Here is a 288,358-nt window from a genome sequence, read left to right as displayed (position 1 = left end):
TGAAGGTAATTTTGTGCCATGGCCTATCTACCTTGGAAGAGTGTTTACATAATTCTTAAAATTTATGTAGTGCTTCTCAGCTGTAGAGCTCAGCTCTTTCCAAAAGTAGGGGAGTAGTAGTATTCTGTTACAGCTGTGAAAACTGAGGCACAGTGTTAAGTAATTTGACCAAGCCCATAGACTGAGTCAGTGGCAGAGCTAGGAATAGGACCCAGAAGAGAAGGAAGAAGAGAACAAATTGGACAAGTGCTTATTATGCTCCTTGGTGGCTCCAATAGAGGCAGGGAAGAAAACTTGGGTACGTACTAGGACTTCCAGGAAATGAAATAATCTCTCTGGGTTTCCACCAGAGCGCTGATCTGCACAATTGAAGTTCGATACTGTAATAATGCTGAACTGCTAAGTGACGTTTGCATATCAAACTGTAGACAGTTGTTAGTGGCCCATGCTAAAATTAAATATGGGTTTAGGGAAGAAATATAATATAAGGCATCTATCAGTGCTGTTCCTCTTCCATAACTGCTACTCCTGTTGCAGAAGTCTCTTCCAAAGAGAAAACATGGCAGCAAATTAATATGTATAGCACTGAAGAACAGGTGGCATGAGCCATAACTCGTAAAATTAAAAAAAAAACAAAAGAAATTTTGTCTGTTTTTAAGTTTGTGTTAAGTAGACAATTTATAGACTGCGCATTTATCTTGGATATTCCTATAGCCCCATCACTGTAGTATCTGAGCACCTCACAATCTTTAATTTATTTCTCCCCACAGCACTCCTGTAATGAAGGAAGTGTTATTTGTCACAATTCAGGGCAACAGCAACTGTATTCCCCCTCTCTGGTCCAGCAAGGGCACTCACACTAGGCTCCCGCCTCCTCAGCTGTCACCTCTCTTGGGCAAAGACCCACATCTTTCTCCCTTCTCACCAGCATATTTCCAGGCTGAGATATGCACAGTTCACTGCCTACACTGTGATATCTTTAGAACAAGACAGTCTGCCTAAGCAAGCTTGGTTTGCTTCTCTTCTCAGAGACAGTACATAGTCTGAGTGCCACAGTTAAGTTACCACAAAGTGTTTCTAAGCCAGCACATTTATTCTTAAGGTCCATGTGTCCAGATCTAATGCATCTGAAGGAACTAGCTGATGTGATTGCAAAGCCATTGGCCATTATCTCTGAAAACTTGTGGTGACCGGGGGAGGTCCCAGATGATTAGCAAAAGGCAAATATAGTGCCCATCTTTGAATAAGGGAAGAAGGAGAACCCGGGGAACTACAGACCAGACAGCCTCACTTCAGTCCCTGGCAGAGGTGAAAGTAAGCCAGTACGCCCCAGTATGGCGTATGGGCAAGAGCCGGTGCACTGTACCAGGGTGGATCAGCTTCCCCTGGCAGCAATTTAAAGAGCCTGTGGCTCCCAGCAGTGGACTGGAGCCCCAGGCCCTTTAAATTGCTGCCAGAGCCTTTCTGCCGGACCCCTGCTGCAGCTACCGCCCCAGGCCCTTTAAGTCATCCCCGGAGCCTGCCGGAGTCCTGGGGTAGCAGCGGCGGGGCTCCAGCAGCTATTTAAAGGGTCCAGGGCTGCAGCAGCCGCTACCACCCCGGCCCTTAAAATAGCCACCGGGGCTCTGGCAGCAGGGCTCCAGGGTGAATTTAAAGGGCCCAGGGTGGTAGCAGCAGCTGGTGCCCTGGGCTCTTTAAATCACCACCCCAGCCCCTGGCTGCTGCTGCTACCCCGGAGCTCCGGCAGCGCGGCTCAGGTGATGATTTAAAGGGCCCAGGGGTCCCACTGCCACTACTGTCCAGGGTCCGTTAAATTGCCGCCCGAGCCCCACTGCTGGAGCCCTGGAGTACTGGTGGCGGGGCTCTGGAGGTGATTTAAAGGGCCTGGGGCTCCCGGCTGACACTACTGCAGTGGAGCCCCGGGCCCTTTAAAGCTCTGCCAGAGGCCAGGGCCCCCTCTGATGGTGATTTAAAGTGCCTGGGGATTTAAAGGCCCCGCCTCTTCTGGCAGAGAGCCCACCTCTTCCAGTTGAGGCCTCTCCCCGTCCCGAGGACTCGGGAGTACTGGTAAGTCCTTTAAGTTAATTTCACCCCTGGTCCCTGGAAAAATCATGGAGCAGGTCCTCAAGGAAACCATTTTGAAGCACTTGGAGGAGAGGAAGGTGATCAGGAAGAGTCACCATGGATTCACCCAGGGCAAGTCACACCTGACCAACCTGATTGCCTTCTATGATGAGATAACTGACTCTGTGGATATGGGGAAAGCAGTAGACGTGATCTATCTTGACTTTAGCAAAGCTTTTGATATGGTCTCCCACAGTATTCTTGCCAGCAAGTTAAAAAAGTATGGATTGGATGAATGGACTATAAGGTAGATAGAAAGCTGGCTAGATTGTCAGGCTCAATGGGTAGTGATCAATGGCTCGATGTCTAGTTGGCAGCCAGTATCAAGCGAAGTACCCCAGGGGTCAGTCCTGGGGCTGGTTTTGTTCAACATCTTTATTAATGATCTGGATGATGGGATGGACTGCACCCTCAGCAAGTTCGCAGATGACACTAAACTGGTGGGAGAGGTAGATACACTGGAGGATATAGATAGGGTCCAGAGTGACCTAGACAAACTGGAGGGTTGGGCCAAAAGAAATCTGATGAGGTTCAACAAGGACAAGTATAGCGTTCTGCATTTAGGATGAAAGAATCCCATGTACCGCTAGAGGCTGGGGACCAACTGGCTAAGCAGCAGTTCTGCAGAAAAGGACTTGGGCATTACAATGGATTAGAAGCTGGATATGAGTCAGCAGTATGCCCTTGTTGCCAAGAAGGCTAACGGCAGATTGGGCTGCATTAGTAGGAGCATGGCCAGCAGATTGAGGGAAGTGATTATTCCCCTCTATTCAGCACTGGTGAGGCCACATCTGGAGTATTGCGCCCAGTTTTGGTCCCCCCACTACATAAAGGATGTGGACAAATTGGAGAGAATCAAGCGGAGGGCAATGAAAATGATTAGGGGTCTGGGGCACATGACTTAGGAGGAGAGGCTGAGGGAACTGGGCTTATTGGTCTGCAGAAGAGAAGAGTCGGGGGGATTTGATAGCTACCTTCAACTACTTGAAGAGGGGTTCCAAAGAGAATGGAGCTTGGCTGTTCTCATTGGTGACAGATGACAGAATAAGAAGCAATGGTCTCAAGTTGCAGTGGGGGAAGTCAAGTCTGGATATTAGGAAAAACTATTTCACTAGGAGGGTGGTGAAGCACTGGAATGGGTTACCTAGGGAGGTGGTGGAATCTCCATCCTTAGAGGTTTTTAAGGCCTGGCTTACAAAGCCCTGGCTGGGATGATTTAGTTGGTGTTGGTCCTGCTTTGAGCAGGGGGTTGGACTAGTTGACCTCCTGAGGTCTCTTCCAACCCTAATCTTCTATGATTCTAAGGCAGTGGTCGCTTAAGTGGGGTGTGCAAGAGGATCCTTTGGGGTGCGCGGCAGGAGTGCGGCCGGAGTAGCACCACTTTTTTTTCCCTATAGCAGTTTGGCTGGGAGTCCAAATGGCTTTTTTTTTTTTTTTTGCTTCGACGGTTTGACCAGGAACAGGGGGTGCACGCTCAAAATTTTTTACTGATGGGGTGCACAATCAAAAAAGTTTGGAGACCAGTGTTCTAAGGTATAGGCATTACAGAGAAACCATATTTAAAAACAATTAAAGAACCTATGTGCATACTAATAAGCTTACCAGAGATCACCCCAACTCCAACAAGTGCTCTGGCTTGTGAACAGACCTTCAAACCCACCCAGGGTTTTTTCTCTGATCACAAGTTCATAATAGCTGTCACTCAGAATGGGCACACAGACTGGGCTAAGTCCCTCCAACCCTTCCCAGGAAAGATGAGGCTTCCTTGAACAGAAGATCCTGTCTGTTTGATCAGAAAGAAAACCCCAAGTCAGTTTTCACTCAGGCTATTTATCCAGAAGTCCTTTCTTTGTCTGGTGTTTAGAGAATGCAGTTTGAACCAGTATTCTATGTGAGCCTCTGCAGGTGGTAGAGGTTCTCTAGAGGTGTTACAACCTGAGTGAATTTGCCTAAACAAATCCCACTGATCTCAGTTCCTGTTCCTCATGGAACTACATACAATCTCTGATCCACCAGGATACATAAACTAGTCATTTAATACAATGGACACCAAAGATAGTAAACTACATTCAGTAAGGTTTATCCAGGATATTGCCATACCTCCCATTATTACCCCCATTTTACAGATAGGAAACTGAGGTACAGAGACACCAAGCCTGAAATGAAGCAAGGAATCAAAGCCTGATCTCCCACATCCCAGGGTAGTGTCTTAACCACTTCACCATCCTTCCTCTTGTGGCTAATTGTCTTATGTATGTGTAGGATTGACATTTGTTTACATAGGGCCACCACACCTCAGACTCTTGCAGGCTAAGTTGTCTTGGGCTGGGCTCATTACTTGAACAGGAGATCACCAAGGACATGGGTGCTAGTAATTGAGTAAGTGGCCATCTTCCTTCTGAGTGAATACTATACCAATTCCACTCTACGGTGTGAGAAAGAGCTGTTTTGCTGTACTTTTCATTTTCAGTGAAACACAAAATGGAGGTTCTAACTCCTTGTGGTCATTCAAGATCCTATCATGCTTTTAGCAAGAGTAGGGTCAACCCTATTTTATTGGTTAAATTCCAACTTGAGTAATGACATTCTGCCTTGCTGAATGTAGCATTCTCCACATCCTTAAGTGTTTTTCTGAACAGGGATGCTTTCCTGAATTGGCCCATTAGCTGCTATCTAGAGTACTGGAGTATAATGAATAAGGGAGTAAGAAATAACTAAAAATGATGCCCGGGAGCTATTTCAGAACTTCTCACTAGTCAGCAAGGGGAGTGACTGGTGCAATTTTTCAACTCTCCAGGAAAATTGTTTGCCACCCCACAAGGTAGGTTATAACAACTCCACTGCTTTGAATATCTCTGGATCCAATTAGAGGTGAAATATTAAAACTTAGAACAGCTGAGATATTTCCGGAAATATCAGATCAGATTCTAATAAATAAAATCACCCAGGTGATGAAATGGTGAAAGGAAGGGGGGAAATAAAATAAAAGAGCAGGAAGGTTTAATAAGATTTAAGTCTGCAGTTGGTATTGCTTCAGATTTGGAATAATTAGGCTAGAAGCCAAACTGTACTACCCTACACATCAGTAAGACTCTACATTTCCAGTAACAGATTCTCATGAGTTAGTCATCAACAACAGATGAGCATCTCATTAGCAGTGACTGACAGAAAGGAGTTAATGACAGATAGAGATCACTCCACTGAACTGAACCCTAAGTAATTGCATTGTGCCCCTTTCTAATCTCTGAGTTTGTAATCATTGTTCAGTAATGACATTAGTTTTTGTGTTGACTTATGATTTATTTTGAAATTGCTAATTCTTTTGAGATTGAGGCAAAAGGTTTGCTAAAGCCAAGTATGGGAAGAGTTGGGCAAAACGCTCTTTATGGCTGATTTGGAACATCTGCATTTTGGCCAGAACCGGTGAACACTTGCTCACATGAGTAGCTTTACTAGATGAGTAGACTCATTGACTCCAAATGGAGAATATTCCTGGCCACAGTTACTCGGGTGTGTAAGTGTTTGTAGGATCTGACCCTCAGTGGCCTCATGGAAACATTTAGAGGTATTTTGCAAAGTGTGTCTGTTTTTTTGCATTGCCACAAGGAAAAAAAGAATGTCTTCTTATTATTGAATTTTGTGAAAGGGAATGAATTTTCGGTTTATTTTCTGTTTCTATTGTGAAATCTGCCTCTAACATGGTAGATCACATGCATAGAGATAATTATGTATGTCCCTATTATAAAATCTATGTAAGTACTAATACAAAAACACTAAAACATTACATACTATGAGCTAAATCATTACTTGGTATAAATCAATATAGCTCCATTACAGAACTATGCCATTTTACACCAGTTGATGATCTGGCCTATGTTTTATAGACCTTGGTAGTCAGAAAAAGGATAGCTTCTTTGAGAGACTTTCACACTCAGAAAATAAGTGTGGGGTGAGAGGAGCTTTTAGATGTAACAAGTCATTTTGTGGAGGGTTTCTTTAGGTATTACAAATGTGTGTAAATAGAATAAGGCCTTTTTTTTAACCTCTGTGTCCATGCTAGCATCTTGGGCACTACTGTATTATTAATTATTTAATCTTTCTGCTTAGTCCTGCAGTCAAGCCACAGACTTTGCTTGTACTGTCACACTGTTGCCCAGGAAATTATTTTGATGTCATAAACTCACCTTTATTATTTAAATATAGGTTCAAGCAGCAGGAGCAAATGGGCTGTGAAGGTGAAAAACCTCTAAGCGTCACACAATATATTGTTTAAACAAGTGTCTGGAGGAAATCACTTAAAAATAACCCTGACAGGTGTGAATGGGTGGTATGGAAATTGCTAATGATCTATGGAGCTTTTCACCTCTAGGTCACCAGTACAAATCCATCCAGTCCTGTAGCCATCAAAAGTGATGTATTTGAACAGAGCTTTTCGTCTTGGACTGATTTCTAGGTTTTAATTCTTAGCATTACATTTTTTGGAAGTTATTTACACCTGGGTATAAGACATTGTTTTTCTCAGGTGGTAGCATTTCATACCCATTTCGCCCAGGTATAGGTGCAGGGCAGTGGAGAATCTGGCCGTGGGAAGAACACAAAATCCACCACCAGAGGTAGCGGAAACTGAAGGCTGGTCTATTTTAGGAAGGATGCACTATTGTGACTAAAATGATTTTAAATATGTTTAGTTACACAGGTGCAAATCCCTAATGCAGACTCACAAATTATTTCAAGAGGCGCTTAATTTGGTTTAGATTACAAGACCAATTTAAACTGCTCTGAAGGTGATTTAAGTGTGTTTACATTGTGAGGTTGTGCTAGTGTGACTGGACCAGATTTAAAATCATTTTAGTCTTATCAGTGTGCAACTTTTCTGATATAGGCCAGGCCTGAGTTAATCTCTCCACCATTGAGGTGGGCCATCCAGTTCAAAGCAGAGGCATATAGGTGAAACCTTGTTATTGCCTGCCAGGAGCGGCGCCAGGGTTTTTGCCGCCCTGGGTGGCAGCGCTCCTCCTCTGAGCATTCGGCGGCGGGGGTCCTTCCACTTGCGTCTTCCGGGCACTTCGGCGGTGGGTTCCAGAGCGAGTGAAGGACCCGCTGCCGAATTTCCGCCGAAGACTCGGAGCGGAAGGACCCCCTGCTGCCGAATTTCTGCCGAGGGTGGCAAAATGCCACCCCCCAAATCCTGCCGCCCTAAGCGACTGCCTAGGGTCGCCTAGTGGAAGCGCCAGCCCTGCTGCCTGCGACTCTATGCTTCAGGGATGTCAGAAAAACTAAATTCACTTAGTGAAAACATGGATGACAAATATTTCAGTCTGATGGGAGGGAGAGGTCTGCAGTAGTGTAACGACTCATGTAAACAATGCAGTAGTTCCTAAATTAGCAGGCAGTGGCCTTCCTCAGCACAACCGTTAGAAAAGCAAGAAATGAGGGAATCTCAGTCTGGGTAGAGGCTACATTTAGCATGAGACCTCCAGGAAAGGCGCAGTTAATTTACTTTGAAAGATCCTTCTTTGTTACTTTCAGCGGGCCAGACTAACTTTGAGATCTCACTATACAGTGTGAGCAGGTACATAATGTGGGCACTATGCCACCGGGAGGGGGGACTAGCCATCACCTTTATTCCTTTGTTGTTTGGAATGATCCCTTTCCCCAGCGTCCTGCTTGCTGATGTACTGGTACTTGCTCCTGTTCGGCCACAAGTGGTTGAATGAGGAGTTATTTCATAGTACACCCTTGGGGTACTCCTTTGGGAGCTGCCAGATTGCCTTGTGTTACCAGAAGCCAAACTCAGTTATGGGGTGTGGAGTGGGTTGAGGGGTGAGAGGTAAAAGCTGTTCCCTCTAAGCTGTAACAGAATCTGGCCTTTCATAGTGTCTGGCTGGTCTGTTATTCAAAAACATACTAGCCCGCTTAGGGGGAAAAAGGAATAACCCCCAAAGCCACTAGTGATATTTGTCTCTGCAGCTGAAGGTGAAGTGCATGCCTTAGTGAGGCAGATGAGAGATGGTACAAGTGGACAGATTTAGCCCTATGGCAGGAGAAGCACTTCAACTTCAGTGCATCTGAAGAGTTTGCTAAAGAAACCCCTCTCACTCTGCTAGGAGAAGCTGTATAACTTACAGCCGGGAGTCTTGTTATTATTCTAGCATGGCTCCTTTCGTCTTCAAGGATTGTCTTCGCTGCTGATCCCTGCTTTTGCAATGTGCATCTTAGTGCAGTGGTTCCTAGAACCATTTGGAAACAGTGACTGATGGGCCTGTGTGTACCCATCTCCTTTGCAGAACTGACTACCTGAGGCAAGTTTGATGTCCTTTGGGCCGTTTCCCTTTTTTTTGGTGGGGATAAGTTTATTGTAGTACCTATAAAGTATATACTTGGATTATTAGACTTTCTAAAGCTGTGCTGCTTGGATTCTTAAGATGGTGGTACCAGGGAGAGTTTATTGAAGCAGCGTGAGCCAGTGCTGTGCTACAGGGACACCAGGGTGTAGGGTTGGGGTCTTATGTGGGCCCCTTATGCTTTTGTCCCTAAATTGAAGGAAGGGAGGACTGGGCTGACACATCTACCTCTGATGTGGCTTGTCCCCTTTCTGATACTGCCCTTAATGCGCTGAAAAAATGTTAACAAGGAGATTTCTCAACTTTTCTGCCTCAGCTGGTAATCAATCCATGTGATATTCTCGGAGGAAGATTCTCTGAGGTGGGGAGGTAAAGGGAGTTTATCAATTCCATGATCATCCCCTCTACACTAAATCAATCAGTGCCTCCACACTCGGCCACAACATACCTCGCAAGCCACCACACATCCCTTCTCTGCAATGTACCTCATTGGGTCCCTTACCTTGTCTTGCAGCAGCAGCAGTGGTAGCAGGCTGATTCCCCTGTCGTCTCTGGCTATGTGGTGGTAAGTAGGGTGGGGAATAGGTTAATTGAGGTTCCTAATGTGAGAAAGGGATCCCCTAACTTCTGGCGGTCTCCTCTAGCTAGAATGGGGGAGTGGGTTTCCTCAAGCTGGATGGAGGGGTTGGTGTGGTGACTGGGTATCTCCTGGCAGTGGGATTAGCATAGATTTTTGGGATTCCTCTTAATACCAACTTTTCAGACTGCCGACTGGGGCTAAACAAAAACTGGCAGGGTTGGCAGTGAGCTCCAGAAGGTGCAGGACTTTCACTCAGTGTAGCTTAGTCTCCTCAGGAGCTGCAGGAGCAGTTGGTGGGAGGCTGTGTATAGTTGGGAGATTTATGTGGTGGATCCCCCTAGGAGAGCTGGTGGCTGATGCAAGAGGTGAGTGCTCCTCACAGCAGTAGGTATAAATGAGGTGAAGCTAGAGCTGGACAGAAAATACTGATTATTTTTCATGGGAAACTTTGAAAAAATGATGTTTCTGGATTTGGTTTGGTTTGAGTTGTTGTGTGTACGTGCAGATTTTTTTTTTTTTTGTGGTCAACACTTCTTGTGAAAACTCTTCACTTTTCTGACCAAAACCAAAATTTCAGAAAGTGTTTTTGGCATTTAAAAAAAAGTCAGGTTTTGTTAAAAATTGTTTCAAAACCCCCAAATTTTGATCAAAAACAGTTTTTGAAAATTTTTACTGGAAACCTAACTTTTTTACTGATTTTTTTGGGGTCTGTTTTCCATGTTGAATATATTTTTTTCCCAACTAAACATCATTTTTCATCAAAATGATTTCTTGACCGGTTGTAGTTATAGCGAGAACACTCACAGTGCAGCATCTGTCTGAGTCAGCAGCCTTGGCTGAGTGCCAGGCTCAGATTGGGCTGAAACTTTTAACAAGCAGTGGTAACCTCAGAACTTTTGGGCAGACCTGTCAAGCAATTCCCTGCTACCACATTATAGATTCCTGACCATCATTATTACACTGCTGTGCTGAAGTCAGGCCTAAGGATTTGGGGGATGGCTGGGAGATGATTCTTTGAGGCACACCTTACACTTAACTGACCCATTTTATATAAAGAAGACCCATGCTTTTATCTTTAAGCTCCCCCCCCCCCCAGCTTCCTGAGGCAGAGTTGGAGCGCATCTAGCCTCTTGGTCCTTAGTGATTGGCTTACATTTTCAAGGCTGACTTTTTTTGCAAGGATAAGTACAAGGAAAATGTTTTAAAATATATGAAAGCTGATTTTTTCCTTCATATGGCACACGTCAGCTCTGACAAGAAGGTGCCTGAGAGAGACCCTTACAGCTCATCGGCAGATACTGTTAAATCCTCCTTGCCAGAGATGGCCTAGCTTAGGGCTCATTAAAGTATTTTCAATCAATTGTTTTTGCCACTGGCATGTATCAGATTGCATCAGATGTCAGGTACTTCAAAAAAATGCTTGTGAGGGAGGATACTGCTGGACTTTCCTACTTAGGGCCTGCGCCTAGTATAATCATCGAAATCACTGCACAGTGGTTGCAAAATGCGCTTGGGTCAGAATGGTAGCATTTGTGCAAGGCAGTGGTGGATCAGGCCCAGAGCCCCCCTGCTGCCCATTTCAAGTGATGCAAGCTGAATACTGCACTGTCCTATCCCCTTGCCCAGTATATTTTTCAAGCACAGAGGTCCACAAAGGCTGCTTGAAAGAACTGCTTTGCCCTGGCACAGGGTACTGAAATCTCTATTGCAGTGTATTCATTTTGCTGTGGGTTCAAAGGTTTTTAGGTACCTAAAGATGTAGGTGCTTAGTGGGATTTTCAAAATTGCCTAGGTGTGTTAGGCACTGAACATGCTTTGGCATGATTGTAAATCCCAGTAGGCACTTATTTGCATCTTCCTTTGCAAATTTGGCCCTAAATACTTTTTATTAAAAGTGCAGCTTGATGTCCGTTTGTTTGCCAACTGCTGTTTCCTCCTCCCTCGATGGCTGTGGAGGTTTTGTGAATGGAACCCCTGTGCCCTTCCCCTCCTCTTTGCAAGTATGTGCACCCTGGTAATGCACGTAACTTGCTGGAGGGAGAAACTTTAGTGGGATCCCCTTGTTTAAAAAATCAGCAGTCCATCACTGCAGCATGTCCCATCAAAATAACGTGCTACAGGTTAGCACATGTGCTCTTTAAAAGGCTGTGCCTGGGAGAAAGGCCTTTCCCAAAGGGTTGCTCTGTCTGGGCTGACATTGTTCCCCAGGCCTGTTTTGAATGGAAACTCAGGTTGAAGGTACTATACTGAAGGGTGACAAATGTGGTACCTATCTTTAAACAAGACACTAAGGATGAGCCTATTATTTGTATTGTGGTAGTGCCCAAAGGCTGTGGTCAAGATCAGGGCCTCCATTGTGCTGGGTGCTGTACAAAGAGATGAGTAGATAGGGTCCCGTCTCTGTAGAGCTTACACTCAGATTTAAAACAAGATGTGTGTGACGAGCAATAGATGTGAAGGAGGGGGCAGAGCGACAAGTTCGTGTGATTCCATGTTGTAGGTTAGCTGCTGCACAGCCTGATGGTTTCAAATTATTGAAAAGGTAGTTTTAAAAAAAGATACATTTTTTTCAAACCTGCATTGTGCAGGCTAGGCAGGGCTGTACATACAGTACCTTTGCATACCAGGGCTCAGCCTGGGTTAGGAATGACTTAGTCCAAGACGTCATTATAAAGGCTCAAGTTGCTGCCTGTAAAATATGCTGACGTCCAGGCATATTTCCAGCATCTGACATGGGACAGACACATAACTGCAGGACTTTGTCTGGATGACCTGTATTGAAATAGGCGCTGAAGTCCCATGGCAGAAGATTGGAGGGGCAGAGGGATGATACAAGAGTTGCTGACAGATCCTTTTAAGTAAATGGGGTTGCTTTCAGCACACACCTTCCTCTTTGCTGTTTTCTGGTCCCCTGTCTTTCACTGTCATCTGCTACCACTGGAACATGCTCTTCTCCAGCTGAGTAATGAAGGAACACAGAGCACTGCTTAAGTCCCGGCACAAACACTTGTGCCCTGCTGCTGAGTTCTTAGATAGGAATGTGGCTGCACTGAAGCAGCAATGGAAAGGGAACACTAGCTGTTATGAGCTGCAGGATCTAGAGCCTAAGCGTAACATTTTCAAAAGTGCCTAAGTTACTTAGGTTCCTAGGTCTCATTGAAAGTCAGTGAAATGTAGACTCTTGGGAGACTTGAAAATGGGCTGTAGGCTTCTAAATCACTTACGGTACGTCTGAACAGTAGGCAGAAATCCACATCAGCAAGTCTCAGAGCCTGGATCTACAGACTCTGAGCTCAGGGTCTAAAACCTGGGGCGTAGGGTGGGCTTCAGCCAGAGCCTGAACATCTGCACAGCTAGTTCCTGTAAACCCAGGCTATGAGACTTGCTGCTGCAAATTTCTGCTTGCCGTGTAGACATACCCTTTGTCTGTCCTGATAAGTTTACTCTATGACCTTCAGTCTTCATAACTTTAAGACGGATTGCTCTGTTGTTGTAATTTCTCTCTCTCTTTTTGTGTGTAGATGAGGCAGCTACTAAATTATTGGAATGACGGCAAGTTTGCAAAAGCTTTGTATATAATCCTTGTTCTCTTTCTTTTGGGGAATGATTCATCAATGTTTCTGTTTGAGATTATTATAAGGACTGTAACTTTGTTCATTATCTGAACAAACACGGAAAAAATACAAAGCAAGAAATATAAAAGGACCCAATTCATGCCTAACAAAGGATACACTGTACTTGGCAAGCAATCATGTATTTGAAACACCAAAGCTGTACTTGTAGAAACAAAGTCTCCTTAAAATGTCTGTCTAAAAGCTCAATGCATGCTTTCTGTTAACAAGAAAAGTACTTTAGTCCTGGTTTCCTAGCTAATGCTCAGTCAGCTCTTGTTTTTCCAGAACTAATAATTCCACTTTGGTCTCTGCTAGGTAGAGACCATGTTGGACTAGAACAGGGGTCAGCAGCCTTTCAGAAGTGGTGTGCCAAGTCTTCATTTATTCACTCTAAGGTTTCGCGTGCCAGTAATACATTTTAACGTTTTTAGAAGGTCTCTTTCTATGTCTATAATATATAACTAAACTATTGTTGTATGTAAAGTAAATAAGGTTTTTAAAATGTTTAAGAAGCTTCATTTAAAATTAAATAAAATGCAGAGCCCCCCGGACCGGTGGCCAGGACCCGGGCAGTGTGAGTGCCACTGAAAATAAGCTCGCATGCCGCCTTCGGCACACATGCCATAGGTTGCTACCCCTGGACTAGAACCATAATGTTGGAGTGGCTAGGGTAGTTTACACACACTGCCATTCTAGCTCTTTAAAAAGTCAGCATTTATCCCCCAGGGTTTCCACCATTTACTCTAGTTCAAACCAGCAAGTGATTTATGCCCCATGCTACAGAGGAAAGTGACACCCCCAGGGTCCTGCCAGTCTGATGTGGGGGAAAATTCCTTCCCAACCCCAAATATGCCAATCAGTTAGACCCTGAGCATGTGGGCCTAGAATAGCTGTCACTGTTAAGTCTGGCTTCCTTTTTCTTCATGTTATGGAGTTTCCAGTTCAGATGGCACAATTTGTTATCTGCTTGTCTTTCCCAGACCTGAGGAAGAGTTCTGTGAAGCTCAAAAATTTGTCCCTTCCACCAACAGAAGTTGGTCCAATAAATGATAGTACCTGATCCACCTTGTGTCTCTCATATCTTGGGACCAACGTGGCTACAAGAACACTGAAATTATCAGTTGTGGAGTAGAAAGTGAGTGACTGTGTCACTTTAAAGGGAGGGCCTTATGCGCTGAATGGACTGCCTGAGTTCAACAGAAAATAACCTTTTTTGTGTGTTTAATTTAAGTTAGATCTTTTATTTCTAGTCCTTGTTTTGTCTGATGGCATCTGCTTTTTCACCGGAATCCATGTAAAGGGTCAATGCAACCACTATGTTCAGATAGAATGTTACTTCCAGTAGCCTGAGTATTATCTGCCAGTTCATTTTTAATTGGTGCTGCTGTATATTGTTAGAAATGCATTGAAATGTTAACATCTTAGCCTGTTAGAAAAATATGAGATGACAGCATCACTGTTCAAAACCTTAATTGAGAATACTCTTTCTAATCCACTGTACAATTCCATTCATTTATATTGTTTCCTGTAGCGTTCTAATGCGTTATTTATTTAACATCAGTTCAGATGGACTCTCTCTCTTTTTTTTTTGGTTCATAGATTTTCAGGCAGAAGGATTCATTAGATAATCTATTTGACCTCAGTTCCCTTCTACTGATGTGCTTAAAGCCATCTCTAAAATAAACTAGTCATCACTGTAACATGTTTATATCATCTACTAATTATTTATAAGCTATTTATAAATGGAACCTTAATATAAAGCATGACCCTAATCTCATAAACTGCACAACATTAAGGTTATAAAAAGAATTTTGCTACATTTTAATAGTTTATTTTTCTATCAGGGCAAGTGTGGTTACTGCACATGACTGGGCACCAGGTATCAGGGCTCCTGGGTTTTAATCCCAGCTCTGCCGAGGATTCTCTGTGGGACTTTAAACTAGTCGCTCACTTGGTGTATCAATAATAGTTATAGTCCCAATGTTGCAACTCTTATTCAAGTTGAGTAGTAACTTACTTCTGAGATAATACCATTGATTCCAGTGGAGTGAGGTGCTACCCACTGAGTCTGGACCTGATCTGCTAACCAGCATCCATAAAGATCCAAAATGTAAACAGAATTTTCAAGAACTTTTGCTGTCTTTCCAATACAAAATTTCATAGCCGAGATTAACATTTCCTGGGAAAACTAGATCCAGCGCTCACTCAAGGGCCATATGGCAGTGCACTGCATGAAATTCTACTGGAATCTTAGTACTATACAGTAGAAATTAGTGAAGGCGGCGGATGGAGACCTATTGAATCATCTGTCAAGTAGGACATTCAGACACTGTTTTCCTGAATGTCTATAGTGACCTAAGTGGTTAAGATACAAGTTATTAGTGCATTTACATGATGCACACTGCTAGCTATGGTATGAGGCATTATGGGAAGCACCATATATTAGACACTGGATTTTGTGGGTGTGCAAGGAGGAGGAAGATATAAAAAACATTTCCTTCCACCTTTGTGCACCTGAAGGGGCTGGACCCAGTCCTACCTCTTCAGCTTCTGGTGCACAAGAGCTGAGAGATTCTAATCCAGGGGTAGGCAACCTATGGCACGCGTGCCGAAGGTGGCACATGAGCTGAATTTCAGTGGCACTCACACTGCCCGGGTCCTGGCCACCAGTCCGGAGGGCTCTGCATTTTCATTTAATTTTAAATTAAGTTTCTTAAACATTTTAAAAACCTTATTTACTTTACATACAACAATAGTTTAGTTATATATTATAGACTTATAGAAAGAGACCGTCTAAAAATGTTAAAATGTATTACTGGCACGCGAAACCTTAAATTAGTGAATAAATGAAGACTCAGCACACCACTTCTGAAAGGTTGCCGACCCCTGTTCTAATCCCAAGAGTGGCTATTGATTCTCTAAGGAGACTGGGAAGGAGTCGAGCCAAACCTTTCCACTTGACCAGCAGCGCTGTGCCAGTGCAGGTTGCAGGGCATTCTGTAGCAAAGCTGCTCAGACTCATAATCTCCAGCAGCCCCAGTGGCTTGCTCCTGACTCCGGCTCAGTGCCTCTGGGAGAGCGGTTGCTGGTAGGGCTCATTGAAAACTTTCTGTCAAACACTTTTTGACAGAAAAATTGGATATTTGATTAAATTATTGTTTTTGGTGGAAAGTGTGTGCTTTCTATGGGAATCTTTGATTTTGTTGTTGTGGAGAAATGCCTGGGGACAGGAGGGAAGGAAAAACAGAAACCAAACCTTTAGTTTTCAGCTGACATCTGGAATATTTCAGTCAAAACCCAAACATAGTGCCTCATGGGAGTTGTCGTTTGGGAGCCTCATACTCCCATTTCCCTCTGTGGGCTTGTTTATCCCATGGAGCACTATGGTCGTGCAACTGCCATGATACAAGGCCTCTCCTCACCAAGAATGGAGATTGTAGTGCATCAAGGGAGATACAGTTTGACCAGGGAGCCCAGCCCATAGGGAAGCACGGGGCCATGCGGCATCAAAACTGCAATGCCCAGGCAGCACTGTGGTGGCATGTCAGGATCGAAATATATCAATTTTGGCTGAAATATTTGTTTTAAATTTGTTGTCATCAAAAACCTATAACTTTTCTTTGGAAAAACTTTGAAAACTATTTTTCTTTTTGTCAACTTTTTTTTGCAAGAAAAAGAAATTCAAAAAGCTGTAGCTGCTGGTGAATAGCCTATTCTGATCTGGAGCTCCCTAAATGGTCAATGGATTAAAGACACAGTCATGTCCTTAAACAAGAAAGATTAAGGCACTTTCTTGGCTAGGTAGGAGGAGTTGGTGGCCTGAATTGCAGCCAATAATACCAATAGCTAACGAGATCCCAGAACCCCACCATGCCTATTTCTATAATAAGCTGAAGATGGCAAACAATCCCTGACAGAGGTATGAATTTTTATATAGGCATTGCAATTCAATTTGGTATGTAAGAAGAAACTTTTAGGCAATTAATGATCTAGGCACAATAGCCAGACACTATGCTTGAATCAGCCCTCAACATTTCACACAGTTTGGGAATATTGATGACCGGTGCTAGATAATTACTCATAGCCATTGGCTAAATGAGACTAGACAGTGAGGGACAGACACCCCTCATCTGACCGGGAGATTGCCCATCATAGTTTTTTATTTCCTCTCATGATCCTGAGACCAAATGGATTTTCTTTTTGTCTCCTCTCGTGTTCCAGGGCAGCTGTCCAAGGTAGCTGTATTTTTCTCCATGTTCAGCACATTTGCATTCCTCCGTGAGTGTGTTGTGTTTAATCTTCCTTCTGCTCAGGTTCAGCCAGGCTTTCTGTTCTGCAGGCTGAGCTCCTGGACCAGCTCTGGGAATAATGTGCATTGCCTATGAGCAGAATAATACCATTTGGAAAATTTAGTTCAAACCCTGTTTTTTTTAATGTGCTCTTTTCCTTTCTGTTCCTTTGATATCCTTCCCAAACAAGCCAGGAGAAGAGGAAGAAGTGTCTGAAATGGGGAAGGAAGGACATTTATTTAACACAGGAAAATGTAAGGCAAATTCATGTATTGCTTATTTATATAATGCCAGGGTGCTTCTTAAAGTGAATTTAACACTGGTGAAGATTCACAACCTGGAGAATGTTGTCATCGTGATAGCAACAGAAATGGTATAGTGGGTGGCAGCAGCTGCAGTGCAACCTTTCCTATGCTACCCCACCAAAGTGCTAGACCAACTTGAGGAATGAGGCAGTAGGGTAGGCTCCAGGACTATTTGGGGAGATTTGCAAAGGGCAAGTAGGTGGCCAACTCCCATTGAAAGTTATGTTTTCAGAGGAATGTTTTCATAGTGTTAGAACGCTAAAAATCACTATGCACCTTGAGGAGAGAACAGAAGCCCTTACCTAGGATTGTCTGCTTATTTGAACTACAGTCATCACCACCATTACTCTAGTTTAGTTTATTAGGGGCAAAAATGCATCAACCTCGCTCTATGTTAACTGCTGCCTAGGACAACAGACAGCAATTGTTCTGGTACAATTAGCCTCTACTTCCGTATGTCCATGGGACAGGCAGGTGTAGTGGATAATTGTGTCTGGATGTGCAGTGGACAGACACAATCTGGCCCTATCTATTCACTGAATGAAAATCCCTGCAACTTTTATTTTAAAGGTACAGCTCATTTGACTACTGCCCAATCTACCTCTAAATTAAGTAGATGGGCTTTTTAATTATATTTTGAATTTGACAGATAAATCATCCAGTGAGCTCTTACAAGAGAGAGGCTCAGAATTGCTCAACAGGCTATTTAAAAAATTAGGCTTTATCATAGCCTGTCCTTCAGAATGTGATTGATTTAATTTTTATAGAAAGCAATTTTTGTGCCCTACTGACACCTACACTTCCAGGTGATGGACTCCAAATGAGTTGTGCCTTTACAAATCCTATCACTTATGAACGTGGATGCTAGGGCAAGAGTCTTTCTAGTCCTCAGCTGCTGCTCTGTTCTCCAGAGGGCCTAGTTTGCCAGCCTGTCTGTGTCTCTTATTTCCTGGATTCCAGTTCTCACTCCCTGACCTCCTGCCACCTAGTTCCATGGAATAGTGCAGGCAGCAAACCCTGTAATCCAATTAATTGCCCCTGTGAGAATCTGCAGAGCAAGACACAGCTGCAGGTAAGTCCTAGCAGGGCAGGGAGAACAAGATCAAAATGCCAGGCACCTGGCTGTAGCAAAATGGTGAATTCCATCGCAGAAATGCTGAATTCCCGGACATCTTGCAGAAATGCCAAATTACACAGTTGCAAAGAGCATGGGGCTCGGATTGAGATGAACAGCGAAAATTGCTCCTCCCAGAACTATTGTACTGGTTTCTTTGGGAACATAGACAGACCAGACTGTATCCACTGCACACTGTTCATATTTTTGAGGCTTTGGGGAGGTGGGGTGGGCAGCCATACGAGCTAGAACACCCTGCCTCTTAGTTAATGGAAACCCATCTAATTCAGCTGCTCTCTGATGTGGGTGAGGTGATTAGGGATGGGTTAACCTCTTGGCATAAAGTCAGAGTCAACTTAAACTGTGAATAGGGTTGCAACCCATCTGGGTTTCACTTGGACAGTCTGGTTTTTGATTTCTCTGTTCAGGTGCCATTTAGAGTTGCCAGGTGCCTGATTTTCAGATGGAATGTCTGGTCGAAAAGGGGACCTGGCAGTGTCCAGTACTGACCGGACACCAAATGCCCAGTTATGGAAGGATGAGGGGAAGCACCGGGTCATTAACCCATGCCTGCCCCTGCTCAGCTGGGGCTGCCTCTGACCTGCAGGCAGGCTCCTTGTCAGGCTGCAGCAGCTCCCAGGAGCCCAGCCAGGGAAGAGGGAGGTGGAGACAATCCAGCGAGCAACATGGAGGGGGTGGGGGAGAGAGAGGAGCAAGTGATGTGGGTGGGGCCTCGGGGGAAGTGGAGGAATGGGGGCAGGGCCTCTGCGGGGGTCTGGTTACCAGCAATTAGAAAGGTGGAAACCCTAACTGTGAACCTGAACTTTTTTTTTAAGTCTATAGTTTAAGGTTCAAAGTGTTAATTGTTTTGTTCTTTAACTTTTGTTCATGCGTCTTCCTTTTTCTGCTTTTGGATGGGAAGGAAGATAGATAAATATAGTGACTGGCCATTTGCACAGTATTTCTGACCTGACAGGCACTTCTTCCCTGTCCTCTTTGGAGTACACTGCACTCTGAGGAATCCATACTTTCCTGATAATTATGTCTGTCCCTTATGTGCTCAAGTAAGATGTGGAGAAGGATTCTTCTTGCCACAGCCTCCATGCAACCCTGTAAATTCTAGTCACAATCTGGCCTGATTAATTCATCGAATGTGTTAAACTGGTCTTTCAATAAGAAGTATTGTTTAGTGGTTACAGCCAGGACTCAGAGTTAGAAGAACCCAATTCTATTCCCAGCTCTGCCATAAACTTCTGGTGTAAATTTGGGAGAACTCATTTGACCTCTTTCTCCATCTTTAAAATGGGGAAAGAATGATATTTCTTTCACAGTGAAGTCTGAGGGTTAAATCATTGTTTGTTAGGCAGTTTGAGGTTCTCAGATGCAAGGTGTTACAGCTGTGAAAAGAACTGTTTTTTCAAGCTAGAGTGCCCAAACTCAAAGAGTTGATATAGCTCAGGATTGGCAACACTTTATTTTTCAAAGCAATTTAGAGTTTGCGCTGAAATGCAAAGTAAATTCACAGCTGTCATGGCAATTTTTCACCTGGGTATAAATCAGCTGAGCATAATATGGTCTTACGCTAGCTGAGGATCTGGCCTCTTCTCTTTAGAATAAGAACTGTGATCAGTGGAAAGCAAATGAGTGATGCATAATGTAGATCTTTGTGTGGTCTGTCAATCTGGGAAAAGGAAATTTTATTAGAATAGTTGAAAAGTTTCAGCTCGTTAGCTCTCAGCTGGAAAAAAGCAAAAGTGACACGACTCCATATAAGTGTCCCAGCACACTGTCTACTAAAAGCACTTCAGCTTTCCCAGCATTAGTGCTTGTCATTGTTCATATACTTCGCTAACTATATATTTACTGACAGCTTTTCAGAAAGTGGAGTAGGAATGAGGGCTCTGCTTTCCCTTTTGCTCATCATAAACATTTAATACAGGCTCTGTGCCAAGCACAATGATGGTAGATCTTGCCTTAGATTATGACTCTACTTGTTCTACATTGACAAGTATAATGTGAGTGATACTATGCCAACAGCTCAGTAAATCGTCCATTGTCAACATCACAAGAGGGTCTCTGAACTGTGAGCTACTCCTAGCTAAGAATGCAAACTAACAGCATGCAGACCTACCTTTTCTTTATGAACTACTGAAATTGTCCTTTCCCTAGGTGAAGGATGCTACCAACTTCATGGAGAGAGAATCCTTCTCTTCAGTCTGGTAATGACTGACTTGTAAAAGTGCCAGGCCCTAGTCCATTCATCCTATTTTGTTGCTATATCTGGCTTCCAATAAGCCATGTGCCCTTGCTTTCCAAATTCATGCTCTGTGCAAAGCCAGTCCTTCAATAGAACACTGAGCCCATACTAAATCTAAGGCAGAAAATGGATTGCTGAGGTTATGGTCTCTTCTGATTGTCTGGACTCCAATCGTGGACCTCATCCAAAGTCAATAATAGTTTTTCCACTGACTTCAATGGGCTTTGGTCAGGTCCCAAGTGTCCCATATCAATTTCTTCTTATGCAAGGATATATGAATTATGGGCCCACTCCTGCTTAACTTTCCTCTCCTAAGCAGCCCTTATCTTTTTAAATAAATCCATAAAGAAACAAAATGAAAAGTACAAAAAGGTAAGACTTACAGCTTGTGTATGTTTCCAAATACCACATGCTTAATGGGATCTCCAGCAGAATTATGTAATTTTACAACTTGTCAAAGCTGCAAGACCAGACAATACAAAATCAAACAAGGCTACACAGACATAACATGTTAGGTTGGGGATAACAGTAGTAAAGTAGATATAAGGCAATAGGGAAGGAGAGGCTGGGGAATAGAGGGAGGGAAGCAGAAGAGAGGTAGGTGAATGGAGGTCTGGGTATGTCTACACTGCGAAATTAGGTCAAATTTATAGAAGTCGATTTTTTAGAAATCGATTTTATACAGTCGATTGTGTGTGTCCCCACTTAAGACCATTAAGTTGGTGGAGTGCATCCACAGTACCGAGGCTAGCGTCGACTTTTGGAGCATTGGACTGTGGGTAGCTATCCCACAGTTCCCACAGTCTCCGCTGCCCATTGGAATTCTGGGTTGAGCTCTCAATGCCTGATTGGGCAAAAACATTGTTGTGGGTGGTTCTGGGTAAATGTCATCGGACCCCCCCACATCCCTCCATGAAAGCAAAGACAATACATCGTTTCTCACCTTTTTTCCTGGGTTACCCGTGCAGATGACATACCACGGCAAACATGGAGCTCACCATCACCGTACATCTCCTGGGTGCTGCAAGATGTGGTACTGCATTGCTACACAGCAGCAGTTCATTGCCTTTTGGCAGCAGACGGTGCATTACGACTGGTAGCCATCATTGTCGTCTCCTGGGTGCTCTTTTAGCTGACCTCAGAGAAGTCAGTCAGGGGCACCTGGGCAGACATGTGTGCTCCTGGCCGGCCTCGGTGAGGGTGGTAAGGGGCGCCTGGACATAATTGGGAGATGACGATGGCCAGCAGTTGTACTGCATCATCTTCTGATGAGCAGCCAGGAGACGATGATGGCTAGCAGTCGTACTGCACCGTCTGCTGACAGCCTAAGATGTATAAGAGAGATGGAGTGGATCAAAACAATAAAGAGACCAGATTTGTTTTGTATCCATTTGTATTCATTTGCTCCCTCCCTCCCCCTCAGTGAATAGCGGGGGAAGGGCTAGCTCAGTGGTTTGAGCATTAGCCTGCTAAACCCAGGGTTTTGAGCTCAATCCTTGAGGAGGCCATTCTGTATAACAACCCTGTAAGCCCTGTCGTCAGTCACCACTTCCTCTGTCAGAGCAACAGCAGACAATCATTTCATACCTTTTTTCAGCGCAAATGCCATAGCAAGGCAAACATGGAGCCTGCTTAGATCACCACCGCAATTATGAGTACTGTAAACACCACGCACATTATATCCTGCAGTATATGCAGAACCAGAACCTGCAAAAGCAAAACCAGGTGAGAAGACTATGGCAGTTCAATGACGAGAATAATGAGGACATGGACACAGACTTCTCTCAAAGTACGGTCCCCAGCAATGTGGACATCATGGTGTTAATGGGGCAGGTTCATGCCGTGGAACGCCGATTCTGGGCGCAGGAAACAAGCACAGACTGGTGGGACCGCATAGTGTTGCATGTCTGGGATGATTCCCAGTGATTGCGAAACTCTTGCATGCATAAGGGCACTTTCATGGAACTTTGTGACTTGCTTTGTCCTGTCCTGAAGCGCAAGAATAACAAGATGAGAACAGTCCTCACAGTTCACAAGTGAGTGGCGGATAGCCCTGTGGAAGCTTGCAACACCAGACAACTACTGGTCAGTCGGGCATCAATTTGGAGTCGGCAAATCTACTGTGGGGGCTGCTGTGATCCAAGTAGCCAACGCAATCAAAGAGCTGCTGATATCAAGGGTAGTGACTCTGGGAAATGTGCAGGTCATAGTGGATGGCTTTGCTGAAATGGGATTCCCTAACTGTGGTGGGGCGATAGACAGAACCCATATCCCTATCTTGGCACCAGGGCACCAAGCCAGTGAGTACTTAAACCGAAAGGAGTACTTTTCAATGGTGCTGCAAGCACTGGTGAATCACAAGAGACGTTTCACCAACATCAACGTGGGATGGCTGGGAAAGGTACATGATGCTCACATCTTCAGGAACTCTGCTGCAGCTTTTGAAACAGACCAAGGTACTTTCTTTCCAGACCAGAAAATAACTATTGGGGATGTTGAAATGCCTATAGTTATCCTTGGGGACCCAGCCTACCCCTTAATGCCATGGCTCATGAAGCCATACACAGGCAGCCTGGATAGTAGTCAGGAGCTGTTCAACTATAGGCTGAGCAAGTGCAGAATGGTGGTAGAATGTGCATTTGGATGTTTAAAAGCGCTCTTGCGCAGTTTACTGACTCTGATAGACCTCAGTGAAACCAATATTCCCACTGTTATGACCGCTTGCTCTGCTCTCCACAATATCTGTGAGAGTAAGAGGGAGACGTTTATGGTGGGGTGGGAGGCTGAGGCAAATTGCCTGGCTGCTGATTGCTAACTGCCCTGGTGTCTGGCTGTGCATAGAGTACAGGAGGGCACGGTCCGCATCAGAGAAGCTTTAAAAACCAGTTTCATTACTGGCCAGGCTACAGTGTAAAAGTTCTGTTTGTTTCTCCTTGAACCCCCACCCCCCGGTTCACTCTACTTCTCTGTAAGCTAACCACTCTCCCCTCCCCCCATTCGATCACCATTTGCAGAGGCAATAAAGTCACTGTTGCTTCACATTCATGCATTATTAATTCATCACACAAATAGGGGGATAACTGCCAAAGTTGCCCGGGAGGGGCGGGGGAGGGGGGAAGCACCAGGTGGGGTGGGGGAGGAGGGAAGGACAAGGCCACACTGCACTTTAAAACTTATTGAATGCAGCTTTCTGTTGTTTGGGCAATTCTCTGGGGTGGAGTGGTTAGGTGCCCGGAGGCCCCCACACTGCATTCTTGGGAGTCTGGGTGAGGAGGCTCTGGAACTTGGGGAGGAGGGCGGTTGGTTACACAGGGGCTGTAGCAGTGGTCTGTGCTCAAGCTGCCTTTCCTGAACCTCAGCCATATGCTGGAGCATATCAGTTTGTTCCTCCAGTAGCCTCAGCATTGCCTCTTGCCTTCTGCCACCAAGCTGACACCACCTATCATCTTCAGCCCACCACCTGTCCTCGCGTTCATATAGTGCTTTCCTGGACTTTGACATTGTCTGCCTCCACGCATTCTGCTGGGCTCTTTCAGTGTGGGAGGACTGCATGAGCTCAGAGAACATTTCATTGTGAGTGTGGTTTTTTTCACCTTCTAATCTTCGCTAGCCTCTGGGATGGAGAAGATAGTGTGAGCATTGAAACATTTGCAGCTGGTAGAGGAAAAAAAAAAGGGGAGTGGTAGTTAAAAAGACACGTTTTAGAGAACAATGGGTAGACTCCTTCATGGTAAACATTGCTGTTAACATTACATAGCACATGTGCTTTCGGTACAAGGTCACATTTGCAGCCGTTGGGTTGGCCATTTAAAAGGAGCAGGGGCTGTGGTTTTCAGGTTAACGTGCAGCACAAACCCAACTAACCCTCTCCCCCACACCCAATTCTCTGGGATGATCACTTCACCCCTCCCCCCACCACGTGGCTAACAGTGAGGAACACTTCTGTTCAGCCACAGGCAAACAGCCCAGGCTGTTCTGAATGTCTGGGCACCTCTGAATGTCCCCTTAATAAAATCACCCTATTTCAACCAGGTGACCAGGAATGATATCACGCTCCTGAGGATAACACAGAGAGATAAAGAACGGATGTTGTTTGAATGCCAGCAAACACTGGGACCATACGCTGCATGCTTTGTTATTCAATGATTCCAGACTATGTGCTACTGACCTGGTGTGGTAAAGTGTCCTACCATGGAGGACGAATAAGGCTGCCCTCCCCAGAAACCTTTTGCAAAGGCTTTGGGAATACATCCAGGAGAGCTTTATGGAGATGTCCCTGGAAGATTTCCACTCCATCCCCAGACACGTTAGCAGACTTTTCCAGTAGCTGTACTGGCTGAGAATGCCAGGACAAATTAATCATTAAACATGCTTGCTTTTAAACCATGTATAATATTTACAAAGGTACACTCACCAGAGGTCCCTCCTCCACCTGGCGGGTTCGGGGGGTACTGACTCCAGGTCCAGGGTGAGAAACAGTTCCTGGCTGTTGGGGAAAATGGTTTCTCTGCTTCCTTGCTGTGAGCTATCTTCAACCTCCTCCTCCTCGTCTTTCTCGTCCCCAAAACCCACATCCCTGTTGCGTGCTACTCCATTGACAGAGTCAAAGCACAGGGGTGGGGAAGCGGTGGTTGCATCACCTAGAATGGCATGTAGCTCATCATAGAAGCGGTATGTCTGGGCCCTTTGCCTCTCTGGTTTTTTGGTAGGCTTGCCTCAGCTCCTTAAGTTTTATGCAGCACTGCTGTGGGTCCCTGTTATAGCCTCTGTCCTTCATGCCCTTGGAGATTTTTTCAAATGTTTGGGCATTTCGTCTTTTTGAACGGAGTTCTGATAGCATGGATTCGTCTCCCCATACAGCAATCAGATCTTCCTCCATTATGGTCACCTCTGCTGATGAGATCTGCACTCACTTGCAGATTGCCAAGCTGGCCAAAGAGGAAATGAGTTTCAAAAGTTTGCGGGCCTTTTCCTGTCTACCTGGCCAGTGCATCTGAGTTGAGAGTGCTGTCCAGAGCGGTCACAATGGAGTACTCTGGGATAGTTCCCGGAGGCCAATACTACCCCAATTGCGACCACACTACCCCAAATTCAACCCAGCAAGGTCAATTTCAGCACCAATCCCCTCATCTTAACAGCCCTTTAAATCGAAAATAATGGCTTCGTCGTATGGATGAGGGCAGGGTTAAATCAATCTAATGCTGCTAAATTCGACCTAAACTTGTAGTGTAGACCAGAGCTCTGTCATTCTTGGAGTCATCTTGACATTTTTGGCCAAATATATAAACAGCCCTTCCACAGAGAAGAAGTTCCATTGAAGACACAGGGATTACAAGCCAGAATAAGGATTATTTTTGCAAGGGTTGGCAGAAGCAGTCATTGTCTGCCTCTCTGTTTAAGAATAGTTCATCCTTGTTTTCATCCTTGTTACATAATTGTTTTCCTGCCTGCAACTAACTTTCATATTCAATGTCTTTTTTTTCCCTGCCTCTCCCTAGGAGGCCATCCCATCTAAGATGTTAATACAAAACATGTTTAATATTTTCACCTATGATCCTCTGTTTTTCCCTATACCTATTATGACAGGTTCACCTCAAGGTGCCACCTGGAACTGGAGTACCACTGAGCCCACCCAACCAGCCTGGGCTCCCTTTACACTGTACTGCTGTGATAGGCTCACAAGCCTCCAGCAGCACACATACAGGTAGGGACACACCCAGCTGCAGCTACACACACATGCTGAGATCAGCTCTGCATGGGAAGGGTCAACTAAGGCACCTCCCAGTTCTTCCTAAACCCCTCCCCCCAGAGTATAAACCCCAAATTATATAGTCTTGTGCTGCATAGAAAACTGCACAGCATAAGCACATGAAATTTGCCCCCTCCCTCATGTGGGGAGGAATATACACAGCTTTCTCGCCCAAGTTATGATTTCCACACACCTGGTTTTAGACTAAATAAAACAAGTTTAACTACAAAAGATAGATATATTTTTTAAGCGATAGCAAACAGATCAAAGCAGATAACTTAGCAAATAAACAAAACCACAAACTGAGCTTAACGCATTAGATAGGATATTGTAGCAAGGCATCTCTTTTCTCTTGCCAGCCTTAGTGCTTCCCCCTCAGGCAATGGTGGGCCTGAGGTAATCAGCCCCACTCAGGCAGGGTTTGCCTTCCCTCTTCTGTGCTCCCTTGGTTGTATTTTCAGCATAGGCCTGAGGGTTGGCCTAAGGGTGATCTTCCACCAAACAAAAAAAATGAAAATCTCATTTAAAAAAAACAACCCAGGGGGGTATCTTTCCTTGCCCCCTCACTGGGGCAAGATGTCACCCTGTTGGTTGGCCTGGGGTGTCAGTCCTTCACCAAGCAGGCACTCAGTTTTGGCTGTCTCCCCTATGGGAAGGGGCACAGCCTCTCACCCTGGAGCAGCTAGCTTGTTTGTCTATCTGTCTCTCTCTCTCCCCCCATAGGAGGGGTTTTTAATGGCTCCAGGCAGCCTGTAATTGGATTCAGGTGTCCGTAATTGACCTGAGGTAACCACTGCTCAGCATGTACGAAAAAGGACCTTTAACATTCTAGGGCTAATATGTCGGCCTTCCAGGACCCTATTGCAGTCATCCAGCCTGACTTTGTCACAATATGAATTAGCAAATTCTCACCCTGAGGCTGGCAGATTTTTAAGGCACAAGCTGCCTTGGCTTTTCAGCTTGGGTTTCCCAGGTTTTCATACACAGGCTAGAAATCCTTCTAGCCTGGGACCATCACTTCCCACAGTTCAGTCTTTGTTCCTCAGCTGTGTTTCCAGCTGTGTTGTTGTAGGGGGACTGAGGTTCCATCGTGATGTCATTTTCCCCCCTTTTAGATCTTCTTTCCACTTGGTGGAAAGCTCTTTTGTTGTGAACTGGATCAAACAGTTCCCATTGTGTAGTGCTATCTTTGAGAGGTTTCTAGTGTGCACAGTTCCTGGGCTAATCCTTGTGCTTGTGTGCATTTCCTCAATCAGCCATTAACATCATTTGGCCTTTTCACTGTTGTACCTGAAAGGCGACTTGTGGGTGTTTTCAACCTCACAACATGTTGCATAACACATATATAGCCTAACTTCACATACGATGATAGCACATACAATCCAATGAGATATAATGTCTAGCAGATCGAGACTTTTAGAATGATACCTCACAAGGCATACTTTGTACAAACATATCCTAATTACATGACAGTGAATATTGGGGTGCCAGGGTGTCACACCTATGATCCTATGTATCACTCAAACCAAGGTCTCAGCATGATGGGAAATTTTTTCTTGTCTTTATCAGGTATGCTTTCCTGTTAAGACCATTTCTTAACACCCATTACTGTGTTGTTTTGAGTTAGAATGGCAAGAGACAATGCCACTTAAACTTGTGAATGATATTTTGACAAAGCATGCAATTTCGGCTCTAGTTCAGCATACTAGTGTGGGTGAAATCCACTCCTAAGGAGAGGGCCTTTATTAAACCCTAAACCAGGGGTCGGCAACCTTTCAGAAGTGATGTGCTGAGTCTTCATTTATTCACTCTAATTTAAAGTTTTGCGTGCCAGTCATACATTTTAATATTTTTTCTATAAGTCTATAATATATAACTAAACTATTGTTGTATGTAAAGTAAATAAGGTTTTTAAAATGTTTAAGAAGCTTCATTTAAAATTAAATTAAAATGCAGAGCCCCCCAGACCAGTGCCCAGGACCCGGGCAGTGTGAGTGCCACTGAAAATCAGCTCGCGTGCCGCCTTCGGCACATGTGCCATAGGTTGCCTACCCCTGCCCTAAACCTTATGTGATGGATCAGGTAAACAGCGGACTACAATTCCCATCAGCCACTACAGCACATCCCTTTCCTCCTGACCAGGTAAGGGGAAAGGTCCTGAACCATGAAGTGGCTGGGCTCTGTTTGGGAAGCAGTGTCTGCATGGCAAGTCAGGAGCTGCTGGGAAACTGAAGCAGCAGCTGCATGGCAAGCAGGGAGCTGAAGAGAAGCTGAATTCAGAGCAGATTCCCCAGCAGCCATATGCAGAGACACCTGTGGAACAGGCTGTGACTGCTAGACATTACAGCCAGGTGCCAGTCTATGTGGGACTTCAGCGTGGCTGGGCGGGGATCCAGTGCAGTGGGGCCCCAATGAGGGACACCAGCTGAGCCTGGCCTGGAAACCTGCAAGCACCTATTTGGTTGGAATAGAGATTAGATTGGAAAGGGTATCCCAGGCACTAGGCCTGAAGAGCCATGACTCTCAGTTGGACCACACTAGAGATGCAAACAAGAACCTCTGTTGCTCACATTGAAGCATAACCATTTAAGCCTCTGTACCTAGGATATCTGCAACCTTTCTCTTCCCTTCTGCCCCAGTAAAATACCCATGTGTCTGATTATTGGTACCCATCAGGGCTAGTGCCTACAAGGCCTAACTGATGAAGCAACCTACAGTGCTTGTCTCTGAGCTGTGGTACACCTGGCAGTGTTGGCACCTTCAGAGGTTGTCATATACTGGGCAGCCTCATTAATTACACTAACTTAGTCCCTTACCAGAATGTTTAAATGGGAGCTAAATGGTGCATAGGGCCTTGCGCAGGCTTTGCACAGGAGGTAAGTTTCACCCTCCGGAAATGAAATGAAAGGAAAAGCTGCATACACATCAATGGAAATTTCACTGAACTACTGCCGCAACTGGTCCTGGCAGGGGCTAGGGAATATTTCATCATCATGAAGCTTCAACATGTAGTTTAAATGTAGTCCTGGAAGCTTGTTGTTTGAAAGAGAGAGGCTCTAGAGTATGTGCTGTCTTAGGCAAATTGGAAAATATTTGCCCCTCCAGCCTACAGTCACTTTTTTGCGTTAAATAGCCTCTGAACATCTTGATGCCCTTTCCTGGTGCTAGGTAATAGCTGCTTCGTCCTAAATGGAGGAGCCAGCCCTGGTTTGAGAACGGTGCTTTGTGGATGTAATTGGCTTAAGGCTGATATAGGATAAGATGCTCAAATTATGGTTACCACCAATGCAGTTTTGAGGGCACCCCATATAAGAACCTACTGCATATAGTAAGTAGGACTGTTGCCAAGAGATTTAAACACGAACAACAAAGCTATATTTATGTAGGTTCAAAAGAACGTGTATGCCCTGTAATGAACATCACTGAGAGATCAATATTGTTTATTACACTTTGGGAAATTGCTTGGGCTAATTTATGTTGGTAGATTTGCTAGCTGAATAAACATGGCAATCTCACTTGCAGGAAGCCTCAGATTGCTCACATAGGAAAAAAAGTATTAATGGACTGCTTCATCAACCTTGACAAAACATCCTTTCAAATGCCTGGGTAGTTAAACCAAGTGACAAGTTTTACTGTGATGTCCATCTCTCTGATTTGCATTGCCCATTTGCTCTTCTGTGACTTGGGTTTTAAGCAGCACTTGGATGACAGCTGAGATCCAGGCATCGGCAGGGAATACTGATAATGTACAGCACATATTATTTCAGAAGGATGAAAAGCATTGCTTAGCCACAAGCTTGAGACAGGCCAATAAATAATGGGAAGCCTCCTTGTCTGCTCTGTGTGAGGGTGAGAACCTCCAGTTCAACGTCTGATAAAAAGAGAAGGTACCAACTTTGACTCCGTGTTGTCTTTTTATTTATTCCTGACAAACTTGATTTATGAATTGGAGCACTTTTTTCATTTATAGAAAGAATCCATCTGCTCCATGCCCCGACAAAATGATTTTCTTCTAAGCTGTTCTGTCTACTGTTATACATTTCCTAGCCACATTTCTATACCAACTTGTCAGTTCCATAAATCATTACAGATAAGTAAATTCTTCTCTTAACATTTTGGAATGGTTGTGTCACTAATATTTTCTGAACATAACACTCCCAGCCTTACCTGAAGAGAGGAATGTGTTAGGGCCAGCTACTGCATTGGTGTATAACAAAATAAAATACAAGACCAGAGGCTTGCTCATTTTATCCGTCTCCACTTTAGAGCTTTAACCCTCTCCTTTGCTTATGCAGAAACTCTTTTGATGGAAAAAAATTCCAATGAATACTCTGATTTTTGAAGTGCAGCTGTCATTGTTCTTGTTCTCAGTATTTAGTCACCGAATATGAATTCTGCAAAGCTTCTTATCCATTTTACCTAATGTTAATGTTAAAATAATGTTAGCATTTGTGCCTCTGCTGAGCTTCCCTTTCCAAGCAAAGTCCGATAGGCTGTTTGAGACCCATGCTGCTGTTTATGTCATAGGCATATCCTTTTTCCATATTCAAGAGGAGCTACAACTGCCCATCAGAGATCAATGGAGTAAATGTTGGGTTTAGAATAAGAAGGTGATGACTGTCCTCCTTAACAATAATAATAATAATTAATATAATAGCTAACTTTTATACAGTGCTTTTCATCAGTAGATATCAAAGCATTTTACAAAAGAAGTCCATATCATTTCATGAGGAAACTGAGGCATGGAGCTGAAGTGACTTGCCTGAGGTAACAGACCCAGGAATATAACTCAGGTCTTCTGAGTCCCAGTGCTCTGTCCACTAGGTAATACTGCCTCCCTCAATTCCCTTCTCAAGATCCACTTCTTCTGTAGCCTTGTCTACGCTGGATGGGGAGGGATTGATCTAAGTTATGCAACTTCTGCTACGTGAATAATGTAGCTGAAGTCGACGTACTTAGACCTACTCACCGTGGTGTCTTCACTGCAGTGAGTCGACTGCTGCCGCTCCCCCCTTTGACTCTGCCTGCGCCTCTTGTGGCGGTGGAGTATAGGAGTCGACATGAGAGTGCTCGGGGGTCAATTTATTGCTGGATCGATCGCTGCCCACCATGTGTGATGCCTACAAATAACCAGCCAATTAGTCTGTAGCTCATAGTTTCTGTGCATTTGTTCATTAATGGAAAACAAACCTCAGATAGAAATCTGGGTGTTAACATATATAAAGTTACTAGGGCTGTCAAATGATTAAAAATAATCACAATTACTCACGAGATTAAAAAAATTGTGACGATTAATCACAGTTTTAGTCACACCTTTAAAACAATAATAGGAGATCAATTTAAATTTATGATTAATATTTTTGGATGTTTTTCTAATTTTCAAATATATTGATGTCACTTTTTATTCTGTGTTGTAATTGTACAGTGCTCACTTCATCTTTTTTACAGTGCAAATATTTGTAACCAAAAATAATAATATACACAAAAGAAATAGTATTTTTCAATTCACTTCATACAAGTCCTGTAGTGCAACCTCTTTACTGTGAACGTGCAACTTACAAATGTAGACTTTTTTGCATAACTACACTCAAATACAAAATAATGTAAAACTTTAGAGCCTCTAAGTCCACGCAGTCCTACATCTTGTTCAGCCAATCGCTAAGAAAAACAAGTTTGTTTACATGTACGGGAGATAATGCTGCTCACTTCTTATTTACAATGTCACTTGAAAGTGAGAACAGGCATTCGTATGGCACTGTTGTAGCCATGTTGCAAGTTGTTACACTGGCAGACCAGCCCTGTGATTGACCCATAACAATTTAACAAGAGGCATTGCAATTGTATCAAGACAATTCACTTGTATGTGAATTTCAAAGAGATGTACTAGTCTAGCAATCATCAACTCATTCATTTGGAGTAATAGAAATTAAGGGTAGATGCTAAGTGTATTTGCCTGTGTTTACCTATATCCTGTTAGAAGTTTAACAATGTAATCAGATGAATTTGTAGATGTTCATTGTCTTTCATGGCTTAATTGCCTTACATTATGTAATCGAATGGTTCAGTTAACCTTAAGATCAAAGATGTAAGATACTGCAGGAACTAATAATATTGATCTACAATTGTCTTCAGCTTAACTATCTCTGTTATAATGAATGGCCAGCGGTTGTCTTTTAGTGTAACTAGATTACCGCTTTATGCTTAGTAAATAGGATGTTAATTTTAAAGTGATGAGACAGTGTGTGCTCAACAAAGAAGAATCCTCAATCACATGCTGTGCTCAAAACACTTAACAGCCCACTTCAGCTATAAAAGTGAAACCTTGGGCCTCATCCTTTCATATCAAGTCTGCTGAACTTTGAACAGGGAAAGTTTATGCTGTAGGACTGAGATCTTCCACATAGCTATTTGGAATACTCTTGGAAAATACATGGAAAGACTATCAGATTTAACATCTAAGCTGAATTTGGTTTCTGACCCGTCGTCATGATGCCAGAGAGACTTTTACAAGCCAGAATATTATTCCATCACTGCTATGATCCTGAACTATGAACACTGAAAGTCAATGTATGTGTATGATCTTTTAACCGTTTGATAACTCTCTTCTTTTCTTTCTTTTTTATATTATTAAACCTTTAGTTTTTGTTACTGAAGCACTGGCATCAGCGTGATTATTGGGTAAGATCTGAGACTCCTATACACCTGGGGCTAAGTGTCTGGTCCTTTAGGATTGGTGAACCTCACATATGGTGAATTGGGTTTTCAGTAACCTCTCACTATATTAGACTTGTTTGCCTAGGTAGGAGCCAAGGGCTGGAATGCTTAACGGGAACTATATTTGGCTTCTTGTTAGCCAGTGTGGTACTACAGACGCTGTTTTGTTACTGGCATGGTGAATTTAATTATAGAATAAATCACCAGTTTGAGGGATTGCCTACCCTATGTCTTGCAGTCTTCCATGAGTGTAGCTTTCTCAGTGTGCCCATTCAGGCACCAGGTCACACAAGGTTTTTATGGGCCAGATATGCTAAACATTTATATGCCCCTTCATGCTTCGATTTGTAGGCACTAAAGTGTTACATTGTTTTGTTTTTTAGTGCACTTATGTAACAAAAAGGAAAGAATGCTACATTTGTAAATTGCACTGTCATGATAACGAGAATCCAGTACAGTACTTGTATGAGGTGAACTGAAAAATACTATTTCTTGTCTTTTTACAGTGCAAATATTTGTAACCAAAAATAATATAATGTGAGCACTGTACACTTTGTATTCTGTGTTTTAATTGAAATCAAAATATTTGAAAATGTAGAAAAACATCCAAAATATTTATACTAAATTTAAATTGCTATTCTATTTACTGTTTAATAGTGTGATTAAAACTCCAACTAATTGTGACTATTGTTTTGATCTAGTTAATTTGTTTTGTGTTAATCACTTGTGTTAGCTGCAATTAATTGACATCCCTAAAAACTGCACACTTCTTTTGATTGTTTGTTTCTCCCCGTTTATGATGACTGTCCTTAGATGCCCCAATCCTGAAACTTGTTGCACAAGGCCTCAGTAATCTGCTTATGTAGAGCTCTGTTGAAATCATGAGTAGTTTGGCCCATATCTTAATTATATGTGCAGTTATAAAGGGCCAGATTCTGCTCCCCTGACACTAAGCAGTACCTTGTGCCATGACTAGTTTAATTACTCCTGGGGGAATTCTGAGCCAAAAAATTAAAAATTCTGTGCACAATATTTCAAAATTCTGCATATTTTATTTGTCAAAGTAACCTAATATAATCACACCATTTTCAATTATTTTGGTAATTTATTTCAAAATACCCATCAACAACTATGTCTGTAACAATACAGACAACAAAAAAGATTCAGAAAATGTTTTTGACAAATAGATTTCTTACTAGGCATATTAATACAGAACTCTGAGTAATAATTCATTTAAACAGAAACATATTTCCTACATCCCTCTGAAGCAGTGAAAAGGCTTGGGCGGGTCAGGGGTAGTGGAGGAGCTGAGGGAGAGGCAAGTAATTGCTGGGAAGGAGCCTGGGAGTGAACCTGAAGGGTTGTAGGGTGTGGGTGGGAGAAGTATGGAACAGACTTTTTTTGGGGGGTAGGGATTGTTAGGGAGTTGGTCAGAGTCCCCCATGCAGACCCTGGCTGACCCCTAGCATCTCCCATTCAGTTAGACACATCCTATCCCTCTCCACAAGTGTCCCTGCAGCCAACTCAGCCACCCCACCTCCTCCATCCCCATGTGTCCCTGCATCACCCACTCAGCCATTCCCCATCCCCATCCCCATCCTTATGTGGCCCTGCACCCACCAACCCCCCAGTGTCCCTGCACCCCCATTCCCATTCAGCCCCAGTCCGTTCCCCCACTAGCCCTTCTGAACCCCAGTCTATGTGATCCCTGCAGCTGCTCGGTGTGCCTGTTCTGTCCACCCCTTCATTTGCCATCCCCCCTCACATGGCCCCACAGCCATGTTGCTGTAAGAAAAGCAGCCTCTGCTCTCATCCCTACTGGCTACTTTGGTGAGCCAGCAGCAATCGGTACAGGCACCACAGCAGCTCCTGGTTGATGAAAGGCATAACGGCAACACCTCTCCAGCGGAATGTATTTTCTGCGGAGGAAAAAAAAATCTGTGGGGGCATGGCCAGAGCCAGGCACCAGCAAAGAAGCAGGTGCTTGGGGCGGCCAATGGAAAGGAGCGGCACGTCCGGGTCTTTGGCGGCGGGTCCCTCTCGGAGTGAAGGACCTGCTGTTGAATTGCTGCCGAAGAATGAAGTGGCGTGGCAGAGCTGCTGCTGAAGTGCCGCAAGATTGGGGCTTTATCTCCCTGCCCTCCGCTTTAGTGCTTGGGGCAGCAAAAAAGCTGGAGCCAGCCCTGTGTGAGGGACACTGATTTCGTGTGTATGCGGTGGCACAGAATTCCAGGAATATTTAATTCATTTCAGTGGGACTGCTTGAGGAATAGGTGCTATTTGTTGTGAATAAGAGTAGCTCTTAACTATAGTAGTTGCCTTTCAGAGATTGCTATAATTAATTGCTATTATTCTGAAATGGCAGGAACTTGAAAAAAGCACTCCGATTATTATTATTATTATTATTTTTAAGATTCTTTCTGGGGCTTGCAGAGTAAATAGATCTTGCCACAAAATCTGTCAAAGGACTGTCGAACTGTATTTTGCAAGGACTTCTATATCTTTTATAACTGTAAATCTTTTAACCTAATGTGTTTATAGCATAACTCGTGGTCTGTATGTTCTCGTCCCTAATACCGGATCTATATTTACATTTCCCTCATAGTTTTAACTGAATGTAATTTCTTCTCCACTTTCTGACCCAAAGAGTTGTCAACAGCTTACAGTTGCTTTGCACTGTTATACAGCTGCCACATGCTTTTCGGTGGTGAGGCCTTTCTAGGGCCAAATCCTGCCCCAGCTAGCTCATTCTAGAAGGAGCAGGGATGCTGGTAGGTACATCCTCTGCTCCATGAATCTTGCTGGTCAGGGTCAGAGCCGACTCTAGGTTTTTTTCCACTCCAAGCAAAACATTTTTTGGCCTCCCTCCCGTTTTTTGGCTTTGACATGTTTGCACTTCGCATTTTTTTGTTTTTGTTTTTTGACTGTTTAAAATTAAAAAAAATGATAGAGAGAATTTGTAGTTAGTGAAATAAAACAATTTCCTACTAGTGTACACTCATTTAATATTATGGCCCACGATATATTAATTTGTTCCCCTGTAAGCATGCGGACTCAACCCCCTGTGGTGCCTCCTGCTGGTGGTCTCAGGGAATTAGCTCCCCAGCCATTGGAGCGCTCTCTGCAAGCCGGTGTCCTGCTACCGCTTGGCCCCTGTGTCCCTCCTGGATCCGGTGCCCTGTTAGCTGGGGTGCTTCCCCCTGGCAGTAACCCCTCAGTCTTAGGGTCTCCCTCCCCAGGGAACCCCCACCCACTATCCCCACCTCACCTCAGTATAAGGCTACTGCTAGTCATTGTCTAGCCCCCACGCCCTGGGGCAGACTGCAGTATCAGCCTATTCATCACTGGCAAGGTTGGGTTTGGACCTGCTGCCTTGGCCTACCCCTGGGCTGCCCTCTGCAACCCCCAGTACCTATTAGCCCAATGCTAGGCCGCAGCCTGGGGCTTTCCATGCTGGAGCTCTCCAGCTCCTCTGCCTTTCCCCAGCCCTGCTCCACTCAGATACCCTGTCTCTAGTTCCCTGCAGCCAGGCCTGTCTGCCCTCTGCAGCCAGAGAGAGACAATTTGCTTGAGCTCCTGGCTCAAGCCTTTATAGGGCCAGCCGGGCCCTAATTGGGGCGTGGCCCCAGCCGAGCCTGCTTCCCACTCAGCCTGGGCTGTTCTTCCCGCCCTCTCCCAGGGCTGGTTTTAGCCCGATCAGGGCTGGTGTGGGTAACCATCCCGCTACATCCCCATTTTTCATCTTTTCTTCATACTGGATGGCATAAATCGACGATTCAACTCATTAAATGGATAGTTTTCAAGGACTTTTTTCACAATAATCATTAGCATTGCATCAGTAATTATTGTCGGCCATGTACTTGGATCCGATCCTATGTCAGACTCTTCCACCTTCCAATAATTGTTCTTCAGTTTTAGCTTTGGATAACAGTTCTTCATCTCTGGACTCTTCAGCTGAAGAAATAAATCTTTGGTTGGATTGTTGTTCATCTTTATCAGTTGATCAAGATAATCTTTGGCTCGATTGGTCTTGATCAGTAGATGAATAATCACTTTCAGTGCATTGCTTAGAGCTTTCTCCTTGATTGTCGACTTTTTAAAAATACTTATTTGAAGTACGAGATAGTTTTTTCTAATCCTTTTTGCCATTTCTCTCTTTGTTGACGGTAGGCAGCACCGGAAAGTCATTTTAGTTTTTGTCCCAGCATTTTAGCCCTATAACCACTGGCACTGACACGGAAATTGGCATGAATGGCGCTGATAGGGCAGCACAGTACACACAATCATGATTCCTGATTTAAGTAATCAGTAACTGTTACCGTATACACATTTACGCATGTTCACATTATGAGTCACCGTGTCACAATGTGACACAATATTTTTCACATCACACTCCTATCGCACTACTGGAGATTTTTTTGATCTTCATGTTTTGTTTTGTTTTTTGGTTTTGTCTTGTGCATTGGTGGATTTTTCCAAAAAAACAGATGTCCAGAATGCTGCCCCTGGAAATGTGCTGCCCAGTAGCGTAGCTAGCAGGGTTCAGTGGAAGCAGCCATTTCCCCTCAGGGCGGCAGGCACAGAAGTGGCACCTGCCGGCCGGCACTGCCAGCAGCACGGCTGGAGGAGCCATGGGGTGGCAGGCCGGCGCGAAAGCGGCACCTGCCGGCCGGCGCTACCAACAACACAGCCAGAGGAGCCGTGGGACAGCAGCAGCAGGCCGGTGCGGAAGCGGTGCCTGCCGTCTGGCTCTGGCAGCAACATGGCGGGAGGAGCCGTGGGGCGGCCGGCCGGCGCTGAAGGAGCACCTGCCGGCCGGCGCTGCCAGCCGCACAGCTGGAGGAGCCGTGGGGCGGCAGCGGCAGGCCGGTTCAGAAGCGGTGCCTGCCGGCTGGCTCTAGCAGCAGCACTACCGGAGGAGCCATGCGGGGGCGGCAGACGTGGCCGGAGGAGCGAGGGGGCTGGCTCCTCGGCTCAGCGGCCAAGCGCTCCCCGCCCCTCTGCCCCTTGCTAATGCGGCAGGCGGGGGGAGATGAAAGGGCCCCTGTGCCTTTAAGGCCACCTGGCTGGCCAGCCCTGCGTGGAGTGCGCCCAGCGCTGGGAGCAGGCCCGGGACAGGCGGCGGCACAGGACGGAAGGTGAGCGGAGGGGGGAGAGATCCGGTCTGGGGGCATGGCCAGAGGAGGAGCCAAGGGAGGGCGCCTTTTTTATGTTTGCTCCCCCTACACTGAAAACCTGGCTACGCCACTGGTGCCACCCCAAGCACACGTGCTTGCTTTGCTGGTGCCTAGAGCCGGTCCCCTGATGGGGTGAAATCACAAAAGAAATGGTCAATGTCCTGAATCAAAGGCACATTCCTGAATCAAAGCCCTGACAAATTTCAAATCCTTGAGCCACAGCCTGTGGACACCAACTCAACAAAAAGGTTACCAGTATTTTTTAACATGGGCAGAGCAAAGTGCCTTTCCCTACCCTCATTACTGGAAATGCATGAAATCATTTTGCCTGAAAATTAAAAAACAAAATTAAAAAATAAAAAGCTTGAGGCTAGACACCTGGCATTTAAAAATTTAGCAAAGTTATAAGCAAACGAAAATATGGTCTTAATAATGGGAAGTGTTAGTCGGAAGTAATGCTAGCATCCTCACTTAACATTAGGGTTAACTCAGCAATAGATATCTCTGGATTCAGACTGGTTTAAAAAAGCTCACAACATAATTTCATAATTACACCTTCACCTCGATATAACGCGACCCAATATAACACGAATTCAGATATAACGCGGTGAATCAGTGGCAGGGCTGTGCACTCTGGTGGATCAAAGCAAGTTCGATATAATGCGGTTTAACGTCTATAACATTGTAAAATTTTTTGGCTCCCGAGGACAGCGTTATATCGAGGTAGAGGTGTATTAATCTATCTATCCATATACCCACCCTCTCCTGATATCATCTATCTATCTATCGATCTATCTCAGCCTTACTGTGCTGTAGCCATAGGCCTTAATGTAGCCTTACTTTAATTTACTTTGGTCCTGGTGAGTCTCCTTTGGAATAACGCAGTAGTTAATCACGCTTTGTGTCCCAGGTATCCTCCCTCATGGAGTTGATCACATCACTGTGCTGAGCTGTGCAGTAGAAATGAAGTCTGGATTCTATGAGGTGAAGGGAAATCACTCATTGTTTTACAGGGCTGGGGCCCAAAGAACTCTCACCTGGTGGTATAAGCTGAGGCAGGGCACAAAGACTTCAGTGGAGCTATGGAGACTTACCATAGTAGAAGAGGTAGCCCCTTTCTCTAAACACAAAGCAACAGGCCCTTTGCTTTTCAGAAATCTTTCTTTCTTTCTTTCTTTCTTTCTTTCCAGAGGACTTCAAAAGTAGACCACCCATCCAGGTTACAGTGAATATACAGCAAGGGTACTGCACCATGCTCTCTAGCCCTTCCCACAAACATTGATGTGTTTCTTGCGATTAACACCAGGATAGCCCCATTCTTCACAATTAATCCTCTGTGCTTTTCCACTTGATTTTGTAAAATGATAGCATGCTTCCCAATTCCTTCAAAATTTTGCTTGTATCCATAATGGCTGCATACTGAAATGACTTTTCCCTGGCTGTTGCAATTGATCTGCAAAGGGATTTATTAAATGCAGCATTTGTCAGAGATGTTTGAAGATATTTAGCCCACTTGCTTTACTCAAAGTTCCCTTTGAGTCTTTATTTTGTTTTTACAGGCAAGTCTCATCTTACGCAGTGGTTCCGTTCCGCGGTTAGTGCGTAAAGCGAAAACCGCATTATACTCAAAATTACATTGAGTTGAATGGCGGGTGGAATTTCCCACACTACAGAAACAGTATTTAAATTGTTATTTTTCTCTTTTTTTTGTTTTTGCCGACTGCGTAAAGCTGAAATGGCGCAAGTTAAATGCGTGTAACATGCGACAGATCTGTATTTGTCTTTATTAATTCATTAATTCATTAATTATATTTGTCTTTAGCTCGTATCCAGTGTCTCCTCTGGTGGCTAGTGGCTAGTGAGAGGTACTAGATTGCAATTATTCCTTTGAGGTCAAGGAACTGAATTAGGTGGGCCCAATGCTAGGAGATTAGCTATATGCATTTACAAAATTCACATAAAGTAGAATAAAAAATAGAAAAAACAATACATTTATAGAAAGTGCAAATAAATTAAAAAGTGTAATAAATAAAATACAAAAATATTAACAGACTTAAAAATAAAATAATAAAAACTGAAAAAATTAAAGTAATAAAACACCACCAAATACCCCTTATTACACAGACCCCCCCATTAGCCCCTCCAGTGACCCTCAATACTCCCTCCAAGTACACACACAACCCTCCATCTCCCCCCCAAACACCACCTCCAGCACCCACCAATATCGCCCTCCAGCGCCCCAAAGAAAACCCTCGAGTTCCCCCCCAGCAGCAGTGTCCTGTATTTCTCTCTCTTTTTTGTTTTTGCTGACCGCGTAAAGCTGTAATGGCGTAAGTTAAATGCGTGTAAGATGCAACAGATCTGGTATTTGTCTTTATTAATTAATTATATTTGTCTTTAGCTCGTATCCAGTGTCTCCTCTGGCGGCTAGTGGCTAGCGAGAGGTACTAGAGATTGCAATTATTCCTTTGAGGTCAAGGAAAGGAGAGCTGAATTAGGTGGGCTCAATGCTAGGAGATTAGCTATATGCATTTACAAAATTCACATAAAGTAGAATAAAAAATAGAAAAAACAATACATTTATAGAAAGTGCAAACAAATTAAAAATAGCAATAAATAAAATACAAAAATATTAATGTAAGATGCGACAGCCCTGTATTTGTCTTTATTAATTAATTAATTATATTTGTCTTTAGCTCGTATCCAGTGTTTCCTCTGGTGGCTAGTGGCTAGCGAGAGGTACTAGATTGCAATTATTCCTTTGAGGTCAAGGAAAGGAGAGCTGAATTAGGTGGCCCAATGCTAGATTCCCTATGCATTTACAAGTCACATAAAATAGAATAAAAAATAGAAAAAATAATACATTTATAGAAAGTGCAAATAAATTAAAAAGAGTAATAAGTAAAATACAAAAATAATAACAGAGTTAAAAATAAAATAATAAAAACTGAAAAAATTAGAATAATAAAAATTGTAAAATACACTAAAAACAATAAAAAGGGAAAATGAAATTAAACTTAAGATATATAAACGACAATAAAATAAAACGGGATATACAAGTAAAATATAATAAAAAGGTAAAAAAAAGAAAAAAAAGTTAAAAAAAAAAGTTAAATGGGACTTGTGCTCCTGTATCCCAAGGTGAGGAGCATTGGTGTCCCCCCCGCTCTCTCTCTGTCCTGTCCCCCATGGGGACAGGGCTAGACAGCAGTCTCACTCCGGCCATGCGGCCACCCCAGCCTGGGAGTGAGGGGCGGCGCCCTCCCGGGCTTCTGGACCCACAGACAAAGCCCGGGGGGAACCACTCCCATTTATACTTGCTGGACACAAGACTCTTGCTCGTGTTGTACAAGAGGCTAATGCGACCCCCCTGTTATACACTGAGCAATGAGGGCTCCCTCCGTGTGGGCAGAGGCGAGACCCTGCGCTCCAGGGACGAGGTAGCTGGTGGACAGACCCCGCCGGAGCGGGGAATGTCGGCAGGCGCCACTCTGCCTTAGACGGGGTCATCTCCACTTGAGCAAGCGAGACTCCCCGCAACCTCCAGGCACCTCTTCCGTCAGTGGACGGTGACCCTGACTCCGCGAGAGACCCCCGGGAGAGCGAGAGAGAGAGACGGGGTGTCCCTCGGCTGGGCCCCCTGGGGCGAGATTCAGCCCAGCCGCAGCGGGATACACAAGGTAGTAGGTGGAGAGGGGAGGGAGAAAGAGAGCCAGGCTGGGGGCCTGCGGGCTCTGCTCCCCTCTCGGCACCAGCCTGAGGGGGGGGCCTCAGGGCTTTTCCCAGCATGTACCCAGCTCACACAACCTTGTGCCACGGCTCCGGGCCAAGCCTTCGGAATGAGGGCAGAGAAAAGGGCAACGCTGCCTCTGCCCGGGCTGGGCAGGGAATCACCCCGCCCGCCTGGAACTGCCTCTGGGGACCCAGCTGGGATCGGAGCCCATTGAGACTTCCGGAGCCTGGCCCCGCTGCGGTCACTCCATGAGGGAGACCAGGAACACCTGCCTCTGCAGTTCAGCGGGCTCGAGGGGGACCCCACCCGGATTTCAAGTTCCCGAATAGAGGACACTGCTGCCGGGGGGGGGGGGAAGCTCGAGGTTTTTTTTCGGGGTGCTGGAGGGTGTGTGTGTACTGGGAGATGGTGTTTGGGAGGTGCTGGACAGAGTATTTGGGGTGTGTAAGAGGGGTGTGTGTATCCTGAGAGGGGGGATGAGGGTGCTAGAGGGGGTATTTGGAGAGTGCAGGAGGGGCTATTGGGGGTGCAGGAGGGGTATTTCAGGAGAGGCTGGAGGGGTATATGTGTACTGGGAGGCTGTGTTTGGTGGGTGCTGGGGATATTGGGGATGCCGGAGGTGGTGTTTGGGGGGAGCTGGAGGGATGTGTGTACTGGGCGGGTTATTTGGGGGGCACCGGAGGGGCTATTGGGGGTGCTGGAAGGGGTATTTGGGGGTGTTTGGGGGGAGCTGGAGGGATGTGTGTACTGGGCGGGTTATTTGGGGGGCACCGGAGGGGTTATTGGGGGGTGCCGGAAGGGGTGTGTGTACTGGGACGGTTATTTGGGGGTGCTGTAGGAGGTAACTGGGGTGGGGGTACATACTGGAGGTGGGGGGCTGTGTCACTCCCTCTCATGGTGGCAGGGTGGCTGGCGCAGACCTGAGACGCAGCACCAGCCCATCTGTCAGCTCTTCCCTGCAGGAGTCTCCTCCTCCCAAGGGTGGGGAGCTGGGGCCTGGCCCTATCACCCCTCCTAGCCAGGCTCTGAAGCCCCGCGGTGGGACAGGTGGCCCGGCTGAGAGGCGCTTGGCGGCTGGCGGGCTAGGTTGGGCGGGATCCAGCAGCTGTGGATGCAGGGACCAATTGGGGTACAGTGACAGTTTCCCCGGACATTTCCTCTTGTTTGAAAAATCCACCTGGCTGGATGGCGGATATTGCAAACCCATGTCCATCAGATAAGGACTAGCTAGAACAATGAAGATATTTGGCTATATGAAGAATGCCCTTGAACAATGTCTATAGATTTTACTTCGCGTTAATTGATGCGATTCAAGCTGATTTAAAAATATAGATATTGCTCATCTAAATAAACTGCGTATGATAAAAGGCTGAATACAGTACGAGATGAGCTATCTAATGGGAACAATAATCACACCAAATCTTTAGGTCTCTGGGGGTTAAATTAAGTTGCCACATGTATCTCATTTGTAATGCATGTGCAGCATAATCATATCTACCAACAATGGTGCAGTCTGGACACGAGAAAACGACGCCCCTGGCTGGTGAGAAGAGTTTAACCTTGAAAGTAGATCATGTGAGGGTTATCATATGGCCGGGTTCTCCGAGACATGATCTCTCTTTTGATTCTCTTTTGAGACTCCTGCAGGGAGGCGCTGACAGATGGGCTGGTGCTGCGTCTCAGGTCTGCGCAAGCCTCCCTGCCACCATGAGAGGGAGCGACACAGCCCCCCACCTTCAGTATGTACCCCCACACCAGTTACCTCCTACAGCACCCCCAAATAACCCTCCCAGTACACACACCCCTCCAGCTCCCCCCAAACACCACCTCCGGTACCCCCCAATATCCCCCCCAGCACCCACCAAACACAGCCTCCCAGTACACATATACCCCTCCAGCCTCTCCCGAAATACCCCTCCTGCACCCCCAATAGCCCCTCCTGCACTCTCCAAATACCCCCTCTAGCATCCCCAAATACCCCTTCCAGCACCCTCATCCCCCCTCTCAGGATACACACACCCCTCTTACACACCCCAAATACTCTGTCCAGCACCTCCCAAACACCATCTCCCAGTACACACACACCCTCCAGCACCCCGAAAAAAACCCTCGAGCTCCCCCCTCCCCGGCAGCAGTGTCCTCTATTCGGGAACTTGAAATCCGGGTGGGGTCCCCCTCGAGCCCGCTGAACTGCAGAGGCAGGTGTTCCCGGTCTCCCTCATGGAGTGACCGCAGCGGGGCCAGGCTCCGGAAGTCTCAATGGGCTCCGATCCCAGCTGGGTCCCCAGAGGCAGTTCCAGGCGGGCGGGGTGATTCCCTGCCCAGCCCGGGCAGAGGCAGCGTTGCCCTTTTCTCTGCCCTCATTCCGAAGGCTTGGCCCGGAGCCGTGGCACAAGGTTGTGTGAGCTGGGTACACGCTGGGAAAAGCCCTGAGGCCCCCCCCTCAGGCTGGTGCCGAGAGGGGAGCAGAGCCCGCAGGCCCCCAGCCTGGCTCTCTTTCTCCCTCCCCTCTCCACCTACTACCTTGTGTATCCCGCTGCGGCTGGGCTGAATCTCGCCCCAGGGGGCCCAGCCGAGGGACACCCCGTCTCTCTCTCTCGCTCTCCCGGGGGTCTCTCGCGGAGTCAGGGTCACCGTCCACTGACGGAAGAGGTGCCTGGAGGTTGCGGGGAGTCTCGCTTGCTCAAGTGGAGATGACCCCGTCTAAGGCAGAGTGGCGCCTGCCGACATTCCCCGCTCCGGCGGGGTCTGTCCACCAGCTACCTCGTCCCTGGAGCGCAGGGTCTCGCCTCTGCCCACACGGAGGGAGCCCTCATTGCTCAGTGTATAACAGGGGGGTCGCATTAGCCTCTTGTACAACACGAGCAAGAGTCTTGTGTCCAGCAAGTATAAATGGGAGTGGTTCCCCCCGGGCTTTGTCTGTGGGTCCAGAAGCCCGGGAGGGCGCCGCCCCTCACTCCCAGGCTGGGGTGGCCACATGGCCGGAGTGAGACTGCTGTCTAGCCCTGTCCCCATGGGGGACAGGACAGAGAGAGAGCGGGGGAGACACCAATGCTCCCTGGGATAATAGGGGCACAAGTCCCATTTAACTTTTTTTTTTAACTTTTTTTTCTTTTTTTTTACCTTTTCATTATATTTTACTTGTATATCCCGTTTTATTTTATTGTCGTTTTATATGTATGTTAAGTTTAATTTCATTTTCCCTTCTTATTGTTTTTAGTGTATTTTACAATTTTTATTACTTTAATTTTTTCAGTTTTTATTATTTTATTTTTAAGTCTGTTTAATATTTTTGTATTTTATTTATTACTATTTTTAATGTATTTGCACTTTCTATAAATGTATTATTTTTTTTATTTTTTATTCTACTTTATGTTACTTGTAAATGCATATAGCTAATCTCCTAGCATTGGGCCGCCTAATTCAGGTCTCCTTTCCTTGACCTCAAAGGAATAATTGCAATCTAGTACCTCAAACTAGCCACTAGCCACTAGAGGAGACACTGGATACCAGCTAAAGACAAATATAATTAATTAATAAATTAATTAATAAAGACAAATACAGGTCTGTCGCATCTTACATTAATATTTTTGTATTTTATTTATTACTATTTTTAATTTATTTGCACTTTCTATAAATGTATTGTTTTTTCTATTTTTTATTCTACTTTATGTGAATTTTGTAAATGCATATAGCTAATCTCCTAGCATTGGGCCCACCTAATTCAGCTCTCCTTTCCTTGACCTCAAAGGAATAATTGCAATCTAGTACCTCTCGCTAGCCACTAGCCACCAGAGGAGACACTGGATAGGCGCTAAAGACAAGTATAATTAATTAATTAATCAATTAATTAATTAAGACAAATACCAGATCTGTCGCATCTTACATGCATTTAATTTGCGCCACTTCAGCTTTACGCGGTCGGCAAAAACAAAAAAAAGAGAAATAGAGGACACTGCTGCGGGGGGGGGGAACTCGAGGGTTTTTTTTGGGGTGCTGGAGGTGGATATTGGGGGGGAACCGGAGGTGGTGTTTGGGGGGAGATGGAGGGTGTGTGTGTGTACTTGGAGGGAGTATTGAGGGTCACCGGAGGGGATAATGGTGGTGGTGGGGTTCTGTGTAATAAGGGGTATTTGGTGGTGTTTTATTAATTTAATTTTTTCAGTTTTTATTATTTTATTTTTAAGTCTGTTAATATTTTTGTATATTATTTATTACTCTTTTTAATTTATTTGCACTTTCTATAAATGTATTGTTTTTTCTATTTTTTATTCTACTTTATGTGAATTTTGTAAATGGCATATAGCTAATCTCCTAGCATTGGGCCCACCTAATTCAGCTCTCCTTTCCTTGACCTCAAAGGAATAATTGCAATCTAGTATCTCTCACAAGCCACTAGCCACCAGAGGAGACACTGGATACGAGCTAAAGACAAATATAATTAATTAATTAATGAATTAATAAAGACAATACAGATCTGTCGCATCTTACACGCATTTAACTTGCGCCATTTCAGCTTTACGCAGTCGGCAAAAACAAAAAAAAGGAGAAAAATAACAATTTAAATACTGTTTCTGTAGTGCGGGAAATTCCACCCGCCATTCAACTCAATGTAATTTTGAGTATATGCGGTTTTCGCTTTACGCACTAACTGCGGAATGGAACCGCTGCGTAAGATGAGACTTGCCTGTAAAAACAAAATAAAGACTCGAAGGGAACTTTGAGTAAAGCAAGTGGGCTAAATATCTTCAAACAGCTCTGACAAATGCTACATTTAATAAATCCCTTTGCAGATCAATTGCAACAGCCAGGGAAAAGTCATTTCAGTATGCAGCCATTATGGATACAAGCAAAATTTTGAAGGAATTGGGAAGCATGCTATCATTTTACAAAATCAAGTGGAAAAGCACAGAGGATTAATTGTGAAGAATGGGGCTATCCTGGTGTTAATCGCAAGAAACACATCAAAGTTTGTGGGAAGGGCTAGAGAGCAAGGTGCAGTATCCTTGCTGTATATTCACTGTAACCTGGATGGGGGGTCTACTTTTGAAGTCCTCTGGAAAGAAAGAAAGAAAAAAAAAGATTTCTGAAAAGCAAAGGGCCTGTTGCTTTGTGTTTAGAGAAAGGGGCTACCTCTTCTGCTATGGTAAGTCTCCATAGCTCCACTGAAGTCTTTGTGCCCTACCTCAGCTTATACCACCAGGTGAGAGTTCTTTGGGCCCCAGCCCTGTAAAACAATGAGTGATTTCCCTTCACCTCATAGAATCCAGACTTCATTTCTACTGCACAGCTCAGCACAGTGATGTGATCAACTCCATGAGGGAAGATACCTGGGACACGAAGGAAGTGTGGGCATGATTAACTACTGCGTTATTCCAAAGGAGACTCACCAGGACCAAAGTATATTAATGTAAGGCTACATTAAGGCCTATGGCTACAGCACAGTAAGGCTGAGATAGATAGATAGCTGATATCAGGAGAGGGTGGGTATATGGATAGATAGCTTAATACACCTCTACCTCGATATAACGCTGTCCTCGGGAGCCAAAATTTTTTACTGTGTTATGGACGTTAAACCGCATTATATCGAACTTGCTTTGATCCACCAGAGTGCACAGCCCTGCCACTGATTCACTGTGTTATATCTGAATTCGTGTTATATTGGGTCGTGTTATATCGAGGTAAAGGTATAATTATGAAATTATGTTGTGAGCTTTTTTAAACCAGTCTGAATCCAGAGATATCTATTGCTGAGTTAACCCTAATGTTAAGTGAGGACGCTAGCATTACTTCCGACTAACACTTCCCATTATTAAGACCATGTTTTCATTTGCTTATAACTTTGGTAAATTTTTAAATGCCAGGTGTCTAGCCTCAAGCTTTTTATTTTTTAATTTTGTTTTTTAATTTTCAGGCAAAATGATTTCATGCATTTCCAGTAATGAGGGTAGCGAAAGGCACTTTGCTCTGCCCATGTTAAAAAATACTGGTAACCTTTTTGTTGAGTTGGTGCCCACAGGCTGTGGCTCAAGGATTTGAAATTTGTCAGGGCTTTGATTCAGGAATGTGCCTTTGATTCAGGACATTGACCATTTCTTTTGTGATTTCACCCCATCAGGGGACCGGCTCTAGGCACCAGCAAAGCAAGCACGTGTGCTTGGGGCGGCACCAGTGGCGTAGCCAGGTTTTCAGTGTAGGGGGAGCAAACATAAAAAAGGCGCCCTCCCTTGGCTCCTCCTCTGGCCACGCCCCCTTGGCTCCTCCTCTGGCCACGCCCCCAGACCGGATCTCTCCCCCCTCCGCTCACCTTCCGTCCTGCGCCGCCGCCTGTCCCGGGCCTGCTCCCAGCGCTGGGCGCACTCCATGCGGGGCTCGCCAGCCAGGTGGCCTTAAAGGCACAGAGGCCGCATTAGCAAGGGGCGGGGGGGCGGGGAGCGCTTGGCCGCTGAGCCGAGGAGCCAGCCCCCTCGCTCCTCCGGCCACGTCTGCCGCCCCCGCATGGCTCCTCCGGCAGTGCTGCTGCTAGAGCCAGCCGGCAGGTGCCTCTTCCGCATCGGCCTGCCGCTGCCGCCCCACGGCTCCTCCATCTGTGTAGCTGGCAGCGCCGGCCGGCAGGTGCTGCTTCAGCGCCGGCCGGCCGCCCCACGGCTCCTCCTGCCATGTTGCTGCCAGAGCCAGCAGCACCGCACCGGCCTGCTGCTGCTGCCCCACGGCTCCTCCGGCCGTGCTGCTGGTAGCGCCGGCCGGCAGGTGCCACTTCCGCGCCTGCCACCTTGAGGGGAAGTGGCTGCTTCCACTGAACCCCGCTAGCTACGCTACTGGGCGGCACATTTCCAGGGGCGGCATTCTGGACATCTGTTTTTTTGGAAAAATCCACCAATGCACAAAACAAAACCAAAACCAAAACAAAACATGAAGATCAAAAAAATCTCCAGTAGTGCGATAGGAGTGTGGTGTGAAAAATATTGTGTCACATTGTGACACGGTGACTCATAATGTGAACATGCGTAAATGTGTATAAGGTAACGGTTATTGATTACTTAAATCAGGAATCATGATTGTGTGTACTGTGCCACCCTATCAGCACCATTCATACCAATTTCCATGTCAGTGCCAGTGGTTATAGGGCTAAAATGCTGGGACAAAAACGAAAATGACTTTCCTGTGCTGCCTACCGTCAACAAAGAGAGAAATGTCAAAAAGAATTAGAAAAAAAAATCTCATACTTCAAATAAGTATTTTTAAAAAGTCGACAATCAAGGAGAAAGCTCTAAGCAATGCACTGAAAGTGATTATTCATCAACTGATCAAGACCAATCGAGCCAAAGATTATCTTGATCAACTGATAAAGATGAACAACAATCCAACCAAAGATTACCTGATTACCTTCGCTAACTGATAAAGACGAACAATCACAATCCATCCAAAGATTTACTTCTTCAGCTGAAGAGTCCAGAGATGAAGAACTGTTATCCAAATCTAAAACTGAAGAACAATTATTGGAAGGTGGAGAGTCTGACATGGGATCGGATCCAAGTACATGGCCGACAATAATTACTGATGCAATGCTAATGATTATTGTGAAAAAACGTCCTTGAAAACTAGATCCTACATTTGAATATCCATTTAATGAATTGAATCGTCGATTTATGCCATCCAGTATGAAGAAAAAATGGGGATGTAGCAGGGTGGTTACCCACACCAGCCCTGACCGGGCTAAAACAAGCCCTGGGCGAGGGCGGGAGGGCTGGGAGAACAGCCCAGGCTGAGTGGGAAGCAGGCTCGGCTGGGGCCACGCCCCAATTAGGGTCCGGCTGGCCCTATAAAGGCTTGAGCCAGGAGCTCAAGCAAATTGTCTCTCTCTGGCTGCAGAGGGCAGACAGGCCTGGCTGCGGGGAACTAGAGACAGGGTACCTGAGTGGAGCAGGGCTGGGGAAAGGGCTAGGCAAAGCCAGCAGGTAAACCCTGCCCTAAGGGAACAGTTAAGCTGTGGGGAGGAAGCTTGCACTGAGTGCTGTGTTTGTGTTTGATGTACAGTCAACCCCCCCCATAACGCGCCCCGCCATAACACGAAATCGCATATAACACGATCCCAGGTTGGCTCCCCTTTAAGGTACAGTATAATGCAGTATGGTACTGTACCAATGGTCCCCAACACCATGGCTTGGGAGAGAAGCTGCAGCCCCACACCTGCTGGGGACAGAGAATTCCGAGGGTGCTGGCGCCGATTCTCTCTGTCCCCGCCTGCCGGGGAGCCGCGGCTCCTCTTGAAGCCGGAGAGAAGCCGCGGCCCCGCACCTGCCGGGGACAGAGAGCACCGGCGCTCGCAGCCCCAGAGTTCTCTGTCCTCGGCAGGCGGGGAGCCATGGCTCCTCTTGAAGCAGGAGAGAAGCTGCGGCCCCACACCTGCCGGGGACAGAGAGCACTGGTGCCCGCAGCCCCGGAGTTCTATGTCCCCGGCAGGTGGGGGTCGCAGCTCCTCTCCCCTGCTGGGCACTAGGCACCAGGGGCACTAGGCGGTGCACCTCAATGCACCGCTTTGGGGACCACTGAAAACCTGACTGATTTGAAACCCCGCTATACCGTGAACCTGCATTTAGCGCGATGGAATCTTTTGGACCCCAAAGGTCGCGTTATAGCAGGGTTTCACTGTACTTACAGAGCCAAACCCCAAGAAGAGGGGTGTGTGTTTGTGTGAGAGTTTGGATATGAACTCATGCTTTGTTCACAGTGCTGTAAACTCCCAGCTGAGGAGATCTAACAATTGCGATGAAAATGAAAGGGAAGGAGAGTAGTGAAACAAGATCAGCTGCTCCAGGGTAAGACTGAGGGATTGAGTCTCTGCTGCCTTGCATCCAGGTGATCACTTCTGCCTGGGCAGTGTTGTGCACCCACTTTGCATGGGTGTAACTTGTTGTGCAAGGCAGCAGAGAATCAGTCCTTGGGGAAGGGGTCTTTCCATCAGGGCCACCCAGAGGATTCAGGGGGCCTGCGGCAAAGCAATTTTGGGGGCCCCTTCCATTAAAAAAAGATGCAATACTATATTCTCGTGGGGGCCCACGCAGGGCCTGGGGCAAATTGCCCCATTTGCCCCCCCGCCCCCGGGCGGCCCTGCTTTCCATTTACTTCAATAGGTTTGTGGCCTAAATCTTGCAAGCAAAGCACATGAGTTAACAAATGATATTACTACAGAAACAACAAGATGAAGCAACTTCTTCCTAAGGACACATGTAATTTTCTCCATATTAAAATAGTTCTTTTGCTGCTTTCCTTTTTTAACTCAGCCATGGGACTGATGGCATCTACTTCACATCCATCTGTTTTGTCTTTATACTGGTGTTTATCTCCATGGTGGCAACAGCCTTGCAAAATCTATATGTGTATACCGACCCTGAGTTTTCTCTTCTTTCCCCATTCCAGGAGCAGGTTGAGCTGCCAGTTGCTAAGCTGTTCCTTTGACCCCATCTCTCATTCATCAAGCGGGATCTCTGTCTGCTGCTCAGCAGCCTCACAGCTGTGCTGTGCTGATGCCACCAGTCCTCTGGCAGATATTTACTTTCCAGTTTGTTAGCTGCAGTTCTGCAAAGGTCACTAGCGAAGCAAGGGAAAGAGAAATGTTGTCACCGCTGACAGCTCACTGCTGCCTCTTTTCTGAGTGGCATCTCAACTGGACACTCAGAGGCTGGATAGAGTGGCATGTGCTAGTGGCGGGGGAGGAAAACCTGCGATGTGTTTTCTTGATGTGAACTATGAGGCAGACATTTCATTCATTCCATAGTATGAAGAGTAAGAGTGTTCTAGCATGTGATGATGCATAAAAATGGATCATTGTTCATTACATTTTATTGTTCTTTCTTCTGTTGCTTTGTCAATTTGGTAGTCTCTGCCTGATAAACCTGCCTCTGAAGTTTTCACTGAGCAAATTAGTAGCCAGGTATGATGGCATCTGTACAGTCATGAGCCTCTTCTACACAGAGAACTCCCCCCGCCCCCCATCTATTTGCATGCAGGCAACAGAGAGATTTCCTTGATCACATGTTCTCTTTATCATGTATTTATTTATGATGCTCATTTCTATAGTGCCTGTCCTTTTGGTGCTTTAGATACAAAGATTAAAGCATGAATTTTTGGTGTCGCTCAGAAACAAAAACTAAAAACGAGCACTAGACAAAATAAGTGACTCTTACATTGTGCCTTGATAAGGGGAAATTATGATTTTCTGTAGCATCAACTCTGCACTAGGTGTCTTTTAAAAATGTAAATGTAGAGACTGCCCCAAAGATCTTATAGTCTAAAGTGCAATATTACTAACTAAATTGTTTGAATTCTAAAGCTCAGGGACCTCAACTGAAAAATGCCCTGCTGCCATTAATGGAACATCCAGCCCTAGGTATTAGCAGACTGAGCTTCACAGCTGATCTTAATTACTATCCTAAGGACTAGAACTAGATGTGATCTTTCACATAACTCGGTTTCAGGCCATTCAGGTCTTAAACACCTTGAATTGCTCGTACAATTAGTCCAGAGATCTGAGCATAGGTGTTATATGCTCACAGTGGCTGGCACCATGCAGGAGTTAGATTCTGCAGAAAGTGGGGGTGTTGAGTGGGCTTCAGAATCAGCCCTAAAGCAGAACATGTTGCAATAGTAAAGCCTGGAAGTTACAGAGGTGACCATTACAAGGTCTGTATAAGACTGGTTGTGTCCTCCTGAGTCCTCTAGGCTTTCCCACCAAAGGAAGGCTCAACATTGGCACATGTGCAAAAACCCTTCTCAGTTGCCAAAGCTTTCATAAATGCATGCTGGAGATCACTTGAGGAACAATACAAGAATGCATTACGGAGGCCTTGTGATGTTAAGTCAATGAAGAAGTGGTGTACAAAATGAGAAACAACCCCCAAACTGTATAAGATTTTGATTCTCAGGGGGCCTGATCTATGATTGAGATCCCCAGATACTATTGCAAAACAAATAAATAATCATCATAATTAATAATTTGTAACCCTCTTTTCACTGATTCCTCTGACCTGCCTGAAGTTGCTATAGATTCATAGTTCCAACTTTTTTGTAAATGCCCTGAAACAAAACTGCCAATTTATGTCTATGTAATCACATTCATTAACAGAAAAAGATTGTGTCCAGTCAATTTATATGGTTGCAGTACATATTCCAGTCTCCCACTGTTTGCTTATAATAATTACCGTCCCCAAAATCAAAAACTTTCTGCAATTTCATTTCTCGCCAGAGAAAGAAGATAACTTTAACTCAATTAAACAAGTGTAAAATTTCTCTTGTCCCCTGCTGGATTTGTAAAAAGGTCTCTAAATGACTAGATGCAGAAGAGAGGAATTTGCATCCCAGAACAAACCAATGGTCCACATAATCCAGTTTCCTGGCTCTGAAAGTGACCACTGCTGGATGCATCAGAGGAAGGTATAAAAACCTCATGAGGATTTAATTGATGTGGACTTTAAATATATTCTAGATAGAGAAAGTTCCTTTCTGATCCATGGATGGAGGTCAATTTATGTTCTGATTATAAGGATTGTTAGCCTGTATAATTGTATTTTACTGGAAACAAAAATCCTCTCCTCTGAGAAATTTGCATGTGTTACTGTTGAGTCAGAAGCTGGCAGTAGGAAAAAGAAGTACACATTTGTATGGAGATTGTATGGGGAATATATATTCACCTTCCTGTAGAGGAATATTGTATTTTCATTCTGGGTAAATCAAGAGATCCATTACACTGTGCAGTCAATTTAATCTCACCCCAAAGGTTCCTGCAACAGGGATCTAGCACTAACAAAGGCAGGATTTTGGGCCAGGTACTGAAAATACCATCAATCCAGTATCAGAGGAGTAGCCGTGTTAGTCTGGATCTGTAAAAGCACCAAAGAGTCCTGTGGCATCTTATAGACTAACCGACGTATTGGAACATGAGCTTTCATGGGTGAATACCCACTTCGTTGGATGCATCAATCCAGCTCACTGATATCAAAACATGGGGACTTTTGAGTCCTTGAATGTTACTCTGATTTTGCATTTTGTCCGCTTTAGCTTTGTTTTTTTGCTGTTGCTTGGGGCAGCGGGAGACTGTGAAGGCAGCAGACTTGCTTCCCAGTGCATCACTGTGCATCTGGCATTCTCTGGAGATGCAAATGAGCCATGCGGCTCTGTTCTCCTTTGAGCCATATCTCCTGTGTCCAACTTTGTGCGAGACTCCCTCTTTTTGTTGGTCTTTCAGTCCTGTGTGGCCACAGTTGCAGTCTGCGAAGACAAGGTTTTCTCATTCATTAATTTGCTTGTTCTTGTTACCATGGAGTATTTTACTTGGCAGGCATGAAGTGCTTTTAGCAAGTGCATTGAAGTCAAATTGATCAGAATGCCTGGGAGAGTGTCCCTGAAAAGTAATTTTCATTTTTTTTCACAAATGAAAGAGCACTAGGGAAAGATTATTTCCTGCTGTGCATTACCTGCTGTCATCTCAGTAAGCAAAAGGTTGCAGCTAACCCACCTCTAGAGACTGGACTGTGGAGGGAGCAGGAGCTCTAGGATGGTGTTTTGAATCAGAGCTGGCCCAAGCATGCTCAAAGCCGCAATGGCAATCTAAACCCATTAGTATAAATGGGCTTGATTCTATGACATCACTCCTCAGTTTACGAGCACATTAATAGAGAAGATGGGCAGGAAAGGAGACGACTTGTCATGCTGTGACACTCTAGGGTCTGGATACGGCCTGAATTATGACTCTGGTCACAAATGTTAAAGGTCACAGAAGTTGACAAAGCTGCAATCTCATGTTTAGTGCAAACTCCAGCTAGCTTCAGACATTTTTAAAATAAACTTATTAAATTATTAACACTGCTAAAAGCAGAATTCCTGTTATAGCTTTCTCTCCCACGCTGCCACATTTTCTCTCTTTGATCAGTTTGAGAAGAGCCATAATGTTTCTTTCTATTTATTATGCATGGCTGTAGACAAAGAACAGTCATAGCCTCTCAGGCTGAATTACTTGTCTTTCGATTTAGTGGAAATCAACAAAATATGAGAGAACAGAAGTAAAGGCTCTAGGTGAGAGCACGGTGCGCGTGTCTCTTCTCTTGCAGGCTACACCCAAACTGAATGCAAAATGGCAGCCACCTGCAGGAGAATTCTAGGAAGATAAGACGTGAGGGATGCCATCTCTTGATGTAACCTGTTCACTAGCTTTCAGAGAAGACCATACTAAGGGACTCAACCACATATGGATCCTGACTTTTTTTTCCAGTAGATTACAAAATGTGGTGTGTATGTAATGTCTGGTGCATATGAACAGTACTGTGTATGAATGGAATATTCCTTCCCAAATTAGGAAAAGTTTCCACCAGGAAATGTATTCTGGCTGTGTGTGAGTGCTGTGAGTTATGCCGGGAAGCTTTCACTTTCATGAGAGATTCCTGCTTTTTACACTCATGTCTTGGATTTCAGTTAAATCAGGGCTATGAAACAGCAAATATATGCAAACTGTCTATCTTAAATGGCCTGACTGGCGACTACTTTCTTGAACATGATGGGTCAAATTTTCAAATAGCCCCTAACCTTAAGCCCTCATTTATGGCTGCTCAAATTGCTTGTGTCTGCCATTTTAGTGAATGACCAAAACGAACAGAGAGTATCAATGGGCCTGATTTTCCTTTCACTTACTCCAGTTTTACACCAGGATGGTTGATTTCACTGGAGTCACTCCTGGTTTACACTGGCCTAAATGAGAAGACTCAAGTTCTATGTGCCTAAAAGCTATTGGTGCTCATATCCTAAACTTGGCGTCCACCTCAAGTAGCCAGGTACTGACTGGGCAGTTGTGGGACAGCCAAGGAATCCTCGCACCAAGCCATCAAATAGCTGCCTTATGGAGGCTACTTGTTGCCCAATAGCAGGAATAGCTCTGCACTTCCTGTATAGGAGAGGACCAGAGGATTAGCACAGCAACTGATCTTGTGCTCTGCACTACCCCCTGCAAGTTGTTATGCAGACATTTCACTGGGTGCACACCCCCATTCTCCTTGTAAAGTGGAATTGCATCAGTTCTTCCATCTGGGGGCCATTCACAGGCCCCAAGGCAAGGCTAGGATTTGCCCCGGTTTATATATGTAACTGGGTATTGTGAATTGGTCTCTTGGTATTCTTTTGATGTCCTGGCTGGTGTCTGCAATTCCTCCTGATTTAGCATCATTTGAATTGTTTTCTAATATGTCATTTACTCTCTTTCCTAAATCAATAACTATCTACTCATCCAACCAAACTTTTCAATCTACTTACATGGCTTCCATCGGTACAGCCCAGTATCTGAGTTCCTAACACTTCACCCAACAGGGATCATTGTGGTACCTCCCTAGGCACTTCCTCCCGCTCCCCCACTTCATATACTGCCTTTGTTGACCAGGTTTTAGTCTATGTGACAGTGTTCACATCCAAAGCAATTTGAATGAATTCTGAGAGTAAGATTTTGTGAGATGGTAATAAACGCTTCACGAAATCCTACTATATTAGAGCTACTTTCCCCCCTCTTTGTCCACCCATTTAGTAATTCTATTTACCCCCACGCCCACCCTATGTTTGTCTGGCAAAGGCTTTTCTTTATAAACCCATTCTTGTGGTTGTATTAACTTCTAGAAATGTAGTGATATTCTTTCTCTTAATGTTTATTCCAAGGCAGTGGAGTAGTGAGGGCTGTTGTATATATACACACACATTAATTTTTTAATAAATATGCAGACTATATTGCTAAGCAAGCTCCGATCCTGTAAAGCAGGGGTCAGCAACCTTTCAGAAGTGGTGTGCCGAGTCTTCATTTATTCACTTTAATTTCAGCCCACTGCCTGCCTGGGGTCCCGGCCCTGCCCACATACAGTGGGTATCCACTTTCTCCCTGGTCCTGGCCCATTCTCTTCCTCTCTCTGCACTGAGCTGAGGGTGGTAGTGCACATAGCACAGGCCTGGGGGTGAAGGGTCTGACCAGGAGCTAGAATGAGGGAGGGGGCTCAGGGTTGGGGCAGGAGGTTTGGGTGTTGGGCACTTACCTGGGCAGCTCCCATTTGGTGCGAGGGGTGCGGGTGGGAATGTGGGGGGAGGGTGCAGGAGTCAGGATGTGGGGGTGCATAGGGTATGGGGGGGCTGGGTATGTGTGTGGGGGTGCAAGAGTCAGGGCTGCAGTTGTGGGGGTGTGTGTGTGAAGGAGTCAAGCAGAAGGCTGGGTGTGTATGAGGGGGGTACAGGGCTCAGTGCAGGGATCTGGAGGGTTTGCAGGGAACAGGGCTCAGGACTCAGGCCTGGGGTGTGTGTGGGGCTGCGGAGCTCAGGGCAGAGGGCTGGGTGTGTGTGAGGAGGGGTCAGGGCAGGAGGCTGGAGGGGATATGCCCCTATTCCACCCACCTCTCCCTTCCCCAAGGCCTTGCCCAGGGGTGGCTCCAGGCCCCAGCACACCAAGCGCGTGCTTGGGGCGGCACGCCGCGGGGGGCGCTTTGCCGGTCACCGGGAGAGCGGCAGGCGGCTCCCGTGGCCCTCCCGCAGGCGTGCCTGCGGCGGGTCCACTGATCCCGCGGCTGGGGTGGAGCAACCGCAGACGTGCCTGTGGGAGGTCCACCGGAGCCTCGGGACTGGCGACCAGCAGAGCACCCTCCGCGGCGTGCTGCCGTGCTTGGGGCAGCGAAATCGCTAGAGCCGCCCCTGGCCTTGCCCCCGCTTCTTCTCTGCCTCAGCCGGGAGCAGCGAGCACGCTGACTCTGCTCCTTCCTGATCTCCTCCCTCGCAAGGGCCATCAGCTGATCGACCAGCAGGGAGGGAGGGATGGAGAGGCAGAGGAGGGACAGGAACTCAGCTCACTATGGGAAGAGGCAGGGGAGCCAGCAGGACCAAGCTTCTGTCCATAGGTGTACACAGCACAGTTCATTGGGTGTGCACCCAGGGAGCCCTGCCCTAGTCCGCCCTCCATGCCCTAGCCCTGCCCCTGCCCTGCCCCATCCACTCCGTCCTACTTCCCGCCCCCTGACTGCCTCCCTCAGAACTCCCAACCCCCCCCCGCTCCTTGTTCCCTGACTACCCCCTCCTGGGACCCCTGCCCCTAACTGCCCCCCAGAATCCCACCCCCTATCTAAGCCTCCCTGCTCCTTGTCCCCTGACTGCGCCCCTAGGACCCGACCCCTTACCTGTCCCCTGACTGCCCCAACCCTTATCCACACCCCCGCCCCCAGACAGACTCCTGGGACTCCCATGCCTATCCAACCACTCCCCGCCCCCTGACAGGACCCCCAGAACTCCCGACCCATCCAACCCCCCGCCCCCGCTCCCTGCCTGCCCCAACCCCTCTCCACACCCCTGCCTCCTGACAGGACCTCCAGAACTCTCGACTCATTCAACCCCCCCAGCTCCTTGTCCCCTGACCACCCTCCAGAGACCCCCACCCTAACTGCCCCCAGGACCCTCCTTGCTCCCTGTGTCTGACTGCCCTGACCCCTATCCACCCCTGCCCCTGACAGACCCCAGAACTCCCATGTCCCATCCAACTCCCCCTGCTCCCTGACTGCCCCCACCCGAGACCCCCCACACCTAACCACCCCGCCTGGGATCCCAACCCCTATCCAACCCACCCTGCTCCCTGTCCCCTGACTGCCCCCACCCCTTATCCAACCACCTGGCCCTGGACCTCTTACCAGGAGGCTCCTAGAAGCATGTTCTGCTCTGCGCAGAGCCAGACACGCTGCCCCGCAGGAGCATGCAGCCCCACCCCTCAGAGTGCTTCGCACGCAGCGGCATGACTCCAGGGGAATGGGGAGCATGTCTGCCTCCCGGCGGAGCCAAACACTGCCCTGCAGGAGCATGCAGCCCCGGCCCCCAGAGTGCTGCGTGCGTGGCGGCATGGCTCCAGGGAAGGGGGGAAGTGGGGGATAGGTTGGCGGCTTGCTGCACTTGGCCAGGCACTCCGCGGACCCCGCGGCTTGCTGCACTGGGAGAGTGGGGCCATTTGCCCACTCCTGCATTAGGGTGTGCCTGGGCACACCCAGCACACCCTGTGCACATGCCTATGCTTCTGCCCCCTGCCCCCATGGGGTGGGGGGAGCAGAGGGCGGAGAAGAGCGGGCCAGGCCGGGCTGGGCAGGATTTTTAAGGCCATGCTGCTGCCTGCCAGGCTTTGGCACGCATTGCTGACCTCTGCTGTAAAGCAACCATAGATTATGTTAATAATACATGCACAAACAGTCCCATTGAAGCCAATAGGGGGTACTCATGTGAGAGATGATTTCTCTTGTAAGTGTTTCAGGATTGGGTCTTAATGTGCAGGGTAGTGAACCTAAGTTATGACAACATTCAGTATTAGTAAGCAAGGTAAATTTGGAGAAGATAGTGAAGAGAGAATGCTGGATAGTCATCCAATTGATACCATTTAAAACAATTAGTCAGGGGTCTCATGAAGTCAGGTGGTCCTAAAATATATCCTGCAGCCCTCCTCTCTCAGCTGTTCAGCTATCCTGTGCCTACAAGCAATTTAGATTATTCTGACATGGAAGGTATGTTACAACTACAAACACCTCATATGATATTGTGCATTTACTTTTGATGTTTAAAAATCTGTAAATATGTATGCAAATAGGCTGCTGACCTCAGGGCCTGACAAGTTGCCAGTGTTCCCTTGGAGACCAATTCTGCAGTCCCCTTTTTTGGGACAAATGCTTTTGGAAGCGAACAGTGGTAGGCTGCTGAATCAGGCCCTGAAGAACACCTTCTTCAGTTTTTCATGAAAAGCCAGTTCTCAAATATTTCGAGTCATGCTCATACCTGGTGTAATTCCACTAATTTCAGTAAGGCCTGTTATTTATCCAATAATTTTGGCCTGTTATTTATCCAATAAAGCTGCAAATCCTTGTGAAAAGTAGCAGTGGGGAAATTTTCCATTGTAGGTGTTATTATTTTAAACACCATTTAAAGAAATCTACTGCTGGTGGAAAATATGAGCCTGGTAGCCCTGCAGACTGAAATTCTTAATTTAGCCATTGGATGGGTTCAGTATGGACAGTGGCAGTATAAACTTGCCCTCCTGATGTACCATACAGACCTGGAAAGATGAATTTTAGGGGGCGAGTTCTGTCTTCATGCTCATTCAGATCTTGGTTTCTCTGGCTGTGTGGAAATTCCAGGTAAATTTTTGTATTTGATTCCCGTTGGTTACTAGCTTTAGAACATCGCATGGGTCTATTGGTCTGCATGTTCCGGGGGCCACTGGGCCTTAACTGGAAGGCAATAAATGTGTGCAATGTATGTATGTGTACTATACATGCAGTTATGCCCGTGCAACTCAATTGAAGTCATTTGCATTGCATATACTTCAATGTAGAATTGTATACAAAATATATGTAGCAAATACATTTTATATAAAACCAATTTTTTCTCAGTTACACCAGTATACTCCCATTGATTTTAATGGAGTTGTACTGGCATAACTGTGAAGAGAATTTGGCCTATATATATCTGTGTGCAGTATATAGGCCAAATTCTCTTTTCTCTTCTTGTGTGTATATACACAAACCAGATTCTGCACTGATTTACTCTGTAATCCCATTCACTTCAAAGATTTTAAAGGGTGCAAGCACTTAATCTGCTTTATAGCTTGATTATAGTTGAATGACTCAAAATGATCAATTAAAGCTATTAAATCTTTGTGCAAAATGCCTAAAAATCCCCAGTCCTAGAGCGTTCCTTCCCAGAGATCTTGTATGTCAGGACTGAGTCTAGAACAAATATTTATGCCTCCATGATAATTTTAAACAACTGAAAATGTGCCTAACAGTAGGAATCCTGCCACTAAACAGTAGAAGACAATATTGTTGTACTAAATAAGAAGAGACTGTGTTTAGTTCTCTGAAAGGATCCACTGACTCAGACACTTGGGACTTTTTCAAGTTGAGTTGCTGGCTTTGAATGTTGTGGATATTTTGGTCATTCGAGATCTCATTTTAGCTGCATTAATTTTTCATTTCCCTTTGTATACCTTTCTCTTTCTTTTGTGTAAAGGAGCCTAAAGAAAAGGTCACAAAGGCCTGACTCATGTTTTCCAGGAGGTGGACTGGATTAGTGACAAAGCAACAAAAGACTTCTACTAATTGACCATTCTATTTGGAAATATTTGAAAATTAGAAAAGGGGAAAGATATCCTTGCTTTTCAATAGCTGAATCCGAAATGATAGATTTCTGTCATGCTTGGATTGCTAGCATGAGTACGTACCATACTATACAGATGTCATGTTGCTAATATACTTTCTTTTCAGAACTGAGGCATACTATATACTTGCTTTCTGTTTGCTGCTGATAGATGAAAATTAAGTATTCAAATCAAGGTATGTCTTGCATTTCATATGACCTTACCCCTTGGATGGTTTCGTTTATGAATTTCAACAGGCTGTAGCTCTGATTATTATTATCTGAGGCTGCCAAGACACTTAAACATTCAGGGCTGCAATTGCTTATCACAATGAAAAAGGGCTGTGGTCAGCTTCCATTTCTTTAGTGCTGTGCTGTGTATCACAATGACAGGTGTTTGAATATGAGACTTAGGGGAACAAAAGGCAGTGTTTACTTGTGGTAGGTCACTGAGAATGGGAAACAGGACACTGAGAATACACAGTGCTGGAAGGATGAAGAGATCTTGCTATGTTGTCCTATGAGTATGTGGAAAATTCAAGTGTATTTTAGGAGTTGATGGGGGGCACAAAAGTTTTCTAAAACTGAAAATTTAACCATCAGCATAAACAAGGTAATAAAAATGCTCTTCAGATTGAAGGCCATATTTTCAACAGCTAGCCACCATTTTCCTGCATGCAAATCATTTGTATATGTTATTTTTGTGCATATAAATCATAAAACATACCTGTGCAAAACCAATTTGCCCTCAAGTTACATACACACAAATGGTTTTTTGCATGCAAAAGTGACAGTGCACACAAATGATTTGCACATGCATAGTTGTGTGAACACAAACTCAGGCCACATTTCTGGTTTTCAGAGGTTCTGTTTGTTGCCACACAGACTCCACTGGCTTAAATGAAGCTACGCCTGATTTACATCAGGGTGACCGAGAGCATAATCTGGTTTATAGAATCTTTACTACTGATGATAATGCATGAACTAGAAAAGATGCAATTTAACTTTCAAAATCTAGGTTGACTGTGCAGTGATGATGGTAGGAGAAGTGGGGCTGGTTCTCCAGGGCTTCTTCACCGTGTGTCATGCTTCACATCAGTTATAAGAGGGTGTAAAATGCCACCACATCAGAAGGACAATGATTTATAACCCATTGGCACAGGTGTAAATGAAAACGGATACTGCAAGTCAGTGGAAAATTAGCCCTGCTACACTTTTTAATTGAAATCTGATCTAGACTCTCAGAGAAGCAATAATTATGGAAGCCCCCACTGCAATTTTCATAGTCGCTTTTCAGAGGCACTGTGCAGTAAGATGGGGTTTAAAGTAAAGAACTTTCTTTTCAATAATTTTAACAAGGTAAGATCATGATGGCAAGAATACACAGAGGTTACAATGACCCAGGAAAATTCAGAGTACAGCCTTTAAAATAAAAATCTGTAAAATATGCAGGGCCTGATTCCCTCTTGCATTTGCCAGTGCAGTAGATCAGGACTAAGACCTCTAGAGTTAACAGAGCTCACCCATGTAAAACTGCTGTGTGCCAGAGACCTGGCATTTTCTTATGATTCATGGTTTTGAAGCCTGGCCAGTTCTATAATTCTCCAGCCCTTGCAAAGGCAAACAGCTTGCCCTTGCCCATCCTTTGATCTTCCAGCCTATTATTTGTTTGGAGTCTGTGCCCTATTATTTGACTTACTTTGGTATTAATCTGGCATAATTATTCAGAGCCATATCTGATGATAAGAAATGGTAAACGCTAAACAAGAGAAAGCTTTTGTAAACAACGGAACAGTTTTTTCCATTACATCAACAACAAAGTCAAATGGGGTGCTAGAAAAAAGCAATTTGCAGGATAACTGTAAAAGATATTGTTACCTAGAGAAGGGCAAACACCATTAATTGGACAATGATCTGGAAAGTTATGGACCATTTCCACTGGATAACAAAGGTGCCTTCTACGCTGCACTCACTTGAGACATATCAGTAGCTGCCTTAGTAGTATATAGCTCAGCCCTCCCATCAGGCTAGGTGGTTAGCACTGCAGTTCCCCAGAAGGAAGAGAAAAAAATTCTGAGGGAAATGAATCAAAGTCATTGAAGGTGCTAGTAGGACCGTTGGTGGCCCTTTCTTTTGAATTATACAGTTATGGGCACTAGTTTTTAAAATTTTCCCTCTTTTTCAATGAGAGAAAATTATGAGGGATATAAATTGAAGATACTGTGCCATTCTTCCTGTCTGTCATATCCATCCAGGGCCTAATCCTGAAGTCGGCAAAGAATGGGAGTGGGAGAGACACATATGATGATAAGTGTCATGTTTACTTCCCATCCTGCTTGGCACATGTTACCTCAGGTCCATATTAACCGCTACCCTTGTCAGCATGCATACATAATGTTTTGTTTTTTTATGAAAATGGTGGCTGTGGATCAGAGTTTAGCCCCAGGATTCGGTATCAGGAAGTTTGCTCATGTTCACAGCTGTTTTCTCCCACATCACACCAAGTTCTTACCTTTTGGGCACGGGTGAGGTTGCTCAAGGACACAGACAGTGGCAGGATTTGTTACCCCCTGGCGTCCACACCTTTCTTTCTGATTTTGTACACCCTTGCTGGTGTACAAAATCTCTAAGTGTGCCTCTGAGCATCCCTTTACATAGGCTAATACACAGTCATTTTTGATCCAAAATTTCCATGAGATTATGTTTTCCTATGAGCTTTCCTTTTCCGCCCAGCACAGTGACACTGATTTGATTCCCGGGGGCTGATTCTGCTTTTGCAGGCTTTTTAATTCCACTTGGCCATTAACCTTGGCTAACAAAAAGAGGCTGGAGGCTGACCATCACACATGGCTTAGGAACATACTACACAAAGATGAAGTAATAAATGGAAGAGGAAAGGAGCTGACAGAACAGCATGTGTTAGAAAATATCATAAAAGAAAGAAGGCTCAGGTGGTTGGGACATGTACCCTGTATGGAAGATGGGAGACACGCTAAGCAAACATCAAATTGGGTACATGAGGGCGGAAAGAAAAAGTAAGGAATGCCAAAAAAGAACTGGCAGCAGCCAGTGGCACAGGATATAGAATGTGCTGCATCATGTGGGAAGAAGTAGCACAAATAGTGAGTGACCATAATCAGTGCGGGAACTGGACTGCCTGATGTGTCAGCGGAACAGGATGAACTAGTGTCTAAGGCTAATTCCACTGGTTTTAGTGGTGTGACTCATGATTTACATCACTGTGAGATCAGAATCTGGCACCCATACACTGGTTGGCTAATAATGGGTTTTAAGGTTAGGATTAACTTTGTTTAGACAACTGAAAACTGTAACTAACACTGCAAACACTCTGGCAAAGTTTTTTCAAAAAAATAAATGTCACTTCTATAGCTAGGAAACATTTCCGCCTCTTGTTCCTGGATAGCACAATTGTTCCCTTTTGTTTCTCTGTAATGTTAGTACATAGGTAGTTGTAATGAGAGGTTTCCCAAAGATTTTCTGTGATTTTTATTTTTCAGGTTAATAGCAATGATTTTCAGTAATGGTTTAATTTTCGTATCCGAAGGGTACTCAGAAGGATGCTGTGTTGCCTTTGTCATTTTGGATCTTTTATTTGAGTAACTGAGATGGGGAAGGGCCTTGAATAACTTTTTGAAGAAAGAAAATGTGTATATCTCTGTTTGAGTGTGTGTGTGTGTGTTTAAAACTCCTAAAAATCTTTGTTGACTTTGACGTAATGCTCCTAGAATGCAGCTTTCACCAACACAAATTGTAAAAAGCAAGGAAACAAGCAGTTAAGACCTGCTCCAGAGCCCAATGATCTTTGGATTAGGCCCTTCATGCCCATCATTCTCCGTCTCATCTGCCCTCCACTTCTCAAATTTAACTCCCTTCCACCACTCGCAGGCCATGCATCATTTGTAAAGGGACTGTTCTGTTCACAAGAACACACTCTTTTTACTGTGCAGCAGGCTGGGAACATGGTGTTTTATTCAGCTACATAACAAACAGAGTGGGTGAACCCCCCAACTAACTAAACAGTGAGCTAGGGAGGGGTAGAGAATGGCTCCAACCCATAATACTCCAAGTCACCCAGTTAAGCCCTGGCTGACTACTTTACTACAATATCTTCATCCTCATCCTATCAGTAAAGTATCTACTGGAGTAGGATTGGAAATGTTTGTGATTATTTGGTCATTTTAATGTGGAAAGTTGTGGGCCAAGAGCAGATGGGAAAGTCATGGGCCAAATCTTATGAATGCTATAGATTGCAGTCAAGAAAGGGGCTAGTAGAAATGTCGGTGTCCCTGTGATATAGTGCTCTTTCTTTTGCATTATTCAGTTATAGGCACTAAATTTTAAAATTTCCCCTAATTGTAAATGGTTTTTGTCCAGGAATTTCTCCCATGAGTCTCCAGAAGTTGTCAGATTCTCTTCCATTCAGTTCAATCTCTCTTCCACCCCATCCTTGCTTTCTTCCTAATTCATGTTACTTTGCCCTTTCCTTAATTCCTTTTTTGGACTCTGCTTTATTGACTCCATGTATTATAGGTCTGATTCTACTCACAATGGGAATCTTTCAATTGATTTTAATCAGAGCTGGATCACGGCCTATATAGCAAGGCCCTGATCCTGTAGTAAGCTCTGTGTAGGAGGACCCCTCTGCCCGCACAGAGCTCCACTGATTTAACTGGGACTCTGTTCATGTGCATCTAATTGCAAGATTGGGGAAATAATTCATAAAATGTGGAATCATATTTGTTTGAGTCCTTTGTGTATATATATTTAGTTGAGATTTTGCACTATATCCTGGGCAAATAATAACCTACTGCCAGTATTGTTATGTTCCCATCTGTTTCATTGGTGATGTTGGTGATCAATGCCTGGGTTCTGTTTAAGTCTGTATAAATAAAGCAGTGGCCTTTATGCTCAGCTTTGCAGTGGGTTCTCCTTTAATGAAAGACATGTACCAAGTGGGAGGAGGAGGAGGTGGGCCAATACAAAAGTGCCTTTCATAGGCACACAAATTCTTCAGGTCTTTTTTGAGATGCAATTCAATAACTTAGCTTTGACCTTGGGAAAACAAAAGGCCCTGCCATGGCAGAACAGAATTGCTTCTCTGCATGTCCCCCGCATAGCTGAGAAAACACATGAACGAAAAGCAGTATATTTTAATCCATTTTTTGGTTGCATTATTGTGTGTGTCAGAAGGCTTGTTTGTTCACTGATGGCTATTTTGGTGTAAAAAGAGTAATGCTGTACTCGATAAAAGGAGAAGACCAGATTAGCAAACTTTGTTCTTCTGAAAGGATATCTGTGCGATTTCTGTGTTCTGAAAGTCCATTATCAAGTCCTTTTCTTCTATGAATTTAAATTCAAACCATCCACTACTTTTTAATATCAACCTTTGCTGTATACTATTGAAAGACAATCTATTTGAAAAAAAAATCAACGTATAAATAGAGATCTATTAACTGTAAGCAACATTTAACATTAAACATCATTGTAAGCAGGGCTGGCTCTAGGCACCAGCAAAACAAGCAGGTGCTTGGGGCAGCACATTTCCAGGGGGTGTCATTTTGGCCATCCTTTTTTTTTTTTAACTCACTTCCTCCCCTCTCACAACCCTGCAGAAGCAGAGCCAGGAGCAGCGGGGGATCCAGCATGGGAGCTGAGAACCCATGGGACCCTGGGAGCTGTAGTTCCTTGCCTAGCTCCCTGCCTATAGAGCCAGCCATGGAGCAGGGAAAGAACTATATTTCTCAGCAATCCCTTGGCAGCTAGCAACAGGAAAGGGAGGGGTAGGGAGTGAGGTAGCTGAGCCATGCTGCGAGTCGGAAGGGGTGGCACTGTGAATGGAGAACAAGTGTGCCCAAGGAGTAGAAGGCTTTGCCCCAGATGTCCCCTTCAGAAGTCTTCCCCAGACTGTATTAGGGATACTGGTTGACCTCACCTTGCAGCCCACAAAGAAGGAATTGGGTGGACTAAATGGACAGTGCACCTCTCTATCTGAAGCCTAGAGAGGGAGGTATGTGGATCCCACTAGAATTTAAAATGAAAAGTAAGGGAGGGGAGGCTCTGCTAGGGGACTTTGGCAGCTTTAGATACAGTGCCAGGCAGGTAGGGGGATTTCCACTTCTGAGCCATGGAAGCAGAAATTGACTTTTCCTTTCCAGATTTAGCTAATATTCAGAAAGGGAATCTAGCACCTGCCTTCCAGATTTGAACACCCTCAAAATTCAGGAGTGCTCAAGCTCAATTTGGGCAGCTGTTACTTCATTTCTCCCAAATCAAATATACTGATCCACTGTAACTTGCTGTAGAAAAAGTAGGATAAGAAATGAAGAAGCAAGAAATGCTTCCCAGTGGTTTTTAGGACTGGAATTGCTATTTTCAAAAGGTATTCCCCCCCCCCCTTTTTATGTTTTATTTGTTTAAAAGGAAGACTGTGATATTGCATTGGCAAATTCCCCATAGAAACAAAGAGTGGAACAAAAGAATAATAAAGGCATCTCAACTTTTCCTCATTTATGTAGGACAGTCTTATAATATGCATCCAGATATCCTCCAATCACAGAAGCTGAAAATTGTTCCACTTTACTAGAGTTCTGTAACCATATGGGAACCAATCCTGTCTGTGTTCTGTACACATCTAAAATTCCTGCTGAATGACCCGCCCTGGGAGTGAGTTACCAGTGACCCAGGGCTGGGACAGCAGGAGGGTGCAGGTTGGGGGGAGAGCCCAGGCCTGGGGTGGCAGGGGAGTGCGGGTGGGGGGAGGGCACTGGTGTGGGGGGAAGGAGGGAGCCCAGTGCTGGGGCGGCAGGGTGGGGGGGAGCCCAGGGCTGGGGTGGAGGGCAGCCAAATTTTTTTTTTGCTTGGGGCGGCAAAAAACCTAGAGCTGGCCCTGATTGTAAGAGAAAACACTTGAAAGAAGTGAAATTCAAAGTTAAGGCTATAAGTCATGTTTGAAAATCAGAATTGGTCAGTAACTAAAATAAGTTAAAAAATCCTAAGTCTAAAAGTATGGAAATACATCTCTTATGCAGCACTTTATCTCTTATAGAGCACTTTACAAAGGTGGCATCATTGTCCCCTTATTAGAGGTGAGAAAATGGAGGCCTGGTTTAAGTGAATGACTCAAAGTGAGTCAGTGGCAGAGGCAGGAATATGACCGAGGTCTTCACTGGATGTCACGACCCTGTAAGGTGTGGCAGTCCCTAAGGAAATTTAGGCAAGTCCAATGGTGGGCTGTGAAAATCAGGCATGAAGTCTTGAATTTAACCCAGTATTCGACCAGGGACTAGTGAAGAGACTGGAGCACTGGACTGATATGTTCTCAGTGGTCTGTATTAACAGAGCAGACAGGCTGCTGAGTTGTGAACCAACTGTAGCTTTCATAGGACCATCTATTTCATATTTAAGGACAGAGAATTTCAGCAAGCAAGGCTGGCAGTCATGAATGTGTGTGTAAGCAGGGAGATTTGTCTCACCATAGTAGGAGAATTTCTATATGTACACAGTATCCTGGCTGAACCGAATGAGAAAAGGATCTGAGTCCTCACCCTGATTCACTTCACCCTGGTACCTGCCTGCCTTGACTTTCCTTCCCAGCCTTATGTGAACAGGACTCGCATCACACAGGGAGGACTGAGCCCAGGGATTCCTGGGTGTTTACTACAGTCTTTCCGTGGGCAACTCTGGGCAGGGACGAGGGTGCCCCTACTGCAGGAGATGCCTAACTTACTCGTTCCCCTTTTAACCTGTGATCACTGCAGGGCCTCCCAGAGGATTCAGGGGGCCTGGGGCAAAGCAATTTTTGGGGGTCCCTTCCATAAAAAAAAGTTGCAATACTATAGAATACTATATTCTCATGGGGGCCCCTGTGGGGCCCAGGGCCTGGGGCAAATTGCCCCAGTTGCCCTCTCCTCTCTGGGCAGCTCTGGATCACTGCAATTCACTTAAACACATATGCAGTTTATTTACACCAAAACCCGTTTCTTTGCAGATCAAAGAACACTTCACAGCGTAAGCACTGGGAGGAAATGGCTTGGGTGAGGTTCAATGCAGCTATCTCCACAGTGCAATAAACTTTTATAGTTACAACAAATTTACAAATCTGGTGTCTTCTTCTTGGACTTGGATGTGCTGCTGTGAGGGTGCTGGCATGACACTGCCCCAGGATAGGTCTGGGCTCTATGTGACAGAATCCATTCTCCACCTTCCAAATGGTTTGAACCCCACGGGTGACTCACCACTGGATGCCTTCAGATCTGTGCATTGTGGTAGCAAGCCCGAATGCTTCACTTCTTGACAACCCAGAAACAAAATGGGCTGGGGAACCTACTGCACTAACTAACTCTGGAGAGATCTCTTTGTCTACCATATTAATTATTTCTGAAAGCTGTGACTTCTTTCCCTTTAACCTTAGTTTCCTGAAGTTCAAATTTCTTTAGCTAATAATGTGTGCGATGTATCATGAGTCATATCCCATATGCTGCACAATAATATCACACATGAATGCAATATTATAGGCTAGCATATCTGAAGAAGACATCATTTTCTGAAAGTTGATTCTGCCCCGTTGCAGCAGAGCGTTCCTTACCTTAATGTGGTAGCTATCTTAAGAGACGTACTCTGAACGTATGTCGCCACAACAGATTGGGTATTTTGAATGACAACAGAATATTTTTTCCTTGAGGCCAGCAGGATTGTAATTATTTAATGTCTACTAAATGACAGCCACTGAGGCTGTCTGATCTAATCACTAATTGCTAAGCAACTTTGGATGCTTTAGGGCTTGGACTGTACCAAATCATGTGGAAATGGTGTTATTTAATTTTGCATTGGAAATATGGGTGTGAGTTTATTATGAACTCCTCCAATTGCCTCATGATTGATGCTTCACCTCAACCTAGCTATGTGTGCTCCAGATAACGGCTAAGCAGTGTGATTATGCAAAAAAATTATTGCGCCAAATATTGAACTTTGATTAGAATGCAAAAAGATGTATTAAAAATGGCCTTTATTTAACAGAAATTGAAAAAAGAAAAGCCATATCTGAAAGCGTCACACACATTGTGTGGGGATCACTTGTCGGGTCTGGGAGGTGAATGGTATTTTATATCTCCAGCTTTGAAAGCATACTCTTTAGACTGTGTAAAAATGCTTTGTTGGGGGCAGAGGGGGAGGGTTAATTTATCTGCAAGTCTCATGGCTAAGTCAGACCTGCTGATCTGAAAATATATTGTAAATCGCAGATTCTAATAGGCCCAGTTCTGCAGCTGCTCATTGTGCTGAATGCCAATTGAAGTGAATGGAAGTTCTGTGCACGGAGAAGCAGCAGATTTAGTACTTATAGATTCTTCCCCCAGAAGTCCAACATCAACAAATATATAAGAATAGACCTGGGAGGCACTGTGACTTGAGGACACATCTTTCTGAGGCACAATTCTGCTCCTTCTTCTCCTTTGCTTCCAGGTGCTAATGATTTACTGCTAGGCTTTATCAGCAATTAATTACTGAGGTCCCCCACCCTTCTTGCTCAGCTGCTCTGAACAGCCCCGTGGGTGGTAGAGCCAAGATTCTACCCGCTCTCACAGTGTGGGAAGTATCAAGAGAGCAGAAGCTCAGCTTTGCACTAGACCTGGGTCCAGGTAGGCTCAACAAGGGCATATAGAGGCCTCTGCTGAGTAAGACAAGACACAGTCTAGCCCGAAGTGCACTGCAATATGCCCGAACCCTAGTCTGGTAGTGTATGGATAGAGAGTGGTATCCCTTTAAATTGTGTGTGAGCCCTTTTATGGTGCTCACTGCATTCTGTGTGTTAGACATGGCCAGAAAACAGCCATAGCAATGGGTAGGCCTTTCATGGTTGTATATATTTAGTAAATGTGGTTATTTATTTGGAACCTTACTGTGTGAGTTCGTCACCTGATTTTCCTTCTGCAAGGAACAAAAGACACAATAGGCGAAGAGGCTGGGGTTCTAATCCAGAAATACAGTGGGGGAGAGAGTGCTTGGAAAGGCCTAGTGAAAATAAACTGCATCTTGCACCCACTGGGTCTGTGGGTAAACTGCTCATTTAAAAAGAAAACAATAATACCTTATTCCTGCTCTACAGAGGTCCTGTGGAGCCCTTGCTGTGACCTGTATGCGTCATCATCGGTAAGCTTTGTGCATGTATGTGCACGTCCTTTGCTATGAAGTTTTTGAGCTTAGCAAAAAATAAAGACAGCCCATATAAAATATACCGTGCAAGGATCATATTTTGGCCAAATCAAAATGCAAAAGACTCTGAATTAGGGCTATTTTAGAGCCAGATCTCAGTGTTCCATCATTGGAGAGCTATTCCAAAGGAAAGTTTCACAGTTCCTTTTATTTGTGAACAGTTTTCTTTTTCTCCTCCTGCCCAAGTGACTTGGCTTTTTCGTTTGTTTGGGGACAGTTTCAGAAATTTCTGCCTGACTGAAAGGGGATGGTGGGAACAGATGCTGTGATGTAATGGATAGTGGAGTCTGCTGCTCCTTTTGTAATTATACTGAGTGCTTAGGGCCTGATCCAAAGCCCAAAGAAGCCGACGAAAAGTATTGGGAGGAAGTCGTGTGTTTAAAGTGTGTGTGGAGCAAGGCTTATTGGATGGGAGGGAAGTTAAGGCTATGGTATGTGGCGTATGGCAGTTGTGGTAATGCTAAGGACTGGTGATCGATGGGAATGGAGATGTTAGGTGGCTTAATTGTCCATTTCCTCACTTTGTGTCATGTACATTATGTGTGCAGCTTCACCACTTCCCAACAAAGATTTTGTGTCATATCATTTAAATTTAGCTTTGAGCATTTCTTTGAGGTGTATTGGGAAAACACTGTTTACAGCTGGTTCAAAACTTCCCAGGAACCATTTTTTGTTTTTAATTGGAACATAGTTTTTCAATGAAATAGAAACCTTCATGGAAGGCTTTCATTGTTGTTGAAAATGTTCAGGCTTTAACTGAAAACTTGAAAGCTGAATATTTTCAGTTTAAAGCTCGCAAACAATTTTCTTCATATTTTGATTATAAACACAACATTCGAAGAAAAATTAAAATGAAAAAGCCATTTTTGTTGAAATTTTCCACGTGGGTAAAAAAAACCACCTTTCCCAGCTGGCTCTACAATTTCTAGACCCATTTTACAGATGAAAAATCTGAAGCAGAAAGAAAATTGCTTACCCAAGATAAGAGAAAGTCTGTAGCAGGGCCAGTATGGAACTTTCCAGACTAATTCTCCCAAGTGAAGGTTAAGACTTCCCAGTGAGTTCCTTATATTCAGTGGCTGCAGAATAGTGCCCCAGAATGCCTAACTCCCAGTCTGATCCCTTAACCACAAGACCAATATTAAGTGCATATGCACGGTGCTTTAAAAACACGCTAAAGAATGGGATAGCATTGCTCATGTTATTCTTTATCATGCTAATATATACATCAATGATACACCCTCAGCTCAAATTCTGCATTGCATTTTGGTTGCCTGTTCTCCAAGAGGATGGAATCAACATAGAAAAGGTCCAGCCGGAATGCATGACAGTGCTTAAGAGCATGATGGGAAGACTGGGTTTCCATATATGGAGGTGGGAAAGGAAACTACCATATGAGGAGAGATTAAACAAACTGGTATATTTTAGTTCGGTGAGAGGGGATGAGACGGGGTGCATAAAAGCAACAGAGTTTAGTGACAGCTAATGCATCTTTGAGCCTGGCGGAGTTGGAGGCTGCAAATAAACAGCCTCAAAAAGTATGTAGGCTTTTCTAAAGTCTAGCTGGGGTAGAGACGCCTCTTCACATACCTGCATAGAGTCATGACTGACAGGTCTGGTAGCTGTCGCCAGCATTCTTCTCAAGAAACCTTGCGGATGATAGGTGCTTGTTTATTACACCTCTGTTTGCTTAGTATTGATATAAATAATGTGATGAGGAAGGAATACATGGCCAGAGGTTTCTAACTAAATGTTTTAAGACAATAAAGAAGACGGGATTATTAATATAAACCCTCCTCTTCTCCTCATCTGTTCTTTCGTTTTATCTTGTAACTCATTTGCTGCTCCTCTTCTTCTAGTCAACTGCAATTTCCCCTTCAATTTTTCTTAATATTAGCCAAGATCTGTTACCTGTCACCTGCTACTTAGTGTTGAATGAGGCTCCTGACACTGTTTTACCCCTTTCAATTAATCACCATGCTTTGATGATCCTTTTTAATCCCTGCTAACCCCAAGGCAATTTCAATCTACTGGTTTGAGAGGTGATTAATGACTTTCTGTTCCTTCAGCCAGCGGGACAGACAAAAGAGAAATGAAGCAACCCAGCACACATTTTCCTTCTAACTTTCCTTACACTTCAGTCATTTCAAGAAGAAAGAGAAGAGTAATGGATTTTTCACTGTTCTTCAAGGAACACTAGCCATGTTGGTGCCCAGTGTTAATTACATGAAATATGTAAATGAACGAATAGCATCAAAAGAGACTTTTTCTGTTGTCAAGTGGGCCAGTGGCAAGACTAGATTCCTTTAGTAACTGCTCACAGTGCTGAACATCCTCTTCTTTCCTTTAAAGGCTGGCATTTTCCCTGACTTTAATCTGATCCCATCACAGAGTTGCATCACTGCAATGGTGTGAGCATTTGCCTATAGCTGTGTGGCTCTAGATTTAATCTAATCTATGGTATTTTATAGGCTGCTAATCACTGCAACATGTCAGTGCTGATAGTAATACTTTGTGCTTCTATGATGCCTTATATTTGAGATTCTCAAAGCACTTTACAGATTTAAATGAATTTAGCCTTTACATACATTAATGAATTTTATTACCCTCATTCATCCACCCCCAGCACTCAATGGCTTGTATGAATCTGGTTCTACACTGCAGTAATATACAGTGATTATGACATTCTGTTTTATTCATATGCAATGTGATTGATTCACATGTTCTTCCTCCTCCTTGGGACAAAATCAAGATTCTACACTCCTCTTGTCTTCCCTTCTTGAGTAATGATCTGCCAGACTTTATTGCTCACACTTGACTGCGATTTGACACACCATTTTGCCTTTTGTGTGTCCCAAGTTGCCGCATACATTTTCTACCACAATTTGAGCCACATCCATTCATCATTGTTTGTTTGATCAGGTAAATGTCAACCGTGCCTTCCTTCTCATTACAACCCACAAGCCCAAGGTCTATTAATTCAACTCATTCTGTAGACCTGCAGGGAGCCCTCATTCTTTTCCTGGTCCTTGTAAAGTTGGGTCCCTTCCTTGAATATTCACCAGTTAGTTATGAAATGTGCTGCAGTGTTCTGACTTATGAGTATTGCACACATATAGCAGTGTGCACTATTTATAGCTCTTGTATTTTGTCGGCCAGTAAATCAAATCTGCCTGTTTTCTTTTAATTTCAGTACTCATTTGACAGCATATGAGATTGCCAAATAATCCACTAGTGAAATTCCAGGTTTGTTTATGTGCATCTAATCAATACATTTATTGCTGTGGTATGTATTTACAAGTAAGTATACTGTCGTCTTGGCTACATGTTATAAGGAAGAAAACAGCCTGAGTAAGGATCTCGGAGTTTTTGTATGACTATATGATCTTGCAGTACTGTCTATGGTATCTTGATTACATACATACCTGATTTCTGTATCTGACTGTGTCTAGCATGGCTAGAGGTATTGTGTGTGATGGTCAGTAGTGTGACTTTAATAAAGCAGTGAACCATGCGGGAAGCACTGTCTGCCTCACTTTACTCTAGCTCTCACTTTACTCTAGTTCTCAAACCGTAATTGTATAATTCACTCTGCATCCCAGTATTCTGACTGCTTCACCTTTCCCCACTCCCCACAGGAGGGGAAGGTGCATATCTTAGTTGTGTCTGCACTGTAGTAATTTGGCTGGTATAATTCCATGATATGTCCCAGAAGCTACCACCCCACGTCAGGTGTTACTCTAGCCCAGTGGTTCTCAAACTTCTGTACCAGTGACCCCTTTCACATAGCTAGCCTCTGAGTGTGACCACCCTTATACATTAAAACCACTTTTTTATATATATATTTAACCCCATTATAAATGCTGGCGGCAAAGCGGGGTCTGGGGTGGAGGCTGACAACTTGCGACCTCCCCATGTAATAACCTCACAACCCCCTGAGGGGGCCTGACCTCCAGTTTGAGAACCCCTGCTCTGGCCACTCTGTCAGACACTCTTGTGATTGGAATTCTGCCTGGGGCTGATCAGGACAATGCACAAACATGGTGACACTGGGTGGAAGGCAGAAATTTTTGAAGAACTAGCTGGGATTCTCCCCTCCCATCTACAGCTTGCTAGGGAGCCCTATACCCCAGATCAGGTTCTGGACATAATTAGCCTCATTCACATTTACAAAAAGAGCCTCTTTTACACCACCGAGGCACTGCAAATGGACTTGAAAGCAAGTGTATCATGACACCCATTATAAAGCCCCTTTATAATGAAGTGTAAAGGGGTCCTAGTGTAAATGAGAATTTGGGCCACTGGTCTGTGCATTCATCACCTCTGTACTTAGTTACTGTGGTTGTGGGATTCTGGGACTGAAATGTGGGTGCAACACTGAATCTCCAGCTTGCCGCAGAATGCAGCTTTCTGCCTTGTCATGCACTTCACTTCTCTGCTATGCTCCCTCCACAGACTCTCAGATCGGTTTCATTGTCAGTCAGCTTTGGTCCTGATCTTAGCCATCAATGGGTCAGGACCTAGCTACATCAATTACCACCTCTCCATTCACAACTTGCCTAGCCAGCCGAAGTTCCTCTCAGAAAGCTTACAAAGCCCTGACCAACACGCATGAGAGTCGAAACTAGATTATTCTCAGTCAAAGGGACATGGAACAAGCTTCCAGAAGAGATCAGGCCAGTCCAGAACCTGGCTTCTTTCAGGCTGCAAGGCCCTCTTCTTCAACAGAGCAATTCCACCAGAATCAGCACGATGAAGATTGATGGGTGCTACAGAAAAGCCTGAGATGGACAAATATAATATCCTGGAAAGATTCCCTTTTAATGGGCCATGTCTTTGGAACAATCATACGTCAGAAAGCATTTGAAGGACAAAGTCTAGGTTTTGCCTGCGCATGGTGTGCTTTGGAAGCACAACCTATAGCCCTTACTATGACCTCTGTGCACTTTGCTGTTTGCGTAATGTGGCCATACTACTGCTCCAAAAGGGTCGCTGAGGAGTCCCCCAGTTTGGGTGGGTATCCAGCAGGTACAGCTGGATCTGTAGAGTCTCTTCTGGCTTTGGTGGCAAAAGCAGCATGCTTGAGCACATGTGGCCAGAGCACACTGCAGTAGAGTAATGCCTGTCTGGCATAATGGCGCTGTGGGCCCTGAGGCTTCTCTAAGTTACCCTGGAAGCCAAACCAGCTGACAACAGACCTAGGGATTGGGGCGTGTGATCGGGGAGCCCCTCTTTCTCCCTGCCACTCTCAGTTATACTGAGCAGAGCTCTGGCACAGAGCAAGATCTAGTTCAAAGACAAATGTGTTGCAACAGTAGGCTACTTAGACACATTTCGCTGCTGAGGACTGCTTGGTCAACTGCATGAAAAATGAAAAGTGAGGGGAAGGGTGCCACCTTCAATAGTTATGTAATCTCAAGACATGGATTTGTTGAGCTCCAATTTGCAAGCATTGTACAACATTGCCTGCTAGTGAATGAATTTGAATGGTTCAGTAACTGCAGAATAGGCTTGCCAAGACCCAGGCATCTGCTCTGGCATCTGGTCTGACAGCTGATGCGTTACAGTCATCTGTGGAGCGTGCTGGTGGTGTTATGCAGCAGGAGTGGTGGGGCAAACAGCTTTTCAAGGAAGAATAAACCCAGTGGGCTAGAGTGTGCAACGCTTCCTAATGTCAGTGGGGCTAAGCGTGTGAGTAAATACTCTCCAATGTGAGTTAGGATTATTCAGCCCAACCCACTGAGAACTGAGACAAAATATCAGTGCTGTACAGCATGGCTTTGCTTGTAGGTGGCTCTGACTGGGAACAGGAGCAGTATATGTGGATTTATTTCTGCATATGAGTAGGTGCCATTAAAAAGCAGCCCATACCACATGCTAGTGTTGGACTTTGCAATGGTTTTGTTGGATTATTTCCAATCCTGAACCCAGGAAATCCTGCAGAAAAGTCACATACCAGAGGGTAGCAAAGGCTGCTTTGTTTTTTAATGGCCTGCAGTCTCGGTCGGCCTTTTAGGTGCAGCCCTGGAACTTGCTGTGGTGGCACAGGTGCTCATTACAGGCCAATTCCCCATTTATGAGCAATCTTATAAGGTAAGGGCCCTATTCTGCCAGCTGCAGCTGGTACACAGCTGCAGCTCACTTGACAGGAATGAGGCCTAAGTGGAGTCCAGTTAGCACTATATTAATTTGGATGGCTGTGTATAAGATGCGTACCATGTGTAATATTTATGTCCTTATAGTGTCACCCTAGCCTCTCCCACCCTGGTATAAAATGACACACCTTGTGGCTGTTTCTAAGCATCAAGGGGTGTCATGTGATGCCAGTATGTGTGAATAACAGCCTGCTTGTATCTAATTTTACACACCAGCCATTCTGGTCAAAGAATTCTGCTTCGTTGGTGCCCATGTGGGCCAGCCAGGTCTAATTAACCTCACTGTATGCAATTAAAAACCAAACACAACACCTCCCACATACCCCTTCCAAATGAATGTAAAGTAGTGAATGCCAGTATATCACATCACTCTCCCGCTTTGCAAACATGTGCTTCAACCCATGCTCATTGCTGTTGTGCAGGAGTTTAGTCACTGCACATTGTAATCTGATGAGGCACTACCCAGAAAATTAAGGAGCGAAAAACAAAATTGCCGCCCTTCCTACTTGGGCATTTCTTGTCATTTCACATTGTGCTGCACTAGTGGGGCCCAGGACAGTCTCAGGGTACTTCAACGGAGCCATTGCAGTAACACAGAAATCACCAAAGGAGATGCAACATCATTAGCCTAAAAAAAACCCACAAAGAAGAATTCCTCGTAGTGACTTGGTTACCATCCACAAGGAGCACAACCCTTGGCAAGGGGGCAAGAGGAACACGTACTGGTCAGGCCTCGGAAATGTGGGCTGTTTCCAAAGCGTAACAAATCATCACAGTTCTTTGCTCAGACATGCAACCCTCTCCTGCTGCTTGGCCCCTCATCTCAGATCAGCCCTATGCCCCTACTGAGCTTTCTGGCCAGGGGCTGGTAGGGAAAGCATGCAGGACCTGTGTTTCAGGGAAATTGAGATTCAATTGATTCGGTTTAGGGATGAGGCTGAGTATTTAACAGGGCAGCTGCGATGCAGGCTTGCATAAGTGAAAGGACACGCCATCAAGGAGAAGTGTGAGAGTCAATGCAACCAAAGCATGAATGGATGGTGGGCTAACGGTGAATCAGGGCAGGCCCAGATGTTAAATATTAATCATGACAAATGGACAATGGCAGACAGACACAAGAACTGGCAGGTCTGCATATGGCTGTGTAATGTGTCATTAAGAAGGCCACACTTTGAAGGTGTGGGCCTGCCTGTTGCCATTTTCACTGTCAGTTTTATTTGACTGTTGTTCCTTTGGGGAACACTTTAGCGCTTTCTCCAATGGGTGCAGCTGACCCCAGCAGCAGACACTTTAAAAAAAAAAATATGTCTAGCCCCAACCGAAGAGAGATATTTTGAGTGTCTTCTTATAGTGAGAAAGCTCAGTTCAAGAGGTGAGTTTTACATATCGATCTGACTGTGGTTCTAGGGTTGGGGTACAGTACTTTTTATATGGTAAAATAACCTAATTGTGATTAGCTAGGGGCATGTATTTTGGAAATGGAGAGTGTTTTGTTATGAACATGCCTACAATATTGTATGTTTGCAGCGCAGATGTGCATTTATAGGGTAGACACTTTGTCTAATGCAAATAGCACCCTATATCTATTTATCTTTCCATCTCAGGGTGCCACTTACCTGAGGCTCTAGGTGCCAAAAACATTAAGAAAACCAGTCAATAAGGCTGGACGATAAAGGGCCTATGCACTTGCCATCCATTTGATGCTTGTGCCTACAAAGGACTAATAGCGTAAGACACGTAGTTACATGCTGACTTGCAGCAACCCTGCTGTTCCAGCTCTGGGCCTCTTGTGAGCAAAGTCTGCCAAATGTTTGTTCCCCAAGCATACTACCGATTTCTATATAAAGAATGGCTTTAAAAATAACACTTGTGTGCCTCTTAACTTAGATTATCTTATTTTTGCCATGGAAAAAACTAAATGTGAGGAATTTGTTGACATATAGTCCCACTGGAAAACATTTAGGAGCCAGGCACTATGTGCTTAACAAAACGTATTGCACACATCTGGATGGTGATTTGTAACTTCATACAAATGTACAAAATGAACTGATATGGTTGGTTTATGATTATAAATAAGCTAGCGAAATATAGAATAATATACGTGGTAATATCTTTCATACCACCATCTATTCCAGATAGAATGAAAACTGACTTTTTGTGCATTTTAAATATTTTCCTCACTTTCACTGATGTGCAAAAACACTTGTTTAAGCATGAGACAAACTTATGGAAAATATCTAAATACTATGTGTTTCTATCTTGCATATGTGACTAAGCATACAGACAACCACAGTGTATCAGACCTGTGGTCCAGCCAGTCCGATATTCTGTCTCTGATGGTGGCCAGGACCAGCTGCTTCAGAAAGTGTTGCAAGAAACCCTGCTGTAGTCTGACCGATGGGTTTGGACTGTAAAACAGCGGTCTGAAAGAGAGGTAATTTCGACTATCCCAAAGCCGCATGGATAAAACAAAACCTTTATTCTACTCTGCACCATCCTGTATATACTACTATTTTACAGAAAATAGAAGATATCTCCTGTTTTAGAAATGTTTCAAAGGAGAAACTCCAGCTGGGGCAGGAGCAAGCCCTATGGGTTTAAATGAAAGTATTCAACAGCTCCTGTTGCTGATGCCTGCAGTAAGTGCTCCGATAACGTCTCTGTAATGATAAAATACCCAATGCAATGAAGAGATTGATACACGTGTTCTCCATTCTCTTTCCAGCCAGCCGCTGAATGTTCTTTATTAAGCAAAATATAAAATTAGATATGAACAACCCTTATCTCCTAAAATACAGTTTATCTGAGCAAGTGCCAGATAGGCAGCCGCAGTGATGAACTGGACTTTATCTGTTTATTAATGCAAATATCTATGATGAACTGCACATGGTAGAAAAAACTACGGAATGCCAATCTGAAATCAAAGTAAGGCATCCAAAATTGATGAGGAACGTGTTTAATCAAGTGCCTGGCTTCAGTTACTCTTCTGCTTAAAGCTAGGCACGTGCATAAACAACTTGCTGAATCAGGGACAAAATACACATCAACCAGTGACAGAAAAGGAAAAAGTAAAAATAACTTTTTGAAAGCTTTTATTTAGAAAGTAATGCTTGCTCCACCATGATGTAATCCACTTAGGGGCTTTTCAGTCACTTTATTATTTATTGCTTGGTATCAAAAGAAATCAAACTGACTGATTAAAGGCCATTGTGAATTGTAGTTAATGTTCATATTATTCTTTGAATAGTACGCTGCATGTTTTAGGGAGAAACTGAAATAATAGGAGGAGAGTGACATAGGAGGGAATCACAGTATGATGCAATCATGTAAACAAGAGCATATATGTATAGATTAAAGCAGATTTCCCTAGTCTTATGCATACCAGGCTGGACCAAAGTAAGCAATAATTTTAGTTGTAACAGGCATTTGAGGTTTTTAAAAAATTGGTGAATATCAAATAAAATAATGTTAAAAAGCAGGATGGATTAATAGCATTTCTGCTGCTTTTCCTCTTGGTCTCTAAGCCATATCAGCATCTTCAGTCTCCCCACCCCCACAGAAGTTTTCTGATTACCTTGGAAAATAAGCTGAGTTAAAGTAGTTCATTGTTTACACTGAAAAAGGCCATTTATATATCTTTGATCTCCCCACTGAACAATATCTGAAATGAAATGATGTGATTTGTTTAGATTACATTAGCTGTGAAGAAAAAAGGTTCATCAGCTGACACTACCACAATAATGAGAGCCAGACGAGAGCTACAATATATGGCTCTGATCTTGCATTCTGAGGCTGAATGGAACCCCATTGTCCTCAGGAAGCCTCTGCATGGACAGTTCATATAGGCCAATCTAGCTGCAGGACCAGGGCTTATGGATACAGATTCATAATTCTGCAGTGCTTGATTGCAGGATTGTGTGGTTCAGCCCATTTTAAAGAGTGTGACCACATGTGAAGTTCAGATGCAGATCTGAAACTTCTCTTTGTGTGGGAATATATGGATTTAGGATTTTGAGTTGGGTCTATCTCTAGTAGTAATCATAGGTGCTGGAACCAGGGGTGTGCCGCACCCGCTGTCTTGAAGTGGGTTCCATTATATACAGGGTTTACAGTTTGGTTCAGTGGGTCTCAGCACCCCCACTATAAAAACTGTTCCAGCACCCCTGGTAGTAATATAGAGTAGGGTTCTGTCACAGCTGGACAACAAAGGCAAGAACTCAAGTGGGAAATATTATGAGACCAATAGACCAAGGCCCTGATGCTGCAATCTGATCTGCACCGGCAGACTCTTATGCCTGCACAGAGACCATTGCAGGGGTTCATATGCACAGAACAGATTACAAGACGGGCCTGCATGATGCAGACAATAGGCCAAACATTGCCCTGACAGACACCTCTTGTAACCTCATTGGCATCAATAGGGTTTGCATGTGTGTGTGTGAAGGCAGAATTTAGCTTAGTCTGATTCCTAAAAGCTCCCGTCTAGTGAATGAAGCAAGAGACTTTGTGTTAATACAATTAAATGATACTCTAGTTTATCTCTCGCTCTCATTGATCCTGGATTGGGAGGCTTCCTGGCTTCACCAACAATTACTGCAATTCTTTATTAGTGTTTTCACTCTAGAAGGAGCTTGGTTGATTATCTACTACTTATAAACAGGATCAATATATAAAATCTCTTCAAACTTAATACTCATGGAAAAATAGAAAACTTTTCAAGCATGGGGCTCTCACTCAGCTCTGTATTTCTGACACTTCCTCTGTCACCAGATAAAGAAGTAAGGAATCACAGAGGAATACTTCTAGCCTGGCCTTCTGAACAAGAGGGACTCTAAGTTTGTCAGCTACCAGAGCAGCTGTTACATCCAACATGTGCCAAGAGTTTTGTTTGTATTCAGAGAAAGCAAAGGACGTAGAAGTTGGCTGCTCTTTTGTACAGTCTGAGCACAGAGAAAGAGAAAGCCGTTGGCGTCCGGACAATGGTGCATTAACTTCTCAGACTGACGTTTACACAGTGCCGCCAAACTGCTTTTGTTATAAGACTCGACATCGGGATTAAACACTATGCTGATTGCTAATACTGTGGACAAAACTCTAGAATCACAGTCACACTTTACTACAAGATCAGACTGTACTACAAGGACAGTTTGAACCTCCCCCCCCAAAATCACACTTCAAACAAAAACGCACTCCAACTGCTTTTTTTTAAGACAGATGAGCAGGTATGAGGTTAGTCCTTCAGAACAGCTGTCTGTCTGTCTCCATCAGGATAATTAATAGCCATCTTGCACTGGAAATGAGCTAGTCCAGCCATTCCTTACCTTATTCCTTTTACTTTCCTTGGCCCCTTTTCCCCTTAGAGGTTTCCTGATATATATTATTTTAATCAACCCTCATCTTTTTATTTCTTGTTGCTGTAACAGTCTAAGTGTCTTTTTTTTGTTGCTGCGGTCGTCTCACTAGTCCCTGATCATCTGCAAGACGGCCCTGCCAGGTTGACACAGTGTGAGATGAGGCAGACAGGCATTGCCAGCAAAGCTTTCCTACTGCAGCAAGTGCAGTGCTGAAATCAGATGATTTCTAAGACGTCTAGGGGGACAAAGCCTTTCTTCTTCCCACAGTAAACTTTGATAAAGCCATCATGTTCCTTTTCAGAAGTCACGCAGATCTGAAGTTAAAGAGGGGGAGAAATATTCAGACAAACAGCCACTTTATTCCACGAGCGAGTACTTACTATGTTGGGGAGACTGTGCTTATAAAGCCTGTATATAGAGCCGTTCCCTTTATATTTCAACTCCAAATGTAAGAAACTCCACCTCCATATATAAAGTGATCAAGGTTTCCTTTTGAAGTGCCAGTATACACTTGCAGTTTTCCCTGACATCAGTGGGAAGTGTCTTCTGTCAATGGTTTTGAAGCAGGGACTCTCACTTTGTGTTTGATTGTATAGTGTCTATGACAATGGGAGTCAATCATGAGTGAAGCATCTGGACTCTACTACAATACTAAGGTTAAATAATATATTCTCTGAAGTGACTCATGATTTGAGGTAGTGTAGTTTTACAGGGCCCAGCTTGAGACACCATTAAGAGACCTGCCTTTTACACGTTACTGAGCAGCTGTCTTCTAAAAATCAGGCCCTGTAAAGTTTATCAGCTGGGCAAGCAATAAACAAACAAAATATCCCAAATCACTTTAATAAATGTAAGCCAACATAGAATCATAGAGTATCAGGGTTGGAAGGGACCTCAGGAGGTCATCTAGTCCAACCCCCTGCTCAAAGCAGGACCAATCCCCAACTAAATCATCCCAGTCAGGGCTTTGTCAAGCCTGACCTTAAAAACCGCTAAGGAAGGAGATTCCACCACCTCCCTAGGTAACCCATTCCAGTGCTTCACCACCCTCCTAGTGAAAAAGTTTTTCCTAATATCCAACCTAAACCTTCCCCACTGCAACTTGAGACCATTATTCCCTGTTCTCTCATCTGGTACCACTGAGAACAGTCTAGATCCATCCTCTTTGGAACCCCCTATGTGGTGCTAAGGATCCGTACACTTCCAGCAAACAAGCTATTGAAATCAAGCAGCATTCCAAAGTTAGGCATAAAACAGATGCATCCACAGCAGAGATGTGGGGCACTGAACGGTCTCTCTGATGGACTCTTGCATCCTTGACACCATGCCAGCTGAACTATCACTTCATGGTGTTATCTCTGAACAGGGGAGGATATGCTACCAGTATGTGCAATATTTAGTTACTCAGAGGACATGCAACTAACACATGGCCCTAAAATATATCTAATTGCATAATTTTCAGCTGGATGATGATTTATATTTATTACAGTAGTATCTAAATGCCTCATCTTAGATTACGGCCCAATTCCAGTAGGTATTGTACATACGTATAGGCTCAGATCCTCCAAGATATTTAGATGCCTAACTACTAATGGGCATAATTCTTCATGAGTCAAAGAAAATCACTTATTCACATAGTCACAAAAGTCTCGTTTCATCCCCCTCTGCAATAACTGAACGATGGCAGGCTGGGCTTTCAAAGGGTTTTTGATCTTGCTGCTGATTCCCTTCAGAGCTCCCACTGCTGTCAGTGGTAACACCCTCTATGAAACTGCGGCCTAATTAGGTGGGAGGATATGGTTTCATAGAAGTAAAGGGAGCATTAGGCCACCTACTCTGGCCTCCTGTATACAACAGGCCATTACATTTCATCCAGTTACCCCTGTGTTGAACCCAGTAACTGGGATTAGACTAAAGTATTTTAGTCCTCAGACTAAAATGTTTTGTGCCAGACTGAGATGTCACCAGCAACCCAAGCCCCCTCAGGGGCAGAGAAATGATTAGGCAGGATAGACCCAAATGATCCTAGCAAGTGATCCACACTCCATGCCACAGAGAAAGGTGAAAACAATCCGAGGTCCCTGAAAATCTGACTTGGGGGGGAAATCCCTTTCCAACCCCAGATCTGGTGATCAGTTGGACCCTCAGCCCATGAACAAGATTTACCAGCCAGGCCTCTAAGAAAGCGCCTCTAGCACCTCAGAACACCAGTCCACCCTGTCCAGTGGCCTGTCTTCAGCTGTGGTCAATCCCTGATGCTTCAGAGGAAGGCAAAAAAACCAAAGACAGAATACATCTGGCCAATTGTGCATTGGGTAAAAATATTCCTTCCTGATCCCTGTAAGGGACTGCCTGTCCCAATACATTTGTCTTGCAAGCTTGTAATACTCTAGTCCTTGCCTGTGGGAACCTCCAGCTGGCTCTCTGCCAGACATCAGGTCTTAGGAGGCTGTAACAGCTGCCAGAACTTAGATCAGGTGCTCCAAGTTGTTCAGCGGGCCAGATCAGCCCCTAGCAACTTCAGGGATTGGGGGAATGCAAAGGTGGCTTTAAGCTGTTTTTTCCTTCCTTCACCTCTCGGGTGTCCTGCATTGACCAGAGCTTGGCCAGCTTCAAGCATTGGCCGCAAGCTGTAATCCTTGGACCTGATTCTTATCTTGCTCAGGGGTAAATCAGGAGTAACTCTGTTAAAGCGCTGTAAAGGGCATCTAAGTTAATGGAGACTGAAACCCCTTATAGCTAAGTGTTGTCACATTAGATTGGGACCCTGCACAGTGCCTCAGCTGCTATGTGGAACTAGTGCTGCTGATAAATGCAAAATAATATTGTGGCGGGTGGGGGGGAGTGAGAGACTACTGCTGTTGGGCATTTACAGCTTGCTGTATCAAATTGGAATCTGCTTAAAATGGCACCTACTCATGCTGACATGTTCATGCACGAGAGGCTGCCATACTGCCAAAGCAAGTGAGCAGCTGGAAAGCAACTCCCCAATAAATTAGCAACACAGACACTGAAACACTTCCGCTGGTTCATGAGGTTAGAAATGGTATAAGTGACCATTTCTCAGGCTATTTCTAAGATAGTGGGTGGTCCAAGGAGAGAACTGGAGGCAGAAAACATGATCTAATATTAGAAAGTCACTTCCCAATTCTTTGTTTCCATTCTATTTTTTTAAAAAATTGCTGGGATCCGGACTGTTCCCTGAACTTGGCAACATATTCTGACCCTGAAGAATTCTTGTCCGTCACATTTCCCTTAACAGATGGGCAAGATGAATGATTAGGACATGATCTTTTAAACTGCACAGTTATTAATAGTCTTCAACTCACATGAGTCCTATACTTTGCATTTTGCCATGAGAGCAAAAGGCTCAAGTGGAAAATGCCCTTTGTCAAACAGCAATTCTGAGCTTTCGCTGATTTTCACTGCTGTCTCTTATTTTCACCCCAGAATGTTCCTCTGGCTCCTGCATGTCTTAAAACACCATTTCTCATTGCCATGCCATGCCTTGGTTTCCATCGAATCGTAATTTGGATACAAATTCACTACAGTTTCTAGCGGGAATTTAGAACTTTAGAAAGGAATCAGATTGACAGTCCTGGAGGCTGATGTCCTCTATGTATCTGTAAAACTAGTGTGGCCAGGTAAGCGTCCCTAGGTTGTCTTGCCAATTCATTTCAAACCTGCCCTGAAATCACCATTCATTCTTTTTGCTTCTCGATTGAAACTGCCAGCCAGGATGGCAGCGGTGATGATGTATTTTGTGCCCACTAGTGCCCTAGCATTTGGACTGATAGCACCAGCTTGTTTCACACGGGTTACCAAAGAATGTTCAGATGGTGATGACTACCAACAGGGCAGGATTTGAATCACTAACAGACTAATGCAAGGCTCCAGAGTCCATTCCCACTCCGCTGTGTTAGCCCGTCCCTTTAATACAACAGGGATACAGATTTCAAGTTGCCAAGACATTGATAACTTGGGCTCCAAGAATGGCCTGGAGGAAGATCTACACTCCACCAATCTGAGGGAAGTTAGTTTGGCCTAAATTTTCAAACATAATTAGTGTTTTTTGGGGGGGAACATCAATTTTAGGTTCTTGAGATACCTTAAAGGGGCCTGGTTTTCAGACAGAGCTAAGCAACTATTCAGGGAAAATCAGGGCCCTTTACAGTATTTCAGGATGGGAACTCAAAAACTTGCTAGGCTGGAAGCATGCTCCATGAGTTTCAGTGTGCTTAGGGACAGCAAAGTCTAAAGCTGTGTTAGTACAAAGCCCTGAGATTCTATCCAGTTATTGGGCTTGAGCATGTCAAGCATGTCAGTACAATATTGCTATGTAGCAGTGTCAAGTATAAGCACAGATGCTAGTTCTGTTGTTGTAGCAATGTCTCTTTCCTGGGAGGTTCTTTATGTAATAGAAACAATTTACATTGCCATGTTTTGATAAATGTGTCGATCCTTCTGCTTAGTTTTTCAGGTCTCTCAAGTCACTCCTCTATGATTTGCTGCACTGTACACTATGGAAAATTACAACTCCCCTTTTTGAAGGCATCTGCTTACCCAAGAAGCAAAGGACTGGATTAATGGACTGACTGTTAGCTTTGGGTTTGAATTTCTTTGCCACCTTGGACCTTTTGGATTATAGTTGTTCAACTTTTTGGAAGCACAGGGGACCAGATCCTCAGCTCATATAAAATGGTGTAGCTCTATAGACTTCAATGGAGCTACTCCAATTTACAGGAGCTGTCGATCTGGCTCAAGGCTTTTTTTCCAGTGTTCATGTCCTTTGTTTAAATAGGAAATTAGGGAGAATAATAAACAGAGGTTCAAACAGTAGATTATTTTGAGTCCTTTAAAGAACATTATGGTCAAAATGTAAATTTTATTGTTAATGTTATTTTTCAAACATAGATCGCATAATGATATATATTTAGATATGTTTCAATATGCAGATTTCTTTTTTTGAGCAGAGGTTCACTTAAGACCTGCTAATGTATAAAGGGAAGGTTGCAGAATCAGTGTTATTGAACTGATATGCTGGGTCAGATGTTTCAGGCTAGAGAAAGATTTTCACATCCAGGTGAGGATACAATCTCAAATGGGAAAGTTTACACAACTAGTGTCATGCAAGAGTTTTGTTTCAAAATCTGAAAACCTGCAAAAATTGGCTAGCTTTGGTTTCAAACTCAAAAACAAGGGCTTGCTCATACTCTCCTGAAATCAACAGCAAAACTCACGTTTTTTTTCTAGAAGGTAATATCTTTTATTGTACCAGCTTCTCTCATCAGCAGAAGTTAGTTCAATAAAAGACGTTACCTCACTCACCTTGTCTCTCTAATATCCTGGGCTACAACACTGCATACAATTTTTTTTTCTAGGAGGTGCAGAATTGAGCCCTATAGAGAATTTTTTCTTCTGAACCAGTTTCAACCCGCACAAGCCTGTCACTGAACCCTAGCATGAAAAATGTTGATGTCTTTGAAGAATGCTTTTTTCCCAGGCTGAGTTTCATTTTTCATAATGAATTTTTCAAGAGCTCTTATGTGAAGTGGAACCCTTACATAATGCAAGAGAGGGAGGAGCAAAATGTGCTGTTTCCCTTCTCTTCCTTAGCATCTGTCTACACAGCCCACAGAAGCAGGCCTCCCAGCCCAAAGCAACAGACTCCAGCTAGAGTGGCTTGTCCTAGACTCTAAAAAATAGTGATGTAGACAGTGCTTTGCAGTTGTGGCTCGGGCTGGGGCTCAGGCTCTAATGCCCACCCCACTCCCTAGGTTTCAGAGCTCAAACTCCAGCTCAAGCTGCAATGTCAACGTGCTGTCTATACAGCTATTTTTAGAGTACTAGCATGAGTCCTGCTAGCCTGAGTCTGCTGATCTAAGTTCAGAGGCCTGCTTCTGCAGGCTGTGTAGACATACCCTCAGCATCAGCTTTACCATAAAGGTTTGGATAAACCTGAAACTCAAAGTGTTTGAAACTGTGCAAAGCAAAGACACAGGAAGACATGCCCAGGGTGCCTAGGATGCTGAAAATCTCTTTGCCTGTATTCGACATAGCCTGTATTTTTGCCTGTCTATGATTATGAATTTTTGCTGCTGATTTGATATAATACTCTACCCCGATATAACGCGACGCGATATAACACAAATTCCGATATAACGTGGTAAAGCAGTGCTCTGGAGGGGCAGGGCTGCACACTCTGGTGGATCAAAGCAAGTTCGATATAACGCAGTTTCACCTATAACACGGTAAGATTTTTTGGCTCCTGAGGACAGTGTTGTATTAGGGTAGAGGTGTTTTTTGTGCATACAAAAATGTCCTCATTTTCTGCACCGAGCACTTTATGGTTTGTATATTCTCTTCCTGATGTGCATATATAACACCCACTAACATGTCAGAGAGTTATGTTCAAGCATCAGCAGGAGCATCCTGTGGTATGAAAGCCCTTAGTGACGAGCACTGTATTTGAAAATGAGAAGCTCACATTAAACTCAATGGGCCAGGTCTCTGTTGGTGTAACCCCACTGACTTCATTGTCACAAATGCTTTTCGTATGACTTCTGGGCCAGCACAGATTTTGATCCAGTCAATTTACATGAATGTAAAATGAGGAGAATCTGGGCTAATATAATTTACATTAATTTGTTAAATGAATTATGCAGATTTTCTAGCTAAAGAGAATCTGAGCTCTATGTTTGGGACTGAAGAATCTCTCCTTTTCCTTCAAAAGCTAGGCTGGCATGAGAGGTGCACTGTGTATAGCATGTATATTGGCCTCACTTGTGTCCAGAGTTGACAAATGTTAAGTATTTTCAAAAAAATGTGTCAAAAGGAATGAACATTTTTCATTTCATTCAAAATTTTCCACTGAAATTTTTGGGTTTTTGATTAAACCAATCTTCCTGCGTGAATCTTTCTTGTTTTTCATTTTTCTTCCCCTTTTTTCCTTTCCCATTTTCTATTTCCAGTGGCAAAACAGAAAAGAAGAATGGAGAAAAAGAGAGACAAACAAACATTTAAAAAATTGATTTTTGAAAAGTAAACTTTTTAATGAAAAATCATAGCAAAAACATAGTTTTTGGTGAGGAAAAATTGTAATGGTCAAAAAGCCATTTTTTGTTTTTTTAAAAAGTTCAATGATCTAGACTTGTGCCAGTTAAGTACAGCCCTGTGTGGGGGTCAGACCACCTCAGGGATAGGCCCAGAATGATGAGAGGGATTCCTGGAGGAATTGTGACAGAAAAGTTGTGCCAAGTGGCATGGAGGTTCCTTGCACCTCTCCTCCTGCATCTCCCTGAAGTTGCTGGTCATAATTTGACCTCCTAGATTTTGTTCTCAGTCTCTACATCTTTTCCCCAGATTTCTCTGCATTTACTTGTTCACTCTGCCTGATCTCTGTGCTCTATTTTCCATTGAACACATTTTCTCCCTCTTCACTCCCTTTCTCTCAGCTTCTCCTAAGCAGACGGAGAACCCATACCATTCAAGTTGAACTTCTGTGTTTGCATGGGTTTGGAATTAAGCAAGACAAGTTTGCTCATCCTTACTAAAAGGGAACAAAGAGGTTGACAGATGGGACGAATTAGTCCACCTCTGTTCATCTCATATACTGAATTGAAACAATGAGCTGCTCCTGATGATAGCTCCCATGCAATCCTATTATGAAAGAAGGACAATAGGATGGTTTCATGTTTAGAGACAAGTGCCAGACTTTGTATCAGATCTTTTAGAAATTATAGTTTTATGGGAAATTATACAAGAAAACTGATCCATAGCATTTACGTTAGTCATGTTAACTGACAGGATATCATGTACTTAACATTATAATCTGATTTAATCGTGCAAATCATCTGTCAATCTACCTTCATGTTGATACATCACATTCACAGGGTAGATTCCCCACTCCCTTCCCCCTTACCTAGACATTCACACCAGTGCAAAGCAGTATAAACCCCAACTATCCTGATTGGATCATGTTTTTCCCCATCCTTTTGCACAGATGAAAATAACCACGCAAGGTGCAGGGCAGTGGAAAATCAGCCTCACAGTGAAGACATTTTTGCATTAATTTACTGTGCTGGTAAAATACTTCATGCAGCTTATCTCACTTTAACAGCTTCAGTGCTGCCTAATGTCCTTGCTGCAGGAAGGCAGTCAAACTATATAATCCAAGTACTGCTCTTCCAATGTCTTATTTACAGGGCTGATGTTGCTACATAAAATATTAGCACTTAGGCATTCTTCTACATCAAAGGGGTGAAATATCCTAACCCACTATCAAACTGAAGTGCTAACAAATGTCACAAGCAAATGCTACATTAAAGAAACATTAGGGGTCAAATTCTATGTTGACCTACACCTTCCCTCACCCCCATTCAACCGCATTAAGGTCAGTGGTATTGCAGAGAGTGCAAGTAAGCACAGAATTTGGCCCCTAGGGATATGAGATGTGATGCAGATCTCCAAAGGAAAGAAAAAGCCCCATGAAGAGGGGAAAATAATTAGCTCTAATAGGATGCACTGAGAAAGATTATGAGCTGATGGCCCTTTGTATCAGAGAACCTAGGCTATATTTTTTCCCTTAGTTGTTCGTTTCCTTAGTTATGTTACTGTGTTTGTCACAGTGTTGATGTTCTTTTAATGTAGAATGGGCCAAATTCTGCTTTCATTTACACCAGTGCAATCCCATAGGAGCCCTCCACTGACTTCAATTGGATCCATTCAGTGTTCAGGAAAAGTAGTTATAAAATCAAATCTGAAATAAGAACACACCAAAGGCGTATCCCCAGATGAAAGATATGCCCATCATTTTCTGTGCACATTTAAAAACAATATTAAAGAGGAGGATTTGATCAAAGACCTTCAGAGTGAATAGACTGTGTGAGTCCAGTGAAACAATATTATACAGGGGTGATTTAAATTTTTTTTTTTTTTTAAATCAGTGCGTAGGAATGAGGGGGAAAGGGAGGAACAAGGAGTTATGGAATGACCAGGCATTTAAACATGATAATTAAATATATCTAAGGATGCTGTTATCTTAACTCTGTTCCTGTTGAAGTCAAGCCTTTGGGAATTGGCATCGGTGGGAGCAATGTCAGGCCTAATGCAAAGCAGTTTTGAAAATCCCATCCTGAAATATTTGGACGCCTCTAGTTGTTCACATATTGCCCCATGTATCATCATTCCCATCCCTTAACCTCCTCTTCTGTTCTATTGTCTGTTAAACACATCTGTTGAGTCTTGTCTTAAATAAAGCCCTAGTTCTGCAACAAACTTACATAAGTGCTTAACTTTATGCGTTTGTTGTCCCATCTGAAGTCACTAAGACAATTCACAGTCTGTACAATTAACCATGTCCATAAATCTTTGTGGGATTGAGGATTTAGACCATAAACTCTTTGAGGCACAGTCTGTCTTCCCAGTGTTTGGTACAGCTGGTCAGAATTTTCTGACAAAACATTTTTTCAGTGGAAAATGTTGATTTGTCAAAACCAAAACTGTTTGCAGGAAAGGGTTGGTTTTCACGAATATCCTGATTTTTAAAAAAAAGTTTATAAACGGTTGAAAAATCTTGTTTTGAAAATTTCAAAACAAAAAGTTTCATTTTCTGGTTCAAAGTGACTTTGTTTTGAAATTTGAGTTAGTTTATATTAAATTAATGTTTAAAAAGGCCAATATAAATGAAATGTTTCAAAACTGTTGAAAAGAAAGATTTAGATCGGCCTAATCTGAATTTTTTTTTCAGATATGTTCATGAACATTTTTGATATTTTGATTTTTCAGCCTGAGTTGGCATATGAAGAAATTTTAAAATCTTGAAAACTATCAGGGGATGAAAAAAACAGTTTCCTACACAGCTCTAGTGTACATACAATGAGGCCATGATCCTGACTAGGCGCTAGGTATTACCACAATATAAATAATACTTACTGAAAAAAAATTCTATTTGCTGTGAAAGTCTGCTCATGGTTTCTTTGCACACCCAAAACTTCTTATGAAACCAAGCCGATTATGGGATACACTAGGAATGCAGAACTGTGTTCTTAATGTACAGTAAATGGTGTACTTCACTTACTTGGTTCTCTTTCAGAGTAATCTGTCCTTGCTCCTTGCAGCCGATAAATGTTCTGACGCACTTGAAAATCTTTTCGTCTTGTTGCACTCTCTGAACAAAATTAGCAGGAAAAAATCCTATCCTGTCCTCAATTCTCCCCTATGGAGCAAGCACATTGACAGAAGAATGACCTTCATACTCATTATAAATACCATTAATTAATTTTGTTAAAGGATATAGAGTATTTGGCACGTACCTTCCACCAGTCTTCATTAGAATCCTCCAGCAGTGTGATCATATCACCTGGTCTATAATTAGAAAAGACAGATGTCAGGAATTTCGATTAAGATGTGTCTTAATTGCAACAGCACACCAGCATTCATAGTGAAATTATCTTAGAAGGGTAACCCAGCCTTGATCGTTATATCTCATTAGTCACTACATGTGAATCCATGAAGCAATGGGAGCTTCCTAAGTCAGATACGAGCACAGAAGCAAAATCTCCATCTGCCAGGTGAGAGAGGATCAAACTCTGCTCTCAGTTATACAAGTGCAAAGCTCAGTGATGCCAATGTGGTTGGACCATTGTAACTGGGTGCAAAATTTGTCCCGTTGAATTCTCCTGTACATTTTGATGCCAAGGTAGAGCTATCAGGTCCTGCATGGCTCTGCTGATAACGCCCACAAGCTGTAACTTTTTTTACCTGCAGCTGAGTGGGGACAGAATAAAGTCAGTGGCATTGTGCCAATAAATACCAGCTGAGGATTTGGCTCTGTGTTCTTTGCACTGGCTCATGTAAGAGGCAGTTTGGCAGGGTACAATACCAGGGCGAACGCACTGAGGGATTTTTGTCTCATAAGCATAATCTCTGGCCCAGCAACCTGACACATGGAAGGGGAGAGTGCATGTGACATCATTCTAGAGAATGGGACAATCTTCTCCTTTCTGTGTTCTGGCCAGTGAGCCATGGACTGCATGAGGTTGCATTAGGTGGAATTTGAGGGGCACATGGCTATGACCCCGATTTTTCCCCATTCCCTTTGATGTGATCCTGTGCTCCCTAGAGTGGAAGGACTACTAGTGTGCCTGGCTAATGCAGGCACTGGGCAGACAGAAGGCGCCTTCAACCCTCCCCCAACTTCATCCATTCTAGGGCCAGACACAATATGGCCCTAAGGTTTGATTCACACAGAGCCTGGGTCCTACTCCCATTCAGTTTTGCTACTGACTTCAACAGGAGCAGTAAAGGGTTGTGAAAGTGGTGGGTGATATATTAAACCAAATTTCACCGTACCTCAGCAATTAGAACCTGATATCCCAGTTTGGAATACACAATCTCCTCCCCTCCTTTTTATAGAAAGACCTTTGTAGTAAGATGGCAAATCCTGTGTGATGTACTTTGCTTCCAATTTAGTCTGAAACTGCTTAGAAATACCTATTTGTAACAGCGATTGCCATGTTACATGAAGGCATTAAATATCGTTGGGACACAGAAGCTTATCAGCCAGGTTCTCGTGCTGTTACTGCTAAAGGAAGGCAGCAGGAAAACAGTTTTATTTAACTGACAAATATAATTAATCAGCAGGTATGTAATTCTACACAGAAATGTCTTTTTGATTCAAATGGGACATATTTACGTTCATAATGCGTGGAGTCATGCTGTAATTGCTGAGTATCATAAGGAAGCTGACTAGTTACAGCCTCAGGCTGGGAGAATAATTTGGCCAGAAATATTAGCCTACTCCAACTTGCCATATTTGAGTCTGCTGGGCTCATCCCTAACATTGCAGCATTAGTGCAGCAGATATCTGAAGACCCACTTTGATGATGCATCAAGTTGTTACACAAACATGACATACTGTGCTGTTGGAAGTAAGTTCTGCCCACTTCCCAATGTGACCAGCTCCAAGAGCTCTGTTCTGCTGGGTCTGAGCCTTTCCTTGGGGGCAATGAGGGTTTTGAATTCACTGAAATTAATGGGCAATAGCTGAACCCTAATTTCTCCAGCTTTCCCCACATCCTGTCTTGAACTCCTTGTACAAGAGTGATGACATCACGGAACCATAAAGCTTCCAGTCTTCTTGGAACATGCCAGGAACCGATTGGACAGTGTGCGCCAGTGACGGCGCATCAGACCTGCATTTGATTCCTAGCTATGCCACTTAAAAGCCAGACCCTCTCCCATCAAAGTCAATTGACTGGGTCTTTATTTTCTCTGTCTCTGTTTTCACCTTTATCAAATGGGGATAATAATGCTTGCCAACGTTTTTAAAGTGCTTTGGGCCAGCTTTCAAAAGGTATTTAGGCATCTAAAGATTCACACAGGTGCCTAGTAGAATTTTCAAAACCACCTAGGTGTCTTACTCCCATTGGTTTAAACAAAAATCTAACCCATAGTGACCAGTGTGAATCCAGCCCAGGTCTGTAGCGACCAAACAGCATTGCTATCTGGTGGCTATTTGATGCTCTTCATTGTGATGGCTTTGGGCCACACAAAAAAAAATCTACCACCATAACAAGTGGCACTAATCGAAAACGTAGTTGACATCTCAACAGAGAAGGCAAGTCAATCCAAAGCAGTCCTCTTTTATCAACCATCAGGACGGACTGCAAGGCACATTTTTATACCTTGTTGTAAGGGTGTGGGAGGACTCTGGCAGGGGATGGTAAGATCTTGAGTACGTGGTTCAGCTGCTGGGTTATTAGACGTCCTTGGGAAGTGTGGTTACATTACATTTTAAGATGGTGCACCTTTTTAATCGAATGAGTGAATGCATAAACCAAAATAAATCAATAACGCAAAATGAGAGTCCAACATGCGGAGCATTTAGACATAGAGGCTCTGGATTCCTAGCAAATATCCTGCATGTGGCTATTTTCTATACAGTTATCACACCTGAAACAAAGCAATCATGGAAAAATGCCAGCCATGCAAAATGGTAGCTCTATCTTGAGCAAGGAGAGCACAGTTGAAAACTGGGAAATAGAGAGATGCTGAAGAGTGGGACTTTTCTTTAGTGACTTTGTAAGTATATGTAAGCAGTCAGAATGAACTCTACTCTGACATCTGGTGGTGAGCTGTGGAAAAGAACTTCAGGGGCTGATCTCATTTGCATGGGCACACCCACACTGCCTAGCATAATGGACTGCTTGCCCAAATGGTCATTTTGGCTGCTGTGGAATCCTCAGTCTCTTTGTTATTGGGTCAGGAGTAATAAAGTTTTGTTATCCTGGCTATGTGAATCAAGGACAGTAGAACTGTACTTGGCATTTTATGATGGAGGGACTCACCCTCAACTTAGTAGCACTTGCTAGGGTTCCAAAGGCCAGTGAATTGAGAGCAGCTGGGGATAGCCATGTGTACCTGGTAGTATGGGCCCCCTAAACACCACTTTGACACTCTTTGCCATGGTGTAATAATAGAGTTAATTTTGACTCAGTTAGGAGTCTTGTTAGGTGCAGCAGAGCTGTAATCACTGATTCCTAGGTCTAAGCATTAGACCTATTTTGGGCTAGTGGTTCTGAGTGTGCCAGCACTGAGAGCTGAAAAACACTAAAGGGCTGAAGTTACTAAGAGCTGAAATCACTGAGAGCTGTGTTAAGTAAAGGGGGGAGGGCCTGAAGACAAGTTGGTGAGTGGCTAGCAGAGAGAAATGGCTAGCAAAGAGGCATGGCTAGCAGGATGGCTGGCGGAGAGGTGCAGCTGGCGGTGAAGACTGCAGCAGAACCCCATGGAGAGGTGTGGCAATTGGCCATCAACCTGAGCAGTGGAGCATGTAAGATGTCCCCATACCTTTCCCCGACTTCCACCCAGGCTGGGAGATAAACTCTGTAGATGAACTTCTGAACTCTGGGGGCTGCACTGACCAAGGATAGAAACTGTTGGGTTGCTAGACTTAAGACCCTGAGGGGAAAAGGACACTGCCAAACATACTTGGGGGTGGGTCTTTTGCTCATGGTTTGTGTTATGAATCCTATTTGTGGTGTTTCCCCAGCATAATGCCGCATTGTTTCCCTCTTTTATTAAAAGGCTTTTGCTACACCCAGCCTCTGTGCTTGCGAGAGAGGAAGTATTGCCTCTTAGAGGCACCAGGGGGGTGGTATGTAATTGCCCAGGTCACTGGGTGGGGGCTTGAGCCAGTTTTGCATTGTGTTATTGAAACGGAACCCTTAGATACTGAACCTGGCCCTCGTTGCTGCCAGCTCTGATGGGCAGAAGGGTTACATATATTTTACTGGAGTCAGCATCTGACTGGTTTGACCTTGGGTAAATCATGAAGTGAGCTGATGTGTTTTGTGAACTGTGCCCAAAGCAGCCAGCATTCCTAGAGCCTATTAAAGTCTCTGCAACAAACTACTCACTGTGGGCCTCTCTCAAAGCCCATGGTAGTCAATGGAAAGATTCCCTTTGACTTCAGTGGGGCTTTGGACAGGCCCTGTTAGACTGGATAAGGCAGCACTAGTGCAGGGTTACATGAAAAAGTGCTAAAGAAAAGATATTTGAACCAGAAGATTTTGCAATTCAAGCCAACCTTCCATATATTGTACATGAAAACACACTAGCCATCATTCACCATCTTGAGATCCTCCTCATTCCCCTTTTCGGAGACAAAATCTCTGGGGGCGTGGGTGGAGGGAAGGGAGCAATCAGTTAAATAACACTGCTAGAAGTTCTGACATTGTCACTAGATCTGGTTAGAAAATGGGATTCTTTTTCCTGTGGACTTTTTTTGTCAACCCCCCCCCCCAAATTAAAAACCTGATATTTTTTCAGTTTTTTGGTTGCTGAAAATTGAATTATTTTTGGCCAAAACAAAACAAAGTTTGTCGTTTTCTGATTTAAAAAAAATCTAAAATTTCAAGGAAAGCAGATACTTGCTGCAAAAATATGTATTTGGTTGAAAATCCAATTTTCTGTCAAAAAATTGTCAACCATCCCAAAAGAGACTTCAGCACTTAGGAACCTAAATCTCACTGAAAGTCACTGAATGGGACTTAAAGCATAATTTTCAAAAGCGCCTAACTCAATGGACTTTGGCACCAAAATGACTTGAAAGTTTTACCCATTATTTTCTTTGTAAAAAACTTGTCCTCAACTCTGTAGCATTTTCATAAGTGGAAAGAGGGAAAGAATACATAATTAAATAGCTGTGAGACCATGTTTATATAAATAATAGAATACAAATATGCATAGCAAAAATTAGAATTATAAGTATACCACTAATTTAAGTCTGCACCATTCTCAGTTTTCCTGGGTCAAATCAATGAGTAAATATGTCAGCACTTTACCTCATCTCCAAGTCTTCATTCTCTTGTGGTACAAATTTGTACAAGGCAACGTAGGTGTGCATTTGTAATGTGTCTTTAAAAAGAGGTCCCTTTAAGGGGGGAAAAAACAGATAAGAAAACTTGTAAGTTTCTGGCTGCTAGAATTGCCATGCCCTCATTAGAGATGGGTCTGAGATGTAATATTTGGCTCCAGATCTGAACTTTATTGAACTCTGGGGCCTTTCAAGCCAGGATTTTGGTTCATCTCATTACAGACATAGGGACAAGATGCACAGTTTAAGTTTTAAGAGGGTATTAGGGGATAAACATGACTTCTGAAGTTTGCAACACAATTAGACCCTCTAGAACCAAAGGGTCAAGTTCTGGCAGAGCTGACTCAGCTTTTCATCCTCCAGAAGCAGATAAAGAGTGCTTTGTGCAAATTTTCAGTGAGATCTTAAAAAAGCCCATGCTCTCCGCTGTATGTTAAGGGCTGCATGATATGTGCCTGGCAGTTTATTACTGTCATATAGAATCATTAAAATGTAGGACTAGACGGGACCTCAAGAAGTTATCGAGTCCAGCCCTCTGCACTGAGGCAGGACCAAGTAAACCTAGACCATCCCTGACAGGTGTTTGTCCAACGTATTCTCAAAAACCTCCAATGATGGGGATTCCACAACCCTCTTGGAAGAACAGGAAGCTTTTCCAAATAGTTAACCTAAAGCTTCCATGCTGCAGATGAAGGAAGTAATGGGCTTAAATAAACATGGAGAACAATTGATCAAAGTCCTCTTTATAACAGCTCTTAACATATTTGAAGACTACTATCAGGGCCCCCATCAGATTTCTTTTTCTTTTCTCAAGACTAAACATCCCCAGTTTTTTAACCTTTCCTCATAGGTCAGGTTTTCTGTACTGTTATGATTTTTGTTACTCTCCTCTGAATTCTCTCCAATTTGTCCAGATCTTTGTTGTGCCCAGAACTGGACACATTACTCAGCTCTGGCCTCACCAGTGATGAGTAAAGCAGGACAATTACCTCCTGTGTCTTACATACAACACTCCTGTTCTTACACCCTGAAAATATCAGCCTGTTTTGCAACGGTAGCACATCATTGACTCGTATTCAAGTTGTGATCCACTGTAACCCTCAGATCCTTTAGGCCAGTACTACCACTTAGCCAGATATTTCCCATTTTGTAGTTGTGGATTTGATTTTTCCTTCCTAAATGAAGTACTTTGCACTTATCTTTACTAAATTTTATCTTGTTGAATTCAGACCAATTCTACATTTCGTCAAGGTCCCTTTGAATTTTAATCTTGCCCTCCAAAGTGCCTGCAACCCCTCCCAGCTTGGTGTCATTTACAAATTTTATAAGCAAATTATCTACTCCATTATCTAAGTTATTAATGAAACCACTAGGTACACCTTCCCAGTATGACAGTGAACCATTAATAACTACTATTTGAATACTGTTTTTCAACCAGTTGTGCCCCCACCTTATTGTAAATTCATCTAGATTGCATTTCCCTAGTTATGAGAATGTCATGTGGGACTGTGTCAACAGCCTTACTAAAATCAAGATATAGCATATCTATTGTTTTCTTTCTATCCATTAGGACAGTGCTCCTGTCAAAGAAGGAAGTTAGGTTGGTTTGGCATGATTTGTTCTTGACAAATCCATGCTGGTTGCTCCTTATAACCCTATTATCCTCTAAGTGTTTACAAATTGCTTATTTAATAATTTGTTCCAGTATCATTCCAGGTATTAAAGTTAGACTGACTGGTCTATAATTCCCGGGGTCCTCTTTGTTCCCATTTTTAAAGATAGGTACTATATTTGCCATTCTCCAGCCCTCTAGGAACTCCTCTGTGAATTCTTGACTATAATTGGAAATAGTTCTCAGATTGCTTCAGCTACTTCCTTAAGTACCCTAGGGTGACTTTCATCACATCTTGCTGACTTGAATAATCAAAATATCCTTTAACTTGTACTTTTTGGCTTGTGTTCCTTCCCCCTTGTTGTTCATATTAATTGTATTAAGTAGCTGGTCACCATTAGCCTTTTTAGTGAAGACTGAAGAAAAATAGGCATTAAACACCACAGCCTTCTTAATATCGTCAGTTATTAGCACTCCTTCCCTTCTAAGTATAGTACCTATGCTTTTCTTTGTCTTTCTCTTGATTTTAATGTATTAAAGAACCTCTTCTCATTCCCTTTTCTGTTCCTTGCTAAGTAGAACTCATTTTGTGCCTTAGTCCCTCTGCTGTTGTCCCTACCTGCGTGTGCTATTCTTTTATACTCCTCCTTAGCAATTTGTCCATGTTTCCCCTTTTTGTAGCATTCCTTTTTGATTTTCAGGTCATTAAGGAACTCCTGATGGAGTCATATTGGCCTCTTACTATTCTTCTTATCTTTCCTTTGCATCAGGATAATTTACAGTTGTGCCTTTAATACTGTCTCCTTGAGAAACTGTCAGCCCTCCTGAACTACTTTTCCCCTTAGATAAGGTCCTATGGGAAGAGAATCTGTCAGTTCTCTGAGCCTGTTAACATCTGCTTTTTTGAAGTCCATTGCCCCTATTCTGCTGCTCCCATTCCTTCCTTTCCTTAGAATCATGAAATCTATAATTTCATGGTCACTTTCACCCAAATTGCCTTCCTGCTTCAGATTCACTACCAATTCCTCCCTGTTGGTCAGAATCAAATCTAAAATGGCTGTCCTCCTGGTTCCTTCCTCCATTTTTTTGAAACAAAAAGTTGTCCTCAATACAATCCAAGCACTTATTAGAAAATTTGAGTTTTGCCATGTTACTTTTCTAACAGGTGTCTGGGTAAAGTCCGCCCATTACTAACAGGTCTTTTGTTTTGGATATTTCTGTTATTTGTTCTTGAAATGCTTCATCCACCTCCTTGTCCTGATTTGGTGGTTTATAATGGACCCCTACCATGATGTCACCCCCATTTTTTTACCCTTTTGATCTTTACCCAGACACTTTCAACTGGTCTGCCTCTTACCTCCTCCTGAACTTTAAAACAGGTGTATATATTCTTGATGTATAATGCAACACTTCCTTCTTTTTTATGCTGCCTGTCCTTCCCTAAACCATAATCTAGCTTACAGACTAATACTTCCACTTCTTTCTGTTTATTCCCCATACTCCCTGCATTTGTGTATAGACATCTAAAATGTTGAGCAGATTCCTCCACAGATTTCCTTGTTATTACTCCTATGGCCCTCCTGTAATTTTCCATGTCTCCTCTCCACCCCCCTTCCCCGCAAACATCTAGCCCTCTGTTAAAGCCCTCTGCTGATCATCCACAGTGCTGAGGAGGGTGGTGCATAACCATGAAAGTCAGAGCTCAAGGAAGGATTGGGCACTCTCCCACCTCAGGAACGTTTGCACAGTGTGCTCCATGAGGGAGACCACACCTTGCATTCCCTCTCTCCATATATGCCCTCACGCAAGGGCCAGGGACAATTTGACCAAAAGAAACTGCAAAAAGACCAAGATCCTTTTCAAATTATGTCAGACTCTGGATTGTGCAGTGTCATTCTTATGCTGTCACAGGTGTAAGACTGCTCCATTCACATTGCTCTGGCTCACCCATCATAATGTTTGTGTTCACCAGGCCAATTTATAATACTCACCCAAGTGTGTTTCTTTAAAAACAAGCCTCTTAAACCAATTAACATTTTCACTATATGCTCACTAAATCTTTGCCCATACCAGGGAGTTTATCCTTTTTGATTCTTCTCCAAAGTCTTCTGTTCCATTTTCTGAGTAGGTAAACACTGAAATAAAACAAAACACAGGACATTTTAGGGACAGCTGAAGGCCATTCACCTCCTGAGGCCCATCTTCTATATCTCGCTCCTAATCCCCCCTTTCTAACTGTTCCCTACCGCTCTCAGTAATCTTCTTCTTTTATTAATCAGGCATGTGTATTGCAGTAGCACTTATAGCCCCCAACCAAGTCAGGCGCCCCGTTGTGCTAAGCACCGTACAAACAAGTAGCACAAGACAAGTCCCTGCTTGAAGAATTAACAACCAGAACACACAAAATAAAAGGTGGGAAGGGAAACAGGAGAAATACCCAAGGTCACGCAGCAGGACAGTGGTGGAGTTGAGAATAGAGCCCAGGTCTCTTGACTCCTGGGCAATGAGATTCTGGCAGCCTTACTCACACTGAGTAACACCTCACTTTGTGGGTAACTCCATTGAAATCAATGGGCCCTATAGGGAAGGATAGCTCAGTAGTTTGAGCATTGGCCTGCTAAACTCAGGGTTCTGAGCCCAATCCTTGAGGGGACTACTTAGGGATCTGAGGTAAAATCAGTATTTGGTCCTGCTAATGAAGGCAGGGGGCTGGACTTGATGACTTTTCAGGGTCCCTTCCAGCTCTATGAAATAGATATACTCAAGATGTAAGGTCCCATTCAGGGTTAATAAGGGTATCAGAATTTAGCTTAATCTACTGTAATTGTTTCATTAGCTGATTTATACAGCATTGCTTCAGGTGCTTTCCCTGCTAACATCAATTGCTTTATTACACTATGTTCATTTTCTAAGAGCAGTTTCATAATTTTTAGAGAATAGTGTCCCCGACTTTTGGACAAAGCCCAGCCATGATTTTAGTAGATGGAAGCCATCAACTGTTCTGGGCCTAAGTCACTTTTAGAAAAGTTTAGTCCCAGCATTGGCTTACATTTGTTGTTAGAAAAATAAGAAATACAAGTCAGAAGTCTCCACAAGCAGTCCGAGCCAGTCATTAGTGATTGTTCTGTGTATTATTGTCTCCCTTCTCTGTGATTTAGTTTCATACTTTCAGAATAATAAAAGCCAAGAAGCCAGTGCACTCCTGCTGAATCTCTCTCTGCCTCCCCAGTGGCGTAGTGAGACACGGTCAGTAAGCTAATATCTGTTATTGGGCCAGCTTCTGTTGGTGAGAGAGACAAGCTTTCGAGCTCACACAGAGCCCTTCAGTTCTGGAGAAGAGCTCTGTGTAAGTTCAAAAGCTTGTCTCTGTCACCAACAGAATTTGGACCAATAACAGAAAACATGAGTGAGGTAATATCTATCTAGACTTACACCATTCATAATGTGAAAAGGCTTTACAAAATTTTAGAGTGCATTTCTGACCTGAAAAGTAGACTATCTAAATGTAACCTTCTTGTTCATCAGATTGGCTACCTCTGTGTATTCAGGGTAATTTCTGATTTTTCCATTGACAAAAATAAAATCTTACTACTATATTTTACACTGGTTAGCAATGCAAAATCAACTGAGTGCGTGAGCTGGGTTCTGTTCCTGGTGCGTTGACAGAACTGAATACTAAGTGTGTTCGTACCTGGAGATTGTTTCCTATACCTGAATCAGTTACATCTACACAAACTCACTGATGACAATGGGACTGAACAGATGTCTTTTACAGAGTAATTTGACCTGCAGAACTTTTATTATTGGTAATAATGCATGTAAAGTAATGAGCCCAATTGACTGGTGGAGACCAGGGTGAGTTTACAGAGTTGACAGTTAGAAAAGCCATCTTTTTGTTTGTAAACTAAGCACATTTGATATTGTGTGTGCTTTAGCACTGTAGAGAATTAATTTTCCCTTCAAATTATCTCAATCCTATAGAAATGTATAAACCAGCCTGTGTTAGCTGTGCATCCTAGACGTCTCCATACTGTGTTCCTCTTGCTGTTTCCTTATTGCACAAACAGACACAAATCTGCATTTTTCTAAAGCATTCCTTGAGGAAGTCAGGTTTCTCTGGGAAAAATAAAACACAAGGGGCCTGATTCATTGCTATGTTACTCTAGCTTTATGGTGCAGTAACACCATTTAGAATCTCTGGAGTTATCCCGTGTAAAGCTGGAGCAATGCAATGGTGAATAACGCCCCAAGAATATTTTTAAATGAGTTCATTAAATTTTTAATCTCTGTTTAGCTCATGCTCTCTGAATATTACTGGGAGACATATAAAAGTAAAGGTCATAGCAACTATGGGGTTCATCTCTACACAAACCAGAAATCCATCTGTTTGCCCTTGCAGCTGCAGGAAAACCATGTGGGAACTCTGACAGCATGAAAGGGTCTTAGCATTTCCATCATTAGTACAAACAACACAGGCAGTTTATTAAAATCTACCAAGAGGAAATATTTGGAGCAATTGCTGCATAATTTATACAATAGGCCTCTGAAGGATGGATCGAAAAAGAAAGCCAATGCCGATCAAAGGAATCATTAATGTGCTGAGGCAGTTATTTGGAGGTTTGGCATATGCTGAGTTCTTGAAACTGATCTCTTTGAGCAAGTTTCTTGATGCTGCTAAGTCATATAGATCCCATAGAAAAGTTTCTTACAGGCTCAAACAAAAAAAAAAAAAAGAGGAGGTAAGTGATGGGGGAAAAAAAAGCGATCTGAAAACCTCAGGGGAAAAATGAAACTCAGGTTGACCGGATGCTTTTCCACTGGCCAGGTTGAGTTACAGTTCCAAGTGCTCAAGTGAGGTTGAAAATCCCCTCTCAGCATGTAGCCCACCCATCAGGAGGAGGTCGGTGCCACTGATGGGTGGGCCACATGCTGAGAGGGAAGAAAAGGACTGAAAACAGAGATATGAAATGAAAGGGTCAGAATGAGGAGCAGGGAGGAGTCTGGGAAGGAGGTAAAATGGGGTTGGAAGTGGGAAAAGACAACTACAGTTAACACCTGACCACTATAAAAATTACTAGCCATATGCCAAGACCAATGGGGATCTGCACTGTGGAGGAAGTGGATGTTGGGGTTCAAAGAAGGGAGGTCTATTCACTATGGCATGTGTTTGCCTCAGATCCGGCCAGTCTGCCCCTGCTTGAAGTTTGGGAATACTAACGCTTCTTGGTGGTATTGGTGAGCCTTGGTGCAACAACAACTCCACTCCTGGCTTAGAAGTTTATTGGGTGCCCCAAAGTTCTTTCTACACACAATCCTTCTGTTGCCAGGACTGAACTGGAACCCAGTGGACACTTCAATTTCGCTACTCAGAAAAGTCAACATTGGGCCAAATTCATCCCTCATGGATTCCACTTGTGTGGGCCAAGGTAGTGGAATAATTACACCACTCATTTAGAAGCCTATTTTTGTGCGTCTGAAAATACTAGATGGTCCAGAACTCACCACTGTTGCTGCGTTTCCTGTTTATATCAAACATGCGTCCTGAACCATCCGCTTCTTCAGGAACTTCTGCCAGGTCTGAAGTCTATGAGGAAAGAGAGGATGAATGGACTGAATAAGGAAGAAAGTGGATAATGAGGTGAAATAAAATCACACAAGAGCATTAAGTGAAAGCAGCAGCTTGGTGTTTTGAGAGTGGAGGGAGTCAACATGAAGAGATTTGCTGATAACATGCTATCCAATGGGGCAGTTCAAATTCTTAATGGGAAGCAGCAGGAAAGCCAAATGAATGCCAGTTCTAGTGTACAACAGGTTTCTGGGCAGCAGATGAAGTTGGGGGTTAGGAGTTAATAAAGAATGGTTGGTATCTGTAAAGAGTAGCTGTTTTTTGGTGCTTGTAAATGTCTATTTGCAGTTACACTTCATAACCCTCTATAACAATTCGTTAATGGTTTATTAAAACATATAATTTATTAAAATTTTAGAAACACTTTAGAAACACATCCTTAATATGAAGTGTGACCTTAATTTCTCCAATTTGCTATGGATGCAAGCTCAGGAGTGTGAAAGACCTACTGAAATTAGTCACATAATTACTGCACCTAATTTCTTCGCTGGTATCATAAAAAAATTAAAAGCTAAATACTTTTGTTATGCTTATTTTATGCACTAGTTATACTGCAGTAGTGCCTAGAGGCTCCAATCAGGATTAGTGCCCCCATGGTACTAGGTGCTGTACAAACATAGAGGACAACACAGTTCCAGGCCTCAAAAGTATATAGTCTAAGGGCCAGAGTTACTTGTGTTGAGTAGCTCCTTTCTCCATGAGTCGTTACATTGGAGTAAGGAGCTGCTCCAGATAAGGTTATCAGAATCTGACCCTCTGAACCCTCAGATTCTGAGTTCACACCCTGCTCTACTTTTGGGATTATTTTTAAAACATCCTTATAAACTCAGGAGTTTTCTGACACATTTTCTAGTCTGAAAACCTATTTTCTTTTGTATATTCCCAAGATTTGTTTATTTCTTGTTAACATCTTTTTAAAGTGCTTTTGAGGATTTCATCCTTGCATTTAATGTCTTCATGATACAGTGTAATGATACTGTAAACACAAGTAAACCAACTGCTTTGCAGGCCTATGCTTGCATCACGAAGAAAAGATAAAAAATTTACTCCAGCTATGTTTAAAGGTCACCATCAGTGATATGGCTTTCTTTAACAATTTTCTAAATCTTGTTTTCTGCTTACTCATAGGCTCATAGACTAAGGCCAGAAGGTACCACTGTGATCATCTAGTATGACCTACACATTGCTGGCCACAGAATCTCACTCACCCCCTCCTGTAGTAGAACCATAACCTCTGGCTGAGTTACTGAAGATCTCAAATAATGATTTAAATACTACAAGTTAAATAGAATCCACCATTTACTTTAGTTCAAACCAGCAAGTGACCCATGCCCCATACTGCAGAGGAAGGCAACAAGCACACAGGGTCTTTGCCAATCTGACCCAGGGAAAAATTCTTCCTGACCCCCAAATATGGTGATCAGTTAGACCCTGAGCATGTGGGCAAGACCCACCAGCCAAACACCTGGTAAAGAATTCTCTGTAGTGACTCAGATCCCTCCCTAGCTAGTCTTCTGTCTCCAGCCGCTGGGGCTACTTGCTACTAGCAGTCACAGATGGGCCATATGCCATTGTAAGCAGTCTCATCACGTCACCCCCTCCATAAACATAACAAGCTCAGTAGTGAAGACTACTAGGTTTTTTTTTTTTGCCTCCACTGCTCCCTTAGGAAGACTGTTCCAGAACTTCATTCCTCTGATGGTTAGAAACGTTCAACTAATTTCAAGTCTAAACTTGTTGAGGATCAGTTTATATCCATTTGTTCTTGTGTCAACATTGGTCCATAACAAATAACTCCTCCCCACTCCAAAACCAATGGGAGTTATGCATGAAGACAACAGGGAGGTTGCCCAAGTAGTGCAAGACTGGACTTGAAATACATTTCTTGGTTTTTAAAAGTTAGTTGTGTCATGAGCAGTATTTCCTCATAGGACAAGCATTTGACAAATAATTTTTAGGATCGTCGTCTTTTTAAAAGATGTTTCTTTAATTTCTTTTAGCAGAAATTTATAGTAAAAGTTGGGCATTCATATTTGAAAAGTCAGGCCTTAGCTTTTTTGGTCTTCAGTTTTCTAAATTGTAACTAAGGATAATACTGCTTACTTCTCCTACCTACAGCTCTGTATATGTCAAATCCAGTATATTTTCACATTTTGCCTGAGGAAAAACGTGCTCCTATTTTCCTAACTTCCCCCTTCCCCAAGGATATTGAGGGGCCATGGGAGTTAACAGGAAGCTGGCGGGACTCAAAATCATTTTGTTATCTTGTCTCCCCCGCCACCACCCTGCCCTCCTGTTTGTCCCGTCCACCTCTTATGGCTTGTCTTTTACACTGCAAGCAATTCTGGGCAGGAGCTGTCATTTATTATATATTTGTACTGTGCCTTGCACAGTGGGGTCCCAACCTGGTTGAGGCCTTTAGGCTCTATCACAATATAAACATTAAGTGATAATAATACTGTGTAAAGCAGGGCAAACTACGGGGAATATCACAGGCTGAACATGGGCCTCCTAGCTCCTAGGTGGAAAACAGACACCGTTGAAAGAAACCCCAGGTCACAGTTATTTTTCAACAGTTTGCAAAGGCCGGGTCCCTGGGTTTCCCACCAACTAGCTTCAAGACTTAACCTCCAGGAAATGTAACGCTTCATTTTGGCTCCCTTAACACCAGACTCCTGCATCTCTGTAATGATTAAAAAGTAAAAAGCCTTTGGCTCCATACCTCAGGTACAACACAGTCAAAGTGTGAGGATATCCTGCTATAACAAAATGTTTTGCTGAATATTGTGTCAGTGCCATAACAATCTCTGCATTATGGGCCTGATCCAGAGCCCGCTGAAGTTAGTGTGTGTCTTTCCACTGACTTCAATGAGCTTTGGATCAGGCCCTATAGGACAAATATTCTCATTTTGAAATACAAAGCGTCACTCCAAAAGAATTGATCCATCAAACCCTGAAGGAAAACTGGTGCCATGTTTACATTACCCAGGGGCGGCTCCAGGCCCCAGCACGCCAAGCGCGTGCTTGGGGCGGCATGCCGCAGGGGGCGCTCTGCCGGTCTCTGGGAGGGCGGCAGGCGGCTCCGGTGGACCTCCCGCAGGCGTCCCTGCGGAGGGTCCACTGGTCCCGCGGCTTTGGTGGAGCATCTGCAGGCACGCCTGCGGGAGGTCCACCAGAACCGCGGGACCAGCAGACCCTCTGCAGGCACGTCTGCAGGAGGTCCACCGGAGCCGTGGGACCGGCGACCGGCAGAGCGCCCCCCGCGGTGTGCCGCTGTGCTTGGGGCGGCGAAATGGCTAGAGCCGCCCCTGACATTACCTCAAACAATTTTCCCATATAAACATGGGCTAGAGGGTTACATTCTGAGGAAGCAGTGAAGTGGCAGGTGCTCTGTTTGGAGCATATGCCTACCTTCCATTTATGGTCATTCAAGAAACCAGGCTAAAATCACATAGAGGGACATGCAGATTCTAGATGGTATTGTGACATTGGTCTCAATAAAGTCATAAAGAGTGTATTCCTTCCTGCTTTGCATCTATTACCCACTTCACTGCAGCATAAACACACCTGGAACATTGGGCAAACCAGGTACATCATTCACAACCTCCACTGTGATTGTAATGAAACAATGGCTCAGGGATGTGGGATGGAAGGACCAACAGTGAAGAAGTTTAGTTTCTGTATTTCTGTAACTGCTCACCCATTGCTGACTCAGGATTTAACTGTGAGAAGTTAGGATTTCCCATATCTGTCTCTCTGTCTTATGCTTTTCTATATTATCTAAGCACAGACATGTGCTATGTTTAGTCACACTCTGACTCCCTGGGAGACTAGCTCATGACAAACTGGCATTCTATACTTTACACCCACTCCCCATGTTGTTATGATCAAAAGTCCAGGGCAAGCTGACAATCCATTTGTGTTTTCTATGCCTGAGTAATCATTCATAATTTAACATAATGCCTTATTGATTTAGCAGGTAATAATTACATTTGTAGAACTCCTGTTCCAGTATAAATTAAATAAGCCAAAGAAAGAGCTGTAATCACAAACCATGAAAAGTGTTAAAACTGGTTTTGGATTTAGAAAAAGGTGGAAAATTATTAAGTTTCTTTTAAAAGAGAAAACATTGGATGAAGGACATGTCCTTTACTAACTCCTGTGCAGCTTTCACTTAGGAATTGTAAGTCTCTGGTTTGAATTTCTCTGTGTTTGCCTTTTTGAGTTACATTAACATCTGTTTAAAAGGCCATCTGTACCATTTAAGGCCCTGATTCAACACAGCAATTAAGCACCTGTTTATGTCCCAAATGAAATAATGGCTTAAGTGCTGTGCTGAACAGGGATGGATTGAAGCACCAGTTTAAAATTAAGCATGTGTTTAAGTGCTGTGCCTAAATCCTATGAGTGCTTTCTTACAGTGATGGCTTCACTCTAAGGCAGGAGTGCCCTTTTTCAAGTGCAGACAACACCTTAGAGAGATTGTCTATTGACCACCTTCCTTCTCATTCATGATGGAGGATCATTCCTCTCACACACCTAATGTATTGTTTCCAGCCATCTTTAATGAAATAAGGACCCAAGCTAGCACCATGTGATCAGCCATGGCTTAAATTCAGCTGGCATGTCTCCACAGGGCTAAAGCCCTGAGCCCAAGCACCTCCCTATGGGGCTAATGCCCTGCAGCTGAAGCCTGGAGCCCCAAATGAGGCAGGGAAGTTGGGGAGCTCTGGGGAATAGTCTCTGAAAATTTAAGCCCTGCAGCCAACTATTCCTAGACTACTACTACTACTATCTAGGTCCTGATTTTCAGAGATGCCAATCACCTGCAATTTCCACTGAATTCAGTTAGAGTTATGAGCATTCAGCACCCCTGAAAAAACAGCCTTCTGCTGCTTCAGTCATGGACTGGCCGACATGCCCAGGAATGAAAATGAGGGGATGTAAGGTGCTACCTTAATCACCTGCATGGTCTACTCAGATCATGGATCCCAGTGCCGTTGGGCTGCTACTCCCTCTCCTGTGCACATGGGCAAAGAGTGGGTGGTGGAGGCAGAATTCAGTACCTGTGCTGCCCCTAGAACATTGTGACTATGCACTGCCGGCTAGTCACAGCTAATTGCAAGATACCAATGCATCTTTTAAAGCCGGTGCTGTGCCCATGCAAGTCACTTTTCAAATTTAAACATTTTTGTTTATGTTTTTACTTCCCCTCCTCTCCCTCCCAAATGATTCTGGCCTACGTGGTTTGTTGAATTTTAGCATTTTCAGCTCAAAGTGAAACAGGAACGCTCACCTGTTCAATGTCTATTTTTTCTTCTTTTTAAGGTTATTTACAAGATTTTAAAAAAACTGAGTTTATAAAAAAGAGTTTATAGCCCTGTTCTAGTCTGGAATGTATTTTTTTAACAGCCTGAATTTTGGGCTTTCTGATGGAAACTGACACAACTATTGTGTATGGATGTGCTGTGATCCTGCAAAAGGAAAAGGGAAGATAAAACAGAAGGATTACAGAGTTCCGTTTGGGTGAATCAGATCCACTTCCAGAGCTGCCCCTCTTGGTCTTCTGTGCTAAGGAGGTTCCAAAGCGGAGGGTTTCATACACGGGGTCGACTTTGTTGCCACAGGCTGCAACAGAAGAGGCAAAACAGAGATAAATACATGAAAGAAAGTACCCACCATTATGTCTCCTTCACTTAGAGACTTAACTGCCCATCCCGTCATTCCACTCATTCTTTGCTCCCCTTCCTATTGACTGACCCCCCCTGCATCAAATCATCTCCCATTGCAACTAAAATCACCTCATCTGTGAGAAACTACATGAGCTACACCCATTCCCACTGTCTCACAACCTCTCCCTTCTCCCACTTAGGATAAGTCTATGCTGCAACTGGGGTGGCCCGTGTAGGCATATCCATATAAGCTTTGATTGAGCCAGCTTGCTATAAGTAACAGTGTAGGCATGGTGGCATGGGCTAGCTGCTCGAATTTGTAGCTGGGGTCCCGGGTGGGACTGTATTTGGGCAGTTTGCCTGTGCCACTGCCTGTACTGATGCAACTTCCCTGCTATTTTTAGCAAGCCTGCTTGATATGCTGATGTGTGCTGCAATTGCATCATCTATTGCTGTGTAGACATACTCTTAGGCCATCGATCTCACTCGTAGACTCCTTTTCTCTGCTTTCTTGATTCCTCCCACCCACACACTCTATGACTGGCTCTTACTTCCTTTGCAAGAGAGAGATGGGCCTTATCTCAACATCCAGAAAATTGTGGCCTTTGTTTTGAATGGAAGATATTTATAATATATGTAAAAGGACAAAAGTCAATAGCAGTTCATGAAGGGAACTGGATCTTCTCATACGAGCTGAGCTTTACTTTGTGTCTTTGTGGGTATTTAAGGACCTAGCTGAAGCAATCTCGGAACCATTACCAATTATCTTCACGAACTCATGGAGAACGAACTGGTTCCAGATGACTGGAGAAGGGAAAACATGCTAAATACTTTAAATGGGGAATGAAGAGGACTTGGTGAATTATAGACCAGTCAGCCTAACTTTAATACTTGGAAAGGTACTAGAACAACGATTAAATAATCAGTTGGTAAGTACCTAGAGGATAATAGGATGATAAGTAATAGCTAACATGAATTTGTCAGGAATAAATCATGCAAAACCAACCAAATTTCCTTCCCTGACAGGGTTACTGGCCTAGTGGATAAGGGGAAAGCAGTAGACATGATATAACTTAATTTTAGTAAGATCAGTGCCATATGACATTCTCATAAGCAAACTAGGGAAATGCAGTCTGGATGAATTTACTATAAGGTGGGTGCACAACTTGTTGAAAGACCATGCTGAAGGAGTCATTATCAGTGGTTCGCTGTCAAACTAAGAGGGTGTATCTAGTGGGATCCCATAGAGGTCAGTCCTGGGTCTGGTACTATTTAGCATTTTCATTAATGGGCAATGGAGTGGCAACTATGCTTATAAAATTTGCAGATGACATCAAGCTGGGAGGGATTGTAAGTACTTTGGAGGACAGAATGATAAATCAAAAAGACCTCGATAAATTGGAGAACTGATCTGAAATCAACAAGATGAAATTCAATAAATACAAATGCAAAGTACTACATTTAGGAAGGAAAAAGCAAATGCACAACTACAAAATTGGAAATAACTGGAATAAAGGATCTCGGGGTTATAGTGGATCACAAATGGGATATAAGCCAAAAATGTGATGCACGAGAAAAAGGCAAATATCATTCTTGGCTGTATTAAGAGGAGTGTTGTATGTAAGAGACCCTACTGAGCACTGGTGAGGTCTCAGCTGGAGAAAGATGTGGAAAACTTGGAGAGAATTCAGAGGTAAGCAACAAAAATGATAAAAGATTTAGAAAACCTGACCTGTGAGGAAAGGTTAAAAAATTGGGCATGTTTAGTTTTGAGAAAAGAAAATGGGGAGGGGGGATCTGATAATAATCTTCAAATATGTTAAGGGCTGTTATTAAGAGGTCTGTGATCAATTGTTCTCCATGTCCACTGAAGGTAGGAGAAGAAGTAATGGGATTAATCTACAACTAGGGAGGTTTAGGTTAGATATAGGAAAAAGTATCTAACCATAAGCATTGAAACAGGTTACCATGGGAGATTGTGGAATCCCTATCATTGGAGGTTTTTGAGAATAGGTTGGACAAACACCTGTCAGGGATGGTCTAGGTATGCTTGGTCCCACTTCAGAGCAGGGGAATGGACTATATGACCTCTTGAGGTCCCATCTAGCCCTACATAGCTATCATTTTATAGGAACTGAGCACTTCTCCCGTATCTCAAAACAGCAAAAATTTCAGTCGAGGAAAGAGAAAAATGATGCAAGCTAATGAATATGGAACTCCAATCCTACATTAAGAACCACAGGAGAGGACCCTTGTCCCCAAGCAGAGCCCCAGTCAAGTCAGTAAGGTCTGTCCACACAGTTCTCAGTGTAGGATCAGGGCCTTACATTACCTAGCACTCTTCATCCCAAAGCACATTCAAGAACTGTGGACCTGATTTTCTATCGTTAGAAATGTTAAAACCAAGACTGGATGTTTTCCTAAAAGGTACCGTTTAGTTCAAAGAGGAATTGTATGGGGCAAGTTCTGCAGCTTGTGTTATACAGGAGGTCAGTCTGGTTGATCACCGTTGTTCCTTCTGGCTTTGGACTCTCTGAATGTACGCTCTAACTTACACTGGTGTAAATCAAGGTAAGTCAGTCGAAGTCTATAAATTTACAGCAGTATGACTGAGACCAGATTCAGGCTCTATATAACACATAGCATCATGGAAATGCAGCCTCCTCTGGGGTGGAGGGTGGTAACCAGCTAACCTACCTAGTGGGGAGGTGAAAGATACTGGGGTCTTTAATGTCACAGAGAGCAAGACAAACCTTGTTGTTACAGAAGAGCTGCTCAGAATATTTTGAACAGAAACAATTCTCATATTAAAAGGGTCTTTTTTTTAAAATGGAAATTTTACACCCAGCCATTTAATTAAAAAAAATATTTGATGGAAACTACAGGCAAAAATATTAGCCCATTGGCTGTTCTCAGACACATTCTTTCATGTTAGTTATTTTCTTGGTTTTCAGTTTTTGCATTGCCAGTTTTAAATGGTCAACTTAATCACATGGAGGAAGTTTTTCAAAATTGAATATTTTTTTTGGTTCAAAATTTTCATTTTCAGAACAGGGTGTAACAGAGAGCAAAATCTGGCCCAAGTAGCTGAAGAAATAATAACTAAATCAGTAACAATAAAAAGAGAAAAGAAAGGAAGGTGAACAAGAGAGGATGGAAGCATAATTCAGTCAAGATCCTGATCAGTGTCGAGCATAGTTCACTGTTACTTTAACATACAACTCTTGTGGTGCTTCTTCCCAAATCAGGCCTGGCTAGCAGCAATGCATGGGCTCCTCCCACTTTGAGCACAGGCATTGGTTTGATGAACGTGATGACAGTGAGCATCTTATTTGTATTGTGCCTTTGAATCATGTAATATTGAAAAGAAAAATAAACACATTTCTTTTGGTTACAGTTTTGAAGGACTACTTCTCTGAGATGGTGAAAGAACACCTGGCCCCTCACTGGCAAAGGAGTTGAAGGGCTGCTGAGAACAAACATCACTTCTGAAAGCATAGTGCAGCCCAAGAGAGACTGAAAGATTAAAACTCACCAATAGGCATCACTTCTTTGATGCAGCCAAACTGTTCATGAATGAGTAGTGGGGAACTGTAGTAACGCCGAAACCCCTTTGGCTAGAGAGAGGAAACATGTGAAGTGCTGTAGCATGACATGACTGATGTAGCATCACGGAGCATCAGAAATAATCTCAGCTGTTCTGCTAGTCTGATTTCCCATTAAAAAAAGTCTCGAGAGCAGGAACATACTCTCTGTTACAGACCAGCAATTTACCTTCTTCACTGCAGGGTGCTGAGAATAGGGGTTTATTTTTTTTGCCTGCTGGAAACATCTCATTTCTGTTTCTTGATATTATCTGGAATGATGGCCTTCATTTTCAAACTCTATTTTATCGTCAACCTTACACAAATTTAGTGTTAATAAGTTTAAATTAATTACAGCAGAAATGCTGGATCATAAAATAGAGGTTTAGCAATATCGGATGCTAAGGAAGCTATTGCCACACTATTTAAAGTTTTGGGAATTGCTGATTTTCTTGTGGCTCTCAGTTTGGGTCTTTATCCCATATTGGTGTGACTCACTTCAGAGCCTTGGGAGGTAGAGACTCATGCCCATAAATATGGCTTTAAGGGTGAATCATCTTTCCTTATACAAAGCCAGAGTAAATGGGCTTTGCTCAGCAGTTCTCCCCAGGAATCATCCCTAGAGGACGCAATGCTGCTCCATAGCCTGTACTACAGCCCATTGGTTGCAGTAGCATTCAGGGTGGCTCAATCCTTCCTCTCCTATGCAGTGAGGAATCCAGTGGCACCTTAAAGACTAAGTGATTTATTTGGGCATAAGCTTTCATGGGTAAAAACCCCACTTCCTCAGATGCATGGAGTGAAAATTACAGATACAGGCATAAATATACTGACACATGAAGAGAAGGGAGGTCTAGACAGTGCTAGGTTGCTGGAAAAATTCTTCCATCAACCTAGCTACCAGCTCTCAGGGAGATGGATATATTACAGCAACAGGAGAACTCCTCTTTTCAGTGCCGTTAGTGTCTACACTCAAGCACTGCAGTAACTGCCAGACTGGATCAGACCCAGAGTCCAGCTAGTCCAGTATTCCCTGTCTCCAACAGTGGCTAGTCGAAGACGCTTTAGAGGAAGGGGCAAGATCCCTGCGTAAGCATATGTGGGGTAATCCACCCCCCTTACTAGGTCTTATCCTCAGGGGTGGCTCTAGGTATTTTGCCACCCCAAGCACGGCAGGCAGGCTGCCCTCGGCGGCTTGCCTGCGGGAGGTCCCCGGTCCCACGGATTCGGTGGCACGGCTTCGGCGGACCTCCCGCAGGCACGGGACCAGCAGACCCTCCCCAGACATGCCACCGAAGGAAACCTGCCTGCTGCCCTCGTGGCGACCGGCAGAGCGCCCCCCGCGGCTTGCCGCCCTAGGCACGTGCTTGGCATGCTGGTGCCTGGAGCCGCCCCTGCTTATCTTGACCTCTAATAGTCAGTGTTCAGATTAAGCTCTGAAGCCTGATATTTACTATCCCTGTAAAGTGGGGTTTTTTTTTGCTAAATTGTTTTCACAAAATTTTGAGGGCAGCAACCAGTCAAATGAAATTTACAGGATATTTATCAACAGATTTTTCAACTGTTTAAACCAGCCCTAATTTTAACAGTTTTATTAATTCTGTGCTGAGATCCGTACTATATAGCATATTAAATTAAAAAGAACTAATATTTAGATTAATTTGACTCATGTGAAACCATATACCCACATCCCTACAACAGTACAGAAACTGTATGTGTTTCCTCAGCTCTCGAGTCATAATTGTCATAGTCTAAATGAAAGGAACTTGATTCCAGATTAGCGAACCCACCAATCGGATACATTCCGGAAGTAACCGCTAACAGGGCAGAGTTTAAAGAGCTAATGGATGAAATGTGAGCTGTGTAGCATTCGGTTCAGTTTGTACCGAGCAGCTTGCTTACCAGTTTGCCCATGCAACGCTGTTGTCCAATATTGTCTGTGCACCTGTGGTGGATGCTCATCTTACAAGCCTTACAGCGCAGTCCATGTTTAGCATTTGTCCCTGTCAAATGCACAGAGATAATTTAGTTAAACAAAATCAATACTTTCCACGCATTTAACAAGTGACCTAAATGCATCACAGAGAAGGTCAGTTACTGTTTTGTAGGTATTGGTAATGGCCTTTTTCCCAGTCTTATTTGTGTACAAACTCCCTTTGGCTTTTCTGGGTTTCTCCTGTTTAGGATAGTCTCTCCCAGGCTTCTCCGTTTTCCAGGATAATACTGACCTTGGTTATAAATTGGATTATTCTTTGGTCTACCATGATTCCTTTCCGTGACCTCATAACCCCATAAATGCTATCACACTGGCCAAATCCAGGAACCTAGTGCCCAGACCAGTGAGGGACTCCAAGCCCCAGGCTATGGGAACCGCTCCACAGAGACTGCTTTAGTCTAGTGGCTGAAGTTAGGCTTTGTGTCCCAAATGTGCCTCCAAAGAAGTGATGGGTGGTTGTTTGAGGATCCATAAAAAGACGGATCCTATGGCCTGTCCTGGTCAGATACCAGGGCACTCAACAGGCCCCCACCTGCCTCAGCACGCGGAAGCAAGAAGCTACCTCCCCGTGTCTTTGTGCAGTGGCTGGGTACATTTGTTGTCACTAGTCTCCTGATGCATGCAGAGATTTTTCTCACCATCTTGATGTTATAGACCAAATTCTTCCCTGGATCACATACTGTATCACATACTGTATCTCCACTGGAGTTGAACAAGGCTGAAGTGAATAGGACTGCACAGGGCATGGGTCAGGATAGAATTAGGTCCAATGTAATGTCTGACAGGGAGGGCATTTTCTGGTATTTGGAGGCTGACTAGAGAAGCCGAGGGCTGCAGTTAATCCAGGTGGTTATAAACTGCTAGGTAATGCTCAATCCTGAGATAGTTATTTTTATTAAAATCATATAGGAAAAAATTATTTTTCCGGTCTATAGTTTTTTGAGTACTGTTTGTGTGACTATGGATTTTTTTTAAATTTACACATTGAGCCAATTTCAATCACACATGTACAAACCAATTTTGACTTCCAGCTTGTTTTACTGAGAACAGAATGTTGACTCACTTTTTCTAGAAGTGAATGACTGGCGTAATCAATACAAAACCAGGACTTTGTCCTCACTATTCTATTAGATTTATTGGGTGGAATAAAAGTTTCAAAATGACAAGCTATTGCACTTACAAGGAATAACTACCATGCATATTTGATAGTGTCTTAACAGGGTCTGATTTTCCTTTCACTTACATTGATATAAAACCAGAATATCTTTACTTGTGCCTGATTTTCACCAATGTGACATGAGAATCAGCCCCCTTGTCTTTATTTTTCATTTGCTTTGATAGTCCCGTCATTTTAATATTAATGTTTATTTGAATGTTGGTATTTTAAATGTTTTTCTGATGATAAAAGCCTCGTAATAAAATATGTGATCTTAGACATCTATTGCTCTTATATATAATTATACACCTAAAAGATGTGCTAAATACATGCACTGTATCTACATACACTCTTTTCAAAACCAGAAGCATTTTCTCTTCTGGAATACACATTTGTGAGCATTGCCTGCAATCAATTCAATAGAACAAATTTTAGAAGGACAAGCACTTTATATTTTTATTAGTGAGTATCATTTGTCACCGATAGATATGTAGGTAACAGCTTGAAAGAGAGAAAAGTTATTTCAGGTGCAGATTGGCATATAAAGAGAATCTGTAAATTAAAATGGAATTTCCTTTAGCCACCCAAAACTTCAATTTCTATTTTGCTGTATTTTCTAACTGTACAATTTATTGTGTGAATTAAGCAACCTGGGAACAATTTTGCATGTGTCTATCAGGCTTTCTTTGTGCAATAGCTGATGGATTTAGGAAAGAAGAGTTTACTTTGTGTCTAATTGACATTTCATTGTGTGACAAAGCTTTGTCCTTGTCTCAGTGGGTCCCATGCTTCCTGGCAGATTTCGCTAGCCTCAGAGGCTCACTGTGACCCTCCACGTAGCCCTTCTCTCTCTAGAGACGAGGATCACAGCCTACTGAGCCATTTTCATCATAAGCCAGCAAGGGAGGTGAGGAGAAGCAACCCTCCCTTGCACAGTCTCTGCTGTCTCTCAATCTCAGTAATTAATCGGGGAGGGGAGGGGGGAGCCCGGGCCCACCCTCTACTCCGGGCTCCAGCCCAGGGACCCTAATAATAGCAGCTACGGTAGCTGACTTTTTGGAAATAGGACGTGTACAATTCCCTGGGCGACTTCCCCACAGCAGCCCCCACTCAATATTTCCTTCACCGTTACCTCACGGCCTCCTTCCTTGCACCTGATATGGATTTGTACTGCTTAGTTCCTCCAACAGCGTGGCTCCCTCCTACAGCTCTTGACATGTACACCTCACTGACTAAGGGTACGACTACTGATCTATCAGGGATCGATTTATCACATCTAGTGTAGACGCAATAAATCGATCCCCTGATTGCTCTGCCCTCGACTCCTGAACTCCACCGCAGCGAGAGGCGGAAGCGGAGTCGATGGGGGAGCGGCGGTAAGGTAAGTCGAGGTAAATGGACCTAAGGTACGTTGACTTCAGCTACACTATTTTCGTAGCTGAAGTTGCATATCTTAGGTCGATCTCCCCCCACCACCACCACCCCAGTGTAGACCAGGCCTAACTGGGAGGCTTTTAACTAATTCCAGCCAGTCCTTGATTGGCTTTAGGTGTCCCAATCAACCTAGCTATCTCCACTGCTTTCTAGAAGGATCTTAATTGGCCCCAGGTGTCTTGATTAACCTGGAGCAACTGCTATTTAGTTGCTATGGTACCAGGGATTTGTTTAGCCTGGGGCTAGCATACCTGTTCCTCACTACTTTACTGTAGCCATCTGGCCTTGCCCCATCACAATTGCCATAGCTCAGTCTTTGAAAATGGAAGTGCTGTATCATACATTTGACCCAGAATAAAGCCTTCTACTCTGATTTCTCATTGGTCATGTTCCAAATCCAATTTGGTCTTGAAACCCTGGCCAAAACAGTCACATTTGTGTCTCCAAAATTAAGTCCATATTTAGACCCAGATAAGTAGTCATTTGAAAGCACTGAACAATGAGTTTCCAATTAGCTCAACAAAATCACATTACATTTTATACAGGTGTAAATGAGAGCAGACTTTGGCTCTTTCGGTCAAATTTTACTCTTATGCTTGTGCAATCCCATTGACTTCGGTGTTACAAGAGTGTAAGTGGCAGGGCAGATTTTGGAACACTGTTTGGTAGACTGCAATGTAAAAGAAAAAGGGCTATGGACCAAATTTTGATGTCAGCTACACTACGTAAATTTGGAGTAATTCTATTCTCTTCAGTGGAGTTACTCTGAATTTACACCTGTGTACCCACATTATGTCTAAAGAAATGTCATTGGGTATAAATGGTGTGTTTCAGTGTTAATTACAGCTAATAGGATCTGCCTATCTAAATCCCCCAGACATCAAGAGGAGACTATGGATCTATCTCAGCAGAAACCTCTTTCTAAAAGGCAGCTAATGACAGAATGACTGGAAAACAGTTTACGAGAAAGTGTTTGTACATTTGAAGCAGTCTCTGCACTGAGGATGGTGCTTTGTATATTTTAACTCTGCTGAGCCAGTGGAAAGATGATGATGATGTAGAACCAACTCTTAAGGAAAGATAAAGGATGCATACACCAGTTTCCTTTGGAGGTTTTCCTAAAATCTTCTGGGAGGCTGCAGTAAACAAATTACTAATGACAACCTGTTTGGTTCCTGGAGATGATTTTTCCTTGCAATGACGTGCGTCTCTTGGCAAGGCTCCTGTGTTTGACGAGAGAAGAATCAGGCTCATTGTGGGCAGGCTCTGGGCAAGCATTTCCATATGGCTGTGTCATTGTGCACCTCACACCTGAACACCAATATCTGTGTGAATTCAGTTTTAGGTCCTTCCAGAATGTCGACTGCTAATGGTATCAGACAATACCAGATTCCGATGTACTTTTATGATGTGACCTAGCTCACACTCAGTTACGGTATGACCTAAGTCAGATGTTGTACACAGATTTTCTGATGTGAGAGGCTCGTGTGAAACCTTTTGACCACACCACCTTTTTTTTTCTCTTTAGAACTCTTTTGAAGCATAATTTTCTTTTTATCCTGACACGATTATATTTTGCAGATTTCCTGGGCACAATTTGCACCAGCGAAACTGGCATGCACATTTTCATATTGCAGTTCAATTGCAGATGGAAATCAGCCAAGTAGAGGGGCAAGTGCTCTTATTTGTAAATCAATTGGCAGGTTGAAAACTGCAAGTGCAAATTTGGTGGGCATAATTCACACACACAGAAAGGGAGAGACTGCATCTCATCCTTTTAAACAAAATTACCTCCGGTGATGCTTTCTTGGGGCGCCCAAAACATTAAGTCACTGTGTAACCCCCTTGCCTCAGTGAGTGAGAGATTTGCTGGTGCTAAACTGAGTGACAGGGAGCTGTCACCCCTCTGGTAGATATCCCAGACAAACTTCTCTGGATTCTGACAGCCCTTAGTTTGCCTTGCAGGTAGCACTTGGTTCTCCTCAGTTCCTGAGACTGCTAGAAGTGTGTTTCTCCGGAGTTTCTAGCCACTGTCGCTGGACACTCACAGAAATTGCCAAGTGTACTATCTCCAAAGAGAAAGTGTAGACACCAACTTGTTTGATTCAGCTAAGAATTCACACTCTGTTTAATATTACAGCACTGAGATCTACTTATGATAAAACAAAGAGAAGTGTATTAACAAAGAGAAAATCAAGTGACAAGGAGTAAGGACATTGGAAACAGAATTGGTTACAAATAAAACAAAAGTATGACATGTGTCTAACAGATGAAACATAAAACTTTAGCAACCTACAATTGTTTGGCTAAAGCAGTTCTCTTACCCTTAAAGTTATTCTGTAGAGTTTACTGATTTTCAGTCAAATTAGGATCCAGGTTTTCATGATTCCCCCATGCCCTGCTAGGAGTCTCCTCAGCAAGTGGATAACAAAATGTCTTTTCATTTTACCTTATATTTCCACAAAACTCATTGTTTTGATCCCAGAGACAAGACAACCCCTGCGGCATTTGTTCTCCTATGCTGATTTCAACCTGTTTTCCTGTTGACTTAATATGCAATTAGAGCATCTTTTATGTTGGCTTATTGGCTTACTTTACACCAGAGATTTAGGAAGATAGCTAGATCAATATTCCTATGTCTGGGAAAAACTTGTTGATCAATGCTGCCTGGTTACGTGATTTAAACATATTTTTAGTGCAAACTTGCAACTTCTTGCATGATACCCCTACATACATCTCACAATGCTTATGATGACCCGTGTGATATAAGCTTGTGTTTGATACCTTATATCATAGTCTTTACAGATGAGATCACTGGTTCTTCTAGCTCAGTGTCCTGCCTCCTGCAGTGCCTAACCTGGTGCTTCAAAGAAAGATAAATTGCATTCCCACCCCATGATGTTCCTGTCCAATTGTACAATGCTGTATGTGGAGGAGAGCAGTTCTCCTTATCCCCCAGGCAGGTCATTTTATGTCCTGCATTCATTCTGTATACACCCTTAGAATCATTCTCATGGCTCAGTGTCTTAGTGCATATGGCTCATGTGTCAAAAACGACTCAGGTTCATGATTCCATCCCTTGAAGAATGAGCAAGGTTCCTCTAGTCCCTCAGCCCTGGCTAAGCTTAAGCGCACATACACACATAACTCACAGAGCTTTAGTCAGCTGATTAGTTCACAGCGAGAGTGATTGCGAGAAATGCTTAGCGTGCCAATTTCTGCCTTTAGCTACTTCCCTGCAGCTTCAGTGAAATCACTGGCGTCCAGTGTATAGTTAAACTCTCCCCACAACTTCCTGTTCTGCATAAACATCCCACAGGCTCTAGCAGCTGACTAAAACATTACTTAGGGTCAGGTTCTCTCTTACTCTTGTGCAGGAGCACAGGGTCTCCTCTCTCTCCATGCACCTCCAGGCACTCAACTCACCCCAAAGAGGGTGCAAACTAGATGGGGCCATGGTGCCTCTCTACCAAGCTGGCTCAGCTTGCCAGGGGAAATCAGATTGTGCCTGAAGGGATTGTCCCCTGAACGGCACAATTTGACCCCACAATAGGTACACAGGTTAAAGGAATTGCAATCAAATCTGGGTTTATCTCTTCCTTACTCTGTGGACTAACTGAAGGTTAGGGGGACATTTTCACCTGTCTCCCACTGCTCATGTGGATGTGTTTGGAGCACCTGTTTGAAATGAAGACTTCACCTCTGTGCTTGTTCCCATTAGAATGAACTTGCTGAACAGCAAGGGAAGAGGTGAATATTATCCTTCTACATTAATGGCCACCTCATGGCCTGGAAGATGCTGCTCCCAACAGAAGTGGAAAAGGCCTACATGTGAGCCTGGCCATCTCTCTGTTGACTTCCTTCTGTCCCTGCCCTCTAAATAGCTGACAGTCTGATTGCAGCCTACAATTCATCCCCATCAGCAGACGTTCCACTAAACCAGACTCAAAGCACAGCTGGAAGTAATCACAGTAAAGTGCTAAATAAAATGTTCTTGCCAGTCAGGATCGTGACAGTAACATCCATTTAGGAATGATCAGCAATGTAGTAACTACTGCCCTTGCAATTAGATGTCAAATACTTCAGGCGACTTCAGATACAGACATATTGATCTGGGTTTCTAGAGACAGCAATAGTACAATTAACCATCTTGTTGGCCTATTTACTATTACATTATAAAAGCTTCATTAAAATAATGTTATCAAGGTTGCAAAGTCAAGCACGTGAAAGTTAGGAAATGCAAGTTTTAAGGTTGGCTGTGTAGCCTTAATTCAGCCTCCTATTACATAAGCATTATGATAGTCTTTAATTAAATGATCACATATTACTTTTTCCACATTAAGTATGTAGGATGGACAGTGCTTACTGAATAGATAGCTCTTCAATATTTCTTTTCATCTTCATCACTCAATAGGTGGTCCCACACATTATTTATTGCACTTTATCCAAAACTTACTCTTCAGATAGAATTATTAATTTCTTCCTAGGCTTTCCTGTGGTGCACTCATCATGTTATTTTAGTGCTTTACAAACATTAGTAAATTTCACAACACTCCTGTGAAGTAAAGTGGTATTATCCTTATGTCACACATGGAGAACTGAGGCAGAATATGTCAGAAAAGTCAACTAATTTCAGGAGCCTAAATGAGAATAGTAGGGCCTGATTTTTCAGAAGGGGCCAACCAACAAGTCTCCATGCATTACAAAACCTGGATTCATTCCCAGAGCACCGCTCCATAGCACTTGCTTTCCTCAGCTCCTAGCTGCCCCTCTCCCTCCCACCCATTCTTGTTCCTATCTCCCCATCTTCTGCCCCCTTTGCTCCTACCCAGGCCCCGCTGCAAGCATTTGCTCCTAACTCTCCTTCCCCACTCCCCTCCTTGAGTTCCTACCCCATCCTCCATCCTGCATCTCTTTCCCCGGTTCCTGATCCCTCTGCATTCTAGTCAGGTGGATTCCTCCTCCTTGCTGTCTGGGTGTCAGCAGGGAGATCACAAGAGAGAGAGAGAGAGTCTCCTTGCACTCAGTTCCTGTGCCAGGCACCACAGAGGCTGGGAGCAGAAGCTGGAGAGAAAGTCCTTCTCTCCGCTCCTGCTTCTCTGGGATGGAGCATGCTCAGTGCAAATGGAATCTTCAGAGAATTTAGCTGCTAGATTCCAACAAGTCTTGAACTAAGCATGTGTAAACTGAGATTTTTTTCAGAGGCTTTTAACTTGGCCAGATTTGGGTGCATTTTCATGTAACTGGAAAAAAGCACATCCCTGACACCAGGCTGATCCCTATGCCACATTTCAAGCTCTAAAGTATGAGGTATTAGATCTTGGTGAAATGGTTGTAATTTTTTTAACATGGGCAAAACTACATGCTTTCCCCTTAATACCATTCTTTGAAACAGCAGAACACTTTTAGCTGAAACTTCCCCAAAACACTCAGCCTGAGGCAGACACTTGGCATGGGAAATGTGAACCTTTTAAGTTTGGAAAAATTTTAAGCAACTGGAAACAGGGTCTTATAATGGAAAGTGTTAGGCAGCCTTCACTACCTGTAACATATCTGTCAATTCAGAAAGTGGTTGAAAAGATACCTGGTTTTAATGTCCCTTAATTATGATAACACAGACACATAGACATGCATATAGTATCTCTCTCAGGATTACTGACAACAAATGATGCAGAGGACCTACAGAAAGCCTCATTCTCTCTATAACCAACCCAGATTCCTTCACTGTGCACCATCTAACTTGTGCACTGAATGAGATGAGGGTCTGTGTGCCTCATTACCTACTTATGCAATTAAAGGCTGTATCATAATGCGTACGCACAAGGAGACTGAATAAAGAAATATGTAGGATTTGAAACTTTTCAAGGTGTCATGATAAGAAGTGAAGGTTTTAAATGAGCTCCACTTGGAGTTTTTGGGTTGTTCATACCTGAAACTCAAAGCCAAATTTGGGGTTAGAACCAAAGCTGAGGGAAAGAGCTCTGTAAGCGGAAACCACCACTTTTCACGCAGTTCTACAAACAAGATTCTTCCCTGCCTCTGATGTGCATGGTTCACTAAAAGAGCAGACTCACACCACAATACACTAGCATTAATTAATAGCATGCCACTAAGTGGCTGTTCATGCCTAGTTCATTCTCAGTTATTGGTTATTTGTATTATAACAGCACATAAAAGCCGCTATTAAGATGGGAGCCCTGTTATGTTGCACACTGCTCCTGGGGATGTTTCTGAGGGATGGAATTAACATAAATACATAATATTTGAAGACACAAAAACAAAAGGGCCATATCCTGTCAACTTACGTCCAATGCAACCCCATTACATCAAACATGGGCTGTAATTCAGGATCTAATGTGACCTCTCTCTCCTGAAGGTGTCATTTCCATTCTCCTATCAACAAGAAAGGAGACTGTTGCATGCACCTAAGCTGAGTGCAGCCTAGACATTAGGTTTATTGTCATTCCCATGCAAAGGATCATGCTACACAGAAGTTGGATTTTTTTTTCCTTTTGCTAAAGACACCTAACCCACATACTTTCTGTCAGACTTGAACTTCTGCTGTGGGAAGCTGATGAAAGCAACGTATGCTCCCCCGCCCCCTCTCCCCCAAGTGCATTTGGAATTGTTGCAGGAGAGCTGCCTGTGAGCTGGAATTGGAGAGTTGAAGTTGGCGGGGCCAATAATTTGTCAGCAAGAGATTTCCAATGTCACCTTGAAGCATAAAGAAAAGTCCATCAGATGACCTCACTGGCCTCTCCTCATTCCTCAACCTCTCACCCCCTCTTTGCTTGCATTGTTTACTTTTTGCTTAGTTGTAAAAATAATATTCATCATTTCTAAATTTCTCTGTGACCACTTCCTGTTTCTGCTGCTGTCCACCAGTGGATAAACTCCCGCCCGCATCAGTGCTTCAGCTGTAGAACTGGATGGCTCCAGGACTGGTATTTGATAGGTGGCATTGCCAAGCCCAAAAGTTCAAAAATCCTGAGTCAGACCCTTTTCCCCAAAGTCATGAAATGGACTCAAAAATCAAGGTATGTTTCAAATAGATACATGTGGGTTTTGGTCTGTCGTTTGGTTTTTGCAGACCTCCAATGTGCCTGATGGTGCAGAGCCTCCAGCTTCTTCCCAAACCCAAACACTTTAATTTATTTATTCTGTGTCTACCCCATCCTCACATCTGCCCCTCTCTCCCTCCAGACCAGCACCTAGGCACATCCAGCCACTTACATTAATTCTGCTCCCCTCAGCTGCACAGCTGTTCCCTTGCCCACAGCACACCTCTGCTCCTCCCACAGGTTGTGGAGTAGGGTTCTCTTCTCACCCTTCCCAGGCCTTGGGGAGAGCTTCAGGAGGTTTTCACTCCCTCTCCCACTTCCTCTCAGGCCTGGTGTTGCAGCGAGGGAAAGGTGTGGGGGAGGAGCAGGAAGCAAACTGACTCTTTTCACCGGAGCAAAGAAGGGACCGGAACAGCTGTTACCCTTTAAGTTTCCTCTCCCCAGTTCCCCTCCTTAACCCCCAAATTCTTTTGGCTGCTGAGGGGAGGGTGGAAAGGAGATCTCTGCATTCCTACTTTAGCGCCTCTGATCGGTGGTTCCTTCCCAGGGCTGACAATCATGTGACAGATGGAGCTTCTTGCTCCATCCCAGACTGGCTACAGCAAGGGCTAGAATTGCTCTACTTGCCCACTGGGCAACATCCTCTGGTGTAAATAGGCATAATCCTGTTGAAGCCATTTGCACCAGCTGAAGATCAATCTCCAAGCCTTTCCCATCTAAGTCGAGAGTTCCTGTAGTCCTGCTTCAGTTGGTTGCAAATGAAAGTTGTGATGTGATGGCCACAGGATGGCCTATGTAAAATGAATGGATCCCAGTCAGATATCCACATCACATAAAATCATGAGCAAAATCGGCAACCCCAGGGGCATCCTCAGCACAGGGGGCCAGGACTGAATGGGCTGATGAAATGTCATCTACCAAGCAGAGATAGTCCCTCGGTGTTGGGAGCAAGCTACATTGGTGGGCAGGTGAAGGGCCAACTTGTATTGCTCCTCCTTGTGCTGTAGATAAATAGTCTGGCATAGTTCATAAGGATCAATTTCCCTTTTGTTTGTTAAGAAAAGAAATAGCGCATCACAAACAGCCCTTTCTATTAAAGGTTCTGCTACTGCCTGAACTCAGTGGAACAGGGGTTCCAGAAGTGAGGGGCAGATATGTAGGATGGAGGATTTAAAAACCTCTACATATAATTTAAAAACTGACAGAGTAATGAAAAGAGGCAAAGAATTTATTTATAGTGATCTGCCTTAAAAAGTGACAGTATTGGTCTGACTTTGATGTGTTGTGAAGTTTACACCTTTACTTTTTTTTTTTTAAACACATTTTTGTTGGTTGTTAAGGATAGAGAACTTCAGCATAGCCTTGAAATCACACTTTTCAATGAATCATGAAATATAGTGTCAAACTGTGTACAAACCTCCCTGACCATAATGTATTAGCAACATATCAATCAGCAGAAGATAGGATGTTAATGTTTTGGGGCAGGAAATTCATTTCTGCTTGAGTCACCTTTAGTTCCCAGGCATCCAGAGCTGCTTAAGAATTTCAGATGGCTTTTTTTAACATGTAGAAATAGAATGAAAAAAAAAAAAGAGTTCCTTTGTATGCAGGCAGGCTGGAAAACAGAGCATAACATTAGAAGTGACTTCTGAGTGACAGAGCTTTCTTTAGAAATATTGTGCTAGGATAAAATTAATGAACAGGCAAGTTTTTCTTCGGGGATTGGTCCAGAAAAAAAAATTCACCATTAAAAGTGTCACTCGGAAGTTTATTTTTCTCTCTCCAATGTGCATTGGTGAAAACACACTTGTTCCATCTGTAATTCAGCTCTGTAATGTCTACATCAGTAACACCATTACTCAGACATTAGGTCATGAATCGATCCTTGAAACAGGGCTTAAGTGGCATACTGGCCTTCTGTACAAGGGCGAATTTCACTCTAGATCTTTTAATGTTATGAAGATGATGAACTGATTGCCTCACAGTGAACACATAAAGCCACAGTTCTCCCAGCATTCACTTATCAAATATTCAGCAGCTTTGCTAACTACTTCTGTCCTTGAAAGGAACTATCCACCACCGCATTTCTTAAAATATCACCTCTTGTTGATGATTATCTAAATGTTGGTTACGATGCAAGAGCAACATGATAAATAAATTAACAGCCAAATGTATTATTAAAGCCAAAAAACAAATGCAATAAATCATCTCTAATTTACTGTATTTTAAAAAAACTGGCATTGATGTCTCAATAGCAACCACTCCTCTGCAAAACAATAATTGCCAGTGTCAGGTGAGCTCTTTGCAAGCCATATACAACAGAACTTTGTAGAGGGTTGTTTTGTCTGAAAGGCAGATAAAAATTGCCTAAAGAAGCAAAGTACTAATATTCAGATTTATCACCACTGCTGGAACTTGCTAAACGGCAAGAAGCAATAGGTATGAGACAATATTTTTAACAAAAAAAAGTGGTTCAGATAAAATAACCAACCCAAACACATATTTAAAAACACCACAGGATACTACAGTAGAAGCCAGATTTAGGCCAACATTTTCAAGCTGGGTTTCCTCAACGGACACAACCTAAGTTTGTGGCCTGATTTTCAGAGTCTGAGCACCTGAATTGCTCATGAAAATCAGGCAACATTGGATGCCTAACTATGGATTTCATTGTCTTTACTTCAGTCACGACCATACATACTACAGCAGACAAATAATTAAATGTTTAAAAAAATCTTCCAGTTGAAGATTTCCCGTGGAGGGTAAAAGGCAAAAAAGGGGAGAGCTACTTCTGGAAAGTATTCAGATACTCTGGTGACGAGGGTGGTATAAGAACCTGAACAGAATAGAATAAAGAACAGGAGAAGCAGCAACCTGGACCAGTGGCTGAAGTAAGGACCGGTACAGGCCAAGGGTTTGGGCTTAGTTTGGGCAGATAAACTTGCAAGAAAGTCCAATAGAATGAGATTTAGAGTTCAATTCCTAGATCAATAAGATATTTTTGATTCAGGAAATCAGATTTTCCAATAATGGCCTCTCTTTGTATAGGCACAAGTTATTTGCACCTGTCTTTTCAAACGTGAAAAAACGGACACCTGATTTTAAAAAAACCTGGCTTTTGAGAGTTTTATGAGATAAGCTTCTCAAAAGTTCAGATGCTTATATGTACTAACCCTGCAATCTTCTGAGGTCTACAGCCCATGATTAGGAACCTGGAAGGTGAGAAAATACTATCAGACCAAAGCACTGGCTGCAAAATGTAGAGCGGTGCATTCACTATGCAGAGAAGGGGGAAAGGAATGCCATGCTGGGAAATAGAAGAATAATCTGTTCTGAGTTCATCACAGCTAGGGGATTTTTCATCCCCTCTGTTCTGCTAATAACTGTTTAACGTTTTTGTTGCTTGTGGCACTCCATTACCAATTAATCTGAAGTGAAAGAGAATGCGGTGTGGAAAAGGATTAAGACAATTTGACTTAAAAAAACCCCACCTTGATATGTAAACAGCTGATTGCCCTCTGTGCTTCTGCTGTGCCAAACTTCTTAAAGCTTTGGCTGTTTCCTCTTGTGGCACGAACACTAATTTGTCAAACCAACTTCTCTGTTGTGTACCTGGACTTTGTCAATGCAGACAGAGCAGCAGAGCTGATTCTGGAGCTGGCCAAATGAAAAGACAGATATCTGACTTACTTTTGCAACCCCTCCCTTCCTCCATCTTCTCCCCATGTCACAGAAGCTGCGCAGGAGGCAGCAGCAGAGGATAACTACACACACATACCTAATACTTAGTCCGCTCTCAGAATCTGGCTACATGCAATTTTCTAATCTGAAGCCAAATTCTGCTCTTGGAGGCACATTCAGCTCAAATTGACTTGAGCTGAAGCTACAGGTGTGTGTGTGTGGGCATAATTTGGCCCTGAGTGGGGATAACCTCAAGGATCATATTTTGTAGAACTCTACAGGAACCATTTCACAGGAAATTCAGCAATTTCAAATTTTCAAGTTTTCAAAACATTTGTTTGGGGTCAGCTGAAGCATTTTGAAGTGTTTCATTTTGATTTTGACTTTTTTTAGGGCTGTCAAGCAATTAAAAAATTAATTGCGATGTTAAACAATAATAGGATACCATTTATTTAAATAGTTTTGGATGATTTCTACATTTTCAAATATATTGATTTCACTTACAATACAGAATACGAAGTGTACAGGGCTTGCTGTATACTTATTTTAGATTACAAATATTTGCACTGTAAAAAACAAAACTTTCTAATTCACCTAATATAAGTACAGTAGCACAATCTCTTTATCATGAAAATTGAACTTACAAATGTAGAATTATGTACAAATCCCCCCTGCGTTCAAAAATAAAACAATGTAAAACTTTAGAGCCTACAAGTCCACTCAGTCCTACTTCTTGTTCAGCCAATTGCTCAAACAAACAAGTTTGTTTACTTTTGCAGGAGATAATGCTGCCCACTTCTTGTTCACAATGTCACCTGAAAATGAGAACAGGTGTTCGCATGACACTGTTGTAACCAGCGTCACAAGATATTTATGTGCCAGACGCACTAAAGATTCATATGTCCCTTCGTGCTTCAACCACCATTTGAGAGGAAATGTATCCATGCTGATAATGGGTTCTATTCGATAACCATCCAAAGCAGTGCAGATCAACGCATGTTCATTTTCATCATCTGAGTCAATCAGATACCACCACCAGAAGGTTGATTTTCTTTTTTGGTGGTTTGGGTTCTCTAGTTTCTGCATGCTCTTTTAAGACTTCTGAAAGCATGAGCTACACCTCATCCCTCTCAGATTTTGGAAGGCACTTCAGATTCTTAAATCTTGGGTCAAGTGCTGTATCTAGCCTTAGAAATCTCACATTGGTACCTTTTTTGCGTTTTGTCAAAACTGCAGTGAAAGTGTTCTTGAAACAAGCTGGGTCACCATCTGAGACTGCTATAACATGAAATATATGACAGCAAGCAGGTAAAACAGAGTAGGAGACATTAAACTCCTTGCGGGAGAATTGTATCACAAATTTAGTTAATGCATTATTTTTTTAACGAGCATCATCAGCGTGGAAGCATGTCCTCTCATATGGTGGCCAAAGCATGAAGGAGCATACAAATGTTTAGTGCATCTGGCACATAAATACCTTGCAATGTCGTCTACAAAAGTGCCATGCAAACACCTGTTCTCACTGTGAAGTGTCATTGTAAACAAGAAGTGGGCAACATTATCTCCCTTAAATGTAAACAAATGTGTTTTTCTTAGCGATTGGCTGAACAAGAAATAGGACTGAGTGGACTTGTAGACTCTAAAGTTTTACATTGTTTTGTTTTTGAGTGCAGTTATGTAACAAAAAAATCTACATTTGTAAGTTGCACTTTCACAACAAAGATTGCACTACAGTACTTGTATGAGGTGAATTGAAAAATACAATTTCTTTTCTTTGCCATTTTTACAGTGCAAATATTTGTAATAAAAATAACAATATAAAGTATACTTTGTATATAGTGTTGTAACTGAAATCACTATATTTGAAAATGTAGAAAAACATCCAAAATATTTAATAAATTTCAATTGGTATTCTATTGTTTAACAGTGCAATTAAAACTGTGATTAATTGTGATTAATTTTGTAATCACGATTCATTTTTTTAGTTAATCGCATGAGTTAATTGTGATTAATCAACCATCCTACTTTTTTATAATATGAAATAAATTTTGAAGCAAAAAGTCATTTTGAAATGAAAAATCATTTGACTTGAAGTAGTCATTATCAAGATGCTTCATTTCAATTTTTTTTAAACAAAATTTTGTTGAAATTGATACTTCCCGCAGAAAGTTTCGGTTTTGATGAAATAGTGTTTTCCAACAGAAAAACATTTAATTAGAAAATTTCTGACCATCTCTCAGTGTTGGACACAGAAATAGGTAAACTCTGCCATCAGTTACAACCTTTGAATAGAATTTGGTCCTGGGTCTATGGTTTATTCAGCACAGCAGTGATAGCTTAAAAACAATTCTACACAGTAGCGGCAAAGGACATGAATTTTTTTAAAAAGAAGAAAGCCTCTCATTTGCTGGAAGGATCTCTTTCACATGATCAATACAGGATTTCACTCCATCTCTGCAATGCATGTAAAAGGAACTTTTTTTTCTTTGGGTCTATCTTTGGAGCAAGATAATTTGAATGGTAAATAAAAATTTCATTATATGTCATAGGCTTTGGTCATTAGTTCAGCCAGATGAATAAGGCCTTGTATATATTTGGGAATAGCCTTCATTTAGTGTTCAGTAGCTGCCCTGCTGCAAACTCCAGATTTCAAGAGCCATGATTTGCATTGGTTGAGTTTACCCTGGATTTAAGCTGGAGTAAGTTGAACCAGTGCAAATTTTGGCTTTCCTTCTCTACACTTGGTGTTTGCACGAGAGCAAATATACCAGTTTCTGGTCTGATAGCTAAATCCCAAGCCTAGACAAGGCCTAAGTTTACTATAGACAGGGAAGGAAATTGGGAGAGTTGTAATCTAGTGGTTTGTATTTAGGATCCAGTGGAGCCAATCAGGTGACAGCATAACTTCAAATGTAAGGGGACTTGTGTGTATGTTTCAGAAAGGGACTTGTTGAGGGTCTGGCTTTTGGAAATCAGCAAAGGGTTTTATCTGAACAAATCAGAACCTTACAAAAATTCAGGTTTGGTTTATAGAAAGGGGTGAAGTTTGGGCTGTATCCATCCCTAATGATAACAAACGCTATATCACAAACAAGCTCAGGTTTAAGGTGCCACAAGTACTCCTGTTCTTTTTAAGATCAAGACTGGTTGTTTCAAAAGAACCTAAGGGAGCTAGGTACCCAAATCCCACTCAAATTCGGTTAATCCCTATAGGCTCCTTCAAAATCCCGAGTCCTAGACAATAAATGGATTTGGTGCTTACTCTCCCAAAGGTGCCCCAGGGGGCTAGCTGCAATGGTGTTTCAAAGGGAGTTAACCAAAAGGGCCTGCGGGAGCAGGAAGGATCTCGCTGTTGGATGCAAAGCACCCCTAAATAGTGTAGTCTTCTTGGAGCCAGACAACAAATGTTTTTCACAGGATGACTCAAATCTGCTGCACCTTCAGATGCAGCCTTCCTGTGCCCTCTTTTCTGGTGCCCTTTCAGATGCGTTACCCTCAGTGGTTGCCAGTATCACCTATGGTTACAGCTAGATCAGAACAGGGTAAATATGAACTTTCACGCTGAACAAACCAGAAGATGACTGCTGACCACTGCCAGTAACTTTAAGACTTCCCATAGCATGCAGCACCTCAGTATTCACCTGTAAGCATGTATACAGCTTGCACCCCATACTGCTGCTAACAATACCCTCTCTCTTCCTGGCAAGCTCCAGGGAACTATTCTGTGTGCATGCTTAAAGAGGAATGCAAGGTGTTCTCCTTTATGCAAATACCTGTTGATTCTTAAAAGATCTAGGGCAGCACAGGATCTATTTTGAGCTTTCCATGTGTCATTGTCCTTGGTGTGTGTGTGAGACACATTAGTGCTGGTGAGAGGTGCCACATCAAGAGCCCTAGATACGGAAGTTTGCTGTATTCTATGCTGGCCAATGAATATGCCTCAACCCTGGCCTGGAACTAAGGACCAGCTGGCATCTTCACATACATTCAGTCCATAACCTCGCTACTGAGTTTATCAACAAGGGAGCCAGTTATATCTATTATGGAAACACTGGTCGTGGCTTTAAAGTTGAGTCTTGCACACTGCTTCATAGATGCTACTGGGGGAAGATGATGTCCGGGCCCTTTTTCTTCCTGATCCCCCACATTAATGGGCCTGGTCAGAGCTCCACCACTCCAGTATGTACTCTGTGGCGTGCAACAGGAATTAAATGGGAGTGCAAGCGAGTCCTTTTTAAAAGAGTGAAGGAAGGTGTGTTCCACCACGTCTCCACCCAGTACCTTCAAGCCATCCTTCACTGTGCTAGCTGCATGGCTCTGGCATCCACTACACAGCTGCCACTAGGGTGACCAGACAGCAAGAGTGAAAAATCAGGACAGGGGGTGGGGTGTAATAGGAACCTATACAAGAAAAAGACCCAAAAATCAGGCCTGTCCCTATAAAATCGGGACATCTGGCCACCCTAGCTGCCACTGCTCTGCACCCAGCACAGTTTCACATAAAAAAGTCAAAATCGTGGTCTAGCGTGGTTCCTAATGAATTATTTACTTGATGAATTTTGCTTTTCTTTTCATGAATTGGCTGCAAACAGATCGGTTAACTCCTTATTCAGAATTTTTTGATTAATACTTCCTGCAAATAATTCCTGACAAATAATTCTGCAAATAATGTTTTGTATTGCTTACACTGGAAAGATGTCACCTGCTTTGTTACTTTCTGTTGTATCCTTGGGGCAGCCGGTGTAGGAAGCAATCACTTGAGGCCAGAGAGCAGACAGCTAACCAAAACCTCCATTTTATTTACAGAGACAGAGAGCTCACTCAGCCGGTTGAAACCGGCTGAGCTATCCCTTAATAGTCTAACTCAGTTGCCATAGTAACAAAACCCATGACAACCAAATACACAACATATTCCTCCCCCCCTAAATAAAACACACACTAAACTAGAGAAGGAGGGTAGACTGCCTCCATTCCCGGCTAAACCCTGGGGATTATTTTGCCCCATAACCGTGGGTTCGCCCTAACTAAAGATCCAGCCGATGAGGAGGCCTTCTGTCTCTAGGTGGATTACGGCGAACTTCTGGTGTTGTTGCACCCGAAAGTACTAGGGGCTCAGGGTCCGCAGCACGAATAGGTGAGGAGGTGGTATCAGCTCGTGCTGGGCAAAGGGGTATCTCAGCTGCCGGCAGTAATGGAGGAGAACAATCAGGAGCAGGTGACTCATGATTCGGTGTCTCACCAGGAGGGGTGAAGTCAGACCCCTCAACTGCAGATGGGTCCTGAAGACTGGCATGACCTGGCAACAGCTGATCTACATGTCGCCGCCAGGTAAGATTCTCTGCAGTCCGGACTGTATAGGAAACAGGTCCTGTTTGAGTGAGGACTGTGGCCGGGACCCATTTAGCTCTGGAAGTAAAATTCCGAGCCAAAACTGGCTGCCCTGGGCTAAAGGTTCGGTCTTTTGCTCTGGGTGCCCGTTTGATGACTTGATATTGCTGCTGATGTTGCACAGTTTGTCTGGGTTCAGAAGGTTTCAGCAGATCAAAGCAAGTGCGCAGCTGTCGTCCCATCATTAGAAAGGCTGGGGAAGCCTGGGTCGTAGCATGAGGTGTGTTTCTATAGGAAAGTAAGAAGGTATCCAGACGCTTTTGAATGGAGTGTTGTCCCTTTGCTGATTTCAAAGTGTTTTTCATTGTCTGCACAAATCTTTCAGCTAATCCGTTGGTGGACGGATGATATGGTGCTGACGTGATGTGGTGTATCCCATTTGCCTTCATAAAATTTTGAAACTCCTGAGAGACGAACTGCGGTCCGTTGTCGCTCACAAGTTGTTCTGGCAGACCAAAACGACTAAAGAGTCCTCGTAGTTTTTGGATAGTACTCTCTGCAGTAGTGGACTGCATTATAGAGACTTCTGGCCATTTAGAATGGGCATCTACTGCCACCAAGAACATGCTTCCTTCAAGGGGGCCAGCAAAGTCAACGTGAATACGTTGCCACGGGTTTTCAGGCCAGTCCCATGGGTGTAGGGGTGCCCACTGGGGTGCATTTCTTACACCCTGACATGACATACAAGCTTTTGCCTTCTCTTCAATAGCACTGTCCAATCTAGGCCACCAAAAATAGCTTCGTGCAATTTCCTTCATGCGCACTATTCCACAGTGACCGGAATGTAGCTGTTCTAACATCTGTGATCTCAGGGGTGGTGGAATAATGACACGCCTCCCCCACAACAAACAACCAGATTGGACCGATAACTCCGTCCGCCTGGACATGTAGGGAACAAGGTCGGGTGAGACCGGAGAGGTTTGTCGAGATTTTCCATGCATCACCAGGTCCATAACTTGGGATAATACTGGGTCAACGCGGGTTGCCTTCTTTATCTGAGCAGCAGTGATGGGTGTATTCTCTACCTGTTCAAAGTAGAAGATTTCCTTTTGGGCACTATCTTGATGTTTGACCGGTAAAGGCAACCTTGAGAGGCCATCTGCATTGCCGTGCAGAGTGGATTTCCGATATTTGATTTCATATGTGTGTGCAGAAAGTATCAATGCCCAACGTTGCATACGATTAGCAGCTAATGGGGGAATGCCTGTGTAGGGTCCAAAAATTGATGTCAGAGGTCGATGGTCTGTAAGAAGAGTAAACTTTCGCCCAAACAGGTACTGATGAAACTTCCTAATTCCAAAAACAATTCCTAATGCCTCACGTTCGATTTGGGCGTAGTTAGTTTCTGCTTTGCTTAGAGTGCGTGAAGCAAAAGCAATAGGTCTTTCTTCTCCCGAAGGCATAATGTGTGACACGACTGCTCCCACTCCATAAGGGGAAGCATCGCAGGCCAATTGCAGGGGTAAGGATGGATCAAAGTGCGTTAGAACTTCAGAATTTAACAATGCATCCTTAGCTTTGTTAAATGCAACATCACAGGCTTCAGTCCACTTCCAGGCCTTGTTCTGCCCAAGGAGCTCATGAAGTGGTTTTAGCAGTGTGGCTAACTGTGAGATGAACTTTCCATAATAGTTCAGTAGTCCTAGAAATGAGCGTAGCTGGCTTACATTTCGAGGTGGGGGAGCCTCCACAATAGCTTTAACTTTTGCAGGGGCCTTATGAAGACCTGCAGAATCGATGATGTGTCCCAAATATTCAACAGAGGGCTTGAAGAATTCACACTTGTCTTTGCGAACTCGTAGGCCATACTTTTCCAGTCTTTGTAGGGTAGCCTCTAAATTCTTTAAGTGATCCTCTTCATTTCTTCCAGTGACCAGGATATCATCCAGATAGCACTGAACTCCTGACAAGCCACACAAGATCTGGTCCATAGCCCTCTGGAACAGGGCGGGAGCCGATGTGATTCCGAAGGGTAGGCGACAGTATCGATAAAGCCCCTTATGAGTCACAATAGTCAACAGCTCTTGGGACTTTTCATCGACGTGCATCTGTAAATATGCTTGACTCAGATCAATCTTACTGAACTTTTGTCCCCCAGCCAGGCCTGCGAAGAGGTCATCGATGCGGGGAAGCGGGTATTGCTCTGCACACAACACTGGGTTGACAGTGACTTTAAAATCACCGCAAATCTGGAGAGAGCCATCTTTCTTCACTATTGGAACGATAGGAGTGGCCCATGAGCTATGGGTAACTGGTATTAGGACTCCATTGGTGACCAGGCGCTCCAGGTCTGCTTCAACTTTTGGCCTGATGGCATATGGCACAGTTCGGGCTTTCAGATATTTTGGTGGACTGCCAGGTTTAATGTTCAATGTCACAGTGATTCCCTTCATACTTCCCAAATCATCTCCAAAAACAGCAGCATATTTCCTTAGTATAGGGGTTAGACTGGTTTCTTCTTTAGTCATCCGGTGCACTTCTGCCCAGTTCAGCTGAATCTTCCCAAGCCAAGACCTACCCATTAAGGCTGAGTAGTCACCTCTCACCACAAACAGTGGCAATTTAGCCGCCTGTCCATTGAGCTCCACCTTAACATCAATAGTGCCCAACATGGGCACAGCTTCACCTGTATACGTCTTCAGAATAGTTTTTGTTGCCTTAAGCGGAAGATGCTGTAGCTTTTCCTTATACACAGTCTCCGGAACCAGCGAGACAGCTGCACCGGTGTCTAGTTCCATGCGTATAGGTTTGCCCTCCAATAAGGGGGTTACCCAGTATTCATGTGAGCCCGCTGCCAAAGACAAAACATGCAGTGGCACTTCCTCTTGTGAGGAGGTGTCACCTTGATCATCCTGGGTCTGCTCTAGGGTATGCAAGGTTCCTCTTTTTGTCGGCCAGACCACAGGCCTCTTTTTCTTTTGTTTACAGGCATACTCAATGTGTCCCTTTTTGCCACGGTGTCGACACACCAGGTCCTTACACCAGCATTCTGATGCCTGGTGACCCAGCTTACCACAGCGGTAACATTCTTGACTCTGCACCGTTTTGTGGGTCAGTTCTTGTGACACTTTTTGCACCCTAGGGGATGCACCGATGTATTGTGCCTCCCTTGTAGCCAGTTCCATGGAGACAGCAATATCAACAGCCTTCTGTAATGTAAGCTGAGCCTCTGTCAGTAGGCGCTTCCGTATAGCTTCACTGCAGAGGCCACACACTAACCTGTCACGCAGGGCATCATTTAACATCTCTTTAAATTCAGTGTTCTGCTAGCTTTTTTAAAATGGCTACAGATTGTACAACTGTTTCATCTTCCTTTTGGTCTCTTTTGTGGAACCTATATCTTTCAGCAATTACCAGTGGTTTTGGGGAGAAATGAGACCCCAGGATTTCCACAATGTCACTGTAAGATTTAGTCTCAGGCTTAACAGGGTGTAGTAAGCTGCGTAGCAGAGAGTAGGTTTTAGCCCCTACAACAGTTAAGAATATTGGCACCTTCTTCGCTTCTGTAATGTCATTTGCAATACCAAAAAGCTCAAAACGCTCAGTATACACATGCCACTGCTCTGTATTCTCATCAAAAGGCTCCAGGGGCCTGGTCAGAGTAGCCATGATTTTTAGTTTCACTTTCACAGTCAGTGCAACAAGCAGCTTTTTTTCTTTGTTTGGTCTTTACCTTGACTTCTACTTCCTTCTGTTACTGGAGCAGCACCAGGATCCCACCCTCGTCGCCAGTGTTGTATCCTTGGGGCAGCCGGTGTAGGAAGCAATCACTTGAGGCCAGAGAGCAGACAGCTAACCAAAACCTCCATTTTATTTACAGAGACAGAGAGCTCACTCAGCCGGTTGAAACCGGCTGAGCTATCCCTTAATAGTCTAACTCAGTTGCCATAGTAACAAAACCCATGACAACCAAATACACAACACTTTCCCTTGACCAAATGAGCATAACTCTACCAAAGGCACCTCAAAGAGGATCTCAGTGAAACCTGAAGCTTTACCTGAGTTCTCCCAGATAAAATTCATTTACAGGGACTTAAATGTATACGGTTCCTTTTACAATAGTTGGTCTCAATGAAATGAAATGAAATGAAATGAAATGTCATAGCACAAAATGTCATGAGACAGAACTGTGGTTAGAGCTGAGAGAAGAAACACAGGGTATGTCTACAGTGTAATTAGACACCCACAGCTGGCCCATGCCAGCTGACTTGGGCTTGAGGGGCTCAGCCTAAGGGGCTGTTTAATTGCAGTGTAGATGTTTGGGCTTGGACTGCAGCCCAGGCTCTGGGGCCCTCCCACCTCACAGGGTCCTAAAGTCCAGGCTCCAGCCTGAGCCCAAATCTCTACACTACAATTGAACAGCCCCTTAGCCCAAGCCCATGAGCTTGAGTCAGTTCGCACAGGCCAGCCATGGGTGTTTAATTGCAATGTAGACGTACCCCTAGAGTATGCTCTTCAGGTAGTGACCAAATATTTTGTTTCCAAGTTACCTCATGCAGATAACAAGGGAACCTCCCAGCCATAGACAAGTTGTAATCAGAGTCGCTGTTAGCAGGAAAAATGATTTATAATCTAGTTGTAAGCATCAACTATCTGGTGTGTCCGCATGAGTGTCAGGCTGGAGTGTCAGCAGGTGTATAATATCCTCTGCACCCACACATATAAAATAGGCTTGTGTTAAAGAAGGCAAAGACTTCATCATTTGTTTATACTGGGGCACCTCAACTTCATCCAACATAGGATCTGTATGGACCAGTTGTCAGAAACACAATGGTCACAAAACAGAGCTGCTGGCATTCACTTCCATTTGTAATATGAAAGTATGGCCAAGAGTAGCAATGGGTCACATCATGCAATGCTGCATGTTGGCTACTAGGGTCATCACATCTCTAAGCCATGCTGCTGTCTTAACAATAATGATAGCCACAAGCTACACTGTAGCTTCCTGTGTGGGGCGCTTTTACCATCCTGGCTATATGCAGCATTTTACTTTCTTGAAAAAGCAGCTCCGTTAATTGCCTTACTTTATGGTTCCTGCAGTCCTTAAGGTGAAACTCCCATTGATTTGGCCCTGCATCACACTTACCAAGCAAGTGGCAACTGCAGTCATCTATATAACTGAAATATATAGGTGGCCTACAAAGACAGGTCTAGAGGTAGAAAAATAAAGTGCTTCCTAAAAAGGTCAGTTAGAAGAGAGTAACGCTTGACAGCAGCATTAGACACAGGAAAGTACTTAACAGTACTTCTGAAAATGGTTCCCCCCCCCCAACCCTGTCCGGTGGTGCATTTGAAGTCTAGGTTCTTCCCACATTCTTCTGTTCTATTGCTCGATGCAGCAATCATGGGGACATCACAAACACATTTAGTGAGAATTGTTTCAGCGGTAGTGGTGTTTTCACAAGTCGTCTGGGTTCGAAGTGCCTTGACAACGTACTTTTGAAAGTTTTGCCCACCTTCCTGTCTGCTAGGCAACAAACTTTACCCAGCTGCTTGAAAGTGTCTAACTGGAGATTAAACACATTAATTTTCTAAAATTTACAGTCAGTTAAAAATAATAAAGTAAGAAATGTGAACTATGCTTGATGCCTTGCAAGGATAAATTAGAATTTGAAGCGGGCTTCCAAGCTCTTTTCTAGGTGATTTAAAGATAAAATTCTAACCTCATCTCAGAGGAGCAAGTCCTCCCCAAAGGATAAACAGACCCAATATTTGCTTTTCAATATTCACTTTAAAGTATGCTTAGATCCCTACTACCAAAGAGAAATATTAATTTCACACAGAGGTGCTGTACATTCCTCTGTTTCTTTACAGACTTATGCCTGGATATCACTGGGCACTCTTAAATCCAACAGGAGAGATAGCTACGGAGCTGGAATCAATTACTGTTCTTTCATGGCTATATTACAAAAGGCCCAGCTGATTGCCTGTGGACTACTCCAGTATAACAAGTGCTACATTTAACTGTGTTACATTATCAGTGGTAGGGGTTAGTACTTATCTATAGCCAATTTTAACAAAAAAATCAAAGCCTGTTACAATATTAATTTCAAGCTAACAGGTATTTTTAAGTTAAGGTTTTATACCAAGTGCTGCTGCTGCCTTTTACGAATGCTTAATGTCTGTTTCCCACTAGCTCTTCACAGAAGAGACTAGATGAAGCTAAAGTAAACATTAGGCTGGGATTTTTAAGAGTGCCTCAAGGAAGAAAGTGCCAAACTCCCATCAGAGTCAGTCAGAGTGAGCACCTAATTCTCTCAGGTGCTTTTGAAAATACACCTAAAGGGATAAGGGAATTACTCTGTCCTCTTGCAATAATAATATATAGGATACCCTTTGAACAGAAGAATATGGCTCAATCCTCTAAGCCTTTACACATAAGTAGATCCATTGGGTCTGATCATGCCTCCTACACCCACACAGAGCAGAACCATCATATGTAGATCTCCTCCATTCTGTACAGAAATGGGTTTATCAACCTTTGTGGCAATATTCCTCCCACTCCCCTAGAACAGAGTCTGTGCTGGGGGATAGTTGGAGACTGGGAAGAAGGCCATGTGTACACTTACAAGCTTACAGCAGCACAGCTGTACCAATATAGCTGCACTGCTGTAAGATTGCTCACATGGCTACACTTGCAAATTTGCAGCGCTGCAGCAGGGTGTGAAAAAACACCCTCTGCAGCGCTGCAAAATTGCGCGCTAAAAAGCCCCAGTAGTGTAGTCAAAGCCCCAGGGCTGCGCTCCCAGCCAGCGCTGTCCCCCACAGGGACAGGAGGAGGACAGACAGAGCCGTTTTTTTTTCTCCTGGGGCTGGCTTTGACCACACTTAGCGCGCGCGCGAGCCGTGCGCTGCGCGCGCTAGCGGCTGCGCGCGCCTAATGCAGCGCCATAGCCATGTTATGCTGATGGGAGCGAGCTCTCCCATCAATGTAATAAAACCAGCTCAATGAGCGGTGGTAGCTATGTTGGGATGCTCTTCCAATGACATAGCACTGTGCACACAAGCACTTACGTTGGCAAAACTTATGTCACTCAGGGGGAGTGTTTTTTCCACACCCCTGAGCAACAAAAGTTTTGCTGATATAAGTGCTAGTGTAGACATGGCAGAAGAGAGACTGGGAGTGAGCACAGAAGGAGGGCAATGCACAGCATTTTCCCTCTGATCCTGAAAGATCTAGTGAAAAAGTTAATACAGTCACAAGCGGTATTATTCTTTGCACTGAGTCTTACAGGAGCCTTAGGAACTATCACAGCCAGGAAGTGGCTCTGGAAAGGAGCCAGCTGGGACTTCTGGCTGGGCCCAAACCTCATGTGATGGCACAGAGCCTCTCTGTGAATGGCCTGGTCTCATTCGGATTCTCGTGGACCTGCCAGGTTTCAGTGCTGTTCCTGTAAACTTTCCCCACAAAGATCTCCTCCACCAGAATCCACTCCTGCAGGTTCCTCCTCAAAAGGGAACAATCTTGGCCATTGGCTTTAGGGGACGATCATGTCACTAAAGACTACTCAGGCATGTAAACAGTTTGCCACATCAGGCCTTCAGTTAGGAAGCTTAAATTCAGCAGAGATAAAACTCAGTACTTTATCCTAATTCTGAAGCATGAACCCTAGTGCACATGAATCCTGTGATGGATTTTTCCATGTGCACACTTTTGGTTACAAAGTAGTTCAGTTTCAGAAAAAGCAGTCAAAGGTACTACAGATAATGCATATCGCTTAGGAGTTTCTCATCAGCGATAGATCCTTTAGGTCAATTACTTAAACAGAAAAAAAAAAAAAACAACCCAAACAACTGAACAGATACTATATGTAGCAAAAATCCCCCTGTCCTACTAAAAAAACACACCCATGTCATTTCAACTGAAGGCCTCATATCAAAGCCTTGGCACTGGAGGCCACATTCAGCTTTGGTGTAAATGGCCACAATTGGTGCAGTTGAGTTGTACCTGCTGTGATAGACCCAGGCCAGTTGGAAACAGCAGAGTAGTAGAAGGGAGATATACTGGCCACTGGATAAGCAGTTTTCTGTTCCCTGAGTGACCAGAGCAGGGGCTGCTCCAGGCTAATGAGAACACCTGACTCCAGTTAACCTGCTAAGAGTAAGGTGAGGCTGTTAAGCACCTGATTCTAATTAAGGCCCCTCTGATGCTATAAAAGGGCTCACTCCAGTCAGGCCAAAGGGAGCCAGAGTGCGTGTAACTGGGAGCAAGAGGCGTGCAAGAAGCTGAGAGTGAGTAGGCATACTGCTGGAGGACTGAGAAGTACAAGCGTTATCAGACATCAGGAGGAAGGTCCGGTGGTGAGGACAAAGAAGGTTTTTGGAGGAGGCCATGGGGAAGTAGCCCAGGGAGTTGTAGCTGTCATGCAGCTGTTCCAGGAGGCACTCTAGACAGCTGCAGTCCACAGGGCCCTGGGCTGGAACTTGGAGTAGAGGGCGGGCCCGGGTTCCCCCAAAACCTCCCAACTCCTGATCAAACACAGGAGGAATTGACCTGGACTGTGGTTTCTACCAGAGGGGAAGGTCTCTGGGCTGTTTCCCGACCCACAGGGTGAATCTGTGAGGCGAGCAAATCCGCCAATAAGCGCAGGACCCACCAAGGTAGAGAAGGAACCTTGTCACACTGCTTACACTGAATCTGAGTTTGGCTTGTCAGTGTGTGCTGTTTTATCGTTGGAGGGATAAATAGGATTACTAATGCATGAATTTTGTATTGCACTTTATTAAAACTTTGTGATTTTTTTCTGTCTCTCCTCTTCCAGCCCCCTCCAGTTTTCTTCTTCTTCTTTTTTTAAAACTTTCCCACAGGAAAAATAAAATAAAATGTGTTTTTTCCAGATTGGAGAAAGTTACAATAACTCTGCAAGGAGAGCATATTGTAGTAATCTCTCTTTCAGGTGACAAAGGTGAGTATCAGAGTGGTAAAATCTACATAAGATTAGGACTGTTGCTGTCACAGGACCATCCGTGAATGGATATGTCACAGATGATCCGCAGCTAGACAGACAGATCAGTTGCCTTGTCCACTTTCCATTTTTTGCAAGTTCTGAATTCACTATCTATTACATGGGCTGCTGAGCCCAGAATACCCATTAAATCCTCACAGTGGCTTTATGAAGGCCAGGGTGAACTGACATCTATCCAGAAGGTATTATTGCTTTAATTTATATTCCATGATTTAATGAAAGTTAGTTATTCATGGATTTATAGCAGTTGTAATATACATATCACCATGAGGTGGGTGGACGTTATGGGTCAGAGTTAAGGTGAGTAGTGAAAGTCAACTGCTGTGTTTTCAATTAAAGAAAATAACTAACTGTTATAAAGTTGTTTTAAATGAATGGCTATTTACTGACTGGGAACACTGAAAATACATTTCTAAACAGATTTATTTTCATGTCAGATATTTTTAAAACCAAGTTGGGATAATTTCTTGATATGCCACTTATATTTGCCTTAGACAGGATGTATTAACTACACACAGTCTGCATGGAATGTGTGGAAAATAAGATTTTTTTTCCCATCTGAGTCATTATGGGAAATGAACCATAAATGAGTAAAATGTTTAGAAGAGGGCCACAGATGGAGCAGGGTTTTTTAAATACACAATGTTTTCTTCTAAGTGTGAAGTACTGACACAATGTTTTCTGCTGAGCGTAAAGTACTATAATGATGAGTGATGACACCATAGACTGGGAGAAAAGTGAGAACATGTGGTTTTGATCACCCTATCTTTTTTAAGATTCTTTTTTCTGACATGGCATTACATTTACAGTTCCTGTCTTTGCTGGTGCGTAGATATTAAATGCTGACAGACTTTTTCCTTCACTTCATATTGAACTGAGTTATCACATTCTGCCTAAAACAAGTGAAATCTTAGATAAGAAACCAAAAAACGGGAAGAAGCATCTGAAGTTGGGTGTAGAACAGGTTCTTGGTAATAGTGACTATAATATAATTAAATTTAACATCCCTGTGGCAGGGAAAACACCACAGCAGCCCAACATTATAGCATTTAATTTCAAAAATGGGAACTAAACAAAAAGGAGGAGGTTAGTTAATCAGAAATTAAAAGGTACAGTGACTAGAGTGAAATCCCTGCAAGCTTCATGGGCACTTTTTAAAGACACCATAATAGAAGCTCAACTTAAATATATACCCCAAAAACGTGCCACCGTGGCTAAACAACAAAGTAAAAAAAGCAGTGAGAGGCAAAAAGGCATCCTTTAAAAAATTGAAGTTAAATCCTAGGGAGGAAGATAGAAAGGAGCATAAACTCTGGCAAATGAAATGTAAAAACATAATTAGGAAGGCCAAAAAAGAATTTGAAGAACAGCTAGCTAAAGACTCAAAAAGTAATAGCATTTTTTTTAAGTACATCAGAAGCAGGAAGCCTGCTAAACAACCAGCGGGGCCACTGGACGATCCAGATGCTAAAGGAGCACTCAAGGACAAAAAGGCCATTGAGGAGAAACGAAATGAATTCTTTGCATTGGTCTTCATGGCTGAGGATGTAAGAGAGATTCCCAAACCTGAGCTAGTCTTTTTAGGTGACAAATCTGAGAAAGACAGGATACTGTGCTAGATGGACCTTTGTCTGATCCAATATGGCCGTTCTTATGTTCTTAACATGGCCTGGAGTTCATCTTATTTTCCTCCTGTTCTTTTATTTCAGTCTTTAGCAATAGCTTCTGATAAATTGGAACTCAATTCAGTAAAATCAAATATACTCAAACACACATGCACATAAAAGTCTTCTGTGCTCTGGAAACATCTTCAAACCTACAGATATTTGATTTTCAACCTTCCTCACTGCTGCCGTTAGAGAGAGAGAGAGAGAAAGAGAGAGAAATTCTCTCTTTTTTTTAAAATTCAGCTGGTCTCTAAGGGTACATCTACACTGCCATTAAACACTCATGACTGGCCAGTGTCAACTGACTTGGGCTGACTCTACAGAGGAGGGATAGCTCAGTGGTTTGAGCATTGGCCTGCTAAACCCAGGGTTATGAGTTCAATCCTTGAGGGGGGGCCACTTAGAGATCAGGGGCAAAAATCAGTACTTGGTCCTACTAGTGAAGGCAGGGGGCTGGACTTGATGACCTTTCAAGGTCCCTTCAATTCTAGGAGATAGGCATATCTCCTATTATTATAATGGCAGTGTAGACATTTGTGCACAGGCTGGAGCCTGGGCTCTGGGAGCCCATGAAGGGGGAGAGTCCCAGAGTGCAGGCTTCAGCCTGAGCCCAAACATCTACACTGCAACTTTATGGCTCTGCAGCCTAAGATCAACAAGCCCAAGTCACCTGACATGGGTCAGCTGGTGGTGTTTTATTGCAGTGTAGACATACCCAAAGTACTACTGCAAGAAACCGCCTTAAGATGGGAGCTCCCTTTATCCTGTAGTGCTCCCCTGAATGTGGAAGGCTCTCCCTTGTTTGGTCTGACAGTGAACAACTGCCTCTGTGCCAAATGCTCATTTTGCCACTCTAGCACAAGGGAATTGCACCCAAAAAACTGAGAGCAACACTTGGCCTCCCATCTTCAAGCCCAAGCTTAAAGCATATTATTGTTCCATGTCCTGGTCATTTCCACAGGAATTTTACCTTGTGAGTGCTTTCGAATGGGTTGTAATGCATTTTGGGATGCACTATATGAAAAGCACTAGAGTAGCTTTTCATTGTACCCATCCTATTCTGTATATTGAAACCAGTTATATGTATTTGACCTTTATCCGCTGACTCTACATCTGTAAAAGGAACAAACTGAGACAATAAGGGAGCCCACACTGAAAGGCAGAATTGGGCTCATTGTAGTTGATGACAAAGAGGGATGTGATGCGCACATTTTCTGTAGGATGATGATGTTTCATGTTCCATTACTTTAATTTTGCCTTCAGTGAAAAGAGCAGCAGAGAGAGCCTGCTGTCTGCGTTGTAAGTTTCTTGTTAGCTCTTAAGCTACAGTAAGATTTTGACATACTGGCAGGATAGAAGATCATGCTGTGCAGAGCTCATCATTCAGCGCCATACCCAACTGTGCTGTTCAGTTCACAGATCAGTGCTCCATCTAAAGTGAGCCTGGAATCCTTCTGGATGACAAAAAATCAAACCATCTGAAGCCAAGCGGAGATTTTCCTGGACTCTTTCTCTCAGTGACCTTTACAAGTCTTCAAAACATATTTCAGCCTTTCCCTTCACTCCAATCAATAAAGAATTTTGAGCCATACACTCATTACCCTTAAATATCACAGCCGATGGAAAATATGAATGGAAAGAATGAAAGATGTTATGTTATTACAATGAAAATTCAGAATCACAACTGACCAGGGCAGAAATGGGTTGGCACAAGCTTTTTCATTTGGAAGCAGGAAATATGATGAGATTTCCTGGAAAAATGCCTGTTTTGTTTCAACAGCCCTATGGCCCATAGTATCAGAGGGGTAGCCGTGTTAGTCTGGATCTGTAAAAGCAGAAAAAAGAGTCCTGTGGCACCTTATAGACTAACAGACGTATTGGAGCATGAGCTTTCGTGGGTGAATACCCACTTCGTCAGATGCCCATGGTTACACAGCTTACCTGGAGTAATTGAGCTATATCAAATATTACTATTCAGTTCCCACTGCAGTCTGTAATACAATGCTATAAAATCAGACATGGCTATGGGAAGAAGAGAACTGCTGTAATAGAAGCAGCTCCATACGTCACTTTACAGGGTGTCTAGACTGTAGAGTACCAGGTGGTAAAATAAACTCGAAACACCTTTTCCTTGCACCAACAGCTGCATAGCAGAGGTCTGAGCGATTCACCTGACTCATACAGGCAGCCAGAAAAGTAGGTCACATTAGCTTCAACTCAGCAGGAATAAAAGGTTTCTTTCTGTAGCAAAAGGGCTAAAGTGAGGGGTGCGAAGCCCTTCAAGGGGAAGCCCTGGGGAGATCCAGCTCAGGATGCAGGTAGGGTCAAACTGATGTTTTGTAGTATGCCCTGCTTCAGGCCTTGCCTGTTTAAACTGTGTCATGGAGGAAGCTGAACAAAGGCAAAGGGTGTATACAGGGGCGGCTCTAGCGATTTCGCCGCCCCAAGCACGGCGGCACACCACGGGGGGCGCTCTGCCGGTCGCCAGTCCCGCGGCTCCGGTGGACCTCCTGCAGACATGTCTGCGGAGGGTCCGGTGGTCCCGCGGCTCCGGTGGACCTCCCGCAGGCACGCCTGCGGATGCTCCACCAAAGCCACGGGACCAGCGGATCCTCTGCAGGCACACCTGCGGGAGGTCCACCGGAGCCGCCTGCCACCCTCCCGGCGACCGGCAGAGCGCCCCCTGCGGTATGCCACCCCAAGCATGCGCTTGGCGTGCTGGGGCCTGGAGCCGGCCCTGGGTGTATAAGAACTGGACTTGCAGGAGCTGTGTTTGCTGCAGGGAGTAGGCCCCACCTACCTAGAGCAAAAGAGCAATAATATTTTGGAATTGTATTGGTTTGCAGTCTTACTAATCTACATCATTCACAGCATTAGCAAGAGACAGTTAAAAATGTGAAGTTGTTCTGAGCTTATATTCTCAGCTGTATACATTTTTTAAACTAATATTTGAGATCAAATCCACATTGGTCTGTTTGGTTTAGATAACCTGTTGTCCTCAGTCAGACCCACACCAGCCATACTTCTTTTGCTCTGGGCCTCTAGTATTCCGTGGTGTTAATACTCTGTCTCATCCTTCTGGCCTCTGATCTCAAACAGGAAACTATTCTCCTCCTCTCAAGATTTTTTAAGGTTATAAACCTTATATATAATAGTACTTGATGACCAGCCCCCAGATAAAACATAGTCCTGTATGCCCAAGATCAGCAAGCAGCACTATCTTCAACTCCCACATTATATTTAAACTTTATTTAAAATACATTTTAATTTCAAAGGCTTCCTTTTTAGCACAGGTGTGACCCCAGAACCTCTTCTGCAAGGAGGTACAGAAGGCTTACAGGGACCTGATTCTAGTACATACAGTCTAGTTCACCAAAAAAATGTCATGTGAGGCCTCAGATGAAAGCTGGTGTCACACTGCTCAGCAATATCATCACAAAATACATGTATGGATGTTGTGCAAGGAGTTATACAGACTCAACAGATTTTCAGTGTATATGTATCAAAGCACTGGTCACCAGTGAAGGTGAAAAACATGGTCTGTCAGTCCAGAGATGTTTATCCATCTGTTTACACATAAATTGGTTACTGTCTCATTCAAAGTGGGTCTCCTATTGTCAGTCTGAACTGAATGCAAATGAAGAATTGTAAGAACTCCAGAAAGAAACTAACAGTAAGAAAAAGACAGCCGCTGGAGAGAACCATATCTTGAGATGCATATCAAAAGTTTGCTTGAGTATATTTGGGGGATTAGGAAGACAAAGGAGATGCCTGGGCATCCCTCACCAAGGAGTTAAATGGACAGCAAATTTCTTTTCTGAAAAAGGGGTCACAACCAGGCTTGGTTGAAAATGCTGGAGTAGACTTTGGGTGAGATAAGCTTCTTTAGAGAGAAGGTTAATCTGTTATTTCACTGCAGCCTCTAGAAAGCATGTCATGATTTTGTTTTGTATGTAGCCATTTGTTTCCAATATTCTTACTCTCCATGATTGGAATATCTGTTATTTGATAATAAACTTATTCTTATTTTCACCATAAATACATCTCAGTGCTGTGGTGTTAAGCAAAATGAATGGCCTGAATTGAATCTTACAAACTCGTGTGCGCTGTTCCTTTGGGAACAGCAAGCCTAGGTAATTCAGTGGGTGTTCATTGGAGAAAGGGCTAGACACTGCAGGTAATGCTCTGAGGATTTGGGAGGTGGTGTGCGCCTATCGCTACCTGTACAAAGAAAGCAAGACCTACAGAGGCCTGGAAGGCAGTGCTTGTGCTGCCAGAGGTTGGTGGTTTCAGGAAGCTGACCAACAGCAAGCACAGACAAGACTCCTTCATGCTAAGGGCAGGTAGTGGTGAGGTGCCTGACAACCCTGAGTACCCTTGGAAAGCGTCACAATAGGAATATCACTAAATACAGCTGAAGTCCTGGGCAATGTAGTCTTCTGTTGGCCCACCATCCATTTAAAAATTCTTCAGGAGGGCCCTGGGCCCCTGAAACACTGGAAAACTTAGCTAAGACAGGACGCCACCAACGCCACATACTGAAAAAACGAACATACTAGCATCTTCAGATAAGGGAGCCAGAGAACCTCACAACAGACAGGGGGCCACATCCTCATCAGCTCCCCAGAACTCCATGGAGTTACACTAGTTTGCACTGGTCCAACGTACAGCTCAGAAAACAAACGTATTTTCTCACACCAAACCTGGCATTTTGAAATCTGCCACCATGCTGAAGAATATGCGCTGCTGCAGGTTTCTGTCGAATACTTGAGCCAAGGAAGAGTGTCACTTTTTCTACATGAAAGTATTCACTGCCCCACTCTAATTTTTCCTGAGGAATAACATGGGCCTGGTTCTCCTCTCACTTACTCACTTTTACAGTGGTATAACTCCATTGATTTCAATGGAATTGCTCCTGCTTTACATCATTGTATGTGGGAGGATAATCATCCCAGGTGAAGTGAATCATTTGCAACACTGAGTGTGCCGGCCAACATTCTCAAGTAACAGCCTCCCTGTTGGCCTATCGATGGCTGGCACGGACCCTCACCCTCCATGACATGTAGAGGATGCAGCCTCTGTGCCGCCATCCTGCCTGCACCCCTCTCTCTACCTCTTCTTCTGCAGCACTATTGCAAAGCTGGTGTGGCAAGCCTCCACACTTGGGCAAATTTACACATAATCTCTGTAGGGTTAATCAGAATAGTAATTAACACTTTGGAATGCAGTGAAACAGTGTGGGACTTTCATTCTATTTGATTCATTATAATGAATGACATTTACCGTATTTTCTAGCAATACAGCCAACAGGAACCAATGCTCATCAAAACCGAACAGGGCAAAATTTGGCTTCATAGCTTCTGAGTTGCGATACCTACGTGTCATCATGGGGAGATATCTGTTATTTGGGTCAAGCTGCAACCTATGTTAACTACACAGCTTAAAGTGTGAGATCAAGGAGCCCATGATCATGTCAATGTGCTGGTTGGTGTGGATCATCAGTCCAAGTTGCTTTGGACTAGTACTGTCAAGAACATCTCTGTGGTCATGTATGGTCTGGGAAGGCCACTCTGCATATTCTCTCTCACACGCAAACAAAATAATTCTTACCAACAATCATGTGGTTGCAGACATCACAGAAAGTGGGTTTTTTGAAGATGTGCTCCTGGAAAACATGAACCTGGTTGCTTTCTGACTGCTGTTGGAGTTTGATGGGTGTGGAGGTCTGGCTCTCTGAGTTGGGGAGCTGGCCGATGCTGGTGCTCACCTCAGGCAGCAAATCAACTTGTAATTTCACGTCACTGTTAGTCCTCTGGAAAAAGTTGTCTGCGCTTTTACTCCGTAAGCTTTTGGTCTTGAAAGAGAGTGATCTTTTCAGTTTCTGGAGCTGCAATGCAACAACAGAAGAGTTGGTCACTTTTGTTTTTAAACACACAGCAGGTCAGGGTCATGTTGTGAGGTGTAGTGTTGACTTTGTGCGTACATGTAAATTCCCACTGATATTAACAGTATGTTGGGAATGGATTATCCCAGTAATGGGAGTGCAATGTAATGACTCCCCTCCAGTGAGCTACATAATCCACTCCAAAATCCAACTAGCAACTTGAGAGTTAAGACAAGAGCTTGCAAGGAGAAACTCATTACTCCTGTAGGCTCTATTGCTGCCTTCTTAATAGGTGCAACAACAAAGTCATTACAGAGTATTATGCACATACATCCTGGGGAGAATATATGCTCCTTTGTGTTCAAGCCTGACAGAAATTAAAGTGCCATACACTATGTACAGTCCTTGAGTAGCAGGTGAAGCTATTTCAAGAACAGCTGTTAAAGGATGCTGGAAGAGGAATGAATTCAGTGAGGTAGATTATGTATTTTTTTAAACGTCTTAATTTACAATTCAGTGCAAACAGATACAATATTTACTGGTTTTTGTCCTAGAAATCCTGGTTTTAAAAAGAAAAATTAGTGAAGATGAAGAGTTACAGCACTATACGTTTTATCAGAATGACTGTGTCATTTTCCTGTAATTCAGGGTGGCTTTGCTACTGCGTCGGTGCTCCCCCAAAGAATTAGCAGTGCTATGAAAGGCAGTGGGTGAGGTCTGGTACCTATCGTGATGTGAGTTACAGAAGTTGGCAGATGTGACAGGCTCTGAAGTCTAAAGAGGGCAGTCAGGGGAAAGAAAAGCATGCTGGGAAAACCATAAGCTGCATCTCCTTTCATGTTCATTTATCTCTGACATACAGCATGTCCATTTTGCCTATCACACAGTATTATTTCAACTACAGCAACTCTGGGCGTTATTTTCTTGGCCAATGCAGTGTAGCATGAAATTTTCCATGCCACATAGAGTCTGTCTGTGCTAACTAGGAGCATTTGTTTAGACTAGAAACTATTTACACTGGAAACAATGGCGATTGGAAGTGATAATTCAAATTAATGGAAGGGAATGAGCTTACATACTTTCCTGAAAGTGCGTGGTACAGGTCTGTAATCCTGGCATGAGACCTGATGTAGTGGCCTTGAGGCTCTGTTATAACCACTTTCCACCTCTGCTCCTCTGTTTTTTTTTTATTATGAATCCTATAGCAGATATTAGTGGCCAGGGGCTTCATAAAATAGTGTGTCTTCCTGTTATGAATGGGAGACAGCCTCTACTCCACACCAGGCAGCCATATGAACTGACACAAGGGATACTCAGGCCCTTTTCCTATATTTCTTCACAGTAAATTCCACTGGTTCGATGAACATGCAAGGAGATTCTGCTGCTTTAGCTCAGCTCTCCAGGTTAACAACAGTCCAGGTTGCTGTGTTGTAAAATTCTCAGCACTCCTGTTTCACACCCTTCAATTTAGTTAACTTTTTCTCACTAGTGACTTGTACATGGAGGCTTCGTGCGTGGCAAGTCCGGGTGTGAACATACAGCACACTAGCCTGCCGCTCACTCTGCAACTGCACACTAACCGTTCTGGAGACTGCTTTGATGTCAGAGTCTCCATATAGATAAGTCCTTCCTGGAAGAGATCCTGACAATCCCTAAAGTGAGTTGTCAGATACATTTTCTTTCTTGGCATGCAGAAAGAGCCCTGAGGAGATGTTCAAAGCAAACGCTAAAGTGTTTGCTAAAGACTCACCTACTTCCATTACTCTCCAGGAGAATCATTACCAAACAGAGATCAAATGGTTAACTACCAAGCACAAGGACAAAGTAGCTGCCGATTTCCACTTAGAATTTCTCAGCCTGAGAAACACTGTACAACAGCACCAGCAAAATGGGTTATATCCCCCCTCTTGGGTCTTAAACCATTGGCCCACACTAATAGAGTCTCAGCTGAGGTTACTTCATATCCCCAGTGACAGACATGAGATCAGCAATTAAAAAAACAAACTCCTGGTTGCTATTGAAGTGCTTCTCAAAGAAACAAGACCTCATTAGTGCAACCAAACACAGAGAATTATAGCAGCATAAGGTGACTATAATGGCATTCATTATTGATTTGCTACCCATTTCTGCGGTGCCACATGAAGTTAATTAAATCTCAAACATTACTATGCTTCTGCCATGGGCAGAAGACTCAGCTGTACAATAAAGTGTTTTAGTACAAAAAACCAAAACAAAACAACACCCTCACAAAAAAAACCCTGTCTACTTCGACAGATTAAGATTAATTGAATATTATTTGCTCAGTCTCAGATACAGTGTCGTTTACCAGAGAAGAGCTCCACTGAAACCAAGACAAAGAGGCCCAAAGTTTTCAAAAAAGCCACAACTTGAGTGCCACTTGTGTGTGTGCAAATTTATGCATGCAAATTCTCTTGACTGTGCAATTTGTGCACACTGTTACCAAAATGATAGAATTTGCACATTCTGATCCCATTTGAAATTGCACCTGATGAAACAGATGAGTCGTGCACATCTAAATCCTGTAACTTTATACGCAAGTAAATGTGCAAAAATTGTAGCCTGAGTGGTTATATATGCATAGTAATGAACATATTTGGAAGCCCTAGATCCGATTCTATATAGTTTTGCACCTTGTGTAGTTAATTACACGTGTGCAACTTAAGTGCAAAACCTGATACGGCAGTGTTGGTTTTTTTAACCCACTATGCACAGATATAAATGACAGCACAAGGTGCATATGTAACACTGACAGACCCCAGTCGTTGGCAGTAGAATCGAACCTGGGCCCTCTGTTGCTTCGTACATGAGCTTTGTACATGAGCTAAAAGCCATGTGGCTCTAAGATAAGGCTTTAGACAAAACTCACTAATCTCTAAGTGGTCTTGGTGCCACTACATGGGACAGAGCATCACACCCAGGAGGTGTGTGGGTTACACATAGGCAATGGAGAATTAAGCCCCATGTTTTGAAAGTTTGACTGAAGCTGTTTATCTGTAATTACATTGTGAGGAGAAATTGGCCCATTAGAGAACCCTAAGTATGCTATCGGATGTGAATGCATATCTTTGCTTCTGGTTTATCTTAATCTACTAGAGCTGGGGTTTCAAACACGCAGCCCACGGGGTTATTTCCTGCGGCCCGCCATGCTCCACCTGCCAAGCTCCCCTCCCTCGCTGCCCCTCCTCCTCCCCAGCGTGCCACGTCCCCGCTCCTCTGCCTACCGCCAAGCATTTCCTGCCGCCAAACAGCTGTTTGGTAGTGCTTAGCACTTTCCAGGAGGGATGGGGGAAGAGCGGGGATCTGCATGCTCAGGGGAGGAGGCAGAGAAGAGACAGGGATTTGGGGAAGGGGTTGGAATAGGGGCAGGGAGGGGGCAGAGTTTTGGTGGGGACTTTGGGGAAGGGTTTGGAATGGGGGCGAGGAAGGCACGGGAAGAGGTGTGGCAGGGGTTGGGCCTCTTAGAAGGGGTGGACTGGGGGGGTGTCTTTTGTACCTTTATATGAAAGTGTCAGTGATGCAGCCCTTGGGCCAATGCACTAGTCCTCATGTGGCCCTCGTGGTGATTTGAGTTTGAGATCCCTGTACTAGAGGGAGGATGATGCAAGCAACCAGCTAATTGGGGAGAGTTGAAGACTTTTGTGAAAATGTAAATGGCAAAAGATGTAAAATATAAATCACATATATGATTACGCTGCAGTCAAAAGAACACTGATTCTTTAAACAAAGATTTCTGTTTTCCATATCTTTGCAATTGTTTAAGCTAATTCATTTTGTCAAACACTGAAAGAGATCTTAAAAGACATGTCATGAAACATTTACATACACGGTTTGCCTGATTTTTATCTCTTTTATATGAATTTAATGCTGCTGTGAGGCTACTGACCTACCGAAGCTAATATGTTTAGCTGGTGTAAGTGAGATCAGAATCAGGCTCTGTACATTTTCTCTCATCAGAGCAAAAATGTACAGTTTCAAGATTTTTAATCTCTCTCTAGAGACAAGCCCACAACAAACCCCCAGATTTGAACACCTAAGAATTTTGTCTTAGAAATGCAAGCGGCCAGCTGTTTGTTACTTCTCTGGTTTAAGTCACACATGGAAAGAAATTTGAGCTACAAAGTTTAGACCTAGATCTTGATCCTAGCTCAGTGTTGCTTAGAGTGACCAGAGAGCAAGTATGAAAAATCAGGACGGGAGTGGGGGGTAATAGGAACCTATATAAGAAAAAGACCCCAAAATTGGGACTGTCCCTATACAATCGGGACATCTGGTCACCCTAGTGTTGCTTCTGCGGAAGACGGCAGCAACCCAAACTTCTAGTATTGCCAACCCAACAATTTGAAAATAATGAGTCAAGGCCTGAACCCCCCCACCACCCCTCATTAGATTACTTAAAGACATCTCATGATTTTTAAGCTAATAAACGTGGGATACTTTTTTGTTTTTCGGCTTCAGGTTTACTTAGTAGAAGAGCTAGAAACTTTCACTTATACATAAAATAAAAAATAAGCTGTGATACTCCTGCATTCAGAAACTGGGGGTTTACGACACCCCCTTCCCTAACCAAATATTGCAAGACTTACAATAAAATCACACATATGAACCCTAGAAGGCTTGAGTTCACTGTCTGATTTGAAACCTAGGATGTTTCCGTGCCTTTGAAAATAGGCCCAAAAGTTTGCAAATCCCTAGTTAAAAGCATTATATCATCCAAACAAACTCTGACTGCACATACTGTACCCTGAGGGCAGGACTCAGATAACTGCAATAGCAACTTCTAAGAGCTGATTAACCTTTTCCTGGGTATCTTATACCACAATCTCTTCCTCCCCTCCTGTCTCACTGAGTTTTCTCACCCCAAAGATTCTGGTAGCTCCACAGAATTAATATTCTCACATTGTTTCTTCTGTTCCTTACTCCCTATGGATTTACTGTGAGTGTCCTGATGCCTCTCTGGATTTACTGGTGATCTATTAGAAATAGTGGCATCATTGTAAGCGTATGGGTCCGCTTGGACATTCATACTCTGCTCTAACTTTGGGGCCCTAAAGTTGGCTCCTCTCAAACAACAGAGAAATAAGTGGTAGCAAAACCCCTGCGGGTGAAATTGTGCCCTAGTAGGAAAAGGTGCAATTCCCACTGGGTTCAATGTGAGTTGTGCCTGGCTGCACCAGGACTGAATTTTGTCCTAGAAATGGAAGCAGCCAACTGTTTGTTACTTCTTTGGTTTAAGATACACATGGAAAGTGAGAGGAGCCCAGAGATTTTGGTTCCTTTTTAATTCTGGTTTCATGCAACTAAGAAATAATTTTGTCCTGTCTCACTTGTTGTTACCACCACCTTCTCTTCCACCTCTCTAGCACCACGCACATCACCCTGTTCAGTCCACTTCAAAAATATCCCATGCTCAATTAACTGATGGTGTAACCCCACTCTGAATCCCTCGGCTGGCTTCTCTGCCTCCACCACATCAGTTTTAAGCTTCTTGGGCTCACCGTCAAGGTCCTGCTTTACATTTCATTCACCCTCCCATCCTGTGGAGTTTACTTTATTCCCAGTCAGATTGCTCCTTGGCTCCTGCTCTCCACCAGCAATGGCAGCAGATTGCACTCCTCTCTCTGGGGCCAGAGGGAGGGTTCTCCCTGGGAGAGGACTGTAATGCTTCCTGGGGAGTGCCCACGGGTTCTGAGGCACATGGCTACCACCTACCCTTAGTGTGAGGAACCCTAGTCTGTGTCTGCTGCAGATCAGCTACTAGCCACAAACCTCTGGCAACACAAGCCCTGCCTTGCAGGCCCCGCTCTCTCTTTACAGGTTACACCAACCTCTGAATCCTACAAGTGTCACCCTAGAGTGCCCAGCTTCTGTTCCACCGGCCATTCACAGAATTCCCAAAGGAACCATTCAATGCAGCTTATCAGTTACACCACAGAACACAGCTCTGCTTAACACACAGCACTTAAACTTGTTTATAGGGAAACCGAGTATACATTTATTTAACAAAGAACAGAGATTCCCATGACAGCAAACAGAAGTACTGGAAACAACAGGTTACATTAAAAAAAACCATAACAGACATACTGAAGCCTAAACTTAATGAATAAAACACTGTCATGTCATAAGAGCAAAAAGCTCACCCCAAATCCTGCCAGCATATTACAGCCAGGCTTGACTGGAATCTTCTGTTCATGAATCAAGCACGCTGTCCTCTTGCCTCCTCAGTGGAAAGACCCACAGTTTTCCTCTGTCCCTACAGGTATATTCCAAAAATCCCTGGCCTGCACTTGTACACAGGCTAACCCCTGCTGCTTGCACTTTCCTGTCTAGTGGCCTCCCTGGAGACTTTGCAATCGCTCCACTAGCATTTTGCTCAGACTGTAAATGGACTCCCATTGTGAACCAAACAGTGCTGAACTGTCATGTGTACAGGTAGACCAAGATCTCTTGCCTGAGCCTAACCTGTTTCTCACCTTTTCTGATGACCAGCCCTAAGCCACACCCCTTAAGTACCCAACTCCTTACATATTATCTGTACATACATTTCACAATGAGTATGATGACCTGTGTGACACAGGCTTTCATCACAGACCTTACCTGACACTCTTTGGTGAACAAGTATGTAGATACTAGTAGGGGGTCCCCTGTAACCCTTATGTGCCCCTGTGCCCTCTGCCAGTTGTCACCAAGAGGTCCCTGGGTCACCATCGCTGCCCTCTCCTGGAAGTTCTGCTTTGCAATCTGGAGCAGCATTTGTGGAGGTTGCCCAAGAGACAGGGCAGCCCAGCACATTTCCCAGCCTGCCTCGCTCCATCCTCTACCCAACTGCCCCCACTGTCAGTTTTGGAGGCTGGCCCTGCACCTCCCCATCTAGGGAGGCCAGTAAAGGACTTGTGCCACTACATTCCCACTACAAGAGGGCAGTGAGTGAATTCACTGCATGACTCTCCAAGGCCAAATGGTTTAGCCCTTAGCTCTAGTCATCTCCTCTCCCACTACACTGCCAAAAATAAACGAACAAGAAAAAGAAAGCACGCTTCCTTTCCCTTTCCCTTTCTTTAGTCAAGTGCTACTGATAGCATGGTGTGAATTACAAATAATGAGTGATATTGAGGAAATTGGACTGAATCGCCCACACATTTTTTCCTCTGCAAATTTTACAGAAATGCACCAGTTTTGCTTAACTCTGTTCACTGACAATGCAGAGAACAAAAATGCAGCATGGACAGACCACCCTGTCCTTCCTGACAGAGCCAAATTTTTTCCTCCAGCTTTTCAGAGTCATATTCAAAAGCATTAGACTCTTGCTTTGCAGCAAGGGGAGGACTTCAGTGCACGAGGCTCAGGCAGCATTCTCCAGACTCACCAAACAACATGTCAGGTGCATTATCTGTTACCATGAGGACTATGACCAAAAGCATGTCAAATAAGGGGAAGAACAAATGGTTGATAAACAGATGATCTTCTACCGAGTACACTTTGTTTTCTGGGCCAAGAAGCATTCAATTCACATTATCATCTGGGATACATTAGTGTATGTTGATGTTAACAAGATTTGTTCAAGAACTGCATGTTACATATAGGGCCAGATTCCCAGCTGGTGCTGATTAGCCTAGGTGAATTTGTTTCAACAGAGGTATGCTGATCTACAGCGAGTGAGGATCTGGTCCATGATGTCAGTGAAGTGCTTATGGGACGTAAGCATCAAACATGTTTATCTTGTTCAAATTGAAAAAAAAAAAACCCACAAAGACAACTGATTTCTTAAGCCTGGATACATTATTTTTCTGGCTTTGATTTAAAAAGGCATTGCATCAAGATTTTAATAGGCAAATTCATGATTAAAACTATCTCAAAGCCTACATCTCCTTTCAGTAATATTACAGATTTCTGCCAGTTTAATGGGACACAATCTAGACCATTGGCCAGATAAAAAGATATTTAAAAAATTCAAGTTAGTTATTTTTGTGTGCGCAAAAACTCCACTCTAAACCTGTGAGCAAAACAGATTTATTTTCAACATGTACGCAGCATAGACATAAATAGGACAGATCCTTGACTGATGTAAAGTGGTGTAGCTCAACTGACTTCAACTGATACCAATTTACTGCAGCTGAGACCTCACCCAATGCCTTTTTTCGAGGGTTGACTATCCAGCCTTCTTGGGAAAACACATCCTTATCCATCACAGTCAAAGGGAGTGACCATCCCTATAGAATCCATTATGGATTATATTTGTGTGGTTTCCCAGCAGATTAGATAGACAACATTATAACTAATACATTTATTTTTGTTTAAGAAAGTCATCAAACTGCCTGCCTGGATACTGTATTGATCTAGTCAAAGGCAAAATCTTATACACCATGCCTAATGATAATGGCCAGGCAGGTGGCCTGTTAGCAATTCATTTACATCTCTTGTTCAGTTATCTAATTTAACAAAGAACAGATGACTACAAAGCCTCCAAATTGTACCCTTCGCTATTACATGAAGCTCTGTGTTCATGTTACGGTCACCGTTAGCTTCCTGCTCTCTCCTGACTTTCTGTTCGACACAGCTTTTGAATTGTGTAAACTCTTTGGGGCAGGGCTTATCTTTTATTTAGTCTTTGCACAGTGCCCAACACAACAGAGGCCTGATCTGGATATTACTGTAGTACAAATAGCCATAGTGGAAAAGCTTAAGGAACTCAGAGGGCCGAATCCTAATAGATGTTGAACACTCAGCACTCCCACTGAAGTCAATGGGAGCTACAATGCTTCAAACCAGGAATGGGGCTATGTGCATAGCTGATCAAAATATCCAAACCAAAGTATCCAAACCAAATCTTTTGATAGGTATCCAAACTGTCCGCTCATCCAAACCTTGACGGTACCATATGAACCTCTTGATAACTCAGCATAACTAGGCTGGAAATCTCATGTTCTCTAGTACTTCCAGCTCCATTTGGGCTGGAAGCATTGGGGCACTGCAGTTTCTGATCTTAAAAAGAACAAAGAAGTGCCAATGTATGTGAAAATGCAAAAGAAAGGGGGAAAAGGGGCATGTGCATGAGAATTTAGTGCCAGTGAAAGATGTCAGATAGTCCTGGGGAATGAAATCTTTTGTCTATTCTGGGAACAAATTCAGCACAGAAATTGACAGTACAAGTGTCCCCACACTCCTGTACCAGTGTGCCTCAAACCTTGTCTTTAGGGTGAACGGGTAGTTCATTCTTCATGCCCATTTAATCCTTGGCCTTTGCTGAGGTTGAGAACAAGGGTGCGAACTGTGGTGGTGGTTAATGTGATGTGGACTCGTACCCAGGGAGAGCTTGTAAGAGAATAATCAACATGCACATAGGAAACTGAACAGCCTTGTGATTAGAGCCAGTCAGAAAAATAGGACTTTTTTTCCATGGAAAATTTTGAGTTTTCTGAGAAAAACAGAATTTAAAATAATTTCAAATGCCACTAAAGTGCCTCCTGGAAGCTGTAGCTCAGGTGCCTCCTGTTCTCATTCTCTCATCTAGGCTGAACTCCCTGGTTGGACACCTTCCACGATGCACTACATGATCTCCCCTCTTGGTGAGAGGAGGCAATGCATCATAATAGTCACAGGGCCGTGGTGCATCTCAGGAGATGAAATCTATCTGGAGAGACCATCTCATAGTAGAATGGAAGCATGAGATACCCAAACTACAACTACATGAATATAAACTGGCCATCAACAAGTTTAGGCTTGAAATTAGATGAAGGTTTCTAACCATCAGAGGAGTGAAATTCTGGAACTGCCTTCCAAGGGGAGCAGTGGGGTCAAAAAACCTAACTGGCTTCAAGACTGAGCTTGATACGTTTATAGAGGGTACGCTATGATGAGACTGCCTACAATGTTATGTAGCCAATCTGCAGCTGCTAGCAACAAACATCTCCAATGGCAAGTGTCTTCCCTAAGCGCTGCAGTAGAGCAGCTGCCCCAGTGCAGCTCTGTAAGCGTAAACAAGCCCTTCTTTCAATAGTCCTTCTAAAGCCCTGGTGTGCAACATTTCAACATACTGTAATCTCTCATCAGATTGTCAGTCAGAAAAGAATTCATCTATTTGATTCTATAGCTTGCCATCCAAATCATGAAAATTACATTAAAAGTCTGAAAATAAATAACATCTGCTGAGCTCATAGCACTCTGCCCAGTGACTGTCAATTCTTCCTTTGTAAACGTGTATAAGTCACAACACATTACAGTTTAAACTAAATACAACCTCCATGACAAAAGCGTGTTGTTTGTTTTACAACAGGGCTCATGAATGCATCACCCTCTTCTGCCTCTTTTCATGTATCACCTAATGAAAAGAGCTGCTGGCCTCAAGAACAGGGAGGGAGACTGTAAATCTTGTAGGCTGTTGAATGTCTTGTTTAACACACGTGGCAACAGTTGCAGCACATCTTCTGCAATTTAGCTTGTAAAAGATGCTCTACACCGGAACAAACTAAAAAAACCCTTTATGACTCATTTTGTTGTCACTGTGGATCAGCTGACTCTTCTTTTTTGCCCAGAAATCTAATATGAAAGCTGACACATTAAGTAACAGACAGTTGATAGTAACCTTCTCATTTTTTCCAAACATTTCTGCAACTTTGTTTAAAATACATATATTTGTTTACACCTTCTGGTTTTGTACTTTGGGTTTCACCTCAGTCATCTGGTTGCTAAGCAGCCAGTCTTGCCACTGTTGGTCCTCATTACGACGGTGCACATGATTAGTATGTCTTTTGCGTCTCAATATGCCCTGAAGTTGAACTGTTATCTTTAAGGTCTCGTCTAGGAATTCATTATTTCACCGCCCCACTTGGATTTCTCTTTTCTAAATGGTACAGTGATTTAAATGGTAGTAGAAACCTTGACAGTTATTTAATAGTTAATAAGTATTACGGTATAGGTACTGGTACCAGGTGGGTTTTTTTCTTTTCTTTTTGAGAATAAAGGGCCAGATCCCAGGCTGTTGTAAATCCATATAGATCTACTGAAGTCAACAGCACTATGTTGATTTACACTAGCTAAGGGTCTGGCCATTGAGAATTTTATAAAAAAAACAAAACTAAAACAAACAAACAAACAAAAAACAAGTCAGGGACTACATTTTGCTCACCTTACTCTCCTGAGTATCCTACTGGAGTCAAGATTCTACTAATGTAAGGTGCCAAGCCTTTAACCCTACACAATATCTGTGTACTGATGATATGTGTAACATTACTTTCTACTTCAGGTGTACTTTGCCCATTATAAGTTAAAAATAAGTAATTAAACATAAGCCCCATATACACCTGTGCTTCATGGCACCCTTCAGCTAAAGAGCTTTGGCCCAGCTACATCTGAAAACTTCCAGTGGATTTTATTTTGCTCATGAGTTGTTTTTTTTTAATCTTAGCCATTTTATAATATTCAAATGTCAGCCTGTTGAATCAAGTATGAAAATATATTTAACATAGAGGCTGATACACATAACATCAGCACCAGATCCCACATATAATCCCATTTGTATTGTTTTAGAACATAAAAAGGAAGGTCCAGAAATCCCTGGGAGTTGTTACAGTTAATATGCTATCAGTGTTTCCACTCTTTAAGGGGTTAAGAACTTGCCTGTTAAAATTGCTTCAAATAAAAACGTAACTGCTCAGTTCTGCAACAACACTGTCACTAGGCCAAATCCTTTGCTCATGGCTTACTCCCACTAACTTCAGCTCGGAATTATGTCTGAGTAAGGACTTTAAGAAAAAAATAAACATAACTAAACCCTAGAGTGAAAAAAAATACTTTTAGTATCTTTCATTGTTCATAAAAATAAGATTTTTGCACCAGGAAAAGGCCAGCTGGCTCAACGTACTTTCCCTTATCTGGATGATCTTAATTCCAGCTTCTTGATTTTTCACCATCTCAGTAAATCCTCTGCTTCTTCAGCACCAAACATAGGTGCATCTTGCATTTGTCTGTACTTCCTGCTTACTTTGCCTCTCACAGTCATTTGTTTTTATGTGTATTAGTTCTATCTAGGTTTCCTATTTACTTGCTGTGCGTTAAACTACGCTAGAGATGGACTTGAACCAAAATCTTGAAAACCCTAATGCTATGCAGAAGTTTGGAAACTGAGCCTGGATCTGCATTTTATGGGTGAATTTTCCACCAGACCTCAGTATACAAATCTCTATTTCCCAGTCTACAACTGTTCTTTCCCATAAAACTGAAATCGCACATCCAAATACTGCAGCTTGTCTCCAGCACTTTGTTTTAAGCTCTTATCAATGTGAAAATCTCTCTCCATTTTTTTTTATTCTTTTCATAATTTTAACTGTCTTTTAGGTGATCTCCAAGTCTCAGCTTTGTTTGCTCCTTTATCCTTCCTTCATAACTAAAATTCTTCCAACTTGATGTCATATTTGCTGCTTTATGCCCTACCCTCTTGAGAGTAATATCTTTCCTGACGTACCATGGCCAATGCTGGGCAAAGAGTTTTGGGGTGGGGGGGGGAGGAGGAAGTCTAGTGCTTCTTTATATAGCAAATGTGTCACCTTCTTAGTTTTATATCTACTGCATGGCTAATACAACCCTGCATCCAGTTTGCCTCTTTACTGCTGCTGAGCCTTATGCTGATGGTTTGAATGATTTTTCCACAAAAGCTCCTATATCTGGTTCAGTGAGCTAGATGATTGTTCTATTTAGCACACGTTCTCTAGCTTAGTTTCTTGTTCCTAGACCAGTTAGCAAATAATTGACAAATGCAGGGTCACCTAAACAATTCAAAACCTTTCCAATCTGATTGCATATTCCTCACTATCTCCCTGGTCTCCAATTTTAGTATTGTCTGCCACTTGGAGATATCTCTTTTTCAATTCCTGCTTCAAAATGGTTCAGAAGCTTGGAGTAGAAGTGCTGAAAACAAATCTTAGGGTGCCCCACATCAACCTATTTCCACTGCAGAAAGTTTCCATCTAAATCTGTATTTTGGTTCATATGTATTGGGCCATCAGTAATGCGCAGTGCTCTACAAACATAGCCAATGTTCCACCCACAGGGGCTTTCAATCTAACTTGGCAGAGAATTATTATAATAATATAAATCCTGACACTTTATAGAGATGTAAGAAGGCATAGTCACTGTGCCAAAGAGCTTACAGTGTAAATATATACAGAAATATCTGATACATTCACTTATCCTCTCACTGCACTTTATCATATACCCTTGACTGCCTCACTTGCCCTCTGGCCACTAATTCATATCTTTGGTGTTTATTCTAAGTAGAGCTGTCCAAAACTGGTTCATGGGAAACTGTGATATTTCAACATTTGTTTTCATTCTGATTTGGAACAAAAGCATTCTTTAGAAAATTTCCTTTGAACTGAAAGGTCTGTACATTTTTCATTTGGGAAATTCTGATGTTTCTGAGAGAAAATCTGCTCTCTGGACCCAGTAGCTGCTGACTGAAATTAACAGGATTGTCAGTTTCACACTGCCCAACACTGAATAGCAGGTGTGAAACTGACAAAATTCATGTCAATTTCAGCCAGCAGGTGCCAGGGCTTCCCAGGTTTGAGGGGCTGGGAGGGTCCCACCACACTGACTGCCCTGGTGCCAAGGACCCCAAGGCTGCCAGACTGCTGGGCCTACTGCCTCTCCAGGCTCTGAGGTGTTTTGACCAGCTAGCTCACCATTTGGTGTCAGAGAGCCTGGGGAGTCAGCTGGCATGGGAGTCTAGAAGCACTGGGCTCCCCAGTCCCTGGGCAGGCTCCCATCTCTCAAAAACTACACGTTTTTCTCCAGTGAAGACATAGCTCAAGTGTTAGACTAGTAACAGCTTTTCTGTAAACATTCACAGTTTCCATGTCCATCATCATGCAGCTCTGCAGGGCTAAAAATGTGGAGTTTTACTTCACAGAGTGGGGAGATTCTGAGTTTCTTAGTGAGTCACACGTAAGAATAGGATAGGATGCTCAACCAGTGCCCCAGAGACCTGACTCAGCAAAGCAGTTAAGGACATGCATGACTTTAAGCATGTGAGTAATCCCACTGAAGTCAATAGAACTACTCAAATCCTTAAAGTGACACACAAGCTTGAGCACTTGAGTGTCACTTGAGCACTCCTGGCCCATCAGAAAGCTAGTATGGCCACTGCCCATACTGTACCGGGACCTATTCTGTTAATATACAAATAACTTTGGTTCTGAGGGTTGCGAATTTGGAAAGCTTTCGCAATCACAATGGTCACTTAAATAAATTAATTCCACGTAATGTGCAGGGATTCCTGGCCCGTAGTTGTAGCACTCTGCACTACTTTGGGGCGACTTGGGTTTGATTTCTGGTTTTTTGATTCCTGTGCTTGAACAGGCAGGGGCTGGGAATGCCTGGGTGGGCAGTGCATTTAAACTCAAAGGGAGGAAACATTCCCTTCACTCCCATTACTTACTGCCTACCAAAGCCCAAATGCCAGGAAGACACCCCTCATGAGGAGGACAGAGATCCATTTTGTTAGCATACCTAACATTTTCTATGACCTGATTGCCCAAGTTCCATTTTCCTTGTGAAAATAAGGTATAATACAAAAAAAGAAAACAACATGAAGTTATACCAAGAGAGAAACAAATTTACATCCAAACATGGTGGAGAATGCTTAACATTTCAGGGCAAACACAAGGGAGCACACAGCAGGCTGTAGAGGAGCAGCAGCAATGTATTTCTTGTAAAGAAAGCAGTCGTAACTCATTTATAAAGGAAATGGAGGGTCAAGCCTCTGGAGTTTGCTTTACTGCTGCAATACTTATGACTTGAGCTCCACAGTTCTAGCAGCACTTATAAACCAGCTCCCTCCTACGCTAAAGGATTATCATCCATTTTCATTATAGGCAACTTTTAACTTAACTAGGCTTGACCCTGGACGTTTTGTATGTACAAAAAATCTGAGGTCTGGGTCTGGCTTCTGTGATGAAAGCACTTGGGTGAGCTGAGGAACAGAGAGGAGAGAGAAGAAGACTGGAAGGCAGAGATTAAGTGAATGACTGTGCAACACCTATGAGAAATAAGTATATTTGTCATTAGGACCAACTACTGAAGATAGACTTAACCGCTGGGTACCTGCCAAAGTGTCATCTATGCCCATATTTCATTAAACTGTTGTAGGATTCATCGAGTGCCTTGGATATAGTCATATTTCTTTCTGTTTTTGTCATCAATGCATAACTTTCCATTAGGGCTGGCCAGAAAACAACAATTCTGTTTTGTGAAAAGTTCTGGGGTTTCAAACTTTGTTTTCATTGTGATGTGGAATGAAGCCAGAACCTTTCACAAAAATGCCAAGTTCAAGAGACCGACTTTATAGCTTGCTGGTTAAGGCATTCAGTTAGGATGTTAGAATCACAGGATCATAGAACTGGAAGGGACCTCGAGAGGTCATTTAGTCCAGTCTCCTGCACTCAAGGTTCAAGTCCCTGCTCTGAATCAGGCAGAGTCAGGACTTCAATCTTGATCTCCCACATTCCAGGTGAGTGCCTAAAAGAGCAGGGAGACCAGAATTGCATGCAGTCTTCCAGCTGAGATCTCACCAGCACCTTGTACAAAGGTAATAATATGTCCTTATCTATATTGGAAATATCTCACTTAATGCATCCTAGGATTGCATTAGCCTTTTCCCTGGCTGCATCACATTGGCAGCTCATAGTCATCCTGTGATCAAGCAATACACCCAGGTCTTTTCCCACCTCCGTTGTTTCCAACCGGTAAGTCCCCAGCTTATAGCAAAATTTGTTGTTAGTCCTTAAGTGCATGAGCTTGTCCTTTGCACTATTACATTTCATCCCATTTCTATTACTCCAGAAATGGACGATCCTTGAAAACTGGGGTAATACAAATGGGATGAAATTTAGGTTTCCAAGTCTCTCACAATAAAGACCAGTTTCTCTCTCAGCTAGAACATGTAATTCTACTGAAGTGAATGGAATCTCACTCGGGTAACTGAGATGAGAACCTGGCCCTAAAACTCTATTCAACATCATTTGCTATAGGTACATCTACTGTCGTTTGCTCTGTCTAATGAACCATAGCTCTATATTTCTTTGTCTTACTCTGAGAGATGGCTGAAAAAAAAAGGATTCTTTTCTGTATATGGAATTTAGAAGTCTAAAGTGTGCCAGTGTGTAGCATTTTGCTCCTATCTGAACCAAATCTAATTGGCATGTACTGAAGGTCAGCTGTATTTTGCTTTCCATTCACAACAGTTGACTGCTAAAATGATCCTCATTAATAAAGCAGTGCGTGTGTGGTGTTTTAATAATGCTCCCTTCCTAAATGCCATTTAGAAACTTATCTGTATCAAGAAAACTTACTGAGCTGTCACCAACACTCATCTACAGGACTCACTTAGGAATTCCATTGGGAAGTCAAGCTCCCATGGCTGGGAAACAGCCCCATTATTACAATTGTTAATGACAGCTACAGTGTGACTGATCAATGACAAAAGCCTAAATGATAGGAATTCAATTTGATAAGGTCTGGCACAGCACTACAGTTGGTTAAAAAGCAGATCAACTGTGACATGACCTATATACAGTAAGAAAACTTTGCAGCCTAAACAGGGGGGAATGATTGCTCATGAATTTAGACGCAATAGCTTTTTTTCTCTAAACATATTTGCAAACTGTTTACAGTGTCTGAACGCTCAATGCCAACATCACAAGAGCTTCATTTTATATTCATCACAGATATGGATTGGAGGTTTTCAGAGCTGAAGACTCAGCCAAGGGTCCTTGGTCTCCTATTACACTAGTGTAAGTATTGAGGCTCAGTGGTCCGACATCTGAAGTACATCTGGGCAAACCAACCAAATTTTGCTCTATGAGCATTCACATGAAAAAAATGATAACTTTCTACCTGCAAAACCTGCTTTTTTTGTTTCAGTAAAATATTGCTTCTATTTTGGCGAATTTGTTGTTATTGCTGGCGATGAGATTTTTTTCACACAAGGCTAAAGTCAAGTCATTACTTGCCGGTGCTAAGTCAGATGTGCATCAAGAGACAGTAGGCATTTTTCTTTACTCTGGATTGCAGGGTGAAAGGAGAATAAACAGATTGACTTCCTATTTTACTCTGAATATTTTGATGCCCCAGAAGGAGCCACAAACCTAATTATATAGAGAGAAAATAACGCAGTCCCTGACTATTTGGTCAGCCGGTGAATAGGTGAGACATAAGAAAGAAAAGGACAAAGATAAAAGAAAAAAAATATATGTATATCAGTAGAGGGAAACCAAAAATGTAGTTATTCATAGAGATAGAACACCACCGTTTTGCCTGCAATTAAAATGTCTTCTGTATTCTTTTATTAAAATACTCCCCCAAATAAATGTGTTAGCCCAATACCTTAGCTCATTTTCTTCCCCTTAGCACTACCAACTTTAATTCCTTCACAATTTGTACTCACCATTTTATGAAGTGGCATGTAACGCACCTGTGGGGAAGAACAGGAAGTGACTTTTTTTCCCCCTTAGGTTTTCTTTTTAAGTTGTTTTTTATATTCCCTTGAAGACAATCATAGTAGCAGTTTGCATATTAGATATTTATTCAGTAGTGTGGAGGGGGGAACAATAACTGTATGCTATATTACCTGCCCTTTTAAAATATTCATTGACCAGTAACCTATCCCTCATCTATGAAGCTTCATAAAGTATTAACTCTTTATGCAGGACAGACAGATCTCCATTATACACTGTAGACCAAATACTGCAAGATTAAAACCATGCACAATCCTATTAACATCAAGGTTGCAAGCCATTTAAGTCAGCTCAGAATTTGCTACTGACATCTTTGTTTAGAAACGTTATTTAGTCATATTATTACTTGTATGTGGCCCACAGTGTGGTAGGCAGTGGGTTCTGGATTGCTACTGTAGAAACCGGTACAAAGACCAGATCCCGCTCTGGAAGATTCATTATACTAAAAGGTAGATTTTTAGTATCTTCCATTACATGTCAGTTGTGCTGATACATAGAGAGTGCATAAATGTGCTGTGTATCTTTAATTGCTGTCACTAACCTGGGAGAGAATTGTCTTTATTTAGCTGTGAGCTAGTCACTGGCTACACAGTAGACAGTAGTTTTGGCCTGTGTAAATCACTTGTACTTCTCTGACTCTTTAGCCCAATGCCAAATTGATTTAAAGCACTGGCTATTCAAAGCAACAATTCTTAGATATTCCAAACACCTAGATCTCCATGGTGCCAGCAGTTCAATGTGCAAGTCAATTTGGGGTTGTTATGCAAATATTTCTGCTACAAGCACATTCAGAGGTGTGTGACTCTCATACACAGACCTATACTTTACAAAAGTGGATGGAAATGGGCATACCTATGAAAGACTGAAACTTGAACAGTGTAGAAAACTTGACTAATCATAGTAGAAGTCAAGATGTGGATTCAGTTTTCTACATTTGTAGATGTAGGATTCAGTTAGGAAAGTTCCACTGAATTCAATAAGGACAGAACTAATCAGTGTCTATACCAATAACTTTAAAAAATCTATAGCATTTAATGGAGAATTATCTCCTTCTCACAGGCTTTTTAATCATCCTATCAAATATTATAGCAGGGATTAGAATTCTTTATTGAATTCAATAACATGGTGCAAAAATTGAAATGTTATAATTTTCTATTACCTTCTATAGGATTTATCCAAAGGGGCCTAAAAGGCAAAAGTAACCATAAGGGCTGGAACTAGAGGTGCTGGGGGTGCTGCCGCACCCCATCTTGAAGTGGTTTCCATCATATGCAAGGTCTACAGTTTGGTTAAATGGCTCTCAGCACCCCCACAATACAAATTGTTCCAGCAGCAAGTGACAAGATCCCAGAGAAATAAATTCTCGTACAGAATACATTAGTCAATTCCTTCCTCTAGTGGAACTAGAGGACCCTACAAAAACTGGCCTTTTCCCTCTCACTAGATCTGCGGGGTCAAATACACAGGAGCCATAATTTATAAACATATGTACATAGTATAATTTATAATTATTACAAATTATTATTAATTTTGAACCCATATAAGGTTCTTATTATATATCTAAAGCACCCATTTCAGTTGTACTTAGGTGCCAAATAAATGCTTGTAATACCTAATAAATTACTATTATTATCACCGTATTTCTAAGCATTCAAGCTGCAGACTTTTGAACACAGCAGGAATTTATATTCTGTTACAAGCAGGCCTAGTTATATTTATTGCCCTTTGAATACACATCTGAAATAACAATATCTACAGTATACTGTTCCCTCAGGTAGCTCATACATTAAATTAAGGGCAGATAATCTGATAACTTGTGTTTATATAGAGTAAAGCAAACCTATTAGGGAATTCCTTAACATAAAGTCGTATGTTCTATGCCCGTTTGTTGGTTTATATTAGGGGCTATACAATGTTTCATGTATTCAAATGCAATGACCCAAAGCATAAAGGATCATTGACAGCATGGTTGAGAGGAATGAGGCCTGATCTACACTTAAACTTTAGGTTGACATAGCTACACTGCTTAGGTGGTGTGAAAAATCCAACAGGTGTAAATTCACCAAATCAATGGATCCAACAGGTGTAGATGCAGCAAAATCAATGGAAGAATATTTGCGTTGACCTAGCTACCATTGCTCATAATGGTGGTGTTCTTATACCAACAGAAAAACCCTCTCCGTCAGTGTAGACTGCATCTGCACTATGGGGTTATACGAGGCCATAGCTATGCCTCTATAGTCCCCATAGTGTAGACATGGCCTGAGTGTGGTGCTGGGAGTTAGATTCTCCTGAATTTATCTGATTCTCCTGGGCAATATTCAGACCTCATTTGAGTGCATCTCCAGCCGTGTGTCCTTGAACATATCATTTAGGATTTGATTCAAATACAATTACCTATGATGAATTGTACCTTACTCTGTGAGCAGTTCCACTGAAACCAATCATTAAGGTGCTAGTCAGTATGAGTAAGGGTATCAGAATCTTGTACTTACCCTTTCTGTGCATCAGTTTCCTCATCTGTAAAATGGAGTTCACAATACTTACCCAGCCAATGCAGGGTTTGTGAGGATTACTTGATATTTGTACATGGCATTGCAGTTTACTGTTGATTGGGATATACTTCCATATAAGGAATGTGATTAAATTATGAGAGGCTGTCCAATTAGAAATGCCTGATAAACATCTTTGAAGACACTTGCACAAATCTGCATGGCAACAAAGTTAGATTTTCACCAACCACTCACTTCCTGCCTGCTAGATCGCTCCAAATTTCAGCTGCTTTTCTGGTAGCCTGAAATTGTGCATCTCAAAACATGCTAGTCAGGTACAGCAGTATTGCTTGGCTGTCATCTTTTTGAATACAACAGTTTGTGTATGCACATTTCAAGCCAGCTTTCTGAAATATGGCCCCATGAGTCTTTATTCCTCAGAAGTTTTTCTAGTGCTGAAGAGCTCCCGGTTCATTTTTAAAGTGGTTTTTTCTATACAATGCAGAATACAACGTCCTTTCTGATCGCATATAAAATAAATACTCAAAACATAAATATACACATTACATGTGTTGAAGTCTTTATAGGCAAATAATAGCATTGACCGATAAAAACTGGACAGACATCCAGGCCTTTTGCTTGTTCAAGTGTGGTGTGAGACTGGCAAAGCTAATGATTATTGTTCGACTATAAGTCATTTAGCAGTATCATGAGCCTAACTCCCATTGGCATTACTAGGAGTGGTATGGATGTATGGCCAGGAGAAGAATAATTTTACAGGTAATATTTTTCTTGATCTGATTTTAGGATTAAAATTAGTCCATTTTTGTTGTGCAGAACAACACACTAGGGAGGAGGGCTAGCTCCATGGTTTGAGCATTGGCCTGCTAAACCTATAGTTGTGAGTTCAATCCTTAAGGGGGCAATTTGGGGCTTTAGTTGGGGATTGGTCCTGCTTTAAGCAGGGGGTTGGACTAGATAACCTCTTGAGGTCCCTTCCAACCCTGATATTCTGTGAGAGCATTTTTAACTTATCCAAGAAGCACATCATGCACACAGAAGTAGCAAAGTCTGATTAGATGAACAGAACCTAAAGCTTTATAACTTTTTGCTTGGCCCTGCCTGAGGACAGTATCATACAGCACCAAGGAGCCATGGCCCAGCACACACCTTCATGCACCTCATCTGTACATGGGGTAGAGTGCTGAGTGTCTCCTGTGAGGCACCTTCAATTCCCACGGACTTCTCTGGGAGACAAGGTTGCTCAATACCTACCAGGTAGGTCCTGGTGGAGCTGGGCCCTCAGTGAATAACTGTCTCTTTTTTCATCTCCTCTAAAAATGCTTCTGTGGTCTACAGTGATGTCCCAAAGCCCTACAGTTCACAAAAGTATTGGGTCATTATTGCAGTATTGCAGAATATTGATGGTGCAGGGTTTTTTTCTTTTAAATATAAAGGTGCGCTTTTACTTAAAGAATTCTCTATTTCTCTTTCTTGTGGTACCAAAGAACACTCTCAGCATGGCCTAAAGCATAGGTGCACCCACGCAAAAAAATAGTGGGTGCTTAGCACCTATCCACAGCCAGCGCCCCGGTACCACCCATCCACCAGTGGCCCCACCGATTAACTCCTCCCCGTCCCTCCCAGCACCTCCCACCCACTGCAACCAGCTGTTCTGTGGCGTACAGGAGGCACTGGGAGGGAGGGGGAGGAGCAGGATGGGGAGCACTCAGGGAAGTGGAGGTGGAACTGGGTGGGAAAAGGAAGGGTGGGGGTGAAGTGGGGACAGAACATGGATGGGAAGAGGCAGGGTGGGGTGAGGGTTTGGGGGGAGGAGTGGGACAGAGCCTGGCACAGAGCAGGGGGTTGAGCATCCCCGGGGCCTGGAGGAAGCCAGTACCTGTGAAAGAACTACGGCTTGCTATACTGTTACTACAGTGCTTAGGTGTTATTGTGGAATTCTGTGATATACTAGAATATATGTATACTGTGGGCTAAAGCAGCCATTTGACTTAAATCCAGATAAAATGTGCCCCTTATCAGCTAAACCAGGGGTGGGCAAACTACAGCCCTTGGTCACATCCAGCCCTTCAGACATTTTAATCTTGCCCTTGAGCTCCCGCCAGGGAGCGGGGTTGGGGGCTTGCCCTGCTCTGTGTGTGCTGTCGCTCCGCGCAGCTCCTGGAAGAAGCAGCATGTCCCCCCTCCGGCTCTGACACATTGGGGCAGCCAGGGGGCTCCACATGCTGCACCCCCGCCCCAAGCTCTGCCTCCACAGCTCCCATTGGCTGGGAACTGTGGCCAATAGGAGCAGCCTGGCCATGCCTCCACGTAGGAGCCGGAGGGAGGACATGCCACTGCTTCCAGGAGCTGTTTGAGGTAAGCACCAACTGGAGCCTGACCCCCTCCTGTGTCCCAATGCCCTGTCCCAGCCCTGATCCCCCTCCTGCCCTCTGAACCCCTCGGTCTCAGCCTGAAGCACCCTCCTGCACCCCCAACCCATCATCCCCAGCCCCACCCCAGAGCCCACACCCCTAGCTGGAGTCACACCCCCATCTGCACCCCAACACCCTGCCCCAGCCTGGAGCCCCCTCCTGCACCCTGAACTCCTCATTTCTGGCTCCACTCCAGAGCCTTTCACCCCCAGCTGGAGCCCTCACCTCCTCCCAACCCCCAATTTCGTGAGCATTCATGGCCCACCATACAATTTCCATACCCAGATGTGGCCCTTGGGCCAAAACATTTGCCCACTCCTGAGCTAAACTGCTATTAGGTCCTGTGGTTTCTAAATATCTATCCGGACATAAGCAGTTAGGGTCAGAGACCATCTTTTCGTGCTGTTTTTGTACAGCACCTAGCACAATGAGGCCATGCCCGAGGCTCCCAGGTACAACTGCAATACCAATAAAAAAATTAATTGTGAGATAAATGGTGCAGAAGAACAACATTTGGAAATCTGCTTTGTTTCATATATTTTTCTCTTCCTAATTATACACAGATCAAGCCAGAAACTTTTTGCAAGTACATCCACGAAACATTTAAGAGCACAGAAATTAGAGATGAGTGGCTGGTTTTTTTTTTTTTTAAGCAAGGTAAGTTGATCGAGATAATTAAAAAGAGGCTGGAGGAAGAAAACCCTCTCTTATAGAGAGTGGGTAGGAATTCTTGCACCAAAATGACCACTCAGGCCCTATTTCAAATACCGATGTATTTAAAAGCGAATGCCCAAGTTCACTGAAGCATCTGTCAGGAAATAACCCACGACTTGTCCTGAACCTGCAACACATTCAGTCATTCCAGCCATGAACAAGTGAAAACCTTGGACCTATTCTCATGCCAAGTATTAAAAAGTCTATTGAAAGGGATTGATTCCCCCTCCCCCTTAAGAAAAAGAAACCTCAAAACCATTTCTACCCCTCAATTCAAACTTTAGGGGTTACCCAGATGAATGGCAAGAGTTCTGAAGTCTGGCTATTACAAGCCATAACAATAATAAATCACTATTTTGAATCCTCATTCAGAATTTCAACATAAAAAAAAAATATATATATATATATATACCTCCACCGCAGAGTAAAATCTGCTTTTTTAATATACCAAATGGATTCAATACCTTTGATTCCTGGCTGGTAGTAGATGCTGGAGAGGGAGGTTGATCTGTGTTCTCCAGTTCATTCTCTTTCTCCACATTATCCACACTGACTTCACAAGTGTTGCTTGGAGGAATCATTTTACCTCTAAAATAATACTGTTGCTATCGGGAAGAGAGCTCCAGTCCTCTCCTGCTTTTGTTTATTTAATTTGTTCTTTCTTCTCCGTTCCTGCAGAGCAAACACACTCCTCTCATTCTCAGTTTGGCTATATGTGAAGGCTGGAATTCTCTGGATTTTCTTTTTCTTCTCCTCTTCCTCCCTCCCTTTCCCTCCCACTGTAATTCTGCTGCAAGGGAAGTAAGTTATTGATGGTTCTGTGGGTCACTTGTGTGTCTGCTTCTGTGTTTTTCTTGCTCCTTCTTCCCTCAGAGTGAAGCCTGGAGGTGTAGAACAGAGAGTCGTGACTGTCAGCCCAGTGATCAAATGGGAGTGAGCTGAAGCAGAAAGCCTGAGCTGCTCACACACATGGGGCACTGGAGGGAGGAGTTGTATTTCTAATGCCTTGAACGGCTTTGCGGGAGCATGTGCTGTCATAGTAGTGAAATAAAGTAATGCTCACACACGCACGCAACTGCACACGAGGCTTGGAGGAGCTGTTTTACCTTTTAGTAAGGCTCACGATACGGGAGCGAGGCACCGTTTGAAGAAGTGCAGCTGCTCATTTATGTTCTTCTAAATCGTATGGTGTGTGCTTTAGGGGGATTCCTGAAACGAAGAGGAAAACATCCCCACCAGATAGGGACATGACAAACCAAAGCAAGCTGGCACCTTTAGACCAAACTTCTTGCTAAAAGGGGACATGACAGGCACACAGAACCCCCCGCCCCGCCCTTATCACATGCCCCTGGGTGAATAGAAAATGTAGGCGAAAGAACATTGCCCTGAGAGAGGCACATAGAATCGAGCATGGCAGCAGCTGTTGAAAGGTCAAATGAAGCATCCGTGAGCTGCACAATTCCTACAGGTGGAGGTTGCCACGGTGATAATGCTAGGTGAGTAACTAAATGGTGGTGTCCAGTGGACCAGTGGGAAATCTCTCTCCACACAGCTGAGAATGGTGTTGCCACACCAGGACCCTTTGGGGGATGAGCCAGTGCTGGGGACTTTCACTTAGTGGATCAGATCCTCAGGGTGTGTAAAAAAAAAAAGTGTCCCTCCATTGCCTTTCTGATTTACACCTGCTGAGGTTTTGGCTCAGTACATTTACAAAGCTACTTACTCACTGGTTCATCCTCTGTGCCCTTGCACACAAGACTGTGTGTATAGCACGTTCTTTAAAGGGGCTTCTATGGCGCATTTTTGCTTTTATTCATGCAGCATTATTGTGGGACATGTCTCACCTCCTTTCCACACTGATTAATGGGCTAAGTGCCTTACAATCAATAGGATTTGAGAGTGCTCGGCTCCTGGCAGACAGGCTTACCATGTTCTAGGGTGAGCACCTTCAACTATAGGGGGGCATATGACCCTTAAATATTAATAAAATACTTTGAAAAGTAGTTTCTGCTTTAATCTGGGGTTCTACCCTGATAAGTGGCAACTGGTAAAAGTGGTAAGAATGGTAATTTCTTACTTGGCTGATTTGCTACCCTGATATATTCAGAGGTGGATCCGCTGAACTTAGATAGATACATTTTGACTGCTTTCCACTCCGTCACTATGGGAGAGGGAACTGGATTCTGTGGTGGCCCATGCCTCAGCCACAGGATTGTTAACTCAGGTTCTGTTGCAGGGTGATATACTACCCCAGGTAATTCACTGGGGGTTTCCACAGGTGTAAATGAAGGTAGAATTTGAAGACAATGGGGTTGTACAGGTTTAAGGGAGTGCAGAATTAGGCCTGCAGACTTCTTATTCTTTGTAATGATGCAGGGGGCAGGAAAAAAAATCTCAGCCTTACTTTGAATCCCCAGGTGAATTTTCCGGGCTCTCGGGGGGGGGGGGAGCTTTTTACTTTTAAATGGAGCATCTTGGATACCAGAATCATTACCAGCCAATCAACATGGAGCAGAACTGTACCTGCGAACAGAATTCTTTGTTTGCCCTGTTGTAGTTAATGCCATTACAGCCGTCAAAAATGCTCTTGGGTCACTCGTTAAGGGCTGCAATGAAGCTAAGATTGGGGGAGGGGAAATGACACAGAACTCACAGAAGAGAATTTGGCAGGGAAGCAAATTTCAAATTCTGTATTTTTAAAAATTCAAGCGGAGTCCTAGATTGTGCCCCTCTGAGCCTTGGGGACCTCACCCCTTCTGCATGGAATATGAGGGACAGGTGTCCCCATGGCACCATCCCTTCAGAGAGTACCTGAGGTAGGAATGGGCCAATAGGCAAAAACTGGTCAGATCTGAGGACAGGTCATTCTCTCTCCTTCTAGCCCTGTGGAGACCAGTTTAAAAATAAAGGTAACCTAGATCCAGACCTGAAGAAGAGTTCTATGTAAGCTCAAAAGCTTGTCTCTCTCACCAACTGAAGTTGGTCCAATGAAAGATCTTACCTCACCCACCTTGTCTCTCTGATATCCTGGGACCATCACGGCTACAACTACACAGCAAACTGCAGGCCCCTTCCGTTCCGGGGACTCAGGTCAGCCATGGGCATGGGAGATCCTGCCAGGGCAATGTAAGTGGAGACACATGGGCCTCTCTGTGGATGGCCCTGGTCTCCTATAGATTCCAGGCAGTTTTGGGGCACCACATTGGGTCATTCCACAGAGGGTGCATCTCCCAGCCCAACAGAGCAATTTTTCTTCTCACCCTGGAGTATTTCCAGCCTATACTTCTCAGTTTGAAGCCTGTACCTGTGTTCTGTTAATGGTTAGGGAGCTCAAACATGTCTTGTATAAAAAGATTTGCCATTCCTCTCTAAAATAAACATGAGACCCTTTAAAGAAGCTGAGTAATACTTAATGCTCCAAATATTGTAAAATCATGCACACATTTTGTATTAAAAGCATGTAACGTCATGAATGTGAGAGTGACTCTCATACCACACTCGGTGCTCAATTCTTTTTGTTTTACCAAATTAGTACCGACACCTGCTGCACTCCCTTCCTTCTCCCAATTACTCACTTGTCAGCCATGACTGATCTGCCAGTTACTTGATAATTAGCCCGGGAAAGATGACTCAAAGCTTAAATCTTAAAAATGCCTCTCCCCTCCCCCCATCAATAGTGATTTATCAAATATCAAGTAAAATAAAACAGAGCGATCACATTAAATAACCTACAAATCCTTTCTTTCCCAGTCATTCTTGAAAAAGATGGCCATGTGATTGATGCTGATCATTCTCTGGATGAAGGTTCTTGCCTGATATGTGAGGTACTACAGTATGGCACTAAATGAAAGGCAATGAAGCAGATTCTCTAATGAAAAGATGAGTATAGATTTTGGAGCAGGGAAAGGAATTTTAATGAATAAATGCAAGAGATTCTCAACCTCCAACTGTGGCTGCTTAGCTTCATGAAGCAGCAGTAAAGTCACAGCCAAGAATTCCCCTGACAGGGGGATCCTTAGGTGATGAAAAGCCAGTATAGATGGCTCCATGCCATCTGCTCCTCCCTCCACATAGAGGGAGAATTAGGGGCAGGGATGGGGAGCATAGAGGAGCAGTGCATTGTGATCCACTGAATGCTTCCTGAAGGACTACTGCAGCTGGCATAGTTTGGAGCAGCCCAAAGACTGTTCTAAACTACACCTGAGCTGTTTCAGCTCCCAGACAGTCCAAGAATGGGGGAGTGAAATGGTTGCACAGGATGTGTCTACACAACCAACAAAAAAAACCCTATAGCAGTGAGTCTCAGAGCCCAGGTCAACTGACTTGGGCTTGTGCTACAGGGCTAAAAATAGCAGTGTAGATGTGCTAGCTCGGGCTGGAGCTGAGGCTCACTGGGTTTCAGAGTCTGGGCTCCAGCCCAAGCAGGAACATCTATATCACTACTTTTAGCCCTGTAGTGCAACCCCATGAGCCTGAGTCAGTTGACCTGGGCTCAGAAACTTGCTGCTGCAGGATTTTTTTGTTGCAGTGTAGACCCACCGTTAGAGGCACATTTCTCCTTACTTCCTTCGGCTGCACTAAGGCCTGGTCTACACTGGGGTGGAGGGGATCGATCTACGATACACAACTTCAGCTATGAGAATAGCATCGCTGAAGTCAACGTATCTTAGATCGACTTAGAATCACTTACTTTGCGTCCTCGTGGTGCGGGATCAACGGCCGCCACTCCCCCTTTGACTCCACTTCCGCCTCTCGCCCTGGTAGAGTTTCGGAGTCGACGGGGATCATGTTCGGGGATCAATGTATCGCGTTTAGATGAGACGTGATACATCGATCCCCGACAGATGGATCATTACCCGCCGATTCGGCAGGTAGTGTAGACATACCCTAAGGGTATATCTACTCTATGGAGATTATATCAGCAGAGCTGCATTGCCGTAGCTGCACCAGCATAAACCCATGGTGTAGATGCAGCGCACGCTGATGGAAGGGGTATTTCTCTGGGTGTACGAACACTACCTCCTCAAATGACAGTAGTTATGGTGACAGAAGCATTCTTCCATCGACATTGCTGCAGCTGCACCAGAGGTGAGGTCAGTGTACCTATGGTGGGCAGGGGTGTGGATTTTTAACATCCCTGAGCGAGGTAGCTATGTCAGCCTAACTTTCAAGTGTAGGCCAGGCCTAAGTCTGAACTCAGTAGAGCTGAAAATCTTCCCCAACGTCCCTATTCTATGCCATTCAGACATGAACCTCCTGACAGACATTTAACACTCTTTTAAAGGAACAGGTATGGAATCTATTTACATTAACATAAAAATTAAAACAAATGAACTCAGCATTTATAAAAGGGTTTTAGACTGACAGACTAGGAGACCAACATCTTCTGATTATTAATGGGGAGGGGAGGGAGGAGAAAGGGAGGAAATTACAGGCCTGATTCTTCAGTGCCTTGTACCCTGTGCAGTTATGTACACCAGTGCAAAGTGGGTATAAAATGCTGACAGAGCAGAATGTTAACATTTTGCACAGACTTTGCGCAGGTGTATAAAATAACTACCTAAGGTGCAAGGCAGTAGAGAAGCAGGCCCTGGACAATCCCAATCTCTTATATTCAGAATATAGAGGAGTAGGAGACTCCAATCTAGGAAATGCTTAGACTGTTGGGTATCGTAGAAACCTTAAAATAGATAGAAAAATTACCGCATGGGCAGCTTCAGTACAAGTTGCCTCTGCGTCAGCCCCTATGCCTGTGTGCTTCAACCCTGTTCTGGGGGTACTTCTCCAGGGATCAAACATTAGGTGGGTTTCTTTGCCTGTTTGGTCCTTTGCCTGTCTGATGAGATCAGCAACAAATTTACCATTGAGTACCACTGTGATGGTGCTTATATTTTAAATGTGGCACAGTTGGCCAGGTGTATTGTGGGATCCTTGTTGGGACTCTCCTCTGAAGTATTAGCTATTGGTCACTGTTGGAAACAGGATATCAAAGCAGAAAGCCCAGCAGATTGCTTCAGTATGACCACTCCCATGTTTCTAAGTAATGAGGTTGCAAGCACTTCTCAGGGGACAGCCATTGCACCATCATAGGAAACAGTATTACAAATAGCATCAGGGGGCTAGTTTTTTTTAAATTGCAATTAAACATGCCTTGTTTGCCTTTAGTACAGTCTTATCAGCTCAGCTAGCAGATGATATAGTAACAACCACCCCTGATTTTGGTCATCAAAATGTCTTCTTTCAAAGGTACATAAGAATGGCCATACTGGGTCAAACCAAAGGTCCATCCAGCCCAGTATCCTGTCTGCCAACAGTGGCCAATGCCAGGTGCCCCAGAGGGAGTGAACCTAACAGATAATGATCAAGTGATCTCTCTCCTGCCATCCATCTCCACCCTCTGACAAATAGAGGCTAGAGACACCATTCCTTACCCATCCTGGCTAATAGCCATTAATGGACTTAACCTCCATGAATTTATCTAGTTCTCTTTTAAACGCTGTTCTAGTCCTAGCCTTCACAACCTCCTCAGAAAAGGAGTTCCACAGGTTGACTATGCGCTGTGTGAAGAAGAACTTTCTTTTATTTGTTTTAAACCTGCTGCCCATTAATTTCATTTGGTGGCCCCTAGTTCTTATGTTATGGGAACAAGTAAATAACTTTTCCTTATTCACTTTCTCCACACCACTCATGATTTTAAATACCTCTATCATATCCCCCCTTAGTCTCCTCTTTTCCAAGCTGAAAAGTCCTAGCCTCTTTAATCTCTCCTCATATGGGATCTGTTCCAAACCCCTAATCATTTTAGTTGCTCTTCTCTGAACCCTTCCTAATGCCAGTATATCTTTTTTGAGATGAGGAGACCACATCTGTATGCAGATGCGGGCGCAACATGGATTTATATAAGGGCAATAAGATATTCTCCATCTTATTCTCTATCCCTTTTTTAATGATTCCTAACATTCTGTTTGTTTTTTGGCTGCACACTGCGTGGCCGTCTTCAGAGAACTATCCATGATGACTCCAAGATCTCTTTCCTGATTAGTTGTAGCTAAATTAGCCCCCATCATATAGTATGAATAGTTGGGGTTATTTTTTCCCAATGTGCATTACTTTACATTTATCCACATTAAATTTCATTTGGCTAAAATTACATAGGTGTCATGGAACAGCTGGTTACAACATTAACACTTTAGCATCGATAATATAGGCAGAGCTATTTGTTCTGTGTCAAGTATAAAGTGACGGAACTAAGGCAGTACAACATTCTTGCACACATACTGTCCTCTCTCAGCAAGCACTTCCTGAAAGTCGTAATAAGTCCAATGACACTATTTGTAAAACAAGATTATGAATGGGCTTGGACTAAAAGCATTTTATTGAAAAAAGAACAAAAAAAGCATAGAGTATCTGTATTTTTGAACAGCTACAGAAGTTGTTTAGAAGGATGAATTGTTAGATTTATGCTTCATATATAGCCTAAAATCCGGATTATTTTTGTATCATTACATATGGGTTCATTAGAATACTAGGTGATTGCTATATTCCTCCTGTGCAGACTGGGTAGCATGACTACAAGGGATGCTAAATATCATTTAGAGATCAGACACTGAATTGGACTTGCAGCTGCTTCTCTGGTGACACTCAGACACATTTGGAGAAGTAAAGTATTACTATGAAGTGTAAAATGGTTTTGCTGCAGTCTCTCATCTTCAGCATCTTGGCATATGCATGGGAGACATGGACATGCAGGAAACAGAACATTAAGAGGCTTTCGGTTTTCAATTTGAAATGTTACAGGCAAATGCTGCATGCTAGTTATACCTCATACACGACTAAAGAGGAGGTAATCGCCTGGATTTACAGAATAATTGGAGTGATACCTATCATCATCAAGATGAGCAGGCAAAGAAAACTTGTGTTTGTGGGACATGTGGGTTGGATCCATGGCAGAAGATTGCGGAAGCAAATTTTGCACAGACCGGTGCTGGGGCACCCACCCACGGTGAGTGTGGTTTGATGATGTGGCTGACTGGTTGGGATGCAGCATAGCATGCTTCTCTATGCTGTGAGAAGACTGGGAAGAAGATTGCTGGCCAGTGACTCCTGTGTGGTGTGTTTACTGTTCATTGTGATGTGTCTTTATAATGCTTTACACTATGAGAATAAATAAAAAAGAATAATAAAATGATCCACATCTATTGCACTCCATGTCCGCTAGAAATGGGCCAACATCAAATCCCTGGATTTTATCACATACAAGAACATTACTGTTAGCCCCTGTGAGCTAGATTCTCAGCTGTTGTAAACCAGCCTTCCTCAACTGAAGTCAATGGAACTACCTCTGGGAACACCAGCTGAGGATTTTGCTCTAAGGGACTGAACCAAACCTTCAGATCTGAACACCCCCAAATTTAGGGGCAGTTCAAATTTAAATATGATTTTGTCTCTCTCCCATTATCTAATCTCATCTGCACCTACTATAAATGCTCACATGTGCAAAACAGTGATCCACAGTGTGTTTTTTTTCTATGATTAATGTTTAATCTTTTCCTTTGCTCCCCTCTCCCCATTCTGTTATGATAAACAGGAAGGTTAACTTGTGTGCACTGATCATTAGAAACCTAAGGAAGTAGAAAGACCTTATTTTTTTAAACTCATAGCGCTAATGGTATTGTTAAGACTGGAGACTTGAACAAAGACTTTGAAGTAGAGGATTAGGAGCTGAACAGTGGATTTTTATAGAAATATGCTCATGTGGTGTAAAAAAAGCCTCTTTACTCTTCCCTGCTCAGCACTGTAACAGTTTCATACACTATAACTGTGATGACTGCTAGACAATAATAGATGGTATTGCTCAGGCACTGTGCTGAAAAGGTCCCCACACTGAAAACCCACTAGCTCGAAAGAGATACTGCAGAGAATGATCCAATTTAGATGATGAATAATATAATTTGGCCTATGCATATGTGACCACCTAATGAGATCTTTGTGTAGAAAAATCTATTTTTATCTTCACCAAAGAAAAGCCAAGGACACACAGAATTATGATCAATAAGTGTGGAACTGCAGGCAGTTGGTGCAAGGCTATTTTTAGAAATGGTTGGAAAAATAGAACTGGTTTCCACTGGAAAGCGCAGTCCATCAAAATAGAAAAAGCTGCACAAAATCATCTCAAGTTTGCCAAAATTTTGTTTTAGAGAAAAACTGAAACATCCCATTTCAACATTTTGGAGCGACAGGTTTTGATTTTTCATTTTGAAATGGGTTTTAGCATGGAAGTTTTTTAAAAAAATGTATTCTGTATTATAAAACACACATCTAAACAAAACATTCAGGTTTCATCAAACCAAGCATTTAGATTATTTTTTGGATCAAATTTCCAATATTTTCCTTGGCAACGAATTTTCAAGTGTTCAGGTTTCTTTCCAATTCTAAATAAAAACAAATTTTAAAATCCTTTGTGAATAAGAGCTTCCGTCCCCCACCAGCTCTAGTTATTTTAGTTCTTTAATCTCCTTGAAGTCAAAGGATTTAGGATTAGTTTTAAAATAGGTCTTTAAAGCTGTTTTGCCACCAACTGAAATATACATGGCTAATTCAATGTCTTGGATTAATGTGAGCCTTAATTCTGTTTCCATTGAAACCAATGGCAAAACTCTCATTGACCTCGAAAGGAACAGAGTTAGACTGAAGCTGAGTGTAAAGCCAACAGACCTCGGTCGCTGGTGGGCGGGACTGAACCAGGATTTCTGAAGTTTAGTGCATGAGCCTCTGCCGCATGAGCTAAAAGCCAAGTGGCTGTTAGCTAAGGCTGTAGAGCCGGAGTGGGCAAACTATGCCCCCCGGGCCACATCTGGCCCGTGGGACCATCCTGCACAGCCCCTGAGCCCCTGGCCCAGGAGGTTAACCCCCGCCCCCTCTCCTGCTGTCCCTCCTCCCCCACCGCCTCAGCTTGCTTGCTTTGCATCTGGCACAACACTCTGGGTGGTGGAACTGTGAGCTCCTGGGGCAGCACAGCTGCAGAATCTGGCCTGACCTGGTGCTCTGTGCTGTATGGTGGGGGGGCGGCGGCAGCAGTGGCATGGCCTGTCTCCAGCCAGGTGGCGTGGCTGTAGCGCCACCAGCCACCAGTGCTCCAGGCAGCATGGTAAGGGGCAGGGATTGGGGGGGCTGGATAGAGGGCAGGGGAGTTTGGGGGTGGTGGTCAGGGGGTGGAGTGGGGTGGTCAATAGGGGTTGGGGTGGTCGGGGGGGAACAAGAGGTTGAATGGGGGCAGGGGTCCAGGGGGGCAGTCAGGAAGGAGGGGGGATTGGATGGGGTGGCAGGGGACAGTCAGGGGCAGGGAGAAGGGGTGGTTGCATGGGGCAGGAGTCCCAGGGGGGCCGTCAGGAATGAGAGGAGGGGTGGGGTGGGATGGGGTGGCGAGGGTCTGAGGGTGGTCAAGGGATGGGGGGTTGGATGGGGCAGGAGTCCTGGGGAGGGCAGATAGGAGGTGGGGGCCGCGCCATGACCCCCTCCCCAACTGGCCCTCCATACAATTTCCGAAATCCGATGCGGCCCTCAGGCCAAAAAGTTTGCCCGCACCTGCTGTAGCGCAAACTCATTAATCTCTCTCTCTCTCTTTGTGGTCTTGGTGCCAGTAGAGGGGACAGAAAACCACACCCAGAAGGTGTGTGATTTACATGAGCACTGCTGAAAACCCCTCCTCTAGTCTAGTTTGAGATGTTCTAGGCCAAAATTTTCTAATTTAGGTGCCTAAAAATATCTGTACAGTAATTAGGTATGTAAATAAGTGCCCGGAACTCTTGCGACTCTCCTTTTTTAACTCTTAACAAGTCAGGATTGGCAGCTTTGCTCCTGAGCCCAGAGCTTAAACTGACCATAACTTAAAGAACAAAAAGTTAATAGACTTATGAACATTTATGCTCCAACAATTATTGTTCTGTGTTATTTGTTTAATGGCCAGTCATATGCTACAATGGTTACAGACAATTAAAAACAAAAAGGCCAAAATTTTCACAAGCTTGGAAATGGGTTACTTCTGTTTAATCTGCCTTGTAGTGTCTGGTGAGGTTTTGATGTTACCCAAATTAGTCACTATATTTTAAAAAGGGTTGCAAGAAAATGGAATCCTTCAGTCAGACCTTCTTTAAGTGTTCTCACTAGAAAGTGGAATGGTGGTGTCTTTTGCTTAACATGATGGTGAAACAGCTTCTGCAAGGAACCATACAGGAAACTAGAGTTGCCCAGAGGAGCTAGACCAGACCTGGAAATACCTAGAAGAAAGATGGAACCAGATCGGGATTGTCTAAGAAGAAGACAGAATGACCGAAGACATTTTAAGGGGAGCAACACGTGACTGGGTTTGGCCAGGAACAAGTAGGTGGGTCACGATTCTGAGATTAATCAGGCTGCACTTGGTTGACTTTTACAGGCAAATGGGAAGAGACAGCTCATTGAATCTTGGTTGAGTTCCTTTGTGTGACAAATATTTGCGTGGGAATCCTGAGGGGAACGTCTCCTTATGCTAGTGTGATGACTGGAATGAGTAGTCAATCCATGGTGCAGTGAGATAATTGTAAGGAACCTTAAAGATTCAGATGTTTTTAGAATTAGATGATATGCTGATAATACAGGAAAGACAATACATGGGATTTATATAATTAATTTAGCCACCTCAAGCAATCAGAATCTGCTTTGAGTCTCTCCCCATAATAGATACCTACAAATATGGAGAGAGAACTGTTACTTAATTGGAAAGGGATGGTATATATATAATCTAATATTTCTATATTTTGTCTTTAAGGGTGGGGATTGAATTAAATGGCTAACCGTAGTCTTTTAGTGGGTTCAGGAATTCTTCCTGTAGTGAAGAGGTGAATCAAACACAACTGAAAAATTGTTCCTTGGAACAACATTTTATCTGTTTCTGGGTGTCACGGAGTGCGGGCGAGTCAAGGCCCTGTACCCCCGGCTTCCTGCGATTCACCATGACTCTCAGCCAGCCAGTAAAGCAAAAGGCTTATTTAGACAACAGGAACACAGTCCAAAACAGGTCTTGCAGGCACAGACAACAGGATCCTCCCCAATTAGGTCCATCTTGGGGTCCCAGGAGCACCACAGCCCCATTGGGGGGTCAGAGTCCTGTCTGTGCTTCCCTCCATTCCCCAGCCAGCTCCTGAAAAAAAACCCTCTCACTCTCCAGCCTTTGTTCAGCTTCCCGGGCAGAGGTGTCACCTGACCTCTAACCCCTTCCTGGGTTCTCACATTACATGGGGGGAGGGATAGCTCAGTGGTTTGCGCATTGGCCTGCTAAACCCATGGTTGTGAGTTCAATCCTTGAGGGGGCCACTTAGGGATCTGGGGCAAAAACTGGTCCTGCTAGTGAAGGCAGGGGGCTGGACTCAATGACCTTTCAAGGTCTCTTCCAGTTCTAGGAGATTGGTATATCTCCTATTATTATGCTTAGGTATTTTCTCTCCAGCCAGTCTCCCATCCCCAGTGCAGATCGTCCTCCCAGGCCAACACCCCCCACTCAGCATTCACAGACCACAGTAAGAACAGTCCCAGTTCATCACACTGGGTTCCCTCTCTTTCACATTCCCCAAAGGGAGCAATACGCAGGATAAGTTCTGGAAGGAGTTCAGCATTTGTAAAGTAACACACCCCAAGTTGTATTTTTCCCAGTGTGCCAAGAAAAATTAATTATTACTTTTTAAAAGGTACCTTCTTCTTGCAATGTGGATAAAATTGCAGCTGATCTCTAAGGCTTCTTGGAGAAGGAACATTTTCATGAGCGAGAACTTAAGGAAAATCTAGATGTATTTCAGTTTTTTCAACTCTGATTTTTTAGGAGTTTTAACTTTTCTTAGATAATTATATCTCCTATATTAGATGCATACAATTAACATGGTTTGTATGCTGACTTATATTGCTGTCTGGTTTGTCTGCTGGATAATCAATGATGGCCTGGGTTTTAGAAGTGTTATACACCCACAAATATCACTGAAGTTGCATCGCCTTTGAAAGTTAAGCCAGTTGTCCTTTTCAATTGCTCTTGGCGTTTTTTCCCCAACCCTCATTTCTAGGTATTCTTCCATGCAGACCCCTACACCTTGATCATCTCTCCTTGAGCGGGTCCTCCTTGACTCAAATCACAGGATGAAATCCTGTCCCCACTGAAGCCGAATGCAAATTTCCCGTCGACATCAATGGACCAGGATTTGACCCTGGGCCTTGAGAGACTTCTTAAAACACCCTTCTTTCAAAATCTATTAATTCCATCCGTCCCCTCATGGGAGTCTTATGTAAATTGATAGCTGCACCCCCATCACCTTTCCCCCCTAAAAGAGATAAAATAATGGAACTTAAAATGACCTCTGCAAAACTACATTGTTCAAACAAACTGTTTTTGTCACTTCCCATCCTTCATCTATATGCCTGTGTATGTTTTTCACGAATGAACATAAAAGTTGTTTTGAAAAATTGTCCCTGTATGTTTAACAGTATTTTTTTAAAGGGGCGGGGGAAGCAGGGGAAGAGAAGGATAGAAAATGGGAGAGGAGAGAAATTTTCCTGCTAATTCCAGATACTGATTGTTTTAAAGAGCGATTTCTCAGCTGGTATAAATTGACAATGCCCAATTGACTTCCATGGAGAATGCCTATTTACACTAGCTAGGAATCTGGCCCAAAAGCAGGAAGCAGTACAAGAAGCCAGGTAAGCTGGTAACCTACATTGCATCTGAAGAAGTTTATGGATATTTCCCTTTATAGCTCTTGCAACTTCTTTCAGATTAAGCTGGAAGGCTCTTGACTCAGTGTGCAGCCCTGCTGCTGCTAGCTGGGAAACAATGCAGTAAGGGCGAGTTTACAAAAAAGAACACTCTACTAACAGGACTTCACTTTGTATTATAGGAACTGGATTAACTACACCACTTGAGACCATGGAAGAGACACTGTGAAAATAGCACAAATTAATGGCGTTGTTGCTCCTATTCCGTAAAAGACTATGCACTAGGGAACAACTTGACAAAATATCAGTCACTATGCTAAATGACAATGCTGAGCCTATTCCACCTAGCTGCCAACCATTCCTAGTCAGGAGGAACAGTTCCTGATTTTACCATTTATTACTTTCTGTCTTCCAAAGATGTCCAATATCACTCCAAAGCATTTCAGTGTGGTTTAAAGGCATGTCCCTATTTCAGCTCCAAGTGTTCCTATTAATCTCCTTCAAATGCTGCAGTCTATGTTAGTGTAGGAAATAAGCCCTCCTATCTTAAAATTAGTTAGTTATAACCCACGATTGCACTATTGATTCTGTTCCCACAAATATGCTTCTACCAGAGCCAGCTTTAGCATTTTGGGCTTGGCCTGAGAAACAATTTCTAAGGAACCCCCGCATAAATTTAGCTGGCTCCTTTCCACTCTTCACCTCAGCTTCACTCACACCTGCCTCGTCTATCCTTTCCTTCTCTGGCCTACCCCATACATCTATTTTCTTTCCATTTAGCAGATTCCTTCCTAAGTAACACCCCGCCCCTCAAAAGAAAACAAAAAACCCATCATGAAACTAATGTGCTGTTTGTTGCTATCATATTGTTCACTCTTCTTGTGTGTTCTACTCCTTCCCCCACGCTTTGCCTGCCTTACCTAGTTAGACAATAATGTCTCACTGTTTCCTTGTAGTCTCCTGTCCATCTGTCTCTTGTCGGATACTTAGATTGTAAGTGCCTTGGGGCAGGGACTGTCTTTTTCTTCTGTCTTTGTACAGCACCAGCACAATGGATTTCTCATCCAGGACTGGGGCTTCGAGGTGCTACAATAATACAGATTAATAACCACAACTATTGTGATCATACCCGTCATGCAGATTTTCCCCACCCTCGGTGGAGAGGTGGAAGCATTTCTTTCTCCCAAGGCGCCATTGCCTGTTTCCCAGCCCTTGCTGAGGAGCCTTCATAAACCAGCAAAGATGCACCAACAGCAAGAGCTGAAGTATCAGTTGTGGAGCAGCTCTCCTGCCACATAATGGGCCTGAATGTGCCCTGCTGAACTGTGTGCAGACGAGACCCTTGTGTGTAAAATTCACTCTCTTCCCATTTGGAAGGAGAGAGGGTGGAGTCACACAATGCCTCAACCCTTCCCCCAGGCCCAGGGCCGGTGCAAGGATGTTTCGCGCCCTAGGCGAAACTTCCACCTTGCGCCCTCCCTCCCCCCCGCCCCCCTGCCCTGAGGCGTGCCTCCCCCACAGCAGCTCCGCCCTGAGGTGCCCCCTTGCGGCAGCTCCCCCACCTCCGCCCTGAGGTACCCCCCCCACCAGCTCCATCTCCACCCCAAGCACATCGTTGCTGCTTCACTTCTCCCACCTCCCAGGCTTGAGGCGCCAATCAGCTTAGGCGCCGCAAGCCTGGGAGGCAGGAGAAGTGAAGCTGCCACGGTGTGCTCAGGGGGGAGGAGGCGGGGCAGGGGTGAGCTGGGGTGGGGAGTTCCCTTGCGTGCGGCCCCCCCCCCCCCCGTTACTTGCTGCAGGAGGCCCTTCCCCCACTCCCCTGCCCCAGCTCCCTCCGCCTAAATGCCGGCAGTGACCGGGGCGGCCGAAGATCCGGCCACCACGGTAGCTGGCAAAGAAAATGGCACCCCCCAAATCCTAGCGCCCTAGGCGACCGCCTAAGTTGCCTAAATGGTTGCACCGGCCCTGCCCAGGCCCTGTCTCCACTGGTCTGGGGATGTGTGTGATAGGAGGAAGCAAGGAGTTCATTGTCACCCTGCACCAGCCTTGAGGAGATCAGGACACAAAGGTAACTATGCCTTGGGCTGTACTACCTTTTCCACTACCCCTTCCAAGGTGGGGAACAGCACTCTTTAAGGAGGATCCCAGGGGCAACCATGGGCAGAGATGGCTCCAGTAGAGCTGCACTGCAAGGGAATAGGAGAAGTGCCCCAGAGTCCCAGAGCTGAGCACCCATATAAATTTCCCTAGGTTCCTACAGATCCCCTGGAATCCATGGGCAGAACAGGTGGGGCAGGGCAATACACCTGAAATTTTGTAGTGGAAAAATATCCCACCAATAACTGCTAACCCTTTCCTGAATCCAGCTCTTCCTTTCTGGTTCAGTCAGACCTACTGCACACAGGCAAATATACAATGTCTGATAATGTTCACCTGGATCTTAGAACAATTTAAAAGAATCCCTCCTTAATTAACTTGGTTTTCAGACCATTGGGATGTGCTCACTCCACACAGACCCTCCCCCACACTTACGAAGTTTCACGGTAGCCATTGTGTGCAATTTCTCTGAAATCTTTAGACAAATCTCTTCCGCATTTATCATTTATAACATGGCAAAAGCCTCTAAATCTCGCAAACCACTAGAGTTCAATCAATCAACGTGAGCTAATGAAAGAAAAACCCGCAGCAGAGCGAGACTGAGGAAACACTCTGTTTTTCTATCTATTGTATGCCTAAAATAACCCTTTTTCTAGATCATTCCCCATGAGCAATGGTCTTTCTATAAGATGAGGGAAAGCACTAGGTGCATTGCATTTAAATGAGCTTTCCAGTCCAAGTACAGTAACTTGTAGGTTCACAGCTGTGCATATCAATACCCGTGTTTTAAAAGGAAAATGGAAACATTTTTTAAAAGTTATCCTTGAGTCAAATTCTTCCCTCAGTTGCCATTATATAACCACACTGATTTCTAGGAAATTACACTCATGCAATTGAAGGAAGATTTTTGCCCCATAAAAATCAATAAGTTATGGCATGTTTAGATCATTAAATGATAAAAAAAGGAATGCTGTTCCCTAAGTGATATTGGGCCAGATTGTCAGATGATGTAATTTGGTGTGGCCCTATTGAAATTAATGGAACTACTCTAATGTACACCTGCTGAGGATCAGGTCCATTATCCTCTGTTATGGGATACTTTGGGGTCAAACAAGACGAAACTGGAAGTTTCACATTATTTTGATGCAACACCATCAACTGCCTCATATTCATTTGAAAGATTCATGAACCTCAGCAAACTTCAATGAGCCCAGTCTCAGCTTCAAATGCACAACAACATTTGATGCCAGTTGAGTTTCTTGTGGACTTGGGTTTCACTGCGAACATTTTCGATCATTAAAGAACTGAGCATTTAATTAACTCAATGGTGGCTTAAATAGCACAGTTTCCCTTGTATTTAGAGGAGGCCATAGCTACAATAGCTCTGATACTACAGCAGTGAAATGTGAAAAACATTGAAAAAAAAAACTTTTAAAAATGATTTTTCATTTCTGTGGCCCAGCAATTCCATTGTTATGAATAGGACACAGATGCCTTGATGCTCAGGCCTCTGGTGCCCAAATATGTGAACCACAAGAAGGGGCTGATCCTGCCAGGTGCTGAACACTTGCAACTCCCACAGATGCCATCTGGAATTGAGGTTGCTCAGCAATTTGCAGAACCAGGCTCCAAATTTCTAAATTTTTAGGGGAAATCCTAGCTCCATTGTCATCAACAGCAAAATTCCCACTGACTTCCATGTGGCCCAGATTTCATCCTTTGAGTTTCACGCATTTTTTAAGGTCATATCCTGCAATCCTTACTCACACAAGTAGCCTCAATGAAGATACTCGTGAAAGTCAGGGTTGAAGGATCAGACAGGCACTACATTAGGAATGCCTTTATTCTTGTAGGATTGGGATGACACTTTGCCTTGTTTTTCCATTGTACTCAGACTCATAGACTTTAAGGTCAGAAGGGATCATTATGATCTTCTAGTCTGACCTCCTGCACAACGCAGGCTACAGAATCTCACCCACCCACTCCTGTAACAACCCCCTGACCTATGTCTGAGCTATTGAAATCCTCAACTTGTGGTTTAAAGACTTCAAGGTGCAGAGAATCCTCCAGCAAGTGGCCCATGCCCCACGCTGCAGAGGAAGGCAAAAAAACCCCAGGGCCTCTGCCAATCTGCCCTGGAGAAAAATTCCTTCCTGACCCCAAATATGGTGATCAGCTAAACCCTGAGCATGTGGGCAAGACTCACCAGCCAGACACCCAGGAAAGAATTCTCTGTAGTAACTGAGATCCCACCCTATCTAGTGTCCCATCACAGGCCAGTAAAGAAGAGACAAAGAACTATGAGGCCTGTTGCGCCCTAATAATAGGCTTCTTAGGGCTATGACTTTAGTCTAAGGATGGTGCTGTTTACTTGCATATTAACAGACTGGCCCAAAGGGCAACATTTTTTGTAGTTGTATAAATCAAATAATGCTAAAATTAAATTAACTGCAACACAAAACAGTTTTTTAAAAAGACAGATTAAAATATTTATATATGGTAGGAATGTATTTTTTATTCTTTTTAAGGTCACTGGTGGTGAAGTTCTCTGTCTGCAGTCTCCTCTCTAGCAAACTGATAATGCTTTTTCTCAGAGCTATGATCTGATGTTCTTCACATAGTTTGCTAAATTGGTAAACCCTTAATCTATGAAATAACTGACAGTTGGGTCCACAGCAACTTCTGAGAATATGATTAGGATAAATTCAGGAGCAAGAAAAACATGACCCACTTCTGGAAAATCCATCTTTGTAATAACAAGTGATTCAGTATTGAGTTTTACCTTAATTGGTATAGGAGCTACCATACATTTTATGCATTCAATAAAAAGTGGCATGCCTCTGACAGCTATTCTAATCCAAAACATACTTTCATTTTGTTCCACATCAGCAAGTAACATTACACATCCTGTGTTTGAATATGAAAGCCATGCCACGCATTCCTTTTCTATTTACATGAAGGTGCATGAAACACAGTCTGAACTTTCCTTTTTTCCACTATTGCTATCAGCAACATGTGATCCTAGTCAGTCTTTTTCTGTATCGTCTTCTTTAAGAGATGTTGTGCAATGAAACTTAAAACCACGTGGGTTTGCTACAAATTGAGAATTCAGACTGGGGCCCAGCCATGAAGTTCTGGATCAAGCAGTCCATTGATTTCAATACAAGTAAAGGATGCAAGATGAGGTCTTATACTTGTTCAAAGGTTTCCAGACTTTTTGAGTAGAGAGGGGCACAAACCAACAGTCTGATCCAAAATCCCTAAATTTTTGGGGCGTGTTTGAAATTCAAACCCAGATTGGAATTTTGCAAATGCTCCTTGGGCCAATAAACGAGTTATACCAGCAGAGAATTTCCTCCCAGAACTTCGTAATGGGTTTACTGAACCTCACCAAATCTGAATATTTCAAAACTTTTGGGGTGTTTGAGATCCACAGCTGAATTTGACAGTTCAGGCCTCTTTCTAGGTTAAATAAAACAAATAGGAAAAAAAAAAAAAAAAAAAAAAAAGCAAAACCTCCACCAAGGCTAAGTTAGTTATGTTTCCTGAGCAAGGACCTCTGGTCTGGGCCCATAGCATGTGGCGCTGAGATTTGACTAGAACACACATTGTCCCTGTTTCCCACTTGGGCTTTGATCCTGCACTGTCCTTAATCTCACGAATAGCCTCCTGTCACAACCTGACCCTGTCCCACTCTTTGGACGGAAACGAGTCTGTTGTGTTTGTATCCATCCACCGAATCCCATGTGCTTCTAAGCCCCCTGAGTCTGGGTAGTGATTGATCACTATTCCTATCTCTGGGTCTCTCAAGCACAGTCCCAGGTGCAAACCCCATATTGGACACCCTTTTTGGGCCGTGAGATCCCATAATCAGGCCACCTAGACCTCAGAACCAGTGGCTCAGCGCTCCTGAGTTACTTAGACACATCCCCCCAGGGTCCACCTGGCTGTGGAAGTTCTGGTTTCCTAATTACAACCTTCAGGGATGACATGGCAATAAAGCAAGGTACAGAGGCTTAGCATAGGAATTTCTCTTTTACAAACAATTTACTCTTAAAAAAGCACTAGACAGTTACAGATTGATGGAAAACAACAAATTACTAAACGCATCCACCTCAGTTGGACCTCAACAACCCTGTGAGCCTGGGATTTGGTTCAAAGTTTTAGGCCAACAGCTCTTCCTGCCCGCTTGGCCTGGACTAATGCATGCTGTGATGGAATAGCTTTTCTTGCATACAGCAACGCTTAACTTTTAAAATGGTCTTTATCCCTTTTTTGCTCATGTGATTCTGCTGGGGAAATTCCAGCACCTCCTCCTCCTCTCCCCATCCACCTCCCCATTGACATCTGTGGGGAGACATTAAAAGTCAACACAGAAGACCCTTTGTTTCAGTAGGGAAGAGTCGTTCAGTGCTGCTGGCTCTTGACTGCTCTCTCAGCTTCTCAGACGTAGACTGTCCAGTAGGTGTCGAGCCTCTGCTACAAAATGGTGCTCTGATCCACAATGGAGGTTACTATTATAAATGGCTTTCACAAAAAAAAATAGAATTAATAATTTGACAGACATATCCTCCAAACTGTCACAGGCCCCTGGAAGTGAATGGGACAACTAACATAAGGAAAGGTTGCATGATCAGGATCCCAAAGCGCATCTGGAATGAGACCATGTTGCTTATTCTGATATCAGTTTCTGAAGCACCACATAATGCTCCTATATATACACATATACCCACCCACGCCATGGTTTGGCTTGCCTGGTGGCTCTGTGGTACAATTTTGATCTGTCATCACAAGCTTTTAGACCAAGGCTCTGAACACACTACATCTCTTAACCAAGATTGATTGGAGACACCAACTTTACCTGTTACAAGTATCACAGTTCAATTGTATCCACCCAGCAGCTTTTACTGCTGTCACAGCCTTGTTGGAATGCCTACACTTCCCACACTACCTATCTGTGTTTGTATCAGGGCATTCTGGGAAAATCTGCACAGCCTCAGCAGGGGGATGGTGCCTGGAGGACATACATTTGGCACCAGAAACATGTGGGACAATGCACTCTATACCACCACATGGAAGTAAGAGGAAGGAGGACTAGCCAAAGTGGAAACACCAGTATGATGGGCCATTACAGTTAATGGGAAAACAAAACAAAACAAACAATCTTGGAAAACTAAGAAAGGAGGGAATTTCCTCAGCAGAGAAAGGAACCCTACCCCCGCTTCCAGCAAGCCCTATTAAATGGAAAATAAGTTTTTAGTGAAGGCTATCCAGAACTGAGGGACCACCTCGAAAGTAGCGGGGAGGGGGGCGCTGTCTGAACACTGGATGCTCCCTTAGGGACAGGGGGCATGCTGGGAAACTGAGTGAAGGCAATAGATAACTTGTATCAGAAAAGGGATTTTTACCTGATGTATAAGTGTAAAACCTAAAGTTGCATCTTAATTTATTTTCTGAGTAATGTATATGTGTTTGCTTTCCTTACTGTTTCATCTTTGAATCGGTGATTTTTCTATGAAATAAACATGTTGTCTATTTTTACCTCAAGCAGGTCTCTGTTTTACAAACTGTGTGTGGTATGCATCCCCAAAGTGAACTGATAACAGGGGAACCAGAGGGGAAAAGTGAGTGTCTGGTAGTTAAGAACTTGGGGTGGATGCATTTGGGGAGACTTTGGACTGGAAGGGCTGTTGAGACCACCATGCAAGGAATAAATAAGATGGTGGAAGCCAGGGTGAGACCTTTATGCTTTTAGGCTGCCTACTGGTGTCAAGACTCTGAGCCATAGCAGCATAGCATTTTAAGGTGCCCAAAGTTATAAGGGAGGTGGTCAGAGAACCCCTTCCTACTCTGAGAGATCCCTAAAGCGTCACAGTGAAGAATGTCAATGATTTTTCTGTCCCCCAAATCTATCCCATTTTTCAACCAACTGCACAGCTGGTTGATTTTTTTTCTATTTTAACAAAATTTCAAACTTTTGATTTTTGAAACCAAAAAAACCTAGACAGATTTTTTTACATGCTGTGAATTGACTTCCCATTTTCTCCTAATAGCTCTAGTTTCTGACCCTGCTGATTGTGAATATAATTTTGAAAACACAAATTGAGAGTAAAGCAAGTAGAGTGCAGACACTGTCTGAAACAACAGCTCAGAGGCATGAATTGTCTCATTCCTCTCACATGGTACTCGGAAATAGAAAAATAACACTTAACATGAATAGACAAGAAACAGTTAACAGAAGTATCTAGCTAATGTACACCAGGCACTGCCTTCTGGAGGTCAGGCCTAGTGATTGGAGCAGAAGTCAAGGCCAGATGTAGGGATGGCACTGGGCCAAAAGTGGTGCTGGAATCAAGATCCATGGACAGGCCAGGGTCAGAACCGAGATCAGAGTTCACAGATAAGCCAGAATCAGTACTTTAGCTGGAGTCCTGGTGCAAGCCAGGGGTTGTTGGTGAGTGGTCAGAGTTTGAGGGTCTAGGGAAGGTCAGAAAGTAGAGGCAAGGCTGGAGCAGGTGAGTAACGGCTGCAGCAAGGACAAGACTGGAACAGGGCTGGGGCAGGAACAAGATCAAGAGCAGGCTGAGAATCTCAAGAGTCTGATACACTGCAAGGCAGCAGAAGGGTCCTGGTCAGGTAATGCCATTGCACAGACTAATCTGCAGCTCTGATGGGTTTGGGGAAATACCTGAGGCTGGGGGTCCTCTGATCCAGGCTTGGCTTGGGGCTAGGCTGCTGCTGCATGCCTGAGGGCTGCGTCATGGCAGGCTCTGTTGGAAGGGTAAGCAATGCTGAACATCACAGGAATAGCATTCCTGAACATGCATTTCAAACTAGTGCAGAGACATGAGAAACGAGTTTGAATTCTGCAGTCGCTTAGGGGAAAGGCACCTCCTTTTGATACTTCCTGGACTGTAGTGGCATGAAATGGGCACAGCTTTGACACATATTTATACTGGGGTTTTAGCCACAGGTTTAGCTATATCGTTGGGTGTGCTGCGTGCCGGAATGGTGACTCACCTCAGCTCTGCTGGAGGGACAGCTAAGTGAGCAGCCCTGGTTTGGCTGTGGGTTTGTCTCACAATGTGCATCTCTCACAATCCAACGTTGCTTCCCAGGTGCCAAAAGTCCTCTATACTGCAGCCAATTAATACTGGTTGAAAACTGGTTGACAAAGAAACATGCTTTTGACAACAATTTTTTTTCGTGATGCGTCTGCTTCATGTGGAAAATTGACTTGACTTTTTATCGAAAAAACTATGGAATGCTCACCAGTCTATCAAAGAATCAAGAGACCCTGGCAAAAAATTGAAGGCCATCTTGCTTCAGAGTACATATGGCCTTGAACATGTGGCATGTCGACACAAACTAAGTTTAGTGCCGGCCATGCCAGTAGTTGGATACAAAGTTGGCTAAAAGTTGTAGTCTGTAGTAAATAGAGTTGCCTGATTTTTTAATCAAAATTTTTTAAATGAAAAATGGGACCAAAATGAAAAATTTCAAAAATACTGGTTTTCACTCAAATATGACTCCCCTTGTGACTCAGCAGTACTATGTTCAAGTGGATATCTAAAAAGTGGATTGATGTTTCTAAATCTCCATTATAGGTATAACAAGATTGTAGGAGATAAAGACAATGACAATAACACAGACCCCTTTCTGCCTCCAATTAAAATGAAGACCTGACAGCCAATTACTAGGTGCATATCTATCTGCAGCTTCCCTGAAGAGATGATATTAATAAAGTGCCCTGGTGCTGTTGCCTAATTAGAAGGAGAGTTAAAGTTATAATTTCTTGCTTTGAGTCACTGCAACAATGCCATAGGCAACAGAGAAAGTGAGTCAGAAGTAATATTTCTTTAATTTAATATACAGAAAAATTCATTTTCTAGCCATCAGCATATATATTTTTCTCTAAAGAGTGAGGGAGAAATTGAAGGGAAAGGAAATAGCCCTGAAAAGCCACAGTTTAAAACAATGGCTCACAGATTTTGGAAAGCTGAGCCCCCTTCAAGAAAAATGAAGCCCATCATGTCCCCAAGCAATCTTTCCAGGTGATGCTAAAGGACAACCCATCTTAATTTACACACTTTCGAAAACTCCTCTTTCTTCCCCCACCCCAGGGCATGCCCCACACTTGAGCAATTGCAGATCTAAAATATATATATTTTTTGAACCCTGGATGGTTTCCAAGTTGCTGCGTTTTAGTTCCTTTGGCTGCTGATGAGTGAGAAGCTCGTGGCTGAAACATCTCTGCTAATTCTATTTTAAATGTTCTGTATGGATTTCAGACAAGACTTTTACCTCCCCCCTGTTGTTGCTAAAGGTCCCCTTACCCCGAACTCATGGAATGCAAGATGAGGGATACAGTTTGTTCACTCTGGTAGAGCGCCAGAGAGGGAGGACTCCCCGCTCTATATCTTTCCCCACCTTCTCCTTTTGTTCGTGCACCAGTAGGGGAGCACCAGAATCTGGCTGCTTCCATGCAGAGATCAGGTCTGAAATTCTCTAGGGCACAATCTTAGCAGCACAAAGCAATACTACATAACTGCTTGGGACATTTCTATTAATAATACTTTGCCTGCCACTAAGATAGTGTAAACTTGCACAGCTCCTTGGACCTCAATGGACCTATTTCAATCTACCCCAGCTGAAGTTCTGTCCCTTTATAGCCAATCAAATTGCAAGGGGAACTTTAGGTAGGCATGATATCGTTACCCTAACTGGAATTCAGCCAGGAAAAAATATTACCTTTGTGAAAAATGACAAGAAATTTGTAATGACCACGAACTGTTAGGGCCTTGGTTTTAAATCTTGTTGAAGAGACAGACCTTCCAGCAGCATAGCGCCCCCTAACATTACACAGGGTCAGTGGATCAACAGTCACTCTGAGTGAGTGGCACACCGGCTGAATCCACCACTGCCTGCATCACTTTTGGTTTCCCATCTCAGGCCTGGTCTACACTAAGAAGGGGGGTCGAACTAGGGTACGCAAATTCAGCTACGTGAATAGCGTAGCTGAATTCGAAGTACCCTAGTTCGACCTACTCACCAGTCCAGACGCGGCGGGGTTGAACTCCGCGGCTCCCCCGTCGACTCCGCCACCGCCGTTTGCAGTGGTGGAGTACCGGAGTCGACCGCAGCGCTTCCGGAGTTCGAACTATCGCGTCTAGATCAGACGTGATAGTTCGAACTCCCAGAAGTCGAACTCACTGTGTCGACCGGGAAGGTAAGTGTAAACCTACCCTAAGTAGTGACGAGACCCAGTCTGACTTAGCTTATTAGACTTTATGAGACCATAGCTTTATGGTGTGTGCATGAATCTAGACAAACTGCTGCAATAGGTTTATGCTGGATTAACTAATAGCGTATTCCAAAAAACTTCTGCCATGCATTATTTATTTACATTGCTAGTGAAAAATGTGCCATAGTAATATCAACAGAGAGCAGCTAGCACATAATATTTACTACTGAACTACAGTCATTTCAAGTTCTATTCCAACACTTGGAGTGGGAATCTTAGAAATTACTATTAATGTCATCTATTTACAGCATAATCGGAACAAGCATAATTATTCTTAAATGTTATAGTCTAGCTGCATATGCTGAGTGTTAAGTGTGATGAAAGGTAAGACTTTATACATAAATGAGACAGACTTTTTCCTCCAGCTGCACAATTAAAACAGACTATTGCTTTCATCCGTCAGGTGGCAAGAATGTACGTAAACATGTCGTTAAATGGTATGAGTCTCTCTGTGCCCGCTCTCCCTTCAAGATGGGTGATGGGATATATAAAGATATGCGTTCAAATGCCACAGCATAGCTAACCATTTATCTGGTCTCCAGGCTTCCCACAAAAAGATGATGATTTCTTACACAAACTTCCTTCAGCCCAACGGCCCTGGAACATTCCCTTGCTGCTCAGCGTGGGAGTCTCTGCTGTACTGCACAAGCTCAGCAAGGAGCTCAGGGGGGCTGCTCATAATAGCGATCCTTGTGCTCCCCTGAGCTTGTCCAATCTTGTTCCCATTTGTGGAGCAACTTTGAATATTTCCCAAATCACCATAACAGCCCCATCCTGGTATCCTCATGTAACCCATTCATATACGCACACATAACTTTTTTGAATTCTACTATTAAATGATAGTTCTGTCTTTTAACATTCTGTTTTCTTCTTTCTCTCCCTTTTTTCAAAGCTTCAATTTCCTATTGCTAATAGGAATAGGGATTCTATTGACATAAGAGATCTTGGCCAAAGTGCCTAGCACGGGAGATAGTGTAAGCAAAGTGGAGTATGCTGAGTCATGGTTGAAATGAATAAGGGTTCCATTAAAAGCAAGCAGCTCCAGTTAGAGGCCTGTGACACACGGTTAGACTGTGATTTTTAAGCCACAGCCCTTGCACATGGCAGAAGTGCAATCTTTTCTCTCCATTTAGTCTTGCTACTCCCTGGCTGGCCCCCTCCACAGGCTACTTTGATATGTTTTAACCATCTCTAATTCTTGGCTCTGGTTTAGATCTACTGAATCCCAGACCAATGCTTTGGCCACAAGACCACCCTTCCACAAACATGTCACACAACGGGAAAGCGTGCATTTTTAAACAAGGTATTAATTCCACTGAAATGCAATACAAGGAAGCAAGACTTCAGAAAACGTTCAGCATCTCAGAGGATGCACTGTCCTTGCAGATATTAATACTGTAATTAATAGTTGTCTCACTGTGGTGAAATGCTAAATATATTTAGCTCTCATCGACTGAAGGGTGAACAGATAGTTCCTAGACAAGTACTTGTGTTTATATGGCACTGTACTGACATGAATACATCTCCCAGATTTTTTTAGCTGACTGCTATCATTCTAAATACACTGACAAGGAAATTATATGATGCTTCCCTGATATAAATGTTTTTTCCCTTTTTTATTGAGGTAGCCCAAACAGTGCATTTGCTAAGAGAAAAACAAGAGAAGATTAAAGAAATAGACATTCTATTATAAAGATTTCTAGGGTGAGGGGGAAAATTTGTTTTAGCGTAACTTTGGTTTGAGCATTGTTTCATGACATTTTCTTTTTATTAGGCTGAGATAAAAGAAGATATGGTCTGAACCTTTGTCCAAAACTCAAACTAATTCAAACCTTTTCTTGGGTAAGAACATTTTCAAGTGAAAATATTTTTTCTTACATTAAAACATCTCTAGTTGAGATGGCAGAACCTCAAATGGTCTGAAATTTATGTAAACTTCGGTTTATAGTTCTTTAAGATGCATTGACATTGATAGAACTTATGTATGTGTGAGAGAGAGAACACGTGCTCTCATACAGAAATACTTGTTGGTAGGATGACTGAATGATCCAGAGGTCTGAGAGAAAATGCACATGGAAAACATTGTTGGTGGATGCTCATACTGTTGAGTGATTTGCTTTGGAGGAGGCCAAGACACTCATGTTGTGAATTCAGCTTAAGGAGGTCCCTACTACAAAGACACAGCACAGGAGGGGAATGGCACAGTGATTAAAAGCAGCAGAACTCACAGCTCAGCACTTAGCTAGTGTTAGGGAAATTTTCCCTTGTGGACTTCCATAGCTGCTCTAAGGAAACTAAATGGAAAAACTAGGAACTCAGTATTATAACTCATGAGCCCTGAGGTATGTATCTTCATCTTCTCAAAGTTTCTGTTTTAACTTTTTATTTGTAACTTTTGTATCAAAAATACAAAAATAGTAGAATTCAGACATTTTGGTTTTTTGTTTTGCCCTGGAAAGATATCCAAATAAACTTACCTCTAAATAATGAGTAGTTCCAGCAAAGTGCTTAGGAAACTAGCTCTGGCAGCACAGTTGCCAAGAAATCCAAATGGTTGGCTTAGGAATATCTTCCTTACAGGGGAGAGGGAACTAAGCATGTTACTCACAAAGGGCTACATTGTCACAGACCTTACTCAGCTGCACAGGGTGGGTAAAGGAGAGTAAGGAATGCACCTTGGAGGTGGTGAGCAGGGATATATATATATATATATATATATATATATATTAGGGCCAGAAGGATATGGGAGGCAGACCAGTTGAGAATCTCTGGATAAAGATATAAGGGCTAAAAATAGATGTGATGTCATGCTGGGGATCTACTATGGACCACAAAATCAGGCATTTCTAAAAGAAATTTAGAAAACACAGGACCTGACTACCCAGACTTCTGTTGGAAAAGTAATATGACAAAACACAAAATTTCCAATAAGTTTTTGGAATGTATTGGGGACAACATTTTGTTCCAGAAAGTGGAGGGAGTAACCCAGGGAACAGCCATTTTAGTCTTGATTCTGACCAGTAGGGAGGAATTGGTAGCAAATCTTAAGGTTAAAGGCAATTTTGGTGACAGTGATCATGAAATGATATATTTCATGATTCTATGGAAACGAAGAAGGGAGAGCAGCAGAATAAGGGTAATGGACTTCAAAAAAAGCAGACTTTAACAAACTCAGAAAACTGGTGGGTAAGGTCCCATGAGAAGAAAATCTAAGGGAAAATGGAGTTCAGGCAAGCTGGCAGTTCCTCAAGGAGACAATATTAAAGGCACAACTGCAAACTATTCAGATGGAAAGGAAAGACAGGAAGAACAGTAAAAGGCCAACATGGCTATATCAGGAGCTCCTTGATGACCTGAAAATCGAAAAGAAATTTTACAAAAAGTGGAAACATGGTGAAATTGCTAAGGAGAGTACAAAAGAATAGCACAAGTATATAGGGACAAAATCAGAAAGGCTAAGGCACACAATGAGTTACACCTGGCAAGGGACATAAAAGGCAATAAGAAAAGGTTCTTTAAATACATTAGGAGCAAGAGACAGATGAAGGAAAGTGCAAGGTCCTCTATTTAGCAGTGCAAGGTCCGCTAATAACAGATGACATCAAGAAGATAGGCTTAAGGCTTCACTAAAACGGTTAATGGTGACCAGATACTTAACACTATTGATATTAACAACCAGGGGGAGGGAGTTCAAGCCAAAATAGGGAACGAACAGCTTAACAAATATTTAGATAAGTTATATGTATTCAAGTCAGCAGAGCCTGATGAACTTCATCCTAGGGTACTTAGGGAACTAGCTGAAGCCATCTCGGAGCTGTTAGCAATGATCTTTGAGAACTCATGGAGGATGGGAGAGGTCCCAGAAGAGTGAGAAGGGCAAATATAATCCCTATCTTTAGGAAGTGGAACAAGGAGGACCCCAGGAGTTATAGACTGGCCAGTCTAACTTCAATACCTGGAAAGATACTGGAGCAAATGATTAAACAATCAAGTTGTAAGCACCTGGAGGATGATAGAGTTATAAGGAATAGCATTATGGATTTGTCAAGAATAAATCATGCAAACCAACTTAATTTCCTTCTTTAATAGGATTACTGACCGAGCGGATGTGTGTGTGTGTGTGGGGGGGGGGGGGTACGGGACAGTAGATGTGATATACCCTGATTTTAGTATGGCTTTTGACACATTTCTGCATGACATTCTTATAAGCAAACTAGGTCTAGATGAAATCACTATGAGGTGGCTGCACAACTGGTTGAAAGATGGTACTCAAAGGAGTAGTTATCAATGGCTTGCTGTCAGATTTGGAGTGAGTATCTAGTGGGGTCTGCCAGGGGTCAGTCCTGGCTCCCATACTATTCAATATTTTCATTAATGACTCAGATAATAGAGTAGAAAATATGCTTATAAAATTTGCAGATGACATCAAGCTAGAAGGGCTCACCAGCAGTTTGAAGGACAGGTTTAAAATTCAAAATGACATTAACAAATTGGAGAACTGGTCTGAAATTAACAAGATTAAATTCAATAAAGACAAATGTAAAGTACTTCCACTTAGGAAAGGAAAAAAATCAACTGCTCACCTACAAAATGGGGAATTACTGTCTAGGTGGTAGGACTGCAGAAAAGGATCTGGGGATTATAGTGGACTACAAACAGAATGGGTTGTCAATGTGATACGACTGCAAAAATAGCTAATATGATTCAGGGGTGCATTAAAAGGAGTTTTGCATATGAGGCAGAGGAGGTAATTGTCCCACTCTACTTGGCACTCGGGAGGCCCAAGCTGGAGCACAGTGTCCAATTCAGGGTACCACAATTTAGGAAAGATGTGAACAAATTGGAGCCCAGAGGAGAGCAACAAGAATGATAAAAGGTTTAGAAAACCTGGCGTATGAGGAAGTTTAAAAAAACTGGGCATGTTAAAAACTGGGCATGTTTAGTCTTGAGAAAAGAAGACTGAGAGGGGACCTGGTAATAGTCTTCCAGTATGTTAAGGACTGTTATAAAAAGGACAGTGGTCAATTATTCTTCATGTCCATTGAAGGTAGACCAAGAAGCAATGGGCTTAATCTGCAGCAAGGGAGATTTAGGTTAGATATTAGGAAAAACTTTCCAACTGCAAGTGTTGTTAAGATCTGGAATAGACTTCCAAGGGAGCTTGTGGAGTCCCCATTATTGGAAGCTTTAAAAAACAAGTTGGAAAAACACCTGTTAGAGATGGACTAGGTTTACTTGGTCCTTCCACAGCACAGGCTGGACTTGATGACTTCTCAATGTCCCTTCCAACCCTATATTTCTATGATTCTGTGATTATCCAGTGAGTATGTATCTTTGATATTTTTGGCAATTATTTTCACATATTAATTTTGCAATGCATAAAAATAATTCCATTTTTTGAGTTTTAAATTTTGTTGCCTTTCAGTTTCATTGGATAGATAATGCAACATTCCCATTGACCTGTATCAGGATTTAAACAGAGATATGGCCACAACAGATTATAATCCAGGAGACTATTAAGCATGTATGAATGAGTCTACAACTAATTGGTCTCAGTACTGATTTTCCTTCTTTTTATTAAATAATCATCTGGTTGATATAGATTTTTATTTATTAGCATGGTACCTTGATGTACTGTTAATGCAAAGAGACATCACACCAAAAGAGGAAGCAGAAAGATAGACACAAATTACAGAGAAAGACAGAAAGATGAAACACTGGGAAATGGAGAGAGAACTTTTTTTAATTTAAAAAATGTCAGGCAAACTAATGAAAAAGAAATCTCTGTGCCAACAGTTCCACATAAAAATCACATTATTAGGTATTATACATGGGTTGCAACAGATACCTGCAATTACAGACATGTGCATACTGCATGGGCTACAGGGATCTTTTTTTTAAAGAGTGAGTTATTTTTGGATGAATTTTATGCATAATTTAGTACAAAAGCTATTTTTATACAAATAGAGCTAGAAATGTACCTGCAGAAACCAAAATGACTGTAAGCATCCCTCTCACAGGGTTCTGTACAAACATCCACACAAGAGTATTTCAACTCAGATATTTAAAGGGAAAGTTACCCTTTGCCACTGAAGACATTGTACCAAAGAGCTGGAAAATAGCTGTTTCCATGGTTATGAGGAGACCAGGTGGAACACAGAGAATGCTTGCAAACTAACCGTTCAGGTACACACAGGATAACAATGTAATGTTGCTTTGCTCTTTGCATATTACACATTCATACATTCACATATGCCACCGTAAACTAATTGTTAAAAGGATAAGACCTCACAAAAGAGGATTGCAGATGCAAAACTTGGCATTGGAAATAAAGCATATTTTCCAAGACATCAAAGGGCACCATGTATGGTAAAGAAGGTAAAGAACTCAGAAAACCTTCATTAAAAATGTGGCATGTAAGAAGGGTGCAAAGAAAGAGCAAAGCAAATTACAATAGCAGCTGCAACTGAAACAAAAATTCTAAATCTAGGACAACCAAGTCTGAGTGCAACTCATCAGCCCATTTCTGATGGTTCTCGTACACAGCCATGATGGTAAAACCCACCCTGCATGTTCTCACAACACACAAAAGGGTAAATCCAACTTGCTTTAGCCATGTGTAAGCAGGGTCTGAATGAACTCACCCCTGACAGCTAGCTGGGAGAGGAAGAGACTTCAGGAGTAAACTGTATTTACATGAACACACCAACTCTGCTTAGATAGCCAGCAGATAGTGATCAACTTTGGCTGGTGTTGGGTTATGCATCATTTTAGTACTGAATGCAAGGGTAGTGAAATGTTGTTATCAATGTTGTTGCCTTTACTGCATGAATAAAGGGGAGCAGAACTGTGCTTAACCTGTCCCAAATGAGGGGGTCACCCTCAGCGGAAAGGACCTTGTTGAGCCAAAGGCTCGAATACCAGAGCCTTGTGAAAGTGAGAGGGGTGGGGACAGGTGTCCCAGCCAGGAGGTGTAGACTCTCCCTAAGGGTTGTGAAAGTAGAATGAATTATATTGTAAAAATAAGAATGGATTAAAGAAATGTTGTATGTACCTTTAAGCAGAAATAAGAAATGTTGAAATACAGGTGCCAGGAAAAGAAACATTAGGCATAAACAATGGTGCTAATGGCAAAACATTAACAGAAGATGGGTAATAGTTAGTAAGGAAATAAGATATGCATGCCTAGCCCAGGTAAACTTATCTGATTCTGCCTCCTTTGTTATCTTGTTAAGTTCTCACCCTTTTATCTGTATAAATAAGATAGTTTGTGTCTTGCATGGTGCTCACATTATCTGGGTGTCATTAGCAGAGCGCTGTGCTAATAAAACAGAGTGGTCTGACAAACTGTGAGTCCTGAGTCTAACTTTGACAATTTGGAGGTTCCACCGAGATGGCAACCATCTTCACTGGGGCTGTGTGATTCCTGACCGTTTTTGTAGGATGACCGTGGCAGCTGGCACCTGGGCATTTGGCCCGAGCGGTCCTCCACCAGAACGGAAAGGTGCACGACCACAGTGAAGTCTACGCCATTGAACCTGTTGGTTCCCACTCTGTTCTGGTAGGGATCCCGGGATCTGACATCAGGAATCTGGTCAGGTAATTATTTCTGTGTTTTGTCCGGACTGAGGACTGTCCTGTCTCTGTGTCTATCTGTCTTCCTGTGGAATGTTTGAGTCTGGGTGCCATCTCCGTCCGGGGATCAGCCGACCAAGGGGTTCCTGTCCCCGCGGTCTGAGTGAGTGGAATCTGCACAATCGCAGCCGCACCGCACTTTGGGTAAAAGCCCTGGTGTGAAAGCAAGGGTATTTGTAAAAGAAAGGAATCTTTTAAGCGACAATCAATGCCACCCTGAAAGGGGTAGAAAAATGTTTTTTGTCTTTCAGAAAATCAGAAAAAGCTAATACCAGCTACAGAACAACCTATTACAAAAACAAATAAAAGTTAAAATAAAACATACTGCAATAGCTATAAAATGTACTGAAATGCAGATATTTAGAACATAAAATGTTTTGGGTAATATAAAAAAAATTAAGGTTTTAATACATCTGTTAAAGCAAAAAAAACATAATTGTTTAATACCTATCAATATAACTAAATGCAGTATGTCTCCAGTACGGTAAAACAAAATTTGTTAAGTAAAAAAATTGTTGTTAAAATTGCACACCAACAGGCTCTGAAAGCAAAAATATAAAAAGTTAGCCCACTCCACAAATTGCACCTGGAATCCTTCTGGCTACCTCAGACCTCAAGCCAGTGGGCTGGGAAAAAAAGAAAAACTATTGGACACTAAAGGTTGTACCAAGTGAACTCCTCAAGTGGGTATGCTTATCCATGCCTGTTGCTCCAAAGCCCTGTAGTACAAACATCTCACTAGAATCCTGTATGTAAAATAAAATTAATAATTAGGCCAAAGTATTGTATAACGGGCAATGTGTGTGTTAATTATTAAAAAAAAGTGTTTTAAAAAAATAAAAGTGTTAGCAACCCACCAGTAAACAAATGTACATGTAATGTAAGTACTGTGTTTACCAATAATCACATTTACTATTTGCCACAACCAAAAAGTCTCAGCTTACTGTAAGCACTGATTTAGCTAAGTTCTCTATCAGTCTTGGCATTAAATGGCAAACAGTTACCAATTATCTGTGTAAAAAGGTAACAGTTCCTAAAAACAAAAAACAAACAAACAAAACAATGTGGGAAACAGAACCATTAATATTATACATGCAAATGGGGACATGTTAAGAATTGCCACTGCAGAAAGACATAACAGCTTACCATTGGTATAACATTTTCTGGGTGGTCTCCCACAACTACTGGCATACTGTTACTACCCCTAATTGTTTTTGGTTTTAAATTGTGTGTGTTTAATTCAAATGTTTAAAATGTGCTGGTGGATAAAACAAATGTATGCAAAGCTAAAGCCACAGGCCCAAATCACCTCCCAGTATTTTCTATTATGTGGACTAAATAAGAAGTGACACTGGCGATTAATAATCTTAGTGTCAAAAGGGGGATATGTAGGAGCAGGATTTTATAATGTCCCATAAGAATTAAAGTATAATTTGATTTCATCCTGCTAGCCACTCTTTTTGAATAGCAGAAAGAAATGACCCTCTGGGACTATAGGATTCTGTTTTCCCATATGCATTACAAATTGGGCCCTCTCTAACTCTTTGTTTTAAGATTTAGGTAGTAAGAGACAGGATTCTCTATTGTGTCTATGTTAAGTAAATTAGAGAAACATTGAAGGCCTGGGTCTCAATGTAAATTGTCTTGGTTATTAATTGTAAAACTTAGCAAGGTTTAATTTGCAATGCCTTTTTTGCTCGATATAAAATACTACTGTTTGTATTCTCAATCTGTTTGTGTGAATGAGAAATAAATGCATCAGGAAAAGATAAGGTGTGAAGGTCATTGTTATAGCCAGAGTCAAGGAAAGAAGCAAAAAGACTTAAAGAGCGTCAAAGAATCATCAGGCACTGCTTACTACCCAGACGGCTGTTAAACTTTCTGGCATCCGCAGCATGGATACATGCTTTGCAGTGTAAGAATGCACCACCCCCAGCGAACCAATCACCACCTCAGGACCACGCAGAGTCAATTTTGACTCCAGAAGATGACGTAGAGGAACAGCCTGCAATACCTTACAATCTACGTTCTCGTAAGGGTTGCCAGAAGCAGACGACTACCTAAAGCAAGGCCCAAGAAAAAGCAGTAGTGAGCCTAGCGCCTGCTGCCTGGTGGACATAAAACTGTGACTACAGTTCCCTCAGTTGAGGTTGTCAGAACCAGAAGGGCCCTACCTCCAACATGCGCGTCTGGTGGTGCCTATTCCTCGGCTGTTGGTGTCTGAAGGTCTGGGGAGTCCACAATGACAATTCTTTTATCCAGCAGCAAGTGTGGATAGCTCAGACCCTTAATATTTCTAAATGCTGGGTCTGCAGCCACATCCCAGCCCACTCTCAAACTGATGTTCCTGTCCTGGCTATCCCACTCAATTCCCCAGACCTCACTGGAGGACCTTGTCCGTTTAACACAATATGGAACAGTAATGACACCTGGGAAGAGACTATTGGCAGTTCCTTTAACCCACTTGGGGGAGTAATACACCAGGCCAAAAAAAAAAAGGCTCCTGAGGTTAAAAGTAGTAGTTAAAATAATGGCAAATAAAACTGGAGAAAGTTTAAGAGCCCTGGCCAAAGAAACAGGGGCAATCCGACAGGTGGCCTCCAAAACCGTCAGGCATTGTACATAGTGCTGGCGGCCAAAGGAAGGACCTGTGCTCTCATTGGAAAACAATGTTGTGTGTTTATACCTGACGATACCAATGAGGTAATAGATCACGCTAGCCACTTAGAACAAATCGCATATCTTCCCCATGAAGAGCCGAGTTCTTTATGGAAGTGGCTAAGTAACCTGTTCAATTTCTCTGGCATAGGAAACTGGTTGTTTCAGGGAGCCCTGACTATCCTGTCTGGAATCCTAATAATTTTTGTATGTTTTCACTTAGTCTCCTGTTGTACCCAAAATTGCGTAAGGCATGCCACTCAGGTGACTGCCCCAGAACAGAGTGCTAATATGATAATTTTGAATATTGCTGATGAACAAAGAGATAAAGAATGGTTAATATGTGGAACCCAGTAAAATTTTGGTCATGGCGTGAGCTTGACCAAAAGGAGGGATTGTGAAAGTAGAATGAATTATATTGTAAAAATAAGAATGGATTAAAGAAATGTTGTATGTACCTTTAAGCAGAAATAAGAAATGTTGAAATACAGGTGCCAGGAAAAGAAACATTAGGCATAAACAATGGTGCTAATGGCAAAACATTAACAGAAGATGGGTAATAGTTAGTAAGGAAATAAGATATGCATGCCTAGCCCAGGTAAACTTATCTGATTCTGCTTCCTTTGTTATCTTGTTAAATTCTCACCCTTTTATCTGTATAAATAAGATAGTTTGTGTCTTGCATGGTGCTCACATTATCTGAGTGTCATTAGCAGAGCGCTGTGCTAATAAAACAGAGTGGTCTGACAAACTGTGAGTCCTGAGTCTAACTTTGACAGGGTCCCCAGTCTAGTTTAATGTGTTCCTCCCCACTGTTCAATATAGAGCTAAATAGGCTCCATTAGGAGCCTTTGTTATCTTAAATGAGAGCTGAAATTACTTGTGGCAGGACAGCATTTCTGTCCAGCCTGCTAAAAGCTGAAAATCACTAAGAGACTGACCTGCAGAGGTCACAGCAGAGAGGCAGGTGGCAGAAGACAGTAACTGACGGTTAGCCAGTGGGAGTGACGAGCAGTCAGCCAGCAGGAGCAGAACAAGTGCAGCCAGTGGAGAGGAACAAGTGGCTGGTGGGGCGGTCAGCCAGAGCATGTGCTCAGATGGCAGAGCAAGCAAGAAGCCTTCTTCTCTGGGTGGGAGGTGAACTGACACAGATGCACCTCCGAACCCTGGGTCCTCACTTACCAAGGACAGCCTCTGAGTGAGGTATGGGTGAGGGAGCAGAGAGGGACACAGAAAAGGAACTTTTAGGTGTAGAACTCAAGAACACGAGGCAGAAGACTCTGCCCCACACACTCTGGGGTGTGTGTGTTGCTCACAGTTTTATAATTATGAATCCTGCTTGTGGCATTTTCCCTAATTAATATTGGGTGACTTCCCTCCTTTTATTAAAAGTTTCTTTTCTATGCTCAGACTCTGTGCTTGCAAGTGCAGAGCCACCCAGGGCTGGTGTGTTATTTTCCCAGTTTACTGGGTGGGGGCTCAAGTGGGTTCTGTGTTTGTACTCTTGAAAAGGAACTCCTAGATATTGAACTCAGCCCTGGTTGCTGCCAGCTCCACCTGGCAGAAGGGTTACACATGTAAGTGGTCTCACAGGTGAGCAGGATTGGGGCTTCATTTACCAACATTAGAATAGAATATCAGGGTTGAAGGGACCTCAGGAGGTCATCTAATCCAACACCTTGCTCAAAGCAATCCCTAGCTAAATCCCCAAATGGCCCCCTCAAGGATTGAGCTCACAATCATGGGTTTAGCAAGCCAATACTCAAACCACTGAGCTATCCCTCCCCACATGGTGGGTAGCACAACATGCATGTTTCAAATTATTAAATGAAATACCCCCTGCAGTATTATTCATGAGAAGCTGAGAAGGCACTGAACATGTACCAGTGAAGTGCACACTTTAGGCATGGACCCTGCTTTAGTAATGAGAGAGGGAAGAAAAGGGATCAAGAAAAGGAAGATATGACTGTAGATGATGAGAGTTTTGTGAAAACTGGAGTAAGCAGAACTAATGTGGACAGTTGCAGAAAGGCTGCTTTGAAAGGTGCGAGCTGCTGGTCAAGTCTGAAGAAAAATGGCAGATACTGAAACATGGGCAGAATAACTATTTTAAAATTCAAAAAAGCCTTCCAGAAGTTCATCTCCCCAGTCACAGAATGGTACTAGTGTAATCCGCAGGTGAGTCTGTTATAGGTTCCACTCGGTGCCTAATCCTCAAAGCATGACAGTCTGTTCCAGTCCAAGCTAGGGAACATTGCCGTTCAAGTGGTAGCCTCTCATACTTTTAGCTTTGGAGTTCCCTGATTCAGTCCCTGGTGACGTGGCTACCATAAATTGTACAGAAGCAGAAGTTGTGTCAGCTTCTTCCAGTAACTCATTCTTAATCCTCTCTTTAGTAAATGGCAATATCTGTCAAGTGAGTGTCAGCAGAGAAACGGGGATAGACCTTAGGCCTGTAAAAACAGGGAAAAAAAGATTCTGTGGTTTTGTCTTCCCAGATGGACAACAATTAAGGTGAGAGTCTCTGAACCCAGAATAATAGCAGCACAGTAAGTGCTGGTGGTTTTTTTTTCTTCCTGTATGGAGATTTGACTAAAGTGCTTCCTCTAAATTCTGTGTAATGCAACTTGTCTGAGCCAAAACACCCAGATTTGTCAGACTGAGGATATGAAAAGACTTGATTTTTCAGCAAGGAAAAAATATAATTTAAAAGATTGATCTGTTTAAATAGCCACTTTTCACATTTTGTCATTGGTGTCAGTATAATAAATAAGAAAACTCTTAACCTAAAGGCTCTGCCCGTATATGGATTATTGTTTGACTGATGAATTCTTGCAAAAAATCACTTGGTCTGATCCTAATTAATATACAGCTCATTAAAGTGTGTGTTATATATAACTCAGATATATATGTAAATTGTATATAGCGTCTTCTTCCATATTTTGCCCTGAACTCTTAAACATGAAGCTGTAAATAAATCTTTATAAAATAACTGAGAGATCTGTTTGGTTATAACAACCGTATGTTTTATCAGTGATATAACAGAGTAGGTTTGGATTAAATAAAGAGCTCCCCTCCCCTTACAGCCTCCTGATTAATTTTGGGACCACTTACAGTGCATAATATTGAAGTCCTGCATAATCTTTGCAGGATCAGGATGCTAGAATCAAACCAAGCCCAACCTGCCCCGCCTTTTTTTGTTGGTTATGAAATGTTCAGATGAGGTGGGTTTTTTTTATTATTATTATTCCTACTTTATTTCCAAGCAGATCTAAAATAGCAAGAGAGCCTCTTGTGATATTTCCAGCCCAACTTTGTAGACTCAAGAGGTTTGGATAGTTCAGATATGTATCAGAATTTGTGGATGCTTCTTCAAACTGAACTTGACCTCTCACCCTTTGAAGGTTTCACTTAGGGTTACCCAAGATCTGGCAATTTATGAAGTAGTTCCAGGGATGAAAGGGCAGTGGAGGATGTTTGGGAGGTGCTGCTTGAATCTTCCTTCCACCCCACACCTCTCTTGTTCTTATCCCCTGTCCCACAATGGCTGCTAACCAGCTATATGCTGGGGCTGTCACAAGGACGCACACTTAAATGCCCTCTCAAGATGTTATTGTGGGTGAAGCTTATTCCTGTTGGAGGAGAGGGGCTTCTTTGTGATCCTGAATAGTAATCATCCCTCCAACCACTAACTATTGATAAATAAATTAGACCCATTGTGGGCCCCAGCTACCCCAAGCCCTAACTCTTGTACAAAGTGAGGGTCAAGCACGCAGCTATGCTTTAACTTCATAGAAGCAATTTAACCCTGGAAAATGCCAGAGCATGCCTAAAGACAATCTTGTCCATCTACTAGGAAATTAAATTGCTGTCAGCAGTTTACGTTGGACCACCCTGCTCTGTTCTTCCCAGAGTAACTATTTTATCCCAGTTCTCATTGCTTTGGAACACAATAAACAGAACAACCAACAACAACAACTTAAGAGTAAAGAAGAAGCAAACTAGCAATCCCCAAATGTGAATTATTTTCTATACCACATTTATATCCACTCAATAGAATATCTATCTTCCCTACTTATATGTAGGGTGGCAACTAACGCCTCCCCCAAAATACTGGACATTCCAAAATTTCCAGAATAGTGTGGGACTGCTCCCACCAGAGTGGCCTTGCACCTATGGTTTCTGCGAGATCACGCTGCACAGAGGTTGTCATTTTGAAGAACCTGCACACACTGTGAGCATGAGGTCTTGCTGGCAGGGGCAGAGCAGCATGCTCTTCAAAATGGCATCCTCTCCGCATGATACCAGACAAAACCACGTCAGGCTTTATATCAGCTCTAGGCAAGGGACAAACTGTTTAAAAACAGGACTATACCTGACTTAAAACCAGATGAATGGCCTGCCTACTTATATGGTCCCCATCACCATAGTAACTGAGTGCCTCACAATCTTTAAAGTACACCCTCTTCTAACACGAGGAAGAGCTATTGTCCCCACTTTACAGAGAGCACAAGTGACTTGCCCAGGGTCACACAAAAAGTCTGTGGTGGCACACGGAAATGAATCCAAGTCTTCTGAGTCCCAGGCTAATACCCTAAGCACTGAACATCCTTCCTCTCTCTAATATATACATTAAGACAAAGGTGGTGCTGTCCCTTTGGGGACCCTAAGCAAGAATATTTTTGGGCTCCTCTCCACAACTCATACTAAAAAAAAAAAGCAAGTGGGGGCTCGTTGAGCTGTTTGGGATTTCAATGCATTAATTTAAATATGCTAAGTATAATTATTAGAGCTGGTCAGGAATTTTCCATCAGAATGATTTTTCAATGGAAAATACAGTTTCTGCAAAATCATTTTGAGTTAAAAAATGATTTCTGTTGGGAAAAGCTAAATTAAATATTTAGTTTCAGATTGGTTTGACCTAAATTGGATTTTTTTTTAACTTAGCAAAATGGTTCATTTGACTCAGTTCAAGAAAAGATTAAACTTTATTTCTGTATAATCACATTGTCTCCTGAGACTTGTAGTGTCCTATAGGCCCCATTGTGTTTTATGACTTGGACTCACTACAACAGGGGTCAGCAACCTTTCAAAAGTGGTGTGCCGAGTCTTCATTTATTCACTAATTTAAGGTTTTGCGTGCCAGTAATAAATTTTAACGTTTTTAGAAGGTCTCGTTCTATAAGTCTATAATATATAACTAAACTATTGTTGTATGTAAAGTAAATAAGGTTTTTAAAATGTTTAAGAAGCTTCATTTAAAATTAAATTAAAATGCAGAGTCCCCTGGACTGGTGGCCAGGACCCGGGCAGTGTAAGTGCCACTGAAAATCAGCTCGTGTGCCGCCTTTGGCGGACGTGGCATAGGTTGCCTACCCCTGCGCTACAGGAATAATCTCCCATAATGCAATGTGGAGAGTCCACTTTGACCATGCTTGATGTATGGTGCATTTTGGGAGTCACACGACCCTGGGTTTATTATGGGAATTGCAGCCCAGCCAGGAAGTCTGACCCACAGCAGAGAATGGGGACATCTGGGTTCCAAACTATAACTCCCATAAAACAATGTGTCGCTGAGAAAATGTAGCTTTAAGTTGAATGGACTTGAAATGAAGTGTATTGGGTCAAAACATTTTCATTTCAGATGAAAAATGTTAAAATGAAACATGTAGACATTTCCAAATCCAAATTTTCTGGATTTCTGATCCACAAAATGTCTTGAAATTTCAACTTTTCATTCCAAGGTGGGACAGAATCAAATGCTGAAATTTCAGCATTTCCCATGGGATGGAAATTCTGAAATTTGATCTGCACTAAATATCATATGAAAAAAAAAAAGCGTTACCATTCTGTAGTGCTTTCAAGCTATCCAGAATGAGCTGCCAACACATAACAGTGATGGGCAAAGCATCTAGCAGTGGCTCCTGGCACCAGCGCTCCAAGCGCATGCCTGGGGTGGCAAGCTGTGGGGGGCGCCCTGCTGGTCCCTGCGAGGGCAGCAGTCAGGCAGCCTTCGGCAGCTTGCCTGCGGGAGGTCCACCGGTCCCGCAGATTTGGCAGCAATTCGGCGGCAGGTACACTGAATCCGCGGGACCGGGGACCTCCCGCAGGCAAGCCGCCGAAGGCAGCCTGCCTGCCATGCTTGGGGCAGCAAAAAAGCTAGAGCTGCCCCTGCTACCATCTCCATTGAAATAGCTTAGAGAAACTTCACATCTGTGCAAGACAATAAGAATAATCCCATTACAATCCAGTATGGATAATGGGCAGAGCGTTTGCTTCACTCTCCACTTATTGGCCAGCAAAGCTGATCTAGTGCAGCAGGCGTCATGATTTGCTGATGGGATAGCCATATCAGGAGGTAAACTGGAACCAGCATATAAGCCAGCAGTGGAGAAGACGCTGAGGATCTAGTAGTTGAGAAAGAAAAGTAGGGAATAGAAAGCAACTGGCACTCTGGGGTGAGAGGGTCAAATGCCCATATTTTGTAAATTGTTGCCGAGGTTTAGAGGTTTGTGTTATGAAGGGAAGATGAGTCCAGATTCCTTCTGGGGAGGACAAGAAGCAGGAAGCTTCCTTCTGCACCTTTGTATAGTGCTTCGGTATAGAGGTCTGAGGATGAATATCCTCCGTGTTCAAAGGTTTAAAACACACATGAAGTTAGGACAGAAGATGTCTCTAGGCATCAAAGAAAAACCTCACACAGGGAGTACTGTATTGCATTTAGGAGAAATAATTACTAAAAGCAGAATCTAATTAAGATAAGGCATTTAGAGCATAGGAGCCCAAAGCTGGAATTAACTACGTAAAACATTACGCTCAAGGAGTTTTTGGTTCATGATATGATGCCTCCTTCATCCTATCTCACAGTCAGTGCTATTCTCCTATAATTCTTTTGAACAATAGTTTCCCTGCATGCAGCTCTACACATGTAATTTTGCTATATAATGGTTTTGAAATACATTTATTAAGTCTAATGCACAAGTTTCCATTTCTACATGTTGAGGAATTCTGCTTTACTAGCTCCTATTTAATGACCTCAAAGTATGTTGGCAAAGGTTTTCAAAAGTGACTAGTGATTTTGGGTACCTGACCTGAGATACCTTAAAGGGGAAAATGAGGCCCCTTTTTCATGTCTCAACTTGGGCACCCAAAACCACTCAGCATTTTTAGAAATCTTGGCCTTTCTAAATGTTAATCAGTTAAAGCTTAATCCCACTGAAGTCAAGGGATCATCCTCTCAGATGACGTGAAAGGGGTCAGCCTCATAAAGTTGCTGTTCTTCTGCAGCATCTCCATTACTAGAGATCTGCAACCACAGTAGCCCATTCTGTACGATCCTCTGCTAATCTCTTTGTGGATGAATAATCTTTTTGATTCACCCCAAGATACCGCATTGTCCATACAAGATGAAGTTGCTATTATCATCCCTATATTACAGATGTAGAAGGCAAGGGAGACAGAGGATAAGTGATGTGCTCAAAGTAGCAAAGGAAGTTAGTGGCAGAGTAAGACAGAGAACCCATCTGTCTGACTCCCAATGCAGTGCTTTAACTGTTAGACTATACTTCCAGAGGAATTGAGACAGATGAGTACAGAATGCAACATCATTTTTATTTTTTCTACGTCCTGCTTGCTTCAAAACAAATGACTTAAAGCAAAGTCAGCTCCCAGACTACTGCACTGGGCAGCACAGCATGGAGAGGAGGTGACCAGCCCTCTGTGGAGAAAGAAGTGGTTCAGGACTATTTAGAAAAGCTGGATGAGCACAAATTCATGGGGCCAGATACGCTGTGCTAAAGGAGTTGGCAGATGTGATTGCAGAGCCATTGGCCATTATCTTTGAAAACTTATGGTGATCGTGGGAGGTCCCGGATGACTGGAAAAAGGCTAATGTAGGGAAAGAAAAAAGGGGAAGAAAGAGGATCTGGGGAATTACAGGCCAGTAAGCCTCACCTCAGTCCCTGGAAAAATCATGGAGCAGGTCCTCAAGGAATCAATTCTGAAGCACTTAGAGGAGAGGAAAGTGATCAGGAACAGTCAGCATGGATTCACCAAGGGCAAGTCATGCCTGACTAACCTAATTGCCTTCTATGATGAGATAACTGGCTCTGTGGATGAGGGGAAAGCAGTGGATGTGTTATTCCTTGACTTTAGCAAAGCTTTTGATATGGTCTCCCACAGTATTCTTGCCAACAAGTTAAAGAAGTATGGGCTGGATGAATGGACTATAAGGTGGATAGAAAGCTGGAAAAATCATCGGGCTCAATGAGTAGTGATCAGTAGCTCCATGTCTAGTTGGCAGTCGGTATCAAGCAGAGTGCCCCAAGGGTCAGTCCTGGGGCCAGTTTTGTTCAATGTCTTCATTAATGATCTGGAGGATGGGGTGGACTGCACCCTCAGTATGTTTGCAGATGACACTAAACTGGGAGGAGTGGTAGATACGCTGGAGGGTATGGATAGGATACAGAGGGACTTATACAAATTAGAGGATTGGGCCAAAAGAAATCTGATGAGGTTCAACAAGGACAAGTGCAGAGTCCTGCACTTAGGACGGACGAATCCTTTGCATTGCTACAGATTAGGGATCGAATGGCTAGGCAGCAATTCTGCAGAAAAGGACAGAGGGATTACAGTGGACGAGAAGCTGGATATGAGTCAGCAGTGTGCCCTTGTTGCTAAGAAGGCTAATGGCATTTTAGGCAATGCCCCTACTCATAGGGCCAGCAGGTTGAGGGATGTGATCATTCCCCTCCATTCAACATTGGTGAGGCTTCATCTGGAGTACTGTGTCCAGTTTTGGGCCCCACACTACAAGAAGGATGAAAAATTGGAAAGAGTTCAGTGGAGGGCAACAAAAATTATTAGGTGGCTGGAGCACACGACTTATGAGGAGAGGCTGAGGGAACTGGGATTGTTTAGTCTAAAGAAGAGAAGAATGAGGGGGGATTTGATAGCTGCTTTCAACTCCTGAAAGGGGGATCCAAAGAGGATGGATCTAGACTGTTCTCAGTGGTAGAAGATGACAGAACAAGGAGTAATGGTCTTAAGTTGCAGTGGGGGAGGTTTAAGTTGGATATTAGGAAAAACTTTTTCACTAGGAGGGTGTTGAAGCACTGGAATGGGTTAGCTAGGGAGGTGGTGGAATCTCCTTCCTTAGAGGTTTTTAAGGTCAGGCTTGAAAAAGCCCTGGCTGGGATGATTTAGTTGGAGATTGGTCCTGCTTTCAGGGCCGCCCAGAGGATTCCGGGGGCCCGCGGTCTTCGGCGGCGGGGGGCCCTACTTCAGCGGTAAGTCGGCGGTGGGGGGGTCCTTCTGTTCCGGGACCTGCCGCCAAAGTGCCCCAAAGACCCACGGCGGGGACCCCCCTCCGCCGAATTACCGCCGAAATGTGACCCGCCGCCGAAGTGCAGCCCCCACCGCGGGTCTTCGGGGCACTTCGGCGGCGGGTCCCGGAACAGAAGGACCCCCCCCGCCACCGAATTACCGCCGAAGACCTGGCTGTACTCCGACGGCGGGTCCTGCTTCGGCTGTAATTCGGCGGCGGGGGCGGGTCCTTCTGTCCCGGAGAGGAAGGACCCCCGGCCAGCGAAGACCGGGAGCGAAGAAGCTCCGGGGGCCCAGGCCCCGCGAGAGTTATCCGGGGCCCCTGGAGCGAGTGAAGGACCCTGCTCCAGGGGCCCCGAAAAACTGTCGTGGGGGCCCGGGGGCCTGGGGTAAATTGCCCCACTTGCCCCCCCCTCTGGGCGGCCCTGCCTGCTTTGAGCAGGGGGTTGAACTAGATGACCTCCTGAGGTCCCTTCCAACCCTGATATTCTATGATTCTACGATTCAAAGGAAACAGCCATACAAAAAGGGACCAGGGAATTACAAAGAAGGGAAAAAGTGAAACCTCTAGTTATTCCATCTTATTCCTCATTCAGGGTGTTAGGATCCCTGGGTCTTGGACTTGAGTCCATGGATTTTAAGCTAACCTGCATATCCCAGCTTCCTAGTAGCTGGAGCGCTGAGTGGCTAATGAAATGCTAGCTCCAGCAGAGGCACTGCCCACAGGAGTCCTGATTGGAGCAGCACCCGACCCCACTGATTTTCTGGCTTAAATAGCAGAGCTGGACCAAAGGCATAGGAAGTTGTCTGTGCAACTGGCTGAGCTCCTAGCTGGCTGCTACGCTGCATACCTTCTTGTCTGACTTCTGAGACCAGCTTACCTGATTTGTCCCTGGTTCCTGCTTTCCTGCCCCTGTTCTTTGCCTCCGACTCTGATTCTTGACTCAACTCTGATTTCAGCTCTGATCCTCAGCCCTGCCATCTGGCCTCTAATGCTGCAGCTCACCTTCAGCTCTGACTTCGAGGCCTAACTCCTACTCCAACCACTTGGTCCGCCCATCCACGTCCTGGTCCCTAACACCGGGCATTAACTAAATTAACTTGTTTGCATCCGTTTTTTGCCAAATGTTTCAAAGGTTGGGGTCCTTCTGGAAAATCAGCTGAAACTGTGAATGCTTAACCAAACTATCTATAATAGCTGTGTCTGAACAACTTGGCTGGAAAACAAGAGGCACTCTGGTGAAATTCAATAGCTTTTTGTTTCTATTTGAGCTGATTTAATGTGAAGATTTATTAGTGTTATGTTGACATTTAACATTTGAGCCCTGGCAAGTACAAGCAAGAAAAGAGATGAAAAAAATTAACTGGATTTTTGTTATTAACTTCAAATGATGTTTCATTCAAGGTTTATGTGAAAGAGCCATCCTTGGGCTCCTATAAAATCCATGGCGTGGAAATGCTGGGCTGGAGCATCAAGGAGCTGTAACCAGATCTCTGCTGGCCCTCACAGCCACTGGAATGGTTGCTGCAGAGAATCTGGCCCAGAAAATAATAAATACCTACTGAATCATTTAAAAAGAAGTTAATAAAAATCAAATCAACAAAGAAAACAAAAACATTCATCCCTAGTGAGTATCTAGTTAGATGAATGACAACTATAAATTGCTATGCTTAAATACAATCAGGCCACAACAGACTACATATGTAATCCCACAACATGGGAGGAACAGAAAATGATTTCCCGTCAAGAATTAACAGTCCAGAATTAACTGTACTGGCCTCTGAGAAAGTTCTCAGATACCATCAATGCAAATTTAATGATGCAAGACAGCTGGCATATGAATATTGTGGTTAAGTCTGGGGAATTTTCATAGTCAGCAGGGTCATATGTAATGCTTCATGTGGCTAGTTTAATTGTATCCTGGCTGTCAGTTGGCCACGCTAGGTGTGATACTACAAAATTTTATTTCTGTGCTCTTCACCCATGTTATGTGCTGGAGCAATGTGACAAAGAACAGGCAGCAACTTTCCATGGCTATATAAAGGAACGTATTAACGATTCAATAGAAATATGGAACATGAATCATTTTTGGACTGTTCATTTAAATTTACTTAACATTAAAGTACTAATAAGTCTACTGAGATTTAAATCTCATTTCCAAGATGATCTGGCAGTTATCTAGTTTCCAGGACACTTTTTTAATTGTGCTGAAAGTTTTGGGTTAATGCACCAGAGAGACTGTCCTTAAAAGTCAACACACTGAAACATATACCCAACTTCTGTTGCAGGACAATGTCTATAATTAGACTTATCGGGAATAACCACGGTAACAGACATCAGATTCACTCAAGGAAACAAAGCCAAAGCAAGTCCGAAATATCTGTGATTCCTGTTTTTCAATGGATGAACTTGAACTATACCTTTAATCAGGAATATCAGGAAATACTACCACATTTTCATTCTAAAAAGTCTTCTATAAGATACATATGCATATACATATAAGATACATAACTTCGTGAAGTCTAGACTTCATCTTAATCACAAATACTCAGCTGCATGGTATATTATAGAAAACTGCTAGAGCACAAGGGACAAATTTATGTCTCATGTAACTCCATCATCTTTAGTGGACTGATTTATAACTAAGGTTGTACTTACTCCTAGAGCAATGCAAAATTACACGCGTAGCCAGTGTGGCAACTTCCTGCTGAACTGTAACCATTGTGACAAAGTTCCTCCTCTACCATGGTGGCTCCTGTGCTTATTTGCGGATTTGCTCGCCTCACAGATTCACCCTGTGGGTCGGGAAACAGCACAGAGACCTTCCCCTCTGGTAGAATCATAGAATCATAAAATCATAGAATTCAAGATCAGAAGGGACCATTATGATCATCTAGTCTGACCTCTTGCAAGATGCAGGCCACATAAGCCAATCCACCCACTCCTGAAATAATTCTCTCCCTTGACTCTGCTGTTGAATGCTCCAAATCATGATTTAAAGATTTCTAGTAGCAGATCCATCCACCAAGCAAGACCCTGTCCCATGCTTCGAGGGAAGAAAAACCCCAGGGCAGGGCCACATCTACCTATGGACCTGGAAAAAAATTCCCCCCCCCATGCCAATGCGATGACTGAACGAGCAAGCATGCTCTCAGCCAGCCAGACTCCAAAAAAAAAGGCTAACAAAATATCCTCTCTTGACCTTTTGTGTACTAATTACCATTGTGGCACGTTATTGACCTATTGACTAAACCTGCTATCCGTTATCCCCATCCCATATCAAACTTATAAACTTATCTCTCTTTAATCTTAAAGTCATCCTTCCCCTACTGTTTCCTTCAGAGGTAGGTCCTCTGATCAATCTGCACTCTCCTCTGATATCTTCAGCCTAAATTTCCTTCAAGCCCTATTTTCCCTGACTTGTCCTCGTGTCCGTTTGTCCTCGTTCCTGAATTAGCTGGTCTCCTTCCCTTCCCCCTATTCCTCCTGATATATATAAAAGATAAAAAGAAGCCACAGTCCAGGTCAATTCCTCCTGTGTTTGATCAGGACTTGGGAGGTTTGGGGGGAACCCGGGACCGCCCTTTACTCTGGGTTCCAGCCCAGGGCCCTGTGGACTGCAGCTGTCTAGAGTGCCTCCTGGTACAATTGCACGACAGCTACAACTCCCTGGGCTACTTCCCCATGGCCTCCTCCCCACACCTTCTTTGTCCTCACCACCAGACCTTCCTCCTGATATCTGATAATGCTTGTACTTCTCAGTCCTCCAGCAGTATGCCTACTCACTCTCAGCTTCTTGCACGCCTCTTGCTCCCAGTTCCTTGCACACACTTCCTCTCCTCTGGCTCCCTCTGGCCTGACTGGAGTGAGCCCTTTTATAGCATCGGGGGCCTTAATTAGAATCAGGTGCTTAACAGCCTCACCTGACTCTTAGCAGGTTAATTGGAGTCAAGTGTTCTCATTAGTCTGGAGCAGCCCCTGCTCTGGTCACTCAGGGAACAGAAAACTGCTTATCCAGTGGCCAGTATATCTCCCTTCTACTACTCTGCTGTTACCTCACTCCTGCTCCTGTTTTTTTCATTGGTTGTCCCACGTACTTACTTAGTGTCCCGGACCTGTGGATCCTCTCCTTAGGCTGGGGAGGTCGACTACTCTGCTGTTACCTCACTCCTGCTCCTGTTTTTTTCATTGGTTGTCCCACGTAGTTAGTTAGTGTCCCGGCCCTGTGGATCCTCCCCTTAGGCTGGGGGGAGGTCCTTTAGCAGTGGGCAGGCTTTGCCCGCCCACTTCCTGGATACCAAATAGGACTACTCTACTGTTCCCAACTGGCCTGGGTCTATCAGCCTCTATAGCACAGGAACTAGCTGAGAGTCAAAGTGTCAGCCAGCACTGTTTGTGGTGCCACCAGTAATCAAGCAATACCATAAATGTGGATATTAGATCTGGCATGTGAACCTGAGAGAGAAAATTTGCTCTGTATGTATTTCTTTCTACCCTTTAAAATGTCTTTTTGCCCTTAATGTACTGGAGTTGCAGTTACTCTTTTGGGGCATCCATTTTAGCCTTATCATGGAACACTATCTTATTTTGGCCAACAGCAATGTACCATCTTGGATTTCTGTATACAGTAAAGCTAAGTTTTACAGACAATATTTTTGTGCAAATCTCCTGATGCCTCCAGGGGAATATTCATATGCAAAGCAACTTTCTTGGCTAAATGTTTTCTGAATTTCCTTTGAGACTGAAATGAACTGGTTGAGATGTGTGTGTGGGTGTGTGACATTTATGTAAGTATGTACAGAGTTGCTCAGCTGTGTATCATACTTTAGACCCAGTGGGCCAAATTTACAAGGTAGTTCAGCAGCCCCAATTGGGGTCAGGTTTTCTAAGGAGCTTGGCTCCCATTTAGATGCCAAAACAAGCAGCCAGATTCTCAGGAGAGCTCAGCACTTCTGACAACCTGACCCATATTTAAGTGCCTAAAGGGGAACTGTGCTCTTTTAGAAATCTGGCTCCAAATGTGAAAATCTGGTCCCATTTTGCCAACAGCAAAAAAGATTCTCCTTTCTTTTAAGCTGTTCTGTGGTTTTTGGGAGCTGAGGTTCTGTGCCACCTTGAAGTTCTGAGGAAGCTTGGTGTATGGCAAATTAATGACTGCCAACTTCTATGGGGCCATGGATTTACTACAATATTAGTTCACATATTTTGGATTGGAGCTTTCTCTCCGAGTCCAGCTTCTCTGTCTCCTGGATGCTGTTGTGATCATTCAGTTTTTGTGACCTTGTCTATGGTCCTGGAAATGGTTTACATGTACCTGTCACTGTCACAATCTATAAATGGGCATTTAGAAAGAAAACTAAAGACACAGCTTTTAATTCAGTTAAAATATATTGGGCTAGGAGGGATTTTTTAATTTTTTTTGAGGGGCGGAATGGAAAACTGATAAATCCTTTTGCTAAAACCTAAGAACTGTCCTTCCTAAAGAGTGGTCCTCATGCATAATTACATCATAGTCTTAGTATGATGACATCATACTACAGAATCAAGCACAAGGCAAAGTGGAGCTGAGAAGAAGTAAAATCATCTTTGAACCTACACAGCAACTGGGGCTATAAAAAAATAACTAAGGTGATAAACTGTCCATATCTGCAAGATCCTAGTATGAAAGTCCTCTGTTAAAGCTTTAGTATAGTAGTTGAGCATGGAGGAAAAGAACTCAATCCCACTAATAACTTTTTTAAAAGTAGGTATATGGTCACTAGTTTGGGAGCAACACGCTCCATAGCCTCTGTCACTTGAAGATATTGCTCCTAAGCATTAAGGGAGCAGTTTTTAAAATGGTTACATGCATTTCCAGAGGCTTTTTCATTCCTGATTCTTTCACTACAGCTGGGTCAAGACAGCCCCCAGCAGAGGACAGTGGTGGCATACCGGAAAGAACCAGACACACAACAGAAGGGAGTAGGAGAAATACAAGAGGGCAGAGGGATCTGGAGTGTTAGAGAGAGAGGGTACATCTTCACTACCGGCCGTATCGTGATATATCTAGACGTGATATATCGATCCCCGAATGCGCTCCTGTCGACTCCGGAACTCCACCAACGCGAATGGCGGTAGCGGAGTCGACATGGGGAGCCGCAGACGTCGATCCCGTGTCGTGAGGACGGTAAGTAATTCGATCTAAGGTACTTCGACTTCAGCTACGCTATTCACGTAGCTGAAGTTGCGCATCTTAGATCAACCCCCCCCCCAGTGTAGACCAGCCCAGAGGGAGGGATTTCATTCCCCCCTTCAGAAGAACTCAGCCCAAAGAAGTTCCTTAACAGACATAAAAACCCTTGCTTGGAAAATTTCTCTGATGTTGGGCTGCGATTCTCCAAGTCTCAGTATGAAGAGCTGCCTAACTATATACACTGGTGTCAAGGACTGTTCTTAATCCTGCCACTCCATCACTTGGAAACAATCATGCTGCTACAGTTTCTAAGGCACAGCCTACAACTCGTTAATTACATGTACAGTGGCAAACAAAGTGAGCTTGATGCAGCCTCTTGGCTGTTACTGCCCACCGCTCCGTATTTAAAAATAACAATGACTCCCTGTTTAAAGACAGTGATGCAGCTTTTGCAGAAATTGAATAATGATCACCCCAACCTGTAACCAGTGGGCCAAACATACATTGCACAGATCTGACTGTTTGTATGTGTTGTGTGCCAGCGTGAAGTGAAATCATCAAAAGGAAGGATGTGTGATTTGAATTGGCAAACAATGAATGAATGGTAGTAGACATAAGCACTTTATGTGTCAAGGATTTGGCATGCCATTCATTATTCTAATGAATGTCATCCAAGCCTTCTACATCTGCCACAGGGTGGTATTTAACCTCTTTCTAGAAAAGCACTTTATGCCCAGTGCTAGTTGAGTCCTGCTAAAATGCTCAGATTTATAAAGGTCACTTGCACAATTAAAAGCCATGGTGAATCTGTGTGTACCTTTTGTTTTATTCAGTGAGCAAAAACCTATGTAACAGGCTGGAATTTGTCCAAGTGAGTTAGATCACTGACAGGCACAAGGGTTTCACATCTCCAATCCAGAAACGTCTTCCTCCCATAGCATTTAAGGATAGGATTTGCATGGTCTGAAGTGCCCATTTGCATCCAGAACACTGTACTGAGAAAATTCCTCTATGGTGTAGTCATATTTCAGCATCTAGCCATATTGAACAAACCCAATCTCCTAGACCTGGAAGGGACCTTGAAAGGTCATTGAGTCCAGCCCCCTGCCTTTACTAGCAGGACCAATTTTTGCCCCAGATCCCTAAGTGGTCTCCTCAAGGATTGAACTCACAACGCTGGGTTTAGCAGGCCAATGCTCAAACCACTGAGCTATCCCTCCCTCTGAGCATTGGCTCTCCTGATCACATGGAACTGTGTACCTTCTGTGGTGGGTAGGAAACTCTACAGTAGACTGAGTCTTGCCCCTGAGTCTGATGACAGAATCTATCCACATGCCCCAATACCACCTTGTCTCTGACAAAGGGACATGGACAAACATTTGAACACCTGGATAAATAATCTTTTGATGTGCAGGTTCAAAGAATCAAATGTTCCTTGTTTTGCCAGATGCTCTGTATTATACTACCTTCTGCCTTGTGCATTTGTTCACTCAAACCATAGTGCTTACCAATAATTCGCAATTACAGCTTTAAGGGCCCAGGGCAAAATCCATTATAGTTAATGGGAGCCTTGGGCTTTATTGCTTTTCATTGAAAAATATCCAAAGACCCTCTACAAATATTAATTAATACTACAGGCGAGTCTCATCTTACGTGCATTTAACATGCGCAAATTCAGCTTTGAGCAGTTGGCACACACACACAAAAAAAGAGAGAAAAACAACAATTTAAATACTGTTCCTGTAGTGCGGGCGATTCCACCCGCCATTCCACTCAATGTAATTTTGACTATATACGATTTTCGCTTTATGTGCTGACAGCGGAACGTAACCCAAGAGTAAGATGAGACTCGCCTGTACTATTTATTGGAATTTATTTCAAATGGTTCAAAAGCAACAATTTGAGCATCTAGGACCTAATTTAAAACCCACTGGAATCAGTGGAAGGACACCCACTGGCTTCAATGGGCTCTGGACCAAACTGATAGCGAGCCCATGGAATCACATGGTCATTTTACTGTTACCCTGGTCCTCACTCCCACCTTGTTTCCTATTGTTAATTACACTCCCTTATTGCATCAATTAGCTCTTTGAGGCAAAGCTTCCAGTATGTTTGTAAACTGTTCAGTATCGTGGAGTTTAAACTTGTTTGGGGCTCCGGGGTGCTACAGAAACAAGTGGACACTTCAACACCATGCTGTAAATTAGGGTAACATTTAGCTCATTTCACAGAGGAATTGTGACAGGGTTCTGGCTAAGGAACGCTGAGCTAGGCCTCTGTCACACCAGTTCCAATCAAGAAAGCGGAACTGGAACTGGCTGAGTAAGCCCGAGCCTGATTGGCAAAGGGGGAACAGCTGCCGGCCTCATTAGCCGGGGCTACGTAAAGGCTGGCAGGAAAGATGCAAGAGGGAGAGAGGAAAGGGAGGAGCCAGAGAATTAGAGTGAGTGGGGGGCTCATCTCTGCTGGCCACAGGGGTTAGCAGTCCCTGGGGCTGTAGGACTGAAGCTGTGTGTAGCTACAAGCTGGTGGGAGAGTAAACTGTAAATAAAGAGTACAGGTGATTACACCAATGCAGAGGACTCGGGCTGGTTTGTGGGTGCAGCAGGGGAAGAAGCTAGAGGGGCCCAAGCTGTGCCCCATTACAGGAATAAACTGAAGACCAGAGAATTAAACAACTTGAGCAAGGTGATTCTTGAAACAACAGCAGAACTCTAAAAGCCTTAGTCCCTTGCTCCAACTATTAAACGTATATGGCTTAAACATCTCATTTTAATTAACAACAATATATTGTATTTATATTATTCCAAAGGATATCAAAGCAAATTAAAATGATACACAAAAGTACAATCCATGAGAGATCACACTATACCATTGAATTAAAGCCACTGCTAGGGCAAAACAGCCTGTTTCGATAGTAACTGATACCATTTTAGCACACTTAAGAGTTATTTAAAAAAAACCCTCTGATTGTGTGACTTCCCCTGTGACATACCACTTTAGCATAGGTAGCCCAAGCCTATTGACATTTCTTTGGATATAGGTGACCCTTGGATCTCTGAGCCCATTGAGTCTGTACCTCTTAAGTTATTTTCCATCTCCGGCCGGGGTGCTGGGTCGGGGGCCACACCACGTGGCTCCTGGAAGCTGTGGCATGGCCCCACTCCAGCTCCTACATGCTCCAATGAGAGCTGCAGGGGCGGTACCTGTGGATGGGACAGCGTGCAGAACCGCCTGGCTGCGCCTCTACACAGGAGCCAGAGAAGGGACATGCCACTGCTTCCGGGAGCCACTTGAGCTAAGCGCCGCTTGGAGCCTGCACCCCTGAGCCTCTTCCCATGCGCCAACCCCCTGCCCCAACCCTGATCCCCCTGCCACTCTCTGAACCCTCAATCCCAGCCTGGAGCACCCTCCTGCACCCCAAACCTCTCAACCCTGGCCCCAACCCAGAGCCTGCACCCCCAGATGGAACCTGCACCCCTTCCCACACTCCTGCCCCAGCCCTGATCCCCTCCCACCCTCCAAACCACTCGGTCCCAGCCCAGAGAATCCTCCTACACCTCAAACTCCTCATCTCCAGACCTACCCCAGAGCCCACACCCCCAACCAGAGCCCTCACCCCCTCCTACACCCCAACCCCAATTTTGAGAGCATTCATGGCCCGCCATACAATTTCTATTCCTCAATGTGGCCCTCAGGACAAAAAGTTTGCCCAACTCTGCTATAAGGGGATCCACTGTGCATAGGTGCCAACTTCTCCTGGCGCCGGTGGGTGCTCGTGCCCTCTGCCCCCGGCCCCACCCCAACTCCACCCCTGCCCCGCTCCCATTCCAACCCCTTCCCCAAAGTCCCCACCCCAACTCGACTCCTTCCCCAAGTCCCCACCCTGGCCCTGCCTCTTCCCTGCCTCCTCCCCTGAGTGCACCACATTCCTGCTCCTCCCCACTCCCTCCCACAGCTTGTTACACTGCAAAACAGCTGTTTCACGGCGGCAAGCACTTGGAAGAGAAGCAGGGAAGGCGCGCTCAGGGGAGGAGGCGGTGGGGGCGGAGGTGAGCTGGAGCGGTGTGGGGAGCTGTCGGTGAGTGCAGAGCACCCACCAAATTTTCCCCATGGGTGCTCCAGCCCCAGGGCACCCACGGAGTTGGCGCCTATGCCCCTGTGTTCTGGTTCCTCATCCTCAGCCATTTACCAAGGCCCACAATGGGTCGGAGTTAGAATGTGGAACAAATGAATGACAAGATACAACTCCTTGGGAGTATCATAAGACACACCACAACCATCTTATTTATAAAAGATACCACAGAGCAGATCTTTCAAATGTGAAACAACATGGCAACATCTCATTGCAGAGTTCTACAAAATGGCGTAATGTCTCAACCCCTTCCCTCAATTTTCTAACTTAGATATGAACTCGGACCTGTTGTTCAGTTATAAGATGATGGGGTAAAGATTTTAAACTCATAAGTAAAATACCAGAAAGTAAGAGAGAGAGAGAGAGATGGTGTGTGTGTTTGTGTGTGTGTGTGTAAGTATGCGTAAGCTCAACAAAATTTAAAGGACTAATATTTACAATAGCCACTAGTTTTGAAGACCATCAACAATCCTGTGGGCCAAAGCGCGCCCTCTGTTATACCCATGCAACCCCAAAGACACAAGTGTAGGTACCAGCCGCAAAGAGTCCTGTGGCACCTTATAGACTAACAGACGTTTTAGAGCATGAGCTTTCGTGGGTGAAGACCCACTTCGTCGGATGCATGTAGTGGCAAGTGTAGGTAGAATTTTATTCACAGTTTTCAAGAACGCTCATCTTTTAGAGCTGTTGGCCTTTGCAGGCATTTAGAAGTAGAGCCAAAGGGCCAAAAACTGTAATCAGAACTGGACCCTTTGTGTTATATTCAGAGCATGAGTAGGTGTCAGAAATTGGCTATAACTTGGAGGGGAACTCCCTGCCAGTGCAAATATGCCAACTACAAGCCCTTTGCCTGTTGCTTGCACCTCTCCCGCACTCAGTGCTGGGGAGTCATCAGGACTGGGACTTAGGGAATGGACATAGTGGGGTTCCACCTACCTGCCACTGGTATAGAGTCCACAAAGGACCATGCATCAGTGGCATAAGTTAGAACTGCCTAGAAGCAGCTCTGACTCTTGCTAGAGTCAGTGCTGGATCTGAGAATCAGGAAGCTGGAGCTGACTGTCTAATGTCTTACCCCTCTCATGAGCCAAACATGAAGCAGCAGCACCACCCATGAGCTTCCTGCCATGACTGCTACTGTTAATCTATAGGGCATAGTCATCCCAGGGCACCATGATTTCAAAGGTGGAAAGGAAAGGTGCTAGAAGTGTCTCTTGGCCTCCACATCTCTACAGTGGTGGCAGGGAGAACTCCAACCCAATCCACACTGTGTGAGCCAGAACTCCCTGCATCCTATCCAGGGGAAACAAATAAAGCGAGAGAATACAGCCCGGTATTTGTGAGACCCCCAAACATGACCTACAGTATAGCACTTGTTCTATATTTTTATTTTTTATGTTATCCCTGCTTTCATGATCCATCCAAAAACCCAGCAGTCAAGTTGAATTACAAACTTCGGAGGACTCATTATAAATAGCACAAAGAGGGTGTGGGGGAGAGACAGATTTTAAAAATAAGTCGATACTTTAGCAAGCAGACTCTATTTCCAGAGCAATGCTGACATCACTGATGATGCAGGTGCACAAACAAAGATGTTTTGGCAGGATAAGGTGCTATGTACTGCAGATTCAAGTTGTCAAATAAAAATAGCAATGATAATTTCAGCTGCATCCAAAACACAAAATATTTGCAAAGTGGAAAAGCTCAAAATTATTTGCAGAAAAAAAAATATTTCCAATGTTCCCAGAGAGTACTGCAAACAAGGGAGAACAATAACCACAAACTGGATCTGGTCTGCACATGGATTAGGTATACTATGTTGGTTAGGGGAATGATTTTTCTATCAATATAATTGTACCACAACAACCCTTAGTGTGGACACAGTTATGCCAGTACGAAGGTGCCTTATACTGGTATAATTATTCCCCTTCCCACATGGAAATAGCTATACCTGCATAAAGTGCCTTTATACCGATGTAACTGTGCCCACATTAGGGAGGTTGTACTGCTGGTATAGTTAAAGTGGTACAAACTTCTAGTGAAGACAAAGCCTTTAGAAACCAGTAACTAAATACTGAAGCCCTTACTCACTGTCATTGAAGTCAATGGAAGTTCTGCCTGTGTAATTACGTGTAAAAACTGAAGGCTTGATTCTCCACTACCTTGAACCATGTGTAAAAATTAATTCAATTTACAGCTATGTAAAGTGAGTGCTAAGTAAGTAACAGCCACACATTTTATATTCACTTGTGAATCTGGCCCTGAGCATGAACATCGGGATCTGGCCCCATAAACACGTTTACTTGATAGAAGCCTTTTAAATGTTCTGAATACAGGAGTTTAGATCAGTGTTGCAGTATCACAGCTACGAACATGTGCAAAAACCCCCTCCACCTTATGTATGTAAACAAACACACACACGCCTATCGTAAGCAGCAGAGCTGCTAATTATTAACAAGTAGGTCATATCTGAGGATATGACAGCAATTCAGTCTTCCATAACTGATCAAATGCATAGGGAGAGGAGGAGCTGTACTGACTGACCACAAACAGCCTTCCACACAGAGCTGGGGTTTGGACATCTTTGCATTCAAGAAGTAAATGAGGCAAATCTTTACTGTGAGCAATGGTGTGTTTTGAGCCGAACATTGCCCACAAACAATCATAGGAGTGACACCAAATCCAAGTGCTTTAAAAAATCCTGATAAACACTGATGCACACGCGTTACAAAAGACTGCAGTCAGCTTCAAGAGGGGAGTCACCCATTTTGGGCCTTTAATACACCCTTTGTAATGTACTGGCTGGTGTGCATATTAGTGTCTTTTTGCTCTGTACAGCTGGATGGACTTAGTCCTTTTAGTTTTTGTTTATGACACCCTCTGGTGGCTGGCCTACAAAAAGGATCTAAAACATAGGACCAGGGTCAACTCAACCACTTTCCCAAGTAAGTGGGGGGCATGTCAGGTAAGAGGGGAAAGCACCACTTCCTTGGCAAATAGGATGGAGCAAGTAATTGAAATGCCTTCTCCCACCATTCCACCCCCGACATTCCCCCCTGTACACAAACCAGCAACCCTCCTCCGCTCCATCCAATTCTCCTCGCACACTACACACCCCTCCACCTACACCCACTACCCCCACAAACATAGCCTACCCACTCTACACCACACATCTGGCTTGTACTTAGAACCGTCTCTGAACCCTTTTGCACACACAGAGCTTCCTACTTCCAGTTTTAGAATGTCTCTAAGTTATGGCTGGCTGCCATTCTGACAGCCAGAAATCACTAGAGCGCAGCATCGTTCTGGCTATGTCCTCTTCCCCCTATGCCAGGTGTCAGAAGGGAGGTGACATGGAGCTGCTACACCCAATCTATGCCACCCAGTGTTTCTCTACGCTGAGGGAATCCTCAGGAGACTGGTCAAATCAGCTTTACTTCCCCCTTACACCAATAGATCAACAAGAAAGGGCTGTAGTGGGACCAAGGTCCTGGCCTAGCGCATGAAGGAGCAGAGCGGGTAGATGGGGACGGATGCGGGAGGTTTTACTCGGAACATGCAGAATTTTTGTCTTGACAAATTTTTAGTTTGAGCAGGTCTTTATACTGGAAAGTCTAGTCAAAGAGGAGGTGGAACTGGCCAGTATAAAGGATAAAAGGCCTGATTCTCCACTGCCTTTTACATTAAGTCCCTTCTCTCCAATTCTCTGGACCTGATTCTCTGTTGACCTGCACGTTATTCCGTCATGTACACCTGTGCAAAGGGAGTGCAAAATCAGTGAAAAACACTATTGGCTCAGAGTGTTGGCATTTTACACAGGTGTAAATGACCACACAAGGTGCAGGCCAGCAGAGAGTCATGGCAAAAACTTTTAGCTGTAGAGCTGTCCCCCCACCCCGCGGGCAGCACCACTGAAGCCTGGTTTCAATGATTAGAAGGAAAGGTAGGTGGTACTACGGAGGGTGTGAGCAGTGAAAATTTCAGATCAAAGTGTGTTCAAACAATGTAGCAATGAGACTCTAACAGCTTTCAATATGCATTTCTCTTTAAGACTGCACTTTCTCCAGTTACTCAACTGGATCAACACTCTTTAGCAACAAAGCTGAATACTCGTGCTTCTTTCATCTCAGCTCCTCTTCTGCTTTCTTCTCAAAGCTCTGACAGTCGGCTGCCTCGTCATTTCTGAAAAGGCGTTCTGTTGCGTACCACTCAGGTCGACTGAAAGGACTGCGTAACATTACTATCTGTGTGTTTAAAGACTGCGTGAACACAGCTGTCACTGACTGTGTGACATGAAGCAGTGACTCATACTACATCCAGGGTACTGAAGGAAGTGTGGGTAGTATTTCATCTCTCTTGAAAAGCTATGATTTTAGATTACGTTTAAAGAGAGAAGGGCAATGATTTTAAAGAGAGTAAACGATAGATTATCGATGCTATATCACATATTAAAAGAGTTTGGTCATGTTTTACACAGTGCTGTCATCATCAGTCAGCAAGTAATAGGAAAGTTCACAGGAACTTTTGAATAGAGTGTACCTGATGGAAAAAATTAAGAACTGGGCACTCTAAATATGTTTCATCTAGTCACCAGGACAGATTTTCTGTGCTATGCCAGCAGAGACACGCAGAATGAGGCCTCTTGTTTGCCTGCCCCACATGCAGTCATTCACACCTGTGAAAACTGGGCGCAAAATGCTACCATTCTAATCTGATGGCAATTCCACACCCATTTTGGGCTGGTGTAAATGACTACCCAAGGGGCATGACAATGGAAAATAAAGGGCTTGTCTACATGGTGCATTAGTGCGTACCAGCTCAGGGTTGTAAAGTGTAGCGCACACCAGCATGTCACCCGCTTACTGTCAGTGTGGACCCCATTGGCACTTACTAAAAGTGAACAATGATGTAGTACTGTTTGAAACGAGATGATGTAAACGCATGCTAGGAACTTTTAGTACAGGCCAGCAGGCTCCACCTGGACAGTTAGTGCATGACACACCGGTGTGCACTAGAATGTACACCCCCACACTGGTGCACTGTAACACAATGTGTAGACAAGCCCTGAGAACCAAGGAATCCACAGGGAAAAGATGACAAACCTTGCTTTTTTCCTCTTTCTCCACCCAACTCCACCAAACATTCACATCTGGCATGTACAAATATAGTAGTTACAGTTACAGCTGTAGCGTTTCGCTTCTCCTAAATGCTTAGAGGAAAATGAAGTCCAAAGTAAAAGAAGCTGAGAACAGAAATAATCAATGAAATCGCTAAAACATTGTTTTGGTCAGAAACAAAAATTGCTTTCTTGATATAGCTGCTTTCCTGGGCTTGCTGGATTCTTTCACAGACAAAGGCCAGGCGATAGCTAGTGGAAAACTCTACTACACACATTTCCTGGTCTTTCTGCATGCACTCGGATATTAGGGTAATGAGGGCCATATAAGTGCCTAGATAAATAGACCACCTATGGCGTGTGGGACTCCTTTTGAAACTGTTTATTAATAATGAAGGAATTTATTGATGAGAAACCCAGGGTACTTGTCTTTTTCCTAGCCTGGGCACTCTAAGAGCCTATTGACCTAGGAAACACCAGGCCTAAGAGACCAAGAGAGACCAGCATGATGAGTACTAAGATTGTTTTCCCATACGACTTCTTTTGGGGGGAGAGAGCGTAGCAGGGGAAGAAAGGGCTATAAAGCAGCTATTTTTCAGCTGTTTCCATGGGAACTTTAACTTCCACCTGGCTGCCCATCAGAGAGACAGAAAATTGAATTCTCTCATGGAGGACAGCAGCCTCCCGAGCAGTGCATGCAATGGGCATCAGTCTGGTGCAGGGTGGAACTCACAATCCTCTAGCTGAGTGGAAAGTCAATAATGGGTCAAACCCTGAAAGGCACTAAGTGCTTGCTCAGCACCCCTTAAGATGTGGACCATTTCAGTCTATAGCATGAGATTTTCCAAAATGCTCAGTGTCGGACTAAGTCTGCTCCCTTTAAAGTCAATTGGTTTCAATGCCGGTAGAGTTGGGTCAACACTGAGAGCTTCTGAAAATGCCACTGCTACCATTAATGGTGTTTTGCAAACTATTTTTATAAATTAATCTTTCCAATAAACCTGAAGTAGGTGGGGAAACTGAGGCATAAGTGACTTTCCCAAAGCCACCAGCAGATTGTTGGTATTCAGTTGGCTGCTGATGTTAAATGCCTTTAGACAGATCACTTCTAATAATGTTTATAGTCTATGAATACTACAGTGCAAAACTGGCAGAAACTGGTGGCTGAGCAGTCATGTTTTGGAAAGTGGATTGTTTACTTTGGCTTTTCATATAGACGTATTGCTTCGAAGCATTATTATTTCAAATGCCCTTAATTCATTTGAGATTCTCCCTTGATCTTCTTTCCTCTTTCCAGCATTTGCTATACTAATTTCATATTGCCCAGTGATGCTGTTTCTGATCTAGTGTGGCATTTATTGTTTCTGTGTTCCATGACTTTTCTTTTTTTTTTTTTTTGCACACGGATGTTCGTTTTCAGCTTCCATTGATGGTGCTGGTCTTCTGTGACATCTGATTTATGCTGCTGATTTTCTGGTGCACCAAGCAAAATCAAAGTAATGAAAAGGACAACCAGCAACCTCAAAAGTTGCAAGTTTCATTATTTTTTTCCTTCACACTTTTTATTCAACGGCCGTCCAATAATAAGCGAACCAGCATAAACCACCACACACGCACAAACAACAGGAAACCAGCCTCACTGTGCTCCAATGGTGGCCTAACTCCAGCTTACAGGCTTTTCTACAATGTGGCATAAACCTTCATCTTTAATATAGATCCCTGCTTACACTGCTCCATCTTGATCCAAACTTGGGCATCATACTGTCATCTCAAAGATGCTGGCAGCTGTCAGAGTCTCTAGTTCAGGGGTGGCCAATGTGAGCCTGAGAAGGAGCCAGAATTTACCAATGTACATTGCCAAAGAGCCACAGTAATACGTCAGCAGCCCCCCATCAGCTCCCCACCCTCGCTCCCAGTGCCTCCCGCCCACCAGCAGCCCCGCCAGTCAGGGCCTCCCCTCCCTCCCCACACCTCCGGATTAGCTGTTTCATGGCATGCAGGAGGCTCGAAGAGGGAGTGGGAGGAGCTGAGGGCATAGCAGGCTCAGGGGAGGGGGCAGGAAAGGGTGGAGTGGGGGCAGGGCCTGTGGCAGAGCCAGGAGTTGAGCGGTGAGCACCCCCCGGCACATTGGAAAGTTGGCTCCTGTAGCTCCAGACCCGGAGTCGGTGCCTATACAAGGAGCCGCATGTTAACTTCTGAAGAGCCGCATATGGATCCAGAGCCACAGGTTGGCTGCCCCTTCTCTAATTGATGGATATCGGTTGTGACCATCCATACAAGGAATTTAGATCAGTGTTGCAGTATCACAGCTAGGAATGTGTGCAAAAAAACCCCCAAAACCCTTAGGTATGTAAACAAACTATCCAACCAAACACATACAAGCCTATCACAAACAGCAGAGCTGCTAATAATTAAAAAGTGAGTCCTCCAATCTAAGGATATAACAGCAACTCTCTCTTCTGTAACTGATCAAATGCATAACTAGAAGAGGAGCCACAAATCTGTACTGACTGACCACAAATCACTCCTGTGATTGTTTGTCACGATCTTTGGTCGGTCAAAGATTGAGAGCTGCTACTTTAGATTTTATTTCAGATTTACTTTTTATCTATCTGCTCTGAAGTGCATGATATGCTCTTCCAAAGTAGTGGACCAGAAGAATTCTATCTGCAGGCTTTCAAGTAAGTGTCTTTGGAAAATCCATATAATCCTGATCAAGATGTATTTTGCTGTCAGATGCTTTTTCTTCCTTCTCTCCTATAGGCAAAAATTCATTCTATAAATGCCAACTTGTGTTCTTTGATGTAACAGTTTCCTGGGGTGTTTGATGACCACTTCATCTGTTCCGAAGGAAGATGGAGGACACCTTTCCAGCACCAGATGGGGAATAACACAACCTATTTGGTATAAATCTTATAGCTAGCAGCTTAAAGGCAGTAATTGGAACAGCTTGATGAACACTTTCTTTTTCAGATGCTCCAAATTGCAATCTGGTGGAGAATAACCTTAATTTTTAATAACCTTCCTTTGCTGTTGTTGTTGTTGACTAATACGATTAGAACAATTTCAGATAAGGTGCCAATTTTGAGGCACACTAAGCTAACCTGGCAAGTTAAGCAGTTTATATTCCAGGAGGGTTTGGAAGACTACATTCCAGTAACACTCAGCTTGCCTTTGAGCAGCCTTAAGTCCCACTTCCACAACACCTATACAAGGGTGAGTCAACCAAGACTGTTTTATTTTATTGGCAAGGCGCATGCAAAGCACATCTGAATAACTTGCATATTATTGCTGTTATTGTCGTCTTTCTTCTGCTGCCATGTGGGTTTGCGCCCCTTTCCTGCATCCAGTGTGAAAGTATGTATTACATTCCTTGGGGCATGGGCCATGTCCCATTCATTGATACTGTGAGGCACATACTCGACTGCTATAACACAATAAATACGTACATACAAATAATGCATGGCATTTAGAATTTTGGAGTAGAAATCTGTGAATCTGAGCAGAACATTGTCATTAGGGTGGTTATTCAAATCTCATAGACACTAGCGATGGGAAAGATCTATTATAATTAGACCCATCCAGTCAGTGCAGGAATGCCCCCTCCAATACATCGTCTATTGTTCTGCCCAATAGTTTTAAATATCCCATTACAGAAGTTTTCCCATTATTTTCGCTTGGGACACTATTCCACAGCCCACTACATCTCATTGTCAAAAAGTTTTTCTGATATTCCTTCCATATTTGCCTTTTCTTAATTGTATCCCAATTCCTTCTAGTTATATTGTTTGGAACCCCCGAGATCATTCTTGTACTTTGCTCAGGTCAGATTATAACTGGCTCTTGCCCAGTATGCCCTAAGTGTGGAGTGTGTATAGAAGACGCTTCCCCCTCCTTTACATCTCCCTCACAATTCCACTTCCAGCAGCACCCTGAGGAGGAGGGGGCCATGGCTTCACTTCCACTCAAACCAGCACAGAAAACAGCCCAGGCACACTGAGGGGAGTAGGCTGTACCATCCTAGAGGCTATTGAAGTCTGGTCACTGCCATACCCTGGGGAGGTCTCAGGAAGGCTGCTCTGCCTCCCAAAGGCACAACACTTTATCATGCTCTCTGTGGGACAGCGTGGCTTTGTCTAAAAGCCATAATCTAAATCTCTGTGTTTATGCCCCTTAGATATTATGCAATGACAGCAGTTGAAGGCTGCAGTGAAGTTTCCAGCAGGAGCCCACAAACTTTGGATTTAGATCTAATTCCAGCTCTGAACTTTGGGTCCCATTTCTAACCATTGACTTGTCCCAGCCATAAATAGAACCCAGGGATCTTGGCCATCCAGTTGCCTACTCGAAGCGTTTGTCTCTGGCTAGCACCCTAAGCAAAACAACTAAAATATTTTCCCTCCTACCCACCAGCAAACAGACACAGAAAAATATTTTTGAAATTTGATACCGACAAAAAAAATAATTGAAGAAGTGATGAGAGCACCAGGCAGAAATAGCTGTTATTTTGCTGCTGGGGGATTTTTGTCATCTGTTTTTTAAAACCTTTATTTAGATATGCAGCTGCCTCCTTTGCCTTCCATCCTACCCCTTCCCCATGAGTCAGAGTGCTGCCGATTATACTGAGAAGAGTCAACCTACAGAACTGTGTAAAAGCAAAGGGAATGTATCCCTTTGCCTTCAAGTTCCTGCCCTCCGCGTTGCATAAGTTTGTCTTTTGCACATAGAAAAGAAGGAAACAAACAAACAAACCAACCTTGTTCAGGGCAAAAATAAATGAAACTGGAAAAAAGTCACCTCCACTCACATTTTTGTAAAAATGGTATCTTTGGCACAAATCTAAGAGCCTCTCCTTATCTGAGATGAGAAGTAAGAATGCAAATATTAACTGTGTGCCAAATCTTCTCTGTTATCTGTATGGTGGGGGCTACTTTCTATCTTCAGAGGCATGTTTATGGCCCTAGAGGAGCCACCTTTGCATCCAAGGACACATTTTAGAACAACAGGAAGTGAACTGAAACACACGGGAGGGACCTCTGCAGACCCGCTAGCAGCTTTCCAGCTACCCAGATCCTGACGACTGCCATCACAGAATTCTGTGTTAGCAGCTCCCAGTGCTGCTCTTTTGGAACAGCCGGAACCTGTGCACTAACCACCTATGATATTAGCAAATGGGATTCATGACCCACTCTCTTCATCACCCTGTCCTATGGATCACACCTCCAAGGCCTTTGGAGCTGGGTGCTGTGGCACACTAGTTTGTGGAGTCAATTCCTGTATCTCTTTCTTTCTTTTTTTTAATACTGTAAGGGATGAAAGAATTCTCTTCCCTGCTCCAGAAAACATTTGGGCTCACAGGGCTTGGGAGTCTCCTTGCTGTGGTTGGAGTGCAGAGATGGTGCGCCGTGCCAGACCAACTGGCTTCCCCAGGCTGGTGATTTAAAGGGCCCAGGGCTCCCCGCCACTGGAGCCTGGGCCCTTTAAATTGCTGCCCGAGCCCCGGGGTAGCAGCAACAGGGCTCCATCGGCAATTTAAAGGGCCCAGAGTGCCGTTGTGGTCACAGCAGCCAGCGCTCTGGGCCCTTTAAATTGCCCCTGAACAGGGCCGTGCAAGGAAGTTTTGCACCCTAGGTGAAACTTAAAGGTAATAGGTAATAAGTGGAGATATACCAATCTCCTAGAACTGGAAGGGACCTTAAAAGGTCATTGAGTCCAGCCCCCTGCCTTCACTAGCAGGACCAATTTTTGCCCCAGATCCCTAAGTGGCCGCCCCAAGGATTGAACTCACAACCCTGGGTTTAGCAGGCCAGTGCTCAAACCACTGAGCTATCCCTCCCCCTGCTTCAACCTTGCGCCCCCCCCCACTAACCCCACCCCCATGGCAGCTAACCGAGCCCCACCTGGGGAGCCTGCCACACCCCTGCCCGGAGAGCCCCCGATAGCAGCTACCCCCACTCTGCAGCTAACCCCACCCAGGGAGACCCCCTTGCCGCAGCAGCTAACCCCGCCTGGGGAGACACCCCCCCCCCCCGCAGCAGCTAACCCTGCCCGGGGAGACTCCTGCCTCCGCCCCCCCGCGGCAGCTAACCCTGCCCGGGGAGCCCATCCCCCACCCCCACGGCAGCTAACCCTTCCCGGGAAGACTCCCCCCCGCGGCAGCTAACCCTGCCTGGGGAGCCCGCCCCAGCTCTCCTCCGCTGAGCACGCCGGTGCTGCTCTAATTCTCCTTCCCTCCCAGGCTTGTGGGTTCGATTGGAGGAGACTTAGAGCGGGGACTGTGTGCTCAGCGGAGGAGGCAGGGTGGAGGTGAACTGGGGCGAGGAGCAGTTCCCCTGTGCGCCCTCCTCCCCCGTTACTGCGGGCGGCCCTCCCCACGCCCCCCGCCCCAGCTCACCTCCACTCCACCTCCTCGCCTGAGCAGGCTTTTAGGCGCCCCCAACCTCTAGGCGCCCTAGACGACCGCCTACTTTGCCTAAATGGTTGCACCGGCCCTGCCCCTGAGCCCTGGAGCTCCCAGCCACCTCTGCAGCTCGTAGCTCCGGGGGTGATTTAAAGGGAGCTGACTCACAGCAAGCACAGACAAGACTCCTTGGTGCTACACAACCCTAGGTACCCCCTATGTATCCCCTAGGAGTTTCAGAGTGGTCCAAACCAGTGGTTCTCAAAGCCGGTCCACTGCTTGTTCAGGGAAAGCCGGGACATCCCTCAGCCCACGCCGCTTCCCACAGCCACCACTGGCCTGGAGCAGTGAACTGCGGCCAATGGGAGCCGCGATCGGCCGAACCTGCGGACCAGCAGGTAAACAAACCGGCCCAGCCCGCCAGGGGCTTTCCCTGAACAAGCGGTGGACTGGCTTTGAGAACCACTGATCTAAACAGCAGAAAATCTCTCAAGAGCATGTTCTCTAGCTATCCAGAACTTCCTAATTCTGGTTAGGCCAGAAATGCCACAGAAAGGTTTTCTCGTGTTATTTTGGCTCTGTGCTTCCAGTCTCCAGCTATTACCAGGAAGGGTAATATGGTGCAAAACTGGGGAAAAATACTCTAAATACTTATCTACACTTTTTCAACCCCCCCCCCCCAAAAAAAAGTCAAGTTGCAAGCAGACTTTTCCATTGCTTCTCAATGTATCCAGTGCACTTTGCCCATCTCTAGTGACAGTCCAACAGACTGTAGTCATTGTTAGGCAATTAGTTCAAACACAGACACCATCCAACCCTTCTTGGGTGCCAGACAACTCAGATTACCCAGGAATACTTTGGGACTCCTATTAACCACAAGCATTTAAGACAAGAGAAATTAACAAAACAGGCACTTCCAATTTACAGACATTCTTCATTTTAAGTATCTTAGAACAATAATAGCTAAACCTGTTAACTATGACATGTAGGAGATTATTTGATAGCTTCAGAAGGCTCAATACAGTCTAAATGTTCCTTATTATCTTGCCTAATTGGCTTCCTACAACAGAAGTCTGTACCATTATGACAAACATACACTGTAAGGAAAGAATTAACCCTGAAAATGCCACAATGTAACAAAGCTATTTTAAAAGTGAGAAACAGGTAACATTCTTTCAAACCAGGGGTTCTCAACTGGGACCACAAAAGGTATGTCTGCACTGCAGTTAGACCCCCGCAGCTGGCCCATGCCAGCTGAAAGAGGCCAGCAGTGGGGGTCTAATTGCAGTGCAGACATATTCTGAGAGATGCGGGGAGGGGCACAAAAATGCTCATAGCTAAGTGGGAGAGACATCCTGGCTACATGGGAAAGGGGTTCCCATGTAGGGAAAGGGGTCCAAGTACGGAAAAGGTGGAGAATTACCATTTCAAACCTCCAGTAAGACAATTTTACCAACCCCCTTCAAATACACTTTTAGTTTTACCCATGAGGGAAAATCCAAACAAATCATGCTGGATCAGATTTAATATTATTTGATATTTATACAGTGATTTTCATTCTGAAGCATTTTACGAACTATAGGGCCAAATTCTCTGCAGATGTAAACTGCTGCAGCTCTACTGAAATCCATGGAGCTGTACACTGTTCCCCGCCTCAATGAACACTGCCCCATTTTCTCTTCCCATTGTCCTCTGAAGGCCCTGTCACTTTTTCTCCCTTTTGCTATGGCCCCTGTTCCATTGCACCCTGTATGGAAGCTCTGCAGCAGTGGGTAATAGAGTGCTCTAAACACAGCATACCCCTTATATGCAGTCAGAATTAAAGGAATTCAAAGAAATGCACAGGAGAAATCAGGTGAGACAGTGAGCACAATTAACATAAACAAGAGACAGAGAGAGCTGCAGGGCAGGGAATGGTAATGGGGTGAAAGCAAGGAAGAATGTTCCGTCCATCTATCAGGAGAAGAGAAGAAAGCAATCCTCCACTCTCACAACTCCTATAGCAGTGGCCACGTAGCTAGAACACAGGACTGGACTCAGAAGATATGAGTTCTATTCCCTTTTCTGTCCCAGGCCTGCTGGGTGACCTTGGGCAAGTCACTTCACCTCTTCTGTTTCCCCATCTGTAAAATGGGGGGGAAATTATACTGATTTTCCTTTGTAAGGTGCTTGGAGATCTATTGGTGAAAAGCAAGAGCTAGATATTACTTCAAGTGGAATTTTTTAGAAAGGCAAAAGGGTTCATTCTACAAACTGTTTCGTTTTTAAGTCCGGACATACACCCCCAAAGTAAACAAACACACACACACAAATATAGATGTGTGCTTTTTCCCTTTGATGGATCCAGCCCCAGAAATGGAACACCTGTAAGCTCTGGCACACTGCCTTTGAATAAGAGGGAAAGAACATTCCCTATCTTTTTTTAAATTAAAATGAAAGATGTATTTGTTTGACAGAGACTTTGAACTGGCAATAAGAACCCCTGGTTTTATGGGCTGTATTAAGGCAAATTGTCACAATATCCATGTGCTAATTTGTTCTTCAAAGTCCTGTGGGTGAGATGCTGTATAAATATGGATGGGACAGCATCGCGTCTTGCATTTATACAAGAAATATTTATGGCATTCAGAGCTCCAGACACTTCAATGCTATAGGATGTGGGAAACCACATTAATATGTAGCTGTCATTTAACAATATATGCCATACATTTAAGAGCAATATAGAAGCCATCTATCTATCTCTACTTTGAAAGCTACCAGAATAAGAAAAAAAGTGGTACTCCCCGCCCTCCCCCCCAAAAAAAAGAATTAGAACCCTAGAAGACTCAGAGATAAATCATTAGGAATTTTAAAATTATTTTTCCAAGAGGAAGAAAAATCATTGGAAGTTAAAATAAAATCCATGCACATTTGGATCTGATTCCAGAACTCCTCCCTCAAAGCTCAAGAATGTGAAGGTCCATTACACAACACACTGGCCAGGTTCTCCGCTAGTGTAAATCAAGGAAGCTTTAGGGGAGTTAGAAATATGCCTATTTGCGCAGCCAAGAATCTGGCTCGTTGTATTTTATATCCTGTAGCAGCTTTAAACCACTTCACAGAGAATCAATCATAGGCTAAAGAGAAATGGAAGGGTTTAAGAAGAAATTTTAAAAGGAGGAAGTAACTTGGCGACATATAAAGAATACACATACTGGGCTAGATCCTCTGGTGTCATTCACTGTGGCTCCACTGAAGTTGATTTATAGCAGCTGAGGATGTGTCTGATTTTCAGGCGGGTTGCTTCAGCGTGGGTAACATATTGCACTTGCATATTTGGGCATACAAAGAATGTCATTGTTAATGGTTGCCGTTAGTTAATGGTTGCCATAGTTTGACAGATTTCTGTTACCAATCTGCCTGGGGCGTCAGGTGAGCAGGCTGAGGCCACAGGATCTTTAAGGGAGGAGATGACGAAACACACCAAGGTCTGAATTTGAAAGCTTTATTAATAAAATAATAAAATAACAGCAGAGAGTGATGGGGGAGGAAGGAAGAAGGAAGGCAGAAAGCATTAGTGCCCCAAGCCCTAACCCACTTTCATACTCACACACGCTTTACCCACGGCTGGCCAAGCCTGGGTGTAATGTAAGAAGAAGAGGGGGAAGGGTGGACAGGAGTGCTGTCCTGGGCCCAGGTCATCCGAGGTCTGCTGTTGATCTCCACCTTGCTTTTGCTCTCAGGAGGGTTTTAAGTCCTGGGTTCCTTTTGGGGTTTTGTCGTCCAAGGCCCTCTGCACCTGGTGTTCTTTGTACCAGTCCCAATTGGCTCACTGTGGCCTTCTTGGCTGCCCAAAATACACTGGCTCTGAAGACTGTTTTCCCTCCTGTTGGCCTTCACCATCGCCGCCTTATTCGCTTTTACTGCTATCTCTGCAGCTCTGTGTCTCATTCGCTTTTACTGTTTTTGCTGCTATCTTTGCAGCTCTGCTCAACTTAGTTTTCCTCTTCTCATGGCTGGCAGGGGTGGGGGGTTGGGTAAGATGTGAATACAGCTGTAGACTCCTTGTCGAGCCCATGGCCTTGGACCGGGGCCAGCATCTTATCTTCAGAGCTGAAGTGTGGAGTTAACCCATTCTCTTCTCTCTCCTCTCTTCGGCCTCTTGCAACCTGCAAAAAACCCTTTCACTCCCCATTCACAACTTTGACCCTTCCCAAAATGCTTTGCAATGCCTGCACCAGCGTTAACAACATACAATGCTGATCCGCTTCCCCAGGGGACCCCCTGAGGGCGAGGGCCACTGGGGGTGTGACAATAGGTCTGCAGGTGTGCAGCTGTAATGATCCTTTGTTTATCATTGTATTTTCAAAGATTATGACTGAACATATTTTGTTGTGCGTTCTTTCAGATGTAAGGGCTCAAACCTATACACTTTCACTCACCTGAGTAGTCCTAGTGTAGTCAATTGTTTGCAAGAAGTTAGGCTTTGCGCAGGAATACGCGCAAGGACCTTTTCATTTAATTTATCACTGCTGCTGGAAGGGTTATTATTAATGCTAATTACTACCCTATGAAGTGGGCCTTTGGTTTGAAAAAATGGCCATTGCATGGTCTTTCCACTTTCCTTCTTGGGTACATTGCTCCATCTTGCCACTTTCCTGGCCTCCTCTTCCCTGATGAGCTCAGCATGGAATGAGAACTGATAGAACCTCTATATTCCACTTCCACTACCACTTCCCATGGCTGCCACTCAGTCAGTTTCAATCATTTGCTGATTCGCAGCAATGTGTATAGGCACTTCCTCAGTATAGTTTCATCCATTAGCTGGCATAAGAGGTCCAGCTGTGCCTGTAAATGGAGATTTGAGTCCCAGTAAGACTAATTAAGTGTTTGAAAAGCTTGCATTATGTTGCAGAGTAGTAAGGGCCTTCTTGGTAAATATTATTGATGGCAAATACCTTATCAAAATGATAGAGCTAGTTGAAATTTAAAAAAAAAATCCATGGGAAAATGTTATTTTCAACTTTATTTGTTGAAAATTCTAAATGAAACAAAAAAATTCATAATGCTTTCAATGGAAATTTTTGTTTTTTTATAGCTTTTGACAACTAATTTTTTTCAAAAAATTCTAATTTTTGTGTTCCCAAATCTTTTTGCTATAACAAAATAAATTATGTCCAAAATGGGGTGTTTGTTTTTTGTGTGCTACTCCTCTCTCCTTGCTTTTGGTATTCTAACTTTTCAAAGCCTCTCCAGTTTTGAAAACAGAGTGACAAAAGGAAATATGAAACAATATAACTTTGCCACTGTAACTTTTCAGAAGCTCAGGACTTCCTCCCTCATGTCATCATTCATTCTACTACATTTGGTGACAAAAAAGAAGAAAAAATGAAGACATGGAATAAACAAACATCTAAAATTTTGAAAATTTGCATAATTTTCTAAAAATGAATCAAAATGAAAAATATTCCATTTAAACTGAACAACTGAAAAATTTCATTATAAAAAAAACAAGTTTTTCAACCAGTTCTATAAAAGGAACTCTAAAAGCACTTAAATTGGTGCTTTTGTTTACACTGTTTTTAAATCAGGATTATGGCTAATGAAATTATTCAGTCTTTAACTATAGGATGTTGTATTTACTATTTTTGAATAAATGTAATAATAATGGCCTCTTATACATGCTTTTCATCCTTAAGTCTCACAGCACCACATACTTGTAAATTAGTGACTAATTAATGGAAATCTGATGTATTTGAGTTCCCCCCAATAAAAAAAGAGAACAGTTTACATAAGCTTTAACTTAGATTGAACAATGTAATGGTATTTTCAAAGCCATAATCACACTCTTTACAGATTCTAAGCCCAGCTTTGCTAATTTTAGCAACTGTACTGAGGAATGAAGGCTTTAAATTGTTAATTGATTGAAACATATTATTTACACAGCGGCATTCAAACAATGTGACTCAGAGGGCTTTCTGAAAGAGGCAACAGAAATGTTGAAAAGCTTGAACACCAAATAATAAAAAGGGGTTTTGGAAAGAGACAAGGCTAAACAAACTGATTAGCAGGTGGAAATAAATGCAAAATTACTATTTTTGTTTAATGCCAATAATGCTCTCAGGACAGTCTCTGCCCTAAAGAGGCCCCAATCCTGTAAATGATTCCACTTGGTAAGCACCCTATTGGCTTCTCTGAGGCTCCACATGGGCACAGGGGTTTATCTGGGTGGAGAATGTTGCAATATAGGAGCCTATAATGCAGTAGAAGCCAGGACACACTGGGAAACTCAGATGAAAGAGTTAGCTTTGATTTTTTTAAGTGACTCAGCAACCTCCTTTTGACTGTCCAAGAAGTGAGCTCTTGTGACAAAGTGAGAATTTTTGGTACTGTTTTTATGAAGCCTATATGTGCCTAGGTTGACCTCTGTAACGTAGTAGGCATTGCTACCTAGTGGGTATAAAATGGTTTACACGGCTTCTGCAACAGCACAGGAGACATGAAATGTGTGTCACCCAGCTACCTGGGTGGAACGAATGGGTTGTTAAAGAACTGCATGAAATCAACCTATATCAACAGAGAATCTGAAAAAAAACAATGAGAATGAATGAATAATCCACACCTAAGAGCAGGAAATCCCAGCAGGAGGACAGAGGGGGGCAAAATGTGTCAGGTGACTAGAATGAGGGCTGCCCTTTGGAGGGATTCAACAGCTTTCACCTGGGACTAAGGACAAAGAGTGGGAGATGGAGCCAGTAATGGAGTCCATAACAGCTTGGCTGGCTTATTGCACTGGTTTGGCCAGGACAGACTATGACTTAACCATTGTCTCTCTCTTCACTTATCCTAGGACTTTCGGATTCTGTATGCCAGGTGACTAAGTAATTGTTACTTTGGTTTGAAAATGTTGCCTTTTGTCACTGCAAATACTCACTGAGAGCATTGTGCTCTGAAGGGTTACAGCAGAAGCCTCCTGCAGGAGTTTGGCTTGGCTTGGCTGGATTCGCTGCAGGGAACCACAGAAAGAGTCAGGGATTGCTGGTGCCCGAAAGCCCAGTCTCCAAGTCTTGGAAGCCAGGGGCCTGCCCCTGTGGAACTGTGTGAACTTTTGGGGTTCAGCACAGTAAAAGGGGCCACTCCCAAGGGACTAGTTATAGGTTGGGACATAGACCAGATCCTGTGGCTCCGTGACAGCTCCTATGTGTGCTTTAAATAAGAGGAATGTGGTGGTTTAATACATGGGGATTCGGAGGATGTTCCATGCCTGGGATGTGGCATGGGGAAATTGCATGGACATGGAAGCATGAAAGAGAGAGAAATGGAGTACCCTGGCTGTGGGTGCAGGGGGGATGCATGTGTGTGGGGTTGGTGGTACAGAAATGGTTTGTGTTTGGGAGTGGGAGACGGGTGGTAAGAGACAAGGCATCAAATTTTCAAAGTGATTTAGGAGCTTAAATCCATTTTCCAAAGTAATGTAAGCTCTTAGGAGCCCAAGTTTAGGGTGACCAGCTAGTAAGTGTGAAAAATTGGGGCAGGGGGTGGAGGGTAATTGGCACCTATATAAGAAAAAGCCCCCAATATCGGGACTGTCCCTATAAAATCGGGACATCTGGTCACCCTACCCAAGTTTCACTGAAAGGCTGAGAGATTTAGGGCTTGTCTACCCACAGAAGTTGTAGCATGTGAACTATACTTGAACTATAACAGTGCTCCCACCCCTGCTCCTGAATGTAAACACAATTATACTGCTATAAATGAGATTATTCCTGTAAGAGATGAGAATCATCTATACCCACATTAGGCACTTTTATACTGGTCTAACTGCACCCACACTAAGGGTTGTACTGGCATTACTGTATGTGTAAAAAATAATAATAATAAAAAAATCACACACTCCCAATAGTTGTATCATTAGAAAAAAGTGAATGCCATGCCCAAGGCTCTTCAGAGTGCCTCAGTTACTTTGGACAATGGGACTTCAGCACTTCTGAAAATGTTACGCAAGGTCTGTGATATATCCTGAGGCAGAATTGAAAGTGAGAGTGAGAAGGTTAAACTTGAGGCAGTGTGCACCATGAGGAGTGAAATAGGGTTCTCAAAAGATTCATTGACGAGGGTGTAATTTTTCTCTTATTATGTATATAAGTATGGGTTATGGTTTTACATTTTTCTGACTAAAAGTCCAAAAGAAAACTAGGATAATTGGCAGTGCTGATATCAAGACTCCCGCAGCCCCCTGCAAGCTGCTATTACTCTGCTTCCTAATGGCCAGGTCTCTGGGGTTTCTGCGCTACATCCAGATGATGAAGGGAAATAACCATTGGGATCCGACAGTGACCCAGTCCCATGCTGTGTGTGTATGTATGGAGAGGAGAAGCTTCCATTGCATGGGAAGCATATTTTAAATACCTAAACATTCCATTTCCTCAAGCTTTGCATGGGCTCATTAAAAATGTCAGGACTAGACAACACGGTAGTAAAATGGTGAGTGCCAGCCTACACTAGACCTCCCAGCCTTGCCACCACCATTGGAGTTGCACCAGTAGTAACAAGAGTAAGAATTTTAAGCGGCGATAGGGGGGGCTGTAGAAAAGGGCCATTTGTTATTGTAGTTGTAAGGTGGGAAGGAAGAAGGCAATTCAGTTCTCATGATGTGCTCTGACATTTCTAGTCACAGAATCATTTAGCTGAGCAGTAAAACATAAACCACCAGTGACTTACAAGCCTCTTTTTCACAGCTTCTTTATGGAGAATGCTAGAATTCCAAAGTACTTTCCCAAATTAGAGGCAGTAAAGTATGTTCCAATACTTATTTTTTTTAACCATCATCAAAGCAGTGCATGAATGCCAGACGAGGTACAACAACATAGGGTTAGTGCGCAGGTGGTCTACAGTGACCACTGGCAACTCATGAATATTGTTGCCAAATGTTCCAGGTTTAAAAGGGACATTCTTACAATGATTGGTCTCTGCCTCTCAAAGCTATATAAGAACAGGTGATCCTATGACAATACACCTCTTGAAGAATGCAGACAACTAACTCTTCCTATTGTTGCTGTATAAATGGAAATACGGATGGTTTTTCAGGTCACTGTTACCTATTCACAACTATTCTGACATGTTTCCGTCCATGTGGCTTGCCAGTGACATGCAGGAGTGATACAAAGATGTGCCCATGGCTGAAATGTGAAGTGGGCATTTGGAGGCCAATGCTTCCCTCAGTCACACCTGTGTAATTCCAGTAAAGCCATTGGCATTTAAAGGCTTCAAAGGCTGAGGGCAGGATTTGGCCCTTGGTGTTCTAAAATCCCTAAATAGACAGCTTGATGAGTCTTCTCCTTTATTCCAAGCACAATGCATGCACACTAGAGAAATGGATAATGCAGAACTTCTGAAGAACTGTAGAAGGGGAGGGATAGCTCAGTGGTTTGAGCATTGGCCTGCTAAATCCAGGGTTGTGAGTTCAATCCTTGAGGGGGCAATTTAGGGAACTGGGGTAAAAATCTGTCTGGGGATTGGTCCTGCTTTGGGCATGAGGTTGGACTAGATGGGTCCTTTCTAACCCTCATATTCTATGCTGAGAAATCTTGGGACTACAGATCCAAGTATTCATTCCACTTAGCAAAGGTACCTCACACCTTCATGGTTAGCTGCTTTATCAGGAGTATGGTACATTGTGTGTTTTATGCTACTTTGCTTATGTGGTCATGATAGTTTAATAGATTCCAAGGCCAGAGGGGACCACTGTCATCATCTAGTCTGACCTCCTGTCTAGCACAGGCCAGAGAACATTCCCACAATAATTCCTAGAGCAGATCTTTTACAAAAACATCCACTCTTGACTTACAAATTGCCAGTGATGGAGAATACACCACGATCCTCAGTAAATTGTTCCAGGCTTTCATTACCCTCACGCTTACAAATGTATGCCTTATTTCCAGTCTGAATTTGTCTAACTTCAGCTTCCAGCTATTGGATTGTGTTATTCCTTTTTCTGCTAGATTGAAGAGCCCATTATCAAATATTTGTTCCCCATGTAGTTATGCATAGAGTGTAATCAAGTCACCCCTTAACCTTCTCTTTGTTAAGCTAAACAGATTGACCTCCTTCAGTCTATCACTATAAGACATGTTTTTTAATCCTTTAATCATTCTTGTGGCTTTTCTCTTAACTCCCTCCAATTTATCAAGATCCCTCTTGAACTGTGGACACCAAAACTGAACCCGGTATTCCAGAAACTGTCGCACCAGTGCCAAGTACAGAGGTAAACAATCTCTCTGCTCCTACTCAAGATTGCCCTGTTTATGCATCCAAATGTATAAGCTTTCAGTGATCAATACAAACTTGTTTTAACAAATCCAACTTTCTTTACAATTTGACATGAGATACAGCACTAACCTTGCCTGTATAACCAAGTCTTGGATTGAGACTGAGCCATCTGTGGGTCCAGTTCTACCTTACTAGCTACCCAATACAACACAGGCTTATGGCAGGACAAGTAAAAGCCACCCCCCCCTAAAAAAATAGGGGGAGATGCAGAAGGGGAGACACTATGGATACAAAAACCATTGCGAGTACCCTACATAGCATGGGAATCCTCTCCCCTCCTTAAGTGGTATAAAGACAAACCCCCATGCCTCTTCTGAGCTAACCAAATGGCTGTCCAGCATGACACTAAAGACCTCCAAGCTCCTGATTCTCAGACTCCAATGTCCACGAAGACTAGGGCTGATATTTAGCCTACTGGCTGACGAGAGCAATCAAAGTGTTCCATACAGTGAGTTCCCGTGTTCTCCTTAACTGCATAGTAGTAATGAAAGGAAGAAGAATACTAAGAGAAGTTTATCATAAGATGAGCATGTGGGCATCAGTGTTAATATCAAATTTGCATTCAAGCTATAAGAAGATAGGGAAGCATAAAATATTGTGTGCCTGGAGGTGGGAGGGAGGGTTTTGCTTGCTGGGGAAATTCAGAGATGATCATTCTTAAAAACAGATAGTAAAGCTCTTTACTAACATTGGTGAGTAGTTACTTACACAAGTAGTTCCACTGAAGTCAATGGAAACACTTATGCAAGAGCCTGCTAATCAGAAGGAGTAAGGAGTTCACAGTCTGGCCCTTCGGTATTTATTTCTGCATCTGAAATAAACAACATTCAGTGTCTCGCATTCTCTCTTCCATTTTTATTTGAAAATGTCTAATGTGTCCATAAAAAAAACCCCACACTCAATGTGACAAACCTATCAAGTATTAGTAAGCAATAAGCATTAATAAGTATTTCTCTACACGGGGACAATTCAAATATTTTATGGCTGTACCTTTCCACACTTGTTCAAATAAATGACTGAATTTCTGACCAGCTCACTACATATTACAATACTGCCAAAAGGAACCACGAATAACACTGTGAATCAATTAATAAGGTTAATACCTTATCTTAGATACTTATATCTGTGCAACTGAGGTCTCCTGAGTGACCTATCAGGGATAGATAACAGTTTTAGATGACAAAATTATTTCTTTACTTTGATTATGTGCTTTGAAGAAAAAAAGTCAGAAGTATTAAGGACCCAATCCATTTATTGAATTCAATGGGAGTCTCTCAATTAACTTCCATGGACATCGGATCAGGCCCTAAAATTGACCAAAATAACAAAGGGGCATTGACAGCCCAAAGCCATTCTGTCGTGATGATGTGTGAAAAAGCCTTGCTTAAACTTGCAGCAAAAGACAAAAAGGTGAAACATTTGCTGCTCTACAGAAGCCTGATGAACTCGAGACGTTCTGCCAATAAATCATGGCATTTTAGATGCGACTTGCCAACTAGAATTCAAGGCAAGATTTTCCAGTAGGCTTTCTAAGCAGAGAAATCTTGCCAACAAGTACACAGTAGCTTGATTTAATGATATTTAGGGTGAATAGCCTCAGCGGGTTTTTTCCCTTCTTTTAATGCAGCCATGCTACCAATTTCAATATGAAGAATAGCTTTATTAAAACAGGGATATGCTTTTTGATCAGTCCAGAAGTTTGCCATTCTACAGTGACAATGGTTGCCCTGAAACAATTATGCTGACTGTTTACCAAGCCTCATAAGCAATCCTTTATATGTTATTTGAAAGAAATTATTCCACTCCAACCGAACTGTCAGAGGGTCATGCACATTTCTCTACTGTGTCATAAAGTTTAATTACTTGGATTTCAATATTTTTTTTCAACTTTACAAGGCAGTAATGAATATTTGCATAGGTAGATCAAATATCAGGCTTCAGTCTAAATTTATTGAAGTTAAATTGGACAGCCAATAAATTAGGGTTCAGAGATCAAGATTTAAAATAGCAATGCTTGACAACAGACATTAGTTACTAATAGGGCTTACGCAAGAACTCAGAATAACAGTGCAAGAGACGGAAGGCAGTTGACTGAAAGGTGATTAATGACTAAAAGACCATGTGCCATTTGGCAACTGCTTCTAGTATAGGTATGAGCTAAGGATTTAGAATGACAGCTCTTTGTTAATGAGGTTTCCTACTTAGGAAACAGATTAACCTTTCAAAGACAGGTTTCTTGGTGCTATCACTGTCTGTCTCAATCGTACTTGCAATCAGAAGAGCTCTTGAAGGTTATCATCATTAGAGCTGAACAAATAATTTGCAACAAATAATTTATTCTGTGACTTTAGTTCTAAATATTCAAAGAAGTGTCCACTAATTTGGCTGTTTCTGTTTTCAGATGCCCAGCTTTAGACTCTGATGATTTGATTTTTAGAGGTGCTCAACACCCACACCCACAACTCCAGGTGAAGTCAGCGGGAACTACAGAAGCTCTGCACCTCAAAAAACCCCACAGGCCCTAATTGTCTCAAGTTGGACAACCAGAAGTCAAGACACTCAGAATTAATGGACATTATTAAAAAAAAATCTGTCTTTAGTTTCTCTGCTTGTGGAATATCCAGAGCAGATTGCAATTTCCCAGATACCAATTGGTTATTAGATTATTTTAAAAATTGATTGACCTCAAAGAGTCTGCTGTATTTGGCATACAAGTTGCATTGTTTAGTTGTAACTGATCAGATAGTCACATGACATTGTCATGCGATTTCTTCACTGACATCAATTTTGCAAGCACTTCCAGTGCACATACTCACATGTGTGAATTGAAAATTTGTTTTTTTGTGAATGTGCTTTTGGAGAACATTCATGCTGGCTGAATTTGATCATTCAGATGTTTATGAAAAGTGAATGCTGAAGCAATCCACGCATAGAGTCTCAGATTTTTAAGACCAAAAGAGACCATTACAATCATATAGTCTAACCTCCAAGATAACACAGAACGGGACCCGTTAATTCTTGCAGTGGAGGGAATTATTCTTCCTTACTATTAGTTATCAAGTCAAAGCAAATTCATTAAAAAAAAAATCAAGAGACTATTCCTGGAATATTTTGTGGAGACTAGGTGGAGCCATGGCTCCCCCCTCCTGCCCCCCCAAAAAACAGCTGAGACCCTTTGGAGGGGTCTAGCTGTTGCACAGTCCTTCACTCACAGGGATTCTCCTTTGGGGATTGTTCTGGTTCCACCCCACTTCAGCACTGAGTGGTACCTTCAAGGCACACTCTAGCCCCAAGTGCTTTAAGATAGCTTGAGTAAGAAAAGTGATATGACTATAAAACCAAATTCTATTCTAAACAGAACACAGCACTGGAACCCCACTCTGAATACATTTCAGCCAGCCTCTTAGTCCCCTGATTTGCATTACAGGTCACACTGACAACGTATATTGTTAGCCCACATGTGACAGCGTGGTTAGTATTTTCAGACCAGCTTCACAGTATTCAGGGGAGAGGAGAGTGACACAAATGACTCATCATGAGAAGCTTCAAACTGTAAATTTTCAGAACACCTTGAAATTTTAAAAAGACAACAAACAATAGATACCCAGGCCTGCCTCCTTAAGTTTTACTTTCTCTAGCTCTGAATTTACATGTGACCTGCTGGAGTTTCAGCCTATTTCCCAGCCTGTCTCACAGCTTGCACATAAACAGCTACTGTGCTTATGTGGCGCTCCATTCTTGTATTTGTCTGTTTAGTTTATGGATTTTACCATGACAGTGCAATTAGTAGATAATGTGCTTGTTTCTTTTTAGTAATAGACAGCAGGAGCCTTAATTGAAAATATGCTAATTTCAAAATGAACTGTTATTTTTAGAGATGCAAATGCATTCATACCAGCCAATTCACTGAAATAAATTGCATGAATTCTTAGAGATAAACTCCCTTGGCAGGTAAGTTAGACTGACCACAACTCTGTCAGCTTATTTTGGAGCTCTAGCTTCTCAATCAGCTAAAGCTTGATCTCCATGCCAGCAAGCATGTCCCCTAAGCATTACATCCCTTCATCGGTCACATCACATCAGGGGTAGCTGTAATCTTCATCTGGTATTTTACTTACCATATTGTAAATACATCACAAAAGGGACAGCATCTTCAATGTGAGTTTATACTGCATCTAGCAGATGGGGCTTTGATCACAGTTAGGTCTTCAGGTATTACCACAGTATAAATAATGATTAGCATGAGAGAGATTTTTTGAGATAATGCTAATCACATCCCTTATGCATTACACACACTTTGGGGCAGTCTGATTTTTTTTGAGAGAGAGAGAGAGAAGAGGGACATGAAGAGAAAACCCTTGTGTTGGGCCATGGCTAGAGCTCAGAAATATTAAAACACACAAAAAATTGAAAATACAAAACAAAACTTCACAAAACTCCATGAGATGTGGTGCTTTCCCATTGTCTTGCTGTATGGTCAGGAGCTTGATGTCTGGGAGAATGAGCTGAAGTGCCGATAAACCTATTTTAAAAAAGCAAGGCTAGCTGGGAAGAACAGGCCAATGGGAGATGAAGATGCCACTCCCTCCTTGGGACAATTAGTGAGGGGCAGTCCACACAACCTCCTGGATGGTCTCCCACAGGTTTTTAATACCGGTAGCCAGCCATCTCTCCTATTCCTCTCTGAAGTTCTTTGCAGAGTGTGACATTGCACTCCATATGTTTTATAAAAATATGTTTATAAGTGTGAATATGATGCAACTGGAATATGCTTTATGCAAAAAGTCTCTTGTAAAGTATCATTACGAAGCTTATGATCTACTGAGTGTGATCATCCTATTTGTATGAATGTATCATTCTTGTATCTGAAACTAGGAATATGAAGTATAACTCTGAGGTCCTATTATAATTATGCAAAGTGTGGGCCATTAATGGTGGTTTAGAATCTTGATGGCTCCCATTAACTAGGATAATTGGTCGTAAATGGCTCTGTTTACTTGTAAGCCTTCCTGTGTGTGTGTGCCAGCCAGTGGGTGATGAAGTCTTACAGTGACATGTGACCATGTCACATGATACTGGAATTCATCTTAAACCTGGTGCTTTTCCATTTAGCAGGAGGGGTGGGAACCCAGAGAGACAAAAGATTCCCGCCTTGGGCCAAAGTTATAAAAGGGGGTGGAACAGAACAAAGGGGGTCCCAGTCATGAGAAAACCCCAGCTTTTCACCTAAGATGCCTGCTGGAACTAACAAGGGCTGTACCAGGGGAAAGGATTGGGCCCAGACTAGGAAGGAGTCTAGTCGGTGAAAGAGGCTCATTGGAACATCTCTGAGGGTGAGATTTATCTGTAATCAGTTTCTTAATGTATTAGGCTTAAACTTGCGTGTTTTGTTTTTAATTTGCTTGGTAACTTACTTTGTTCTGTCTGTTATTACTTGGAACCACTTAAATCCTACTTTTTATACTTAATGAAATCACTTTTGTTTATTAGTAAACCCAGAGTAAGTGATTAATACCAGGGGGAGAAAACAACTGTGCATCTCTCTCTTTCAGTGTTACAGAGGGTGAACAATTTATAAGTTTACCCTGTATAAGCTTTATACAGAGTCAAATGTATTTATTTGGGGTTTGGATCCCATTAGGAACTGGGTGTCTGGGTGCTGGAGATAGGTACCTGTTGAGCAGTTTTGGGTTAAAAGTCTGCAGCTTTGGGGGTGTGGACCAGACCTGAGTCTGTGTTGCAGCAGGCTAGTGGGTCTGGCTCAACACGGCAGGGTTCTGGAGTCCTAAGCTAGCAGGGAAAACGGGCTTAGAGGTAAACTGAGCATGTCAGGTGACAGTCCCAAGGGGGTCTCTGTGACCGAACCCATCACGCAGAAATTCTGTCCTTCTGCTACAGTTTTGTGGTGGCTTAGTCCAACTCCCACTGAAGTCACGGAAAAGAGACAACTTGTCTTCAGTGGGAATTGGTTCTGGTCTATTATCCGCTTCCCAATTTGCCCCGGCATGTTGTAAAGCTAAATCCTGACTGCACGTACCTGCCAAGATATGTCATACACAAAAAAAACCAACTAGTGGATAGGAAATGGGAATATATTTTTATATACATTCAGATACGAAGTTGAAGTATGTACCTTCCTACGTTTAGCTATTGTAACAAAATCCCAATAATGGGGAAAAGGTGAATATATTTCCATACCATATTTCAGACATTATTCTTATTCTCTCTGTCATGACGACACATCCTAAGAAGGTGAATGGTTGGGGGTAATCAGTGTCTGTGATAGCATTACCCATAGCTTTATCATCACTTAATTAACCCTGATTAATGTCAAAAGAAAACATAGAAATGTCAAAGCATTTGCAATAACTCTCTACTGGTGTGATTAAAAGAACTGGTAATGTCATCTTAAAGATGTAAACTGGAAAGGCAGGAATCAAAATATGCATTCCAGTTTATTTTTTTCTGCAAGGGGTTTGCCCTTTCACTTCAAGGATCAATATCAACAATCCCAAGATACTGTAGCTCCCAAGATGAAATTTCAAGCCTAAATGGGATGAAATGGGAAGAGAAGAAATGTTGACATTAAAAACCAAAAATTAAAGGCAAATACTTGAATGGAATTAAATCATGGGAGTGCCTGGAAGAAACTGAATGTGGATAGTCTAACTTATTACAAAAGTGAGGGAAACAAAGAATTGCTTGGAAACATTTGAGTAACAGAGGTATTCCATAGGACTTCCATTGACTCACATTTCTGGTTTCATATGAAGCCAGCCTGGACCAAACCCAGAGCTCATTCCAATTCTCAGCACAAAGTCTCAAACTGAACCTTTTCATAGGTTGGGAAAAGTCCAGCTAATATTTTTTAAAAGTATACTTCATTGGCCTCCACATTTCAGACCTCTCTATGTCTTAATTGCAACCTAGATCAGAAACAGAAGTTCCAAAATACCACAAGAAAGATAGTAGTTGCATTACTTCCAGCTAGACTGGAAACACCAAGGAGTGGCTTCAAGTCTTGTAACAAAGCCCATCTTTATATTTCCAGCCAAAGTGTGCAGACCTCATGGGTTCAGTTATACGTCTGGGCTGAGATTTCCAAAACAGTGCTCTAAAACTTAAGTGCTCTGCATAATGGAAGGTGTGTGGTTAAATATCCTGCACTGATCTGAAAATGTCAACCCCTAGATCTTGATTATTTGTTTCATTTCCTGTCTAATGTCCAGTTAAGAGCCTAGTTGGTCAGAAAAAGATGACTATTTAGAAAGTTTGAGACTTTTAGAACCACTTAGCCAATACATTAGTAAATTATTGTATTACCGCATTTTCAAATTACACAATGGTGGGGACAGAGGGTTTATACTTTGATCACTTTGTCATACTTTATATTAAAGTGGTGTCTACACAATTGGGTATATTCACCATTGCCAGAATACCAATGGATTTTCTTATCTATTAGTATTATTTCCTCAAAGTATTGGAAACCTTCAATAAATGCACTTTAAAAAGGACAAACCCAGGGAAGTTAATGAGTTCAATGATGTAACTTTGGAAAGCCACAGCTCAGCTGAAGACCTGAAGAAGAACTCTGGGTACCTTGAAAGCTTGTCCCTCTCACCAACAGAAGTTGGTCCAATAAAAGATATTATCTCACCCACCTTGTCTCTCATATATCTTAGATGTATTTTGTAATACACACACACTAGGGTGACCAGATGTCCCAATTTTATAGGGATAGTCCTGATTTTGGGGTATTTTTCTTATATAGGCTCCTATTATCCCCTCAGCCCCTGTCCTGATTTTTCACACTTGCTGTCTGGTCACCCTAACAAACATGCACACACAAGTTCCCATTATTTTCATATAGTTACTTTACATAATATACCAGAACTTTCAGTGCTCCCTGCTTAGTGTGACTCAAAGGCAGGACACAAAAAACATTGGACTAAATTATTCTTGCACAAGTCAGAGCAGCTACACTGAAATCACATGCATATCTGGAATACGCAGTACAACTCCACAGATGTCGCTTCCATCAAAGCCAAAGAAGGGGTCAAATAAGTTCAACAGCAAGTCTCTTGCTTGCCTTCAATGATGACTTACCCCAATATGTATTTGGGGTATGTGCAATGAGGATTTTAGAGCACTCAGTTTGAATGATCACTAAAGACAATGGCAAGTTTGTTAAAAGCATTTTCCTTCTATAAACTGTGCTACTGGATTCCTTCCCCCTGTATTCCTGTAGCCTTGTGCAAGTGTTTAACCTAACATTTGCATGGATTTAAGACTGCTCCCTGACCATTAGTCTTGTCAACAGAAGATGGTTGGTATGTGCATTCATTTTACTAAACCTTTACTTCAATAGATTAGGGGAGAAAATGTTGCTGGAACTAAAAGGAGATTACCTATATGTATGTGAATCACAAGATGCAACAGGTTTTATTAGGCAATGATACCACCTTGAAATTGGGTACATTTTCCTGATCCCCATTACAATTTATCATGAACAAAGAGCAGCTGGGCCAGTATGTATAGGGAAGAAATCAATGAAATGCAAATTTGCAAAGGACTAATTACCAAGCAGGCAGAAAAACTTCCATTTTGAGTCTGTTGAATAAGGGATTAATTTCTTAGGCCATGTAAGGGAACATGAAATCTGCCAGATCAGGCTGCTGTATGCCCACTGTTTTCAGATTCTTACTGAACCACTCTAGAGTTGCATGAATTTCAGCTGAAAACAGAGGAAAAGAGCTCCCAATTATATACAGCATACTTCGCTAATGGTCTGTCAAGCAATCCTAGAACATCTCCAAGTAGTCTTAACAAATCTTTCTAATGAAGACATACTTCTCAAGTATGAAATAGAAATGCAAGGTTCTTATTTTGGCTCTCAGCAGATGCTGAAACCTGGGACCAGATTCCACTAAAAAAAAGAAAGAAAGAAAAAGCATCTCTGAAGTGTTTATTTTCCTTGGATTAATAACAACTGACACACATTTAATGAGCATGTTTTCACTCTATTTAGTGATAATTGCTTGCAGTGCTTGAAGTTAAAGTGAAGTACATCAAGAGACCTACCCGTAGGCAGAATGGCAGGAAAACAGCTACTTTTCCCCCAAAAGATCTAAAGAGCTGATCAAGTAAATAGCTTCATTTCAGAAGGATTTCATTGTAGTTTTACTACCACGCTAAATCACAGAAGGGATGCTACACTATAATACCTTAGATTTAGGAGGTTCTAGTAACTGTATTTCTAGCTAGCCACATGAACCATATTACTGTACCTTTAATCCCCTGCAAAATATTCTGTTTTTTTAAGGCTATAAACTATTTTATTCTGTTACTTTCTATGAGGCCCATGAACTTATAGAATTTAACCCACCCTGAAGTTCAAAGAGCAGCATTACCAACTTGACTTATTCCATTAGTGTTCTAGATCTCCAGTAAAGAAAGAAGCAAAACAGAACTCCATGATGCTGAACTCAATGAGACTTGGATTTGGCCCTATTTGCACTGAAGTTTTGCGGGGGTTGTAAATCGTTTGGATTAATTTTAGTATTTGTGAGCCACTTGTCTGTCACTTCTACAGCATCTGGGGTCCCTGCACATCCTTTACTAGTGCAGTTTAGGCCTGAGGGTTCACACACAGCTGCATCCACTGGCCACTCCCCCATCTGCTTATCTAGAGTGAGCTGGTGTGACAGCACCCGCTTTGGTCAGAGAGACGTGCACCAAGTTCACTCAGTCTGGCAGGGCTCTTCTTGCCTGAGTCTCCATGGTAGTCCCTTTCTGGCCTATGAAGAGTGTAAGTTTCAGTCCTGCTGGGGTGTGTGGGTATTCCCTTTATACTTGGTGCGGTCAGTTGACGCTGGTTCTCAGGGGGTCTGGAAACCCCTTCTGTCCTTAAGCCTCTGAGGACAGGTGACCTACAGATATAGAGGAACCCAGGCCTACCCACACTGCTGGATTCCAGCTCAGGGCCCTTAAATCAGACAGGTGGAATCAGGCCTCAACAACTTCTCCTACTATGCCCTGAGCTCCTTCTTACCTCCTTGGGTTTCTGTAGGCTCCTGCAACCTGTGGCTCTAGTCATCCCTTTCCTGGGTGCTGCCTCTGAGCGGCTTCTCAGCAGCTTGTTAGTAGGAGTTTCCTTCTCCAGACTGCTTGCTCCTCTGACAGCCACTCTGCCCCTCAGCTCCTTTATTTTCCCAACTGCTGTGAGGCTGCCAATCAGCACTGGCCAGCAGTTCCTGCATTCAGCCCTTGGTTGCCAGGCCTGCACCCCATGACAGCATGTTTCTAGCGCCCGAGAACCCTACACGTATGTGTTTATCTTCAACACCCCTATGAGGTAGGGAAATAATAAACAACAACAACAGCTAACTCATATATTATTTCCATTTTACAGATGGAGATTGGAGGCAGAGATACTTAAGCGACTTGTAAAAAGCGACAAAGAGTCCTGTGGCACCTTACAGACTAACACAAGTATTGGAGCATAAGCTTTTGTGGGTGAATACCCACTGCGTCAGACGCATGTGACTTTGTCAGCATCATACTCTGACAGAGCCAGGGACTGAACCAAAATCTCTTGGATACACTCTGGGCCTCACTGAAGTTAATGGTAAACTTCATTCCTGGAGTCCCATTCCAGCCTCTTAACTGCAATACCATCCTCCTATATGCCTGTTCTCTAGCCATGCCTTCAATATCCTTATGCACCATTATGGAGAGAGACACCTCTGAGCAGCGTGTTGCAGTGAGCACATGGTATGAAGACCTCCCATGCCCTCTGTCTGCTGCCAACTCTGCCAGTGGTGACAGCCCTGTGACAGTTCCACCACATTTAAGATGCTACGAGAAAGATGCAGGATGTTGCCCAAGGAGAACTGGAGAGAGAGATGGAGCATGCAATGAATGACATGTCACCAAGCTATGCTCTTCTGAAGGTATTGTGAAGGTCAGCACAATAGCTATGAAAACATTTACTCTCGTTTCCAACATATGATTCTATGATTACTGATTTTAGGCCACAATTCAGAACAACAACTAAGCATATGCTTAAGTGCCCTTGAAGTCAGTGGGATTTAAATACTGTGCCTAGGTGCTTTTCTGAATTGGGGCCTGTAACAGAGGTGCCACCCCAGCACACCCTCTTGTGGAGCGGAGTGGCGACGCAGCATTTCTGCCTCAGTTTCCCCATGGGGACTTCAGCCCACTTCTGCTGTAGATGTGGTTTAGCCAGCCAGCCAACTTGCTTTACAGAGTTCAGCCTCTTCTAGGGTAGGGCTTTAGTCTATAGCCAACAGAAGCACAAAACAATAGCCAATCTCAGCTGGGCCAAACATTCTATCAGTCCCTTTCCTTGCAGGCAGGCCCCAGCTGCAATGGCCTGTCTCAACACCCAACAGCAGGTTCCTGGGATTCAATCAAACCAAACATCTGGTCCAGGCCCACCCTCCTACCAAGAGGTTCAGGCAGTCTGCAGTCTCCAGCCACCTCCTGGCCCCAGCCAACCTTCTTGTCCCACACAAAGGCTGCCTGTCTGCTCTCCTTCACCATTAGGCTTCAACTGTTAGGCTTCTCTCCTTTTAAGTCCAGCTCCCAGCCCTAACACCCAGTGCAGGTGAATAGGGCTAACTGAATCAGTATTTAACCCCATCTGGTGCGGGGTTTGTATGCCCCATCGCAGGGCCTATGGGCACAGTGTTACAGCTCAATGTCTAACGAGAGGCAACTACCAGCAATTGTTTGGAAACTCATTCTTTTAAAATGTAAACTCCAAAGAAAATGGTAAAATATTTGGTAACCAGGGTTTTATTAAACAGTCTGGATGCTATGATATCCTGTGGCCAATATTTTTTACTGCCTATTTTAAAATATCTTATTTTAAAATAATATTTTATTCAGAAGTTATAGGGTAGTTATACAGAAACATTTATAAAATAATATTTTTCATTTAAAATAATTAGAAATCCAGTGCCACAGTCTGGGTGTATAAAACAGATTGTATTATTGATAAATTGTCTTCTTTCCTCTTCTCTGAACATTTATCTTCCCTGGAGAAACAGGACGGTACAGTTTGAAATTCCAAAGTAATTTACTATTATTGTCAGCAGAGGTTTATTATCTGATGCACATCTGTTTTTCTCTGATATTTAATCCTGTTTTGTGTTGCCGCCTCTTCCTTTCCATAAATGTTATTTGCAAATAAATTACTATCCTCATGATCTCAGTCTCTCTAGAATTTTCTTCCTTTTGCTATGGAAACTAAATTATATATGCTCCTTCAGTGACTTAAGATGTACCTGTAGTTACCTGTCCAGTGAAGAGTACTTAATGTTTTGCCTATGCTTCTATGGCCATTTGAATTGCAATCCAACCTCATAGATGGTGTAAAACAATTTGTCTCCAGGCAATTCTCTTCTACTGAGCTATTTTATGTGTGAGCTGTAATGTTACTCAGATTGCTGATTTCTTTCATTTTTCTCCACGCCACTTTTATATTTTTATAAGCTCTTTTTGTAATATCGTCCCATATGTGGCTTAGAGGATACCCTACGTGTGATGGAAAACAGTAGAAATGAAGTGGGCGGGCTATACAGAAACACAGAAATCAGAGATAGAAAAGATATCAGATATTGCAAGCACCAGAAAAAGTAATGCACTAAAATAGAACTACCCTGATTATCTCATGAGCAAAAACCCATATCCATTTATAAAGCAACCTGTTATCTAGAAACCAGGATCTATACCAGCCCTGACTGATAAGGTATTTGCAAAGCTAAAATGTAACTTCTTTGGTCCATCTCTACATCCTGTGTATTGTTGAACAGATGACTTTTATGCCAACTGTTTCACTTCTACCTACATTTCAGGTTTTGGTACAAATCCTTACCCAAGGAACTCATGGGATGGTACATCTGTAAACCCTTCCCTTCCATGGGAGCACAGAAGAAACACAATCTATCCCTTAATATGGAAGAGGATGAATAATTAGATGGCAAAATTTGTGGATAACAGAAAATTATTTGGCTTTATCTGGAGTGGATTATGAGGAACTTCAAAGGGATTGCAGGCATGTGGGCAATACAATGGCAGATAAAATTCAGCATAGGTAAGTGAGACAGAATACACATTGGGAAGAACTATTTGTGCTGCTCACACACATTGATGAGTTCTAAATTTACTGTAACCACTTATGGAAAAGAACTAGGCATCACTGTGGACAGCTCAGTGGAAATATCTACTCTATTTGATACTTTATTGGCCATGGTCAGAGGCATTATACAGGACCAGATGTATCACTGGTTTGAGCCAGGGGTCGGGAACCTTTCAGAAGTGGTGTGCTGAGTCTTCATTTATTCTCTCTAATTTAAGGATTCACGTGCCAGTAATACATTAACGTTTTTAGAAGGTCTCTTTCTCTAAGTCTACAATATATAACTAAACTATTGTTGTATGTAAAGTAAATAAGGTTTTTAAAATGCTTAAGAAGCTTAATTTAAAATTAAATTAAAATGCAGACCCCCCGGGCCAGTGGCCAGGACTCACAGACTTTAAGGTCAGAAGGGACCATTATGATCATCTAGTCTGATCTCTTGCACAATGCAGGCCACAGAATCTTACCCATCCACTTCTATAACAAACCCCTAACCTATGTCTGAGTTATTGAAGTCCTCAAATTGTGGTTTGAAGACCTCAAGCTGCAGAGAATCCTCCACCAAGTGACCCATGCCCAATGCTGCAGAGGAAGGCGAAAAACCTCCAGTGCCTCTGCCAGTCTGCCCTGGAGGAAAATTCCTTCCCGACCCCAAATATGGCGATCAGTTAAACCCTGAGCATGTGGGCAAGACTCACCAGCCAGCACCCAGGAAAGAATTCTCTGCAGTAACTCAGATCCCATCCCATCTAACATCCCATCACAGACCACTGGGCATACTTACCTGCTGATAATCAAAGATCAGTTGCCAAAATTAATTGCCAGAATTAGGCTATCCTATCATACCATCCCTTCCATAAACTTATCAAGCTTAGTCTTAAAGCCAGATATGTCTTTTGCTCCCACTACTCCCCTTGGAAGGCTGTTCCAGAACTTCACTCCTCTAATGGTTAGAAACCTTCGTCTAATTTCAAGTCTAAACTTCCTAGTGTCCCGTTTATACCCATTTGTTCTTGTGTCCACATTGGTACTAAGCTTAAATAATTCCTCTCCCTCCCTAATATTAATCCCTCTGATATATTTCTAAAGAGCAATCATATCCCCTCTCAACCTTCTTTTGATTAGGCTAAACAAGCCAAGCTCTTTGAGTCTCCTTTCATAAGACAGGTTTTCCATTCCTCGGATCATCCTAGTAGCCCGTCTCTGAACCTGTTCCAGTTTGAATTCATCCTTCTTAAACATGGGAGACCAGAACTGCGCACAGTATTCCAGATGAGGTCTCACCAGTGCCTTATATAACGGTATTAACCACCTCCTTGTCTTTGCTGGAAATACTTCGCCTGATGCATCCTAAAACTGCATTAGCTTTTTTAACGGCCATATCACATTGGCGGCTCATAGTCATCCTGTGATCAACCAATACTCCGAGGTCCTTCTCCTCTTCTGTTACTTCCAACTGATGTGTCCCGTATTTATAACTAAAATTCTTATTATTAACCCCTAAATGCATGACCTTGCACTTTTCACTATTAAATTTCATCCTATTACTATTGCTCCAGTTTACAAGGTCATCCAGATCTTCCTGTATGATATCCCGGTCCTTCTCTGTGTTAGCAATACCTCCCAGCTTTGTGTCATCTGCAAACTTTATTAGCACATTCCCACTTTTTGTGCCAAGGTCAGTAATAAAAAGGTTAAATAAGATTGGTCCCAAAACTGATCCCTGAGGAACTCCACTAGTAACCTCCTTCCAGCCTGACAGTTCACCCTTCAGTACGACCCATTGTAGTCTCCCCTTTAACCAGTTCCTTATTCACCTTCCAATTTTCATATTGATCCCCATCTTTTCCAATTTAACTAATAATTCCCCATGTGGAACCGTGTCAAATGCCTTACTGAAATCTAGGTAAATTAGATCTACTGCATTTCCTTTGTCTAAATAATCTGTTACCTTCTCAAAGAAGGAGATCAGATTGGTTTGGCACGATCTACCTTTTGTAAAACCATGTTGTAATTTGTCCCAATTACCATTGACCTCAATGTCCTTAACTACTTTCTCCTTCAAATTTTTTTCCAAGACCTTACATACTACAGATGTCAAACTAACAGGCCTATAGTTACTCAGATCACTTTTTTTCCCTTTCTTAAAAATAGGAACTATGTTAGCAATTCTCCAGTCGTACGGTACAACCCCTGAGTTTACTGATTCATTAAAAATTCTTGCTAATGGGCTTGCAATTTCATGTGCCAGTTCCTTTAATATTCTTGGATGAAGATTATCTGGGCCCTCCGATTTTGTCCCATTAAGCTGTTCGAGTTTGTCTTCTACCTCAGATGTGGTAATATCTTCCTCCATATCCTCATTCCCATTTGTCATCCTTCCATTATCCCTAAGCTCCTCATTAGCCTTATTAAAGACTGAGGCAAAGTATTTATTTAGATATTGGGCCATGCCTAGGTTATCCTTAACCTCCATTCCATCCTCTGTGTTTAGCAGTTCCACTTCTTGTTTCTTTGTTTTCTTCTTATTTATGTGGCTATAGAACCTTTTACTATTGGTTTTAATTCCCTTTGCAAGGTCCATGGCTTTTAGCCTTTCTCACTTCATCCCTACATGTTCTGACCTCAATAAGGCAGCTTTCCTTGCTAATACTGCCCATCTTCCACTCCTTGTAGGCTTTCTGCTTTTTCTTAATCACCTCTCTGAGATGCTTGCTCATCCAGCTTGGTCTACAACTCCTGCCTATGTTTTTTCCCCCTTTCTTGGGATGCAGGCTTCTGATAGTTTCTGCAACTTTGACTTGATGTAATTCCAGGCCTCTTCCGCCTTCAGATCCACAAGTTCTTCAGTCCAATCCACTTCCCTAATTAATTTCCTTAATTCTTTAAAGTTAGCCCTTTTGAAATCAAAAACCCTAGTCACAGATCTATTTTTGTTTATCCTTCCATCTAGTTTGAACTGAATTAGCTCATGATCACTCGAACCAAGGTTGTCCCCTACAACCATTTCTTCTATGAGGTCCTCACTACTCACCAAAACCAAATCTAAAATGGCATCCCCTCTTGTTGGTTCTTCAACTACTTGTTGACGAAATCCATCAGCTATCACATCCAGAAAAATCTGAGCCCTATTATTGTTACTAGCACTTGTCCTCCAGTCTATATCTGGGAAGTTAAAGTCTCCCATGATTACACAATTCCCATTAGTGTTTACTTCATTAAAAACATTAAAGAGGTCTCTATCCATATCCAAATCAGATCCCGGTGGTCTGTAGCACACCCCAAACACTATCTCAGGGAGGCTCTAGTAGCTTTCTTTCCCAGTGTGATTTTTGCCCAGATAGACTCTGTCTTATCCATTCCATCACTTCTTATTTCTTTACAGTTAACCTCATCATTGATATACATTGCTACTCCACCACTTTTGCCTCTATTTCTGTCTTTCCTAAACAGCACATAGTCTTCAATACCTGTACTCCAGTCATGACTACTATTCCACCATGTTTCTGTTATCCCTATAATATCCGGTTTCACTTCCTGCACCAGTAGCTCTAGTTCCTCCATTTTGTTACCTAGGCTCCTCGCATTAGTGTACAGACATCTAAATTTTTGCCGTTTGGCTTCACTGACATTCTTTATCCAGTTAGGCCCAGACATTCTACAACCAGCATCACCTATTAGACTGGTATCTACAGTACCCTTCCTCCTTATGTCCATTCTCCTACCCACGGCTGTATCCTCTCTTACTTGTTTTCTTCCCTTTCAATGTTAAATTCTGGCGTGGAGATTACCTGGACATCTCCCAACCATCTCCCCCAAATTCCTAGTTTAAAAGCTCTCTTAATCAGTTGGGCGAGCCTTCATCCTAGAAGTCTATTTCCCTCCTTACTCAGGTGAAGTCCATCCCAAGAGAACAGTCCTCTGTCCATTAATGCTTCCCAGTGGCCGTACATCCCAAAGCCCTCCTTATAGCATCACTGCTTGAGCCATCTGTTGATAGCCATAATCTTGTCACACCTTTGTTGCCCTTCTCTAGGAACCGGCAGAATCCCACTGAAGATCACCTGAGCCTCGATTTCCTTAAGCATCTTCCCCAGTCTGGCATAGTCTCCCTTGATACATTCCAGCGAGAATTTAGCCATATCATTCGTTCCCACATGAAGGACAATCAACAGATTCGTTCCCGCTCCCGTTAGAATCCTTTTCAGCCTCAGGTCCACATCCCGTATCTTAGCACTCGGCAGACAGCACACCTTTCTGTTCTCTGGATCAGCTCTAGTTACAGGCCTGTCTATTCCTCTCAGTAAGGAGTCCCCAATCACGTAGACCTGCCTTTTCCTGGTGACAGTGTGATTCTCTGGTCTATCCCCTGCCCCCACTGGCTGCAAGTCCTCTCGATTCCTATTCACCCTTGCAATCCTCCGCAACCCCTCCTGTATCCTCCTGGGGCTCATATTTGGTGTTGTCTCCATTGACTCTTCCCCTCTTCCTGTAGGACTAGCTGTTCTTCTCTTTTTCCTAGCCCTCTCACCTTCAGCGACCACCTGCTGTGCCCCTTCTTCATTTTCCAACTCTACAAACCTGTTCTTGAGCTCTATTTCTCCTTCACTAGCCTGTCTTTTCCTCTGCCTGGTTCTCTTAGTCACATGCTTCCACTGTCCACTTTCCTCACCTAGCAGTCTCTCCTCAGAATTCTTTGGTCCTGCTGCCAAAGGGATAAGCAAGTCTGAGCTTATCCCTTCAGCCTCCTCATGTCTTTGCTCCATCATCTGCTCGAACCCCCTTCTAAACTCTACCAGAGTTTCCACCTGCATCTCCAGTCCTCGGATCTTTTCTTCCAACAGCTCTATGAAGCGGCACTTCATGCAGACAAAACTCTTTTCAGGTACCCCCTCCAGGATCATGTACATGCCGCAGCTTCCACATCCAGTCATCCTCATTGTGTCTTTCACTGCTGCCTCTGTATCGGTCATAGCCTTCCCACCTAAAACCTGTTAGTCCAAGAAACACAAAACAAGACAAACCCCCAACAGGCACCAGAACACTGGCAGACCACCACCCACTCCCTTCACTAGCCTGTCAGTTCCTCTGCCTAGGTCTCTTAGTTTCCCCTGCAAACTCCCCCTGGAAACTCCCCTGTTTACAGCTCCATTTGCTGGCTACTGTGCCGCTGCAGCTGTCTATGCCGCTGCCTGACTGGCTGGCTACTTTTATAGGACCCCTAAGCAGACAAGCCCCGCCCCCTAAACAGGGTTCAGCTTCTCTCCCAGCACACTGCCCCTAGCAGCCGCCACACATACAAACTACAAAATACAATACACAAAATACAAAAACCTGCTCCTTCAACAGAACTCCCTCTGAAACTCCTCTGTTTACAGCTCTGTTTGCTGGCTGCTATGCCACTGCAGTGTGAGTGCCACTGAAAATCAGCTCGCCTGCTGCCTTAGGCACCCGTGCCATAGGCTGCCTACTCCTGGTTTGAGCTAATATGCAAGTTACTCTGTGCTCATGCACAGGACTTTTATGTGGACAATTAATCTCATAGAGTCAGCTCTCTCTGTAAAACGAACGGAGCTGGAACTTTCTCCAGAAGCACACATATTGAATATAAAGAGGCTTTGATGAGTCCATGCCCCAATTCTCTCTCCAATCAGCTATGACTCAACCTCTCTAGCTTCCTGGTAATGCTAAAACTTTCTTGTTTCTTAGCAGGAATGACAGCACCTTAATGTTTTCATCACTGGCTTTTTAACTTATTACACTGGTACACATTTTCATTCACAGGTTGAAATTAGAACCTATTGATCCAGGCTTAAAAACCTCTAGATATATGTAACAGTCATATCAATGCTTCAGAATGATGGATGTTTTTGAAAAATACTGGTAAACTCTCAAAGAACATTGTGGGGAGGGGGACACAATTGATTTGGGGTAGTTCCTCTAATAAAACAAAATTAAATCTATTTTTTCACAATGCTGAATACAATAGTAGTTCCTTAAGGGAAGTGGTATATAGCTTATCAATAGATGCATTACAAATTAGAACGGACATAGCACTAAAGAATATATCACTAGGAACACTTCACAATCTCTGGCTCTTCAACTTCTGCAAAACATAAAAAGCTGAAAGCTATGTTCAGGGATGGTGGGTTTTTTCTAAATGATTTATATAAAATTACATAAGCAGGTCACCTTATATTTTAAAAGATAAACCCTAAAATAGATCTGGAAACTATAACATGTTCAGCTGCATTGTAAGAAGAGAGAATGGTTGAAGTGTAATGGTTCTGGATGCTGAATACTCAAGAGATCTTCAAGGTGGTTATTGGCACTGTAAGGATTATGCTAGCTATAGCTTATCCAAGTGATATCCATGTCCTTGGAAACAACATTTTTCTACATTATCCACCATAATCAAGGCTTTCATCATATTTGATATAGTAAATAATATAATGTTTTCAGTTTAAAAGATTTGGGGGTTTTTTTATCTGAACACTTGAAAAAAACATTGATGCAAGTGGCTTATATAAATCTGTGTTAAACGTATCAGAGATAAGCATTAAAATACATGCTCAAAACCTCTCAAAACTTTGACTGAGTCACTGCAAGTACTGAGTCTGCAGAAGGGGGAAAAGCTTTGGCTACATAAACCACCAGGACACACTGCAAAAATGACATTTAAAATAGGGCTGTTTAGCTAAGAGGCTTCTTTTGGATGTACAAAGAGAAAGGGAAATGGGGAAACTCTTTATGTGATACAGTGGACTTCATTCTTTTGAGTTCTATCCTGCTGCCCCTCGCTGTATGAAGTATATCTTGGTCTTGTTGACTCCTAGGGGAGCATGCTTGGGCCCTATGCTTGTAAGACCCGCCAGTGCCATTGGGATTGCTGCACAGGCAGACAGAGTAGACTAGCTTTGAGGTAGGTGGCTTGATAGTCTATAGTTTAAAGCTAAATTACTCCCTCCATAGAAGAAGAGTCATGATGAATTTCAGAATGTTCCAAGTTGGGTGAGCTCTAAGAAACTCAGCTACTTGCTTTAATCACTAGAGTCTACAAGAACTGGCTGGAAATTGCATAAGAACAGGAGCTCTCAAAGGATTTCTGATACTTGTTTGCAGTGAGGTCAGAAATACCATGACAATAGGAAAGGAAAAATTACAGGAAAACTTAGGCAAAGTTTAAAACACTCACCAGCTGGGAGGAGAGGGAGATGCAGCAGCCAGTTACAAAATGACTACATTAGGGCTGCAGCTTTCTGCTTCTGCTAAATTTAAAGGGCCAGCCACAGGAAGGCAAGCTGAGAAAGAGTCCCTATAAAAAACAGCCCTGTGTGAAAGAAAGTAAGTAGGGACCAGGCAAAGGTAAAGCAAGGGTCTTTTGAAGAAAGAGCTGCTTCTGTGTTTTGCATACCGCCACTACATCACCATACATATAATTAAGCAATTAGAGCATGTGCCAGTTGTGACAATTTGCCTTCAGACTGCTTATGCACAAAATAGATCAAGAGCAAATATATCAACCATGCTTAAATTTGAATAGCAATGGCTACATATCAGCCACTGCCCCCAGAAGCAGCATATGAAGTAGGCATAATACTGTTATATGACCTCCCGGTCTCCTGACTGGTAGGCTAACACAAACAGGCAGAGTCCCTGGAATAACGATAATAAAGAACCATTGGCAACATTTTTAAAAGCATCTTAGTGTCTTAGGAGCCTGATTCCCATTGACATTCAAAGTCCCTTTTGAAAATTTTACCTCATGATTGTTTATTACTGGAGGAGGTTACAAAGTCAGCTTCCCTCCTACTGCTGCTGCGAGTTTCTTTTTTCTCTCAAAGGAGAGGAGGACAGACACACCTGTAAGTTTCTCAGTTACTTCCTAAAAAGTACTTCCCACCTTGAAGGAGCCACACACCTTTTAGGGCCTGTGTGGGTGTCACAAGAAACACCCACTCACCTAGTACAATAACTCTGTTATGATATTTCTATTGTGGATTGGCACAGATGTGAACCTGTAAAACACAATCACCAGTGTGTAACTTATTTCCTCTGCTCAAAGGAAGCTCACCCCAGGTATCTGAGCCCCACAGAGCTTCACATCAGCATTTGTATAGTTCCCACCACAATGGGGTCCTGATCCATGACTAGGGCTTCTAGGTTCTACAGTAATACAAATGATAAATATTAATAATCCCAGACAAGACCTGATTTATGATGCTGCTATCTGGGCCGACACATCCGGGATCAAACAAGGGAACTGACAGAGTTAAAAGCATGAGCAACTACCTCTTGAGCTGAAGAGGAAGGCTTGGAAATGGGGCCTACAACAGACTCAGCCCTTCTGTGGCATGGCACAGATAACACACACTCACCAGGAGGTTCCAATCTCTCTTTCCTTCTTGAGCACCAGTGTAGGGATAGAAATAATCTAGCCAACAATTGCTATAGATAACACAATGGTGTAGGTTATTTGGAGACCTCCTTTGGACTAAATCCTTTACTGATCACTGACAAAGTCTAGGGGATCCATTATATTTATCTGTTTTAAGAGATTTGTTGCCCCAACTGCAAGTATGTGCCACCTCAGAGAATACTACTCCCACCCATCCTAGGCTTGCAACTTAAAGAAAAAATAAAAACCAGCAACACAGGGTCAAATTCTTCACTGACAACTCCACTGACTTTAGCAGAGCAAAGCTAGCAGAGAATTTGGCAGTGACATAGTCCTTTCTCCATGTAAAACACTTCAACTTTGAGACAGATCCTCACTCAGAGGTCCCAACTCTTGTTCCTGCAAAGGCGAATGCTCTCCTGGCCTGGCTGATTTTTCAGGGCAACCAGGAAGATGTAATAGGGTGGCAAAGAACCGTGACTCAGAGGTTGCATGGCTGTGACCCAGAAACATCCACCTGGGAACAAGATGCTCATACCAATGAGATTCACCTCTCTCTCTCCTCAAAGGGGTTTCCACAGACCTTCCCTTCCCAAGTCTCACATTGTGAGGGGCTGCAGGAAATAATGCCACAGCAGTAACCTGCACAGAGCAACCCCGGTAATAGAGAGGTTCAGGGACCTCAAGTAGAGCCCATAAAAATAGTAATTGGAAGGAGTCATGATGATTTCTTTTGCCTTCCAAGTACACCTCCTACCCTTACACTAGGATGACCAGATAGTGAGTGCAAAAAATCAGGACAGGGCTTAGGAGTAAGAGGCGCCTATATAAGACAAAGCCCTGAATATTGGGCCTGTTCCTATAAAATTGGGACATCTGGTCACCCTATCTCACACCATTCCCCAGGCTGCCTCTGTGGGGAAAGATGACTTCTCGGGAGGCTCAGTCCAATCCCCTTCATGTAATAGACACCAAGGGGTGGAGTTAACAAGGGTCAGTGATGCTCACCTCAGTCCCCAGTTACCTGTGAAAAGGTAGCTCTTCAGCCTCTTTTCCAAGTGATAATTCCGTTTCAGATTTGACATTCCTCTCCTGTGTCATTCAGGGGTGATGTTCCATCCACTTACTCGGTGCTTGAACCAAAGTCCATTGAACCCTATAGGGTCTTTCCGTAGATTTCAGTAAGCTTTGGATCACCCTGAGACATCCCGTCCGTATATGCATATAGATATATAACAGGAAAAAAATAAATGGTTTCATCTGGGGTAAAATGAACAGTTCCTAAAGACAGTAAAAGAATATGGACTACTTCTGAGACCGCCCTCAGAGATTCCTTAGGGGGTAATGAAATAGTATCCAGAAGGGCAATGATGTATATCAGTACCACAGTCTAGTTACAGATGCATTTCTCTCCAGGAAATAATTACAATATCAGACCCAAATTGCGAGAATGACTATACACAGCACTCCTCTGGTAAATGGTAGTAATGAAGCGTAGAGCCCTCTTCATTTTGCATTAATATTGAAGGAACTATTTCCCAACTAGAGGAAAGACTAAAGCAAGAATAAGAACCTAGTTTATTATTTAGTGAATTCCAAGGCATGTGCCATCCATGCGAATAACCGAAAGATAAGAGATTTGAGTACTGCAGTCCAGGATCTTAAAAATTAATGAGACATTCTATAATTACATGGCATGCACTGAAAACAAGGTTGTTTCCCCAGTCACTGGGAATCACAATTATAGTGGCTCTGTAAACAGCACACCCACTGAATTCATTTTCTAAATTTTAACATTCAATGATAGGACTGTACATTTTTCTTTAATTCAAATCAAATTTTTAACATGCATTGCTGATTAATACTTGGGGGAAAGCAGCTGTGCGCTATAATGATTAGGAGACAAATAGCTCATTTAATGAATACATTGAACAAAGACAAATTAAGATATGTTGAGAGACTCTACTGTATTTTCTGCAACAAATATCTTCTGACTCTCCTTGCTTCTAGTCACCTCGATGTGCATGTGTATCTCCTATTAACATTAATAATGAACTGGGAATGAGGTCTGCGATTCCATCAGGTTGCATGCTGGGGAGGTTTGCTTTAGCTGATATAAGAGTGTTTACACCATCCAGATCACTGCTCCCATTTTCATCTCATTTTCCTGCTGCAGAAAGTGTTCGGACAACAGACAACCCGAGGAGATTAGATACTAGCAGTTAATAACCTAAGTGCCCCACTAATTTATATGTTTGTGGAAGCACCCATGATATGGTAAGTGCTTTCCAGACATCCAAGAACATTCAAACTGAACCTCTGTGATGTGTCTGAATCTATCACCAGCAGCACACAGGGAGACCGAAGATAACATGGCAAGAACTGAAGGCTTGGTCTACGCTACCAACGTAAGTCGGTATAACTGCATCACCCAGGGGTGTGGAAAATCCAGTTATACCAGCTCTCCGGTCGACATAGGTAGTGTTTTCACTACGCACTGCAGCTCCCTCTGCTGCTGCACTGGTGCAGCTGCTCTGTTGCAGTGCTGTAAGTGTAGACAAGCCCTGAGCTTTTGTTGTCAATTAGCTCCTATCCCTGTAATATATAGATGTCAACACATAAACTGGCATTTACAGGGTGCCAATCACCAACGAACTAGGCACAAAATATATTAAAATCAATCAAAATCAATAGTAATGAACTCTGAAGGAAGCTGATCTTGCCAGAGCAGTTGCTCAGGTGCATTTTTCCCTTTCTTTTTCTCCCACCTGTGGTTGCAGATAGTCTTCTGTATATAATCGCAGTGGCACGGGAGCCAGCCAACAGGGCTGCTAACAGGGGAGTTTGAGTGGGAGTTTACAGGGGGAGGCGGAAGGGGGCGGCACCGTGTTTCCTGTGTTCCCCAGGTAAGAACGCCAAGCGAGGCCGAGACAGCAGCAGCCATGAGCCAAGCAGCAGAGGCTACACTGAGGATGATAGCATGCAGCAGCTGCGGTATGTACATGGTTCTAGCGGGGGACCCAGAACAGTACTATGTATGCATGAAGTGCCGCCTAATAGAGCTGCTGGAGGAAAAGATCCAGGGTCTAGAGCTGCAGGTAGAAACCCTGGTAGAGCATAGAAGGGGGTTCGAGCAGCTGATGGAGCAATGGCAAGAAGTGGCTGAAGGGGAATGCCCAGGAGTACAGGGGGAAGCAGGGGCTAAGGCCAGTGAGGGGGCACTGCCAGATGAGGAATATGGGCAGTGGAAGCATATGACCGTGAGAAGCAGGAAGGGGAAACGGAGAGCCAGTGAGGGAGAAATAGAGCTAAGGAACAGGTTTGAAGGTTTGGAGAATGGGGAAGGGGTACAGCAGGTGGTAGCTGACGGTGGGAGGGCAAGGAAAAAGAGAAGAGCGGCCAGTCCGATAGAAAGAGGGGAGGAGTCGATGGAGGCAGCACCAAGTTTGGGCCCAGGGAGGATGCAGGATGGCTTAAGGGGAACCACAAGGGATGATAGGAATGGAAGGAGCTTGTAACCAGGGGGGACGGAGGATAGGTTAGAGGACCGCACTGTCCCCAGGCAAAGGCAGGTCTATCTGATTGAGGATGCCATACTGAGAAGGTTGGACAGGCCTGTGACCAGGGCCGATCCAGAGAACAGAAGGGTGTGCTGTCTACCGGGTGCTAAAATACGGGATGTGGACCTGCAGTTGAAAAGGATCCTGAGAGGAGCAGGTAAGAACCCTTTGATCATCCTTCATGTAGGAACGAATGACACGGCTAGATTCTCACTAGAGAGAATCAAGGGAGACTATGCCAGGTTGGGTAAGACGCTCAAGGAAATTGAGGCTCAGGTGATCTTCAGTGGGATTCTACCTGTCCCTAGGGAAGGGCGCCAAAGGGGTGACAGGATCATGGCGATAAATAGTTGGCTGAGGGAGTGGTGTTACAAGGAGGGCTTTGGGATGTATGGGCACTGGGAGGCTTTTGGGGACAGAGAACTGTTCTCACGGGATGGGCTCCACCTAAGTAGGGAAGGAAGTAGAATTCTAGGAGGGAGGCTGGCTCATCTGATTAAAAGAGCTTTAAACTAGACATTGGGGGGAGACGGTTGGGAGAGGTCCAGGTACTCTCCACGCCAAATTTATACGTTGAGAGTGAGAACAACAGTATAACAACAGATATAGCCAGAGGGGGACGGTTAGGTATAAGGAAGGCGGGGGGGGGACGGATACTAGACCGACAGGTCATACTGGTAGTACTGTGTCCCTACCAAGTTGGGTGAAAAGGGTGAGAGGAGCCAAACAGCAAAAATTAGGATGTTTGTTCACCAATGCGAGAAGCTTAGGTAACAAAATGGAGGAACTAGAGCTCCTGGGCCGAGAATTGAAACTGGATATCGTAGGAATAACCGAAACATGGTGGAACGGTAGCCATGACTGGAGTACAGGTATGGAAGGGTATGTGCTGTTTAGGAAAGACCGATACAAAGGTAAAGGTGGGGGAGTAGCATTGTATGTCAATAATGAGGTGAAAAGTAACGAAATAACTAGCAATGCAATGGATAATACGGAGTCTGTTTGGGCAATGGTCACACATTGGGGAAGAAAACTACTAGAGCGTCCCCTGGGATAGTGATTGGGGTGTGCTATAGACCACCGGGATCTAGCCTGGATATGGATAGAGAGCTCTTTAATGTTTTTAAGGAGGTAAATACTAATAGGAACTGTATGATCATGGGAGATTTTAACTTCCCGGATATAGACTGGGAAACAAATGCTAGTAATAATAATAGGGCTCAGCTTTTCCTAGACGTGATAGCTGATGAATTTCTTCATCAAGTAGTTGCTGAACCGACGAGGGGGGATGCCATTTTAGATCTGATTTTGGTAAGTAACGAGGACCTTGTTGAGGAAATAGTTGTAGGGGACAACCTTGGCTCGAGTGATCATGAGCTAATTCGTTTCAAAATAAATGGAAGGATAAACAAAATTGCATCTGAGACTAAGGGTTACGATTTCAAAAGGGCTAACTTTACTAAATTGAGGCGACTAGTTAGGGAAGTGGATTGGACTAACATATTTAGGGATCTAAAGGCGGATGATGCCTGGGGTTATTTCAGGTTGAAGTTGCAGGAGCTGTCAGAGGCATGTATCCCGAGAAAGGGAAAACGGTTCGTAGGTAGCAGTTTTAGACCGAGCTGGATGAGCAAGCATCTTAGAGAAGTGATTAAGAAAAAACAGAAAGCATACAAGGAGTGGAAAATGGGAGGGATCAGCAAAGAAACCTACCTTATTGAGATCAGAGGGTGTAGGGAAGCAGTGAGAAAGGCAAAGAGCCGGGTGGAGATGGACCTAGCGAAGGGGATTAAAACCAATAGCAAAAGGTTTTTTAGCCATATAAATAGGAAGAAAACCAAGAAGGAAGAAGTGGGACCGCTTAAAACTTTAAACGGAGTGGAGATTAGGGATAATCTTGGCATGGCACAATATCTGAACGAATATTTTGCCTCGGTCTTTAATGAGGCTAATGAAGGGCTAAGGAATAGTGATATCGGGACTGATGGGAATGAAGATATAGGGGTAGACATTACGGTATCTGAGGTGGAAGCCAAACTTGAACAGCTTAACAGAAGTAAATTGGGGGGCCCGGATAATCTTCATCCTAGAATATTAAGGGAATTGGCGAGTGAAATTGCAAGCCCGTTAGCGATGATTTTTAATAAATCTCTAAACTCGGGGGTTGTACCGTTTGACTGGAGATTAGCTAATATAGTTCCTATATTCAAGAAGGGGAAAAAAAGTGACCTGGGTAACTACAGGCCTGTTAGTTTAACATCTGTAGTATGCAAAGTCATGGAAAAAAATTTAAAGGAGAGAGTGGTTACGGACCTTGAGGCCAATGGCAACTGGGACAAATTACAGCATCGTTTTATGAAAGGTAGATCGTGCCAAACCAACCTGATCTCCTTCTTTGAGAAAGTAACAGATTTTTTAGACAAGGGAAATGCGGTGGATCTAATATATCTTGATTTCAGTAAGGCGTTTGATACGGTACCGCATGAGGAATTACTGGTTAAATTGGAAAAGATGGGGATCGAAATGAAAATCCGGAGGTGGATAAGGAGCTGGTTAAAGGGGAGACTGCAGAGGGTCGTATTGAAGGGTGATCTGTCGGGTTGGAGGGGGGTTACCAGTGGAGTGCCTCAAGGTTCGGTTTTGGGTCCGATTTTGTTCAATCTATTTATCGCTGACCTCGGAACCAAAAGAAGGAGTGGGCTGATAAAGTTTGCAGATGACACAAAGTTGGGAGGTATTGCCAATTCGGAAAAGGATTGGGATATCCTCCAGGGAGATTTGGATGACCTTGTAAACTGGAGTATTAGTAACAGGATGAAATACAATAGTGAGAAGTGTAAGGTTATGCATTTAGGGATGACTAACAAGAATTTTAGTTATAAGCTGGGGATGCACCAGTTGGAAGTAATGGAGGAGGAGAAGGACCTAGGAGTCCTGGTTGATTGTAGGATGACTATGAGTAGGCAATGTGATGTGGCCGCTAAAAAAGCTAATGCGGTCTTGGGATGCATTAGGCGAGGTATTTCTAGTAGAGATAAGGAGGTGCTAGTCCCGTTATATAAGGCATTGGTGAGACCTCATTTGGAGTATTGTGTGCAGTTTTGGTCTCCCATGTTTAAGAAGGATGAATTCAAACTGGAACGGGTACAAAGAAGGGCCACTAGAATGATCCGAGGAATGGAAAGCCTGTCGTATGAAAGGAGACTTGAGGAGCTCGGTTTGTTTTCCTTAACCAAAAGAAGGATAAGAGGAGATATGATTGCACTCTTTAAATATATCAGAGGGATAAATACCAGGGAAGGAGAGGAATTATTTCAGCTCAGTGCTAATGTGGACACGAGGACAAACGGATATAAATTGTCAGTCAGGAAATTTAGGCTTGAAATTAGATGAAGGTTTCTAACCATCAGAGGAGTGCAATTCTGGAACAGCCTACCGAGGGAAACAGTGGAAGTAAGGACCTCCATGACTTTAAGATTAAGCTAGATAAGTTTATGGAGGGGATGGTATGATAGGATAACGGGTTTAGTCAATAGGTCAATAACGTGCCACAATGGTAATTAGTACAAAGGGTCAATGATAGGATATTGTTAGCCTTTTTCCAGAGGGTCTGGCTGGAGAGTCTTGCCCGCATGCTCGGGGTTCAGCTGATTGCCATATTTGGGGTCGGGAAGGAATTTTCCCCCAGGGTAGATTGGCAGTGGCCCTGGAGGTTTTTCGCCTTCCTCCGAAGCATGGGGCAGGGGTCGCTTGCTGGTGGATTATTTGCTACTAGAAGTCTTTAAATCATGATTTGGAGCATTCAACAGCAGAGTCAAGGGAGAGAATTATTTCAGGAGTGGGTAGATCGGCTTATGTGGCCTGCATCTTGCAGGAGGTCAGACTAGATGATCATAATGGTCCCTTCTGATCTTGAATTCTATTATTCTATAAAAATGTTTTGGGTCGGGTTCCAGAAATGGTCCAACTACTTTTAGGAGGCTATTCCATAGGCTAGGAGCCAGCACGCAACTGCATATTCACAACAGTCACAATGACTCCTCTGTTGTAGTTGTGAGACTGCAGTATGATTAGATCAGGTCTATTACTATCTCAATTTGGGACATTTCAATTTTTGTGTCAAAATTTTGACTTTTGAGGGAAAAAATTGGGAAAAATGTGAAAAAAATCACCCCAACAATGCACCCTATTTACCAATCAGCTGTAGAGCCAGTCCTAAAATTTCAGTGACAAATGTAATCAAAATGTCAACTTTTGACAAACAAAGGGATGATTTTTTTGTGTGAAAAATTGTCCTGAAAAAAAATTGCCAGTATTTGACCCATTCATTTTATGCTTAATTTTCAGATATATCAATTCTTCTGCTAACCACAGTCCCAAACCTGCATCCATTATTCATGTACGCAGTTCTACCTGGGAAGACTTATTGAAAGTCAACAAACTGATCCATTTTTTTTTTAATTCCATCTCCAGGCTGTTCCAGGACTTTCAGGTGCAGTAACCATGCACAATCATCCCAGCTCTCAAAGCCTGATTTGCCACATTTACATTAGCAAATGTAGGCCTACTCTGATGCATACGCTAATGTTAGGCATAGAACAACTTTTAGCACTTTGCTTGAAGAGTCACTCCTACAGAGCCGGATTCACAGAAGATAGATTGCAGTATTGCCAACCCCAAATGTTCAAAAATCATGAGTCAGGCTCGCCAAAAATCATGAGATTGGATTTAAAATAATGAGCTTATGTAAAAACAATAGATTTGGTGTTCTTTTCATTTGTCTTTTGCTTTTTGAGCCTTTAGGGTGCACCGGGGTCACATTTTGAAGCTTTCTCCAGAACCACGAGGGCTAGAAACTTACTTTTTCTTTTAAAAAGGAAGGCCAAAATCATCACATATCCACTTGAATCCAGGAACAGGGACTTCAAGGAAAACAATAATTATCGTGAGACTCACGACCAACTCATGAGAGTTGGCAACACTGTAAAGATTGTCAAAACAGCCCATGGATGTTTCCTTACTAATATTCAACCTGTTTCCATGTTCAGTTTTCTAGTTTACTTACCATCAATTTGTCTTAATTTGTTTCAAAATGAGGATAGTCCTCCTGAGTTGTTACCAAATGTTATTTTAATAGAGTGAGACAGTTTTAACGCTTTTAAAAGAACAATTATAAAAAGCAGCACACTGTGCGGAGAGGTAATAGTGCGGGAGTTATTTCTAGAAAGCTGCCATTCATTTTGTTTACCTGTGTGAGTCAAGAGCGTGGTTCATGTGGAGAGACGTACAATTAACATGCGTTGACTGATTTCCATTATACTTCTTCACAGCAGGCTGCAACATTTAAAAAAATATATATAACAGCAGCAATAAACAGCATGATTTATAGACAAAGCACAAAGCGTCTCAATGGTGTTAAGCGGAAAAGAAATGGTAAATAAATGAGTGTGTCTAGATTTAGCAAGTCAATTAGAATTAAATAGAGTCACTTTTGTAGCAAACTGAAGCCTGTGGGACCAGTCACTGAAAGCCTCATCACCATTCACTGTCTTCTTTAGGGAATGCCTTCTCCTAACTCCAGTTTTTATCACGGAAACAGATCTCCTACTGAATGAGTACTTGCACTGAACACCTGTCATTAGGAAGTGCCAACAATTTGCTCAGCAGTTTCCTCACTCATCCCTAGCTAAATAAGTTGCAACAGCATGAGCTAAAGAGTCAAAGTGTTCTGGCTAATGCTGCAACAGACTTATCTCCTCTGTGGATCAGGCACAGAAGGAGACCCATAGCACACGCTCACCAATGGGTTATATAAACATCCTTAAATAAAGGCATGCATTTGGCCTTTAAAAAGTGTTAAATAAGGCCAGTGACATGTGAGCATAGCCATTGTCATGGTTTGGGCAGGAGCTGTCCTTGAGGACAGAGCAGAGGAGAACGTCCTTTCTTGTATGAAAGACAAAGAAAGTCAAAGGAAAGCTCAGTGGGAAGGACTACTGCTTTCTCCATTCTGTTCCATTTTGGCAATAGAACTGCTTTACCCTAAGGTAAAGTGAACCTCACTGAGACAGACATTGCTAGAGCAACAATGCTTTTTTAATTGGCTGTTACTGAGAGGTGGCCATGAGAATATTTCAGCCTTAATTTTTGAACAGAGATTAAGGTACTGATTTACACCGACTTTAAAGTGTTGTTTCACTGTCGGAGCAGTGTAAATGGGCCTTAGTGTAAAAAAGAATAAAGCCCACTACATTTATAAAGCATAATTTCATCTTGGAGTACTGATTTGTCTACTTTTATTTACTATAACAGTGGAGTAGGGACATGTCATCTGATGATATATATACCATACCTAGCACAATGGGCCTGATTGGGGTTGTGGGTATGACTGTAATGTAGATATTAAATAATAATGTAAAGCCCTAGAGTGTTTTTTCCAGTGTCAAGTGATAAGGCTTTTTGCCACTTTCAATGTCAGATGAATGTACAATCTAATAGACCTCACCACTGCAAAATTTTCCTTGATATTTTTAGTAGCTTAAATATTCACTCACATCTACTCTAGTTTATGCATCTAGTGATCATTTAGACAAGTGCATTTAAAGTTCAGATATTTTTAAAGCTTTAAATGTCAGCAACATATTATTTTGTATTTCCACCTTGTAGACTTTCTGTAACTACCAAAGCTATCGTTATAATATTTGGTGTACCTAATAATCTCCATGTCAAGAAAGATTTACAAGTACATTAGTAAAATTCACAAGCATAACAGATTTTAAAATGTGGTCATACAAAACTAGGCCACAAACATTCTTCTGTTGGGTTTTAGTTTGAATTTAAGAATAAAATTCATGTCCTCTCTTCTTGGGACCCTTTTTGTTCCATTTCAAGGCCATTATTGCAATAGAATTTTACTCATTTCATGTATTATGGGAAATGAATGCCAAGCTTCCATGTGTGAGTATTTGCAGAGGAAGCTGCCTATTTTATATGGGAGGTGCCTTTGCTGAAACAGCAAATCCCTCGCCAGAGTCCTGCCACAGAGGCAATTCAATGAATCAGATGAGGGTCTGACTACACCTTTTGCAAGTAGGACAGCAAACCTATTCACAATAACTTTGTGTGAATGTGACAAGAGAAAGTTTATATTTAAACTCTATGCCCATCCGATAAATCCTACATTGACCTAGTTTTTGGTAGAAATGATGCCTCGGGCAAGGTCTGCATGCCCCAGAAAATAAAAACCCCATTAAAATGTTCTAAACTTTCCTAATCCTATTTTACTGCTACCTCTCCCCGGGTGATTTAATACCCCAGTGCTTTCTTACAGCACTCCTGGTTATAAGAACTATGCTCATTTAAATGTCAAATAGGAACACCATGTGAATTCTGTGACCCATTGCAACTAACCAACAGAGCACAAATTTCAGACGTCAAATGCTGAATCCTTGCAAGCTTTCCAAAATTCAACTTAAAAAAAATGTCACCAAGTAAATTTGAATAAAAAATGCCTTTGAGAAAAACTGACCTGCTTGCAGACATTGTACATCAGAACAGGAGATTTAATTCATTGAGTAACCTATTTGCTGTAAATTATTCATTCAGTTCCATTTAAAATGGAAATACTTGTACAAATTGCTTGCCTTAGGCACTTAGAAATGATGAATGTGTTTGGGCAGGGTTAGATTCTGACCAGCCCCTACATGAGTATGCACAGGTGAGTCCTTGAAATTTTGTCTCTATAGTTTATTTAAAAAATACCAAAAGATTTTCTTTGAATAATTCTACTCTGCAGAGCTACTCCTTGTATTGCAAATGGAGAATACCGGTAGGTAATCCCGCTCAAATAGCTAGAATATTTTAAGTTCACCTATTACAGTCTATAGTCTGATGTGTAATGTTGGCAAACAGATACATTCCACAAATGAATTTGTTATTCAAATTCTGTAGCGGCATGTTCCCAATATATGTAGGGTTAAATCTATTAGCATGCACAAAGAAGTGTTTCCTTGCAGACACTACATAACTGCAAACAGCTAGCCTAGAGGCAAAAGAAGGTCTTGTAGTAAGATATGGTATTAGGACTCAGGAAATCTAAGTTCAACTCCTTGATTTTCAACAAGCTTCCTGTATGACCTTGGTCATAGTATTTATTTCTGCTTTGCCTCAGTTTTCCCATTTGTAAAACAGGGATCGATAAAGGGAGGGGAAAAGGAAGAATGACTATTTAGGTTGTAAGCTTTTTGGAGTAGGGACGGTCTCTCACTACAGCTGGTACACTGCCTGGTACAAGGAGGCCTTGAACTTGGTATTGGTCTCTGTGTATTACTGTAATACAAAATAATAATAGAACTATATTATATGGAAACTGTAGATCTAGCCAGGGAGTTTTATGCACAGTCACCAATTTGCACATGCAACATCTGGTTTGCTTTCACAAATGCAGGTTTTTGCACATGCCTATGTATTTACTCTTCCTCCCTCATCCCCCCAAGCCCCCAAAACAACACCCCCCCAAAAAACAAAATATCAGGCTCGAGTGATTATTTTTACAGAAAAGTCGTTCTGAGAATTGGTCTTACCATACTTCAGAAGATAAACAAGTATACTTCACCTTCATCCTCTAAATCCATTTACCTCAGGAAATTGAGATGATTATTAAAAACAAGAGCTTTTCTAAATTATTAATTATTCCTATGCCTGGTGTTTCTTGAGCGTGAACCCTCCGCATAAGGAAAGCTGCAAAGGATAATGGATTCATTTTCTTTAAAAAAAAATAGCTCTTTGGCTTTTAAATGTTTATGTTAAATGTGGTTTGCCCACACACCAAATAAACGGAGCAGTGTAGCTATGGAATATTGTTTCTGTTTTTGGGTAGTGCATCTTTTTATTACTTCCTCTTTTAACCTGCCAGCCACCCAAAATGTTTCTTTGATTGAACCAAAGAAATAATCTTGGTAACATTCCAAAATAACAGCCCAATTAATACTGATTTATAGCGAGACTCTTGTAGAATGATTTATGATCTCCATATGGCTACAAAATGGGTTCAAAAGGATTAATGCTTTGAGTATAAATTCTGAAGGATGCCAAATCATTTAAGCCATTGGTTTATCCCATGGCACAGTACATTTCTTGCTGCAGAGCAATCCTGAAAATTTAGGGGAAAACTATTAAGAAGCTGCTTGGGAATTTAGCAACATCACTTAGTCAAAACTACATACCCTAAAACTCTCCTGGGTAGCAAGGTTGTCATCTAATGTAGGTAATAATTCTTTACACAGGCAAGCCAATAGCCTCTTTCTGCTGAATTATTTATTAGTAGAGCTGGTTGTTTGTCGAGGCAGATAATGGGAAAAGTGTGCTCAGCAAAAATACAAGTCATACTTTTAGTTTAAAAAAATAAAGCCTTTGCACACAATAGGTTAATTACTACATTTATTTTCCATTTGAAACATTTTTCATAGCTGACATGAATATTTTAGAAACCTGTAAAGACCACAAGACACCAAAATAGATGTGCATATATGTAATGAACTAGCTAGTATGTTTTGTTTTGATAAAGCATCTTATACGTTCCTGAATTATTTGCTCTTACAGCTCTCTCATCTCTAAACACATCATTATACAAAGAAAAGGGGTGGAAAAATGATGACTTTTTAATGAAAACCCCCTAAGTGTCACAGAAGCCATACAGCTTAAGTTATTGCGAATCATAAAAGGGAAAAGGAGGAACAGGTTTCTCATATGTAATCTTGGAGATCTTGAAATATCTGCTGATAAGGCTCAGGGCACCTGCTGAGTAATACACCCTCCCCAATAGTTTTCTCCTAATGCTGTCATCCCTGACTCCTGCTGTGAGTAAAGGCTCGGTGTGACATTGGAATCCAATGTAGCTTTTGATACGCATCTCTCTATGTACCATTCAGAGTATCCTACTATGACTGAAGGAAGGATGCCAACTTGTGATCCCTGATTGAAAGTGAAGTCGTGTGGCTATGGATCAATGTCTTTGTTAACATCTGTCTTTTTTGTGGTAATTCATTATTCGTTCTCTCGGGGCCTGATGCAGCTCCAATTAAAGTCAGAAGAAAGAATCCAGATGACTGAAGTGGAAGTTGGATCAGGCCCTAGAGTCACAGGCCCTAGAGTCAAGGACAGAAGGGATCATTGTGATCATCGAGTCTGTCCTCCTGTAGAACACAGGCCATAGAACTTTCCCCAAATTATTCCTAGAGCAGCTCTTTTAGAAAGACATTTTAAAATTGCCAGTGATGGAGAATCTAGCATGACCCTTGGTAAATTGTTCCAATGGTTAATTACCCTCATTGTTAAAACTGTACATCTTATTTCCATAGCCTGAATTTGTCTAGCTTCAACTTCCAGCCATTGGATTATGTTATACCTTTCTCTGCTACACTAGAGAACCATTATAAAATATTTGTTCCGCATGTAGGTACTTACAGACTGTTTTCAAGGTCTCTCTCAACCTCTTTGTTACATACTACAGTGATACACACAAGGAGCTCAAGCTAAGGCAGGTTTTCAATTCCTTTAATCATTCTTGTGGTTCTTCTGTGAACCCTCTGCAGTTTATCAACATCTTTCTTGACCAGAACTAGACACAGTATTCCCGCAACGGTTGCCTCAGTCCCAAATATACAGGTAAAATAACCTCTCTACTCCTACTCAAGATTCCCGTTTACGTAGCCCTGGATCACCTTATTACTTTTGTCCACAGTGTCAAACTAAGCGCTTATGTCCAGCTGATTAACCACCAAATCATTTTCAAAGTCACTGCTTCCAAGAATAGTCTCCCATCCTGCAAGTATGTTCTACATTCTTTGTTCCTAGATGTATACATTTAGCCCTATTACAAAGCATGTTGTTTGCTTGCATCCAGTTTACCATGTGATCCAGACAGCTCTGAAACAGTGACCTGTCCTCTTCATTATTTACCACTCTCCCAATTTTTGAGTCAACTGAAAACTTTATTAGTGATGATTTTATGTTTTCTTCCAAGTTATGTTAAATAGTGGAGGGCCAAGAACCAATTCCTACAAAACCCCACTGGAAACAAACCTGCTCAATGATGATTTCCCATTTACAGTTACATTTTGAGAACTATCAGTTAGCCAGATGTTAATCTACCTAATGTGTGCCCTGT

At 43.3% G+C, this 288,358-nt stretch overlaps 1 protein-coding gene across 6 annotated transcripts; it reads right to left on the bottom strand.

Annotated features, from left to right (window-relative positions):
• Positions 1-80,338: 80,338 nt before the first annotated feature.
• On the bottom strand, positions 80,339-272,463 carry STAC (SH3 and cysteine rich domain). Of its 6 annotated transcripts, XM_039527917.1 has the most exons (15): positions 272,429-272,463; positions 252,777-252,879; positions 178,186-178,297; positions 176,291-176,393; positions 175,649-176,065; positions 151,742-152,018; positions 116,685-116,785; positions 114,734-114,815; positions 111,039-111,154; positions 105,403-105,484; positions 101,971-102,035; positions 98,257-98,345; positions 93,223-93,274; positions 92,988-93,125; positions 80,339-83,223 (listed from the first exon to the last, which is right to left on the bottom strand). In XM_039527917.1, the coding sequence occupies exons 5-15, from the start codon at positions 175,763-175,765 to the stop codon at positions 83,125-83,127; spliced, it is 1,218 nt and encodes a 405-aa protein (XP_039383851.1). In that variant the 5' UTR covers positions 175,766-176,065; positions 176,291-176,393; positions 178,186-178,297; positions 252,777-252,879; positions 272,429-272,463; the 3' UTR covers positions 80,339-83,124. The 6 variants fall into 6 exon arrangements, with proteins under 6 accessions (XP_039383851.1, XP_039383852.1, XP_039383850.1 ...); XM_039527918.1 differs by lacking the exon at positions 178,186-178,297; XM_039527916.1 differs by lacking the exons at positions 178,186-178,297; positions 252,777-252,879; positions 272,429-272,463 and adding an exon at positions 177,262-177,390.
• Between the last annotated feature and the right edge of the window lie 15,895 nt (positions 272,464-288,358).

The sequence above is a fragment of the Mauremys reevesii genome, linkage group 2, assembly GCF_016161935.1.
Source record: "Mauremys reevesii isolate NIE-2019 linkage group 2, ASM1616193v1, whole genome shotgun sequence".
Lineage (NCBI taxonomy): Eukaryota > Metazoa > Chordata > Testudines > Geoemydidae > Mauremys > Mauremys reevesii.
Note: the sequence above shows the minus strand (reverse complement) of the source record. Positions and strands in the feature narration are given on the sequence as shown.

What these genes read in the sequence shown, in the direction of transcription:
- STAC (XM_039527917.1), bottom strand. Translation starts at nt 175,765, where the DNA reads ATGATTCCTCCAAGCAACACTTGTGAAGTCAGTGTGGATAATGTGGAG. An exon ending in CTACCAGCCAGGAATCAAAG is followed by an intron (nt 152,019 to 175,648) that starts GTATTGAATCCA and finishes GTTGCATTGCAG; the next exon opens with CTCCAGAAACTGAAAAGATC. An exon ending in ATTCACCCAAACGGAACTCT is followed by an intron (nt 105,485 to 111,038) that starts GTAATCCTTCTG and finishes CTTTCCTCATAG; the next exon opens with ACTTCAGACCTGGCAGAAGT.